General features: G+C 38.5%; 1 protein-coding gene across 3 annotated transcripts; it reads right to left on the minus strand.

Moving 5' to 3' along the window:
* Positions 1-3,012: 3,012 nt before the first annotated feature.
* ARHGAP20 (Rho GTPase activating protein 20) lies at positions 3,013-213,562 on the minus strand. Of its 3 annotated transcripts, none has more exons than XM_012095423.5 (15): positions 213,367-213,562; positions 191,645-191,727; positions 89,438-89,602; positions 65,376-65,525; positions 51,166-51,207; positions 50,146-50,230; positions 47,582-47,659; positions 43,827-43,893; positions 41,276-41,464; positions 23,069-23,247; positions 21,224-21,385; positions 15,105-15,214; positions 12,290-12,479; positions 9,322-9,436; positions 3,013-8,240 (listed from the first exon to the last, which is right to left on the minus strand). In XM_012095423.5, the coding sequence occupies exons 2-15, from the start codon at positions 191,722-191,724 to the stop codon at positions 6,403-6,405; spliced, it is 3,450 nt and encodes a 1,149-aa protein (XP_011950813.1). In that variant the 5' UTR covers positions 191,725-191,727; positions 213,367-213,562; the 3' UTR covers positions 3,013-6,402. The 3 variants fall into 3 exon arrangements, with proteins under 3 accessions (XP_011950813.1, XP_042088842.1, XP_042088844.1); XM_042232908.2 differs by lacking the exon at positions 213,367-213,562 and adding an exon at positions 212,882-213,078; XM_042232910.2 differs by lacking the exons at positions 50,146-50,230; positions 89,438-89,602; positions 191,645-191,727; positions 213,367-213,562 and having other exon boundaries at positions 65,376-65,489.
* Positions 213,563-288,358: the final 74,796 nt, after the last annotated feature.

A 288,358-nucleotide genomic window follows, 5' to 3' on the forward strand; every position in this document is an offset into this window, starting at 1 on the left:
TTTAAGTCAACTTTTTCACTATCCTCTTTCACGTCCATCAAGAGGCTGTTTTGTTCTTCTTTGCTTTCTGCCATTTCTATTAGGTCTCTTTATTTTTCCCACTTTTAAATATCATTTTCTTGAGTATCTCACAGTGTTATAATTTTAGTTTCAAGCATCACATATAACTTAAAACTCATGAAGACAGTCAATCATTATATACTATTATTTCTGCTTTCTGTTGTCCTACCTTCCTGATGCTCCAGATTTCCTTCTTCTACCATTTACTTTCTGTTTTAAAAAATTCCTTTGGCCAGTCTTTAAGGATGTATCTGTTAGTGACAAATTCTTTAAATTTTCCTCCATCGAGAAGGTCTTTATTTCTCCTTCATTCACAAAGGACAGTTTCACTGGATACAGGATTCTGGGTTGACAGTTTTCTTTCAGCACTTTCAAAATGTGCCATTTTCTTCTGGCCTTTATGGTTTCAGATGATAATTCCTGTCATTTAAATTGGTGTTCCCCTAAAGGTAAGTGTTGTTTACTACTTTCAACACTTTTTCCATAGTCAGTCTTCATTTAATTGTGATACATCTTTCTTTGCATTTATCCAGTTTGGGTGTCAATTTCCTGAACGTGTAGGTTTGTACATTTTATCAAATTTGGGGAGCTTTTAGGTATCATTTCTCTGAATACTGTCTCAGCCCTACCCTGCTTCTGAAACTCAGATGATACAAATGTTGGCTCTTTTGTTACTGTTCCACAGATCTCTAAGCCTCTGATTACTTTTTCCCCCCTTAAATCTATTTTGTTGTTTAGATTGTGTAATTCTGTCCTCAGGTTAACTGATTTTATCCTGTCATCTTCACTCTGTTACTAGGTTTACACTGTGAATTTTTAAATGTTATTGTATTTTTTAGATCTACAATTTTCATTTGGCTGTTTTGTACTTCTGTTTCTTTGGTAGGATTTTCTATTTGTTTCCCTTTGTTTCAGGATAATTTGTATTTAGTTGTCCATAGACATTTTTAGATGCTAGCTTGCTTTTAAACTTTCATGTTGGTGTCAGCTTTTTCTCACTGAATTTGTGATTTTCCTGGTTCTTGGAATGACAGGTGATTTCCAATTGTATCCTGGACACTGTGTGTTGTGTTAGGAGACTCTGGGCCCTATTTACTTTCATAGCAGTCACCTTGTTTAGCTTTACACATAAGCCCTTGGCCTACTGGAAATTGCCAGTTCAGTGAGTTTTTCAGTCTTTCTGGTGCTCTTTTGACCTGTTCTCAGGCAGAGAAGCCTATTTGTTCTTTGTCTCTGAGACTCCCCAGGCTGAGTGCTTTCTGGGGTAGAATCCCTCCCGTCCATGGCATCTGATCATAGTGTCTTTGGATGGATGGTGGAGTCAGGTCTGCTGGAACAAAGATACTTCCCAGGCTGAACTGCTTATTGTGACTCTAGTATCTCCAGTGGGGGTGGGAAGTTTCAGGCCTGGCCACTCAGTGTGGCTCAACTATCCCTCTTGCAGTGGTGCTTGGTTCACCCACTGGTGTCAGAAGGATGCCATCTGATTCTGGGGAGCAATGCATAGATCTGTGCTGCCTTCTGTTGCTAGGTTGGAAAAGACCAGACCTGGTTCTTCTTCTGTTGGCTGAAGGGATGTAAGATGCCCTGTTACTGTGTTTCCTTTCAGTCCCAGCATTCTGAACCAATCCACCCATCTTTGATTGGCCTCTGTGTTGTCTCCAGGATTTATAGACGTACTTAGAAGAAGCAGGGAGGCAGGTCTACACTGTTTGGACCAACTTTCAGCCCAATTATTTTTACATTTATCATAGGTTTCTGAATTATTTTTGATACTGAATGATTTTCTTAGCGATATCTAGCTCATAACTTAGCAAAGTTTGGATGGTCCTCAAGTACCTAACTTTGTATCTACTTTACTATGGAAGAGGCATTATTATCATCATTATTTTAAGATGAAAGGATGAAAAAAAGAGCCTGGGGTCAGAATGAGGTTCTAGCTGAATGTACCTACCACAAAGGGCTGCAGTGAGCACTAAATGAAATAAAACCAATAATGCACTGGTCACCAGTGCATACAGGCAACAGTGAGTGCCCAATGTTATTGTTCCCCTTCTACACAACCCAATTCTCCCTTAGTTGTTTGAAGTCCCTGAGGACACAATATTTTTTCACCTTTATCCTAGGGTCTAGAACAGTACCTGCAATAAAACTTAGATGGCCTGACTAGCATTTATATTATTTGTAACATCTCTCTCTGTAGACAAACTTTTTCCCTTTTCTTAACTAAGCTCTTGAGCTCTTTGTGATTCAGTATCTCGAATTAGCTTTTCTCCTCTCTAATCATTCACTGTACCTTCAAGCAGTGTTTCTCTATGTTCATGTATTTTGATGATTATCTGCTTCCCAGTCATCTCATTCTTGGGCAAAGATATAAAACGATCCTTTCTTCTGAAAATTTTAGACAGTAACAATTAGTTCCTGTGATCTGGCAGAGACTGGGTATTTTTTTAAGCATCCATTTTACTTGTTCAGAGTAATGGGCTATGCCACTAGTACAGGTGTTTAGCTAGTTTATTCACTCCTCATGGCAGATCAAGAGGCTGTAAGAAGTTTTAAATTTAATTTCAAGTTACTGTAATCTAAAAATTAAACCTAGAGAAAAATACTAGCATTTAAATCTTAAATGTCTCCCAAATATACATCTTCTATTGTCACATGAAGTCAATCTCCAGAGAACATATTTACTTTGCCTTAACAAATTAAATAGGTAGAAAAACACTTTGATCTACAAATGTATGTGCACTCTGACAGTGCACAACGAGAAAGCATTCCATAAATTAAGAAACAATATGCATCTACTACCACCCTGTACATATTTCTTTGGGACTTGGAAACAAAATTTTCCAAATTACGCCCCAGAGCCTTCTGCCAATTCTATCACACACCCAGTACTATGTAGGACTGAAGTTTATGAAATTCCACCCCTCCCTTTTAATAACAAACAAGTGATACAAATGAAGGATTTATATTTACAGGTGGCTTAGGAACAGAGTAGACTCACACTTAGGGTAGAAAGCACAAAATTCAAGAGTACTCTTCCTTTCATCAGGAAACTTAGCTTATGAGATATCCTTGTAACCAGAATAGATATTAAAGAAGTTAACATTTTACTCAGCTTTATTGTTAAATTTTTTTCTTTGTATTGAAATAAACAGTTTGCAGATACTTCTTCTCAAGTCATTAAAACATGACCAGGTAAAAAAGATTAACACTACCATAATTTGGATTAAGATACATAATATTTTTAGTTTCAACAGACAAAATATGCCACTGGTTCGAGGATACATTAGATCCTTTCAATTCAATGCCATTCCATGAAAAGCCAAAAAACCACTAAACTAAGATAATTTATTGAACTCAATGTTTTTAGTAGATTAAGCTTCTTCTTTAGAAGCAAAAATCATCTTTGCATTTCTTTAACATTTAGGTCTTTACTGCTCAGAATGAATCATTTTTTTTTTTCTGGACTAAGGTCATGTGTATATTTTTAATCTTTTTGAAATGGTGCTTAAACTTACATAGAGCGAACCTCCATGAACTTTGAGGAGGCAAAGATACTCATGGGAAATGAGAGAAATGAGAATATTTATTGACTTTATAAGTACTGATGTCTTGTAGTATCTGGATCTAGACATCCTGGGATGTTTGGATATGTCTGGAATCAATTAGATACTCTGGTCAGAAGGGCTCAAATTTAGACAAGAAGATCTCATACATCAATTGAACTGAGTTGACGGTTCTTTGCTATGAGAACTCAGACAATATGTATCTGATTCTAGGACCACAGTGTACATGTAATATCTAAGAAAAACAAAGACTTTATGTCTAAAACATAATTGTTTGGTAAACAGTAAGATCAGAAAAATATTAAAGAAATAAAGCCCTCCTTTTCTAGAGAGACTGACCACACGGCCTATGACTAAAAGCTCAAAGTTCCAACCAACATTAATTACATTTTACAAACTTTCCAATGTTAAGCAGAAATTGGGCTCATTAGCTAAAACAAGTCTACAAAGGGCAATATTGCCCTGGTGGGACTGTTAACTCTGAAGGATTATGTTTTATTTAACAGACAGCATGGACTTCATACATATCCATAATCAGTGCCTTTAAAACCAAATAACTTTAAAAGTTAGCAGCAGTTTCTGCAAGTACAAAAATACACATTTATTACATAACATATGGTAGTAAAATTTGTCAAGATATATTATACAAACTCAAAGCATTTTAGATAAAGCATTGGTCTAATATATTATAGATTGATGGAGTATAATAAAATGACATGTAGTCTATCTTCAAATCGTACAATATAATACTTTACAGCAATATTAATTATTCACATTAAATGTTACAGGAGTATCTAAGGGAACACAGAGAATAGGAATGGTTATGGAAGAACCTCAGCATCTTTTATGCTTCAAACTGAGTAGATGGTTTCCTAATCACCAATATGAAAGAAAAAAGGATACAACTATTATTTTGTTAAGCAGAGAAGCAATTTTTTCTGGAAAGACACTCCAAGCCATAAGAGCTTCATTCACATCTTGCGGTTCTGCAGTAGTATGCCCTAAGGGTGAGGGGAATCCCTGTTGCCTTTATATATCATACCACAAAAGATGCATATGGACACTGAGGAGTCTAAATATAGGAGTGGTTAGTTAAAAGGTCAAATCTACTTCACATCTGTGACTGAGATGGCCAGTGTCATAAAGGAGCTCTTTTGAGAGACTTCTAAAAGTTAATTACAATGCTTAGAACAAACAGGGCCATGTCCCCTAGAGGTAGGTAGCACCTAAAGCTAATACTGAAAGGATTTCTCTCTTACAGAAAACATTATTTTTTTTTATATAAGTGAAAAATGCAACCTTTAGGACAACACTGAGAAAATATTTGACATGAAAGTTTCAGGGTGGCTGAGGAAAATAATTTGAAATAAGCAAGTATTGTCGGGGGAAGGTCCATCTGATATTGAACAATGGGCTCTAAGCAACTTCTTATAAGTATTTAAAATAAAGGAAGATGCACATCCATTTCTGATTCTATTGCATCACACTGGCTGGCAAGGCTTAATAACCCAAGGAAATAAGCCAGGAGATGTACTGGTGTAATCTTTAAGGCAAGAGAGAGGAGATATGTCCATCGATATGCAATAAATCAATGGGGGTATAAACTGCAAACTATTGGAACAAAAAAGATGTAAAAACTTCTGGAGGTAAGATAATCCCGGGCCAATGACTGTCGAAAAGAAGCCCCGAGAGCCACTCTGATGGCTCCTCCACTCTGTGACGCTTTATAACCTGCCAACCTCAAAACTGTTCTCTCAACTGACAAATGACCATCAGTAAAGGGATGACTTATCAGGATTTTTTTCTGGCAGACTAAGGGGTAAGGAATAGAGGAGCAAAGAGGAGCCATGCTTTGATCACACATTTGCAACAGCAACTGGGTAAGAGAAAGGACTGCTCTGATAGTCTTTCCCTCCGCACTAAGACAGTAAATACAGTGGGAAGGTCGTCTTATGTTGGAACATGTTGGAAAATGTTCTGAGCTCAGGCACCTTGAAAGGACACTGAAATGAGCAGTCGTCTCCTTCTTCCTCCTCACAGCAGTGTGCAGTGGAGCCTCTGTGGAGCACAAAATACTGATGGAAAAACTCAACCAATACAAATAAACAAAACAAACCAAACCACCTACAATATCACGGTACTCATGGCTTTCAAATCACTTCAGTTTTTTCCTCTCTGGCTGCCACCAATGGGCTGATACCTGAAATGATGCTGTGAAGGTATGTGACATAATATAAAATGTCACAGAAATGGCCACTGGTTTGGATTTGGGGAAAAGTTTCACATAATTTTCTTCATTATCAGATGTGTTACCTCTTTAGCTTTGACTAGCGGCATTATTTTGGCCTACTTATTAAAAACATTCCACGGAATGTGAATGGTTTCTCTGCAGCCTTCCCTCTCTCTCCACACTTCCCGTTCTTCGCTTCTTATCTCCTGGCTTCCTCAGGAACTAATCTCATCATAAACAGCACGCTTCCTCTACAGAAAAGATGCTTTCTCTAGCTGTCTGCTCATAGCTCTTAAAATGCATGACAGGATCCACCCATGCTTTAATATGGAAAAGCCTCCCAAACACTGAGGTCACAGAATTTTTCAGTCTAAACTTTTGGACAAATAGTCTCAAGAAAGAGAATTCGTTTGTTGTCCTAAGTATTAGCAATGATTATCTTTATGCTACCCATCCCAGGTATTTTATACAAAGGGGTCATAGTAATTGTTGTATCATTATCAGCCTGTTTCTATTCTTGTAGACATCAGGTTCTCATGGTGGTTACATGTCTTTGGCCAAATGTCTATCCTCAGCATCACACACCACGGGTGGCCCTGAGTCTGGGCTGGATGCATCATCCACAGTCAAAGAGCCGGGGGAGGATCTTCTCTGGGGCAGCATACCAGGAGAGCACTGCCCGCTATCCTCTCCTTCCGCGGGTGACTTCGTACAAAGCCCAAGTCTGTCTTCCACGAGGCTGAATGGAGAGCTACAGTACTTCTCTGAGTCCTGGCTAGGGTGGGAACTGTACCAGCGGGCCATCTGCACAGCTCCCAGTCCTTCAGCTGCCCTTTGGGGCACGTCTTTCTGCCTCTCTTGCAGTGCGATGGCTTCTGGAACACCAGAAGCATGTGCAGGAGGATCCATGGGTCCTTTTAGAGAACCCACTTTATTTTCCTCTGGTCTGGGTGCCCTTGCTTTCTTTTTGAGAGACCAGTTTTTCAAACTGGCTACACCACTCTTCAACCATGTGCTGGGGTGAAGAGTTACAGAATGCATGTGTGAATGCCACTCTACGCTGTCCTTTTTTGTATAAGCCAGGTGGCCACTGGCCTGCCCTGATGAGGGACCAGGAATTCCAGAAATGAGGCCAGAACTGCTAAAGTCAGAAGAAAGCTCTGCCTGTTTTCTTTGAAAAGTACAATCTATTGGAGAGGATGTTTCAGTGGGTGTAAACACAGAGTGTTCAGAAATCTGAGAAAAAGCACTGTCTTGGGAGCTCACTGATGAACCAGATGGGGAAGTGCCTGGGGAGGACAAGCTGGAATAGCTAGTCCTTGAGCAAAGGTTTAAACTTGGGGGTAAAACCTTCTCCGTGTTTTGGTTTGTGGCACTACTCTTGCCCACCTCAATCCCCATGACCAAACTCTGATTAATAAGCTTTTGGCCCTCCATTTGTAAAGACTTGTGCCGTTTGAGATAATCTTCCTCTCCATGCAAGAGACTGGCTTCGTAGCTGGCTTTCTGCTGCTTCTTTGGATAAATCCCCCTGAGATAGGTCAGTCTGCAGTGCTGGTCATCAATGCTGGGCTCTGAGCAGCGCCGTTGTCTCCTTGAACTCTTGAGGGCGTCTGCAGTGTGTGGCGGGGAGTATTCGGATGCATCCATGTCAAAGGGCTGGCTCCTGGGATGATCACAGGAGGTCATGTGACTGTAAGATGCCATGGAAATGGCTACTGGCTTGGATTTAGGAAAAAGTTTTACATGACTTCCTTCATTATCAGACAAGCTTTTCTTCTTAACATTTTTACTAGCGGCATTTTTCTTGCTATCAATGCCTGTGACTAAACTCTTTTTAAAACATGTCTTACCCCCTTCCTGAAGGGGTTGATTCTGATTCAGATGGCTTTCATCTTTTTTTGAGAGAATGGCATCACAGCTGGACTTGCGTAGCTTTTTCTGATAAAACTCCCTGAGATAGGAAAGCTTTGAATCGAGATAGTCGATGCTGGGCTCCGAGCAGCGGCGGTGTCGCCTCAGGCCTTTTGGAGCATCTGCGGCAGCTGTGGACAGGTGGCTGGGTGTGCTCGTGCCAGAGGGGGCCTGGGCGTGTGGGACCTTGGTGTACACTGCAGTGTCCACTGGCTTGGATTCCAGGGGCTGTCCCATTTGAATGTCTTCATCTTTAGAATGGTCTAAGTCAAAGTCACTTAGGGTTAAAAGGCCTTCCACCTCAGGCTGGTCGAGGTCATAGTCACTGAGGGTTAACACGGAGTCCATGCTTCTGCTACCCTGACCAAGTTTCTTTACCAAGTCACTACACGGGGCGTCAACATCCTCATTCAGCTCATTTTCCAAGCTGTCATAGGAGGAGTCATTCAGTTGGAAGCAAGAGATATCTGTCCAAAAAGCAAACCATGATTAACATTTTTACTTAACACAAATGCATGCTGCCTTAAAAATAATAAAAAAACCCCAACTATGATGATGTTTGGTATAATTCTGTTTTGAAGTGTAGATTGTTCAAATTTTCACTCTAAGGAAAGAAAGAATCTTCCATAATCTCCCCAGATGTAAGTGCAGAATTAAAAATAAACTGTTGAGGTATATGAGATATACCTCAGTTCCTGAAGAAATAAGCTTTCTTTATATAAGATTTCCTCAATGAGGAGATGGTCATACTACCAAGAAACAGTTAAAAATATAAAGAAATTAGTGCCAGATATATCCAGGTTTGGATTAAGACTCTGTCTTTTAAACGGATCTGCTCGTGTATACATGTAATTAACTCTAATCTCAGAGAAACCATTTACTAGTCCTATCAATTTCTCTTTGACAAAGTGCTTTACTATATATTACTTTATCTTTACTACAACCACAACAGTTAGATATGATGGTTATCCATATTTGTAGATGAAGATATTGATGTTCAGTGGCATAGAAGAATTGGCCAAAGACAACATAACTAGTAATTGGTGTTACAAGAATTCATAATTTGGAATATTGAGTGTCTTTACTCCCCACACACCCCAGCCTGCCCCATGATGTTACTTGTTTTTAATGTGTTTAGCAGTGCATGAGAATTCTCGAGAGCCTCAGGGACCTCTAAGAGGAAGGTGAGGAGAAAAAACAGGGCTGTCTCTATTGCCTCTGGGCCTTCTACTCCAGTTTCAACCAGAGCAGTTGTGTTATACATATTGGGGCTCCTTGTAAAGTTTATTTTTAAAAAGGTTAAAAACATCACACTATATAATGCTGCCACTAACAATCTGGGACCTTGTCTTATACACTTCTTAACCCTACCACAGTGTTAACATACCCTGACCTTCTAAGGAAGGAGCAGAATCCTAGACCCACTGACCGAGGTGAGAGGCCCTCTTCACCTGAGCTGCTGTGGGCTCCAGGATAACCACTGTCCCAGCTGATTTTCACAGACGTGTGTCTGTTTCCCACAAAAAACAATCCAGTTATTCACAATACCTGAGGCATTCTCTCTAGAATCACATCTCACTGAAACCTCTCCCAAGAGGGAAGTGATTTCTTCTCCAAATATCCGACAGCAGTTTTCAATAAGAAACTGTATAAGCAGAGAAACCTGTGCAAAAAAGGGACAAAAATGAGCTGCAAACTTCTCATACAGCCTGTCTGTAAATCATATTTCATATATGAATCCTAATTCTAACAAAAAATGCCAAAGAATCCCGAGAAAAATTCAGGTTTGCTTTATACTACAGTTTCCCCTAAAAAACTATGATACTTTCAAGAGTAGTTTGAGCATAGAAATTAATTTTAATCAGTAGACTAGTTATAACTTGTGGCCTTGGCTTAATACTAACATTTTTATACCAACTGTCTTGTCTTTAAAATTAGAGTAATTTTAAGTATTCTCTATAGGGCACTTGGGATGAGGAAACACACTTTCTCATTAAAATTCATGAAGTGTCATTAGATGAAGACTTATAAAATGTATTTCTTATGCAAAAGGCAGGTGTCATGAGCTGGGAAGTTGGTAGGTATCCTCTGTGGTTCTCTGTGAGGAGGAGAGACAGCTGGAGAAAAAACTTGCACTTTGCCTGACTAGTCTCTTCCTATGCATTTCTTTCCCTTAGCCTTGCTAACTGGAGGTGCTTCGGGAAGACGTAAAGATTTTACTAGGAAGCTTTGTGCCTCCATAAGATATACAGAAATCTTTACATAGTTTTTTTTGCCCCAATAGCTGAAGCAAAGCCCCAACTCCCGTACTTATAATCAGGCAATTCAGGAGTGTGTGATTTCAAGTAACTATTAGGTTGGGGCAAAAGTAATTGCGGTTTTGCACTGTTGAACTCTGCTGTTTGATGTTGGAATACATTCCTAAATAAATGTGGTTATGGTATACATCATTTTAATGTGAAATTTTTGCTTTATGTTTTTGGCAAATGACACTACTTTCTGTGTATATTTATTTTAGACTATGGAAATGAAGTTAGACAAAAAGCAAATTTGAGCAATTTTCTTATTTGAGTTCAAAATGGGTCATAAAGCAGCGGAGACAACTCACAACATCAACAGTGTATTTGGCCCAGAAACTGCTAATAAATAGTGCAGTGCTATTTGTTTTTGCAAAGGAGACAAGAGCCTTGCAGACGAGGAGCTTTCTGGCCAGCCATCACAAGTTGACAGTGACCAACTGAGAGTAAACATCGAAGCTGATCCTCTTACAACTAAATGAGGAGTTGCCAAAGAACTTATTTGAAGCAAACTGGAAAGGTGAAAAAACTCACTAAGTGGGTGCCTCATGAACTGATTGAAAATTTAAAAAACTGTCGTTTTGAAGTGTCGTCTTCTCTTATTCTATGCAACAACAATGAACCATTTCTCAATCGGACTGTGACATGTGATCAAAAGTGGATTTTATATGACAACTGGTTACGACCAGCTCAGTAGCCGGACCGAGAAGAAGCTCCAAAGCACTTCCCAAAGCCAAACCTGCAGCCAAAAAAGGTCATGGTCACTGTGTGGTGGTCTGCTGCCTGTCTGAATCCTGGTGAAACCATTACATCTGAGATGAATGCTCAGCAAATTGATGAGATGTACCCAAAAGTGCAAAGTCTGCAGCTGGCACTGGTCGAAAGAAAGGGCCCAATTCTTCTCCACAACAACGCCTGACCACACATTGCACAAACAATGCTTCAAAAGTTGAATGAACTGGGCTGCAAAGTTTTGCCTCATCTGCCAGATTCACCTGACTTCTTGAAAACCAACTACCTCTTCTTCAAGCATCTTGACAACTTTTTGCAGGAAAAATGCTTCCACAACCAGGAGGAGGCAGAAAGTGTTTCCTAAGAGTTTGTCGAATTCCAAAGCATAGATTTTTATGCTACAGAAATCGACAAACTTATTACTCATTGGCAACAATGTGTTGATTGTAATGGTGCCTATTTTGATTAATAAAGATGTCTTTGAGCCTAGTTATAACGATTTAACATTCACAGTCCAAAACTGCATTTGCACCAACTTAAATAATGTATGAACTGGGTATTAGCAACATCTCCATTCATTAGATGAGGAAACTGTGGATCTATGTAACTAATTTTGCCCAAGATTGTACATCTAGCAAGTGTTAGGCCTGAGAATTCAACCTTGACCTGTCTAATTCTAAAGTCCTTATTTATTTAATCTTTAATTGGAGGATAATAACTTTACAATATAGTGATGCTTCTGCTTCTGCCGTACATCAACATGAATTTGCCACAGGTATACATACGGCCCCTCCCTTTTGAAACCCACTCCCACCTCCCTCCCATCCCACTCCTCTAGGCTGTCACGGGGCACTGGCTCTGGCTTCCCTGCATCATAGAGCAACCCTCCTAAATAGACAGGTGGCTGTCTATTTTACACACGGTAATGTATATGTTCCAGTGTGACTCTCTCCAACCATCCCACCCTCTCCTTTCCCCCGCTGTGTCTAAAAGTCTGTTCTTTCCATGCGTCTCCTGTGCTGTCTTGCAAGTAAGATCAGCAGTGCTATCTTTCTAGATTCCATATATATGCACTAATATACGACATTTGTCTTTCTGACTTCCTTCACTCTGTATAATAGGCTCTAGGTTGATCTACCTCATTAGAACTGAAAAGTCCTTATTTATTTTTAAAATCATATCAACTGTTTTCATATCACTCTATGGTTTCAGTCAGTCATAGTTGTTTTCCCTCCTTAGAAAAGAGAAGCAATCCAACTGCTATCACTTTTTTGCTCAAGAAATTACCTTTTTTATCGTCTACCAGGATAGAATAAAACACTCAATGAATTCAGATTTACAATGATAGGTACTTAGTACATACAGTACTTATTTTCTTAAGTATTTTCACTTAAGAAAATATGTATCTTTCAGAATTCATACCCCGAATTTTAGGTTCAAAATGGGGAGTTGGTCCCCCAGAGCAGAAACAGGAAAAACTTCATTACCTTTTTTGTAAATTCGTTTTCTAGTTCTGGGCTAGAGGAAGCAGGAGGCCAAAGAATGCTTGGGGCGATGCACACTGCTAAATTAAATGCGGTCATCTGATTGGATGAAGAATGTTGCTCAATGTTGTGTAATAACCCAAAAAGATACCTTAGGAGAAGAACATTGGCTCTCGGAAGCTGGTCTAATAGCCTGAAGACAGAAACACGCACTCTGTAAGCAAACATTTCACAGGAAACCTGTACTGACAGGCAGTCCTCACTTCCGCAGTTCAGACGTGCAGGAATGTCTGCTAACACGGCACATGTGAAGGGAGGACTGCCTGTGAAGAGGAGATAGCGGGAGCACTGCAGATTTGTTACTTATTTTGCAATCCAATGAAAATGTAAAAGAACGCAAAAAAAAAATTCATAAAAAGATGCTGTCTGAAATACTTACCTGAAACTGTTACAAAGTATCTTAAGCAAACCCTATAACATTCCAGAATATTCTCAACCAAAACCCCCCCAAAAGCTTTCTAATGAAATTAAACAGTTGCATTTAATATGTAACTCCTTTACTTACTTACTAATATGTAGCTCCTTTACTTCCAAGAAGCAACAGAGGATTCTGTCTCTTGGTAAAAACCTAAACCTCGGCCATGAGACTCCCAGGTCCATTCTGAAAGCTCACACTCTGCTCCGGCAGCTCTCAAGGTCAATTTTGCCCTGCATCTTTCTATCTCAGAGATATCACTGTCACATATAATGCAAGCTTATTATATTTTTTCTACCATTCCTATTTTGTAATTGATAAAGGATTTCAAATGATCGTTCACTTAAGATGATTTTTTACTGTCAAACAGAAAGCAGATACAAATGTTGATAGTCATGGTGGTTGGTTTTTTCCAACAATAATCTGTAACCTGGGGGAGAAAACTGGGTGCTTGGACTCCTGTTGCATAACAATAGAAAGGCGTTTCTTCAGCACTATGGACTGACAATGAGAACAGTTTTGAAGGGACAAATGATGAAAGATACCAAAACGAATCAAAGGATTCCTGGATGTATTCAATGGAAAGTAAGGTACTGTTATCATACATTGGGGTATCTGGGTCATAGGGGTTAGTTATTTGACTCTGTAAACTGTAGATTACTGATAGCAGTGCACTTAACACTTGCCTGTAGACTCAAAAATCTTATCTAGTAGAGAGATAAATGGTTTATTTGCACATACAGTGCCCCACTCACCCCGCCCCATGCCCTAGCAGTGAAAGTCAGTTTTGCATCTATTTATAAATTCATTTCAGCATTTCTGATTTAATTATGTAAGTTGTGATAGTTTGAAATCTCTTTTGACTTTGCAGTAATATCTTACTAGTTCTCTAATTAATGTTTTAAATAAAACCTCTCAGGTGTGCTCATTTTGTATTTGTATGAGAGATATAAGTCTAACCCTCTTTAAAACATCTTTTCTTTTTTTATACTTTACAATATTGTATTGGTTTTGCCATACATTGACATGAATCTGCCACAGGTATACATATGTTCCCCATCCTGAACCTCCCTCCCACCTCCCTCCCCATCCCATCCCTCTGGGTCATCCCAGTGCACCAGCCCCGAGCACCCTGTATCATGCATAGAACCTGGACTGGCGATTCGTTTCACATATGATAATATACAAAAGCATCATCTTTTTAACCATTTGTAGAATATAAAGTTTTAGACAATGAGCAACAAAATACAGGATCTGACGTTCACTGCCCCTGAATGATTTCCACCAAAACAGACACAATTCTGTTACGTGGCTTTGATTCTGGTGTCTTCAACAGTTAAGACTATATTCTTCTATTGTTAACAGGTGTCTATCAATAGCAGTGTGTAGATAATGACTTGTATTTGAGAGCTGCTCAATAAAAACTGCACTAAACAAGCATATGCAAATAAATGATTTTAGGATTCATGGGTTTTCACAGAACCGGAAGTATGCTTTTTGTTAATGGACTCTTCTTTCCTATACTCCTATAAGGGGTTGCGGTGGCGAGACCTGCCAGCAACTTCTCTTTGAATTGAGTATAAACGATGCATTCTTTGTGATCAGACTGAGACTTTGCAACTCCCTTCTTCCTTGACACTTTTCAACAAGTTAACTGTCCCTCTGAAGCATTCCCACATATTCTGAAGGTATCTCTTTACTAGCACCGATTATACTACTTTGTAACTCTTGGTTTTATCTATCTGTTATACTAGACTGTGAGACCCTTGAGGGGGAAGGAATTTTCTCTCTATGAATTCAGTTGCTAAATGAAGTATATAAGGAATAGTCTGGTTAAACTAAGGTGTAAATTATAGATTGAGTCTACTGTATTAACTCTTGGTCCAATGGGTTTCAGCTCGTATCAGATTGAGATGTACAGAATGTATAAAGTGGTCAAGTATTCCATGTTAATAGGATTAGGGAAAACCAATAATAAAAGTTACAGTAGCTAGCATAAATCTATATTTAAACGGGTCCCCACGGATATGATTTTGATAGTGATTATGGCTCAGTGGGTGAAGAATCCAACTGCAGTGAAGCAGACACAGAAGACATGGGTTCAATCTCTGGGTCGGGAATATCCTCTGGAGGAGGAAAGGGCAACCCACTCCAGTATTCTTGCTTGGGAAATCCCATGGACAGAGGTGCCTGGCAGGCTACAGTCCAAAGGGTTGCAAAGAATCAGACACGGCTGAGTGACTAAACACAGCAAGCACAAGCACACGACCCTCCTACACAAGCTTACAAAATATAAGCTTTTTAAAAATCATTTTTGAGAAAGGACCAAATCAGAATAATTACCTTTGAACTGCATTTATTTTCTCTTCATCATTTCCTTGATCCATTACACAGACCCAGTGATCATAGAGATCTGATGAAAAAATACTTCCTGGAATATTTCGTAGAAAATCCTTATATAGAGGGGAAAAATAAATATTTTAAATTGTTATTCTCAGGTTAAATATGTATTAGAGACATTAGAAAGAAGACACTTTATTGAAAAGTACAGTTAAGTTCTCTCTTCTTTGGACTACATGGAGCTCGGTGCCAACCCCTCAATGATGTGCACCCATAGAAACATATGCTTTGATATTTTTCTAACAAAAACCAGAGGGAAACTGGAGTCTGGACTATAGTGGTAAAGATACAGGACAACCTGCTTAGGCTGAAATCTCCTGTTTGTGTACATTTTAGTAAACTAGTATAACATGGCGGGGTTTGGCAAACCTAAATCCTTTTTATTTCATTAGTTAAAAGAAATGTATGAAGACATTTGTGAGATTCATAATATAGTAATCAGTCATCCAACCATTCAAGAAATATTTATGCATATGTGCTAGGTACTGTTTGAGGTGGTAGGGATAGAGTAGTGAATAAAACCAAATCCCTGTCATATTAGGACTTCATATTCCAGTGGCATTGGTGAATAATTTCATGCAGAGATGCTTAGAGCTGCTCCTTGTGCTCCCCCTAGAAGGGCTTTCATATATGAGGAGGAGAAAGCATTCCAGACTGTGGCTAGGCTCTGGAAGCATGAGGCAGCACCCCACACATAATGTACATTAAATAACATGCCTCTGGTACAGTATCCTTTCTGGTCTTCGAGACTCTTATACCAAGACCGCTGGTGGGGTTGGGTGTGATGAGTCTAGACTATGACACAAGTAGGAGACACTCAACAGTTTCCAGTTTGACATATGTTAATACAAAGTTTAAAAATAAAGAATTCTGGTCCTGGCCCTATGTTTCCTTTTTGTTCTAGGCCAATCTCTTTGTTGCTTTTGGCACTGGTTGACTATCTGCTTACAAGTTCCTACCTACAACATAACATGACATGCTTGACTATCTGCTTATAAGTTCCTGCCTACAATGCGGAGACAGGTGAAAACCTGCAACTGAATAATTTTAATTCTTGTTGGAAAATCAAATCAGCAACTTTACCTTTGTACCTTAAAAAGGGAATGCACAACTTGTTACTTATATGTCATGTTTTTACTGCTATTATGGAAGCTGTGACTCCTAAGTGTTGCAGTTAGCCAACTAGGTGAACATCTTCTCTACTTCTCAGCTTCTTCATGGCAGAATCAGACCCTCACCTTCTACTTCATACACCTTAATGCCAAGCACATTCCCAGACAGGCATGCGTGCGTGCTCATCCTCAGTCTCTCAGTGATGTTTGACTCTTTGCGACCCCATGGACTACAGCCTGCCAGGCTCCTCTGACCTTGGGATTTCCCAGGCAAGAATACTGCAGTGGGTTGTCATTTCCTTCTCCAAGGGATCTTTCCAACCCAGAGAGTGAACCTGTATCTCCTGTGTTGGCAGACCACTGAGCCACCTGGGAATCCCCAGTCCCAAACACAGTAGAGGTCATTACTGAACTGTGGCTATTTGTCATCTGGTCAAATACTAGTGGAGGACAAGGAAAGGTCAATTAACTATATCTACAGTAATTTTGAAAACCTCTTTGAAGTCATGTCACCTATTATCATACAGTTTTTTTTTAGAGTAGTTAACAAGTAGGAAGATGACTGATACAAAGTCTTTGTTCTATTTTCTAGTAGTAATATCCATGGATATTTGTGATTCAGATGTGTCATCATAAAAATTACCTCTTTTCTGGGTCAATCTATCAAATTTTCATAATTTCAGACTAATTTTAGTGGCTGTACCTACATTAAAAGTCAGATTCAGAAGAGCAAAAATCTGTTATTTCAAAATGGGGCAGTGACAATACCTCTTTTTTAAAATCTCAGTGGAAAACACAGTTATGATCTGTCTTGAAGAAAAACATCATTAAATCTTAAAACCTACACTTGAAAGATAATAACTTGTAACATCTCAATGAACTCTCCACAGCTGGAATAACAAGTTACGAAATAACAACCACCATTGGATCTGAGAAGGGATGTGAAAGCTGGTTCTGAATTACAATCACCAGCTCTTAGCACTCAACCAAAAGTCTTTCCCCTTCCAAAAACAGAAACCAGGCCATAAGCAGAACTCCCAAATTAATTTGAGATGAGATTCCTACAGGATTAAAAATGTACTTTTCCTCAGAGGTCTGATGAATCAAAAATACAGTATCACAAGGAATTTTCTTCCAGTTATAGTTACATTTAAACAAAACCAGTGTAAGTAAAAAATAAAAGGAAAATTTAAGTACTGCTTCTAAATAGTCTTAAAAATAAGAAACAAAACAAAAGCTCAAAAACTTTTGGCAAAAAGTATCCCTTTCTTGCAACTACTTGGAAGAAATGAGAGTAAAACACAGCTACATGATTATAACACTTTAGTTAGAACTCATATAACCAGATTTTTCATTTGGATTAATTTCTGTCTTTTGCCTATTCCTCTATAAGTACTATTTCTTCACTGTGAAATACGTTTAACTGTTCTAGAATCATACTTCTTCGTAGCAGCCTCAACAATTTAGAACAAAATTTTAAGAAGTGTAGTGCTGTGATGAATAGCATAGTAAGGAAAATTTTCTAAAACATAGGCTTTAACTTCTTAAAAGATGGGAGAAAGCCTAATTTTATGACAAAAATCAAAGAAAACTTTATCTTGCATATACTTGCATGCCTGCTATGTATCTGGCTAAGCACACTATACATACCTTTATTGTACTCCAGGACTGAAAGATAATCACAAACCCTATGTAAAATAAATTAGATGACCCTAGCTCCATTCCAGTTCTTTTTTTTTTTTTGTCTTCATTTTATTTTTTATTTTCCAATTTGAAAAGTTTTACTTTATCAACATACCTATGAAACCATCATAGCAAATCAAGGTAATGAACATACAATCACCCCCAAAAGTTTAAATAATCTCCCCTCTCATGCTCAGGCAGCCACTCATCTGCTTTCTGTCACTATAGATTAATTTGTATATCCCAGAATTTTATTTTATTTTTTTAAGATTCTTTTTTATTTTTTAAAGCTGATTAACAATGCTGTTACTTCATGTGTACAACAAAATGATTCAGTTATACATATACTTTTATCTATTCATTTTCAAATTCTTTTCCCACTTAGGTTATGATTAAATATTCAGCAGCATTCCCTGTGCTATATATACAGTTGGTCCTTGTTGATTATCTATTTTATTTTATTTGTTATTTATTTTTTTAAAATTTTACTTTACAATACTGTATTGGTTTTGCCATACATTGACATGAATCTCCCACGGGTGTACATGAGTTCCCAATCCTGAACCCCCCTCCCACCCCTCTCCCCATACCATCTCTCTGGGTCATCCCAGGGCACCAGCCCCAAGAATCCTGTATCCTGTATCAAACCTAGACTGGCGATTCGTTTCTTACATGATAGTATACATGTTTCCAGTTCTTTTTTAAAAAATTATTTATTCATTTAGGCTGTGCTGGGTGTTCACTGCTGCACAGGCTTTTCTCTAGCTGTGGCAAGTAGGGGCTTCTCATTGCAGTGGCTTCTCTAGCTGTGGAGCACAGGCTCTTAGGTGCACAGGCTTCAGTGGCCGCAGCTCCCGCGCTTTGGAGCACAGGCTCAATGGTTCTGCATGGGCTTAGTAGCTCCCCAGCATATGGGATCCTCCTGGAGCAGGGATCAAACCTTTGTCTCCTGCACTGGTAGGCGGATTCTTTACCACTGAGCCACCAGGGAAGCCCCTCTCCAGTTCTTCAGAGTGACACTTTATTGTGAAACTCTATGGTGGAGTTGTTTAAGAGCAGACAAGGCCCTTTTATCAAGAGGCATCTGATTATTCACTAAGTCATAAAACATGAGTGTGTAAGCAACTGACTGGGAGGAGGGACATGCAGGAGTCTTCTTTATCATGTTTTCCTTAATTTGGTTTTACGCTCCAGGCCTGGGGATGGGGGCTGGGGCACTGTCTCTACCCCTGGCTCTGGGACATTCCAACCCTGCTCAGAGGTAGGAGCCTGATTTTGATCTGCAGAAGCTATTGCTCAGGTCAAAAGCTCTGCGAAAAGCTAGTTTTGACTCTAGATTTTCAAAAAAAGTGAGGAATTTTCATGAATGTGAGGAGGAAAACGTTTTATAAGATTAACTCAAATATGGATGTGAGTTAAGTAATCATAGGTGGAGGGGGGTGGTGTTGGGATGAGGGGAGAGGGGAGGATCTAGCTTTTTTGTCATAAGTAAGCTTATTTGCCATAGACATTTTTGCCACAAGCATTTCTGCAGCAAATAACCAAATAATGAACTGGCTGTAAGGCAGTTCTGCCATAAAAGATAAAATAACAAAAAATGAAAGAGGGATATTAAGAAGGACATAATAAAACATTAGAATAACAGAACTAAAGATTTTATTGTGAAATACAAAACACTTGAACACATTTAAAATGTGTGTAACTGCTATATTTAAAATGAATAACCAATACGGACCAACTGTATAACACAGGGAACTCTGCTCAATGTTATGTGGCAGCCTGGATGGGAGGGGAGTTTGGGGGAGAATGGACACATGTATATGAATGGCTGAGTCCCCTTGCTGTTCACCTGAAACTATCACAACATTGCTAATCTCCCATATTCCAATATAAAATAAAAAGCTAAAAAATAAAATGTGTATAGATTCATGGCAATACTGCACAATTCATATTATTAATTCAATATTATTTCGTGGGTTATACCAAAGCATTTGTTTTCCAAATCTTTCAATCATAATATTATATATATATATATACATACATACACACATATATGTATAGATTGTTGATTTGTCTCTTGTTCAGCACGGCACTTTTAAATTTTTTGCTCAAATTTCTTAGGAGAGGCATCAAGTTTCAAATACTAGGTACTAGAATATATATTTGTGCCTGAGTTTTTGTGAAAGCCCTGCACACTATTTTTTGTTCTTGGCATATTGCCATTTGTCCTTAATAAACGTTTCAGAGTTCTATGGGAAATGTGGGTTCATGCTATGTCTTCAAGGCCCTTGGTCTCTTTCAACTCCAGTGTAGTATATTTCAAAATGTGAAACCAATTCTTGGGACAAATCATTGTCATCTGTCATGATTTTTATATTGTATATGTCAAAACAAACTGTCAACCACTTATTTTATTTTTTTTTAGCAAAACTACCATAAGGCTATTATATGGTTATATGTCCAAAATGTCAGTAGCAAAAACGCTTGCAGCAAAGAAGCTTATGTGAAATACCAGATATACATGGGATCAAGGGTACCAAATGTGGTCAGGGTTTCATAAAAGAAGGACTAGATGTTGCAATCATTCCTACTCCACCTTTACTTTTAAAAGGCATTGAGGGGGGTATCGTATAACTGAATATAATTTTCAGTAGTCTCAGTGAGCAATGTTTCAGTTATTAGGCAAATGTTTGTTTATTATGGTAAAACTCTGCTTCAAAGTTTAATAAAAGTTTATTTTTGAAAAATTCGCCTTTATTAGGAAGATAGTGAGACTGTGAGAAAGTCATCTAATCAGGATGTTTATTTTGGTAAATATACTGTGTGTTATAATTGTTTTTAATTTTCATTTCATTTTTTTTTTCTTTTTTTGCATGGGGTAGCAGAAGTGAAGGTGGGGAGAGTGACATGGGATGAAAAATTTTAAAATGACTATCTGACATGCCACATCATTACAAGTGGCTTTTAAATGCCAGTGTTTCTGTGACCACTGGAGGAGAAAATGGCAACCCACTCCAGTACTCTTGCCTGGAGAATCCTGTGGACAAAGAGGAGTCTAGTGGGCTAAGTTGATGAGGTAACAAAGAGTCAGACATAACAGCACACACATGACTGTATGAAGTGTTTTTTGTTTTTTTTTTTAAACACTTTTAAGCTTCTATTTCTATCATGGTCTCCTGCAGATGGGAGTAATGTTACAATGACATAAATCAGTTGTCTTTCTCCAGAGCTATGCTGTGGGGTAGATGAAGGGAAAAACTTTCCTACCTTTAAGACAGATGCTATTACGAAAATAGATTCACAGTCTAGTTGTACTTCAGTTCCGGAATTCAGTTTTTCTTTCAGCTCTCTGCAGGATTTCACATTGGCCGACTGTCTGAAGATTCCTTTTGTGAGAGGTCCTTTCTGATTAAGAAAGAAAAGCATATCCTATGGGGAAACAAAAGAAAAAGAAAATCAAGATGGCACTTCATGCAGAACAAGAAAGGGAACATGTACTTGCCCTCTCCAGCTGCCAGAGGCTGGGGTGTACCAGGGGAAAGACCTGAAGGCCTGGGGCTAGAAGGCCTGCTAGAGGATTAAACTCTATTTCCTTTTCGGCATCTCTATTTCTTTCTCCTATTTATGCTTGCTATATTTAACATCTAAAACATTTTAAACACTTGCTTTAATGAGACTTTCTTCAGTGAACCAGCAGTCACTTCAAGGTACCTGTTAACTTGTCTCTCTCCTCCCTACCTATTCTCCCATTACTCTCCAATATGGATTCTTTTCCCCAAGTATGAAATGCTCTTCCTAAATTCATTCTCCACTTGCTTGTCTTGTTCTTTCTCTTTCGGGTATTTGCTTCTGGCTGTGTTAGGTCTTAGTTGCTGCATGCAGGCTCTTCGTTGTGGTACACGGGCTTAGCTGCCCCATGGCATGTGGGATCTTTGGTTGGTTCCCTGCCCAGGGATAGAACCCACTGTACTGGAAGGCAGATTCTTAACTACTGGTCCACCAGGGAAGTGCCCTTCCTTGTCTTTCTTTTCATGTGGCTTTATACTTTACTTCCTTTTTCTTCTTTTTTTTAAACAAATATTATGTTTTTCTTGTTTTTTAGTTGTGCTGAGTCTTCATTGTGGTACGCAGGCTTAGCTGCCCTGTGGCATGTGGGATCTTAGTTCCTGACGAGGGACTGAATCCTTGTCCCCTGCATTGGAAGGTGGATTCTTAATCACTGAACCACCAGGGAAGTCACTATTTCCTTCTTTTAAAATTAGCCTCCAAAATCATCTCCTTTAGGAAGCTTTCTCCATTCCATTCCATTCTATTCAGTCTTTTATTTCTCTTTCTGGAAACTAGCTATGACACATATTTATGGTGTGACCTTCGGTAAACTTGGGCGGGGGTTTCCCTTTAATTTGTAGACTAGGAACGATAGTAACAATGATGATGATAACTACCTTCTAAATCTGTTGTGAAGGATAAGCAATAAACTGGCTAGATTAGTACCTGGTGCTTACAGATAGATGCACAACATGGAATAAAGGGCCAGGCATCTAGCATATTGCTTGAAGGGTACTGGACACTCAATAAATATTCTGTAACACAACCCATTTACTTTATTACCTGGAAAAATACATACTCAGTGGCTTTCATTTGATCTCTTCTACATACAAAAGATAACTAAATACCAGAGGACATATCTTTATATTTAAAGACTTGGAATACAAATAAAACACAAGTTTAAAAATTGTAAGATTTAGTCTGTGTTGCTAAAGTGATTAAAGGAGACTTTCTGAACAATGCAGGGTTCAAGAAAGGCTGTGAGAAAAATGTCAGGGCTAATGTGGCTTCTCTGTCTACGGTGTAGGTTCTAATTTATCTGGGCAGGTTAATGGGGCTCTTGCCTGAAATCAGTAGGCTAGATTATCTCTCCCTATTATGTCTACCTTATGACTCTGCAGTAGCCTAATCAGATTTTTTTTCTTTGAAGGAATAATAAAGATTCTCAGCCAAAGCAATGGGTATCTATCAATTTCCCATTTTTTAGGGAAAGGTTTACCTCCCAGAGCATTCCTTTCCCAAACCTCCTTTCCTATTAGTGCTATAGGCCAAAATGAGACTTACCAAGACAGCTTTGGGCAGATTGTCATTCTCACAAATATCTGGCAGAGAAACCCCGAAGAGCTGTCCTGGGATAGGAGATGTTGGTGACACGGGCAAGTTATCCAGGTGAATGCTAGAACCCCGCCAAAAGGCCCAGTTTATGATAGATCTTCTCCTTTTAAATGTCTTCTGACCTGAATCTAAGGAAGAAGTGAGATTATTAGGAAAAATAATTTAATTCATTTAATCTTATTTCTACAGTTTTCATTTTACAGTATGTCCATTATGGCTCAATATTCTATAAGTTAAGGAAGAATCAAACATTTGGATTATTCTCCTACCTCTTCTTGGGAACATCACTGGTCTATTTAGTTGAGTTCTGGCACTAAGTCTTCAAAGGTGAAAGGAGGGATCCCTTAGTGAACTGTAACAACTTAAAGTAAAACATTTTCATACCAGCACATATCCCATTTTAAAGCTGACACTAAGCATACAAAAAGTCGAAGATTAAACTAGGCCACAGCTAAATAGTGAGACTAAGGAAGGAAGAAGGAGAAAAGGTGAGAGGAGAGGGGAAGGGGAAGGAGGAGGAGGAAAAGGGAAGCAAAAAGGAAGAACAACTAGGGGAAGAAGAGCTGTCTCTACTAAGATGTGCTCTAGAAACAACAGAGCATCATTACCTGATGCTCTACTCTGCTGAGAACAGAGACAGGAAGCCAATGTTCCACATTTCCCCACTTTTTTCCAGCAGCAAAGACTTTCCTATATCTTTTTAGTCCCGACTTTGAAAAGCATGTTTAAGGCAGCATGGATGGATATAAACATGAGTGAGACTTGCCCTTGCCACAGTAAAGTTTACAACCTAATGGGTGGAACAAGACTGGTGATAGGTGGGTGGAGGGAAAGCAAATATATTGATAAATAAAATGTCATAAGAGGAGAAGGAAGCACAAAAAACATTCAGAAAAAAAAATAAATCACATCTATCTACCCAGGTGGTGCTAGTGGAAAAGAACCTGCCTGCCAACGCAGGAGACACAAGAGACGCAGGTTCAATTCCCAGGTCGGGAAGATCCCCTGGAGGAGAAAATAGCAACCCACTCCAGTATTCTTGCCTGGAAAAGTCTATGGACAGAGGAGCCTGGCAGGCTACAGTCTTTAGGGTTGCACAGAGTCAGATATGGACTGAAGCAACTTAGCACGCACACATCTACACATTACGAGCGCAAGAGTGATCTTGGAGGCTTCTGCATTTGATGTGAATTTTGAACGAACATGATCTCAATAGGTGGAGGATCTAATTTCATGACTTGTATCTGGTAAGTACTCAATAAGTCATTCTTGGACAGTAACTGAACTGAGGAGACATTTAGGCGATAAAAGACAACATGAACAAAATAGGCAAAAGTAAGAAAGGTCAACACTGAAACATGATTTTGTGAGATCATAGTTCTAAAGCATTGTTGATGTCATCTGTATCTAACTTTAACATGAAAATTGATGGATTTACACAGAATTTGATACTTTAAAAAATGGCTCTTTGAGGTTCCTTTAGGATCTTTCTGCTGTGTGCACCTCTGGCCCTCAAAACAAACACACAAGTAACAACTATAAAGAAGAAGAGAGACAGAAAGGACCTGAGAAAATATCTGAAGAGATAATAGCTGAAAAAAATTGAAGACAAAGATAAAATATTAAAAGCAACAAGAGAAAAATGGCAAGTAACATAAAGGGAACTCCCATAAGGAGGAAATCCCAGAAAGGAAAGAACTGAATAGTGGGAGCTCTAAACATCTTTTATTTTCTGTCTAGAGAATTTCCTTTAGCATTTGATGTAAAACTGGTTTGGTGGTGCTGAGTCCTCTTAACTTTTGATTGCTGGAAAGCTTTTGATTTCTCCATCAAATCTGAAGGACAGTCTTGCTGATGAGAGTATTCTTGGTTATAGGTTCTTTCTTTCACCACTTTAGACATATCCTGCCATTCCCTCCTGGCTTGTAGACTTTCTGTTGAGAAATCAGCTGATAGCCTGATGGGAAGTCCCTTGTATGTATTTGTCATCTTTCCCTATTGCTTTTAATATTTTATCTTTGTCTTTAATTTTTGTCAGTTTGATTACTATGTGTCTTGGTGTGTTCCTCCTTGGGTTTATCCTGTCTGGGATTTTCTGTGCTTCCTGGACTTGGTTGACTATTTCCTTTCTCACGTTAGGGAAGTTTTTCTGGGGTTCTATCTTGTCCCTTCATCTGGGACGTAACTTTCTGCTTTTTCATTGTGATGAACTCTCTGTAATATGGTTTTGTTTTAGCCACTGTGAGATTGTGGTTCTTCTTGCTTCTTCTGTCTGCCCTCTGATGGATGAGGCTAAGAGGCTTGTGCAAGCTTCCTGGTGGGAGGGATTGGCAAAGGGAAAAACTGGGTCTTTCTCTGGTGGGCAGGGACTTTCTCAGTATAGCTTTAATCCGATTATCTGCTGATGGGTGGGGCTGCACTCCCTCATAGGTAGTTGGTAGCTGTTTGTCTTGAGGTGACTCAGGTCTGGAGTCTCTTGGCTCTATGGTTGGGTTAATGGTGAACTCCAAGAGAGTTTATGCCAAGAGGGAACTTCCTGACCTGCTGCTGCCAGAACCCTGGTCCCTGTGGTGAGCTTCTGCCAACCCATGCCTCCACAGGAGGCCCTCCACCACTAGTAGGCAGTTTTGGTTTACTTCCTTATGGGCTCACAGCTCCTTTCCTCTGGGTCTTGGTGCACACAAGATTTTGTTTGTGCCCTCCAAGACCAGAGTCTGTTTTCCCCAGTCCTGGGGAAGTCCTATAATCAAGCTCTGCCGGCCTTCAAGGTCAGGTTCCCTGGTGATTCCCAGCCCCTTTGTCAGACACCCAGGTTGGGAAGCCTGGTGTGGGGTTCAGAACCTTCACAACAGTGGGAGAACTTCTTTGGTATTATTGTTCTCTGGTTTGTGGGTCACCCACCTGGCGGGTATGGGATTTGATTTTACCATGACTGTGCTCCTCCTACCATCTCACTGTGGCTTCTTCTTTGGCTTGGGACATGGGGTATCTTTCTTGGGGTGGGTTTCAGTGTCCTCCTGTTGATGGCTGTCCAATAGCTGGTTGCAAATTTGGTCATCTTGCAGGAGGAGATGAGCACACATCCTTTTACTCCATCATCTTGCACTGGAAGCCCTTTATTTGTTTGTTTTTAATTTCTATTGCCATATAGTTACTTTACAATGTTGTGTTAGTTTCTGGGCTTCCCTGGTGGCTCAGATGGCAAAGAATCTGCCTGAAATGCAGGAGACCTGGGTTCGATCCCTGAGTTGGGAAGATCCCCTGGAGAAGGGAATGGCTACCCACTCCAGTACTCTTGCTTGTCAGTTTCTACTATACAGCAAAATGAATCAGTCATACATATACATGCATATACATCGCCTCCCTTCTGGACTTCCTTCTATTTGGGTCACCACAGTGCATTAGGCAGAGCTCCCTGTGCTATACAGTACGTTCTCATCAGTTATCTATTTTATACATAATATCAGTAGTTTCCTCTGTGTTTTCTAAATCCAGCTTGAAAATCTGGAAGTTCATGGTTCACGTACAGTTGAAGCCTGGCTTGGAGAATTTTGAGCCTTACTATGCTAGCATGTGAGATGAGTGCAATTGTGTGGTAGTTCGAACATTCTTTGGCATTGCCCTTCTTTGGGATTGGAATGAAAAGGCAGAAGAACAAATTGCCAATATCCACTGGATCACAGAAAAAGCAAGAGAACTCCAGAAAAACATCTACTTCTGCTTTATTGACTACACCAAAGCCTTTGACTGTGTAGATCACAACAAACTGTGGAAAATTCTTCAAGAGATGGGAATACCAGACAACCTGACTTGCCTCCTGAGAAATCTGTATGCAGGTTAAGAAGCAACAGTTAGAACTGGACATGGAACAATGGACTGGTTCAAAATTGGGAAAGGAGTACGTCAAGGCTGTGTATTATCCCTCTGTTTTATTTAACTTCTATGCAGAGTACATCATGCGAAATGCCCGGCTGGATGAAGCACAACCTGGAATCAAGATTGCCGGGAGAAATAGCAATAACCTCAGATATGCAGATGATACCACCCTTATGGCAGAAAGTGAAGAGGAACAATAGAGCCTCTTGATGAAAGTGAAAGAGGAGAGAAAAAGCTGGCTTAACACTCAACATTCAAAAAACTACGATCATGGCATATGGTCCCATCACTTCATGGGAAACAGATGGGGAAACAATGGAAATAGTGACAGACTTTATTTGCTTTGGCTCCAAAATCACTGCAGATGGTGATTGCAGCCATGAAATTAAAAGACATTTGCTCCTTGGAAGAAAAGCTATGACCAACCTAGACAGCATATTGAAAAGCAGAGACATTAATTTTCCGACAAAGGTCCATCTAGTCAAAGCTATGGTTTTTCCAGTAGTCATGTATGGATGTGAGTGAAAGTGAAGTCGCTCAGTCATGTCCAACTCTTTGCGGCACCATGGACTATAACCTATCAGGCTCCTCTGTCCATGGGATTTCCAGACAATAGCACTGGAGTGGATTGCCATTTCCTTCTCCAGCGGATCTTCCCAACCCAGGGATCAAACCCAGGTCTCCCGCATTGTAGACAGACGCTTTACCATCTGAGCCACCAGAGAAGTCCATATGGATGTGAGAGTGGGACCATAAAGAAAGTTAAGTGTCAAAGAATTGATGCTTTTGAACTGTGGTATTAGAGAAACTCTTGAGAGTCCCTTGGACTGCAAGAAGATCAAACCAGTCAATCGTGAGGACTGATGCTGCAACTAAAGCTCCAATACTTTGGCCACCTGATGCAAAGAGCCAACTCACTGGAAAAGACCTTGATTCTGGGAAAGATTGAAGGCAGGAGGAGAAGGATGACAGAGAATGAGATGGTTGGAGGTATCACCGACTTGATGGACATGAGTTTGAGCAAGTTCCGGGAATCGGTAACGGAGAAGGAAGCCCGGTGTGCTGCAGTCCATGGGGTTTCAGAGAGTCAGACACGACTGAACGACTGAACTAACTGATCAATAGTTTAGGAAACTGAACCCATTCTTAAATCCAGAAAGGGGTTCCTTTGTGGCAGCAATGTCAATCTGTGCAAATGTTTGTTTAATATGTATGTTTATATATGTTGAGTAGTTATACTCTATCTAGTTTCCTCACATTTAATATGGTTTCACTATTTTGAAAACTATTAGATTTACTATATCTTTTTGGTTTCACACACTTCTTAGGAAGAATGTTCTATCATAAAGTTATAAACTCAGCTATCCAATGAGTATAGACAGAGGACAAAGTAGAATTGAGTCTTGTATTTTATTATAAGTGCTTTCAGCTGCAGTCATGCCTTTTATTATATACCACAGTCAATTTTAGAGTTCATGTTCCCTTTGGGACTGAGAGGAAAAAAAATTTCATTAAAATTTACTTTCTTGCAGAGCTTTTAATGCTTAGCTCTTACTTTCTAAAGGTCAAAGGCTGATGAAAAAACATGCAATTGTTATAAAAAATATTACGATGATGTAAATATAGAGCAAATAAAATTCATGAACATACAGCTTTCCTCAACAATCCCAGCAAGAGTCAAGTTAGAGTCTCTTCATGCTTAAATGAACAAACTGAATATTAAAAACTGTAATTCTTGAAAGTTTGTGCTTATTGATTATTAAAGAATAATAACCACAACAAAAAACTTTTAATAAGAAATTTTAGCAAGATGGATATGTAGGAAGCTCTTGCACTCACCTCCTCCCATGGGTACAGTTTATCTAAAACTATACATGGAACAACTTCTTCTGAAAAGAATCCACATACTGGTAAAGAGACCCTGTTACATTGGGCAAAGGAGAGAGAAACCACATCCTAGTGGGTAGAAAAGGCTGAAACACAATCTCATTACAAACTCCACCCCCAATAAAACAACCCCCAGTCTGGAGGGAACTCAAAACCCAGAGCTTCCCCAGAAGGAGTGAAGGGTTCATACCTCACATAGGTCACCATAACTTTTAAGATCCAGTGTCTGAGAGATAAACCCCCAAAGCATCTCACAGGCCAACAAGGCTCATGTCCATGAGACATATGGGGCTTTGTGGACACAAGGAAGGGTTCTTAAAGGGTTTATGCCCAGGCTCACCTAACCCAGAGCCCAATATCAAAGCAGCCATTTGCAAAGCATCCAGACATCATATGAAAGAGATTCATTTACTAATTTTAAAGCACTGGTACCTGCTTGGATACCCCCTTGGACAGAGGCTGGTGGACACTATCTTCCTATTCTCCCTCTGCCTTGCTAAAGTCAGCAGCACCATCTTCCCCACCCTCCACCCTTATGTTGGGTATCATCTTTTTATTTTTCCTCTCCCTTGTTTTCTCTTTTTCTTTTTCTTTTCTTTTTTTTTCCAAGTGAATGCCATCTGTGTACTCCCCATCTGTCCCATGTCAGCCAGTGGGTACCATTTTTTAGCTCTTCTGCTATACTGCAGAGTGCTTTTATCTTCTGGAGAGGAGGTTCTACACAATACTGGTGCTCTGGTTTTTACATTTGGTGACATGATTTCTACAGCTGCCACCCAGAGAAAGACCTGTGATCAACTGGTCAGGGGGGCTTGCATTCCTGGGTCCCATGGGACTGTAACAATTATAGAGACAGTTCTTGGAAGACTACCATTTCCAGGGCATCACACAGACAGCAGACTGAACACACTCCCACTCTTTTTGTAAAAGAGGCTATTTGCCTGTCTAGGAACTTCAGCCCTGGGGATAAGCAACAGGTCTGGCACACACCTAGAGGGTGAGCAGGTGCTCTCAAAGATGCAGCCAGGAACACCATCTTTGCACTTCCTCCTGTGTGACTACAGTTCACTAGCAACTCCCAAGAAGGAGCTTATAAACCTACCGGAGACCCAATTTTTGGGACTGCTGCCAAGGACCACCTCCAGATAGCCTGGCTCTGGGGGCCAGCAGGGCTTATCTTTGCAGTCCTATAGAACTGCATATATCTGCATTCTTGAAAAGCTGCTGTCTGAGGACTTGGTTTCCAATCAGCCTGAATCAAGATGCTGACTGAGCTCTCCCCTTTGGGACACTGACTGATCTTGGCACTTCCTCAAGTACTGAGGGCTATTAAATATAAGATAGGCTTCTTGGATAATTACAAATAGTTGACAGAAAACCAAGAGCTAGGACAGGGTTGAATGAAAAAGGTTCATCTCTTACACAAAGCCAACAGTTCAAGTGAGAGAGGTGGCTCTTTCACCTAGTGCATAGAAACCAGGACAGAATCAAGCAAAATGAAGAAACAGAAATATGTTCCAAATGAAAGAACAAGATAAAACATCAGAAGAAAAGTTAATGAACTGGAGATAAATAATTTACCTGGTAAAAAGTTCAATAAATGATCCTAAAGATGCTCACTAAACTTGAGAGAAGAATGGATAAACACAGTGAGAACTTAAAGATAATATAAGAAAATATAAGAAAGTTCCAAACAGAAGTCACAGAACTGAAGAATACAACAACTGAATTGAAAAATAACCAGTGGGGGTCAAAAGCAGATTTGATGAAGCAGAAGAAAGGATCAGAGAACTTGAGACATGGCAGAGAAACTCACCCAATCAGAGCAGCAAAAAGAAAAAGAATGCAAAATGGTGAAGACAGCTTAAAGGACTTATGGGACAACATCAAGTGCATTAACTATCACATTATAGAGGTCTCAGAAAAAAATAAAAAGGGAAAGAAAACTTATTTGAAAAAATAATGGCTGAAAACTGTCCTAAACTGTGGAAAGAAACAGACATTCAAATCTAGGAAGCTCAGACAGTTCCAAATAAGATGAACCCAGAGATCTACACCAAGAAACTAATTTAATACTAAATTTTATACTTTTTTATACTAAATTTTATACTTTTGACATTTTATACTAAAATGTCAAAAGCTAAAGACAAGGAGAGATCTTAAAAGCTGCAAGAGAAAAACACCTTCTTATGTACAAGGAAATCCTGTAAGACTATCAGTAGATTTCTTTAGCAGAAATTTTAAAGATTGGAAGGAAATAGCACAATATATTCCAAGTGCTAAAAGATAAAAATTTCTAACCAAAAATACTTCACCTACCAAAGTTATCATTCAGAATTGAAGGAGATAGAGGTTTCTAGCAAGCAAAAGATAAAGGAGTTCATCACCACTAAACCTAAACCATTCTCAGAAGAGATGTCAAAGGTATCTTTTTAAGCTGAACAGAAAGGGTGCTAATTAGTAACAGAATATATAAACGCATAAATCTCACTGGTAAAGGCAAATATATGGTAATGGTAGTGAATGAATTATTAATACGAAGGTCAAAAGACAAAAATAGTAAAAATAACTGTGGCTACAATATTTAAGCAAGGAATTTACAAGATAAAAAAAGACATAAAATATGATATCAAAAAACAAATGTTGGGTGAGTAGAGAATAAATAAGCAGAGTTTTACAAAGTGTTCAAACACTGGTATCAACATAAACACTATTATAAATACAAGTTCTTATGTGTAAACCTTGTGATAACCATCAAGCAAAAACCTAAAGTAGATACACAAAAGATAATGACAGAGAAAGGAATCTGAAAGTCATTAAATCACAAAGGAAGGTAGCAGTAGAAGAAATGAACAGAGGAACTGCAAAGCAGCCAGAAACAATAGAAATGGCAATAACATATCTATTAACAATTACTTTAACAGTAAATGGACTAAATTCTTTGATCAAAAGACAGAGAGGGATTGATGGAATAAAAAACAAGACCCACCTACATGCCACCTACAAGAGACTCACTTCAGAACTAAGAGGAGCAGTAAATGAAATAGAGACTAAAAGACGCTAGAAGAGATCAATGAAAATAAGAGTGGGTTCTTTGAAAAAATAAACAAAGTTGATAAACCTTTAGCCAGACTCAACAAAAGAGAGAGAACTAAAGTAAAAAAAAAAAATCAGAAATGAAAGAGATGCAACAGACACCACAGAAATATACGGGATCATTAAGAGACTATTACGAACAATTACATGCCAACAAACTGGAAAACCTAGAACAAATGGATAAATTCTTAGAAACATGCAAACTTCAAGGCTGAATATGAACAGAAAATCTGAATAGGCTGATTATTGGTAGGGATACTGAATAAGTAATTTAAAAACTCCCTACAAATAAAAGTCCAGCACTTGACAGCTTCACTGGTGAATTCTATCAAACCTTCAAAGAAGAATTAATACCAATACTCTCAAAGTCTTCCAAAAGGTAGGAAATGAGGGAACACTTCTAAACTCATTTTCCAAGGCCATAATTACTCTGATACCCCAGTCAAGGAAACCACAAGCAAAGAAAATTATAGGCCAACATCTCTGATGAACATATAGGTAAAATTCTCAAAGAAATCATCAAATTGAATCCAACAATATATTAAAAAAATCAACGCCATAATCAAGTTGGACTTATTAAAGGTATACAAGCATGATTCATAGTCCACTAATCAATGTGATATACTGTATTTACAAAACAGAGGGAAAAAATCATATGATTTTTCTTTGATCATATCAATAGATTAAAAAAAGCACTTGAAAAAATCCATCCATTTATTAATATGATTAAAATCCTCAACAGAGTGGGAATAGAGGAAATGTATCCCAACATAACAAAGGTCATATATTAATATGACAGATACTATCATATTCAATGGTCAAAAGCCAAAAAGTTTTCCCTCTAAGATTAGAAACAAGACAAGGATGCCCATTCTCATCATTTTTCTTTTTCCAAGGGCTAGCCAAATCAAGTAGGCAGGAAAAAAATGAAAGATACCCAAACTGGAAAGAAAAGAGTAAAAATGCCACTATTTGTAGATGATATAATAATAATATATACAGAAAACTTTAAAGACTCCCCTCAAAAACCTTTAGAACTAACAAATGAATTCAGTCAATTTGCAGGATATAAGACCAACATACATCTGCTGAGTTTCTATACACTAATAACAAGCTATCAGAAAGTTATATTAAGAAAATAATCCCATTTATAACTGCACCAAGAAGAATAAACTATCTAAAAATAAATTTAATCAAGAAGGTGAAAGACCAGTACACTGAAAACTAAGAAGGCACTGATGAAAAAAAAAAATGGAAGAAGACACAAACAAATGGAAAGATATTCCATGCTCACGGATTGGCAAAGTTAGTATTGCTAAAATCTCCATACTCTTCAAAGCAGACTATAGACTCAATGCAGTCCCTATCAACATTCCAATTGTGGTTTTCAAAGTAATAGAACAATTCTAAAATTTGTATAGAATGACAAAAGACCCTAAAATAGACAAATCAATCTTGAGAAGGAGGCTTCATGCTCCTAATTTCAAACTATATTATCAGTTCAGTTCAGTTCAGTCGCTCAATCGTGTCTGACTCTTTGCGACGCCATGAACTGCCACACTCCAGGCCTCCCTGTCCATCACCACCTCCTGGAGTCCACCCAAACCCATGTCCATTGAGTCGGTGATGCCATCCAACCATTTCATCCTATGTCATCCCCTTCTCCTCCTGCCCTCAATCTTTCCCAGCATCAGGGGCTTTTCAAATGAGTCAGCTCTTCACATCAGGTGGCCAAAGTATTAGAGTTTCAGCTTCAACATCAGTCCTTCCAATGAACACCCAGGACTGATCTCCTTGCAGTCCAAGGGGCTGTCAAGAGTCTTCTCCAACACCATAGTTCAAAAGCATCAATTCTTTGGCGCTCAGCTTTCTTTATAGTCCAACTCTCACATCCATACATGACTACTGGAAAAACCATAGTCTTCACTAGATGGACCTTTGTTAACAAAGTAATGTCTCTGCTTTTTAATATGCTGTCTAGGTTGGTCATAACTTTCCTTCCAAGGAGTAAGTGTCTTTTAATTTCATGGCTGCAATCACCATCTGCAGTGATTTTGGAGTCCCCCAAAATAAAGTCAGTCACAGTTGCCACTGTTTCTCCATCTATTTCCCATGAAGTGATGGGACCGAATGCCATGATCTTTGTTTTCTGAATGTTGAGCTTTAAGCCAACTTTTTCGCTCTCTTCTTTCACTTTCATCAAGAGGCTCTTTAGTTCTTCATCACTTTCTGCCATAAGGGTGGTGTCATCTGCATATCTGAGGTTATTGATATTTCTCCTGGCAATCTTGATTCCAGCTTGTGCTTCCTCCAGCCCAGCATTCCTCATGATGTAATCTGCATATAAGTTAAATAAGCAGGGTGACAATATACAGCCTCCTTTTCCTATTTGGAACCAGTCTGTTGTCCCATGTCCAGTTCTAACTGTTGCTTCCTGACCTGCATATAGGTTTCTCAAGAGGCAGGTCAAGTGGTCCGATATTCCCTTCTCTTTCAGAATTTTCCAGTTTACTGTGATACACACTACATTATAGAGCTTTAGTAATGAAAATAAAATGATACTGGCATTAAAACAGATATACAGATCAATGGAACAGAATAGACAGTCCAGAAATAGACGTACATACTTATGCTCAATTAATCTATGACAAAGGAGCCAAGAACATACAATGAGAAAAGGACAGTTTCTTCAGTAAGTCATGTTGGGAAAACAGGACAGCAACATGCAAAAATGGCTGGACCATACCATATACAGAAATTAACTCAAAATAGATTAAGACAGCATTTGCTCCAGGAGCTGGCAACTGGCTAGGTCAGTGCTGCATCCTGGGAATGTAGCTTACCTGACAGACTTACCATCCATCAGCAATGTGGTATCTTGGAAAGAATATGGTTTCTATAGTCAGAGCTGATTTCAGATTCTGGCTCTGCTACTTAGCTGAATAACCTTGGATAAACTATCTTTCTGGATACAATGACCTAGCTCTACCCAACTGCATACATGCTCCAGTGCTGGACACTTAATACCAAACAAGCAGCAAGAAAGGAACAGAGCCCCACCCATCAGCAGACAGGCTGCCTAAAGTTGTACTAAGCTCACAGAAATCCCCAAACACACCACCTGATGTGACTCTGCCCATCAGAGGGAAAAAACTCATTACTACCCACCAGAGCACAGGTACCAGTCCTTCCTAGCAGGAAGCGTACACAAGCCCTTGGAACAAGCAACCTTTCCCACTAGGGAAGACACCAGAAGCAAGAGGAACCATGACCCTGTAGCCTGTAAAAAGGAAACCTCAAACACTGTAAGTTAAACAACGAGAAGACAGAGAAATATGTTACAGAGGAAGGAGCAAGGTAAAAACCCACAGGTGAAAAGGTAATAGGCAATTACCTGAAAAATAATTCAGAGTAATGATAGTAAAGATGACTCAAAATCTGGGAAATAGAATGGAGAAAATACAAGAAATATTTAACAAGGACCTAGAAACACTAAAGAACAAACAAGCAATGATGAACATCACAATAACTGAAATTAACAATACACTAGGAGGAATCAATAGCAGAATAACTGAGAGAAGAATGGATAAGTGAGCTAGAAATAAAATGGTGGAAATAACTGCTGCGAAGTAGAATAAAGAAGAAAGAATGAAAAGAACTGAGCGCAATCTCAGAGACCTCTGGGACAATATTAAACACACCAACATTTGAATTATATGGGTCCCAGAAGAAGAGAAAGAGAAAGGGTCTGAGAAAATATTTGAAGAGATTATAGTAAAAAACTTCCCTAACATGAGAAAGGAAATAGTCAAGTCCAGGAAGCACAGAGAGTTCCATATAAGATAAACCCAAGGAGAAATAAGCTGAAACACATATTAATCAAACTGAAAAATTTAAATACAAAAAATATTAAAAGCAGCAAGGCGAGGGTGGAATAATTTGAGAGAATAGCATTGAAACATGTATATTATCATATGTGAAACACAGCGCCAGTTCAGGTTCGATGCGTGAGACAGGGCGCTCAGGGCTGGTGCACTGGGATGACCCTGAGGGATGTGATGAGGAGGGAGGTGGGAGGGGGGTTCAGGATGGGGGACACATGTACACCTATGGCTGATTCATGTCAATGTGTGGCAAAAACCACTATAATATTATAAAGCAATTAGCTTCCAATTAAAATAAATTAATTAAAAAAATATATAGGGGAATCTCCATAAGATTATCAGCTGATTTCCTAACAGAAACTCTACCGGCCAGATAGGATATATTTAAAGGGATAGAAGGGAAAACCTACAAGATTATTCTACCCAGGAAGGCTTAGATTTGATGGAGAAATCAAAAGATTTACAGACAAGTAAAGGCTAAGAGAATTCACTGTCACCAGACCAGCTTTGTAACAAATATTAAAAGAACTTCTCTAGGCAGGAAGCACAGAGAAGGAAAAAACCTACACAAATTCAAAACAACTAAGAAAGTGGTAATAGGAATATACACATAAATACTTTAAATGTAAATGCATTAAATGCTCTGATGAAAAGATAAAGATAGGCTGAATGGATACAAAACAAAATCCATATATACGCTGCCCACAAAAGACACACTTCAGATATAGGGAGAAATATAGGCTGGAAGTTAGAGGATGGAAAAAGATATTCCATGCAAATGGAAATCGAAACAAAGGTGAAGTAGCAATACTCATGTCACATAAAACAGATTTTAAAATAAAGACTGTCACAAGAGACAAGGAAGGACAGAATATACAAAGGATAAAAGACAGCTTGTTCAATAAGTGGTGCTGGGGAAACTGGAGAGTTACATGTAAAAGGATGAAATTAGACTCTCCTTAACACCATACACAAATATAAAATGGATTAAAGACCTGATGTAAGGCCAGACACTATAAAACTCTTAGAGGAAAACAGGCAGAACACCCTTCGACATAAATTACAGCAAAACCTTTTTTGACCTACCTCCTACAGTAACGAAAATAAAAACAAAAATAAACACATGGGACCAAGGTATATTGAAAAGCATTTGCACAGCAAAGGGAACCGTAAACAAGACAAAAAGGAAACCCTTAGAATGGAAGAAAATATTTGCAAATGAAGAAACCGACAAAAGATTAATCTCCAAAAATATACACGCAACTCATTCAGCTCAATATAAAAAAACAACCCAGTCGAAAAATGGGTACAAGGTCTAAAGAGACATTTCTCCAAAGACATACAGATAGCCAACAAACACATGAAAAGATGCTCAACATCACTAATTATTAGAGAAATGCAAATCAAAACTACAAAGAACTGTCACCTCACACTGGTTAGAATGGCTATCATCACAAAATCTATACACAATACATGCTGCAGAGGGTATGGAGAAAAGGGAAGCCTCTTGCAATGTTGGTGGAAATGTAAATTGATACAGTCACTATGCAGAATAGTATGGAAGTTCCTTTAAACACTAAAAACAGAACTACCACGTGACCTAGCAATTCCACTACTGTGCATATCTCTGGAGAAAACCATAATTCAAAAAGACACGTGCACCCCAATGTTCACTGCAGCACTATTTACAATAGTCAGGACATGGAAGCAACCTAAATGTCCATCAAGAGAGAAATGGATAAAGAAGATATGGTACATATGTACAAAGGGATATTGCTTAGTGCTTAGTCACTCAGACTCTTTGTGACCCCCAAGACCGTAGCCCACCAGGCTCCTCTGTCCATGGAGATTCTCCAGGCAAGAATACTGGAGTGGGTTGCCATGCCCTTCTCCAGGGGACCTTCCCAACTCAGGGATCAAACCCAGGTCTCCCACAGTGCAGTAGATTCTTTACTATCTGAGTCACCAGGGAAGACCATGAATCCTGGAATGGGTAGCCTGTTCATTTTCCAGGGGATCTTTCCAACCCAGGGATCGAATCGGGGCTCTCCTGCATTGCAGGTGGATTCTTTACTGGCTGAGCTACCAGGAAATGTACCAGCTGAGCTACCAATGGAATATTACTCAGGCATAAATAGGAACACAACTGGGTCATTTGTAGAGATGTGGATAAACTAGAGACTGTCATACAGGATGAAGTATGTCAGAAAGTGTAAAACAAATGTTGCATATTAATACATATAAGTGAAATCTGAAGAAATTGGTATAAATGATCTTATTTAAGCAGAAATAAAAACATAGATGTAGGGCATAAATGTATGGATACCAAGGGGGAAGGTTGGGTGTGATGAACTGGGAGATTGGGATTGACATATATAAACTATTGATACTATGTGTAAAATAGGTAACTAATGAGAACCGATAACTCTACTCAATGCTCTGTGGTGATGCAAATGGGAAAGGAATAAAGAAAGAGGGGATATAGGTATATGTATAGCTGATTCACTTTGTTGTACAGTAGAAACTAATACGGACAATGCAAAGCAACTATACTCCAATAAAGATTTTAAAAATTATATGCTTGTAGAATGATATGTTAGCATTTGGCAGTACCTATTGGTGTGAAAAGCTATTTTCAAAGATCATGAAATATATAAAATATCATTACATATAAGAATATTTTACATTTAATTATGATGTGTGCTGTGCTGTGCTTAGTCGCTCAGTCTTGTCTGACTCTTTGTGACCCCATGGACTGTAACCTTCCATGTAAGAATACTGTCCACTCAGAGGGAGAGGGAGAGGGTGGGATGATTTGGGAGAATGGCATTGTAACGTGTATACTATCATGTAAGAATTGAATCGCCAGTCTATGTCTGATGCAGGATACAGCATGCTTGGGGCTGGTGCATGGTGATGACCCAGAGAGATGTTATGGGGAGGGAGGTGGGAGGGGGGTTCATGTTTGGGAACACATGTACACCCGTGGTGGATTCATGTCAATGCATGGCAAAACCAATACAGTATTGTAAAGTAAAATAAAGTAAAATAAAAATTAAAAAGAAAAAAAAGAATACTGTTCAGACAAGAACACTGGAGTGGGTTGCCGTGCCCTTCTCCAGGGGATCTTCCCAATCTGGAATACTAATGTTGAATCCCAATTAAGTGAAATGTTATTTACCTAAAAGAATTATTTTCATTAACATATCTGTATTACATAAAATTGTACTCAGTTATGGGCTTCCTAGGTGGGACAGTGGTAAAGAATCCACCTGCCAATGCAGAAGTCGTGGGTTCAATTCCTGGGTCGGGAAGATCCCCTGGAGGAGGAAAACAGCAACCTGTTTCAGTATTCTTGCCTAGAAAGTCTCTGGACAGAGGAGAATGGCAGGCTATAGTACATGGGGTTGCAAAGATTGGATATGACTGAGTGAGTGAGCATGCATGTACTCAATTATTACTACATATTGAATATCATCCATAAAAATTTTGTAGAAATTTGTTTTCTCTCTTGTTATATAAGTACCTACATGATATTCTCAGTTTTGTCTGCTGACCTGCAAATTTCACTACCTGGTCCTTTACAGAGAAAGTCTGTTGATCCCCGATCTAAGTTAGTAGTTTCCAAAGTAGTTGTTCTCAAAATCCTCTGCATTTAAAACAAACATACAAAACTGGTTCACATATTAATTGTTTAACTACACAGGTAGTTGCCACCACTGCTCTGTAGTTACTCCTTTTATTATGGATCATTTTATAGCTGCAACCATTATTATCTTAACCTTTAACAGGGAGAAACACAGGATTAATAAGTAAAGGCTGCTTACAATTAATTAATCAAGTAGTTGGCAAAAATGAGTAAAACCTTCAGGGTTCTTGACTCCTGATTATTTTGGTCTACTTAGTTAAAATACACTTATTTTATTTTATTAACAAGGTACCCACAGAAACAGTTTTGAAAAACATGGGTAATAAAGGTAGAAGAGTAAAATGATATTCTGATCTTTGATATAAAGGCAACATTCCTTTTATAACTTTAATAAGCACTAACAACAGACCTATTAATAAATTCATTCAACAAATATTTATTGGATACTTTTTTATGTATGCAGAAACTGTTCCAGGTGCTGGGAATATAGCAATAAACAAAACAGACCAAACTCTCCACCTTCAAGGAGCTCGTATTTTAGAGGTTAGAGAACTGTAACATGTTTATAATACCCCTTCAAAATGGCCCAAAGATGTGAGTAAATAGCCTTAGAGTTCAAAACCTCAATTTACCACTGCTGGAGGGAGGAAGACTGGGGCAAATGCAAGATCAGTTTTTATAGCTGCTATCAGCAAGATTAGGGCTTCCCAGGTGGCGCAGTGGTAGACAATCTGCTGCCAGTGCAGGAGACACACGCTGGGTCCCTGGGTTGGGAAGATCCCCTGGAGTAGGAGATGGCAACCCACCTCCAATATTCTTGCCTAGAAAATTCTATGGACAGAGAAGCCTGGTGGGCTACAGTTCATGGGGTTGCAAAGAGGTGGACATGACTGAGCCTGCCTGCACGCAATGTTAGCAATATTAAGGAGTTCTAGACCAATGACGTCAATGAAGTATAAAATCTAAGGCTGGGTCATCAACAGAAAGGGACAGGGTTGGACATGCATGTGTTGGGGGATGAGTATAAACCACGGCCACTGTTCACTGGTTACCACAGTTTTTTCAAACTGACAAAAGCAGCTACAAAAATTCAGCACCAATTTTCCACTACCCCACTCAACACTTTTTGGCATGATATATTTTCTTCTTTTTTTTTTCACAGTCTTACTTTCAGACTGAGGTATAAAGCTCAAATTAGAGTTAGAGTAAATTAATGATGGTCCTCCTATGTTGAATATCATTTTTACCATTCGGGAGTCTTTATTACGGGGTGGATAAGGGATGGCTACATTCAGAGGGATTAGCAGAATACCAAGAGATTTCTGTGGAAATCGTTACATACAATCAGTAGCAGGATCCAGGTCGGGCATTAGAGTCTCCTGACACGCATCACTGACAACCTCCTTTTTATAACGTGACCATTTGGGGAACACACTGTGCAATGTATTACAGTACAAAGAAAGCATTGAAGCACCTGCACCATTGCCTGGTGCCTTTGACTCTGCAGTGGACATAAGGTTAAAGGGGAAAGAATAGCAAAGAAAGAAGGAACAGACTCTATGGCAGTTAGCTGCTGATTACAAGTCAGTCAGTCCTACCACTAATTTCTAAAACTATGTTCTAAAACTCCATCTTTCCTTCAAAACACTTTGCAAATTTAAAAGAAAAAAATATTTCATCTGGCTGAAAGGCAAAGAACTTTTTTTGCTTTCAGGAATGAAAAGTTTTGGTAAAAAAGGCTCTATGAGGGAGGAGAAAACTCACCACTCAGCTGCTGGGTCACAGCCAGGCGGCTGGGCTTCAGGATGAACTGACACTGCATCTCTCGGGGCAGCTGCTCCGTGAGGAAGGGCTCTTGGAGGTTGGAAGGAGTGGGGGAGTCCTTTGATCCCTGTGCCAGGAGTGCAGTGTCTCGAAGATGGCTCATTTTAATTCCATAGGGATATTCATGCCCTACACAGAGAAAAAAAAAATCCAAATGTAGACTTTAGGCAGACTAACACTGTGACTGTGTGTGCTACATACTGGAATGTACTGCAGTTTGCTCCTGGGACTTCTGGTATAAAGAATCCTTTTGTTGACTTAATGATCACCATGCACACTCTTACAGCTGGAGACCAGTGCATAATGCAGGTGGCCCAACCAGAGCAGTTTATTTTTGGAGTGCAGAGGGAAAAAGGCAAAGAGAAAAAAACGTCTTTAAAGAGTATCTTGTTTGGGAATGCACAGATTAGTCTGTGAGTTGCATAATGTTGACTTCTCCTATGCTCACATCTGTGAACATATTTAAAGGCACTCTAGTTTCTCCTTTGACATTAACTATATTCTGTAAATCTTCAGTTAGTCCTTGACCTCTCTCAGCCTTAAATCCATGACTTAAAATATTTACCCTACCTATCATATAACATTATAAGGATCAAATAAGTAAACCTTAGAATTAATACTTTTTTAAATAAGGGCAAAAACTACATATTTCAGGCATTGCTATTATTACTATTATTCAACACAAGATATCTTTCTGAAAAAGACATTTTATACTTTTTATTAGTTATACAATTAGTCACTCAATAGCGAAAGGACTGGTTTGTTTGATTTATGTTTCCCTCCCAGCACTGAGCTCTGAGGTCGCTATTCAAAGGCAAGAATTAGAAGAAAGACTGCAGGGTATTAGAAACACAGAGACAAGATTCAAAAAGTAATTTTCAAACTAGAAAAACTAAACTCTACGTTGACTCTGCATCTGACTGCAACATAATTTTTTTGTTCTTTAGTACTTTTAAGCAGCTGCATTTTCTTAATTATTCCTCAACTACCTTTGTGCTGTAGATCTTGTTTACTTTTTAAAAAGAGTAAATTCTCTTATATCCCTTATTTTTCACTGAATGTAATTCAGTGAACTCTTTCTTTACCATCTGGCATAGGCATACAATGTCACTGCTCCATTAACATCAGGTACCACAGCAACTCTCAGGGATTAAGGCAAAGAAAAAAAAGGACTTCTATCATAGTAATAAAGCCAAGTCAATTTATCAAAATAGCCAACAGCTAATATACAATTGAAGTTTGTAAAGCATGTTAAAATATGAAGTGGAGAACTGTTCTAGGTAACAATCATGTTTCATGTTCCATGGTTCTTATAGTGAGAGTTAGAAATGAAGCTTAAAGCTGTTTTAAGCCTGAGAGTTACCGTCTATACAGTCATAATTAAATTAATATATTTTATTAAAACAATTGTTTTAAGTACTCATTTGGTTTTTAATCCCAGCTTTAATTGTTGCTTACTGACTTTTATAAAATGTCAACACTAAGAAACTGGAAATGCAAAGAATTTTTTGTTCCCAGCTGTGTGCATAACAACTTGTTTTAAGTCTGAGAACATACATTTCATAGAAAAGTTTGATTTTATATTACTCAGATTGTTTGAAACCTGAATTACACAGTAGTGATCTCCACAGGTAAATGAAAGGATAACATGAGATAACTCAGATGATATGCTTTGCACAATGTCTGGCACATAGTAAGCATTTAAAAATTATTAACAGAACTCTCATCAACAATGGTTATCATCTCAAGATCTGCTACAGATGCTATCCTTTAATGTAATTGTTTTTTGTCTGTTAACCACACTGAATGGACTCACTTACCAAGAATATTTTTTAGTAAAATCAATTTAAATAAGGTGAGGTGATAGATAACTTTTATCAATGACTCTTCAAAACAAATGCTGGAAAATTTGACTACAGAAACAGTAAAGTAGTTAGTAAACTAGTAGTTACTGCTAAGTTAGTCAATGAGGATATTTAGGAATCAAAATGGCTTAATTTCATTGTCCTTATGATGCCTAGGAAAATTCCTGGTGCAGGGCAGATGTTAAATACTCACTGACAGATTGAGGCATGATTGGATCATAGATAGTCTTCCACAGAGGCAAGTAGTAGGTAGGAAAGGGAATAGGAAATTAAAAATCTAAACATGAAAAATAAATATATAGGGAAAAGGAATAACAACATATATTGCTTTTTTCAGAAAAAATGTTTAAAAATTTGACAAGATAGTTCTCTTTGTAAAGAAAAAAAAGAGGAAAATTCACATTTCTCTTTCCAACTCTCTCATTAGCTGCTCGAATAAAGAGATATCATTTGTCTGGCACACAGGAAATACTTGATAAGCATTTATTAAATTAACACATGAATATTATAGAAGATTTAATATTTAATAGCATTTAAGTTTAGGACTACATAGTCAATTCGCTGAGACATTTAGAATTATAATTGATTCACAATCAATTCTATCTTAGATCTTCATAGAAACTTACCAATAAGTGGGTATGGTGCCTCCTCTTTGCCAGAATTGACCCATAACTGGTACTCTCTCTCAGAGCCCTTGGAGATAAAAGAATTAACAATAATTCTTCACATTTGGTAAATGAATAAGAATACATTTTCTGGGCATTTTTATATTTTGCAAAAACAAGGGGGGCAATATAAATGCCTTTAAGCTTCATAACGGGTAGATATGGCTTTTGAAGATGGTAGTGCTGATTCTATAACCTCTTTAAACCCAAACAGAGGACTCATTTTTACCTAGGGATGACTTGGGTTCCACCGATTGTAACAGAATCAGGCCCTCACTATTATGGATAGCCCACAGAATATGACTGATGCTAAAGCTGAAACTCCAGTACTTTGGCCACCTCATGCAGAGTTGACTCATTGGAAAAGACTCTGATGCTGGGAGGGATTAGGGGCAGGAGGAGAAGGGGACGACAGAGGATGAGATGGCTGGATGGCATCACTGACTTGATGGACATGAGTCTGAGTGAACTCCAGGAGTTGGTGATGGACAGGGAGGCCTGGCATGCTGCAATTCATGGGGTCACAAAGAGTCAGACACGACTGAGCAACTGAATTGAACTGAAGTGAACAGAATATGAAATCATATATATGCTCTTTCACAAAGTAAGAAATTTCTTAGTTTTCTGAAAGGTTAACTGATCTTTTTCAGAGTTCTAACTTCTGCTTCTCTGAACTTCTCAGAGAATATTGGACTTAATCTACAACCTGCCCCTGCAAAGACAACTTTGTTATCCAGAAAGCTACAACCCTGCTGTGTCTGTGATGAAAAAGTAAAATCTCAAAGGCTGACTATTAGTTTAGCTGCTTCTGAGTGGAAGGAGAAGAATGACATCGGGGCTTTGAGGAGAGAGACAGGTAGCTGGCACAGTCTACACGGGCTTTACTTCGAGCAAGTCCAGTCCTGGGGACAGAAAGGATAAGAATTCTGTCTAGAGAACAGGCTCAGTTATGGGGAACAATGAAACTGTTCACTAGCAGAATTACAACCCAGCAATATTTAAAATCCCACTTGAAAGAAACAATATTAAATTATACAGATTTTGCTGTATCCTTTAAAAGAGGATAAAGCAAAAATGTTTTAAATGAAACTACAACAGATGGGCAATATTTAATATTCTTACCTTTATCTTCCAATTAAAAATTATGATCCTGACCTTATAATGGAGGGTCCTGGCTAAGAGATTACATCTCCTACTGCCTTCCACTACTCCATCACATCCTTCACTGTCTCCTAGTCAAAAAACTTTATTGCAAACAGGAAGAGCAATTTAGTCAAAATTCTTTCTTGTTTTGTAGTGTTTGAAAACTAAATAAAGTCTCTTCAATAAGTGGTATTGGGAAAACACAACAGCTACATGTGAAAAATGAAGTAAGAATATTTTCCCTAACACATACAAAAATAAATTCAAAATGGATTGAAGGCCTAAAGGTTAAGAACTGAAAAACAAAAACTCCTAGAAGAGAACATAAGCAGAACACTTTTAAAATCTTAACAATGTTTTTTTTGGATCAATCTCTTAAGGCAAAATGAATAAAAACAAAAATAAAGAAATAAGACCTCATTAAATTAGTAAAAGCTTTTGCATAGCAAAGGAAACCAGTGACAAAACAAAAGGATAACCTACAGGATGGGAGAAGATATTTGGAAATAATATGACCAATAAGGGATTTAAATCCATATTTACACAGCTCAAATAAATCAATATCAAAAAACCGATCCAATCCCCAAATGGGCAGAAGACCTGAAACAGACATTTTTCCAAAGATGGCTTGCAGGTGGCTAGCTAACAGGCACATGAAAAGATGATCAACATCACTAAGTATCAGAGAAATGCAAATCAAACAATGAGATATTACCTCACACCTTTAAGAAAGGTTATCATCAGGACTTCCCTGGTGGCCACGGATTAAGAATCCGGCTTGCAAATATAGGAGATGTGGGTTTGGTCCCTGGTCAGGAAACTAAGATTCCACTTGCCACATAGAAAGTAGCGTATGCACAGCAACTACTGAAGGCTGCATGCTCTGGAGACTGTGTAACTCTAGAGAGGCCCTATGCCACAACTAAGACCCAATGCAGCTAAAGAAATAAATATTAAAAACTGTTATTGGAATAACTGGACATTCAAATGCAAAAACAAAACAAAAAAAGGCTATCACCAAAACAACTACAAATAACAAAAGTGTTCAAAAACGCAGAGAAAAAAGAATCTTTGTACATTGCTGGTGAAAATGTAAACTGGTGCAGCCCTGGTGGAAAATAGTATGGAGGTTCCTCAAAAAACTACAACTACCATGAGATTCAGCCATCCTACTCCTACATATATATCCAAAGAAAACAAAAACACTAATTTGAAAAGATATATGTACCCCAATGTTCACAGTGGCATTGCTTGTAATAGCCAAGATATTGAAGCAATCCAAATGTCAATCAATAGATAAAAGGATGAAGAATATGTGGTATATGTGTGTATAAAAAATGGAATGCTACTCAGCCATAAATAAGAATGAAAATTTTGTCATTTGTAACACAACATGGACAGACCTGGAAGGTATTGTGCTCACTGAAATAAGTTAAGACTGAGAAGGACAAATACTGCATGCACTCATTCATATGTAAAATCCTCCCCAAAACCCCAAGTGAAGAGATAACAGCAAAAGAGGAACATACATCACAAGAACAAACTACCATTACCAATGAGGAGTAGGTCAGGAGGAAGGGCAAGGCAGGTGAAGGGGATTATGAGGTATTAAACTACTAGGTAGAAAATAAATTAAGATTCATGGATGCAACGTATAGCATAGGGAATATAGACAATATTTTACAATAATTATATGCTGAAGAATTGATGCTTTTGAACTGTGGTGTTGGAGAAGACTCTTGAGAGTCCCTTGGACTGCAATGAGATCCAACCAGTCCATCCTAAAGGAGATCAGTCCTGGGTGTTCATTGGAAGGACTGATGTTGAAGCTGAAACTCCAATACTTTGGCCACCTGATGCGAAGAGCTGACTCATTTGAAAAGACGCTGATGCTGGGAAATATTGAGGGCAGGAGGAGAAGGGGACAATAGAGGACGAGATAGTTGGATGGCATCACCGACTCAATGGACATGGGTTTGAGTAAACTCTGGGAGCAGGTGATGGACAGGGAGGCCTGGTGTGCTGCAGTCCATGAGGTCGCAAAGAGTCAGACGTGACTGAGCGACTGAACTCAACTGATATGGAGTATAATCCATAAAAACATCAAATCACTATGTTGTACACTTGAAACTAATACAATATTATAATTCAACTACAGTTCAATTCAAAAGAAAATAAAACTCTCAAAAAGAATAAACAACTGTTGTCATTATTTTCCATATGTAGGGGAACAAAATACGACTTTGGTACCTCTATGAATCAGCTGTCTTAAGATGGAAGGGACAGTATTTATAATAATCTAAAGTATCAAATAAAGGGCTTCCCTGGTGGCTCAGATGGTAAAGAATCACGTGCAATGCGCGAGACCTGGGTTTGATCCCTGGGTTGGGAAGATCCCCTGGAGGAGGGCATGGCAACTCACTCCAGTCTCCTTGCCTGGAGAATCCCCATGGACAGAGGAGCCTGGCGGGCTACAGTCCATAGGGGTCGCAAAGAGTCGGACACAACTGAGTGGCTAAGCACAAAGCATCAAAGTCTGTTTTTAATTAAGAATATCTAGCAGAGTAACTTACAGTTATCCCTAGCATTGGTAGTGACATGTTGATAACTTCATTTGCTGTATCTGAATTCGTTACTGTTATAGTTTTAGACTGTGGAGAAAAAAAAAGAAATACAGATATAAATAAAGGATTTTAAACCAGGGGAACAAATAATGATTGTCAAATGATTATCCACAGGCAAATCTTGATTTCAAGTGTTGACAAAGTACCACTTAGGTAGAACACAGATCCTTGATTATAATTTATTTTCATTCAATTTTTATATTATTCCTTTTAATAAAACATCTCTTCTTCTTAAAATATGACTCAAAATATGAGACCTTCAGCCATTAAGAAAAAGAATAAATATAGTTCAGAGAGATTACATGGACTATTCTCGAAACCAAACAAAAAGTCAGAGAGGCTGGTCCTCTGCATCCTGCCTATGAGTGTTTCCATAAAGCAACATGTAATAAAAAAGGGAGAACATTTAACTATTTTCCATTTTTCTCTGAGCACTGTTTTTGCAGGGTGGGTTTTCATTTCTTTGTATGGTAAAAAAATCAGTTTAGATAAAATCAGAATAAGAACTGGTTACAAAATTCCAAGTTTGGAATTAAAAGCACTATTTATTGAGCACTTTCTGTATGTCAGGCACTGTGGCTGCTGAGACCTTCACTGCTGAAATCTGAAGAGGCCTTAAAACCAGAGTCTGGCAAATAAACTGAACATTTTAGAAAACTCAATTCTGTTACCAACTCTGCTACTGAATAGAGTATCTATAATATCCCTGTGTTGAATGCTCAACTACACTGAGAGATTACTGCTTAAAAATGAATAGTTCTCAACAAGAGAAATGGAATTAATGAGATTACCTATAGAGTTCACTGAATTATAAGACATTATTTAAAAATAAGACACTGCTATGCTATCAAAAAAGAAAGAAATATTGGGAGTTTGGGATTGACACATATACACTGCTATATTTAAAACAGATAACCAACAACGACCTACTATATAGCACAAGGGACTCTGCTCAATACTCTTTAATAAACTAAGAGGGAAAAGAATTTGAAAAAGTACAGATACATGTGTTATGCAAACTGAATCACTTTGCTATACACTTGAAACTAGCACAACATTGTTAAATCAATCAACTATACTCCATTATAAAATAAACATTAAAAAAGAGGTATTTACTATGCACATAGGTAGATTTTACATATTCTAATTATCAGATAAATAAGCAATTAGTGCTGTGTCCCTGATAAGGCCTAAATGGCACAAATAAGTAAAATAAATGGAAACAGAATGATCTGAAAATAAAGCTAAGTGAAATCCACTGATAACTCATCACTTAACTATCATTGTATTTATTCTCTATAAATACAATAACAAATTGCTTCTGAAATTCATTTACTGATTTCAAACTGCGTTCCTTATAGTCTCGAGGATTAAGCAAAGGTATCAGAAATGAACAGGGAAAGCTCAGTGTTTGTCCTCCACCAGAAAGATCTATCCTATAATACCAATAATCACCCCCAAAGTATCTGGTTTCTAAAATAATGATTTTTCTTAATATTAGGTATATATGTTCAAATAGTAATTATAGGATTTTTTTTTTCTTGCATGCATCTCTGGTAGAAAAAACAAATGAATTTTTAGCAGATATGTGTTTTTTGGCTAGTAAACAAAAACAATAGTGACTTGAGCATGTAGCTATTTTTCCCCACATTAGCAGAATTCACTAACAAGTTGTGCATAACTAAAGGCCAAGGACAATGAATGCCTCTCATACACGCACTCCTGTTTGGGGGAAATCACCCTGGAAGCAGGGCTCCCTGTAAGGAGACTCTTGCCATGAAGCAACTTTAGAGAGCAAAAGACAGTGTGTCATATCATCACGAACTTAAGCAGGGTACGAGTGATAAAACAGAGCTGCTGAGAAGTGTGGCAATCTACAGTATCATAAAAATGCTCATTTCTATTTTGTGCATCATCGATAACATCTTGGACTATATTTCAGTCATAAAATTGCACATAACATCTAGGGTAAACAAACTTATTTTGACCAAAATGATAAAAACTGCTGATTCATTAAAAATGGTATCTCTCTCAGCTCATCCATTTATTAACCTGAGGAATTCAATACCTAAAAACTCAAAGAATGAAGAAATTTCCAAAACTCACTCTCAAGAAGTGACAGGTTGGAAAAATTGCTTAATACTAATAGGAAATATCTCCTTGTGTAAATGTCTTTACTACGAGCCTCTGTGGCATCTACTGAAAAGATCCAGAGGAGCATTAATGCCAGAGGGAGGACAGAGACATCTGACAGGCAATAATCCTACAAAGTGTAAATGTTAAATACTGAGTTAATATAAATTTCTCTCGCTTCATTTTCTCTAGGGTTACTTCTCATATGTACAACAAAGATACCCAGGAAAATATACTTTCTCACAATGTATTTTTCTAAACCCCTACCTTCCACAGCACATACCCAGTCTGTCTGTCTGCCTACCTGTCTCTCTTTCTATCCAAGTGTTCTGCCTTATGCAGGGACTTAGAATTTATTTTTCTGACTTAGAAACACTTACATAGGCACAATTCCCAATGTCCTTGGCGAAGATTTTGAGGGGAATGCTCTTCGGGTAGTCCTTTTCTTTCTCTAGATTGATGTATCTAATCAAACGCAACAACAACCCAAAACAACACTGAGTCAGATGGATTTTGCTAATGGCTTATTTTTAAAGCATTCTATTTTGCTAATATTTTCAATATATTTATGTGCTATTTTTAAAAAGACAGATGGAAAGACTCAGCAAAGTCAGATTATATTATGGGTTGGAAGAGAATTAAAAAAAAATTTCTCAGGACATTAGGCATAGGCACAAAGAAGAACAGAGGAGATCCATTTCAAAAGAGGTTTGGGAAGCATAGTCTGGTTAAGGCATCTTTTGGTGATGCTTTATCCTCAACACTTCTCTACATTTTTCTGGACTGTCCACTTAGCACTTATCTTAGTGATAAGTACAGGAGCATATATACTACTTTACTAGACCAAACCGAAACAGTGGGCTTTTACTTCACATTGAGCTGTACACCTTGGTTTTCTCCACGCTTGGGAAGGGAGAGCATAGAGGAAGGACGGAAGGACTATGGGAATAAGAGATGAGCCTCAGTTGATCATTTTAATCCATATGCTCAAAGGTTGGGATAATAATTGAAATTTTGAGGGGCTCAGCAGAAAACCTCCATGTATGGAAATGGAAACAATACATGCTTTGAGGAAACTGTTAGCTCCAAATGGTAGGCTGGGAACACAGAAAGAGATGGGAAAGATTATTGATCAATTTCTGTCTAGAATGATCTAATCAGACCTCAACATTCTCCTTCCTAGTAAGAAAGAAATACACATAATCAGAGAACATTACTTACAGTAAGCTGTAGCTAATGTACAGTTTAAACAGCTTATTTTGAGGACAAATGAACAATTTCTATTAAGGTGAAGGGGGATAGTTTGGGGCACATTCTTGCAGACAAAACTTTAATTAATTTAATTTATTAAGGTGTAATTATACCTTACAGAATTAGAAAATATATACTAAAAAAAATACCTTTGAAGGAGAGAGAGCCATTTGTCCTTCTGTTCTGGAGAACTGCAATAAGAAAATGGGAGACAAAATTAAACTATGCAAAATACTTATTTTAACTTGTTTAATTCAGATGGAATACCAACAGGCTGTTACTGATGAGGGCCCACATGACTGCAACCTTGGCATAACTGTGTCCTAAAGAACCCTGAAGTGAAAATGGCTATTAGGAAGAACTACACAGTCAAGCAGAGTTTTATTAAAACCTCCTGGATGGATCCAAGACAGGCCCACGACTTTACTTCATGGCTCTTTTACAAGTGGTATACTGATAGTGGAAAAGGTTAACTGACTGGGAATTCAAACACCTGGTTTCAAAAATACATGCAATATGTATCATTATGGGCAAATCACATAACATCGCTAAGCTTCAACATCCACATCTGTAAAACTGGGGTAATTATCTCAGGGTGTTTTTGTAGTTTTCAGCGTCATGCAAATAAAAAGTGTTTCTTTTGAGATTAAAGAGATTAAGGAGAAATTAGGCATATTGATAGAAATATCTTGGCTCAGAAACTAGTTTATTGTCAGCAAAAGAAACATTTATTTCTCTACACATACGGCAGGACTAAAATTTAGCCAATGAATTAATACAAAATTTATTTTTAATTACTATAATCATCTAAGATCAATTCATTTACAACAAATAACTATTAATTTTCCTGCTGAAGTCACTGCTGCATTTAATTCTTAAAGTTAAAAATAAAGTTTATTTCTATATGGTCTTGTTACTCATTAGCTCTTAAAATCACATTTCTAACCTTCTCAAAGAAGTTGGGAACACTAGTTATTTTCTTCTTCCAGAAAAATACACTTAAGAAACATTTGTAATTTGTTTCTTTGTTGCTTAGCAATTTTCTCCATAAGTAATCTCCCAGAATTGGTCATCCCAACGTGCACTGTATCTCTTTTGCTGCTGACCAATTTCATCTTTCATAATGCTTATAATCTCTTATGCCTTTTTTCATAAACAGAAGATTTTCTAGGTTCATTAATGTCAAATATTGCATTTATTTAGCAAAAATCTATGTTGAAAAAAGGGTGAATTAAAAAAAAAAGAAAAAAGGGTGCATTTTCTTTAGACTTTTAAACTTTTTTCAAAGCAATTAAAGAAAATCACCCCTCTAAACACACAGTATTTTTTTTAATTTTTTTGGCATTTTTTTAAACTTCTAATTGACATGTTAAGATATATAAACTGTACAATGCTTAAAAGTACAGTTTGAAAAATTTTCACAAATTGAACACACCCATGTGACTCACATTCATTCATATTTCACAGAAAACCACCTTGCCAGGTGTCCCTGTGTTCATTTTCAGGCACTAGATCCCACCATCTTGACTTCTAACAAAACAGAACAGTTTTGTTTGTTTGAGTACTTATAAATGTAACCATACAGTAGGTGCTATTCTTGTACACAGCTTCTTCCATTTAGCATTATATTTGTGAGACATTCATATTACTGCATGTGGTTTTAGCTTGTTCATTCTCATTGCTGTACAGTGTTCCACTGTTTGAATACACAGCACACAATTACTCAAAAGGGAACAAATTTTTAAGTGCATCAGGTTAACTGAAATTGATTTGGTAATCTTGTAGTTCCCCTCTCTCTTGCTCTAGGCAAGAATCCAGGACTTCTCTTTCCTTAGTGATTCTTAATCTCAGGTACTTTTATAGAACTAAAAACAGAAGTACTCCAAAATCAAGGCTAGCTCTGAGTTTAATAAGCACCTATGATAAGAGCCAGGAGAGAAGAAAGTGGTATATCTTAGTGAAAGAAAAAGGGTAAGACAGGAAAGACTCCCTTAAACCTGGGAGGAGACAGAATCTGTTGTCCGTAAGAGTTGGCTGGGAACCATATGCCACTCAGTTGAGGTGTCTAACGAAACAGAAAGATCCCTGAGGAAATGGTCCTAAGGAATAAGTGGGGAGGCTTGCTTCTAGGAACTAAGGTTTTTATTTTACATCAATAAGAAATTTGCAGCCCACAAGTGGCAAGGAATCAGAACATCTCTGGATGTCAAAAAACAACTCTGGGCATAAAAGGGAGAACGCGTCAGCAGAGATCACAAGAGACTGAAGGTCAGAAGCATTTCGTCTGTTTTAAGGACATCATAGAAGTCTCCTGTATTCTGGTTCTAACCTAAGAAAACAGGGGTTCCATTAAAAAGAAAATTTGATTTCTTAAAAGCCTGGCTAAATAGGGGCCTAAGATAGATTTTAATTTGATCTACACCTAAACAGGCTTTTGTGGCATTCCTGAATTGGTAGAATAAGATTCATATTAGCTACCTAAATTAAAATGTTACTCTGATTTCTCTTATAGATAGATCATTGTCAGATTTAAATACTTTCATTATCGTCTCAATAATGTTCCCATTTTATTGTACTGTTCCCACTTTATTATTGTATTTGTCTTAAACCCAAGGAGAAGTTCCTATTTTTCTGACAGAGATAGACCCTGGCGTGAATAGCATCCAAATAGTGAATAAGCATCCAAACAGTGATCAGTTCAGTTTTCAGTTCAGTCGCTCAGTCGTGTCTGACTCTTTGCGACCCCATGAATCGCAGCACACCAGGCCTCCCTGTCCATCACCACTCTCGGAGTTCACTCAGACTTGCATCCATCGAGTCAGTGATACCATTCAGCCATCTCATCCTCGGTCATCCCCTTCTCCTCCTGCCCCCAGTCCCTCCCAGCATCAGAGTCTTTTCCAATGAGTCAACTCTTCGCATGAGGTGGCCAAAGTACTGGAGTTTCAGCTTTAGCATCATTCCTTCCAAAGAAATCCCAGGGCTGATCTCCTTCAAAATGGACTGGTTGGATCTCCTTGCAGTCCAGGGGACTCTCAAGAGTCTTCTCCAACACCACAGTTCAAAACCATCAATTCTTTGGCACTCAGCCATCTTCACAGTCCAACTCTCACATCCATACATGACCACTGGAAAAACCATAGCCTTGACTAGACGGACCTTGGTTGGCAAAGTAATGTCTCTGCTTTTGAGTATGCTATCTACGTTGCTCCTAACTTTTCTTCCAAGGAGTAAGCGTCTTTTAATTTCATGGCTGCAATCACCATCTGCAGTGATTTTGGAGCCCCCCCCCCCCAAATAAAGTCTGACACTGTTTCCACTGTTTCCCCATCTATTTCCCATGAAGTGATGGGACCGGATGCCATGATCTTCGTTTTCTGAATGTTGAGCTTTAAGCCAACTTTTTCACTCTACTCTTTCACTTTCATCAAGAGGCTTTTTAGTTCCTCTTCACTTTCTGCCACAAGGGTGGTGTCATCTGCATATCTGAGGTTATTGATATTTCTCCCAGAAATCTTGATTCCAGCTTGTGTTTCTTCCAGTCCAGCATTTCTCATGATGTACTCTGCATATAAGTTAAATAAGCAGGATGATAATATACAGCCTTGACGTACCCCTTTTCCTATTTGGAACCAGTCTGTTGTTCCATGGTAAGCAATTCCTTTTAGTCTGTTTCAAGATGTGGCATCTACACCACTTCCCAAGGTAAATCATGGAAAATTCACATTTATTGACTGCTCTTCCCCCAATTTGACTTAATTGGGAATTTCTTAGAGATTCTGACAGTCAGTCTGATGTCAGTCTTTGATTTCAAAACTATTAGTCTACATTTTTGTTTCCTTATAAATATTAGAGTGACTGGCTATGAAAGACTGCTTCTTGAGCTGCTAGCCCAATAGCATTTTAAAGCGATCATGAACTATATTTTCTTAATATTTATTTATATAAATGATTTCTGATGTTCTTTACTCTTTGGTAAAGATCCAAGCCACTTTCTTGGATCATTTCACTTTGGGCTGAAAAATTTCTGTCAGCATTTTTGTTTTTGTAGTACAGTTCCGCTGGCAGTAAATTCTTAAGACTTTAAAAATTTTTTATTTCACTTTCATTTCTGAAGGATATTTTTGCTAGATATAATATTTTAGGTTTAGAACTTTTTCCTTAGATACCTATTCTTTTAAATTGAAGCATACTTGAATTTAAGTTGAATTCCATTTAACATGTTACAGAAAAATCCAAATGAACTCTGTGGCCAACTCAGTATTATATCTGCTTTAGGTGTACAACACAATGATTGTTTTCTACATTATATCCCATTAAAAGCTACTATATTATTTATAATCCCTGTGCTGTCAATATATCCTTGTTTCTTATCTGTTTTATTCATAGCAGTTTATATCTCTTAATCCCATAGCTGTAATGTGTGCCTCCCCACCTCTCTCCCCTTGCTGGTAACCACGACTTTATCTTCTGTTATCTTTAAGTCTATTCCTGCTTTTGTATTTCCATTCATTTGTTTTAATTTCTTGATTCCATGTATAAGTGATATTATACAATATTTATCTTTTGCTGACATATATCACTAAGCATAATAATCTGAAGGTTCATTCATGTTGCTGCAGATGGCAGAACCTCATTCTTTTTTACATCTGAATAATACTCCACCCTGTGTGTGTGTATATATGCACTGTATCTTTTTCCATTCATCTGTTCATGGACACTTGGGTTGCTTCCATATCTTGACTCTTATAATGACACTATGAACACTGGGTACATGAGTCTTTTTGAATTAGTGTTTTGGCTTTTTTTCTGAATGCATATCCAGGAGTAGAACTGCTGGATGCTATAGCAATTCTATTTTTAGTTTTTTTTGAAGAGCCTCCATACTGTTTTCCACAATGGCTGTACCAATTTACATTCTCAACAGAGTACAAGGGTTTCCTTTAATCTACATCCTCGAAAACTTTTGTTCTTGTTTATGACAGCCATTCTGAAAAGTGTGAGGTGATATCCCATTATTGTTTTGATTTACATTTCTCTGATAATTAGCGAGGATGAACATCTTTTCATATGCTGTTAGCTAGCCATCTGAAAGTCATCTTTAGAAAAGTGTCTATTCAGGTCTTCTGCCAATTTTGGACTGTTTGCTTTTTGATACTGAGTTGTATGAGCTGTTTAAATAATTTAGATATCATCCCTTTGTTGAACACATTATTTGCAAATATCTTCTCGAATTCTGTAGGTTGTCTTTTTGTTTTGTCAATGGTCTCCTTTGCTATGTAAGGGCTTTTTAGTTTAAGGGCATTTCTTTATTTTTGCTTTTATTTTGCCTTAGGAGACAGATCCAAAAAAATATTGTTGCTGTTTATGTCAAAGACTGTTCTGCCTGTATTTTCATCTATGAATTTCATGGTTTCTGGTCTTACATTTAGGCCTTTAATCCATTTTGTCTTTTGTATAATCCATTTTTTTTTTGTATACAGTATGAAAGGATGTTCTGACCTCATTGTTTTACACATAGATGTACAGTTTTCCTAGTACCATTTGTTGAAGAGACTTTAATCTTTCCATTGTATATTCTTGCCTCCTTTGTAGTAGATTAATTGACCAAAAGTGTGTGGGTTTATTTCTGGGCTCACTATTCTATTCCATTGATCTATGTATCTGTGTTTGGGCCAGGCCCATGCTGTTTTGATTATTGTAGCTTTGTAGTATAATTTGGAGTCTGGGAGGGTAACATCTCTAGCTTTGTTCTTATTTTCTCAAGATTGCTTTGGCAATTCAGGGTCTTTTGTACTTCCATATGAATATCAGGATTATTTGTTCAGTTCTGTGAAGCCACTTTAACAATATTAATTCATCTAATTGAAGAGCATGGGAGATCTTTCCATTTCCTTATATCAGCTTAAATTTCCTTGAATGTTTTATAGTTTTCAGTGTATAGGTCTCTCACCTCCAAGGTTAAGTTTATTCCTAGGCATTATATTCTTTCTGATATGATTTTAAATGGGACTGTTTTCTTGCTTTCTTTTTCTGATAGTTCAGTACTTACATATAGAAAAGCAACAGATTTATGTATCTTAATCTCATATCCCACAACTTTGCTGAATTCATTTATTAGTTCTAATAATTTTGGGTGGAGACTTTAGGGTTTTCTATACATAGTATATTGTCATCTGCAAATAGTGACAGTTTTACTTCTGCTCTTCCTCTTTGGATGCCTTTCATTTCTTTTTCTTGTCTGATTGCTGTGAGTTAGACTTCCAATAGCATGTTAAATAGAAATGGTAAGAGTGGGCATCCCTGACTTTCTTTTTAATTTAGAGGAAAGGCTTTCAGCTTCTCACCATTGAGCATGATATTAGGTATGGGTTTATAAAAATGTTCTGCATTATGCTGAGATATATTCCCTCTAATCCAACTTTGATAAGAGTTTTTTTTTTTATCATGAATGGATATTGAATTCTGCCAAATACGCTTTCTGTGTCTCGACACAGAAAGGATTTTTATCCTTCCATTTGTTAATGTGACATATCACACTGATTGATTTGCAAATTCTGAACTGTCCTTGTGTCCCTGGAATAAATCCTACTTCATCGTGGTGTATGGTTCTTTCTTTCTTTCTTTTTTTTTTTTTTTTTGGTTCTTTCTATATACTGTTGGTTCCATTTGCTAATATGTTATTAAGGGTTTTTGCATGTATATTCATCAAAGATATTGGCCTCTGATTTTTTTGGAGCATCTTTGTCTGGTTTTGGCATTAGGGTAATGGTACTCTCAGAGAATGAGTTTGGGAGTGTCTCCTTCAATTTTTTTGGAGAGTTTGAGAAGGACAGATATTAGCTTTCCTTTATATGTTTGGTAGAATTTTCCTGTGAAGCCAGAATTTCCCTGTGAATTCCTAGACTTTTGTTTGCTAGCAGTTTTTTAAAAAATTACAAATTCTATGTCAGTGATCGGTCTGTTCAAATTGTTTGTTTACTCCTAATACAGTGGTATCAGGTTTTGTTGGAAATTTGTCTATTTCTTCTATGTTGTCCAATTTGTTGGCATACAATTGTTCACAGAATTCACTGATGATTTTTGTATCTCTATGGCGTAGGGCTTCCCTGGTGGCTCAGAGGTTAAAGCGTCTGCCTGCAATGTGGGAGACCCAGGTTCGATCCCTGGGTTTGGAAGCTCCCCTGGAGAAGGAAATGGCAACCCACTCCAGTATTCTTGCCTGGAGAATCCCTTGGAGAGAGGAGCCTAGAAAGCTACAGTCCATGGGGTCCACGACTGAGCCACTTCACTTTCATACTTTCATGGCATTGGTTGTTATTTCTCCTCCTTCATTTCTTGTATTTCCTTGGGTCCTCTCCCTTTTCTTCTTGGGGAACCTCATTAAAGGTTTATCGATTCTGTTTATCTTTTCAAAAAACCAGCTCATTGTTTCATTGATCTTTTCTATTTTTTTGGGGGGCGGGGAGGGACTCTATTTTATTTGTTTCCTTTCTGATCCTTACTATTTCTTTCCTTCTGCTGACTTCGGGGCTTTGTTTGTTCTTCTCTTTCTATTCCTTTAGATGGCAGGTTAGGTTGTATTAGAGATTTTCCTTGTTTCTTGAGGAAGGCCTGTATTGCTATAAGCTTTCCTCTTAAGAGATGCTTTTGCAACATCCTAAAGATTTAGTAGTGCTGTTTCCACTGTTATTTTTCTCAAGGTATTTTCTCATTTCTTCTTTCATTTTATCATTGACCCAGTGGATTTTCGGTAGCATGTTGTTTAGTTGCCAAGTATTTGTGCTTGTCATGTTTTTCCGGCTGTAACATGCTGTAATTATTTGCCAGTCATTATTGGAAAAGATGCTTGCTATAATTTCTATCCAATTAAATTTGTTTACACTTGTTTTCTGGCCTAGTATGTGATATATCCTGGAGAATGTTCCATGTACACTTGAAAAGAATGTGTATTCTGCTGGTTTTGGTTGGAGTGTGCTGCAGCTATCTAAAAAGCCCACGTGGTTTAGTGTGCCATTTAAGGTCATTGTTGCTTTAATAATTTTCTGTCTGAATGATCTGTCTGTTGATGTAAGTGGGGTATTAACATCCCTTACTATTACTATATTAATAATATTATTGTCAGTTTCTCCATTTATGTCTTTTAATATTTGCTTTACATGTTCAGGTGCTCCGGTACTGAGAGCATATATGTTAATGAGTATAGTATGCTCTACTTGTATTGGTCCTTCTTTTATAAAATAATGCTCTTTTCTGGTCTATTGCTATAGCTTTTTAAAAAATCAGTTTTGTCTGTTATAAGTATTACTACTACAGCTTTCTTGTCTTTTCCATTCATATGAAATACGAAATATCTTTTCCATGTTGTCACTTTCAGCCTGTGTGTCTTTAGTTCTGAAGTGAGTCTCTTATAGGCAGCATATTGGTGTTTTTTTTTTTTTTAAATCCAATTAGCCATCCTATGTCTGTTGATTGGCACATTTAGTCCAGTGACATTTAAGGTAATTACTGAAAGGTGTGTATTCATTGCCATTTTATTATTCTTTTCTGGTTGTTTTTGTAGTTCTTCTCTTGTCATTTCTTCTTTTTCTGTTTCTTCCCTTGTGGTTTTATGATTATCTTTAGTAGCATGCTTGTGCTCCTTTCTTTTTACTTTTTAAGTATCAATTATAGGTTTTTGATTTGTGGTTATCATGGGGTTCATATACGTTGACCTACAACTACATCTACTTGTTTTAAGCTGTAGTCATTTAAGTTGAAACACATTCTAAAAGATTTATATGTTTTATCCCCCTCTCTGACATTTTCTGCTTTTGATGTCATATTTTACATTTTCATGTTATCCCTTAACTATTTATTTGTAGTTATAATTGCTACTTTTACAACTGTTTGCCTTTTTATTTTCATACTAGCTCACTTAAGGGGCTTCCCTGGTGGCTCAGAGGTTAAGGCGTCTGCCTGCAATGTGGGAGACCTGGGTTTGATCCCTGGGTCAGGAAGATCCCCTGGAGAAGGAAATTTCGTCCCTACTATGTACTTTTCTTAGTGGGATTTTCCCTTTCCTATAGATTCTTATTTATTTTCCACTTAGAGAAAATTCTTTAATTATTTTAGGGTAGGTTTAATATGGATGAACTCTTTCAGTTTTTGCCTTCTGAGAAGTCTTTTATCTCTTCTTTGACTCCAGATGATAATCTTGCTAAGTATCTCTTCTTTGACTCCAAATGCTAATCTTGCTAAGTATCACAGGTTGCAAGTTATTCCCCTTTAGCACTTTGAATACATCATGTCACTGCCTTCTGTCCTATTTAGGATCCTCCTTGCTTCCTGTACCTGGGTATCTGTTACTCTCTACAAGTTTGAGAAATTTTCCACCATAATTTCATGAAATATTGAGTTTCGATTTCTCCCTCTCTTCTCCTTTTGGGTTACCTATAATGTTAATGTTGGTAAGCTTGATTAATGTTATTCCAGAGCTCTCTTAAACTCTTTTCATTTAAACATTTTTCTGCTCTGATCAGGTGTTTATTATTCTGTTTTCCAGATCACACAGTGTGCTATCCTTTCTAGTGTATTTTTAAATTTTAGTTATTGAATTCTTCATTCCTAACTGGGTCCTCTTTTATTTTCTAGTTTCTTGTTAAAATTTTTCACTGTGTTCATCTAGTTTTCCCTAATCAAGTTAATATTTTTACTATAAATGCTTTGAATTCTTTGTCTGATAAACAGTTTATTTCATTACATATTTCTCTCAGGTTTTCTCTTACTTCTTCAACTGAAACCAGTTCCTCTGCCTTTTTCATTATGCTTAACATTTTCAGCCTCTGTGTATTTTGGTGAAACACTTACCTATTACATTCTTGAAATGGTGTACTTAGGTGGGAGCATCCCTACACAGACTGTGTATGCCCAGTGCCATTGGTGGCAGAGCTGGATTTGATGTAGATGAAAGTCAGATGTTTCCTCAGTGTGTGCCAGCAGCAATAGCCTTGGTAGTGGATGTGGCTGGAAATGGACAGGTTAGAGCTGAAGCTACTTGGGAGGCAGGACTTCCTCTCTCCTCAATGAATCTCAAATTGCTACAGCAGAAGCCCTGAGATTCAGGCCTGAGCTGGCTCTGTTTCTGTTAAGCGTGTGCTTTCACTTCTCTAAGTACTGGAACCTTTGTTCCAGAGTGGGGCTGTGCTGATGCAAGAGGGGCTCATGTGGGTTCTTGGTTCATGTCAGCCTCAGACAGACATCTGAGCTGTCTCTGATCTGCTGACTGTGCAAGAATCTGCAATTGTTTCCCTTACTCTGCTCATAGGCAGCTATGGGTCTGAGTCCCCTTTGTCCTCCCTCCTCTGCTGCCTCCACCCTGATGTCCTGTACTGCAGGACAGTCGGGGTCTGTGTGAACTCTCCATATATTGTGGCATGAGCTGTAATGAATCAGGTGTCATCAGAGTTCTGGTCTGCATCTGATGTACTCAAGTAAGCACCAACAATGGCCACTGCTACCCCACCTAAACATCACCTCAGGACCAAGTCACCTTTGGTCAGAACCAAGTTCTGTTCCTAGTTATAGCAGCTCTTGGTCCAGTGGGGAGTTGCAACTGGAGGAAGCAGGGCTTGAGCATTTCTCCACCAGGCCCAAATCATGCACCACTGAGGTGGTTAGGGAAAACGAGCAGCCCCTAGAGCAGTCCTCTATCAGCCTTCTCCACTCTGCCTCAGAGGCAAGCCAGCTTATGAGTGTGTATGTGTGTCTCTGTGTGAGTGAGTGTGTACGTGCATGCAAGCAGAGTCCAGGTTTCCCACAGCATTCTTGTTAGTTCCAGCAGTTCCCCAACCAGCCAAGAGGGCTGGTCTCCCCTGTGTAGGATGCCAGGAGTGGGATGCCCAATCTGTGGTTTGCACTGCTCACTCCCCAGGGCAGGTCTCTGCCTGTGGAATCTCCCTTTTTCTCTGAGGATACTCCTGGTGGCAAGCTCCCAGCCTGATCACTTTTCTTTTCCTCCTGATTACGTTTGGATCTTTCTTACAGCCTTGGCTGTACAGGAGTCTTTCTGCCAGTTTTCAGCGAGAATCATTCCACACGTAGATGTGGAATAATCTACATGGGCGAAGGTAAGTTCCACATCCTCCTACTCTGCCCTTTGATCAATCTTGAGTCTTTAAATACTCTTAAAGATGCTATTCCAGTGATCTCTGAAACAGCCATAATTTCTGATGAGAAAACCACAGTGATGCAAACTGTTGTTCTACTGTATGTAATGTGTTGTTTTTTTTCTGGCTGCTTTCATGATTTTCTCTTATATTTGGTTTATAGCAGTTTGTCTACAAATAAACAGGTGAAGCTTTATTCATATTACTCCCATTCATGGTTCACAGAGCTCACTGAATCTGTACATACATGTCTTTCGCCAAATTTGGGAGATTTTCAAATCATTATTTCTAAAATATTTGTTCTGCCGCATTCCTTCTCTCTCCTTTCCAGAATTCCCATTACATGTATATTATATATTTTGGCTTTCCTCCAAGTCTCTGATGCATTTTTGATTAAAAATCTTTTTTCCTCTCTTCCTCAGATTAGACAATCTCTGTTGATATACTTTCAAATTCACTGAGTTATTTCTCTTTCATTTCCATTTTGCAACTAAAGCCACAGAGAGAATTTTTAAAAATTTAAGATATTATAATTTTTAGTTCTAGAATTTTCATTCGGCTTTTGAAAAATATTTTCTATTTCTCTGCTAAGATTTCCTATCTTTTCACTCATTTCAATTGGCTTTTTCTTTTACCTACTGAGCATAGTTGTAAGAGTTGCTTGTAAGTTCTTTTATAGCAATTCCAACTAATAGATCATCTCATGATTGGCTTCTATTTATTACCTTTTTCCTTTCTAGATACTTCATAGATTAAAAAACTTCAGATAATACTCTAGACATTATAAATGTCTTATTCTGGAGACTCTGAGTTTTGTTATATTTGCAAAATAATGTTGTTTTAACAGACAACTCATTTTATTCGATTCAAGCTGAAAACCCTACCTCTCCTGTGTTCAGCAGCAACTCAGTACAAGTCTTTCAGCCTTAGCTTGAATTCCATGTATATGTGGTTCAGCATTCAACTGGGCAGAGTCTAAACAGAAAATGTGGAGCTTCCTTTCTCTGTTACTCTTCTTTCTGAGATTTCCTCCCTCAAGTTCTTGCGGCTGCGGCTGACCCAAACTCTGTACTTCAGTGTTTCAGCCCAGAATGCCTGAGTTTTTGTCAGTTTAGATGCCCTGCACCATAATTTGACTGCAGCCTGCCCTAAGGCTAATGCCTTAAAAGCAGGAAACTCATGCAGTGCTGATGCCTTGTTTCAAGTTTCAATTCTTCCCTAAAATTTGCCAACATTTTGTTCACTTTCCAGAACCTTTAGGAGGTTGTTGCTTATATTTTGTTCAGAGTTTACAGTTGTTATCTGTAGAGTGGTCAGTCTGTTAAGACCTCACTCTGCCATACCAGAGTCTGAACTCTTCCACACTACTATTTTTTTTTTTAAAGAGTAATATTTGAATTTCAAGATAGGTTTAGATTTTCAGGAAAGTTGCAAAGATAGTACAGAGAATCCCTATATACCTCTCACCCAGTTTTTGTTTCTTCTAATGTTATCCTCTCACATTATCATGGCACATCCATCAAACTAGGAAACTGATTTGGTACATTACCATTAACTACACTACTGACTTCAGATTTCACCAGTGTTTCCATTAATGTCCTTTTCCTATTTTCTATTGTAGGATACCACGTAGCAGATTCAGATATCATGTCTCCTTAGTGACCTTTACTGTGCCTTTTCATGTTTTGTTTTTTGATTTTTTTTTTTGATTGTGACAATTTTGAGGCTTACTGGTCAGGTAACTCTATAGAACATTCCTCACTTTGGGCTTATCTGACATTTTTCTTGTGATTAGACTGGGGCTATGGGTATTGGAGACAAATACCACAGAAGCTCCTCAATACACTAACAAAGCACAGATGATGTCCACACGACATCACTAGGGATGCTAACTTAGTCATTCAGTTAAGGTACTATACTTTTTGAGGAACTATTTTATAAATTATTCAATATTTTCCCTTCTCCTTAAAAAAGTTTTATGGAAACTCCTTGTTTAAAGAAAAGACATAATGTAGTCTCACCCTTCACTTGAAATCCCTTCCTTTCAGCTCTAAACACCAGGGAGATTAAACAACATGAAATGACAATATTTAGAGAAGCTTGTCATGGAAAAGAAGACACAAGGAGAATGATACAAATGTATGTTTCTTCTAAATAAATTCTTAAAATCCTGTGGTAGGTCAATAGTGCATAATAGAATTTAATGGCATGCCTTTCCTTTATTAGAAGATTAACAGTTTCAAAAAAATAGTTATTTGGTTTTAAAATGATGCCTGAGGAATTGGATGGTAATGAGGAAGTAGAAAGAAAAATGTGTACTTGAAATAAAAACCAGCTCTTTTAGGTGTAAAACAAATACTGAACATGCCATTGTTCAATATCATAAGTCTGAGTTTTTGTATGCTCACTCTAAACACAAAAGTGTCAATTTAGCCTGTTCAGATAAAAGCACAAAGATTCTCTCTTCATGCATTCTCCAACTCCATCCCAGCCAAGGAATAAGTCTTAGGAAACTGACTTTCATTCCTTGAATTCATAAATCTGGTTTTGATTGTCACACTTCTGTAGATACCAAGTTAGAACATGATGTGCAGTTAGGAACCACATTATTTCATTACATTAAATTTATTTCTATAATTATAAACTATTTTTAAAGAAAATCTGGGAGTATAAATTGGTTATTCAAGCTTAATTGGAGTGTTTTATAGAATTTGTTTCAGTAAAACATCTGTTTCAGTGGTTTAAAAAGCTAACTTGAAAACTCAATATATAAAACAGTGCCTAAGCATCAGGGAAGGGAATACTGGAGAGGGAGGTCCTAGAACCCTGATTACTCTTCCTCTTCCGTGGTGTTAGAGGTGTTTAAGTAGCCCCTTTAAAAAGTCACAGCTCAAACCAAAGGTAAATGCCTTCAAGAGTTCTCAATATTTACCATTACCTTTCACATCTTTTAATAAAACAGTTTTTGGGAGAAACATGAAGCATATAGGTGTCTTTATTGAGGGTGTGCCAAAAGATGAATTATGGGCTTTAGAATACAAATGAACTTCTCTATAAAATAGATCAATCAGAATAAAATATGTTTCTTTAAAAAATTATGGGAACAAAACTGAATTATCTTTTTTTCCTCTCCATTCTAGAAATTACATAGCTGTCTGTATTTCACAGTAGCAAACTCATGTGAATAATAAAAGACAAGCTATGGTTCTCACCTGAAAGTGGCCACAAAGTTCACTGTGGGCCAGCCCAAGACAAAGGATTTCATGGCATTGGTGTTGCCTTCTCCCACTTCATCCACACAGCTTGCTGTCCACATGTCACTTAATTTTATTTTATTTTTTATCTTAAAGTTATTGTTATATCTAGAAAGAGAAAAACCAGATAGGATTTCTTGTTATTTTGTTTCTTAAATTTTATGAGAACTTCCATACATGTGATAAGAAGACAGTTTTACTAACCATAGGCAAAGAATGTCTTATTCATTGTTTTTACCTTCAGTGAATTGTAACATGTTCGGTTACCTTAGCCTAAAAAGGCCTTTGAAACATATGACATATTGGTCCTGATGCTTGCATTTATGGTAGCAAATAGCCATAAACTGGCAATTTTATTTTCTATATGTTGAGCATTGCATTTGGATTAAAAATCTAATTTTAAACTTATTGCTGTTAAAAAAAGTTAATTCATTTATTACTTATAACTTGTTTATTTCCAAAAATATCTAAATATCTGGGTAGAGATTAAACATAAACATTATTTATTAAAATATTTATAAAATTTCCACCTTGTATACACTAAAAATATAACCAGGAATTAGAGAAATTTACAATGCATTTCCAACTGAGTAGCTTTATGACTTTCTAGTCTTTACAAGCAAAGATTATTTTAAATTTCCTTTAAAAAATTTTTTTTCTTACCACCTCCCTTATATTGTGGCTAAAACTGAAAAAAACTATAGCCTAAAAATAGACCTTAAACTAAACTGGAAAAAAAGAGGCCAGGAAGTAATATTTAAAGTAGAGTTGATATAATTGATATTTATCTCTCGATACCCAGAAAGTGATCTACTTTTAAGCTGGCAATGAAACTGCTTTTTGAATTTCTATCTAATCCTCCTTACAACCCTGGTATTGAAACCATCATTCTCTTGACCTACTTTACAGATTTAATGCTTATAATGGACCTGAGACTTAAACAGTTAGAAGGCACTGGTTAAGGATAAAGAGAATGCCCTAGGAAACCTCAGTACTTTCTATCATTCAGAACCATTTACAGAAACACTAAAAGCTAAAATGAAAATCAGATACTTCATATTCCTAAAACTCCTCATGGAATATTTAAAGCTAAAGTTCTTCAGTAGAATTTATAAAATGAAACAGGATTTTTAAGGAGCCTTTACATGAATGATAATCTAGATTCAAAGCCTAATCTATATTTCCTGTAAGGCAAACAGTGTAAATATAATAGAAAAGTGCCTTGTGGCATAATGACTTCATTCTTTATTTCAATATTTTCCATCCTATTGCTATAAATCATTAGATTTTTTTTAAGTAAAATCTTACTTTTTCTCTTAAAAATCTTACTTCTTGATGGCAGCTATTTAAGGTAATATAAAATTGAAACTATGAATCTTTTGGGAGGAACAGTGTGTTACATATTGAGTTTTTTTTTTTTTAATGCAGGCTTCTCTTTATATTAGAAACATCAGATACCATGTGGGAACTTGTATATCTATTCATCTGGAAAAAAGTCATTCCAATAATGCCTTCCCTAGATCAATAAACTGTCAAGACTGTCTACTTCCTTATATTAATACAAAAAAACAAGGAGCTATCTAAAAGTGTAAACAACACTTTCATTCTAATGGTCAATACTTATTGAGAACTTATCATTTACCAGTAATTGTTAACATGTTACACGTATTAGTTTAATCCTCAAACAGTTTTATAGACAAGAAAATGTTGTCACAGGGAGACTAAGTAATTTGCTAGAAGTCCAACAGATTAACTAGCAGAGCTAGAATCTGAACCTGAGCAGGGTTGACTCTTGAGCTTTCTTATGCTCATAACCATTATGTATCTATAAAAAGTCCTGCGGACATGGCCATTCTTAAAAAGCACCTGGAGGGGACTGTGTCTCCATGAAGTTTTCTTCAGCTTTATTATCTTAAACCTTCAGTTCAGTTTAGTTGCTCAGTCCTGTTTAACTCTGCAGCCCCATGGACTGCAGCAAGCCAGGCTTCTCTGTCTTTCACCAACTACCAGAGCTTACTCAAACTCATGCTCATCAAGTCGGTGATGCCACCCAACCATTTCATCCTCTATCATCCCCTTCTCCTCCCACCTTCAATCCTTCCCAGCATCAGGGTCTTTTCCATTGAGTCAGTTCTTTGCATGAGGGGGCCAAAGTATTGGGGTTTCAGCTTCAGCATCAGTCCTTCCAATGAATATTCAGGACTGGTTTCCTTTAGGTTAGACTGGTTGCATCTCCTTGCTGTCCAAGGGACTCTCAAGACTCTTCTTCAACACCACAGTTCAAAAGCATCAATTCTTTTGCGCTCAGCTTTCTTCAGAGTCCAATTCTCACATCCATACATGACTACTAGAAAATCCATAGCTTTGACTAAAAGGACTTTTGTTGGCAAAGTAATGTCTCTGATTTATAACAGGCTGTCTAGGTTGGTCATAGCTTTTCTTCCAAAGAGCAAACGTCTTTTAATTTCATGGCTATAGTCACCATCTGCAGTGATTTTGGAGCCCCCCAAAATAAAGTCTCTCACTGTTTCCACTGTTTCCCCATCTATTTGCCATGAAGTGACTGAACCAGTTGCCATGATCTTAATTTTCTGAATGTTGAGCTTTAAGCCAACTTTTTCACTCTCCTCTTTAACTTTCATCAAGAGGCTCTTTAGTTCTTCACTTTCTGCCATAAGGGTGGTATCATCTGCATATCTGAGGTTATTGATATTTCTCCCGCAATTTTGATTCCAGCTTGTGATTCATCCAACCCAGCATTTCGTATGATATACGCTGCATATACGTTAAATAAGCACAGAGACAACATGCAGCCTTGATGTACTCCTTTCCCAATTTTGAACCAGTGTGTTGTTCCATGTCCAGTTCTAACTGTTGCTTCTTGACCTGCATACAGATTTCTCAGGAGGCAGGTAAGGTGGTCTGGCATTCCCATGACTTTAAGAATTTTCCACAGTTTGTTGTGATCCACACAGTCAAAGGCTTTGACATAGTCAATAAAGCAGAAGTAGATGTAGATGTTTTTCTGGAACTCTCTTGCTTTTTCGATGATCCAATTGATGTTGACAATTTGATCTCTGATTCCCTTGCCTTTTCTAAATCCAGCTTGGACATCTGGAAGTTCATGGTTCACATACTATTGAAGCCTGGCTTGGAGAATTTTGAGCATTACTTTGTTAGTATGTGAGATTAGTGCAATTGTGTGGTACTTTGAACATTCTTTGGCATTGCCTTTCTTTGGGATTGGAATGAAGATTGACTTTTTTCCAATCCTGTGGCCACTGCTGAGTTTTCCAAATTTGCTGGCATGTTGAGTGCAGCACTTTCACAGCATCATCTCTTAGGATTTGAAATAGCTCAACCAGAATTCCATCACCTCCACTAACTTTGTTCATAGTGATGCTTCCTAAGGCCCACTTGACTTCTCATTCCAGGATGTCTGGCTCTAGATGCATGATCACACCATCATGGTTATCTGGGTCATGAAGATCTTTTTTGTATAGTTCTTCTGTATATTCTTGTCACTCTTCTTAATATCTTCTGCTTCTGTTAGGTCCATACAATTTCTGTCCTTTATTGTTCCCATCTTTACATGAAATGTTCCCTTGGTATCTCTAATTTTCTTAAAGATATCTCTAGTCTTTCCCATTCTATTGTTTTCCTCTATTTCTTTGCATTGATTACTGAGGAAGGCTTTCTTATCTCTCCTTGCTATTCTTTGGAACTCTGCATTCAAATGGGTGTATCTTTCCTTTTCTCCTTTGCCTTTAGTTTCTCTTCTTTTCTCAGTTATTTATAAGGCCTCCTCAGACAACCGTTTTGTCCTTTGCATTTCTTTTTCTTGGGGATGGTCTTGATCACTGCCTCCTGTACAGTGCCATGAACCTTTGTCCATAGTTCTTCAGGCAGTCTATCACATCTAATCCCTTGATTCTATTTGTCACTTACACTGTATAATCGTAAGGAATTGGATTTAGGTCAAATCCCTTAGAAGAAATGGAGTAGCCACATAGTCAACAAGAGAGTCCAAAATGCAGTATTTGGATGCAATCTCCAATATGACAGAATGATCTCAGTTCGTTTCCACGGCAAACCATTCAGTATCACAGTAATCCAAGTCTATGTCTCGACCAGTAATGCTGAAGAAGCTGAAGTTGAATGTTTTTATGAAGATCTACAAGGACTTCTAGAACTAACACCCCAAAACGATGTCCTTTTTATTAGGACTGGAATGCAAAGGTAGGAAGTCAAGAGATACCTGGAGTAACAGGCAAATTCGGTTTTGGAGTACAAAATGAAGCAGGGCAGAGGCTAAGAGAATTTTGCCAAGAGAACACACTGGTCATAGCAAACAATTTCTTCCAACAACACAAGAGACAACTCTACACATGGACATACCAGATGGTTAATACCTGTATCAGATTGACTATAGTCTTTGCAGCCAAAGATGGAGAAGCTCTATACAGTTAGAAAAAACAAGACTGGGAGCTGACTGTGGCTCAGATCATGAACTACTTATTGCCAAATTCAGACTTAAATTGAAGAAAGTAGGGAAAACCACTAGACCATTCAGGTATGACCTAAATCTTAAACCTTACTCTTCTAAATCTCCTTACCTACAAGGCTTTCTGATGGGACTCATTTTTTTTTATGGACTTGGGGGACAAATCTCATGAACATTTATGTCCATAAAGCTAGAAGTACTAGTTTAAAAATATTTAAAACTAGCATTTCAATTTATATTAAGATGGAGAGCCTTAGGGTCACAGAGTGTTTCTTCAGATTTTTCACTTTAATTTTTAATAGTATTAGATTATTCCAATAGAAATTTAAAAGTATGAATTCTAGATTTCACTCCATTCCAAGATGGAGATGTTCTATTAAATACATTTTGGGGTAGAGAACATGTTATATTCCATGAGTGTCTGATGGTAATCCTTTTAGTAATGAATTAATAATTGGAACTTTTTTTCTCTGCATCTTTTTGACCTACATAGAATTCATCATTACTTCTATATTTCTTTCAGGAAATAGAATATGAGAATAGTTATGGTTTAAGAGAGTATGAACTATCTCCATTCCTTGTGTATGCTCAGTCGTGCCTGACTTATTGTGACCCCATGGACTGTAACCCATCAGGCTTCTCTGTCCATGGACTTCCTGAGGCAAGAATACTGGAGTGAGTTGCCATTTCCTTCTGCAGGGGATCTTCCCAATTCAGGGATCAAACACGTGTCTTTTGTGTCTCCTGCATTGGAAGGTGGATTCTTTATCACTGTGCCACCTGAGAAGCCCTTTTATTTCCTTTTTTGTATATCCAAATAGGTGCTCTAAGGCTATTAACACAGGGGATATATCAGCTTCTTTCTAAATACAGTGATGCTCAAACATTGTTTTAAAAAATGTAAAGACACAATTCTATAGGAAAATAAATTTTAATTTACCTTTCTAATGAATATCAAAAGTGGTCCTTAAGGTCACATCTAGCTTTAATATTAATACTTGTTTAATTCAATATGGAAAAGAATGACAATAAACTCAAAAACAATTTTAGGCAAACATTGTCAACATTCTACATGAAATGGAGTAAATAAAATACCTTAGCCAAAGAAAGACTTTTAAAACATTCTGTATTATTGTACTCACTAAAATCCACTTATTTTGACTAAATAAATATGTGGCAGTTGGCCAACTATTTATCCCCCCTGAGTTTATTTCTATAGTATCAACTTAAGGACTGAAAGCAGTTTCCAAATGGAGCCTGAAGATGAGCTGAGGCAATATTGAACGTAAGGTAGTTAGTCTGGTCACTAAGTATATTAAGTACTAAATAACTCAGTTATTTAGAACTGAGTAATAAAAGTGATAGGGAGGACATACATTTAGTGTATCAGGGGACTATTTCTTGGTCGCTATTTCAGAAAGAATAAATTATCTCTTATTAAGAAGGATCTGTCAGTATATTAAAATGTTTGATACACATATATATATGTATATATCAGCAATTTCCTGAACAACTGTGGTAAAAGTTTTGCAAGATGGCAGATTTTATTTGTTGTTTAATTGCTGAGTCAAGTCCACTTCTTTGCAACTCCATGGACTGCAGCACACCAGGGTTCTTTATCCTCCTCTGTCTCCTGGAGTTTGCTTAAATTTATGCCCATTGAGTCAGTGATCCTATACTGATGTCAGTACTCAACAGTAATGATTATCTCCTCAAATATACGTTTTCTCTATGTCAAGGAGAAAGAGTTCATGCCCTCACAAAATTAATTTAGACCACTCATACTCTTTAATATCCCCAACTATAGATAGTTATCTCCTCAAATATACGTTTTTTTCTATGTCGAGAGAGTTCATGCCCTCACAAAATTAATTTAGACCACTCATACTCTTTAATATCCCCAACTATAGATAGTACTTAAAAATTCAACAATCCCACTTCTGTATATTTATCAAAGAACTGAAATCAGGATCTAGAAGAGATACTAGCACTTTCACGTTCAATTAAGCACTATTTACAATAGGCAAGATGTGGAATAGTATTGTGTAAATGTGTAAATGGCTATGGTTTTTCCAGTGGTCATGGTGTGGATGTGAGAGTTGGACTGTGAAGAAAGCTGAGCACCGAAGAATTGATGCTTTTGAACTGTGGTGTTGGAGAAGACTCTTGAGAGTCCTTGGACTGCAAGAGATCCAACCAGTCCATTCTGAAGGAGATCAGCCCTGGGATTTCTTTGGAAGGAATGATGCTAAAGCTGAAACTCCAGTACTTTGGCCACCTCATGCGAAGAGTTGACTCATTGGAAAAGACTCTGATGCTGGGAGGGATTGGGGGCAGGAGAAGAAGGGGATGACCGAGGATGAGATGGCTGGATGGCATCACTGACTCGATGGATGTGAGTTTGAGTGAACTCCAGGAGTTGGTGATGGACAGGGAGGCCTGGAGTGCTGCAATTCATGGGGTTGTAAGGAGTCGGACATGACTGAGCGACTGAACTGAACTGAACTAAACTGCATCCCTGGAATAAATCCCACTTGATCACAATGTAAGATCTTTTCTTTGTACTGTTTAATTCAGTTTCCTAATATTTTGTTAAGGATTTTTGCATGTATATTCATCAAGGATATTGGCCTGTAATTTTCTTTTCTCTTTTTTAGTGTCTCAGTCTAGTTTAGTATCAAGGTAATGGTGGCCTTGGAGAATGAGTTTGGGAGACTGAGGAAGAAAGGAATTAGCTCTTATTTATATGTTTGGTGGAATTTCCCTGTGAAGTCATCTGGTCCTGGACTGTTGTTTGCTAGTAGATTTTTAAAAATTACAAACCCAATTTTAGTACTAGTAATCAATCTGTTCAAACTGTCTGTTTTCTCTTGATACAGTGTTAGCAGGTTGCATGTTTTTCAACATTTGCATATTTTTTCTATGTTGTCTAATTTGTTGGCATACAACTATTCACAGGATTTTTTTTTGTTGTTATCTCTGTGGTATTGATTGTTATTTCTCCTCTTTCATTTCTTTTTTGTGTCCTGTCCCTTTTCTTCTTGATGAGTCTAGCTAACAGTTTATCAATTTTATCTTTTCAAAGAATTAGCTATTTCACTGGTCTCTTTGCGACCCCATGAATTGCAGCATGCCAGGCCTCCCTGTCCATCACCAACTCCCGGAGTTCACTCAGACTCACATCCATCGAGTCCGTGATGCCATCCAGCCATCTCATCCTCTGTCGTTCCATTCTCCTCCTGCCTCCGATCCCTCCCAGCATCAGAGTCTTTCCCAATGAGTCAACTCTTCGCATGAGGTGGCCAAAGTATTGGAGTTTCAGCTTTGGCGTCATTCATTTCAAAGAACACCCAGGACTGATCTTGAGAATGGACTGGTTGGATCTCCTTGCAGTCCAAGGGACTCTCAAGAGTCTTCTCCAACACCACAGTTCAAAAGCATCAATTCTTCGGTGCTCAGCTTTCTTCACAGTCCAACTCTCACATCTATACATGACTACTGGAAAAACCATAGCCTTGACTAGATGGACCTTTGTTGGCAAAGTAATGTCTCTGCTTTTCAATATGCTATCTAGGTTGGTCGTAACTCGTTCCAAGGAGTAAGCGTCTTTTAATTTCATGGCTGCAATCACCATCTGTAGTGATTTTGGAGCGCAAAACAGGTTAGGTTGTTTATTTGAGATTTTACTTGTTTCCTGAGGAAGGGCTGTATTGATGTTAGCTCCCCATAGAACTCTCTGTGTTAGTCACTCAGTCATGTCCAACTCTTTGCAACTCCACGGACTGTGGCTCGCCAGGCTTCTCTGTCCATGGGATTCTCCAAGCAAGAATACTGGAGTGGATTGCTATTCCTTTCTCCAGAGGAACTTCCCAAACCAGGGATCAAATCCTGGACTCCTGCATTGCAGGCAGGTTCTTTACCATTTGAGCTACAGGGAAGTTACATACAACTGCTCTGCTGCATATCATAAATTCAGAAGCATTGTTTCCATTTTTATTTGTCTCAAGATACTTTCTGATTTCTTCATCAGCCCATTGGTTTTCTGTAGCACACTGTTTACTCTCCATGTATCTGTGATTTTCCCATTTTTCTTTTTGTAATTGATTTCAAGTTTCATATAGTTGTGATTGGAAGATAGTTGATATAACTTCTCTCCTGTTAAAATCTGTTGACACTTGTATTTTGGCCTAGAATGTGAACTATCCTGGAGAAGGTTTTATGTGTACATCAAAAGAATGTGTATTTTGCTGGTGTTTTGATTGGAGTGTGCTATTGTTCAGTCGCTCAGTCCTGACTCTTTGCAACCTCACGGACTGCAGCACGCCAGGCCTTCCTGTTCATCACCATCTCCTGGAACTTGCTCAAACTGATGTCCATTGAGTTGGTGATGCCATCCAACCATCTCATCCTCTGTTGTTCCCTTCTCCTTCTGCCTTCAATCTTTCTCAGCATCAGGGTCTTTTCTAATGAGTTGGCTTTTTGCATTAAGTGGCCAAAGTATTGGCACTTCAGCTTTAGCATCAGTCCTTCCAATGGTTTGATCTCCTCACAGTCCAAGGGACTCTCAAGAGTCTTCTCCAACACCACAGTTCAAAAGCATCAATTCTTCGGCGCTCAACCTTCTTTATGGTCCAACTCTCACATCCACACCTGACTGCTGGAAAAACCATGGCTTTGACTGTATGGACCTTTGTTGGCAAAGGAATGTCTCAATTTTTAATATGCTATCTAGGTTTGTCATAGCTTTTCTTCCAAGGAGTAAGCATCTTTTAATTTCATGGCTGCAGTCACCAACTGCAGGGATTTTTGAGTGTGCTATAGCTATCAATTAAGCCTACCTAGTATATTATACCGTTTAAGACCACTGTTGCCTTAATAATTTTGTCTGAATGATCTATCCTTTGAGGTAAGTGGCGTGTTACTATCTCCGACTATTACTGTAGTATTGTCAGTTTCTCCTTTATGTCTTTTAATAGTTGCCTGATATATTTAGGTGCTCCTGTATTGGGTCCATGTATGTCAATCAGTATAATATCTTCTTGTATTGATCCCTTTATTATAAAATAATGCCTGTCTTTGTCTTTTGTTAAATAGCTTTGTTTTAAAGTTTAGTTTATCTATATGAGTACTGCTATTCCAGCTTTCTTTTTTTTCCCATTTGCACGAAATATCTCTTTCTATCCCCTCACTTTCAGGCTATTTGTGTCATTAGCTCTGAAGTGAGTCTCATGTAGGTTCATATAGATGGATCTTGGATTTTTAATCCCATCAGTCAGTCTACTTTTCTGATGTATTTTTTCCAATCACATTTAACGTCATTATTGATAGGCAGGTACTCTTACTGCCTTTTTGTTACTTGTTTTCTGGTTGTTCTGTAGTTTGCTATTCCTTTTTTTCTTCTGTTTGCTATTTTTCCTGTGGTGTGATGACTTTCTTCAGTGGAACGTTTGTATTACTTTTTTTGTTTTTAGTGTTTATTTATCTATTGTAGGTGTTTGGTTTGTGACTACCATGGGGCTCATATATTGCCTTGTACCTACTTATTTTATTTTTTAAAATTCATTTTAATTGGAGGCTAATTACTTTACAATATTGTATTGGTTTTGCCATATTTTGACATGAATCCGCCACGGGTGTACACGTGTTCCCCATCCTCAACCCCACTCCCACCTCCCTCCCTATACCATCCCTCTGGGTTATTGCAGTGCACCAGCCCCGAGTATCCTGTATCGTGCATCAAACCTGGACTGGCAATTCGTTTCACCTATGATATTACACATGTTTCAATGCCATTCTCCCAAATCATCCCACCCTTGCCCTCTCCCACAGAGTCCAAAAGACTGTTCTATACATCTGTGTCTCTTTTGCTGTCTTGCATACAGGGTTATCATTACCATCTTTCTAAATTCCATATATATGCATTAGTATACTATATTGGTGTTTTTCTTTCTGGCTTACTTCACTCTGTATAATCGGCTCCAGTTTCATCCACCTCATTAGAACGGATTCAGATGTATTCTTTTTAATGGCTAACACTCCATTGTCTATATGTACCACACTTATCCATTCATCTGCTGATGGACATCTAGGTTGCTTCCATGTGCTGGCTATTATAAATAGTGCTGTGATGAACACTGGGTTACACATGTTTCTCTCAGTTCTGGTTTCCTCAGTGTATATGCCCAGCAGTGGGATTGCTGCGATGTATGGCAGTTCTATTTCCAGTTTTTTAAGGAATCTCCACACTGTTCTCCATAGTGGCTGTACTAGTTTGCTTTCCCACCAACAGTGTAAGAGGGTTCCCTTTACTCCACACCCTCTCCAGCATTTATTGCTTGTGGACTTTTGGATAGCAGCCATTCTGACTGGCGTGAAATGGTACCTCATTGTGGTTTTGATTTGCATTTCTCTGATAATGAGTGATGTTAAGCATCTTTTCATGTGTGTGTTAGCCATCTATATGTTTTCTTTGGAGAAATGTCTGTTTACTTCTTTGGCCCATTTTTTTTTGATTGGGTTGTTTATTTTTCTGGAATTGAGGTGCAGGAGTTGTTTGTATATTTTTGAGATTAATTCATTGTCAGTTGCTTCATTTGCTATTATTTTCTCCCATTCTGAAGGCTGTCTTTTCATCTTGCTTATAGTTTCCTTTGTTGTGCAAAAGGTTTTAATTTTAATTAGGTCCCATTTGTTTATTTTTGCTTTTATTTCCAGTATTCTGGGAGGTGGGTCTTAGAGGATCCTGCTGTGATGTATGTCAGAGAGTGTTTTGCCTATGTTCTCCTCTAGGAGTTTTATAGTTTCTGGTCTTACATTTAGATCTTTAATCCATTTTGAGTTTATTTTTGTGTACGTGTTAGAAAGTGTTCTAGTTTCATTCTTTTACAAGTGGTTGACCAGTTTTCCCAGCACCACTTGTTAAAGAGATTGTCTTTACTCCATTGTATATTCTTGCCTCTTTTGTCAAAGATAAGGTGTCCATAGATGTGTGGATTTATCTCTGGGCTTTTTATTTTGTTCCATTGATCTGTATTTCTGTCTTTGTGGCAGTACCATACTGTCTTGATGACTGTGGCTTTGTAGTAGAGCCTGAAGTCAGGCAGGTTGATTCCTCCAGTTCCATTCTTCTTTCTCAAGATTGGTTTGGCTATTCAAGGTTTTTTGTATTTCCATACAACTTGTGAAATTATTTGCTCTAGTTCTCCAAAAACTACCGTTGGTAGCTTCATAGGGATTACACTGAATCTATAGATTGCTTTGGGTAGTATACTCATTTTCACTATATTGATTCTTCTGAACCATGAACACAGTATATTTCTCCATCTATTAGTGTCCTCTTTGATTTCTTTCACCAGTGTTTTATAGTTTTCTATATATAGGTCTTTTGTTTCTTTAGGTGATATATTCCTAAGTATTTTATTCTTTTCGTTGCAATGGTGAATGGAATTGTTTCCTTAATTTCTTTCTATTTTCTCACTATTAGTGTATAGGAATGCAAGGGATTTCTGCGTGTTGATTTTATATCCTGCAACTTACTATATTCATTGATTAGCTCTAGTAATTTTCTGATGGAGTCGTTAGGGCTTTCCATGTAGAGAATCATGTCATCTGCAAACAGTGAGAGTTTTACTTCTTCTTTTCCAATTTGGATTCCTTTTATTTCTTTTTCTGCTCTGATTGCTGTGGCCAAAACTTCCAAAACTATGTTGAATAGTCGTGGTGAGTGGCCACCCTTGTCTTGTTCCTGACTTTAGGGGAAATGCTTTCAATTTTTTACCATTGAGGATAATGTTTGCTGTGGGTTTGTCATATATTGGTTTTATTATGTTGAGGTATGTTCCTTCTATTCCTGCTTTCTGGAGAGTTTTTATCATAAATGGATGTTGAATTTTGTCAAAGGCTTTCTCTGCATCTATTGAGATAATCATATGGCTTTCATTTTTCAATTAGTTAATGTAGTATATTACATTTGATTGATTTGCAGATATTGAAGAATCCTTGCATCCCTGGGATAAAGCCCATTTAGTCATGATGTATGATCTTTTTAATGTGTCATTGGATTCTGATTGCTAGAATTTTGTTAAGCATTTTTCCATCTATGTTCATCAGTGATACTGGCCTGTAGTTTTCTCTTTTTGTGGCATCTTTGTCAGGTTTTGGTATTAAGGTGATGGTAGCCTCATAGAATGAGTTTGGAAGTTTACCTTCCTCTGCAATTTTCTGGAAGAGTTTGAGTAGGATAGGTGTTAGCTCTTCTCTAAATTTTTGGTAGAATTCAGCTGTGAAGCCGTCTGGACCTGGGCTTTTGTTTGCTGGAAGATTTCTGATTACAGTTTCAATTTCCGTGCTTGTGATGGGTCTGTTAAGATTTTCTATTTCTTCCTGGCTCAGTTTTGGAAAGTTGTACTTTTCTAAGAATTTGTCCATTTCTTCCACGTTGTCCATTTTATTGGCATATGATTGCTGATAGTAGTCTCTTATGATCCTTTGTATTTGTGTTGTCTGTTGTGATCTCTCCATTTTCATTTCTAATTTTATTAATTTGATTTTCTGCCTTTGTTTCTTGATGAGTCTGGCTAATGGTTTGTCCATTTTATTTATCCTCTCAAATAACCAGCTTTTGGCTTTGTTGATTTTTGCTATGGTCTCTTTTGTTTCTTTTGCATTTATTTCTGCCCTAATTTTTAAGATTTCTTTCCTTCTACTAACCCTGGGGTTCTTCATTTCTTTCTTTTCTAGTTGCTTTAGGTGTATAGTTAGGTTATTTATTTGATTTTTTTCTTGTTTCTTGAGGTATGCCTGTATTGCTATGAACCTTCCCCTTAGCACTGCTTTTACAGTGTCCCACAGGTTTTGGGTTGTTGTGTTTTCATGCTTATTCGTTTCTGTGCATGTTTGGTTTCTTTTTTGATTTCTTCTGTGATTTGTTGGTTATTCAGCAGTGTGTTGTTCATCCTCCATATGTTGGAATTTTTAATAGTTTTTCTCCTGTAATTGAGATCTAATCTTACTGCATTGTGGTCTGAAAAGATGCTTGGAATGATTTCAATTTTTTTGAATTTACCAAGGCTAGCTTTATGGCCCAGGATGTGATCTATCCTGGAGAAGGTTCTGTGTGTGCTTGAGGAAAAAGTGAAATTCATTGTTTTGGGGTGAAATGTCCTATAGATATCAATTAGGTCTAACTGGTCTATCGTATCATTTAAAGTTTGTGTTTCCTTGTTAATTTTCTGATTAGTTGATCTATCCACTGTGTTACTGTTATTTTCCCCCTTCATACTTGTTAGCATTTGTCTTACATATTGCGGTGCTCCTATGTTGGGTGCATATATATTTATAATTATTATATCTTCTTCTTGTATTGATCCTTTGATCATTATGTAGTGTCCTTGTCTCTTTTCACAGCCTTTGTTTTAAAGTCTATTTTATCTGATATGAATATTTCTTTTTTTTAATTATATTTTTACTTTATTTTACTTTACAATACTGTATTGGTTTTGCCATACATTGACATGAATCCGCCATGGGTGTATATGAGCTCCCTATTCCTGCTTTTTTTGATCGCTATTTGTGTGGAATATCTTTTTCCAGCCCTTCACTTTAAGTCTGTATGTGTCCCTTGTTTTGAGGTGGGTCTCTTGTAGACAACATATATAGGCGCTTGTTTTTGTACCCATGCAGCCAGTATTTGTCTTTTGGTTGGGGCATTCAACCCATTTACGTTTAAGGTAATTATTGATAAGTATGATCCCGTTGCCATTTACTTTATTGTTTTTGGTTCGCATTTATACACCCTTTTTGTGTTTCCTGTCTAGAGAAGATTCTTCAGCATTTGTTGGAGAGCTGGTTTGGTGGTGCTGAATTCTCTCAGCTTTTGCTTGTCTGTAAAGCTTTTGATTTCTCCTTCGTATTTGAATGAGATCCTTGCTGGGTACAATAATCTGGGCTGTAGGTTATTTTCTTTTATCACTCTAAGTATGTCCTGTCATTCCCTCCTGGCCAGAAGAGTTCCTATTGAAAGATCAGCTGTTATCCTTACGGGAATCCCCTTGTGTGTTATTTGTGTTTTTTCCCTTGCTGCTTTTAATATTTGTTCTTTCTGTTTGATGTTTGTTAAGTTGATTAATATATGTCTTGGGATGTTTTGCCTTGGGTTTATCCTGTTTGGGACTCTCTGGGTTTCTTGCACTTGGGTGATTATTTCCTTCCCCATTTTAGGGAAGTTTTCAACTATTATCTCAAGTATTTTCTCATGGTCTTTTTGTCTTCTTCTTCTGGGACTCCTATGATTCGAATGTTGGGGCATTTAACATTGTCCCAGAGGTCTCTGAAACTGTGCTCATTTCTTTTAATTCGTTTTTCTTTTTCCTCTCTGATTCATTTATTTCTACCATTCTATATTCTACCTCACTAATCTTATCTTCAGCCTCTGTTATTCTACTGTTGGTTCCCTCCAGAGTGTTTTTGATCTCATTTATTGCATTATTCATTATATATTGACTTTTTTATTTATTCTAGGTCCTTGTTAAACCTTTCTTGCATCTTCTCAATCCTTGTCTCCAGGCTATTTATCTGTGATTCCATTTTGATTTCAAGATTTTGGATCATTTTCACTATCATTATTTGGAATTCTTTATCAGGTAGATTCCCTATCTCTTCCTCTTTTGTTTGGTTTGGTGGGCATTTATCCTGTTCCTTTACCTGCTGGGTAGTCCTCTGTCTCTTCATCTTGTTTATATTGCTGCGTTTGGGGTGGTCTTTCTGTATTCTGGCAGTTTGTGGAGTTCTCTTTATTATGGAGTTTCCTCACTGTGGGTGGGGTTATACAGGTGGCTTGTCAAGGTTTCCTGGTTAGGGAAGCTTGTGTCAGTGTTCTGGTGGGTGGAGCTGGATTTCTTCTCTCTGGAGTGCAATGAAGTGTCCAGTAATAGGTTATGAGATGACAGTGAGTTTGGAGTGACTTTGGGCAGCCTGTATATTGAAGCTCAGGGCTATGTCCTGTGCTGCTGGAGAATTTGCATGGTATGTCTTACTCTGGAACTTGCTGGCCCTTGGGTGGTGCTTGGTTCAGTGTAGGCATGGAGGCGTTTGATGAGCTCCTGTTGATTAATGTTCCCTGGAGTCAGGAGTTCTCTGGTGTTCTCAGGATTTGGACTTAAGCCTTCTGCTTCTGTTTTTCAGTCTTATTTTTACAGTAGCCTCAAGACTTCTCCATCTATACAGCATTGTTGATAAAACATCTCCTTTTGAAGACAATGGGCTGCTTTTCTGGGTGCCTGATGTCCTCTGCTGGCATTCAGAAGTTGTTTTGTGGAATTTACTCAGCGTTCAAATGTTCTTTTGATGAATTTGTGGGGGAGAAAGTGGTCTCCCTGTCCTATTCCTCTGCCATCTTAGGACCGACCCCTGTACCTACTTATTTTAATCTATAGTCATTTAAGTGTAAACACACTCTAAAAAAATCTATATTTTTCTTCTTTCCCCACACTTTGTTTTTTGATGTCATCTTTTACAAGCTCACATTTATCTTTTAATTGTTTATTTTAAAAAATTTATTTATTTTAATTTGAGGCTAATTATTTTATAATATTGTGGGTTTTGCCATATATCGACATGAACCAGCCACGGATACACATGTGTCCCCCTAATCCTGATCCCCCCTCTCACCTCCCTCCCCATCCCATCCCTCTGGGTTGTCCTAGAGCACCAGCTTTGAGTGCCCTGTTTCATGCACTGAACTTGCACTGGTCCTCTATTTTACATGTGGTAATATACATGTTTCAATGCTATTCTCTCAAATCATCCCACCCTCACGTTCTCCCACATAGCACAAAATCTGTTCTTTACATCTGTGTCTCTTTTGCTGCCTTGCATATAGGGTTGTCGTTACCATCTTTCTAAATTCCATATATATGTGTCAATATACTGCATTGGTGTTTCTCTTTCTGACTTACTTCACGCTGTATAATAAGCTCCAATTTTATTCCTTTCATTTGAACTGACTCAAATGTGTTTTTTAAAATAGCTGAGTAATATTCCATTGTGTATATGCACCACAGCTTCTTTACCCATTCACTGGTCGATGGACATCTAGGTTGCTTCCATGTCCTAGCTATTGTAAACTGTGCTGCAATGAACATTGGGATACATGTATTTTTTTCAATTGCAGTTTCCTCAGTGTGTATGCCTAGCAGTGGGATTGCTGGGTTGTATGGCAGTTCTATTTCCAGTTTTTTCACCTTAACTGTTTATTTCAGTTATACTTGATTTTTATAATTTTTGCCCTTTAGACTTAGTACTAAGTCACTGATCCACAGGCTTTACTATATATTTTCCTTCACTAGTTGTATATTTCCTTTTCCATAATTTGTTACATCTTACTATGGAACTTTTTTTTCTACTAAGAGAGGACTCTTTAACATGTTTCAGAGTCAAGTTAGTATTGGTGAACTCCTAGTTTTTGCTTGCCTGAGTTCTTTGTCTTTTCTTCAATTCTGAATGACCATCTTGCGTATTCTAGGTTGGAGGTTTTTCCCTCTGAGCACTTTTAACTATATCATGCCATTCTGTTCTGGCCTGTAAAATTTCTGTAGAAAAAAATCAGGTGATAGCCTTATGGGGTCCCCTTGTATGTGACACTTTGTTTTTCTCTTGATGCCTTATTTTTGCCATTTTAATGTAACATGTCTTAGTGTGAGTCTCTTTGGTTTCATCTTATTTGGGACTCTGCTTCTTGCACCTGGTTATCTGTTTCCTTCTTCAGGTTTGGGAAGTTTTCAGCCATAATTTCCACAAATACATTTTTGGCCCCTTTCTGTCTTTTCCTTGGAACCACCACAATGCAAATGTTATTATGCTTGCTGTTTTCCCACAGTTTCTTTTAAATGTCATTATTTTCTAATTTTTTTTCTTTTTGATTGATGATTTTCATTATTCTATTTTCAAGATCACTAATGCCTTCTTTTGTATCATCGTCTGCTGTTAATTCCTTATGGTCTGTTTTTCATTTCAGTTATTGTATTCTTAAACTCTGACCAGTATTGTTTACATTTCCCACTTCCTTGTCAAAATTCTTTTTTTTTTTCTTTGCCCTCATGGATTCCTATAGTAATTTTTACCCTTTCCTATAATGAGAGATGTATATTATATCATGTTTAAATTTTTTTTTTTTTTTGCAGCCACGGTTTTCACTTTGGTTTATTTATTTATTTATTTTTTATGCTTATGTCTTTTTTATTTTTATTTTTTTTAGTTTTTTATTTTTTAAATTTTAAAATCTTTAATTCTTACATGCGTTCCCAAACATGAACCCGCCTCCCACCTCCCTCCCCATAACATCTTCTCACTGTGTTCATCTATCCTCTAGTTGTTTTTTAAAAGTTTTTTCTTGTTCTTTTGTTTGAAACAAATTCTTATTTCTTTTCATTTTGGTTAACTTTCTGTCTCTATGAAATGTGGTGAATAATTACCTATCCCAGTCTTGAAGATGTATCCTTGTGTGGGAGAATCACTGTTCAAGCCTATTCAAGTCAGTGTATCCCCAGTGGCTTTGGTGGGAGAGCTGGATCTCAACTGAGCATGGGTCGTATCATCCTCCTGGGTGTGTTGGCATCTATCACCTTGGAAAAAGGTAGGGTTGGAAATGGAGGGGCTAAAGCCAGAGCCAAGTGTGACCTGGGGCTTTTACTATGATCAGTGGCCATCACCATCCTACTGGTGGCAGGGTCAGGTCCAAAGTGTTGGGGCAGAAACCCTGAAGGTCAGATATAAGCTTGTTCTGTTCCCTCTAATTATGTATTCTCCCCTCTCCTAGCCATGGTACCTTCACTGCAGAGGGGAGTAGGAATGCAGAAAGAGAGGTTTAGAGCAGGCAGTTGGTGCAACTAGGGCAAGCACCAGGATGGCTCCAGCATGCCAGTGAGATCTGCAGATAGCTCCTGATCCATTGCCTTCCATGAGTGCCAGCAATAAACGTCCCTGCCACATTTAACTGCAGTGCTGAGTCTGAATTGCTCTGTCCTTCACAGGTGCACACTTGCTTTGGCAATATTAGCCTATATCCTAGTTGGTATTTGCACAGGAGCTGGAGGCAATGCTGAGGTATCCATTACTGTCAGAGCCCTCAGTACAGTTCAGTCGATCAGTCATGTCTGACTCTTTGCGACCCCATGAATCGCAGCACGCCAGGCCTCCCTGTCCATTACCATCTCCTGGAGTTCACTCAGACTCATGTCTATCGAGTCCGTGATGCCATCCAGACATCTCATCCTCGGTCGTCCCCTTCCCCTCCTGCCCCCAATCCCTCCCAGCATCAGCGTCTTTTCCAATGAGTCAACTCTTCGCGTGAGGTGGCCAAAGTACTGGAGCTTTAGCTTTAGCAGACCTAGGTAGTTTTAATCTGCTTCCTCTGCCTTGTTCTGAGAGTAATCAAGAGTGTGTCCATGTTCTTCACAGATGGGAGTCTCAGTCTCTTACACTCTCCTGTCAGTCAGTGGTTGTCAAACCAGCTGAGGGGATTTATCTTTCCGGTGCTGGCTGGTGTTCCCAGTATGTGGTTCAAACTCCTTAATCCCCAGGAAGGATATGCAAGCCCATGATTTACCCCTCCTCTTCTCTGTACATTCCTAGGGATGTGTGTCCTGACTTCATGGCTCTCCTTCCCTTCCTTTATGACTCTTGTGGATCTTTCTTCACAGCCTTGGTTGCCAAAGGGTCTTTCTGCTGGTCTCCAGGTACTTTCAGCGAGAACTCCTTCACATTAAGATGTACTTTTCATGTGTTGATGGAGGTAGGGGAGCTCAGCATCTTTCTAACCCACAATCTTGATTACCTCCCCATTCACATCTTATTTATGACATAGCATAACTTAAATGTGAGGGTACAGATAGTAGAAAGAAGCCAACTCTTCACCAGTTGATGAGATACTGGATTTGATAAACTACTATTTTATGATATTTCATAAACAATGAGAAAGGGATTAGAGCAAGGTATAGCTTTCATGTTCTAGGTTGAATGTTAATTGCACTGGCATTTAGTATTGAGTAAACATGAATTCTTTTGGGTACCTCTAAACAGACTGGTTCCAAATAGGAAATGGAGTACATCAAGGCTGTATATTGTCACCCTGCTTATTTAACTTCTATGCAGAGTACATCATGAGAAATGCTGGACTGGAAGAAACACAAGCTGGAATCAAGATCGCCAGGAGAAATATCAATAACCTCAGATATGCAGATGACACCACCCTTATGGCAGAAAATGAAGAGGAGTTAAAAAGCCTCTTGATGAAAGTGAAAGAGAAGAGTGAAAAAGTTGGCTTAAAGCTCAACATTCAGAAAACAAAGATCATGGCATCCGGTGCCATCACTTCATGGGAAATAGATGGGGAAACAGTGTCAGACTTTATTTCTTGGGGCTCCAAAATCACTGCAGATGGTGATTGCAGCCATGAAATTAAAAGACGCTTACTTCTTGGAAGAAAAGTTATGACCAATCTAGATAGCATATTCAAAAACAGAGACGAAGAAAAGTTATGACCAATCTAGATAGCATATTCAAAAGCAGAGACATTGCTTTGCCGACTAAGGTCCAGTCAAGGCTATGATTTTTCCAGTAGTCATGTATGGATGTGAGAGTGGGACTGTGAAGAAGGCTGAGCGCCGAAGAATTGATGCTTTTGAACTGTGGTGTTGGAGAAGACTCTTGAGGGTCCCTTGGACTGCAAGGAGATCCAACCAGTCCATTCTGAAGGAGATCAGCCCTGGGATTTCTTTGGAAGGAATGATGCTAAAGCTGAAACTCCAGTACTTTGGCCACCTCATGCGAAGAGTTGACTCATTGGAAAAGACTCTGATGCTGGGAGGGATTGGAGGCAGGAGGAGAAGAGGACGACAGAGGATGAGATGGCTGGATGGCATCACTGACTCGATGGACGTGAGTCTGAGTGAACTCTGGGAGTTGGTGATGGACAGGGAGGCCTGGCATGCTGCGATTCATGGGGTCGCAAAGAGTCGGACACGATTAAGCGACTGAACTGAACTGAACTGAACTGAACTGAAAGTATATGAGAAGAGAAGCAAAAGGCAAGGGAGAAAAGGAAAGATATATCCCTCTGGATGCAGAGTTCCAAACAATAGCAAGGAGAAATAAGAAAGCCTTCTTAAATGATCAATGCAAAGAAATACAGGAAAACAATAGAATCGGAAAGACTAGAGATATCTTCAAAAAAATTAGAGACACTAAGGGAACATTTCATGCAAAGATGGGCAGAATAAAGGACAGAGATGATATGGACCTAACAGAGGAGGCAGATATTAAGAAGAGGTGGCAAGAATACACTGCAGAACTGTACAAAAAGATCTTCATGACCCAGATAATCATGATGGTGTGATCACTCATCTAGAGCCAGACATCCTGGATGTGAAGTTAAGTGGGCCTTAGGAAGCATCATTACAAACAAAGCTAGTGGAGGTGATGGAATTCTAGTTGAACTACTTCAAATCCTAACTGATGATGCTGTTAAAGTGTAGCACTCAATATGCCAGAAAATTTAGAACACTCAGCAGTGGCCACAGGACTGGAAAAGGTCAGTTTTCATTCCAATCCCAAAAAAGGAAATGCCAAAGAATTCTCAAACTAGCACACAATTGCACTCATCTTACATGCTAGCAAACTAATGCTGAAAATTCTCTAAGCTAGGCTTCAACAGTACGTGAATTGAGAACTTCCAGATGTTCAAGCTGGCTTTAGAAAAGGCAGAGGAACCAGAGATCAAATTGCCAACATCTGCTAGATCATCAAAAAACAGAGTTCCAAAAAAACATCTATTTCTGCTTTATTGACTATGCCAGAGCCTTTGACTGTGTGGATCACAACAAACAGTGGAAAATTCTTCAAGAGATGGGAATACCAGACCACCTTGCCTGCCTCCTGAGAAATCTGTATGCAGGTCAAGAAGCAAGTTAGAACTGGACATGGAACAATAGACTGGTTCCAAATTGGGAAAAGAGTACGCCAAGGCTATAAATTGTCACCCTGCTTATTTAACTTATATGCAGAGTACATCATGAGAAATGCCAGGCTGGATGAAGCACAAGCTGGAATCAAGATTGCTGGGAGAAATATCAATAACCTCAGACACGCAGATGACACTACCCTTATAGCAGAAAGTGAAGAGGAACTAAAGAGCCTCTTGATCAAAGTGAAAGAGGAGAGCGAAAAAGTTGACTTAAAACTCAACATTCAAAAAACGAAGATCATGGCATCTGGTCCCATCAATCCCTTCATGGAAAACAGATGGGGAAACAATGGAAACAGTACAGACTTTATTTTTGGGGCTCCAAAATCACTGCAGATAGTGAAGGCAGCCATGAAATTAAAAGACGCTCGCTCCTTGGAAGAAAAGCTGCAACAAACCTAGACAGCCTATTAGAAAGCAGAAATATTACTTTGCCAACAAAGGTCCATCTAGTCAAGGATATGGTTTTTCCAGTAGTCATGTACGGATGTGAGAGTTGGACTAAAAAGAAAGCTGAGTGCCAAAGAACTGATGCTTTTGAACTGTGATGTTGGACAAGACTCTTGGAGAGTCTCTTAGACTGCAAGGAGATCCAACCAGTCCATCCTAAAGGAAATCAATCCTGAGTATTCATTGGAAGGACTGATGTTGACTCTGAAGCTCCAATACTTTGGCCACCTGATGCAAAAAACTGACTCATTAGAAAAGACCCTGATGCTGTGAAAGATTGAAGGCAGGAGGAGAAGGGGACAACAGAGGATGAGACGGTTGGATGGATTCACTGACTAAATGGACATGAATTTGAGAAAGATCTGGGAGTTGGTGAAGGATGGGAAGCCTGGCATGCTGCAATCCATGGGGTCATAAAGAGTTGGACACAAGAGAGTAACTGAACTGAACCGAAAGTATATTCAAATATGTCTGCATCCTTTTTTTTAACTGCCATTTCTCTAGATAAAGCCTCCATTATCTCTCATTATGACTACTACAATAACCTCCAGTCTTGTCTCCTTGCTTCTACTCCTGTCTACCCTCTAATCCATTATCTACTATAGCCAGAAGAGTATTTAAAAAGTATTAAAAAATATATATACCCCTTTATGCTACTCCCCTAATTAAAACCCATTGGAATAAAATGTAAACTTCTACCATGGGCTACCAAGATAGCCCCCAAAGATCCTGGCTTCCCAATATTCCGTGTGCCCAATAGCCTACATTAGAAATGATGGTATACTACTTATAAAATTAGGTTATAAAGGACTGCAGCTTCTATTTTAAGTGTTCTCTCCCTTCAACAGGGTTTTCTCAATGGCTCAGAATGTAAAAAATCCACCTGCAATGCAGGAGATGTAGGAGATGTGGGTTCAATCTTAGGGTTGGGAAGATCCCCTGGAGGAGGGCATAGCAACCCACTTTAATATTCTTGCTGGGAAAATCCAATGGACAGAAGTGCCTGGTGGGCTATGGTCCTTGGGGTCGCAAAGGACCAAAGGACCCTGAAGCAACTGAACACACACACTCCCTTCAACACTCTCTTCCTCACTCCCTTGGATCTTTCACTTTAAAGGAAACAATTCCATGTTAAGAGCAGCTCTGTGGAGAGACCTCCATGGAAAAGAACTATAGCCTCTGGCCAGGAGCCACTGTGGAACTGAGGATAGCCAGAATCCACATGAGTGACCTGGGAGGTTTGAAGACTCTTCCTTCAAGCTCTGAGATGACAATAAACCTGGTCAACAGCTCTACTGTAACCTCATTAGGGCCCTTGAGCCAGAAACACCTGGCTAAACGATTCCCAGATTCTTGACTCAGAGAAAATGTGTAAGACGTTTGTAGTCATAAACTGTTACTTTTTGGGGTAATTTGTTATATGGCAATAGATAATACAAGCAGCCAACAAAGGTCCTGATAACCTGATCTTTGTCTGTTTCTCCAATATCAATTTATATTACTCTCTTCCTGCTTCTTATGCTCCAGTGACATAGGCCTTCTTTCAACTCCAAAGGGCCAAACTTTCTCCACCTGCTTTGTACCTGCTATTAGTTCTACTTAGAATACCCACCCTTCTAATATCTGAATGGCTAGTCATTTTTCTTTCTTCATTGATTTTATTCTTCCTACCTAACATATATATCCCATATTTTACTTCACCCTATTTTCTTCATGGCACTAAGCACAATTTGTAATCCCCCCATCCACATTATAAATAAAAGCATAAGGGAAGCAGGGACCATATCCATCACCTTCTTCCCTGTATCCCCTATATTTATTCAGAGCATAGCACAGAGCGGGACTTAAATGAACACTCGTTAGATGAGTAAATAATTGAAACATTTTTTTAAAAACAAAACAAAACAAACATAAAAGTCACTTCAGACATTAGTTATGGTAATAGAGGCCACTTATTCTTAATAGTGATATTGAAAAGAAAGGTTATCTTTGTTAGTGGAAATGCAATTTTATAATGATAAACCAGGAGAGAGTGTCCAGTATACTTACTTGATTTTGGCTACAACAAACAGATCATTGAAAAGGAAAAGATGCCGCTCCTGCCTCTGCAGGCCTCTCTTGAGTTCTACACGGCCATCAATAAGCAGAGTCCTATCGGAGCACATAAATGATGATAGAAATGCACATGTGTCCAGGCTAGCAGAAGGACTTTCTCTGTAAAAGAGCAAACACCACATATCTTCAGTCAAATGATCAAACATAGGATTGTTTCTACAGAAATTATATTTTAATATTGGTCACGAAATACAAAGCTCTCTCTCTATATATTTTTTAATGCAATGGCATAGTTTCCAAACAGATCCCTTTTCATAGTAATGAAAACTTACATATACTCTTTTGTGTAAGATATTTTTTTTACTCAGGACTTCTTGTTATGTGTAGTCTATCTCGACCTGGTAGGCCTCAATATCTCATTATAAACTTTTTTAAACAAAAAGCAAAAAATTTTATAATAAACATATACATATCCCAACCTAGATTCTACTATTAAAATTTTACTATACTTGCTTTATCAGACACCTATTCAACTATCTATTAACCCATTCTATTTTTGGTGTTTCAGTACAAACTGATACAGCAGTACATTTCACTCTGAGTATTTTAGCATGCATATCATATACAATGAAATGCACAATTCTTAGGTATACATTTTATGAGTTTTTACAAATGTATTCACTTGTGTGATTTAAACCCTAATCAAGATGTAGAACATTATCATCACTCCAAAAAAAATATCCTCTTATTCCTTTTCAGTTGTTATATTATTAGATAAAGATGGCTTCTATGTGTTAGCCTGAGTTGTTTATTTCTTCATCGCAGGCTGAGATCCGTTAGCTCCAACGTCAGCTGGAACTAAATGATGTATAAATTAACATTTTTATACACTCAATTATTTTTTTAAAAATGACCCAAAATAAGCAGACTATTAATGATTTATAGCTTGCCTGCTTTGTATACTTCACAAAACAACACTGAACATCTGCTAGCCATGGATAAGATAGAAGTTGGGATTTTAAGATCCGAAGTCACTACTATCTCTGCTCCAGACTCCTCACTGTGCTATGAAGCAACATTCTTAGTCAGGTAACCTCCAGAGATTTTCACTGCCTTCTCTTTTGGCATAAGCCTCTAGCTAGTTTCATGCTGTGAGGACTTTTCTTATGCAAACCTGTCCAATGATAATAGCTTTTTCATTCATCAATCCCCAGATCCCTCAAACTCCTTAAAACAGTTAATCCTTACTCCATCAGTCCTAAGGCAACCATTATTATTATTTCCCGCCCCCTCTGGAATTTTGCCTATTCTAAATGGCACCCCACTCCAGTACTCTTGCCTGGAAAATCCCATGCATGGAAGAGCCTGGTAGGCTGCAGTCCATGGGGTCGCTAAGAGTCAGACAGGACTGAGTGACTTCACTTTAACTTTTCACTTTCATGCATGCAGTTCAGTTCAGTTCAGTCACTAGTCATGTCCGACTCTTTGCGACCCCATGAATTGCAGCATGCCAGGCCTCCCTGCTCATCACCATCTCCCGAAGTTCATTCAGACTCATGTCCATCGAGTCTGTGATGCCATCCAGCCATCTCATCCTCGGTTGTCCCCTTCTTCTGCTGCCCCCAATCCCTCCCAGCATCAAAGTCTTTTCCAATGAGTCAACTCTTCGCATGAGGTGGCCAAAGTACTGGAGCTTCAGCTTTAGCATCATTCCTTCCAAGAAATCCCAGGGTTGATCTCCTTCACAATGGACTGGTTGGATCTCCTTGCAGTCCAAGGGACCCTCAAGAGTGTTCTCCAACACCACAGTTCAAAAGCATCAATTCTTCGGCACTCAGCCTTCTTCACAGTCCAACTTTCACATTCATACATGACCATAGGAAAAACCATAGCCTTGACTAGACGGACCTTAGTCGGCAAAGTAATGTCTCTGCTTTTGAATATGCTATCTAGGTTGGTCATAACTTTTCTTCCAAGGAGTAAGCGTCTTTTAATTTCATGGCTGCAGTCACCATCTGCAGTGATTTTGGAGCCCCCCAAAATAAAGTCTGACACTGTTTCCACTGTTTCCCCATCTATTTCCCATGAAGTGATGGGACCGGATGCCATGATCTTCGTTTTCTGAATGTTGAGCTTTAAACCAACTTTTTCGCTCTCCTCTTTCACCTTCATCAAGAGGCTTTTTAGCTCCTCTTCTCTTTCTGCCATAAGGGTGGTGTCACCTGCATATCTGAGGTTATTGATATTTCTCCCAGCAATCTTGATTCCAGCTAGTGTTTCTTCCAGTCTGCGTTTCTCATGATGTACTCCGCATAGAAGTTAAATAAGCAGGGTGACAATATACAGCCTTGATGTACTCCTTTTCCTGTTTGGAACCAGTCTGTTCCATGTCCAGTTCTAACTGTTGCTTCCTGACTTGCATACAGATTTCTCAAGAGGCAGGTTAGGTGGTCTGGTATTCCCATCTCTTTCAGAATTTTCCACAGGTTCTTGTGATCCACATAGTCAAAGGCTTTGGCATAGTCAATAAAGCAGAAATAGATGGTTTTCTGGAACTCTCTTGCTTTTTCCATGATCCAGCGGAGGTTGGCAATTTGATCTCTGGTTCCTCTGCCTTTTCTAAAACCAGCTTGAACATCAGGGAGTTCACGGTTCACGTATTGCTGAAGCCTGGCTTGGAGAATTTTGAGCATTACTACTTTACTAGCGTGTGAGATGAGTGCAATTGTGCGGTAGTTTGAGCATTCTTTGGCATTGCCTTTCTTTGGGATTGGAATGAAAACTGACTTTTTCCAGTCCTGTGGCCACTGCTGAGTTTTCCAAATTTGCTGGCATATTGAATGCAGCACTTTCACAGCATCATCTTTCAGGATATGAAACAGCTCCACTGGAATGCCATCACCTCCACTAGCTTTGTTCGTAGTGATGCTTTCTAAGGCCCACTTGACTTCACATTCTAAGATGTCTGGCTCTAGATTAGTGATCACATCATCATGGTTATCTGGGTCGTGAAGATCTTTTTTGTACGGTTCTTCCGTGTATTCTTGCCACCTCTTCTTAATATCTTCTGCTTCTGTTAGGTCCAGGCCATTTCTGTCCTTTATCGAGCCCATCTTTGTATGATATGTTCCCTTGATATCTCTAATTTTCTTAAAGAGATCTCTAGTCTTTCCCATTCTATTGTTTTCCTCTATTTCTTTGCATTGATCGCTGAAGAAGGCTTTCTTTTTTTTTAATTTTTTTTTAATTTTTTTAATTTTTTTTTTATTTTTAGTTTTTTATTTTTTACATTTTAAAATCTTTAATTCTTACATGCATTCCCAAACATGAACCCCCCTCCCACCTCCCTCCCCATAACATCTTTCTGGGTCATCCCCATGCACCAGCCCCAAGCATGCTGCATCCTGCGTCAGACATAGACTGGCGATTCAATTCACATGATAGTATACATGTTAGAATGTCATTCTCCCAAATCATCCCACCCTCTCCCTCTCCCTCTGAGTCCAAAAGTCCGTTATACACATCTGTGTCTCTTTCCCTGTCTTGCATACAGGGTCGTCATTGCCATCTTCCTAAATTCCATATATATGTGTTAGTATACTGTATTGGTGTTTTTCTTTCTGGCTTACTTCACTCTGTATAATCGGCTCCAGTTTCATCCATCTCATCAGAACTGATTCAAATGAATTCTTTTTAACGGCTGAGTAATACTCCATTGTGTATATGTACCACAGCTTTCTTATCCATTCATCTGCTGATGGACATCTAGGTTGTTTCCATGTCCTGGCTATTATAAACAGTGCTGCGATGAACATTGGGGTACATGTGTCTCTTTCAATTCTGGTTTCCTCGGTGTGTATGCCCAGCAGTGGGATTGCTGGGTCATAAGGTAGTTCTATTTGCAATTTTTTAAGGAATCTCCACACTGTTCTCCATAGTGGCTGTACTAGTTTGCATTCCCACCAACAGTGTAGGAGGGTTCCCTTTTCTCCACACCCTCTCCAGCATTTATTGCTTGCAGATTTTTGGATCGCAGCCATTCTGACTGGTGTGAAGTGGTACCTCATTGTGGTTTTGATTTGCATTTCTCTAATAATGAGTGATGTTGAGCATCTTTTCATGTGTTTGTTAGCCATCCGTATGTGAAGAAGGCTTTCTTATCTTTTCTTGCTGTTCTCTGGAACTCTGCATTCAGATGCTTATATCTTTCCTTTTCTCCTTTGTTTTTCACCTCTCTTCTTTTCTTATTTGTAAGGCCTCCCCAGACAGCCATTTTGGTTTTTTTTTGCATTTTTTTTGCAGGGGGATGGTCTTGATCCCTGTCTCCTGTACAATGTCATGAACCTCATTCCATAGTTCATCAAGCACTCTATCTATCAGATCTAGGCCCTTATATCTATTTCTCACTTCCATTGGAGAAGGCAATGGCAACCCACTCCAGTGTTCCTGCCTGGAGAATCCCAGGGATGGGGGAGCTTGGTGGGCTGCCGTCTATGGGGTGGCACAGGGTCGGACACGACTGAAGCGACTTAGCAGCAGCAGCAGCAGCAGCAGCAGCATTTCATATTAATGGAAACTTATATATACTCTTTTGTGTAAGATATTTTTTTACTCAGTATTTTTTGTTACATTTATTAGCAATTCATTCCTTTATATTGATGAATAGTATTCCACTGTATAAATATATGTTTGCTTATTTATTCTCCTATCGATGGATAGCTGGGCTCTTTTCAGTTTTTAGCTATTATGAATAAAACTTCTATTAAACTTCTACTAGTCTTTTTTTTATAACCCATAGTTACATTTTTCTTGGATAAAGAGCTCACAGTGGAATTGTTGGGTTACTATTTTTAGGGGGGGGAACCCCCGAAACTACCAGTAAGTTTTCCAAAATGGTTGCATTAATTTATATTTTCAACAATATTCCAGGATAATTCCAGTTACTTCACAACCATGTCAATATTTGTAAACATTCTATATTTTGGCCATTCTAGTGGATATATAGCATATCACATTAAGATTTTAATTTGCACTCCTGAAGACTAATAATTTTGAATACCCATGTTCTTACTGGTTATTTACATATATTAATTTGTGAATTGCTCGATATAGTATTTATTTATTATTGAGAATCAGGAATTTTTCATATATCCTGGATCTATCTCCTGGATATACATATAAATATATGTGTATATATAATATAGACACATACATACACACACGCATATATGCATATATAAATATATATCTTTTGCCAAGTTTTGCAAGTGTTTTCTTCTAGTCTGTGATTTGCCTGTATATATATATTTTTTATTTATTGGAGTATAGTTGATTTACAATGTTGTGCTAATTTCAGATGTATAGCAAAAAGAATCAGTTATACATATACATATATCCACTCTTTTTTAGATTCTTTCTCATATAAACCATTACAGAGGATTGAATAGAATTTCCTGGACTACTCAGAATACTGAGTACTTATCAGTTATCTATTTTATATTTAGTAGTATATGTCAAGTCCAATCTCCCAATTTATCCCTCTCCCTGCTTTTTTCTTGTTAACTTACATCTGTAACTCTATTTCTGTTTTGTAGATAACTCCGTTTCTGTTTTTAACATTCCACATATAAGTGATATCACATATCTGTCCTTGATTTATGTCACTCACTATGACTCTCTCTAAGTCCTTCCATGTTGCTGCAAATGGCATTATTTCATTCTTTCTATGGTTGAGTAATACTCCATTGTACACATGTCCCGCATCTTCTTTGCCCATTCCTCTGTTGATGGACATTTAGTCTGCTTCTGTGTCCTGGCTGTTGTAAATAGTGCTTCAGTGAACACTGGGGTGCATGTATCTGTTTGAATCATGGTTTTCTCTGGATAGATGCCCAGGAGTGGGATTGCCAGATCACTTGGCAACTCTGCCTTTACTTTTTATTTTTTTTTTTTATTTTTTTATTTTTTTATTTTTAGTTTTTTATTTTTTAAATTTTAAAATCTTTAATTCTTACATGCATTAAAGAAACCTCCATGCTGTTCTCCACAGTGGCTATACTAATTTGCATTCCCACCAATGGTTTAGGAGAGTCACTCTTTTCTCCATACCTTTGCCAGCATTTATTGCCTGTAGATTTTTTGAGATGGTCATTCTGACTGGTGTGAGGTAATACCTCATTGTAGCTGTAATTTGCATTTATCTAATGAAAAAGTGATGCTGAGCTATTCTTTTCATGTGTTTGCGACCATCTGTATGTATTCTTTGGAGAAATGTCTATTCAGATTTTCTGCCCATTTTCTGATGGGGTTATTTGTTTTTCATAGAGTTTCATAAAGTATTTGTATATTCTGGAGGTTAGTTGTTTCACTTGCAATTATTTCCTCCCATTTTGAGGGTTGTCTTTTCATTTTGTTTATGGTTTCCTTTGCTGTGCAAAAGCTTTCAAGTCCCACCTGTTTATTTTTGTTTTTATTTTATTTACTCTAGGGGGTGGACTGAAAAAGATCTTGCTGTGATCTATGTCAAAAAGTGTTCTGCCTAAGTTTTCCTTCTAAGAGTTTTATAGTGTCTGGCCTATCATTTATGTCTTTAATCCACTGTGAGTTTATTTTTGTGTATGGTGTTAGGGAATGTTCTAATTTCATTCTTTTTATATGTCGCTGTCCAGTTTTCCCAGCACCACATCTTGAAGAAACTGTCTTTGTCCATTGCATATTCTTGCCTCTTTTGTTATAGATTAAGTGGCCATAAGTGTGTGGATTTATTTACCTCTGGACTTTCTACCCTGTTCCATTGGTTTATATTTCTTTTTTTTTCTGCCAGTACCATACTGTCTTGATGACTGTAGCTTTGTAGTACAGTCTAAAGTCAGAAAGGTTGATTCCTTCAGCTCCATTTTTCTTTCTCAAGACTGTTTTGGATATTTGCAAAATTTTTTGTTCTAATGTAATGGAAAATGCTCTTAGTAATTTAATAGGACTTACATTAACTCTGTAGATTGCTTTGGGTACTACAGTCATTTTCACAAAATTGATTCTTCCAATCAATAGACATGGTCTATCTCTCCATCTGTTTACATTATTTTCAATTTCTTTCAGCAATATCTTACAGTTTTCTGAGTAGAAGTCTTGCATCATTAGGTAGTTTTATTCCTAGGCATTTTATTCTTTTAGATATGATGGTGAATGAGATTGTTTCTCTGATTGTCTGATCTTTCATTGTTAGTGTATCAGAATGCAAGAGATTTCTCTGTGTTAATTTTATTACCTACAACTTTGTAAATTCATCAATGAGCTCTAATAGTTTTCTGGTAGCATCTTTAGAATTTTCTATGTATAGTATCATGTTATCTCCAAACAGTTGACAGTTTAACTTTTCCAATATGGATTCCTTTCTTTTTCTTCTCTGGTTGTTGTCACTATGACTTCCAAAATTATGTTGAATAATAGTGGGGAGAGTGGACATCCTTGTCTTGTTCCTAATCTTAAGAATGCTTTCAGTTTTTCACCAGTGAGAATGATGCTTGCTGTGGGTTTGCTGTATATGGCCCTTATTATGTCAAAGTAAGTTACATTTGGCTTTCCTGGTGGCTCAGCAGTAAAGAATCCACCTGCCAATGGAGGAGATAGGAGTTCTATTCCTGAGTTGTGAAGATTCCCTGAGAAGGATATGGCAACCCACTCCAGTATGGTTGCCTGGGAAATATGGACAGAGGAGCCTGGGAGGCTACAGTCCATGGGGTCACAAACAGTTGGACACGATTTACTGACTATACAGCAACACAAGTTCCCTTATGCATACTTTCTGAAGAGTTTTTCAATCATAAACAGGCACTGAATTTTGTCAATAATTTTTCTATGTCTATTGAAATGATCATATGGTTTTTATTCTTTACTTTATTCATGTGGTGTTTCACACTGATTTGTAGATATTGAAAAAAAATCTTTGTATTCTTAAGATAAATCCCACTTGATCATGATGTATGATTTTTTTAATGAGTTGTTGGATTCAGTTTAGTATTTTCTTGAGGATTTCTGTGTTTACATTCTTCAGTAATACTGATCTGTAGTTTTATTTTGTGTGTGTGATATCTTTGTCTGGTTTTGGTATCAGGGTGATGGTAGCCTCACAGAATGAGTTCAGAAGTGTTCCTTCATCTGCAATTTTTAAACTTAATATTGCAGGATAATTCTAGTTACTTCACAACCATATCAACATTTGGCACTGTTAATCTTTTAAATTTTGGTCATTCTAGTGGATATATAGTAGCGTCTCAAAGATTTTAATTTGTATTTCTCTGATGACTAATAATGTTGAACATTTATGTTCTTATTGGTTATTCGTATATATTAATTTTTGAATTGTCTCTAAGTCTTTTTAAAGCTTTTTCTTTCTCTGTTTCCCCCAGTCCTGTGGAAGTCCTGTAATCAAATTTCGTTAGCCTTCAAAGTCCAGTTTCCTGGGGATTCCTAGTCTCTTTACCAGATCCCCAAACTAGGAAACCTGTGATGGGAGTCAGAATCTTTACTACAGTGGGATAATTTCTTTGGTATTATTGTTCTCCAGTCTGTGGGTTGCCTGCTCAGCAGGTATGGGACTTGATTTTATCATGACTGTGTCTCTCCTACCGTCTCACTGTAGCTTCTCCTTTGTCTTTGGGTGTGGGGAGTCGTTTTTTTGGTGGGTTCCAGAGTCTTCCTGTCAATAGCTGCAATTTTGGTGCTCTCACAGGAGGAGATGAGTGCACGTCTTTCTACTCTACCATCTGGAACCACACTCTTTTGTCTTCAAATCTTAAAAATATTGTGTTACATATTCTTTTTACTATTGAGTTGTGGAAATTTTTTATATATCCTGGATGTATGTGCATATGTATCTATTTTCTGAGTATACATACATACATACATACATACATGCACCTATACACAAATATATATGTATATCCTCTGTTAAATGTTTGCAAATATTTTTTCTCGTCTATGATTTGCTTGTACATTTTCTTAAAACTTAAAAGAGTTTTAATTTTGATGAAGCCTACTTTATTATTTTTATAATGATTTTTGTGTCCTTTTAAAGAAATCTTTGCCTATCCCCAAGTCATGAAGATACTCCCCTACGTTTTTCACTAAAGTCTGTACGATTTTAGTTTTTACAACTAAGTCTATGATTTACATCAAATTAATTTTGGTTTATGGTATAAGGTAGGGGCTTAACTTCATTTTGTTTTTCTATATGATCAACTTTTGTAAAAGTACCACATGCACAGAAGATTTTCCTTTCCTCAGGATTGCTTTGGTACCTTTGTTGAAAAATCATGTGACTACAGAGAACAGGTCTATTTTTGGGCTTTCTATTTTTTTTCTTTAAAGTTTATCAACAAACTTCATTATAGAATATAGAATATCTTGAAAATTCTATGTTAGGATGAACCTATACTTTTTTCCTTCCCCCCCTTTTTTTTTCAATTGGAGGCTAAGTGCTTTACAATGTTGTGGTGGTCTCTGCCATATATCAATGTGAATGAATCATAATTATATATATAACCCTTCCCTCCTGAGCCTTCCCCGCCATACCCATTCCACTCCTCTAGGTCATCAGAGCATCAGGTTCAGTTCCCTGTGTTACACAGCAGCTTCCTGCTAGTTATCTATTTTATACATGATAAGAGTATATATGTCAATGCTATTTTCTCAAGTTGTCCTACCCTCCCTTCCTTGCCCTGCTCTGTCCACCAGACCATTTTCTATGTCTCCATCTACACTTCTTCTCTATAAATAGGTTCATCAGATTCACCGATCATTTTAAGAATTAATCTATGTCAGAATCACATTGCCTTATTATTCTATCTTTACAGAGCAAATCACAAAATGAGGCAGTATAAGTCTACGAACTTTTTTTTTTTTTTAAACTGCTTTGGATAATCTGGGCTTCCCCGGTGGCTCAGTGGTAAAGAATCTGCCTTCAAAGCAGGAGCTGTAGGAGACTTGGGTTTGATCCCTGGGTCAGGAAGATACCCTGGAGAAGGGCATGGCAATTCACTGCAGTATTCTTGCCTAGAGAATCCCATGGACAGAGGGACCTGGCGGGCTACAGTCCATGGGATCCCAAAGAGTTGGACACGACTGAAGTGGCTTAGCAGAAGCAGCAGCTTTGGATAATCTGCTATTATTCAAATCCTCTGTGATTATTTTAATTACACTGCTGCTGCTGCTAAGTCACTTCAGTCGTGTCCGACTCTGTGCGACCCCAGAGACAGCAGCCCACCAGGCTCCCCCATCCCTGGGACTCTCCAGGCAAGAACACTGGAGTGTGTTGCCATTGCCTTCTCCAATGCATGAAAGCTAATTACACTGTATAAATAATATATTTCATTAACACATATAATCCTCTGTATTAATTTATACATTTTTGAGATTAACAAACATGAAGAACACAGGATAGAAAACCTACTGTGGTGAAGGAAGAGGCAATGAACACAGCTTCAATTATACTGAGTGTAAAATTAGCAGTGGACTAAGTGATATGTGAAGATAAGGAAGGCAGCTACCACTTAAAACAGATGTCATATTTGTAATCATACAAAGACAGTTGCACAAATAATACTACGGGAATGACTAGAACTGCCCACAGAAGTGGAAAAGTCTAAGAAAAAAGGCAGAAACATATGCCCGGAAAAAAAAATAATGTGAAGGGGAGAATAAAGGAGGAGAACCTGTGAACAAGATGGGAGACTGGTGAATAAAGCAGCAGAAAAATAATAATAAAAAGGAGTGGTGGCCTGTATTGCTGAAACTGGTAGAAGGAGATAATAAATTGAAGACTGAGAAGATGTCTGGGAAAAAATTATCAGTTAGTCATTAAGATGTTTGAGATAAAACAGTACCAGGAAAATGGTAAAGGCAGAACTCAAATAGTTTGGGGTCTGAGGTAAAGAGTGAAAAGATTACATACAGATACATACAGTTCCACTGTATATTACAATTATTTTTTTAAGTAGATAAATTAAGATTCTTAGCTGCAGTTTCAGTATCAAACTCTCAAAAATTAATAAAATAAGTAGACAGAAAAGTAGAAGGATACAGTAGATCCAATTCAACCAATTCAACCAATTCAACATAATTAAGATTCATACAATTTCACACAACAGCAATGATACAAATTCTACTCCAATTCCCATAGACTATAAACCAGGAGGCACTGAAACATAGACAGGGATACAAAATGAGATGCAAAAATTTCACGGTGTAAAGGTATTGAAATCATACAGTCTTATCACTGTGGAATTATGTTAAAAATCATTATCAAAAGATATTTGAAAATAACTCACATATTTTCAAGTGGATTGTGACATTTACAAAGAGAGATCTTTGACTTAGCCACTGAGAGCTTCAATAAAGTTAAAAGACTGAAAAAATACAGAAGGTGATAGTAGAAAGAATTTAATTAAGTTAATATAACAGATACTTTTAAACCCCATATATTTGGAAATTAAATGCCCATTTTAAAATGATGGGTGTATCTAAGAGCCATTACAAGGAAAATTAGAAAATATTTGTAACAATAAAAATGAAAAGAACTTATGAGAATTTGTTGCATGCAACTGAAGCTGCTCAATGAAACTAGTTAACAATGCAAAACCTTGAATAAGGTGTTAAAACAAATAATGGACACAAGCACAAAATTTTGTGAAATTTGAACAAAATCTGTATTTTAGTTATTAATATTGTATCACATATTAATCCCCCCACCCCTTTTTTTTTAAAACAACATAGTATTTCTTTATATTCTCAGAACTGGATTAGAAGTTTCAAGCCTCATTCAATTTTTAAAAAATTTCTCTACAATAATAAACTTTCTAGAATTTTAGCAGTAATATTAGATGCCAGAATAAATGGAACTATATCAAAGTTTTGAGTGAATATAAATTAGAAATTTAGCATTTTATTCATACTTAGTCAAACAAGTGAAACTAAAATGTCACAAAATTTTTAGCTAAGCAAAAATTTATGTTTCCTAATATATATATAATACATACTATATATATGTATACAAAAGCTTTTCTACTACATTTGATAAAAGCTTGAGAAAGAACAACAAAAAAAAGACACCAAGAAATTGGAAAAAATTACCTAAATGAAATGGAAGCACTGAAAATGAAATAGAAAAGTTGAAACAAACTAGATAAAAGTAAATCATCATCATATAGTTCAGTTTTTTTTTTAAACATGGCTGCTCATTAGAGCTCTGATTTAAAAAAAAAATACTTGGGCATTTATATTTTTCAAAACATTCCAAGATAATTCTAAAGTCATCTGGATTTTATTATTTTTTAAATATAAATTTATTTATTTTAATTGGAGGCTAATTAGTTTACAATATTGCATTGGTTTTGCCACACATCAATACGAATCCACCACGGGTGTACACGTGTTCCCTATCCTGAACCCACCTCCCACCTCCCTCCCCATAACATCTCTCTGGGTCCTCCCAGTGCACCAGCTCCAAGCATCCAGTATCATGCATCGAACCTGGACTGGCGATTCATTTCATATATGATATTATACATGTTTCAATGCCATTCTCCCAAATCATCCCACCCTCTCCCTCTCCCACAGAGTCCAAAACACTGTTCTATACATCTGTTGTCTCTTTAGCTGTCTCGCATACAGGGTTATCTTTACCATCTTTCTTAATTCCATATATATGCGTTAGTATACTGTATTGGTGTTTTTCTTTCTGGCTTACTTCACTCTGTATAATCGGCTCCAGTTTCATCCACCTCATTAGAATGGATTCAAGTGTATTCTTTTTAATGGCTGAGTAATACTCCATTGTGTATATGTACCACAGCTTTCTTATCCATTCATCTGCTGATGGGCATCTAGGTTGCTTTCATGTCCTGGCTATTATAAACAGTGCTGTGATGAATACTGGGGTACACATGTCTCTTTCAGTTCTGGTTTCCTCAGTGTGTATGCCCAGCAGTGGGATTGCTGGGTCATAAGAAAGTTCTATTTCCAGTTTTTTAAGGAATCTCCACAGTTTTCCATAGTGGCTGTACTAGTTTACATTCCCACCAAGACTGTAAGAGGGTTCCCTTTTCTCCACACCCTCTCCAGCATTTATTGCTTGTAGACTTTTGGATCCCAGCCATTCTGACTGGTGTGAAATGGTACCTCATTGTGGTTTTGATTTGCACTTCTCTGATAATGAGTGATGTTGAGCATCTTTTCATGTGTTTGTTAGCCATCTGTATGTCTTATTTGGAGAAATGTCTGTTTAGTTCTTTGGCTCATTTTTTGATTGGGTCGCTTATTTTTCTGGAATTGAGCGACAGGAGTTGCTTGTATATTTTTGAGATTAATTCACTGTCAGTTGCTTCATTTGCTATTATTTTCTCCCATTCTGAAGGCTGTCTTTTCATCTTGCTTATAGTTTCCTTTGTTGTGCAAAACCATTTAATTTTAATTAGGTCCCATTTGTTTATTTTTGTTTTTATTTCCAATATTCTAAAAGGTGATTACAGATTTTTCTATCAAATGGTAGTTTCAGTGATAGAGAATTCTGTTATTTTCTGTTGACCAATCATGATACAATGGTATTAAAATGAGTAATAGTTATATAATCACAATTTTGCCTCTCTTCCTTTCACAGCTATTTGTAAGGCCTCCCTAGACAGCCATTTTACTTTTTTTCATTTCTTTTCCATGAGGATGGTCTTGATCCCTGTCTCCTGTACAATGTCACGAACCTCATTCCATAGTTCATCAGGTACTCTATCTATCAGATCTAGGCCCTTAAATCTGTTTCTCACTTCCACTGTATAATCATAAGGGATTTGATTTAGGTCATACCTGAAGGGTCTAGCAGTTTTCCCTACTTTCTGCAATTTAAGTCTGAATTTGGTAATAGGGAGTTCATGATCTGAGCCACAGTCAGCTCCTGGTCTTGTTTTTGTTGACTGTATAGAGCTTCTCCATCTTTGGCTGCAAAGAATATAATCAATCTAATTTTGGTGTTGACCATCTAGTGATGTCCATGTGTAGAGTCTTCTCTTGTGTTGTTGGAAGAGGGTGAAAAGAAGAGAGGCGAAAAACAAAGGAGAAAAGGAAAGATATAAGCATCTGAATGTAGAGTTCCAAAGAATAGCAAGAAGAGATAAGAAAGCCTTCTTCAGCAATCAATGTGAAGAAGTAGAGGAAAAGAACAGACTGGGAAAGACTAGAGATCTCTTCAAGAAAATTAGAGATATCAAGGGGACATTTCATGCAAAGATGGGCTCGATAAAGGACACAAATGGTATGGACCTAACAGAAGCAGAAGATATTAAGAAGAGGTGGCAAGAATACACAGAACTGTACAAAAAAGATCTTCATGATCCAGATAATCATGATGGTGTGATCACTCATCTAGAGCCAGACATCCTGGAATGTGAAGTCAAGTGGGCCTTAGAAAGCATCACTACGAACAAAGCTAGTGGAGGTGATGGCATTCCAGTGGAGCTGTTTCAAATCTTGAAAGATGATGCTGTCAAAGTGCTGCACTCAATATGCCAGCAAACTTGGACAACTCAGCAGTGGCCACAGGACTGGAAAAGGTCAGTTTTCATTCCAATTCCAAAGAAAGGCAATGCCAAAGAATGCTCAAACTACCGCACAATTGCACTCATCTCACATGCTAGTAAAGTAATGCTCAAAATTCTCCAAGCCAGGCTTCAGCAATATGTGAACCGTGAACTTCCTGATGTTCAAGCTGGTTTTAGAAAAGGCAGAGGAACCAGAGATCAAATTGCCAACATCTGCTGGATCATGGAAAAAGCAAGAGAGTTCCAGAGAAACATCTATTTCTGCTTTATTGACTATGCCAAAACCTTTGACTGTGTGGATCACAAGAAACTGTGGAAAATTCTGAAAGAGATGGGAATACCAGACCACCTGACCTGCCTCTTGAGAATCTGTATACAGGTCAGGAAGCAGCAGTTAAAACTGGACATGGAACAACAGACTGGTTCCAAATAGGAAAAGGAGTACGTCAAGGCTGTATATTGCCACCCTACTTATTTAACTTATATGCAGAGTACATCATGAGAAACGCTGGACTGGAAGAAACACAAGCTGGAATCAAGATTGCTGGAATCAAGATTGAATAAAGATTGAAATATCAATAATCTCAGATATGCAGATGACACCACCCTTATGGCAGAAAGTGAAGAGGAGCTAAAAGCCTCTTGATGAAAGTGAAAGTGGAGAGTGAAAAAGTTGGTTTAAAGCTCAACATTGAGAAAATGAAGATCATGGCATCCGGTCCCATCACTCCATGGGAAATAGATGGGGAAACAGTGGAAACACTGTCAGACTTTATTTTTTGGGGCTCCAAAATCACTGCAGATGGTGACTGCAGCCATGAATTAAAAGATGCTTACTCCTTGGAAGAAAAGTTATGACCAACCTAGATAGCATATTCAAAAGCAGAGATATTACTTTGCCAACTAAGGTCCGTCTAGTCAAGGCTATGGTTTTTCCTATCGTCATGTATGGATGTGAGAGTTGGACTGTGAAGAAGGCTGAGCACCGAAGAATTGATGCTTTTGAACTGTAGTGTTGGAGAAGACTCTTGAGAGTCCCTTGGACTGCAAGGAGATCCAACCAGTCTATTCTGAAGGAGATCAGCCCTGGGATTTCTTTGGAAGGAATGATGCTAAAGCTGAAACTCCAGTACTTTGGCCACCTCATGAGAAGAGCTGACTCATTGGAAAAGACTCTGATGCTGGGAGGGATTGGTGGCAGGAGGAGAAGGTGACGACAGAGGATGAGATGGCTGGATGGCATCACGGACTCGATGGACGTGAGTCTGAGTGAACTCCGGGAGTTGATGATAGACACGGAGGCCTGGCATGCTGCTATTTATGGGGTCACAAAGAGTAGGACACGACTGAGCATCTGAACTGAACTGAACTGAACTATATAATCACAATAGTAAAAGATGTTTATCAGTTTTCACAACCATTAGCCAGTTAAAAAATAAAAGATAATTACAATTGACAGTCATACTGGAAACATGATTACCCTAACGACATAAAATAATTACATATTTTGGGGAGGTTAAATACAGTGATATCATAAGTGGAAATGTATACATACACGTTTTCATCCACCCCGCCAGTCTACGTCTTTTGGTTGCTGCATCTAATCCATTTTCATTTAAGGTAATGATGAATATATATGATCTTATTACCATTTTTTAATTGTTTTGGGTTTATTTTTCCTTCTTTTGTGTTTAGAGATATTCCTTTAGCATTTGTTGTAAGGCTGGTTTCATGGTGTTAAATTCTCTTAACTTTTGCCTGTCTGGAGAATTTTTGATTTTTCTGTCAAATCTGAACAAAAGTCTTGCTTGGTAGAGTATTCTTGACTGTAAGTTATTCCTTTACCTCACTTTAAATATATCATAAGTTTCCCTTCTTGCTTGTAGAGTTTCTGTTGAGAAATCAGCTGATAAACTTATGGAAGTTTCCTTGTATGTTATTCGTCATTTTCCCTTGTTGCTTTTAATGTTCTATCTATCTTTAATTTCTGTCAGCTTAATTACTATTAATATGTGTCTTGGTGTGTTGCTCCTTGGGTTTGTCCTGTCTAGGACTGTCCATGCTTCCTGGACTTGGATGACTACTTCCTTTCCCATGTTAAGAGAAGTTTTCAGCTACTATCTCTTCAAATATTTTTTCAGGTCCTGTATAGATTTTCTCTCAGGGCGAGAGCTCTAGCCCCACATCAGGTTCCCTGGCCCAGAGGTCTTGTGCCAGAGAGATGAGCCCCCAGAACATTTGACATTGAAAGCCAGCTGGCTTAATTTGAGTATAACCACAGGATTGGGGGAAACAGAGACTTCACTCTTAAAGGGCACACCCCAAATCTTACACATAACAGGACCCAAGGAAAAAAGCAGTAATCTGATAGAAGTCTGGGACAGACCCACCTGCTGGTCTTGCAGTGTCTCCCGTATAGGCAATGGGTGGTTATGGCTCACTGTGGAGAAACAGACTGTAGCAGCAACCATTCTCAGGAGATTCTTCTACTATGTGGAAGCTGGGGCTGGCAGTTGCCAGTGCTGGGATCTTTCCTCTAGCTCAGTGCCAAGATAGAGCCCAATAGCTTGTAGGTGCCAGTGCTGGGACACAACAGGCCAAGCAACTAACTGGGTGGCGACATAGCTCCACCTATCAGCAGACAGGTTGCTAAAGCCCTCTTGAGTCCACAGTTGTCTCCAGACATGCCTCTAGACATGGCCCTGCCCACCAGAGGGCCCCACACACAGCTTTATCTACCAGTGGGCAGGATTCAGCTCCAGAAACCCCTGGGAACCTCCTGCCCTATAGGAAACCTGTGCCAGACTCTAGACCAACGTCACCCACCAAGAGGCAGAAACAAGAAAACCACTAACCTACAGCCTGCCCACAGCATGCCAGACCTCACCCCAAGATGAGCTGGGCTTTGGCCCTGCCCGACTAACAAGCTTTGAGACACACCCAACCATATCAAGAACCCTCTTTCCCAACCAGTGACCTGGCAGCAACTCTAGGATCCCTGGACTCTATAACCAGATACAGGACCCAGTCTTGACTGGCAGTAGTCCAGTACTAACCCCAGGACCTGGTTACACCCACCAGTGGTCAGGTAACAGATTTGGAATCTTCTGGATGGACACTGACTCTGCAGACTGGTGAGCCAGCAGAAGCCCCAGGGCCTCCGGGGGTAACATGGTCAGCTTCTTCATGAGCCAGTCCCACCTATCACTGGCTGGTGGCCTCTGCACAAGTTAAGAACCCAAGCCAACCATGCCCCTACTCCACCTATATAGTCTGCTCACCACAACAGAAAGATTCATGTGACCTTCATAGGGGGAACTTTCAGAGAATATAGATTGGGTGATGAAAGGGGACTGTGCTGCTGGAAATCATAGGATGTATCATATAAAAGGTAACTTCTCTAAGGTTGGGAATCATAACCAATCTACTAGATACATAAAAAGGGACAGCAACTGAGGAAAAATGAGGTAATAGAGGAAAATGTTCTAGAATAAAAGAACAAGATAAAGACACGGAGAAGAACTATGTGAAGTGAAGATAAGAAATCTACATGAAATGGAGTTTAGGATACTGGTTGTAAAGATGATCAAAGAACTCAGAAATAGAATGGATGCACAGAGTGAGAAGTTGGAAGCTTTTTAACAAAGAGTTAGAAAATTTAAAGAACAACCAAACTGTAGCCTGGTAGGCTACAGTCCATGGCGATTCCCCAGGCAAGAATACTAGCATGGGTTTCCATGTCCTCCTCCAGGGGATCTTCTCAACCCAGGGATTGAACCCAGGTCTCCTGCATTGCAGGCGGATTCTTTATGCCAACTGAACCACCAGGGAAGCCCTAAACAGAGATGAAGAATACAATAACTGAAAGAAAAATATACTAGAAGGAATCAACAGGAGACAGAGTGATATAGAAGAATGAATCAGCAAGCTATCAGCCAGAACAGTGGAAATTACTATGCTGAACAGAGAAAAAAGAATGAAAATAAATGAGGACAATTTAAGAGAGCTCTGGGTAAACATCATAAAATTCCCATGACAGGGGTCCCAGACAGAGGAGAGAGAGAGAGAAAGGGACAGAGAACATATTTGGAGACAAAACACCTCGAAAACACTCCTAACTTGAGAAAAACAGACATCCAAGTCCAGGAAGTACAGAGAGTCCTGTATAGGAAATAGAGGATCAACCCAAAGAGGACAACACCAAGACACCTGCAATTAAAATTGCTAAAAATAAAGACACGAGTGAATACTTATTAAAAGCAACAAGGGAAAAGCAATAACATATCTACCAAGGAACTCTCTTAAGGCAATCAGCTTGACTTTTCAGCATAGAATCTGTAAACCAGAAGGAAGTAACATGATATATTTTCAATGACGAAAAAGAAAAACCTACAACCATGGAATTACCTAGCAAAGCTTTCCTTCAGATTTGGAAGACAGATCAAAAAGTCTTAACAGAGAAGTAAAAGCTGAAAGAGTTTAGCATCACAAAATCAACTTTATAAGCAATGTTAAAGGGATTTCTCTAAGTAGACAAGGCCACAACTAGAAATATGAAAATTGTGAAAGGAAAAATTTCACTGGTAAAGGCAAATATTCAGTAAGGGTAGTAGGCCAATCACATATAAAGACAGTAGGAAGGTTAAAGAAAAAAAGTAGCAAAATCACCTATATACAGAGTAAGTAGTTAAGGCACACACAAAAGGCTGTAAAATATAATGTCCCAGTCAATACATGTGGGCTCAGTCACTTCAGTCATGCCTGACTCTTTGAGACCTCATGACCATAGCCAGGCAGGCTCCTCTGTCCATGGGATTTTCCCAGCAAGAATACTGGAGTGGGTTGCCATGCCCTCTTCTAGTGGATCTTCCCAACCCAGAGACTGAACCCACGTCTCCTGTGTCTCCTGCAATGCAAGCAGATTCTTCACCACTGGGCCCCTGGGGAAGCCGATCATAAACATGGGGCATGGGTAAAAATGAAGCTTTGTTAAATTGCTTTCAAACTTAAGAGATCAGTAACTTCTGCTATTTTTCAGTCATCCAGTTGTGTCTGACTCTTTGCGACCCCATGGACTGCCGCATGCTAGGCCTCCCTGTCCCTCATCATCTCCTGAAATTTGCCCAAGTTCATGTCCATTGCATCGGTGATGCCACCCAGCTATCTTATCCTCTGACACCCTTTCCTCCTTCTGCCTTCAATCCTTCCCAGAACTAGGGGCTTTTCCAAAGAGTCAGCTGTTCACAACAGATGACTGAAATACTGGAGTTTCAGCTTCAGTATCAGTCCTTTCAATGAGTAGTCAGGGTTGATTTCCCTTAAGAATGATTGGTTTGATCTCCTTGTTCTCCAAGGAACTCTCAGGAATCTTTTCCAGCACCACAGTTTGAAGGCACTTCACCTTCTTTACAGTCCAGCCCTCACAACTGTACATGACCACTGGGAAGAACATAGCCTAGACTAGATGGACCTTTATTGGCAGAGTAATGTCTCTGCTTTTCAAAACACTTCTAGGTTTGCTGAAGCTTTTCTGCCAAGAAGTAAATGTCTTCTGGTTTCATGGCTGCAGTCACCATCCACACTGATTTTACAGCCCAAGAAGAGGAAACCTGTTACTACTTCCATCTTTTTCTCCTCTATTTGCTGAAGTAATGGGGCAGGATGCCCTGATCTTACTCTTAGTATTTAGCTTTAAGCCAGCTCTTTCACTCTCCTCCTTCAAGAGGCTCTTAGTTCCTCTTCACTTTCTGCCATTAGAGTGGTACTATCTGCATATCTGAGGTGGTTGATGCTTCTCCTGCGTATCTTGATTCCAGCTTGTAACCCATCCAGCCTGGTATTTCTCATGATGTGCGCAGTGTACAGATTAAACAAACAGGGTGACAGAAGACAGCCTTGTCATACTCTTTTCTCAATCTTGAACCAATCAGTTACTTTAAACAATCAAATATATGTATAGCTATATAAAAACCTCATAGTAACCATAAACCAACAATCTGTACTAGACATATGCCCTAAGAAGAAAAAGGAATCCTAACATAACATCAAAGAGTCATCAAGTCACAAGAGAAGAGAATAAAAGAAGACCTAGACTAACAGCTCCAAAACAACGAACAAAATGGCAGTAAGAACATATACATCAATATTTACCTTAAATGTAAATGGACTAAACTCTCCAATCAAAAGACAGAGTGGCTGAATAAATACAAAATCCAGACCTAAACATATGCTGCCGGCAAGAGATTCACTTCATATCTGAAGACACACACAGAGTGAAAGTGAGCATATGGAAAAAAAAAAAAATAGTCCAAGGAAATGGAAATCAGAAGAAACCCGTGGTAGCAGGTCTTAGTGAAGTGAAAGTCACTCAGTTGTGTCCAACTCTTTGCAACCCCATAGACTGTCCATGGAATTCTCCAGGCCAGAATACTGGAGTGGGTAGCCTATCCCTTCTCTAGGGATCTTCCCGACCCAGGAATTGAACTGGGGTCTCCCACATTGCAGGCGGATTCTTACCAACTGAGCTATCAGGGAAGCCCCAGCATGTCTTATATCTGATAAAATAGACTATATCGTAAAGAGCACTGAGGATAGATACTACATAACAATCAAGGTATGAATCCAGGAAAAATATAGAACAACTGTAAATATATATGCACCCAACATTGGAGCACCTAAGTACATAAAACAAATACTAACTGGCATAAATGGAGAAATTGACAGTCACACAATAATAGTAGGGGACTCTAACACACCACTTATATCAATGTACAGATCATCCAGAAAGAAAATCAATAAGGAAGCACTGGGCTTAAATGAAATATTAGAACAGAAGAACTTAATTGGTATATGTAAAGCATTCTATCTGAAGACAGCAGAATACATGTTCTTTATAAGTGCACATAGAACATTCTCTGGGATAAATCACATGTGAGGCTAAAAATAAGCCTTGTAAATTTAAGAAAACTGAAATCAGATCAAGCATCTTTTTTTGACCACAACACTGTGAGACTGAAATCAATTACAAGACAAAAAATGAAAAAAAAAAAAACCCCACAAACATGTGCAGACCATGTACTAGACAATCAATGAATCACTGAAGAAATTGAAAAAAATTTTAAAAAATTCTATAGACAAATAAAAACAAAAGAACAAAGATCCAAAAACCAATGGAAAGCAACAAAAGCAATTCTAAGTGTGAATTTTATAGCAATATAAGCTCACCTCAGGAAACAAGAAAACTTTCAAATAAACAACCTAACCTTACACCTAGAAGTAGAGGAACAAAAAACATCCCAAAATTAGTAAAAGGGAAGAAATGATAAACATTAGCACTGAAATAAGTAATAGAAAAAACAATAATAGAAAAGCTCAAACTAAAAGCTGGTTCTTAGTAAAGATAAACAAAATTGATAAACATTTAGCGTTCACTTAAGAAATAAGGGAGAGGGTCCAAATCAATAAAATCAGAAATGAAAAAGAAGTTAAAACTGACACCACAGAAATTCAGAGAATCATAAGACACAACTATAAACAACTATATGCTGAAAATGGACAACCTAGATGATATGGAAAATTCCTAGAAAAGCAAATCTCCCAGGACTGAACCAAGAAGAAATATAAAATTTGAACAGACCAATTACCAGTACTCATCTCACATGCTAGCAAAGTAATGCTCAAAATTCTACAAGCCAGGATTCAACATTACATGAACTGAGAACTTTCAGATGTACAAGCTAGATTTACAAAAGGCATAGGAACCAGAGATCAAACTGCCAACATCCACTGGATCATAGAAAAAGCAAGAGAATTCCAGGAAAACATCTATTTCTGCTTTATTGACTATGCCAAAGCCTTTGACTGTGTGGATCACAACAAACTGTGGAAAATTCTTTAATAGATGGTAATACCAGACCACCTTGCTTACCTCCTGAGAAATCTACATTCAGGTCAAGAAGCAACAGTTAGAACTGGACATGGAACAACAGACTGGTTCAAAACTGGGAAAGGAGTTTGTCAAGGCTGTATATTGTAACCTTGCTTATTTAACTTATATGTAGAGTACACCATGTGAAATGCCAGGCTGGATGAAGCACAAGCTGGAATCAAGACTTCCAGGAGAAATTTCAGTAACCTCAGATATGCAGATGACACCACCCTTATGGCAGAAAGCAAAGAGGCACTAAAGAGACTCTTGTTGAAAGTGAAAGAGGAGAGTGAAAAAGCCGGCTTAAAAGTAAACATTCAGAAAACTAAGATCATGGCATCCAGTCCCATCATTTCATGCAAACAGATGCGAAAACAATGGAAACAGTGAGAGACTTTATTTCTTGGGGTCCAAAATCACTGCAGATGGTGACTACAGCCATGAAATTAAAAAGCCGCTTGCTCCTTGAGATAAAAGCTATGACAAACCTAGACAGCATGTTAAAAAGCAGAGACATTACTTTGCTGACAAAGGTCCATCTAATCAAAGCTATGGCTTTTCCAGTAGTCATATATGGATGTCAGAGTTGGACCATAAAGAAAGCTGAGCATGCCATAAAAAGGAATGCATTTGAGTCAGTTCTAATGAGGTGGGTGAACCTAGAGCCTATTATACAGAGCTTACAGTGAAGTAAGTCAGAAAGAGAAAGATAAATATCATATACTAACACATATATATGGAATCTAGAAAGATGGTACTGAAGAATTTACTTGCAGGGCAGCAATGGAGAAAAGGGCATAGAGAACAGACTTATGGACATGGGGAGATGGAAGGAGAGGGTGAAATGTATGGAGAGAGTAACATGGAAACTTACATTACCATATGTAAAATAGATAGCCAATGGGAATTTGCTGCATGTCTCAGGGAACCCATACAGGGGCTCTGTATCAACCTAGAGGTGTGGGATGGGAAGGGAGATGGGAGGGAGGTTCAAGAGGGAGGGGTCATATGTATACCTATGGCTGATTCATGTTGAGGTTTTACAGAAAACAACAGAATTCTATAAAGCAATTATCCTTCAATTAAATAATAAATTAATTTTAAAAAAGAAAGTTGAGTGCTGAAGAAGTGATGCTTTTGAACTGTGGTGTTCGAAAAGACTCTTGAGAGTCCCTTGAACAGCAAGATCAAACCAGTCAATCCTAAAGGAAATCAGTTTTGAATATTCATTGGAAAAACTGATACTGAAGCTGAAGCACCAATACTTTGGCCACCTGATGCGAAGAACTGACTCATTGGAAAAGACCCTGATGCTAGGAAAGATTGAAGGCAGGAAGAGAAGGGAATGACAGATAATGAGATGGTGGATGGCATCATCAACTCGATGGACATGAGTTTGAGCAAGCTGCAGGAGTTGGTGACGGAAAGGAAGATTCTGGCCTCCTGTAGTCCAGGGGGTGGCAAAGAGTCAGACACAACTGAGTGACTGACCTGAACCGAATTACCAGTAATTAAATTAAATCAGCATTTTTTTAAGTTGCCTGATTTTTTAAATGACTGTATCAGTATATGCATACTCAAAATTTACACACTTATTATACCCAAAAGAAACCAGTACATCACATGCAGAATAGTTTAGCAGTCTGCACAAAATGTTAAAAATGATCCCCAACAAAACTCTTTTTAAAAGGACATGGTTCTATTATGCATAATCTGTACTGAAGGCATAAGCATCATCTTCCTCTCCAACCATTTTAAACTCCCAACAAACAAAAGTCCAGGACTAGATGGCTTCATAGGTGAATTCTATCAAACATTTAGAGAATAATCCTTCTCAAAATATTCCAGACTACTGCAGAGCAAGGAATACTCCTGAGACCATCCCATGAGGTTTGCATCACTCTAATACCAAAAACGACATCACACAAAAAAGAAAATTATCAACCACTATCACTGGGGCTTCCCTGGTGGCTCAGATGGTAAAGAATCTGCCTGTAGAGAAGGAGATCTGGGTTTGATCCCTGTGTCAGGAAGATACCCTGGAGAAGGGAATGGTTACCCACTTCAGTATTCTTGCCTGGAGAATTCCATGGACAGAGGAGCCTGGTGGGCTATAGTCCATGGGGGTCACAAAGAGTCAGACACAACTGAGTGATTAACACTTTCACTTCACATCACTGATGAATACAGACACAAAAATCCTCAGCAATATATTAGCAAAATGAATCCTACAAAACATCAAAAGAATCATACACCAGGATCAAGTGGGATTTATCCCAGAAATGAGAAGAATTTTCATTATCTGTAAACCAATAAATGTTATATACCACATTAACAAACTGAGAATGACAGGGGGGAGGGAAAGATGGCGGAGGAATAGGACGGGAAGATCACTTTCTCCCTCACAAATTCCTCAAAAGAACATTTCAACGCCGAGCAAACTCCACAAAACAACTTCTGTAGGCTGGCAGAGGACATCAGGCAACCAGAAAAGCAGACCATTGTCTTCAAAAACAGGTAGGAAAAAATATAAAAGATGAGAAAGGAGACAAAGGAGGTGGGGAGGGAGCTCCGTCCCGGGAAGGGAAGCCAGTCCGGGAAGGGAATTTTAAGAAGAGAGGTTTCCAAACACCAGGAAACACTCTCCCTGCCAAGTCTGTGGCGAGCCTTGGAAACACAGAGGGCAACATAACAGGAAGGAAAAATAGATAAATAATTAAAACCAAGAGATTACAAGCCCACCAGTAACTCCCCCAGCGGAAAAGCAGCACAGACGCCTGCATCCGCCATTGGGAAGTGGGGGCAGGGCAGGGATGCGCGGGAGGCGCGGGCTGCAGAGCTTTGCAAGAATCGGGCAGGAATGCCCCACGCGCAACCAGAACGACCTAACTTGGGCTAGCAAACCAGACTGTGGGATAGCTACCACGCGAAAAGCTCGAACATAAGACACCGCCAGGACCGAGCACAGAACAAAGGACGGAACGGCAAAAGCCGGCTGCAGACCATCCCCCACCGGGGACAGGCAGCCAGAGCCGTAAGGACTGGAAAGGGGCAATTGCAGACCCGGAGAGACTTTACGTACCCAACTGCAAGCAGGCTCCTTTGCTAAGACTTCTGGGGGTGCTGGACAGTCACAGTCTGCCTCACGGGGTGCGCCAGCAGTCCACCCAGAGAGCTGAGCGGCAGCGGCGGAAAAGGTGACAAGCCGAGGCGATCGCGCTCGCCAAACTCCTGAGCTACTCGGACCTGGGAAGGGCACAAAGCGCAGTCCCAGCCGCATTTGTGCCTCTGAGGGCTGCCTGAGCGCCGAACCTGAGCGGCTTGGACCTGGGAAGTGCACGCAGCCTAGGGCCAGCCCCAGACGGTTCCCGGCTGAGCATCGTAGAGCCAGAGCGGTTTGTGCGCCGCGAGAAAGGACAGGTCAAGTGGGGCTGAGATACTGTGTACACACGACAGTGCTATTTGTTTGCAGCATCCCCCCTCCCCACAGCGCGACTGAACTAGTGAGCCTAAAAAATCAGCAAACAGAAGAAGTTAAACAGAGGGAACCACCTTGGAAGTGAGCCCACACGGCCCATAACATCAGAGAAGAGCCAGATTTATTTTTAATATTTTTAAAATCATTCCTTTTTTTTTTTTTGCTTTTTTTCTTTTTTTTCCTAGCTTTTTTTTAATTGTTAAGTCTTCTATTTCTCCTCTAATTTTTATTTCTATAACCTAGTATTACTATTTTAAAAAAAAAAGACTTTTTTTTTTTTTAAGGCAAACACCATATATACTCTTTGGATGGTTGTTGGTGTTTTGTTTTGTTTTGTTTTGCTTTTTTTTATTTGTTTTTTAATAATTCTTTTTTTTTCTTTCTTCCTTTTTCCTTCTGCTTTTCTTTAATATTGTATCTTTGAAAATCCAACCTCTACTCCAGATTTTTAATCGTTGCTCTTAGGTTTTTGTTGTCAATTTTGTACATTTAAAAACCCAAACTTCACTACCGAAGTTTACCTGAGAGCGAGATTACTGGCTTGACCACTCTCTCCTCCTCTGGACTCTCCTTTTTCTCCACCAGGTGGCCTCTGTCTCTTTTCGCCCCCATCTCTTCTCTATCCAACTCTGTGAATCTCTGTGTGTTCCAGACGGTAGAGAACACCTAAGGAACTGGTTACTGGCAGGATTTGTCTCTCTCCTACTCATTCCTCTCTCTTATCCTCCTGGTCACCTCTGTCTACTCCCTCCCTCTCCTCTTCCCCGTATAACTCTGTAAATACCTCTGAGCGGTCCAGACTATAGAGCGCACATAAGGAAGTGACTACTGGCTAGCTTGCTCTCTCCTCTCTTGATCTCACCGCATCTCATTCCAGTCACCTCTAACTACCCCCTCCATCTTCTCTTCTCCTTGTAACTCAGTGAACCTCTCTGAGTGTCCCTCAATGTGGAGAAACTTTTCATCTTTAACCTAGATGTTTTATCATCGGTGCTGTACAGATGGAGAAGTCTAGAGGCTACTGTAAAAATAAAACTGAAAACCAGAAGCAGGGAGCTTAAATCCAAAGCCTGAAAACATTAGAGAACTCTTGAATTCAGGGAACATTAAGCAATAGGAGCTCATCAAATGCCTTCATACCTACACCAAAACCAAGCTCCACCCAAGGGCCAACAAGTTCCAAAACAAGACATACCACCCAAATTCTCCAGCAACACAGGAACACTCCCCTGAGCCTCAATATACAGGCAGCTCAAAATTATCCCAAAACCTTTGATGTCTCATAACCCATTACGGGTCACTCCACTGCACTCCAGAGAGAAGAAACCCAGCTCCACCCACCAAAACTCCAACACAAGCCTCCCTAACCAGGAAACCTTGACAAGCCACTGATAGAACCCCAGCCAAAGTGAGGAAGCTCCATAATAAAGAGAACTCCACAAATTACCAGAATATAAAAAGGCCACCCCAAACGCAGCAATATAACCAAGATGAAGAGACAGAGGAATACTCAGCAGGTAAAGGAACAGGAGAGTTGCCCACCAAACCAAACAAAAGAGGAAGAAGTAGGAATCTACCGGAGAAGGAATTCCGAATATTGATAGTGAAAATGATCCAAAATCTTGAAATCAAAATGGAAACACAGATAAATAGCCTAGAGACAAGGATTGAGAAGATGCAAGAAAGGTTTAACAAGGACCTAGAAGAAATAAAAAAGAGTCAAAATATAATGAATAATGCAATAAATGAGATCAGAAACACTCTGGAGGCAACAAATAGTAGAATAACGGAGGCAGAAGATAGGATTAGTGAAATAGAAGATAGAATGGTAGAAATAAATGAATCAGAGAGGAAACAAGAAAAACGAATTAAAAGAAACGAGGACAATCTCAGAGACCTCCAGGACAATATGAAACGCTCCAACATTCGAATTATAGGAGTCCCAGAAGAAGAAGACAGAAAGAAAGATCATGAGAAAATCCTTGAGGAGATAATAGTTGAACACTTCCCTAAAATGGGGAAGGAAATAATCACCCAAGTCCAAGAAACACAGAGAGTTCCAAATAGGATAAACCCAAGGCGAAACACCCCAAGACACATATTAATCAAATTAACAAAGATCAAACACAAAGAACAAATATTAAAAGCAGCAAGGGAAAAACAACAAATAACACACAAGGGGATTCCCATAAGGATAACAGCTGATCTTTCAATAGAAACTCTTCAGGCCAGGAGGGAATGGCAAGACATACTTAAAGTGATGAAAGACAATAACCTACAGCCCAGATTACTGTACCCAGCAAGGATCTCATTCAAATACGAAGGAGAAATCAAAAGCTTTACAGACAAGCAAAAGCTGAGAGAATTCAGCACCACCAAACCAGCTCTCCAACAAATGCTGAAGAATCTTCTCTAGACAGGAAACACGAAAGGGTGTATAAACCCGAACCCAAAACAATAAAGTAAATGGTAACGGGATCATACTTATCAATAATTACCTTAAACGTAAATGGGTTGAACGCCCCAACCAAAAGACAAAGACTGGCCGAATGGATACAAAAACAAGACCCCTCTATATGCTGCTTACAAGAGACCCACCTCAAAACAAGGGACACATACAGACTGACAGTGAAAGGCTGGAAAAAGATATACCACGCGAATAGAGACCAAAAGAAAGCAGGAGTGGCAATACTCATATCCGATAAAATAGACTTTAAAACAAAGGCTGTGAAAAGAGACAAAGAAGGCCACTACATAATGATCAAAGGAACAATCCAAGAAGAAGATATAACAATTATAAATATATATATATGCACCCAATATAGGAGCACCACAATATGTAAGACAAATGCTAACAAGTATGAAAGGGGAAATCAACAATAACACAATAATAGTGGGAGACTTTAATACCCTACTCACACCTATGGACAGATCAACTAAACAGAAAATTAACAAAGAAACGCAAACTTTAAATGATACATTAGATCAGTTAGACCTAATTGATATCTATAGGACATTTCACCCCAAAACAATGAATTTCACCTTTTTTTCAAGTGCTCATGGAACCTTCTCCAGGATAGATCACATCCTGGGCCATAAATCTAAACTTGATAAATTCAAAAAATCGAAATCATTCCAAGCATCTTTTCTGACCATAATGCATTAAGATTAGATCTCAATTACAGGAGAAAAACTATTAAAAATTCCAACATATGGAGGATGAACAACACACTTCTGAATAACCAACAAATCACAGAAGAAATCAAAAAAGAAATCAAAATATGCATAGAAACTAATGAAAATGAAAACACAACAACCCAAAACCTGTGGGACACTATAAAAGCAGTGCTAAGAGGAAAGTTCATAGCAATACAGGCATACCTCAAGAAACAAGAAAAAAGTCAAATAAATAACCTAACTCTACAACTAAAGCAACTAGAAAAGGAAGAGTTGGAGAACCCCAGAGTTAGTAGAAGGAAAGAAATCTTAAAAATTAGGGCAGAAATAAATGCAAAAGAAACAAAAGAGACCATAGCAAAAATCAACAAAGCCAAAAGCTGGTTCTTTGAAAGGATAAATAAAATTGACAAACAAACTGAGAATGAAAAACTACATGGTTATTTCAATAGATGCAGAAAAAACTTTCGAAAAATTCATCATCTATTTATTATAAAAACTCTCCATAAAGTGTTCATAGAGGGAATAAAACTCAGCATAATAAAGGCCATATATGACAAACCACAGCTAACCCCATGCTGGAATGTGAAAAGCTAAAAGCATTTCCTCTAAGATCAGGAATAAGACAGAGATGCCCACTTTTGACATTTTTATTCAACACAGTATTTGAAATCCTGGCCACAGCCATCAGAGAAGAAGAAGAAATAAAAGATAACCATCTTGGAAGGGAAAAAGTAAGACTGTCACAGATTGTAGGTGACATAACAACACACACAGAAAATCCTAAAGGCACAAGAGAAAACTACTAGAGATCAATGAATCTGGTAAAGTTGTAGGATACAAAATTCATTCACAGAAATACATTGCATTTCTGTACACCAACAATGGAGTATCAGAAAGAAATTAAGACAAATTTCACCATTTCATCAAAAGGAATACAATACTTAGGAATAAATCTACCTAACGAGGCAAAAGACATATACTCTGAAAACTGTAAGACACTGATGAAAGAAATAGAAGATGAGACAAACGGAAAGATAGACCATGTTCATGGATTGGAAGAATCAGTATTATCAAAATGATCTATACTACCCAAGGCAATCAACAGATTCAATGCAATCGCTATCAAATTACCAATGGCATTTTCACAGAACTAGAATGAAAAATTTAAAAATTTGTGTGGAAAGACAAAAGACCTCATGTAACCAAAGGAATCTTGAGAAAGAAGAACAGAGTTGGAGGAATCAAGCTCCCTGACTTCAGATCACACTACAAAGTTGCAGTAATCCAAACAGTATGGTAAAGTCATTAAAAGGGAAACACAGGTGAATGGAACTGGAAAGCCCAGAAATAATTATTTAATAATTAATTAATAATTTATTAGTCAATGATAATTTGGTCAATTAATCCATGACAAAGGAGGCAAGAATATACAATGGACAAACGATAGTCTTTTCAATAAGTGGAGTTGAGAAAACTTGATAGGTATATACAAAAGAATGAAATTAGAATGCAGTCTAACACTCATATACAAAAATTAATTTAAAATGAATTAAAGACCTAGATGTAAGACTGGAAATCATAAAACTCCTAGGAGAAAATCTTTTGTACAGCAAAGGTAATCATGACAAAATGAAAAGACAACCTACTGAATGGGAGAAAATATTTGCAAATTATATGACTAATAAGGGGTTTAATATCCAAGATACATATAAACAGCTCATATATCAAAAAACAAGTAACCTAATTTTTAAAACAAGCAGACGACTTGAACAGACATTTCTCCAAAGAGGACATACAAACACATGAAAAGATGCTCACCATAGCTCATTATCAGGTAAATGCAAATCAGAACCACAATGAGCTGTCACCTCACACCTATCAGAATGGCTGTCACCAATAAGAACACAGATAACAAACGTTGGCAATGACGTGGAGAAAAGGGAATCCTCGTCTACTATTGGTGGGGATGTAAATTGGTACAGTCACTGTGGAAAAAAGTATGGATTCTTGTCAAAAAGCTAAAAAAAATAGAACTACTATTTGACTAACCAATTATACTCCCGAGTATACGTCCAAAAAAACAAACAAACAAAAAAACACACCACACTAATTTGAAAGATACACACACCCCAATGTTCATAGCAGCATTATTTATAATAGTTAAGATATGGTAGCAACTTAAGTGTTCATCACTAGATGAATGGATAAGGAAGATGGAACCTAAAAAATACAACAAACTAGTGAATATAATAAGGAAGTATATTCACAGATATAGAGAACAAACTAGTGGTTACCAGTGGGGAGAAGAAAGGTGAGAGGGCTAACACAGGTGCAGGAAATTAAGAGGCACATGGTATTATGTATAAAATACAATAGAAGGATATACTACAAAACAAAGGAATATAGTCTTTTATAATAACTGTAAATGGATTATAACCTGTAAAAATTATGAATCACTGTATTTTATACCTGCAACTTACATAATATTAGTATCATATATCAACTATGCCTCAATTAAAAATGAAAAAAGAAACAGTAAGATTATTGCTGCTGCTAAGTCGGGTCAGTTGTGTCCGACTCTGTGCGACTCCAGAGACGGCAGCCCACCAGGCTCCCCCGTCCCTGGGGTTCTCCAGGCAAGAACACTGGAGTGGGTTGTCATTTCCTTCTCCAATGCAGAAAAGTGAAAAGTGAAAGGGAAGTCGCTCAGTCGTGTCTGACCCTCAGTGACCCCATGGACTGCAGCTTTCCAGGGTCCTCCATCCATGGGGGACTCTTTTCCAGGCAAGAGTACTGGAGTGGGGTGCCATTGCCTTCTCCGATTACTGATAAGAGGGAAATAGATAATGTATGCAGTTAGCTACCTCTGTGAAAGCAACCCTATCCTAATGTATAGTTTATAAATGTGAGGATAAGCATTAATGAAAGTCTCCTAAAGGAAATAAGCCAGAGTTGAAATAAAATCCAAGCAACATTAATAACAGAAACAACAAAAATAAAGAGATATTTATTAGTCTACTTTTTAAAGGTGCTCAAAGAGCAAGAACTTGTATTGTCAGGGTGTCCATCAAAATATAGGATATAAGAGACCATGCTCTATCATTCCAAGTATCTGGTTCACATAGTAGCTGCAATAAATGGAGATTCTGGCTTATCTATGTTTCTCGGATTTGAACAGTATGGGTCACAGTATCAGATCTCTTCTGAGTATACAACAGGGCTGAGTTATTGCTGTGTTGTTCAGTCGTTAAGTCATGACCAACTCTGTGACCCCACAGACTGCAGCATGCCAGGCTTCCCTGTCTTTCACTATCTCCCTGAGTTTGCTCACACTCATGCTCATAGAGTTGGTGATGCTAACCATCTCATTCTCTGCCACCCTCTTCTTCTGCCTTCAGTCCTTCCCAGCATCAGGGTCTTTTCCAGTGAGTTGGCTCTTTGCATCAGGTGGCCAAAGTACTGGAGCTTCAGCTTCAACATCAGTCCTACCAATGAATATCCATGGTGGATTTCCTTTAGGATTGACTGGTTTGATTTCCTTGCAGTCCAAGGGACTCTCAAGAGTCTTCTCCACAATTCAAAGGCATCAATTCTTCAGTGCTCAGCCTTCTTTATGATCCAAGCCTAACATTTATACAGGCCTACTGGCTGAGAACACACACTATCCTGATAACTCTCTGAGGTAATGTCTGAGTGGTCAGCCATTCCTTCCTTATTACAGTTCTTAAAGTGTGGTTTCCCCAGAAGCAGCATCAGCATCAAATGGGAACTTCTTAAAAATGTAAATTCTCAGGCCCACCTCAGACTAATTGAATCAGAAACTGTAGAGAGTTGGTTCCAAATTTTGTATTTTAACAAGCTATTCAGATGATTCTAATGCACACTGAAGTTTGAAAACTACTGTTTTCTGCTGACTCTTTCAACATATATCCTAACATTCTAAAATTCTACAACTATCTTTTTAAGGTAAGTATTAGTAACATATATTTCTACTTATGATAAAGTGAGCTTTCAAGATTTGTTTTATCATTTTCTGGAATTTTTGAACTATAGTTCCCATCCCTAATAAGTGAATTCTATTACACTCACCAATTACTAATTAAGTATGGTTCAGACAGTAAAGCGTCTGCCTACAATGCGGGAGACCTAGGTTCAATCCCTGGGTTGGGAAGATCTCCTGGAGAAGAATATGGCAACCCACTCCAGTATTCTTGCCCGGAAAATCCCATGGACGGAGGAGCCTGGTGGGCTACAGCGCATGGGGTCACAGAGTTGGACAAGACTGAGCAACTTCATTTCAGATGCGTAATTTGAAGAGATGTAGTAGTGAATGACAAGGCAAATAAATCAGCTGAAGTACTTCTAAACAGAAGGGAAATGGATTATGTTAATTAATATTTATGTTTAACATAATTATATTAAACATAATTAATATTGTTTAATATTATAAATTGGAATTAAACAGAGAGAAAAGTTCCAGATTCATCATCACAGAGAATACTTTGTATTTCAAAATCTTCTTGGATGGGAGAATAGAAGGAGGCATAAGAGTACCTTGTATTAAGTAGTGACTTTCAAATTTATAGAAAACAAGAATGAAATTTCACTTGATCTTGTGAAAACTGAGCAACGACAAGACTAGCAAACAAGCAATGAATACAGAAATGGCTAATAGCATTTTACATAGTGTATTTTCTTAACTGTCAGGAAAATTTTGCAAGGGGAAAAATCGCCTTTGCATTTTGGCTTTAGATATTCAATAAATAAAAATTTCTGATTACAACGATAAACCATTGGATAGCAGTATTATTTAAACTAGGGATCTTCAAACTATTACCTAGAGGGTCTGATAATAAATTGTCTAGGCTTTGTAGGCCATCCATATGGTGACCTCCATTGTCAAATATTCAACTAGCCATTGTGTGGAAAAATCAGCCACAAATAATACTTAATGGAACAAATGTGGCTGTGATCCAATAAAACTTTTTTTTTTAAATTAAAAAACAGGCAGCCTATCTGGGCCAGAGTTTGCTGTCCCCTAGTTGAAATAATACTACTTCTAAAACATTTATATGCACATAAATAAAGGCTAAACTGAAATAATCAGAAAATTAAAAAGAATTTTTTTTTTGCTCGGAGCTAACTGAGTTCTTTCAAAAATGGTTTGTGTTTTAAAACAATTCCAAAGGATTTTAGCACATAATAATTCATTTTCCATCTCACAGTAATACTTTCTAATAAGTAGATTTGATGGTGGTGTGGGTGATAATTCTTAGTAAAGTTAAAAATCTTTTTTTTTCAGTGTAGATTTATCAATGTACATGTGTATAGTCTTTCATTTTAAAGATTTACATATGAAGATTTACATTATGGCAAGAAATGCCTTGTGATTTTAGCAAGCTAAGCACTGTTTTGTTTTTTTTTTTTAAAACCCAAACATTCAGACAACACTCTACAGTAAAAATAAACATCTCAGCACTCACATAATTTAAGAAGAAAAATTCTTTTGTATAAGGAAATAAAAACACAAGTAGCTTTTTTGTTTTTTAAAACTACAATCTTAATCAGTGTTTCCTACTTAAAAATGTATTTCTCAGTAATTACTCTGAACTGTTTATTTTTATTCTGAGTGTAATGTAGATGTGTTTATTTTAGTCTCAGAGTATGGAAATGGGAGGAAGAGTAAGATAATAACCTTCCATTTAGCCTCTTAATGCAGCCTGATTAGGATTTACAAGTTATAATTAACAAAGCTCTAAAATGATTTAATACAAGCAGTCTCAGAATTAACCTGCTGCCTGTATCTTATGTATTAACATTCCATTTTCAAATTAAGTTTATGAAGCCACTTCTGAAAGACAAAAAAAGGAGTTTTAGGACCTTAGTCATTTTTTTCTAAAACCAGATAACAGCTTTCATGAAACTGGGCTACAGTGATACCCCTTAATATTACTACGGTTCAACGTAAAAGTGAGTCCACTTTTATGTACAATTTTAAAGGTAATGTTACTTCATCTTAAATTACAAAAGAAAATGAACTAAAATTCAGAATGCTTCTTGGAAATGTCTATGTTTATAAGCAGTAATCCATCAGTGATTATGATGACAAGTACTAGACAGGACCTTGATAATCTCAAAGCTTAGCACATGATCACTGCTTATTCCAAATACCATCTCTTCTATGAAAATTTCCTCTCAATTGAATCCTAGATTGGTATCTCATATATCTAACACTTATATCCTACCTTGTACCTCTTAAATATCCTCAATTAACATATACTGAGTATATGATCACTATATAATAAATTAGTTATTAGTAGTAGTGATAAGGGTTACCTTTGCTGGGTGGCTGCCTTGTGCAAGGAACTAGAGACAGATGTGGTCATTAGTTTCAAGGAGCTAGCAGTAGGATACGAAACACAATAATAAACTAGTGAGGTTAAATGCAATGATGACCCAGAGAGACGGTGTGGGGAGGGAGGTGGGAGGGGGGTTCAGGATTGGGAACACGTGTACACCCGTGGAGGATTCATGCTGATGTATGGCGAAACCAATACAGTATTGTAAAGTAAAATAAAAAAAAAGAAATATAATGTGTTGAAGGCACAAGGAGGGACAAAAATAGGAGGTGCTATCTGAGACTGAATTGGCTAGGAAAGTTTCCTGGAGGAACCAAAGTCTTAAAAGATGAACAGAACAATGAAGGCTGAAAGGCATTCTCTTCAGAAAGAAGAGCACACCAAACGTAACATGCATGGTGTGCTTCAGGAACTGTGGGAAGCTCAGCAAGGCTGGAATGATGAGGGCTTGAGGAGGAGCCACAGCAGACGAGGAAGGGGCCGTATTACAGATGTTTTCCTAGCACATTTAGACTTCATCTGAGAGCACCAAAAGATTTTAAGTAGGACACTCTTTTGCAAAATGCTGAAGAGACTAGAGGCAGGCAAGCTTAGAGGAAGGGAGATCTTTAGGAATTGATTGCAGTAACCTAAGGCAAGGAATGTCATCGACCTGAGTTGGCAGTGAGAAAAGGATAGTAAATATAGGAAAAAACATATTCAAGAGATACTACAAGTGAAAGTGTTAGTTGCTCAGTCGTGTCCAACTCTTTGCAACCCCATGGACTGTAGCCCACCAGCCTCCTCTGTCCATGGAATTCTCCAGGCAAAAATACTGCAGTGAGTAGCCATTCTCTTCTCCAGAGGATCTTCCCAAACCAGGGATCGAACCTGGGTCTCCTGCATTGCAGGCAGATTCTTTATTGTCTGAGGCACCGGGGAAGCACTGGTGTTCAAAAACACATATTCAACAAAAATATTTGAAAATATGTATTCAATATAAATATGTTTGAAAACACATATTCAGTATGAGTGTCTGAAAACATGTATTCAATGTGAAGATACATGAAAATACATATTCAAGAGATATTACAAATATTGATTGTTAAAATCTGCAATTTGATTAGTAATGGAAGGGGCAGATGGAGATAGAATTGACTAAGAAAAGGAATACAGGGGTACTGCCCAGACTTTATTTACTTATTTTTAATTTATTTTTCATCCAACAAATTCCTGGTGAGCATCTACATGTATTGGCATGGCATCACATTAAATGGTGAATTTATGGGATAAACAATTCAGATTTCTCCTCTTCCCTAATCTTTAAGGAATCATGAGTCTAGTTCTATTGTCAGCTACCTGCATGACATAACCCACCAATGTTGCTCAGTTCAATCTGTAACAGTGGTTGAAAACCATAATCCACAGTCATGTTTCATGTGGCCTGATCAGAGGTTCCAAAAATGTGATTTTGATTGTTCAGTTCACCACATTTCCCCTCTTGAACTTCTTTACGCTGTTTCCTGAACCTCCCAGGGACCTGAAAGCATTTAAGCCAGTGATTCTTGCTTTCAGTTCAGTATAGTTCAGTCACTCAGTCGTGTCCGACTCTTTGCGACCCCATGAATCGCAGCACGCCAGGCCTCCCTGTCCATCACCAACTCCCGGAGTTCACTCAAACTCATGTCCATCAAGTCAGTGATGCCATCCAGCCATCTCATCCTCTGTCATTCCCTTCTCCTCCTGCCCCCAATCCCTCCCAGCATCAGGGTCTTTTCCAATGAGTCGACACTTTGCATGAGGTGGCCAAAGTGGAGTTTCAGATCAGTCCTTCCAACGAACACCCAGGACTGGTCTCCTTTAGGATGGACTGGTTGGATCTCCTTGCAGTCCAAGGGACTCTCAAGAGTCTTCTCCAACACCACAGTTCAAAAGCATCAATTCTTCGGTGCTCAGCCTTCTTCACAGTCCAACTTTCACACCCATACACGACCACTGGAAAAACCACAGCCTTGACTGGAAGGACCTTTGTTGGCAAAGTAATGTCTCTGCTTTTTAATATGCTATCTAGGTTGGTCATAACTTTCCTTCCAAGGAGTAAGCGTCTTTTAATTTCATGGCTGCAATCACCATCTGCAGTGATTTTGGAGCCCCCCAAAATAAATTCAGTCACTGTTTCCACTGTTTCCCCATCTGTTTCCCATGAAGTGATGGGACCGGATGCCATGGTCTTTGTTTTCTGCATGTTGAGCTTTAAGTCAAATTTTTCACTCTCCTCTTTCACTTTCATCAAGAGTCTTTTTAGTTCCTCTTCACTTTCTGCCATAAGAGTGGTGTCATCTACATATCTGAGGCTATTGATATTTCTCCCGGCAATCTTGATACCAGCTTGTGCTTCTTCCAGCCCAGCGTTTCTCATGATGTAGTCTGCATACAAGTTAAGTAAACAGGATGACAATATACAACCTTTTTTTTTTTTTACAATATACAACCTTGATGTACTCCTTTTCCTATTTGGAACCAGCCTGTTGTTCCATGTCCAGTTCTGACTGTTGCTTTCTGACCTGCATATAGGTTTCTCAAGAGGCAGGTCAGGTGGTCTTTAGTGTTATTTACAAAAAAAAAAAAAAAACACCTAGCTTAATTTTAAGTTATTTTTAAAAGTTATGGTAAAATACACATAAAATTTTATCATTTTAACCATGAATTAAATTAAATGTGTAATTCAGTTGCATGTGGTACATTTACAATGTTGTTTAACTGTCATGACTACCTAGTTCCTGAATATTTTCATCATCCCTAAAGAAAAACTTGTACATATTAAACAATCACTCCCCTACTCCATCCTGTCTCTGGCAACTACTAACTGCATTCTGTTTCTATAGATGTTCTTTTTCTGGACATTTCACACCAGATAGTATGTGGACTTTTATGTCTAGTTTCTTTCACTTAACAACGTTTTCAAGGTTCATCCATATTGTAGTGTGAAATTAGTACTTCATTCCTTTTTATTGATGAATAATATCCCATTATATGAATATACCATATTTGCTTATCCATTCATTAGCTGATGGATATTTGGACAGTTTCCAGCTTATGGCTATAGTGAACAGTGCTATTAAAGAATTCATCTGCATATTTTTGTTTAAACATTTTTATTTTTTTGAGTATATACCCAGGTGTGGAATTGCTGGATCATATGGTAATTCTTTGAGTTACTGCTGCTGCTGCTGCTGTTGCGTCACTTCAGTCGTGTCTGACTCTGTGTGACTCCATAGAAGGCAGCCCACCAGGCTCCCCCATCCCTGGGATTCTCCAGGCAAGAACACTGGAGTGGGTTGCCATTTCCTTCTCCAGTGCATGAAAGTGAAAAGTGAAAGTGAAGTCACTCAGTCGTGTCCAACTCTTCACGATCCCATGGACTGCAGCCTACCAGGCTCCTTCGAACATGGGATTTTCCAGACAAGAGTACTGGAGTGGGGTTTGAGTTATTGAGAAACCATCAAACATTTTTTCACAGTGACTGTACTATTTTATAGTCCCACTAGCAATGTATAAGGGTCCTATTGAGAGTAAGTACAACTCATTAACCTAGCATTCAAGAGGTGGCTCAATGGTAAACACAGGACTTTCACTGGCTTGATCCCTGGGTTGGGAAGATTCCTTTGAAGAAGAAATGGCAACTCACTGCAGTATTCTTCCCAGGATAATCCCATGGACAAAGGAGCCTGCAGGCTACAGTCCATGGGATTATAAAGAGTTGGAGATAACTGAGCATCTATTTACCCTACCTGGTTAAGATGATGTGTCAGGGTAGAATTCTCTATACTGCCTGTACAAAGGTAACCCTGGTGAGTATTAGAGAATAAATTAGTCCAAAAGAGCATAAAGAGATAACTACTGAAATGAAGCTACAAAAAAACCACTACCAGAGGAATTTCCCGGCAGTTCAGTGGTAAGGCCTCTGAGCTTCCAATGTAGGAGGCCCAGGTTCAAACCATGGTCTAAGAGCTATGATTTTGCAAGCTGTGCAGCCAAAAAAAAACTATTAATAACAAAATTCTACATTATTCAACAATATCAGTCTGTTCATCAGATAGTCATGACTATCTCAAATGTCTCAGATATTAAAACATTTTTAGGAAATGTTTTACATTTTCTCACATTTTCAGGAAATCTAGTTTAAAGCAATTATCTGTCTTATGGATGAGAAAAAACATGAAAAAGTACTATTACATTTCAATAGTCATCACTGAGGTAAAATCACATTCAAATTACCAAAGAAAACTGTCTACAGAGATTATAACATGATGTGACTATATGCAATACATGCTATTATTTCCACTTCAAAATTAACAACAAAATGACAGACCATGTAGCTCATATTACACAGCTGGAATTCTGATGATATAACAGAATCTAGTCATAGTGATAATGCCAAGATCAAAATGAAACTAAGCTAGGATAAGGGCTTTTAGGATACATCAAACAAGTTTATGGTTGGATAACTGAGTGAAGCTAAGAAATATACAAAGGAGAACTTTTAACTTATCATAAAAATGCTGATTAAAACAGGCAGTGAAATGATATAATGAGGATAACAATTTTATATCAATGATGTTAATATTTAAAGAGCAAGGAAAACATAAACACTAAGCAAAGACAGAACAGCAACATGGAAGGAGAGATTGAAGGACAGTTCAGTTCAGTTCAGTTGCTCAGTTGTGTCCGACTCTTTGCGACCCTATGGACTGCAGCACACCAGGCCTCCCTGTCTATCACCAACTCCCAGAGCCTACTCAAACTCATATCCATCATTGGTGACATCATCCAACCATCTCATCCTCTGTTGTCCCCTTCTCCTCCCACCTTCAATCTTTTCCAGCATCAGGGTGTTTTCCAATGAGTTGGTTCTTTGCATCAGGTGGCCAAAGTATTGGAGTTTTAGCTTCAGCATCAGTCCTTCTAATGAATATTCGGGACTGATTTCCTTTAGGATTGACTGGCTGGATCTTCTTGGAGTCCAAGGGACTCTCAAAAGTCTTCTCCAACACCATAGTTCAAAAGCATCAATTCTTTGGCTCTCACCTTTTTTGATAGTCCAACTCTTACATCCATACACGACTACTGGAAAAACCATAGCTTTGACTAGATGGACCTTTGTTGGTAAAGTAATGTCTCTGCTTCTTAATATGCTGTCAGAGAATGACACTAATGAACAGTTACACTAACAAAGCAAGATCCATACACAAAGGGATATTAACTCCAAAGAAGGGAGTAAAGTACGTAACTTCTTCAGAGCCCTGACACAGAAGTTGCTCAGCAACATTTATTATTAATTCACTTAGTACAAAACACCTGTCAAGACATCATAAGAAGACAGGAGAGAAGAGGATCTTAGGAGCATTGTTTCTGAGAACTTAAAAAAATATGTACAAATTATATTAAAAAATGTAATCCACTTAGACAAAAACCTGAGTTTTAGAACTTCAAACACTCCAGTGAAAAGACACCTCTTCATGAAGAATGAGTCTACTTCATTCTGAAAGAATGAGTAGGAAGAGACAGATTGCAGATAAGCATCAGAGAAACCTCCAAACCAATGCAGTCACTTGTGTGGTTTGCTGTCTTAAAAATACTATTTACCTTAGTTATTGACTAAATAAAACTGGTTTGAGTCATCTTCTTGAATTAGATAAGAACATCAAATATATTTGTTACTCAAAGAGATTTATGTATAGTGATGACAGTGTAATATGGTAATATGTATAGTTACTGATTCAACAGTAAATCAAATCACCAATATGCCATCCTGGCACTCCTGTAGTTTGAATAGTTTGATTCAGGTAATAATTATGTAATAATAGTAGACTGGAAACAACAAAAGGATCCTATCTAATTAAAGGTAGCTCTATCTACAATTTCTTATGAAAAGTCATTGACCTTAAGCCCCTTGCCTTGTTCAAGGGTCTACTGTACAATTTTACCAAACTATCTACATAAGATATTTCAGAGCAAGGAAGAAGAACATAATACTTTCTTGGAACAATTTTTAAAAGAAAATCATAGCAATGAGTTGTTGAAGACTTTTAAAAAACTCCTTAGAGGTTTTGAAATATATTTTAAAGCACATTCTTCATCTTGATAAATTTATTTCAGTGTATGTAATTTGGGAAATAAAAAGTAAGTTTTCTAGTGAATGCCAAATATGAAGTTGAATATTACAGGGATATTTAAATTCAGCATGTTGGTTTTCTGTATTGAGACAGATAAACTATTTGAAGAAGTTTAACTTTTATTTTTTAAATCCTAATCATACTGTGGAAACAGTGGCTGACTTTATTTTTCTGGGCTCCAAAATCACTGCAGATGGCGATTGCAGACATGAAATTAAAAGACGCTTACTCCTTGGAAGGAAAGTTATGACCAACCTAGATAGCATATTAAAAAGGAGAGACATTACTTTGCCAACAAAGGTCCATCTAGTCAAGGCTATGGTTCTTCCCAGTGGTCATGTATGGATGTGAGAGTTGGACTATAAAGAAAGCTGAGAACCAAAGAACTGATGCTTTTGAACTGTGGTGTTGGAGAAGATTCTTGAGAGTCCCTTGGATTGCAAGGAAATCCAACCAGTCCATCCTAAAGGAGATCAGTCCTGGGTGTTCATTGGAAGGACTGACGTTGAGGCTGAAACTCCAATACTTTGGCCACCTGATGCAAAGAGCTGACTCACTGGAAAAGATCCTGAATCTGGGAAAGATTGAGGGCAGGAGGAGAAGGGGACGACAGAGGATGAGATGGTTGGATGGCATCATTGACTCAATGGACATGGGTTTGGGTGGACTTCGGGAGTTGGTGATGGACAGGGAGGCCTGGCATGCTGTGGTTCATGGGGTTGCAAAGAGTCTGACATGACTGAGCGACTGAACTGAACTGAAGTGAATCATACTGCATATTTACAAACAACTTGCTCAGTCACTTATATATCACTGATTACCTACAAAGCATTAAGCACTATTCAAGGCACTAGGGATACAGCAGTTTATGAAGTAGCCAGGGGCCATGCAAAGAATTTCACCTTTTTTATTTTAAGTAAGATAAGAAGGAGGAGTGGTTTGGACAGAGAAGTGACAGATATGCCACATAGAAGACAGAAGTGACACACAGATATGGTGACTAGAATGCAAGGAAGCAAAGGTTAAAGCAGGTGAAAAATACTTGCTTAAAGCAAATTTAAAGGAAAATCACAGTATGGAGTTGGCTGAAATTTCTTAAGCATAAACATTTTGAAATACAGTAACTTAGAGGAGAGAAATAATTGTGGTTTGGGAGCTACGGAGGTGGTAAGAAATAGTTCTATTCTGGGTATATTTCAGGGTAGAATTGAATAGAATTTGATGATAGGCTGATTTCTGGCATGGACAACTGGGGTAGCGGTGGGGATAAGAAATTTATTTTTAGACATATAAATTTGAAATAACAATTAGACATAAAATGGAGAGGCTAAAGCTATGAATTAGATCAGCTCATGCAGCAAGTCAGTATAGATGGGGAACAGGTTCAAGCACTGTGAGAAGCTGGGAAAGAAGGAGAAACCTGGCTGCCAGCACACAGACTTGGCATCACAGCAGTCACCAGTGACCCTGTCAAGAAACATTCTGGTGGGTATTCATGAAGAAACGATCTCAACTTGCTTAACATCAAATTTTAGGTATTGTATATGGTTTCTCTAAAACCATGTATAATTTTTGGAAGAAAATGTTTAAAAGATACCAAATATAATTGGAAACATACAAAAGAAGACTCTAAATCCAAGGAGGTGCTAATAAAATGGTCTTGGCCATCGTTTGCTAGATGTATTACAAAGTTCTAACAGTATTCTCTCACTAAAACAGGTAAAAACCAAATTGAATAGAACATAAAAGTTATCATAATTAGAGCAGATATTTTCCTACATTCCAGGAAATTCTCTCCACAGTGCTAAGAAAGTACCTTTGCTCTGAGGATGCAAAGCATATTTTCTTAACACTCAGCAGCAGTAATTCTTATCAAACGCTGGCAGCTTTTCATAAAATCGATGCTGAAGTCAAGAATCAGTTAATGCGTTACAGGGAACAGATGTCAGAACATTTCTTTGACATATTGTCTATTTCAGACATACACTATAGGTGAAAGCATTGAAAAAACTACCAAAAGCCCAGGATGCTCTTTGTTCCAACCTTTGAGACTGAACAACCATCTTGTCTACCAAACTCAGTACCACACGTACACATATACAACTAAATCCATGGTAACAGGATCCAGCAGTTGTTACAGACACCAGTAATCATGATTCCAAAGAAACAGGCTCTCAAGCCCCATACCACAACACAAAATGCTTCTTAAACAAGTAAATCTATGCTGTTAGTCTGCAATATTCTCATTTATCTCTTTTTATAAAATTGGCCCAAATTCATGTGGCTGAGCTTTCCAGATAAACTGGCTGCTTATTTTACTATGCTAATATTCACTTATTGTAGGCAGAATAAAAACAATAACATAGTAAAAAGATGCTAGGCTGACAATATATCTCAAGTGTTTCAAGCAATCCTCTGCTGAGAAATCTAATCCTGACATTAACTTCTGAAAGTGTGAAAATCTAATATACTTTTCAATTTCAAACTAAAGTAAACTTGAGCCTTATAAAAACTTTACATGGAACATATACAATATAATACTGTCAACAAATGTAATAAAGATTTTTAAGTTAAGAGACACAATTTTCATATTTACTAATACATAAGAAACTAATTTCTAATTATTTATCCTTTTCGCTTGGGGCTGTCACCACTGATGCAAATATCTGAATGAACTATAACATAGCACTTATCAGGTCTGGCATTTTAAATAACTCTCTTCACCTTGTAAAACCTTGGTATCTGTCGCTAAAGCAAAAAACAAATAAAACAAACAAAAAATTATTTAAGTTGACAGGAATCATTCAGATGCATTGAAGACAGTGAAATGAGATATAATAATGATGCAATATAAGGAAGGCTCTGGGTGGTAATTACCATAGAGAAGAGATGTAACTCAGATGTTAAGAGAATTTAGGAGTCAGAAAGTGTTCTCCAAACAAGTATGTGGTGAAATGGGAAGAAGAGGGTGGGCAAAGATAGAAGATCAGAAAAAGCTTCACAGAAGAGTCAGCATTTAATCTTTCAGAGTTAGGTTTTGGACAAAAGAGAAAAACTTTAGCATAAAAAAAATCAGGTGATGTGCCAAAGGTCACAAAGTTACTTACTGAAGGTCAGGCCTGGAACAATGGTTTCCTGATGTCTAAAAGCAAGTAGGGCTTGGATTAGGCATTGAATTTGGCACAGAAGTGGCGGTTTTGGCTGTACTTTTCATCTAGTTTTTCCTCACACTACATGATCTTTGTCTATTTTTTCCATTTCTCTGGTTGAAACTGGTCACAATGAAAATACTATCTGCTAAAAAGACACTGAGAACAGGAAAAATTTCACAGTTTATATTTAAATTACCTATATTACCTGACAGAAACTACACAAAACAAACAAAAATCTGTATCTTGGTATACCAGCAGTATCCGACTTATGACAGGGTTATTATTATTTTTTTTTTTTTGCTAAAATGCATTACAAATGTGCTCCTTAGCACTTCTTTACTTATTATTCTTCATGCTCTCTTCTTATTTTGTATCTGTATGCCATGTTTCCCCAACTGGATGGAGCTCCAGTGAGTATTTTGCATTATGCAGCAAGTTAGGATCCATGTCTTGTTTCTGATTCTCTGTTTCTAGAACCATGCCTGGTACAGAGGGTTGAATGTCTGCAGAATGAAGAGTTAAACAAACAAAACAGTGTCTTTAGTTTCTTTTCCACCCACAAAAGTAAAGTGGAAAAATCACTGAATTTATTTGGATCATTCAGAAACCAAAATCAAACCCCAAAGTCACTTTTCTCTGAGTCTACACTGGTAATAATACTTTTTAGCTGGAGTAGGATAGGAGTGGGAAACAGGTTCTCCTCTCCTCTGGCTGATTACCACCACAGTTCTAGTAACCCAGTGGAGCACTGCACACGGTAATTAACCTTCCCCAGGGAAGGCAGACCTATTTGCTTGTTTGTTCTTATTCCCCACCTACTTTATGACTGAAGTCTCACTTTTACATCCATGTCACTCTATTTCTGGAATTCTTTCCATCAATGTTCCTAAATAAAAATAAAAGAAGGGAGAAGAATTCCAGAAGGATGAGTATTTGACTTCACACAATTTCACTCACAGTGGCTTCAAGCGATCAAAGCATTCTAAAATGTGAGAAAATGCTAAAAGATACTAGAAAAAAGCCCTCAACCAACTGTTTCTCTTGCCACAAATTAGCAAACTCTAACTCAGAATTGAAAATGCTGGCCGTGTGTACATTTACAAAAGCATGTGCTAAGACGCCTAGCATGGTTTTGGAACTCAAACCCCTCAAGCAAGGGTGAACCTTTAAATTTTCAGTTCAGTTCAGTTCAGTCGCTCAGTTGTGTCCAATTCTTTGCGATCCCATGAACTGCAGCACGCCAGGCCTCCCTGTCTATCACCGTCTCCCGGAGTTCACTCAGACTCACGTCCATCGAGTCCGTGATGCCATCCAGCCATCCCATCCTCTGTTGTCCCCTTCTCCTTCTGCCCCCAATCCCTCCCCAGCATCAGAGTCTTTTCCAATGAGTCAACTCTTCGCATGAGGTGGCCAAAGTACTGGAGTTTCAGCTTTAGCATCATTCCTTCATTACAAAATACAAAGTCTAGCATATTGTCAACAAATGTTTATGAATTTAACTCCAAATTGAACTAATGAAAAACCAGAAACATTAAAGTACTCACCAACTGGACACTGGTCATGCAGAACCATCATATTAAAAATCTTTTGTCATTCTCAATTTTTTTGTCATATTCAAATCATGAAGAGACTAATCACAATGATCATAAATTAATGCTAAACAACGTCTTAATCTCTATTTTATTCAAAGTCTTTAAAACGTTAATAATAAATGTAATACTTACAAATAATTGCTGGTGTACATTCAAGTGTGAAACCCACATACTAAAAGCCAGACAAAATAAAAATTGACAGCTCAACTAAAACCAAACCACATTTTAAAGTCATTTTTCACATAGCTAAAATGACATCATTGCCTTAACAAAGCAGAAAGCACGCACTGCATCTGTGTTGGTGGAGTCGAGCAAATACACATGTGGCCTGATTTATTTCCAGACTGTGAAAATTTTAGTGCACTGCTAAAGATGCTTTCTCTGACCATTTAGCACAAGTGCTAAAGCAATATTCCCTGTCAAAGGGGCCTCACTGAAAGAGAGGTTACTGGGCAAGTGTTCTATTGTTTCTACCATTCCCAATAAAATTATATGGGAAATAAATTCCAGAGGTTTCTGTCTATAGGGGTTCAGAGAAGGTTTAAGAATAAAGCTTTAACCAGAACACAAATTCCAATGGAAGTTTCATTTTTCTCATTCTTCAAAAAAAGCTTCTCCATTGACCTCAACTCTGGAGATCCATAGGGAGTGTCAGTATTCCATAAAAACAGAGTTGAATTAATTACATTTGAGCTGTCTATACTCTGTTTTCCTTTTTATAACCAAGAAGCTAAGTAGACAGACTTTGGAAAGAGAAGAAAACAAAAGGAGACATGAGGAAGGAACAAGTCTTCTTCTCTTCTATTTGGGGCTTAAAGTGCTCCAAATATTAAGAACAAAATCATGGTCCCTGCCTTCCATGAGGGCTCTGGGTTTTGTTTCATTCACTGCTGTGTTCCCAGCAGTGTCTGGCCATCAGATACTCAATGAATATTTGCTGAATGAATTATGATGGTGAATGTCTATTTTGTTATTGTCTTGTAAAGCTCCTTATGGACAGTCATGGGTCTTCCCCGAAGGTGGTGGATACTGTCAGGGCTAGTGACATGGAAAGGAACAGGTCTCTAAAGCAGATGAGAATGCCTGACTCTGAATTCTCATTCTTTGATCTTGTGCCTTATAAAAACGTGGAGCTCCTTGGGATTGGCACTGAGATGACCAGGAGAAAGGGAGGAAAGAAAAAAGTCTAATTTAGGAGTGATATTTTCTAATGCTACGTTATTTCCCTTAGAGTCCAGCATCCATGGGATGTTAACAGGTGTTCAGCTCAGGGAGGTCAGCCCTGCGACCCTACCTAGTCACTCTAACTGCCCATTTTCTCCCCCAATACGAGGCACTACTTTCTAACATTCTAATTTGTTTGTATGTTTTGCTATCCACATTTCCTTACTAGAATATAAATTCCATGAAAGTAAGGATCATACAACTATATAACCAAATGCCTAGAAAATTGTCTGACATAATAACTGTCACTTAAATATTAGCTGAATTAACAGTTGCCAAGCATCATTCTAAAAGGCGAATGAGACCAAAAAATATCCCTATTTCTTCTAGAGTTTACATTCTATGAAGACGAGGAAAAAGGAACACGAGGGAAATATGAGATTGAAGAGTTTTCTTTACTTCCTTATTTTCCAGAGGACTGACTAAGCAAGTGTACAGCGAAAACTGATGTAGAGCCTTTCTTCCCCTCAAACTGAACATGTGACAGCAGCAATGTTTCCCATTCACACTGAACACAGATTGAGAAACACACTCCTATGTCCTGCTTAGGTAATGCCATTGAGGCTGCCCTTGCTGTGATGCTGCCAGTAAAGAGGACTTCCAAATGTACACATAGTTCAGTCCAGTTCAGTTCAGTTGCACAGGTGTGTCCGATTCTTGTGACCCCATGAAACACAGCACACCAGGCCTCCCTGTCCATCACCAGCTCCTGGAGGCTACCCAAACCAGTACTTGGATGCAATCTCAAAAATGACCGAATGATTTCTGTCTGTTTCCAAGGGAAACCATTCAATATCATGGTAATCCAAGTCTACGTCCTGACCGGTACGCTGAAGAAGCTGAAGTTGAACGGTTCTATGAAGACCTACAAGACCTTCTAGAACTAACACCCCAAAGAGATGTCCTTTTCATTACAGAGGACTGGAATGCAAAAGTAGGAAGTCAAGGAACACCTGGAGTGACAGGCAAATTTGTCCGTGGAGTACGGAATGAAGCAGGGCAAAGGCTAATAAGAGGTCTGCCAAGAGAACTCACTGGTCATAGCAAACACCCTCTCCCAACAACACAAAAGAAGACTCTACACATGGACATCATCAGATGGTCAACACCAAAATCAGACTGATTATATTCTTTGCAGCCAAAGATGGAGAAGCTCTATATAGGCAGCAAAAACAAGATCAGGAGCTGACTGTGGCTCAGATCATGAACTCCTTATTGCCAAATTCAGACTGAAATTGAAGAAAGTGGAGAAAACCACTACACCATTCAGGTATGACCTAAATCAAATCCCTTATGACTATACAGTAGAAGTGAGAAATAGATTTAAGGGACTAGATCTGACAGAGTGCCTGATGAACTATGGATAGAGGTTTGTGACACTGTACAGGAGACAGGAATTAAGACAATCCGGGGATGACCCACAGAGATGTTATGGGGAGGGAGGTGGGAGGGGGGCTCATGTTTGGGAACACATGTAAGAATTAAAGATTTTAAAATTAAAAAAAATATATCAAAAAAAAAAAGACAATCCCCAAGAAAAAGAAATGCAAAAAAGCAAAACGGTTGTCTGAGGAGGCCTTACAAATAGCTGTGAAAAGAAGGGAAGTGAAAAGCAAAGGAGAAAAGGAAAGATATACCCATTTGAATGCAGAGTTCCAAAGAATAGCAAGGAGAGATAAGAAAGCCTTCCTCAGCAATCAATGCAAAGAAATAGAGGAAAAGAACAGAATAGGAAAGACTAGAGATCTCTTCAAGAAAATTAGAGATACCAAGGGGACATTTCATGCAAAGATGGGCTCAATAAAGGACAGAAATGGTATGGACCTAACAGAAGCAGAAGATATTGAGAAGAGGTGGCAAAAATACATGGAAGAACTGTACAAAAAAGATCTTCACGACCCAGATAATCACAATGGTGTGATCACTCACCTAGAGCCAGACATCCTGGAATGTGAAGTTAAGTGGGCCTTAGGAAGCATCACTATGAACAAAGCTAACGGAGGTGATGGAATTCCAGTTGAGCTATTTCAAATCCTGGAAGATGATGCTATGAAAGTGCTGCACTCAATATGCCAGCAAATTTGGAAAACTCAACAGTGGCCACAGGACTGGAAAAGGTCAGTTTTCATTCCAATCCCAAAGAAAGGCAATGCCAAAGAATGCTCAAACTACCACACAATTGCACTCATCTCACACGCTAGTAAAGTAATGCTCAAAATTCTCCAAGCCAGGCTTCAGCAATACATACACATAGTTAAGAGTGTTAAGTTGCCAGTATGAAGTTAGCACTGATAACTAGAAAGAGATCCTCACTGGTTTGTGGAGATAAAGGGATAAGACACTGAACTGAGAATTCCAGCCATCCCTCCCTGCCTGGATATTCTCCCTTAACTACCAGTGTAAAAGGATTTGAATTTATTTATTCAGCTTCAGAGTTTCTGAGCTTATTTAATTTGTAATATTCTTGGCCATTTGAATCTTCACATTTATTTCTGCCCTATTTCCTCTCTCTTCTGGGACCAACTACATGTGTGTTAGGCTGTGATATTATCCCACAGCTTCTGGATGCTTTATATTTTTTCTTTGGGTTTAACTTTCAAAAATTTTTATTAATCCACTTTTAGGTTTACTGATTCTTTCTTTAACTATGTCAAGTGTATGGATAAACCTTGATATCACGTGGGTGGTACTAGTGGTAAAGAACCTGCCTGCCAATGCAAGAGGATGTAAAGAGACACAGGGTTCGATTCCTGGGTCAGGAGGATCCCCTGGAGGAGGGCATGGCAACCCAATCCAGTATCTTTTGCCTGGATAATCTCATGTACAGAGGCGCCTGACCGGCTATAGTCCATAGGGTTGCAAAGAGTCGGACATGGCTGAAGCAACTTAGCGCACATGCACATTTATCTTTTAAGATTTCCACTTGATTCTTTTTCAGTTTCCATTTCTTTGCTAAAATTTCATGAACACTGTCCACCTTTTCCACTAGATCCTATACATATCAATCATTTTAAACGTCCCTATATGATGGTTCCAACATCTGGTTCATCTTTAAGTCTGGTTGACTGCTTTATCTTTCAATACGTCTTTTTTTTTTTTTTTTTAATTCTTGCTACTTAATGTGTTGTTACATTTTGACTGAATATTGGACACTGATAGAACAACAGAGACGGAGGAAACCAGTATTTTTTCATGGAAATGGAAGGCTGGATCAACTGAGTCAGTCATGAGCTAGCTTTGCATTCTGTTGTTGCTATTCTAAACCTCAATGCACCACAGGCTTCAGACTCTTCCAGTGAAGGACTACTACTGTCTTGTGGTTAATGTGAGGCCTGGAATATTGGGGTGTCATCATCTTTTAGCAGTCCCTGATACCTGCAGTGCTTAGGTGGGCTGGGTTCTTGCCAGCTCTTGCTCTTGTCTGAGCATTAGACTCCTACTGCTGCTGTTACTCAGCATCAGGCTCTTGGTAACAGCAGGTCGGATTCTCAGCCCTCCTGATATGTCTCAGTTTTGCTTAGTCGCTCAGTCATGTCTGACTCTCTGTGACACCATGGACTGCAACTTGCCAGGCTCCTCTGTCCCTGAGGATTTTTGAGGTAAGAATACTGGAGTGGGTTGCCATGCCCTTCTCCAGGGGATCTTCCTAACCCAGTGATAGAACCCAGGTCTCCTGCATTGCAGGTGGATTCTTTACCATCTGAGCCACCAAGGAAGCCCAAGTCTCAGTTTTAGGCAGAAGTCTATGCATCTGGGCCTCTGAGGTAGGCTCTTCCCATATTCCTGTCCCTCTTCAACCCCCACGCCCATCAAATTCTACCTTGAATCTGTGATAGCTTTTGAACAAGTTTCCAGTTTCTCTCTCATTGGTAGCAGACTTCTGGTTTGTACTGGTGCAGAATCCTGGAATCAAGAGGTTTTCCTGCCTTTTCTATAGGGGTAGATGATTGAGAAACAGTGGATATTTGCCTGAGTCATGTGGGATTCCTTGATAGTTCAGTTGGTAAAGAATCAGCCTGCAATGCAGGAGACCCCAGTTTGATTCCTGGGTCAGGAACATCTGCTGAAGAAGGGATAGGCTACCCACTCCAGTGTTCTTGGGCTTCCCTTGTGGCTCAGCTGGTAAAGAATCCACCTGCAATGCGGGAGACCTGGGTTGGGAAGATCTCCCAGAGACGGGAAAGGCTACCCACTCCAGTATTCTGGCCTGGAGAATTCCACGGATGGTACAGTCCATGGTGTCACAAAGAGCTGGACATGACTGAGTGACTTTCACTTCACTTTCACTATAGGTGAAGGAAAAGTTCAATTCTTAGAGGCCAATGGGTTTTGCTTATACCTCTCCCCAGGAAGCAATAGAATTTCATCTGGGCCCTGAGGATGAGAGGATTTTCTGTCTTTCCCTTAGTGCTTTAAGGCTTCTGTTTAATATAAAAAGAAATTCCAAGGAAGAAAGCAGTATTTCATGCCTGACCCCTAGAGGAAACAAATCAACTTTTATATAGCTATGTTCTATGTTACTAAGGTGGGCTCTTTTCTATCTTTTGACCTACCTCTAATGACCAGGTAGTCACTGGGCACTGAGTAGAGGTCCATTAAAAAGAGCCTACAAGTGAATGTTAACATCCTCTGTGTTCTGGGGCTCCCAATAACTTTAAACTTTATCCCACACTTGGCATATAAAAAATGCATTAAACTTTTAGTAACTTTTAGTAAATTTTTTCTTTCCCAGGTCAGCATCTTTATGTTATGCTCTTTTAAAAGCGAAACAATTTGTGAGTTCTCTTTTCACAGTTCACTTGGTTTTCCTTAGAAACTCAGTTAACTAATGAGTTCAAGAAAAGTTATAATTTAGAAAATGATATGGATTTTATATGTTGTTATAATGGGAATGATAATCTTTTGAAGATTTATTTTATTAGGCAAAGCATGTGTTATCAGCCATGTAATATTTTTTCAACCTTTTGTCCTCAAAAAGGGCTTCCCTGGTGGCTTAGAGGGTAAAGCGTCTGCCTGCAAGGTGGGAAACCTTGGTTCAATCCCTGGGTCGGGAAGATCCCCTGGAGAAGGAAATGGCAACCCACTCCAGTACTCTTGCCTGGAGAATCCCGTGGATGGAGGAATCTGGTAAGCTACAGCCCAGGGGGTCACAAAGAGTCGGACATGATTGAGTGATTTCACTTTCACTTTTGTCCTCAAGGATGTAAGTTAAATTGCTTTTTGTTGTTGTTTTTTTTTTGTCTAAGTTTGTGACAGTTCTAAGTTTCTAAGATTTTGAGAGTATCATAGAAGGGAAATATGTGCAGGCTGGAGCTATGGAGAAAAATAATAGGAAATTAAATTTGGCTGTGAGGTAGTCACTAGCCATTGAGACAGACAGACAGACAAAATATGATTATATTACAATGGGTGGTGAGAGAGGTGTAACATAGCTTAAATGAAAAATCATGATGGGAATTTAGTGTGAGGAGTTGGGGGAGCTTGGAGAAGGAAGATAAGAAAATCTGGCCAGGAAAAGTATCAAAAAGCACAAGTTCAACTTAGCCCTGAAGCAGTTCTCTAAGTGGAGAAGCAGGTGAGTATATTTAAGGCAAAGAGAGATAAATAAACCATAGAAGTGTATAGGGCTGAGGATATAGGGAGCGGTGCCAAGAGACAAGGATTAAGGGCATAAACTCTGGAGTCAGACAGATCTGAGTTTAAACCCGGTATGCTGCTTCAACACCAGGTGGCTTTGACCAGTTGGTTAAGCTCATTAAACTGCGTTTTGTGCTCAGTCGCTCAGTCATGTCCAACTCTCTGTGACCCTGTGGGCTATAGCCTAACCGCCAGGCTCCACTGTCTATGGAATTTTCCAGGCAAGAATACTGGAATGGGTTGCCATTTCCTACTCCAGGGGATCCTGCCTGACCCAGGGATTGAATCCATGTCTCCTGCATCTCCTGCACTGACAGATTCTTCATCACTCTTCCGTCTAGGAAGGTGGCAAGAATACACAGAAGAACTATACAAAAAAGGTCTTAATGACTTGGATAACCATGAAGGTGTGGTCATTCATCTAGAATCGGACATCCTGGAGGTGGAAGTCATGGGGGCCTTAGGAAGCATTACTACAAACAAAGTTAGTGGAGGTGATAGAATTCCAGCCAAACTTTTTAAAATCCTAAAGGATGATGTTGTTAAAGTGCTGTACTCATTATGTTAGTAAATTTGGAAAACTCAACAGTGGCCACAGGACTGGAAAAGGTCAGTCTTCATTTCAATCCCAAATGAGGGCAATACCAAAGAATATTCAAACTATCCCGCAATTGTACTTATTGCACATGCTAGCAAGATCATGCTCAAAATTCTTCAAGCTAGGCTTCAGCAGTATGTGAACCAAGAACTTGCAGAAGTACAAGCTCAAGAAAAGGCATAGGAATCAGAGATCAAACCACCAACATTCACTGGATGATAGAGAAAGAAAGGGAATCCCAGAAAATCTTCGACTTCTGGTTCATTGACTAGGCCAAGCCTTTGACTCTGTGGATCACAACAAACTGTGGGAAATTCTTAAAGGGATGGGACTCCCAGACCACCTTACCTACCTCTTGAGAAACCTGTATTTGGATAGAGAAGCAACAGTTAGAACTGGACATGGAAAAACTGACTGGCTCAAAATTGGGAAAAGAGTATTACAAGGCTGTATATTGTCGCCCTGTTTATTTAATTTCTATGCAGAGTACATCATGTGAAATACCAGGCTGGATGAACCACAAGCTGGAATCAAGACTGCTGGGAGAAATATCAATAACTCCAGATATGCATATGATTTCACTCAAATGGCAGAAAATGAAGAGAAAGTAAAAAGCCTCTTGATGAGGGTAAAAGAAGGTGAAAAAGCTGGCTTAAAACTCAACATTCAAAAAACTAAAATCAAGGCACCTGGTCCCATCACTTCACAGCAAATAGAATGGAATAAAGCGGAAGCAGTGACAGATGTTATTTTCTGGGCTCCAAAATCACTGCAGACGGTGACTAAAGCTATGAAATTAAAAGACGCTTTTTCCTTGGGAGAAAAGCTATGGTAAACCTAAACAGCATATTAAAAGGCAGAAACATCACAGGGCCAATAAAGGTCCATGTAGTTAAAGCTATGGTTTTTCCAGTAGTCTTGTATGGATGTGAGAGTTGGACTATAACAATGGCAGAGTGCTGGAGAACTGATGCTTTCGAAGAAGCATCTTTGAGGGAAGGTCTGCTGGAGAAGACACTTGAGAATCCCTTGGACAACAAGGAGATCAAACCAGTCAATCCTAAAGGAGATCAACCCTGAATATTCATTGGAAGTACTGATGCTGAAGTTCCAGTACTTTGGCCACCTGATGCGGTGTCAACTCATTAGAAAAGATCCTGATGCTGGGAAAGATTGAAGGCACAAGGAGAAGGGGGCAGCGGAGGATGAGATGGTTAGATAGCATCGCAGACTCAATGGACATGAATCTGAGCAAACTTTGGGAGATAGTGAACCAGGGAAGTCTGGTATTCTGCAGACCATGGGGTCTCAAAGAGTCAGACAAGACTTAGCCACTGAGCAAAAACAACACCTGGGAAGCTGAAACTGCATTTCACCAGTTCTCCAGTTTGTTAAATAGAAGTATTTATACTTACCTCTCAGGTTTGTTGTTAAGATTAAGTTAGACAATTCACCTTAAGTACTAAGCTAAGCACAATTGGAATACACATGCTCAATACAATAATGGGTCTTACTACTGTTAGTAATGGTTCTCCAACACAGTGCTGAGGCACCAACATCCTCTGCAACAATACTCTTTCGGGACTTCTCTGGAAATCTCAAGAAGTCTAAATGGTCACTTGCTTTAGGAAAACAACTGTCTGCTTGTAGCCTTTGTATAATCATCTTCTTCCTTAAGATACTTAAGTTCCTATCTTCTCCTTGGCACAAAAACTAGAAAACATTTAAAAGTAGCACAAGGAGAAAGTCCCTCCTACTAGAAATAGCAAGTAACAACTTCTGCCTCTCAAGTAAGAAGAGTTACTAATTTCCTATTTTACTGTGAGGAAAAGCAGACTGAAAAAAAAAAGTATGTGCTGAAAAAAAATTCTTACTTACAGGGCAGAGTTGAACTCCAGTTCATGTAATCCAAATCTAGCGAAACAGATTATATGCTCAGTAGTGGCTCCACTTCTGTTGGAGGACTCAGGTTTGGCCCATGTTTACAACATCTTAGACTCAGGATGTTGTTATTTATTGTTTGTTTTTGTTTTGGCTATCAGAGACTGCAGCATGTCTATCTAGACATTCAGTAATCCTGAAGAGGTCTGGAAATTGACCTCCTAGTACTGCTTAAGGATTAACTTTTTGCTCTTGTTCAGTTGCACAGTCCAGTCCAACTCTTTGTGATCCCACTGACTGCAGGACACCAGGCCTCCATGTCCTTCACCATCTCCTGGAGTTTGCTCAAACTCATTGTCCATTGAGCCTGTGATGCCTCCAACCATCTCATTCTCTGTCATCCTTCTCCTGGCCTTCAATCTTTTCCAGCATCAGGGTCATTTCTTGTGAGTCGGCTTTCACATAAGGAGGCCAAAAAAACTGGAGCTTCAGTTTCAGCATTACTCCTTCCAATGAATCAGTTCAGTTCAGTCGCTCAACTGTGTCCAACTCTTTGTGACCCCATGGACTACAGCACATCAGGGTTCCCTGTCCATCACCAACTCTTGGAGCTTACTCAAACTCATGTCTATCAAGTCAGTGATGCTTTCCAACCATCTCATCCTCTGTCATCCCCTTCTCCTCCTGCCTTCAATCTTTCCCAGTATCAGGGTTTTTCCAGTGAGTCAGCTCTTTGCATCAGGTGGCCAAAGTATTGGAGTTTCAGCTTCAACATCAGTCCTTCCAATGAACACTCAGGACTGATCTCCTTTAGGATGGACTGGTTGGATCTCCTTGCAGTCCAAGGGACTCTCAAGAGTCCTCTCCAACACCACAGTACAAAAGCATAAATTATTTGGCACACATCTTTCTTTATAGTCCAACTCTCACATCCATACATGACTACCGGACTTGATGGACTAGATGGACCTTTGTTGGCAAAGTAATGTCTCTACTTTTTAATATGCTGTCTAGGTTGGTCATAGCTTTTCCTCCAAGGAGCAAGCATCTTTTAATTTCATGGCTGTAGTCACCCTCTGCAGTGATTTTGGAGCCCAAGAAAATAAAGTCTCTCACTGTTTCCATTATATCCCCATCTATTTGCCATGAAATGATGGGACCAGATGCCATGATCTTAGTTTTCTGAATGTTGACTTTTAAGCCAACTTTTTCATTCTCCTCTTTCACTTTCATCAAGAGGTTCTTTAGTTCTTCTTCACTTTCTGCCATAAGGTGGTGTCATTTGCATATCTGAGGTTATTGATATTTCTCCCAGCAATCTTAATTTCATCTTGTGCTTCATCCAGCCCAGCATTTCACATGATATGTTCTGCACATAATTTAAATAAGCAGTGTGACAATATACAGTGTTGACATACTCCTTTCCTGATTTGGAACCAGTCATTTCATGTTTGTGCTAACTGTTGCTGCTTGACCTGCATACAGATTTCTCAGGAGGCAGGTAAGGTGCTCTGGTATTCCTGTCTCTTGAAGAATTTTCCACAGTTTATTGTGATCTACACAGTCAAAGGCTTTGGCATAGTCAATAAAGCAGAAATAAATGTTTTCTGGAACTCTCCTGATTTTTCAATGATCCAACACATGTTGGCAATTTGATCTCTGGTTCCTCTGCCCTTTCTAAATCCAGCTTGAACATCTGGAATTTCATGGTTCACATATTTTGAAGCCTGGCTTGGAGAATTTTGAGCATTACTTTGCTAACGTGTGAGATGAGTGCAATTGTGCAGGAGTTTGAACATTCTTTGGCATTGCCTTTCTTTAGGATTGGAATGAAAACTGCCCTTTTCCAGTCCTGGGGCCACTGCTGAGTTTTCCAAATTTGCTGGCATATTGAGTGTAGCACTCTAACAGCATTATCTTTTAGTATCTGAAATAGCTCAACTGGAATTCTATCACCTCCACTAGTTGAGAAAGTAGGGAAAACAACTACACCATCCAGGTATGACCTAAATCAAATCCCTTTGAATTATACAGTGGAAATGAGAAATAGATTCAAGGGATTAGATCTGATAGACGGAATCATGCCTGAATGACTATGGACAGAGGTTCATGACACTGTACAGGAGGTAGTCATCAAGACCATCCCCAAGAAAAAGTAATGCAAAAAGGCAAAATGGTTGTCTGAGGAGGCCTTATAAATAGCTGAGAAAAGAAGAGAAGCTAAAGGCAAAGGAGAAAAGGAAAGATATACCCATTTGAATGCAGAGTTCCAAATAATAGCAAGGAGAGATAAGAAAGACTTCCTCAGTGATCAGTGCAAAGAAACAGAGGAAAACAATATAGTGGGAAAGACTAGAGATCTCTTCAAGAAAATGAGAGATATCATGGAACATTTCATGCAAAATAAAGGACAGAAATGGTATGGACCTAACAGAAGTAGAAGATATTAAGAAAAGGTGGCAAGAATACACAGAAAAACTATACAAAAAAGGTCTTCATGACCCAGATAACCACAATGGTGTGATCATGCATCTAGAGCCAGACATCCTGGAATGAGAATTCAAGTGGGCCTTAGGAACCATCACTGCGAACAAAGTGAGTAGAAGTGATGGAATTCCAGTTGGGCTATTTGGAACCATGCCCAGTTCTAACTGTTGGAGGCAGGTAAGGTGGTCTGGCATTCCCATCTCTTTCCTAAGAATTTTCTACAGTTTGCTGTGATCCACAAAGTCAGAAGTTTGCACAATTCCAAAACAAATATATCAGAGGAGCACTGTTAAAACAGTATGCATGCACACGGAGTCACTCAGTCTTGTCCAACTCTTTGTGATCCCATGGACTACAGTCTACCAGGCTCCTCTGTCAATGGAATTTTCCAGGCAAGAATACCGGAGTGGTTTACCATTTCCTACTCTGGGGTACCTTCCCGACCCAAGGGTTAAATCCACATCTCCCACTTTGGCGGAGGAGGATTAGTTACCACTGCACCACAAAGGAAGTCCCGTAAAAACATTAGTTCAACTAAAAATTTATTTGATTCATCCGATGTTTGTGGATTGTTAAAAAAAAAAGTTGATACTGATTCCTTTGTCTCCTTTTCCTGTATTCATCTTATTTTCTTCTTCATAAAAAGCAGTCAATTACTAAGTTCAAGAGGAATAAGTTCATTTCAGTATCCAGGTGCACAAACATAATCATAAGCTCTTTTTTATGTAATAAATAAATGTGTTTGTTTATACAGAACATGGGAGGAAAAACACATTGGGGAGAAAAACAACAGCAGGAGGATAAAGAATTCACATCCAGAAGTTAACTGAAAAAGCTCCTTTAACACCAATGTGTTAATGTTAAAGTTTAGCAAAATTACACTTCAAATGACAAAAATGAAATAATAATTCAGCACTTATTTTTATGCAAAGAACATTTTATATTTATACATTGTACTGATGAGTTTTTGTTTTTTGTCACGCATTTCTGATGATGTTTTTGGAACAGGGTATGGCTTTTAAAGTTTAGTTTACATTTATTTAGTATAGCATATAGTTTAAAATATAAGTTTTACTTCACACCAGTAAAATTTAAATTGAAAGTACCCTGATATATCATATCAACATAATTTTGTAGTGAGGCTGTGGCAGAGACCAGAACTCCTCTACATGAGTGGTGAGAATGGAAATGGCACAAATATAAAGTAAAAATGTATCAATATCTAGCAAAATTATATATAGCAGTCCCATTTCTGATAAGTACAAGTTTATCACTGGAGTATCATTTATAGCAAGACTGAAAACAAAGTAATCATACATTTGTCAGTAAGGGACTTTCTGAATAAACTATGGCACATGTAAGCAATGGATTACCAGGAAGATGTAGAAAGGGAAGAAAAATCTCTCTATATGAGGCAACCACACAGATGCAGTGTTACATTAAAAAAGCGGGGTGGAAAGTATATTTTATTTTTTAAGAAAGAGGATATATAGATGGAACCAGTCTATATAAGCAAATATCATATTTGCTTATATAAAAAACTGAACATTTTAAAAGTTACCAATGGCAAAGGGAAGAGAAAATCTAAGGTTGAGAGACAGAAACAGAAACTAAAGCTTCTTTGAATGTATCTTCTTTTAAAGAACTCAACTTGTACTATGTAAATATTTACATAGATATAATAATTTTATTTAAAAATTCACAAAAGTATAAACTATAAAATTATAAACAATGAAACTTCTCTAAATTTTTTTAATACTATAAAACTAAACAAGTAAAATTAAAAACAAGAGCCAAAATGACCACTTAGAGAAAAACTACTGTAAGTGACTTTAAAAAACAATAGTATTACTGTATATCACTATTGGGACATGCCATAAAGATAAAGATAATTGATCTAAAAATACAAGTATTTCCAGTAATCATATTGCTGGTAGTAGCGTTGATAGTGTTATTCTGAGACAGTTGTATATATAAGGTGATATGATTGTATGATATTCCAATTCATACATTCCCAGAGTCACTGCAAGTGGTATTCTCAGCATGAAAGGAAACCTAGATATCAACAAAGACTAGCTTAAATAAAAAACCTGTAGTCCTAAATCTGAGTTGAAAATAAATTTATGTTCAGTTATGACTCTACTTTTGCCATATTTTATATCTAAAGAAGACATATTCTCCTTATGTTATCCACTAGAAAAGACCTAGAAAAGATGCTCAACATAGTAGCAGGCCCTTAGTGCCTAGATTATAGTCTTGGGGTAATACGTGATTCCAGGTCTGAGGAAGGAAGTATATAAGTTAAACCAAGAACATCATGTCACACTAAAAATTATATATTTAAGCCATCCATATATCAAAAAATAAACCAAAAGGGAAATTTCAAAGTATTTTTAGATGAAAAGGAAAACACTACCGACCAGAATATCATACCTGCCTCCTGAGAAACCTGTATACAGGTCAAGAAGCAACTGTTAGAACCAGACATGGAAGAGTGAACTATTCCAATGGGGAAAGGAATATGTAAAAGATGTATATTGTCACCCTGCTTATTTAACTTATATGCAGAGTACCTCATGCAAAATGCCAGGCTGGATAATGCTCAAACTGGAATCAAGATTGCCTGGAGAAATATCAATAACCTCAGATATGCAGATGACACCACCCTTATGGGGAAAGCGAAGAGGAACTAAAGAGCCTCTTGATGAAGGTGAAAGAGGAGACTGAAGAAGCTGGCTTAAAACTCAGCATTCAGCAAACTAAGATCATGGCATCCAGTTCCATCACTTCCTGGCAAATAGATGGGGGAAAAATGGAAACAGTGACATACTATATTTTCCTGGGCTCCAAAATCACTGGTGATAGTGACTGCAGCCACAAAATTAAAAGACTCATGCTCCTTGGGAAAAAAGCTATGACAAAGCTAGAGAGCATATCAAAAAGCAAACATATCACTTTACTGACAAAAAGTCCATATAGTCAAAGCCATGGCTTTTCCAGTAGTCATGTACAGATGTGAGAGCTGGACCATAAAGAAGACTAAGCACTGAAGAACTGATTTTGAACTGTAGTGCTGGAGAAGACTCTTGAGAGTACCTTGGACTGCAAGAAGAACAAACCAGCCATCAATCCTAAAGGAAATAAACCTGAATATTCATTGGAAGGACTGATACTGAAGCTGAAGCTCCAATACTTTGGCCACCTGATGTGAAGGGCCAACTCATTGGAAAAGACCCTGATACTGGGAAAGATTGAAGGCAGGAGGAGAAGGGGATGACAGAGGATGAGATGGCTGGATGGCATCACCAATTCAATGGACATGATTTTAAGCAAACTCCAGGCAATGGTGAAGGACAGGGAAGCCTGGTGTGCTGCAGTCCATGGGGTCGCAAAGAGTCAGACACAACTGAGCAACTGAACAACAACAATAACTTAAGAGAATTCATGGGATATGCCACTAAAACAGCACTTAAGAGATTTATGGTATTCAACGCTTATACTAGAAAAAGAAGAAAGACCTTAAAATAGTAGCAAATTAAACTCAAAATAAGCAGAAGAAAGTTATACTCAAGACCAAAGTATTTAGGTCTCACTGAAACAGAAAACAGAAAAGCCATAGGAGAAATTAATGAAACCAAAAACTGGTTTCTTGAGAATATTGATAAAAACTATTAAACTTTCTATGAAGACTAAGAATAAAGGAGAAAAGACATTAATATTCCTATTATATACTGCACTAATATTGGGATTACTAGTATCAGGAATTCTAGAGGAAATATTTATTACTACAGACTACAGATGTTAACAGGATAATAAAGGAATGCTATGAAAAATAGTATGGCTATAAATTTGACAACTTAATTGAATTGGAAAAAAAAAATCCCTCGACTACATAATCGACTTCAATTTACTAAAAAAGAAATAAATAACTGATTAGTCCTGTTAAAGAAGTTGAGTATGTAGTTAAAGCCCTCCCATAAAATGAAACAAAACTCCAAGCCTAGACAGAGGTAAATTCCACCAAAACTTTAGAAAGAAAGAATACTAATACTATATAAACTCTTCCAGAAAACTGAAGGGGAAAATCTTCCAAATTCATTCATGGAGACTAGCATTGTTCTGATGCCAGTCACTACGTCAGGTAGAAAGATGGGAGGGTCCATGCATGTGCTGCCAGGTAAGGAAGCTGAGCCTCAAAAGCTCAGAAAGGTGAAGGGATTTACATATAGTGGTGGACCTGATGGGACAATCCCTGCAGAACATCTTCTGAATGCTTGCAGAGGACCCAGACTTCCAGAAAAGCAAACCAATCTCCTTGGAATGAGGGGTTTTGTCACTGGTGCTGTGTGACCTGATAAAACTTGATGCTACTGAAAGGGGTCAGGCCTGAACCCCAGAGGAAGGAGATTTAACCCCAGGACTTTGGACCACCAGAGAACTCCTGACCCTATGGAACATTAATAGATGAGAGGCCACCAAAAGGCCTCCATCTCAACACTGAGACCAAGCTCCACATAAGAGCTAGCAAGCTCCAGTGCAGGACGCTCCATGTCAAACCTTCAGCAGAACAGTAGCACAACTCTGCACATTAACAGGCAGGCTAATCAAAGCCATACTGAACACACAGACACTCCCAAAACGGTACTGGACATGGCACTGCCCTCCAGAGAGACAGGATTCAGTTCCATCCATGAGAACACAGGCTCAAGTCCCCTCAATCAGGAATCCTTTCCAAGATACTGTCCAACCCCATCTAAGGGAGACAGACTGCTCAATTAAGAGGAACTATGACTTTCTAGTCTGCAGGAAGGAGATCCTCTGTCCCTGAGAATCTCCAGGCAAGAGAACAGATACTGAGGAAGGAGAATTTATAGGATATGGTTACTGACTGAATGATGAGGATGAGAGAAAAAGGAATTTCCCAGGTTTAGCACTCAGGCCACTGGAAAGCTAGTGGTTCTCTAGCATGGCGTCGCACAGAGTCCGACACAGCTGAAGTGACTTAGCATGCACACATTCATTGGAGAAGGAAATGGCAACCCACTCCAGTGTTCTTGCCTGGAGAATCCCAGGGATGGAGGAGGCTGGTGGGCTGCCGTCTATGGGGTCACACAGAGTCGAACATGACTGAAGCGACTTAGCATGCACAGCATGACCTTCTAGTCTGCATAAAGGAGACCCCAGACACAATAAATTAAACAAAATGAAAAGACAGAGAAATATACAGCAAATAAAGGAACATGGTAAAAACCCACCAGACTAAAGAAGAAAGGAGGAAATATGTAGTCTACCTGAAGGAGAATTCAGAATAATGACAGTAAAGATGATCCAAAATCTTGAAAACAAAATGGATTCACAGATAAATAGACTGGAGGCATGGATCAAGAAGATGAAAGAAATGTTTAACAAGGTCTTAGACCTAGAATCAATGATTCTGAATTGTGGTGCTAGACAAGACTCTTGAGAGTCCTTTGGACAGCAAAAGATCAAATCAGTCAATCCTAAAGGAAAAAATCAATCTTGAATATTCATTGGAAGGACTAATGCTGAAGCTGAAGCTCTAATACTTTGGCTACCCAATATGAAGAGCTGACTCTCTGGAGAAGATCCTGATGCTGGGAAAGGTTGAGGGCAACAGGAGGAGGGGACAACAAAGGATGAGATGGTTGGATGGCATCACTGACTTGATGGACATGAGTTTGAGCAAACTCTGGGAGACAGTGAGGGACAGGGAAGCCTGGCATGCTGCAAGTCATGGGGTGACAGAATCAAACATGACTTAGTGACTGAACAACAACCATAAAGAAGAATTAAAGGATGAAAATCAACAATGGATAACATAGTAACTAAGATCAAAAACACACTGGAGGAAACCAACAGTAGAGTAATTGAGGAAGATGAATGGATAAGTGAGCTGGAAGATAAAATGGTGGAAATAACTGAAGCAGAGCAGAATAAAGAATAAAAAGAAATGAAGACAGTCTCAGAGACCTCTGGACAACATTAAGTGCCCCCAACATTTGAATCATAGGCATACCAGAAGAAGAAGACCAAAGGAAAGGGCATGAGAAAATATTTGAAGAGATTATAGTTGAAAACTTCTGTAAAATGGGAAAGGAAATAGCCATCCAAGTCCAGGAAGCCCAGAGAGTCCCATATAGGACAAAGCCAAGAAGAAACATGCCAAGACACATGTTAATCAAACTAACAAAAATTAAACACAAAGAAAAAATATTAAAAGCAGCAAGGGAAAAGCAACTAGGAGATCTCCATAAGACTAACAGCTGGTCTGTCAACAAAACCTCTGTAGGCCAGAAAGAAATGGGAGAATATAGTTAAAAGTGATGAAAGGGAAAAAACCTACAACCAGGATTACTTTATACAGCAAGGATCGCACTGAGATTCAAAGGACAAATCAAAAGCTTTACAGACAAACAAATGTTAAAAAGAATACAGCGCCACCAAATCAGCTCTTCAACAAATGCTAAAAGAATTTCTCTAGACAAGAAACACAAAAACAAATGGTCTATTGAAAAAAAAAAACAAAGACAATAAAGTAAATTGTAACAGGGTATACTTACCAATAATTATTTTAAATGTAAATGGGCTAAATGCTCCAACCAAAAGACATACTGGCTGAATGGATACAAAAAGGAAGACCCTTATATAAGATGTATACAAGACACCCACCTCAGACTCAGGGACACAGACAGATTGAAAGTGAGGAGCTGGAAAAAGATATCCCATGCAAATGGAAATCAAAAGATAAAATAAGACTTTAAAATAAAGACCGTTAAAAAGGCAAAAAAAAAAAAGACACTTTATAATGATCAAGGGATCAATTCAAGAAGAAGATGTAACAATTATATATATATATATATATATATATATATATATATATATATATACACACCCAACATAGAAGCATCCCAACACATAAGACAAATGCTGACAAATATTAAAGGGGAAACTGACCATAACACAACAGTGGGGGACTTTAATACACTCAAAGCAATGGACAGATCATCCAGACAGAAAATTAATAGGGAAACACAAGATTTAAATAATCCTTTGGAACAGTTGGACCTAATTGATACCAACAGGGCATTTCATCCAAACACAACAGATTTCACTTTTTTCTCAAGTGCACATGGAACATTCTCTAGGACAGATTTTGGGCCATAAGTCAAATCTTGGTAAAACTGAAAAAACTGAAATTATTTCAAGCATCCTTTATGATCACAATCCTATAAGATTCTATATCAACCTCAGGAAAAAAACTATAAAAAACACAAACACATGGAGGCTACACAACACGCTTCTGAATAACCAAAAGATTACTTCAGAAAACAAAAAGGAAATAAAAATATGCCTAGAAACAAGTGACAATGAAAACACGACACTCAAAACCTATGGGGTGCAGTAAAAGCAATGCTAAGAGGGAAACTTATTGCAATACAAGCCTACATTGAGAAACAAGAGAGACACTGGGAAAACAACATAAGCTTCCATACCTAAAACAACAAGAAAAAGAAGAACAACAACGAAAATCTCAAAGTTAGTAGACAGAAAGAAATCATAAAGATCAGAGCAGAAAATTAGTTGAAAAAGAATGAAAAAGACTATAGCAAATATCAGTAAAACTAAAAGGTGGTTCTTTGAGAAGATAATCAAAATTGACAAACCATTAGCCAGAAATTCATCAAGAAAAAATGGAAGACTCAAATCAATAAAATTAGAAATGAAAAAGGAGGCAAAGACCATTATGATATTGTAAAGTAATTATCCTCCAATTAAATAAACAGTAAATTTTAGAAAAGAAAAAGAAGTTACAACAGACAACACAGAAAAACAAAGGATCTTAAGAGACTACTATGAGCAACTATATGCCAAAAACATGGAAAACCTGGGAGAAATGGAAAAATCCTCAGAAAAATATAACCTTCCAAGCTGAACCAGGAAGAAACAGAAGATATGAACAGACCAATCACATACACAAATATTGAAACTGTAATCAAAAATCTTCAAACAAACAAAAGCCCAGGGCCCAGATGGCTTCACAGGTGAATTCTACGAAAAGTTTAGAGAACTAATACTGATCCTTATCAACCTCTTTCAAAACATTGCAGAGGAAGGAAAATGCCCAAACTCATTGTAGGAGATCACCATCATGCTAATACCAAAACCAATGATGCCACAAAACTAGAAAACTACAGGTCAGTATCACTGATGAACATATAAAAATCCTCAATAAGCTTCTAGCCAACAACAGATTAAAAAGATCATATATCATGATCAAATGGGCTTTATCCCAGGGATGCAAAAATTCTTCAATATACTCAAATCAATCAATGTGATATACCATATTAACAAATTGAAAGATAAAAATCATATGATCATTTCAATAGATGCAGAGAAAGCTTTTGACAAAGTTCAGCACCCATTTATGATAAAAACTCTCCAGAAATTAGGCACAGAAAAAACATAGCAAAATTTAATTAAGGCCATATATTACAAATATACAGCAAGTATTACTCTCACAGGTGAAAAACTGAAAGCATTTCCTCTAAAATCAGGAACAAGACAAGGGGGCTGACTCTTATCCACTATTATTTAACATAGTTTTGGAAGTCCTAGTCATATTAGTCAGAGAAGAAAAATAAATAAAAGAAATCAAGATTGGAAAAGAAGAAGTAAAACTCTCACTGTCTGCAGATGACATCATTCTTTACACAGAAAATACTCAAGATGCCACCAGAAAATTATTAGTGCTAATCAGTGAATATCTTAAAGTTGCAGGATATAAAATTCCTACACAGAAATCCCTTGCATTCCTATACGCAAACTACGAAAAATCAGAGCAATTAAGGAAAGAATCCCATTCACCACTACAACAAAAGAATAATATACTCAGGAATAAGTTTATCTTAAGAGACAAAATACCTATATGCAGAAAACTATAAGACACTGATAAAAGAAATTAAAGATGACACAAACAGATAGATAGATATACCAGATTTGGGGACTGGAAGAATCAATATTGTGAAAATGACTGTACTACCCAAAGCAATCTACAGATTCAATGCAATCCCTATCTAACTACCAATGGTAATTTTCACAGAACTAAAACAAGTAATTTCACTATTTGTATGGAAACATAGAAGATCCCAAATAGCCAAAGTCAATCTTGAGAAAGAAAAAGAGAACTGGAGGAATCAACTTTTCTGACTTCAGAGTAAATTACAAAGCTACAATCATCAAGACAGTATGGTACTGACACACAAAAAGAAATATAGATGGGACAAGACAGAAAGCTCAGAGATCTATGCACCTATGGAAAACTTATATTTGACAAAGGAGGCAAAAATATATAATGGAGAAAAAACGATCTCTTCAAATAACCGGTGCTAGGGAAACATTTCCTAACACCATACAGAACTTACAAACATATGAAAACATATGCACTGCCACACTCATTATTAGAGAAATGCAAATAAAAACTACAATGAGGTATCACCTTGCACCAGTCAGAATCAGTTCAGCTCAGTTCAGTCGCTCAGTCATGTCCGACTCTTTGTGACCCCATGAATTGCAGCATGCCAGGCCTCCCTGTCCATCACCAACTCCCAGAGTTCACTCAAACTGACGTCCATCAAGTCAGTGATGCCATCCAGTCAGAACAGTTACCATCAAAAAATCTACAAACAATAAATGCTGGAGAGGGTATAGAGCAGTGGGAATGCTGGTGGGAATGTAAGTTGATACAGCTACTATGGAGAACAGTATAGAGATTCCTTAAAAAATATGAATAAAACTTTCATATGACCCAGCAATCCCACTACAGGGCATATACCCTCAGGAAACACAACTGAAAAACACACATGCACACCAATGTTCATCACGGCAATATTTTATGTGCTTCCCTCATAGCTCAGTCGGTAAAGAATCTGCCTGCAACGCAAGAGACCTGGGTTCGATTCCTGGGTCGGGAGGATTCCTTGGAGAAGGAAATGGTAGCCCACTGCAGTATTCTTGCCTAGAGAATCTCATGGACAGAGGAGCCTGGCAGGCTAGTACACGGGGTTGCAAGAATCAGACACGACTTAGTGACTAAACCAAACCAACCAGGACATGGAAACAACCTAGATGTCCATCAAGAGATGAATGAATAAAGAAACTGTAATATATATACAGAATGGAATATTATTCAGCTATTAAAAGGAATGCATTTGAGTAAGTTTCATCAGGGAGATGAACCTAGAACCTATTATACAGAGTGAAGTAAGTCAGAAAGAGAAAGACAAATACTGTATATAGATGCATATATATGGAATCTAGAAAGATGGTACTGATGATCTTATTTGCAAGGGAGCAAAGGAGATGCAGACATAAAGAACAGATTCAGGTCACAGTTGAGGGGAGGAAGAAGGTGGGATGACTTGAGAGAGTAGTACTGAAACATATACATTACCATATGTAAAATAGATAGCCAGTGGGAATTTGCCGTATGATGCAGCAAAGCCAAAGAAAGTGCTCTATGACAGCATAGAGGGGTAGGATGGGGAGGGACGTAAAACAGAAGGGACATATGCATACCTATGGTTGATTCATGCTGATGTATGCCAGAACCATCACAATATTTAAAGTAATTATATTCCAATTAAAAATAAAATTAAATTTAAAAAAAGACATTACAAGTAAAGGAAACTACAGACCAGTATCTCTCATGAACACAGACATAAAACTTCTAAAACTACTCTTCAGCAAATTTGAATTCAGCAATACATACAAAGGATACTATATCGTGACAAAGTCGGGTTTATCCTGAGAATGCAGAGTTGCTTTAACATTTTGAAATCAATCAATACAACTTCACATATTAAGAAACTAAAATCAAGAAATAATATGATCATCACAATAGATGGTGAAAAAGCAAGTGACAAAATTTAACACTCACAATAAAAAGCCAGCAATCTTGGAAAAGAGGATAATTTCCTTTCTCCTCCTATTATCTTAAATAAGACAAAGATGTCTACCATCACTACTTCTCTTCAACACTGTACTGCAAGTTTTGGCCAGAAAAATCATGCAAGAAAAAGAAATAGAAGACATCTAGACTGGAAGGAAGAAGTACAACTATCTTGTTCACAGACAACATGATAATCTATGTGGAAAGTTCAAAAGAATCAATAAAAATCTACTAAAACTAATAAGAAGTTTAGCAAGGCTGTAGAGTAGACAATGCACAATCTACAAAAATCAGATGTATTTCTACACACAGGCAACAAACACTTGACAAAAGAAACTAAAAATACTCTTTACAAATAGCATTAAAATACAAAATATTTAAGGTCAAACATGACAAAATAGTGTATTGCCAAGGCTGTATATTGTCACCCTGCTTACTTAAGTTAAATGCAGAGTATATCATGTGAAATGCTGGACTGGATGAAGCACAAGCTGGAATCAAGATTGCCAGGAGATATATCAATAACCTCAGATATGCAGATGATACCACTACCCTTACAGAAGACAGTGAACAGCAACTAAACAGCCTCTTGATGAAAGTGAAAGAGGAGAGTGAAAAATCTGGCTTAATATTCAACATTCAAAAAACTAAGATCATGGCATCTGGTCCCATCACTTTCTGGCAAACAGATGGGGAAACAACAGAAACAGTGAGAGACTTTATTTTCTTGGGCTCCAAAATCACTGCAGATGGTGACTATAGCCACGAAATTAAAGACACTTGCTCCTTGGAAGAAAAGCTATGACAAGCCTAGCCAGTGTATTAAAAAGTAGAGACGTTACTTTGCCAACAAAGGTCTGTCTAGTCAAAGCTACGGTTTTTCCAGTAGTCATGCATGGACGTGAGAGTTGCACCATAAAGAAAGCTGAGCACCGAAGAATTCATGCTTTTGAACTGTGGTGTTGGAGAAGACTCTTGAGAATCCCTTGGACTGCAAGGAGATCTAACCAGTCACTCCTAAAGGAAATCAGTTCTGAATATCCATTGGAAGGACTGATGCTGAAGCTGAAGCTCCATTACTTTGGCCACCTGATGCGAAGGGCTGATTGATTTGAAAAGACCTTGATGCTGGAAAAGATTGAAGGCAGGAGAAGGGGATGACAGTGGATGAGATGGCTGGATGGCATCACCTCCTTGACGGACATGAGTTTGAGCAAGCTCCGAGCATTGGTGATGGACAGGGAAGCCTGATGTACTACACCCACAGGGTCGCAAAGAGTCAGACATGACTGAGCAACTGAACTGAACTGATAGCAAAATATGTAAAGTATTAGCACACTGAAAACTATAAAACACTGCTGATAGATTTGCAGAAGATATAAATATATGATCAATATATCTTGTTCATGTGTTGTAAGACACAATATTATTAAGATATAAATTCCATCCTGATTGACCTATAGACCCTGTGCAGTATCATTTAAAATTCTAATAGATAATTGGCAGAAATCATTAAAAGTGTATTTCCTAATTACAACAAAATTAAATTAGGATCAATAACAAAAAGACATTAGGAAAGTCCCAGAATATTTGGAAATTAACACAAAAAATAACCGTGAATATAAGAAGAAATCACAGGGAAATCAGAAGACCATTTTGAACTAAATGAGAATGAAAACAACATATCCAAATTTGAGGAACATAGCTAATCCAGTGCTTAGAAAGAATTTATCATTTTAGAAAAGATGAAACATTTAAAATTAATTATCTGAGCTTCCATTTTAAGAAGCTAGGAAAAGAACAAATAAAATCTAAAGTAAGTGAAAGAAAATAATAAAGATAAAAGCAAAAGTCATTAAAACAGAGATCTCTGATCTCAATCATAATTTAAATTAAAACTATAGAAGAAGGAAAGAGAAGAGCAGAGAAGAGAAAAGATGAAGAAAAAAAGGAATCAACTATTTCAGACACTGGAAAACAGGAACACAAAACAGAGATTCCCTAAAATAAGGGAAACAAATGAGGTGAGCCCTGAGATTGTCCCCGATTGCAGCTGAGAGATCCCACTCTAAATGCGAAAAGAAAGCCAAATGGAGCCCAGCTTGAGGAGAAAGAGTTGTGAATTCCAAGACGCCAGAGTGGTTAGAATTCAGAGTACCAATGAAGAAAATAGCTTAAGAGATCTGCAAAGGGTTTCATCTGAGAATGACTGATAAAATAGGTGTGAGGAAATTACCCAGCTGGGGAAAGTCACCAGGAAAAATCAGATAGAGCAATACCTTAATGTCACAGGGGAACAAACAGTTCATGTTTCCAACAGCCAAACTGTAGAAACCTCATTAACATAATGAAAGATGATATGATTATTTATGCAGGAAATTCTAATGAAGCTACCAAAAAAAAAATACTACTAGCACTAACAGCCAGTTTAATAAGTTGCTAGATATAATCTCTCCCATTAAATATATATATATATATATATATATATATATATATATATATATATATACTGGATTGGCCAGAAAGTTCAGGTTTTCCCATAACAGTATACCAAAAAACCTGAATGAACTTTTGGGCCAACCCAATACATACATACATAGACACTCACACATATGATTTTTTCTATATATTAGCAACATATAGAAAATTGGAAGTTGAAATTCAGAAACTGTACCACTCACCATACCATCAACCAATATAAAATACCTTGGCATAAACTTGACAAAATCTGTGCAAGACACTGAAAATTGTAAAGTATTGTTGAAGGAAATAAATACAGATTGAAATATATGAAGAGACACCATGTTCATGGATGGGAAGACTCAACATTTCTAAAATGTCTATCTTCTCCCCACTGATATCAATGAAATGCAATTATCAGGAAATTTCCAGCAGTGTTCTGGTAGAAATTGTTAAACTGATTAAAAAATTCATATGGAAGCTTACAAGACCTAGTGCCAAAATAATTTTGAAAATCAAGGAAAATATTGAAGGATTTGCAAAGCCTGACTTAAAAACATATTTAAAGCTACAATAATCAAGACAGTGTTATACTATCATAAGAAGAGAATAGAATCCAGAAGTAGACACACATTTACATAACCAAATGATTATTTGATACTGCTGCAAAGACAATGAGTGGGGAAAGGATAATCTTTCCAAAATGGTGCTGAAACAACTGGAGGCCATATGCAATAAAAATGAATATTAACCCTGATCTCATTTGATATACAAAAATTAACTCCAAATGGATCACAGCCTTAAATGTAAACTCTGGAACTACAAAAATTCTAAAGTAATACATAGGATAAAATCTTGACCTCTGATCTAGAAAGAAAGCATTTTAATAAACACAAAATACACAAATGTATAAAAGGAAAAGAATGATAGATTTCATCAAAATTTAAAATCTGCTCTTTGAAGGACACTGTTATTACAATGAAAAGCCATGCTACATATTTAGGAGAAGATATTCACAAAACATGCTCAATAAAGAACTTTTATATAGAACTACACTGCAAAGAGAATTTTCTGACATTATGAAACTATTTTATATTTGCATTGTCCACTAGGTAGCAACTATTCATATACTATTAAATGAGCCCTTGAAATTGGCTAGTTTGACTAGGGAATCAAATTTATTTAAATTTTATTATTCAATTATTTTGTTTAACATAACTAAATAAACTAAGTGTTTAATTTTAATTAATTTAAAATTAAGTTTCCAGTGGTTACTAACTACCATACTGAGCAGCACAGATGTTGAATTTATAAAAAATACTTTAAACACAACAGTGAGGATAAACAACCCAATATAAAACAAACAAGAGATCTGAACTGACACTTTACCAAACATCACACATGGATGCCAAATAAGCCCACGAACGCTGGGCTTCTCTGATTATTATGACAAGGGAAATACAAATTAAAACTACAAAGAGATATGACACACATACAAAAGCAGATGCAAACTTTAAAAATGACCAACTAAGTATTGGTGAAGATACAGAACAATGATAACTTTCATAACCTAGTGGGAATATAAAATGGTACAGCCACTTTGGAAAATAATTCAGTAGTTCCTTAATATACTTACCACCAAGTTATTCTACTTCTTGGTACTTACCAAGAAATTAAAAAATTGAAATAGGAGTATACTTAAATACTTATAACATGCATGTATAAAGCACATTGGTATTTCATTACAAAACTGGAGAAAACCCTACCAGCATGTAAAAGGGATATATATACAAATTGTGGTATGCCCACATAATGCAATACTAGTCAGCAAATAAAAAACAATATAGCATTTAATAAAATTCTCAGAAATACAAAGTAACCTAATAGTGACACCAAGTAGATCACTGATTGCCTGAGGATAGGTTGGTAGGGTAGCAGGAAAGAAATTAATTACAAAGGCACACAAGGAAACTTTTGGAGGGTATGGAAATGTCCGCTATCTTGATTGCAGTGATGGGTTAATGGGTGCATGCTATGTCAAAATTCATCAAACTGCACTGTAAATATAGGTACATTATTATACATACCTATACTCCAATAAATCTTTAAAAGTACGAACAAAGTTAGTGAAATAAAAGTGGACATACAATACAGAAAAACAATAAACCAAAAGCTGCATTTTTTGAAAAGATAGATAAAATTAATTGCTTCTAGTTAGATTAATCTAGGAGAAAAAAAGTCGAGAAATCACAGATACCAAGAATGAAAGAAAGAATATCATTACAGTACTGAGAGACATTAAAAACATGAAAGAATATTACATATAACTTTGTTGTGATGTTGAAAACTGGGACGAAAAGGACATATTCCTTGAATGAAACAAAATTATGAAAACTGACTCAAGAAGAAATAATATTACCAAGCGGTTCTATATCTACTTAAAAATTAGAATCATAATTTAAAACTTGGAAAGAAAACAAATATTAGATTAACTTTACTGGTAAATTCTACTCCAAGCATGCTAGAAAGAAACAATGACATTCTTTTACATGTTCTTTCAAAGAAGGAGGTAATATTTCTCAATTCAGTTTATGAGGTCATCATTATCTTGATGCTAAAACCAGACAGAGATAGTACAGAAAAAGTGCAGACCCTATCCCTCATGTATACAAACTGAAAATATTTTATAAACCCATAATCTTTCTAATCATAAAAAAATCAGACAAACCCAAACTGAAGAACATTCTACCAAATATCTCAAAACTGTCTACCAATACTCCTCAAAATTGTCATCAAAACCAAAAAAAGTGTGAGAAAGTGTCACAGTCTACAGTAGCCTAAGGAAGATATAATAACTAAATCTAATATGGTATCTGGGATGAAATCCCGGAATAGGAAAAGGACATTAGGTAAAACTAACTTAGTAAATCTGATTAAGTATGGCTGTTATTTAATTAGTAGAGGTATGAATTGCATCTCATTAGTTGTGACAAATGCACTATAATACTGTAAAATGTTAACAATGGGGTACACTGGTTGCGGGATATGCAGAAACCCTATAATGTTTTTGTAACTTTTCAGTAAATCTAAAAGTATTCTAAAATTTAAAATGTGTTTAAAAAAATCAATGTAGTTCACCACATTAAGACTAAATGAAAATCATAACATATGATCATTTCAAAGTAGCAAGAAAAGCATTTGACAAAATTCAACACTCACTCATGAAATACACTCAAAAACTAGGAATCTTCCTCCATTTAATAAAGGACATCTACAAAAAGACCCTGTAGCTAGCTAATACCATACTTAATGATGAAAGACTTAGTATTTTCCTTGCTAAGAAGAGGGACAACAACAACAAAAAGAATGTCCATTCTTATTACTTCTGTCCAGCAATATACCAGAGGTTTTAGCCAGTACATTGAGGCAAGAAAAGGAAGTTTTTTTTTTTTTTTAAATCAAAAAGACTATAATAAAAGAAGTAAAAATGTCTTTGCAGAAAATTCTGAGAAATCTACATTAAAGTTAATAGAATTTTTTTAAAGCTAATAGACCTAATAAGTAAATTTAGTAGTATCAAAGGATCAAAGGTCAATTAAAAAATCAACTGTATTTCTATATATAATCAGTGACCAAATGGAACATGTAATAAAAAGTGTTAAAATATCAATTAAAAAACATAAAAGACCTGTTAGAAAGCTCAGGAATCAAGATACTATAATACTGGTAAGGACATAAATATAGATCAATGGAACAAAATTGAGTCTAGAAGCAAACCTAGACATATATGGGTAATTTATTTTTGACAAAGTTTCCAGACTGAAAACATATGTCCTTTTTCTCAATCTATTTGTCAAAAGAAACTCTTCAATCATGGTACTTAAACAATTGCATATCCATTAGGAAAAATAATAAACCTCTACCCTTACTTTATACAATATACAGAAATTAAATCAAACTTGATCACAGGTCTCATAGAAGAAAACAAAGGATACTATCTTCGAGACTTCCAAGTATTCAAATATTTCTTAGATAAGACACACAATGTATAAACTATAGAAGAATAAGTTGACAGAATTAGACTTCATCATAACAAAAAACTTGTTGTTCCTCAGAAAGGAATGTTAAGAAAATGAAAAGCCAGATTCAGAAGAAATATTTTCACTACATATATCTGACAAAACACTTAGCCAGAATGTATAAGAACTCTTGCAACTTCCTAGGTTTATAAATAAAGAAATGAGCAAATGATTTAAACAGATCAGTTTACAAAGAAAAATATATGAATGGACAATAATCCCGTATAATGATGCACAATATTTATCTTCAGGAAATGCAAATGACAACCACAATGAGATACCAAAAACACATCCACTAGAAAGACTAAAGATATTTTTAACTGTCATTTAATAAGTTTTGGAAAAGATGTGGAGCAACTCAAACTCCCATACATTACTGACAGGTATATAAAATGGTACAACCTCTATAGAAAACCATCTGGCAATTTATTTTAAAGTTAAACACTGTATGATTCAATAATCATTTCTTAGGTATTTACCCAACAGAATAAAAACAAATGCCCATACAAAGATCTACACACACACGTTAATAGAAGCTTTCTCCATAATGGCTCCAAACTACAAACAACTCAAATGTTTATTAACACATGAATAAATAAGCTAACTATGGCGTATCTATACAATGGAATTCTACTTGACAAGAAAATGGAACAAAATTCTGATAAATATAACAAAAATGAATCTCAAAATCATTTCACTTACTGAAAGGGTACAGATATGAAAGAAAAATAGAACAAAACATGTATTTCCATTTGATAAAAGGTACAGCATACCAAAAAGATATTAACTGTCCTGAGCTTACGGAACTCACAATACAGGCTCCAAATATACAAAGCAAAAAACTAACAAAATAACAAGAAGAAATTTGTAAGTTCACAACTGAAGTAGAAAACATTTCACAGCTCTTTTAGCAAGTGACAGAAGATAGGACAAAATATTAGGAAGGGACTGATGATTTACATAATTGGTAGCATACTTTTCAACATGCATCTAACACTTCTAAAAATCTGTGTCAAGTCATAAAGAAAACTTAAAAATCGGATACTGTACAACCATATTCTTTGACAGTGGACATAAATAAGCTAACATTAAAAATTAGACTCAAAATGAAAACAAAAACAAGTAATACACATTAAAATATGTAGTATTTCAACTTCCTGATTTACACTAGAAAATATTCAACATTAAGTACAAAAAAAAAAGAATAACATTAAGCAATGCAATTTTATTACTTTGGAATAAAAGCAATAAAAAGGAATTTTGTCATTTTGGATAAAATTCAATATGTTACGTAAGTGGCAGAATAATTTCAGAACCATTCTATCAGTTTCAGTTAAAATGATTGTCTCTGATCTGCCCACTTGGTGCCACAATGGGCAGAATCTAATAGTTGCAATGAAATTATAACAGTTACAATGAATTTTATAAACCTAGCTTCTAGAAATATTCTTTATATATCTTATATACAAAATTCTCAAAACTGAATTGATTTTATTGAGGCAGTATACTATGTTGGGTAAGGTCATCAATTTTAAAGTCAGAGAAAAGTAGACTTAAATTTAAGCTCCATTACTTAGCAGTTGTGAGATCTAGGTAAGTTATTCAAAATTTCTAAGATTAAATAACCTTATTTGTAAAAGGGAAAAAATTATCCAAAAATATATACACAAAATATTGAACTAAGAACCTGGTACATGGTAAGCAGTTGGTTTAAATTATGGCTTTTATTAATATTGCTAGTACAAAACTTTGTCATACACCTCAAAATTTACCATGTTTGAAACCTGCTCATCTTCTCAATTAGCCAGTCTTTTAATATCATCACCATCTATCCAGTATTCAAAAGCTAGAAAGTTCATTCTTGATTCCTTTCATTTCCTTACACCCAAATCTTATTCTTACTCTTGCTGCTGCTAAGTCACTTCAGTCGTGTCCGACTCTGTGACCCCATAGAAGGCAGCCTACCAGGCTCCCCCGTCCCTGGGATTCTCCAGGCAAGAACACTGGAGTGGGTTGCCATTTCCTTCTCCAATGCATGAAAGTGAAAAGTGAAAGGGAAGTCGCTCAGTCGTGTCTGACTCTTCACGAGCCCATGGACCGCAGCCTACCAGGCTCCTCTGTCCATGGGATTTTCCAGGCAAGAGTACTGGAGTGGGGTGCCGTCGCCTTCTGTCTCTAAAAATTTCCCCTTCACTGTATAAGTTCTTCATTATCATTTACCTGACTTTTAACTCTCTTAAATGTTTTACCTGCTTTGCCAAGACATGTCTCTCTTCCAATCAATTCTTTAATAGAATTTTCTTTCAAAAACACAAGTTAAATCACATCACAAACTTTTTATTTTTAGATTATTTCCTTTAGCGTTCGGTTCAGTTGCTCACTCATATCTGACTCTTTGTGACCCGATGGACTGCACCACGCCAGGCTTCCCTGTCCATCACCAACTCTCAGAGCTTGTTCAAACTCATGTCTACTGAGTACGTGATGCCATCCAATCATCTCATTCTCTGTAGTCCCCTTCTCCTCCTGCCTTCAATCTTTCCCAGGATCAGGGTATTTTCACATCAGGTGGCTAAAGTATTGGATTTTCAACTTCAGCATCAGTCCTTCCAATGAATATTCAGGACTGATGTTCTTTAGGATTGACTGCTTTGATCTCCTTGCAGTCCAAGGAATTCTCAAGAGTCTTCTCCAACACCACAGTTCAAAAGCATCAATTCTTCAGTGCTCAGCTTTCTTCACAGTCCAACTCTCACATCTATACATGACTACTGGAAAAACCATAGCTTTGACTAGACAGAGCTTTGTCAGCAAAGCAATGTCTCTGCTTTTTAATATGCTGTCTAGGTGTGTCACAGCTTTTCTTCCAAGGAGCAAGCATCTTTTAATTTCATGGCTGCAGTCACCAACTGCAGTGATTTTGGAGCCTAAGAAAATAAAGTATGTCACTGTTTTCACTGTTTCCCCATCTATTTCCCATAAAGTGATGGGAATGGATGCCATAATCTTTGATTTCTGAATGTTTAATTTTAATCCCTCAGTTCAGTTCAGTCGCTCAGTCGTGTCCAACTCTTTGTGACCCCATGAATCGCAGCACGCCAGGCCTCTCTGTCCAGAAATCTAAAGTCTTCAGCATGACAAAGGCTGCCCTCTGTCTGGTCCTTACTTACTTACTAGCCTCATCTCCATTCCTTTACACAAACTTTGAACTCTAACTTGGAGTTCACTACTAGGATATTATGTCACTGTTTCCTATGCTAAAGAACTCCTACTCATCCACTAAATGTAGCATATACTATATCACTTCTTTGAAGCATTCGCTCATGCCTTAAGACAGTTGTTTTGTTCTCCTATTTTTACTTTAATAATAGACCCTATAATATTAATTCATTTGTCACATATTTTTCTCCTCTATAAAGTTATGAGCTCCTTGAAGGTGAGTAAGGAAAAGTAGGTCTTATTTAATCACTGTCTACTTCATTCAAATACAAGACAACATTTTTGTAAGGAAAGACATGAAGTACATGTTAGAAGTTTAAGCAAATCCACAGAATTTTATTTTCAATTTTTACATATATAACACAAATACAGTAAATATGGAATGTTCTGCCATATACAGCATTATACATGGTCATGTTGATGATTCAGTCATAAAATACATACAATTGAAGCAAATGAGAGAAAACTTTATTTGTACCTCCCTGCATTTTCCAAGTTTTCTAACATGTACCTATAGTAACTTTTATAATTATAAAAAGTGTGGTTTTAGAAAATAAACAAAAAGGTATTCTATAGCCGTTAAAAAGAATTCATTTGAATCAGTTCTGATGAGATGGATGAAACTGGAGCCGATTATACAGAGTGAAGTAAGCCAGAAAGAAAAACACCAATACAGTATACTAACACATATATATGGAATTTAGGAAGATGGCAATGACGACCCTGTATGCAAGACAGGGAAAGAGACACAGCTGTGTATAACGGACTTTTGGACTCAGAGGGAGAGGGAGAGGGTGGGATGATTTGGGAGAATGACATTCTAACATGTATACTATCATGTGAATTGAATCGCCAGTCTATGTCTGACGCAGGATGCAGCATGCTTGGGGCTGGTGCATGGGGATGACCCAGAAAGATGTTCTGGGGAGGGAGGTGGGAGGGGGGTTCATGTTTGGGAATGCATGTAAGAATTAAAGATTTTAAAATTTAAAAAATAAAAAACTAAAAATTAAAAAAATATATATATATATAAAAAAAAGAAAATCATAACTATCAAAGAAGGATTATTAAAGCTCCTAACTTAGGGATAATTTATAGAATGTGCATCATAGAAACTGTCCACACGATCATTTTGGATTCATCTTGTAGAAATTATTTTTTCCCCAAAACTGAAGGAGTAATCTCAATTAAAAAAAAAAGTTGTATAAATACTACTAAGTTAATTAGACAACTGAAGCCTGGTTGATCTTCATTATCAGGATGCTTCAGGCTCACATGCTTTGAGAGCCTTGGAAGCGTCAAAGTAGTACTGTACTGTGCATATACATATGTAATATTGAGAATATTGTTTGGCAATATATAAAGAGCTCTTTCAACTCATTAATAAAGAGATAAGTAACTCAACTAAAAAGTTCTGATTTTTACACAGCAAATTCGGCCCCCCAGAAGATATACAAATGGCAAATAAACACATGAAAGATGCTCATCATCATAAGCGAAATGTAAATGAAAACCACAAGTGATATCTCTTCACCAAGATGAGTATAGTTGGAAAGATGGAAAATAACAAGGGTTGGTAAAGATGTGGAGAAGTCAGATTCATCATGTATTATTGGTAAGAGTGTAGAATGTGCAGCTTCCTTGGAAAATATTTGGTTCCTCCAAAGCTAGACATGGAGTATCACATGATACAACAACTGCACTCCTGGATACATACAAGAGAAATGAAACATACGTCCACATAACATCTTGTACATGAGTGTTCACAGCAGCATTATTCACAATGGCCAACAGGTGAAGGTAACTTAAATGTCCATTAACTCATGACCAAATAAACAAAACTAGTATATCTATCTATATAATGAAACATTATCAACAAAGAAAAGTAATGAAGTATTAATACAAGCTACAACATGGATGAATCTTAAAAATATCACGCTAACTGAAAGAAGTCTATTCCAAAGACCACATAGGATATGATCCAGTTACATGAAATGTCCAGAAGAGGCAAAGTTATAGAAGCAGAAAGGAAATGAGTGGCTGCTTACAGACAGAGACAAGGGAAGAAGGGACAAGGGAGGGAACAAAGAATAACAATTAATGGCTATGGGGTTTCTTTCAGGCAGGATGAAAATGCTTTAAGATTTTTGTCTGTTTAGTATATTCAGACTAAAATACTAAACAGTGTTGCTGTACAACTCTGAGAATATACTAAAAGCCACTGAAGTGCACATTTTAAATGGGTGAAATAAATGGTATGAACTGTATCTCAATAAAGCCGTTTAAAGAAAGAACGTCATCTGGCTCCTTTTCTAACAAATTACGTGATTTGGGGAATGAGAGTTTTCATTTATAAATGGGAACAGGATCTGTATCCATCCTTCCACTTCTAGCTGTAAGAATATATAAAAGGGAAATATAAGAAACACTCTAGAAAGCTACTTTCACGACTTGAATCAGATAACTATTGGTTATCAATTGCTACATAACAAATTACTACAAACCATAGTCACTTAGAACAACAAACATTTATTAACTCACATAGTTTCTAGGTGTCAAGAACCAGGAAGTAATTTAGCTGGGTGAGTCTGGCTCAGGTTTCTTATGAGGTTGCAGGCAAGCTAGGGCTGCAACCTCTAAAAGATTTGACTGGGGTTTGAAAATCCACTTACAAGATCACTCATGCAGCTGTGGAATGGAGGCTTCAGTTCCTTCCATTGAGGCCTCTTTGCAGGGCTGCTTAGGAGACTGCTTCCCCCAGAGCAAATGATTACAGAGACAGAGAAAGTGTGAGAACAACTGAGACAGAAGTTTGCTATGTAATAACCTAATCTCAGATGTGATCAATCGTCACTTTAATAATATCCAATTGGTTACAGAGATCAATTCTGATACAATGTGTGGGGAGAACTGGACAAATGCGTGAATTCCAGGAGGTAGACGATGGCACCCCACTCCAGTACTCTTGCCTGGGAAATCCCATGGACAGACGAGCCTGGTTGGCTGCAGTCCATGGGGTCGCGAAGAGTCGGACACAACTGAGTGACTTCACTTTCACTTTTTACTTTCACTCATTGGAGAAGGAAATGGCAACCCACTCCAGTGTTCTCGCCTGGAGAATCTCAGGGACGGGGGAGCCTGGTGGGCTGCCATCCATGGGGTCGCACTGAGTTGGACACGACTGAAGTGACTTAGTAGCAGCAGCAGCAGCAGGAGGTAGAAATCACTGGGGCTATTGTGGAGACTGGCTACCAAAATGACATAATGACAGTAAACAGACCAAAGATCCCGCATGAGCAAATGCTTGACCTCTGCACTGAAAGTGGATAAGGAGGATACTCATTTCTCAGTAGTGTGACATACACATGCTTGGAGATGTTTTAAGAGCTGTGATTTAAAAAGATTTGTAAGAAGTGTTCGTACCATTTTCCATTCTCCTTGTGACTGAGTTATGGTTAGCATAAAGAAACACAAAATTGTACACCTGGGGCTGGTGAAGGAAGTATATAAAGGATTTAGTCAACTTCACTCTCCCCCTGCTCCATGCCTGATAGGTAAGAAAAGAGTTCTAGTTGAAAAAAAAGCTAGGTGACTCTACCAGGGTCATTAATGATAGAGCAGAAACTAGAACTCACTCCTGTCTTCTCATTACTCCAGAAACTATCCATCAGAAATCAACACATTGACTCATAACACAGCTGATACATTAACCATGTGAGCAGTAAATCAACAAACATTAAACTGCTGGTCATTCCACAACTGGCAATTTCTTTGTGTGGCTTTTCGACAAGGACGGTGTCATGTTCTCAGACAGCAGTGGACTCTTAGACTCTCTTTCTAGTCCAGTCGAGGGTTGACCTACTTAGCTGGGGGAAGAAAGGAATCACTCATTTAGCTCAGCTAATATTTATAGAATATCTTTTCTATACCTAGCACTAAACATGTAGATTTTAAGTGCAGAAGACATGGTCCCTACACTCAATGCAGATGGCTGAAGAAAAACCTACACCTGGAACACTAAGAAAATTAGACGTTATGTGACATGGCAGCACAAGGATTTATGTATTTTTAATTATTTTAACAGAAAGCATATCTAATACTTAAAATGTGCCAGATACAACTTTAACTCTTTTAATCCCCTAGGGGATTGTCCTCATGCTACGGATGAGAAAAGTGAGGCCTGAAAAGGTTATGGAACTTGTCAAAGTTCTCACATCTGACAAGAAGCAGGGCCAGGTTCAAACCCAGGAAGGATGGCTCCACAGTTCATACTTTCTTAACCATAATAATATGAAGGTTCTCAATTATTCTTCTGCTTTGTAAAGGGTTTTGAAGGAAGCCAATCATGAGATTCCAAAGCACCTCTGAGAAATCTTTCAAGCTGTACAGGTAAGGCAATATTTAGCCCTACACAGTAAGGATGTCTTAGGATAGCCTGATAACTCATGGAGAGAGGTGAGGAAAGGTGAATAAACATTCACTAATGAGACAGTGTTTTCCTGGTGCCAAAATTAAACATAAAATTGAATTTTAACTGCAATTAGCAAACTAGTTTATAGTTGGAATGAATAAATTAAACAGATGTACTGTTTTGCAAGTGCAAAAATAAATTAATTTGACCCTGTCAAAGCTCACCAGCATGTGAAGAGATTTACATCTTCTATAGATTTCCTCCCAGAATCATACCATAGGGAAACAGCATACTCCATCAGGAACAGATGTATTTGATCATTTTTAAGGAATATGAATAGTAGTTTGAAGAGAATAAAGTGATATGTGGATCTGGGAAGTCTTTTGCTTAAGAAAGCAATGAATTTCATTTTGGCAAAAATCCAACAACTTTGCCACTTTATAAAGCAACCGCTCTCTCTTTCCTTTACATCTGAGTTTTACAAGTTTGGAAAATGTTCCTTGCAAGGAAAGTAGGTATCTTGTAGACTGCTAGTGATAGTGATCTTCATGTATTAAATTTCTACTTTGTGTTCTTCTCATCACACACCTTGATGTAACCTTTGCAGTCTAAAACTTTACAACACATTATCCAAAACTGTAGGAATCGGCCTTATTTAGAGCCAACTGGCATATAATACAGGTTTCCCTGGTGGCTCAGAGGGTAAAGAATCCGCCTGCAATGCAGAAGACCTGGGTTCTATCCCTGAGTTTGAAGATCTCCTGGAGGAGGGTGGTAACCCATTCCAGGATTCTCGCCTGGAGAATCCCCATGGAGAGAGGAGCCTGGTGGGCTATGGTCCATGGGGTCACAAAGAGTTGGACACGACTGAGCAGCTAAGCACAGGGCATGTAATACAAGGCAGCACGATGAAAAGTGTTCTTTTGTTTTGTTTTTCTAAAAAAAGTAAAGAATACAGACTTTTTGTAAGATAGCATATCAGTATAGTTTATTATAATTTTGAAAAGGTCTTAAAGATTTTTAAAAGTTCTTTTAAAATTTTATTTTAGAATTCTTCAAAATTTTATTTTATTTTAAAGTCTTGTTATCAAGAAATTGTATCTAGGTACAGAAGGTTTATAGAATTTCTTCCAAAAGAAAGTCTAGTAACTTTCTTTTTAAATTGACTTTTCCTTTAAATTCTATCCGACAGTTACCATAAATAACCTAGAGTCTCAGTGTGAGAGAGACCTTCACGAGGTCATTCAGTTCATTTCAATAACATATTTGTCAAGTTTATACTTACCACAGGTAGAAGCAGTTTTTCATTCTCTTATGGAGGAGATTTGACCATAATCCTCAGTAAACTATTCCAGATAGTATAAATGTTCTCTTTGCCTTAGAAAGTATGGTAAGTTATCATCCACTTTAGACTAGTTAGATGTTAGATGCCAACATGACAGAGAAAAAGGAAATGAAATGATGAGGCATTTGCAGAACACAATAAGGGAACTTCTGAGTAAAACAATATTAGCATGTTTGTGAGCACACGTGTGTTTACAGCCACGGATAACAGGAATGAACTGAGCAAAAGGAAGAAGAGAGTCAGCAGAGAGCTGCTTTCCTAGTCTCCACCGCCTCCAGCTTTGGGTCTCTTACCCTCTCATCCTTACCCCAAGCCAGCCAATTGTGTATGTGTTTAATCTTGATGCACAGCTCTGGTACATATGAAGCTCTTGGAGCCCCTTCATCTCAAGTGGCTGACCAAACCAGGTCAGTCCTCCATGTGGCAACCAGGTCAACCCATCATGTGGCAAGCTCTTATTTCCAAGAATCATTCTAGGTATACTTTGAGCTTCTGTCTAGGGATACCTCAAGAATTTTCAGGGTCCACCAGAAACGAATTCCAAATAGTCTAAGCTGATCTTGTTTCAGGCCAGACCTAGAAATACAACTGTTTTTGCTAAAACTAATTTAACATTATGGTCTAGCTGGCTTCCAGACTGCATTTCATCTTTTAAAGATTCTCACCTACTATTGTCCTCAGAGAGTCTCTGAACCAGGATAACGTGTCCTTCTATTTCTGTTATTGCTGCTGCTGCCACCACTACTACTACTACTTACTACTACATAGCCGTCAAACATAAAAGCACTGATTCTGTGCTAGATACTACATTAAGAGCTTGACATATATAATACTCATTTAGTTCCTCTTACAACCTTTTGTTGTTGTTCAGTCAATCAGTCACGCCCGACTCTTTGTGACTCCATGGACTGCAGCACATCAGGCTTCCCTGTCCATCACCGTCTCCTGGATCTTGCCCAAACTCACCACGTCCATTGAGTCAGTGATGACATCTCATCCTCTGTTGTTCCCTTCTCCTCCTGCCTTCAATCTTTCCCAGAATCAGTGTGTTTTCCAATGAGTCAGTTCTTTGCATCAGGTGACCAAAGTATTGGAAGTAGTGACAGATTTTATTTTCTTGGGCTCCAAAATCATTGTCGACAATGACGGCAGCCATGAAAGTAAAAGATGCCTGCTCCTTGGCAGAAAAGCTATGAAGCAGAGACATCACTTTGCCAACAAAGGTCCACGTAGTCAAAGCTAAGGTTTTTCCAGTAGTCATGTATGAATGGGAGAGTTGGACCATAGGCTGAGCACTGAAGAATTGGTGCTTTTGAAATGTAGTGCTGAAGAAGACTCTTGGGAGCCCCTTGGACTGCAAGGAGATCAAAACAGTTAATCCTAGAGGAAATCAATTCTGAATATTCATTGGAAGGACTGTTGCTAAAGCTCCAATCCTTTGGTTACCTGACCAGATGCAAAGAGCCGACTTATTGGAAAACACCCTGCTGCTGGGAAAGACTGAAGGCCAAAGGAGAAGGTGGCAGCAGAGGATAAGATGGTTAGCATCACTGGTTCAACGGACAGGAAACTGAGCAAACTCTGGGAGATAGTGAAGGGCAGAGAAGTCTGAGATCCCACTCCATGGGATCACAAACAGCTGGATACGACTTAGCAACTGAACAGCAACAACAACAAAATCTTATTAACAAACGACTTTATTGGATATTTCAAGAGGTTTAAAGCTTGAAAATGAACTATATCTAAGGGAAAGAAAGAGGCAACTAATAATAACTAAGTCAATCTAAACATTTCCCTTATTTTCTCATTTCATATCCTAAGCATTAGATTCATATTTTACAGAGGAAGACATTGAGACTCAGAGATTAGGTAATTTATTTAAGGTCACACATACAATCAGGATGGAAAGTCAGCATTTGAATGTAGCAAAGCCCAAGCACTTTCTGCTGTACTGTAACATTTCCTTGGCATTACCTTTCTCTCCAATCAGCAGCAGCAGTAAGCAGAGATTCAAAAGGTAATACATGTAAAGTACCCAGTACAAAGTCTCGCAAACGGTACACACACAATGAATTGATTTGGAGGTTAAGAATCATTCTCCATGCTTAGTTGCTCAGTCGTGTCCAACTCTTTGTAATCCTTTGGACTGTAGTCCACCAGGGTCCTTTCTCCATGGGAGTTTTCAGGCAAGAAAAAATTTTTAATGCAAGAATATAGCATGAAAAAAATTTTCATGCAAAAAAACTCATGCTATTTCCTTTTCCAGGGGTTCTTTTCAACTCAGGGATCAAACCTAAGTCTCCTGCATTGTAGGCAGATTGCTTACCTGCTGAGCCATCAGGAGCTGGAGGTAAGGATAGATATAGGTGAATACTAACTTGAAGGCACTAACAGACTGTAACTTAAAAGCGGGTATATTTTCATGCAATTTTTATAAGGAGGGCTGAATACCATATCAAAACAAACGAATTTCTGAAAGAAAAGTTTGTATGACATGATATGCCTAAGTAAATAGAGTATCTCACAGAGTACCAGCTGAGAGCTGACAAGAGTCCCTGACCACAGGAAAGGGATATATGGAGCCATGCAAAAACCAGTAGGATGAAGGAAGGGAGGGAAAAAGAGGAGGAGAATAAGTGGGACGGAAGAGCAGGGGAGAGATCCCCACATCACAGCAACAGTTCAGGACAGAGGGGAGGCGTTTGATGCTGCTGGAGGTGGTATCTGATCTACGGCCATCTGAAGGGAGTGAGAACCACAAAGGCTATCTGCACCATAGCCCAAAGCAGCCTGGACAGGGACACAGATCCTCCAGTACGTGTGGTGGCAGAGAGCTGGAGCACAGCGGTTGGGGAGCACTCTCAGGGCGAGGACTGCTGTTGACTGCAAAGAGATGGCCTGAAGGAACATGAGGGAGAAGACTGAGGCAGAGAGTGCCTTTCAAGGAAAGCTGGACAGCCAAGGAGGCACGGTGGTACTGCTGAGTCACGCACAGGGCCTAAGGCCATCACTGTAACCTCTCGCTCTCTTCCCACTTACACACTGGGCAGCTGATCAATAGAGAAAAACCCCACAGAGAGTGGTCCTTTGAGTGCCTGATGTGTTGAGCAGTAAAGACGATGGCCAGAAGGGCCCTTTGAGTGCCTGCTGCACTGAGCAATAGAGTAGGACCCCAGCCAGTAGGGTCTTTGAGCACCTGCTGTGCCAAGCACTAGAAAAGGACCAGCCAGGGAAGCCCTTTGAACGCTAGCTGCCAAAGGCTAGAAAAAGTCTCTAAGTGCCTTATCTCCTGGGCCTGTGGCTGCTGGCTTCCCCGAACATCTGGCACAGTCAGGTATCCTGTGATCCAAGCCGCTGCACCACCTACATGCCTGGTCCTCACTAGGGGAAAGTTGCCAGAGGCTAAAAAACTCCTAATAGGGCTGTATCTTCTGTGTCCACGGCTGCTGGCTCCCCCATGTATCTGGTGCTGCCAGGATCCCCATGATCCAAGCAGCTGCACTACCTCCATGCCTGATCCTCATTAGGGCAGAATTGAGTCCTCCCAGACAGCCGCAGGAGCAAACTCCTGTGAATGACCACATGCAGAGGTGAGGATAAAACCACAACTGAACTCCATGACAGAGAGGCTAAAGCAGAGGATTTAAAACCTCTCCACCAGCTGCACAAGCTACGGAGTAAATCCACACAACCAACCAAGTAGACTCTGTGTCTATGGAATATATAAAAGGACAATGACACAAAAGAGAAAGCCCTCGCTCTGGCAACTGAGGACAATGGATGAGGCAAGTGCACACAGAGTAGGGTGAGATCAGAGTCTGAGCTGTTCCCACGCAGGTCCAGAGAACAGCTCACTACTAGAGAGCCTCCTGGGAGGCGGAGGTGGAACTACAACTCTGCATACATTTTTCTCTAATTTTTCATTCATTTCCCCCCTTTTTTCTTCCTTTTCTTCTTCATATTGTTTCCATGTAATTTCTTTATTATTCCTTTAATTTTTATTTTTTTATAACTTATTTTTCCACTTTTTAAAACATCTTATTTTTAAATAAGTTCATTTTATTTTTCCTAATTTTACAGTCTTCATTGCTCTCTTTGACTCTTGTTTTTGTTCTTTTTTTCTTTTCTCTCTCTACTTTTCCCTTTGTAAATGTGTGAATTTCTTTGGGTGCTCTTGACTATTAACTGTTGCTCTCACTATCAGTCTTGGGGTTTTGTCTTCTGTGCTGTGAGGCCCATGAAGTTTAGGTGCTGCAGGCAGGACAGGGTCTAACCAGCACTCAGCCTGGAAGTCCAGAATCACTCCAACCTAGGCTTGGATGAGTAGTGAGATGACCTTTCACTTTTCATGGCCTTCCCTACCCCTGAGGTAGGAGACCTTAGTCCAGGACTTTGGACCACCAGAGAATTTCCAATCCCATGGAACATCAGTCAACAAAAGCTCTCCCAAAGGTCTCCCTCTAACACTAACAGCAAACCCCACCCAAAGGCCAGCAAGCTCCAGTGCTGGATGCCTCATGCCAAAACATTAGCAAGACAGAAACACAACACTATCCATTAGTAGAAAGGCTGCCTAAAGCCATACGAAGCCCATAGATACCCAAAAACATACCATCGGAAATGGCATTGCACTTCACAGACAAGATCCAGCTCCATCCACCAGACCACAGGCACAAGTCCTCCCAACCATGGCAATGGTCCAACCCCACCCACAGGGGATAGACTCCAGAATTAAGAGGAACTATGACCCTCCAGGCTGCAGAAAGGAGATTTCAAACACAGTAAATTAAACAAAATGAAAAGACAGAGAAACATGCAATGAACGAGAAACATGGTAAAATCCCACAAGCCCAAACACATGAAGAGGAAATAGGCACTCTACCTGACAAAGAAGAGCAACTATGGTAAAGACGAACCAAAGTCTTGGAAATAAAATGGAGGCACAGATAAATAGACTGAAAGCACAAGCCAAAAAGTGACAACAAATGTTTAACATGGGACTAGAAGAATTAAAGAACAGACAATCAACAATGAACAACACAATCACTGAGATTAAAAAGTACACTAGAGGGAACCAATGGGCAGAGAGAACCAGTCGGAGACTATCTGAGGCAGAAGAATGGTAAGTGTAAGAAATAACTGCAGCAGAGCAGAAGAAAGAAAAGAGAATAAAAAGAAATGAGGGCAGTCTCTGGGAACTCTGGGACAACATTAAACATAACAACATTTGAATCATAGGGGCCCCAGAAGAAGACAAAATCAAAGGACATAAAAAATTATCTGAGGAGATTATAGTAGAAAACTTTTCTAAAATGGGAAAGCTAATAGACAACCAAGTCCAGGGACCACAAAGAGTCCCACTCAGGACAGACCAAAGAGAAACACACCAAGACACCTATCAATCAAATTAACAAAAATTAAGCACAAAGAACAAATATTAAAAGCAGCAAATAACATACAAGGGGATTTCCATAACACCAACAGCTGATCTTTCAAGAGAAACTGTGCAGGCTGGAAGGAAGTGGCAGGATATACTTAAAGTGATGAAAGGAAAAAAACTTACAGCCAAGATTACTCGAACACAGCAAGGATCTGCTTTAGACTTGAAGGAGAAATCAAAAGCTTTGCAAACAAGCAAAAGTTAAAGAGAATTCAGCATCACCAAACTAGTTTTATAACAAAGGTTAAAGGAACTCCTTCAGACAGGGGAACACACAAAGAAAGTAAAGGCCTACAAAAACAAACCCAAAACAATAAAGTAAATGGCAATCACATCATACATATCAATAATTACCTTAAATGTGATTGGACTAAATGCTCCATCCAAAAGACACAGGTTGGCTGAATGGATACAAAAACAAGACCCCAATATATTCTGTCTACAAGAGACCCAACTCAGACCTAGGGACACACACAGACTGAAAGTGAGGGACTAGGAAAAGGTATACCATGCAAATGGAAATAAAAAAAAGTGGGGGTAGCAAGACTCAGATAAAATAGATTTTAAATAAAGACTGTTACAAGAGACAAGGAAGGACTCTAAATAATGATCAAGGGATCAATCCAAGAAGATGATATAACAATTATAAATATATATGCACCCAACATAGGAGCACCTCAATACTAAGGCAAATGCTAACAACTCTGAAAGGGGAAATGGACAGTAACATGATAATAGTGGGGGACTTTAACACCCCACTGACACCAACGGACAGTCTTCCAGACAGAAAATTAATAAGGAAGCACAAGTTTTAAATGACATACTGGACCAGTTGGACCTAACTGATATCTACAGGGTATTTCATCCAAAAACAAAAGATTTCACTTTTTTCTCAAGTGTACATGGAACTTTCACTAGGATAGATCACATCTTAGCTTATAAATAAAGCCTTATGAAATTAAAAAGAAAACAAACCTGAAGTCATTTCAAGCATCTTTTCTGACCACAACACTGAAAGACTAGATATCAACTACAGGAAAAAGAGCAGGGAATAAAAACACATGGAGGTTAAGCAATTAAATTCTGAATACCAACAGATCACTGAAGAATTCAAAAAAGAAATCAAAATACACTTTGAAACAGGTGACAATGAAAGCACAACTCAAAACCTATCAGATGCACTAAATGCAGTGCTAAGAGGGAAGTTTATAGCAATGCAAGCCTACCTCAAGGAATAAGAAAAACATTGAATAAACAATCTAACCTTACACCAAAAGCCACTAGATAAAGAAGAATAAAACCCCCAAAGTTAGTAGAAGGAAAGAAATCATAAAGATCAGAGCAAAAATAAAAAAGAAATCAAAGACACAAAGCAAAGATCAATAAAACTAAAAGGTGGTTCTTTGAGAAGATGAACAAAAGGGACAAACCATTAGCCAGATTCATCAAGGAAAAAAAAGGCAGACGACTCAAATCAATAAAATTAGAAATGAAAAAAGAAAAGTTACATAAGACAACACAGAAATACAAAGGATCATAAGAGACTACTATGAGCAACTATATGCCAATAAAATAGATCACCTGGAAGAAACGGAAAAATTCTTAGAAAAGCATAACCTTCTAAAATTGAAACAGGAAGAAACAAAATATGAACAAACCAATCCGAGACACAGAAAGTGAAACTGTTACAAAACCTTCCAACAAATAAAAGCCCAGGATTAGATGGCTTCCCAGGTGAATTCTACCCAAAGTTGAGAGAAGAGCTAATACCTATCCTACTCAAACTCTTTCAGAAAACTGCAATGAAAGGAAAGTTCCCAAACTCATTCCGTGTGGCCACCATCACTCTGATACCAAAACCAGACAAAAATGTCACAAAAAGGAAAATTACAGGTCAATATCACTGATGAGCACAAACGCAAAAAATCCTCAACAAGCTTCTAGCAAACAGAATCCAACAACACATTAAAAATATCATATATCATCATCAAGTAGGCTTTATCCCAGGGATGCAAGGATTATTCAATTTACACAGATTAATCACTATGATACATGATATTAACAAATTAAATATACAAATCATATGATCTTCTCAACAGATGCAGAGAAAGCGTTTGATAAAATTCAACACTCATTTATAACAAAAACTCTCCACAAAGCAGGCATAGAAGGAACATACCCCAACATAATAAAGGCCATATATGACAAACACACAGCAAATATTATTCTCAGTAGTGAAAAACTGAAAGTATTTCCTCCAAAATCATAAACAAGACAAGGGTGCCTACGCTCACCACTATTTTATTCAACATAGTTTTGGAAGTCCTAGCTGAGCAATCAAGAAGAAAAAGAAATAAAAGGAATTCAGATTGGAAAAGAAATAAAAGTCTCACTGTTTCAGATGACGTCGTTCTTTACACAGAAAATGCTCAAGATGCCACCAGAAAATTACTAGCATTAATCAACGAATATAGTACAGTTGCAGGGTATAAAATTAATATATAGAAATCCCTTGCACTCCTATACACTGACAATGAAAAATAAGAAAGAGAAATTAAAAAAAAAGAACCCCATTCAGCATTGCAACAACAAGAATAAAATACTTAGGAATAAGTTTACCTAAACTATGGAAAATTCTGAAAGAGGTGGAAATACCAGACCACCTGACGTGCCTCTTGAGAAACCTGTACGCAGGTCAGGAACCAACAGTTAGAACTGGACATGGAACAGACTGGTTCCAAATAGGAAAAGGAGTACGTCAAGGCTGTATATTGTCACCCTGCTTATTTAAATTATATGCAGAGTACATCATGAGAAATGCTGGGCTGGAAGAAGCACAAGCTGGAATCAAGATTGGTGGGAGAAACATCAATAACCTCAGATATGCAGATGACACCACCCTTATGGCAGAAAGTGAAGAAGAACTAAAAAGCCTCTTGATGAAAGTAAAAGAGGAGAGTGAAAAAGTTGGCTTAAAGCTCAACATTCAGAAAACGAAGATTATGGCATCCAGTCCCATCACTTTATGGCAAATAAATGGGGAAACAGTGGAAACAGTGGCTGACTTTATTTTTCTGTTCTCCAAAATCATTGCAGATGGTGACTGCAGCTATGAAATTAAAAGACGCTTAGTCCTTAGAAAGAAAGTTATGATCAACCTAGATAGCATATTATAAAGCAGAGACATTACATTGCCAAAAAAGATCCGTCTAGTCAAGGGTATGGATTTTCCAGTAGTCATGCATGGATGTGAGAGTTCGACATTAAGAAAGGTGAGTGCTGAAGAATTGATGCTTTTGAGCTGTGGTGTTGGAGAAGACGCTTGACAGTCCCTTGGATTACAACGATATCCAACCAGTCCATCCTAAAGGAAATCAATCCTGAATATTAATTGGAAGGACTGATGCTAAAGCTGAAACTTTAGCAGGTGAAGCTTTAGCTGAATCTTTAGCCAATATTTTGGCCACCTGATGCAAAGAGCTGACTCACTGGAAAAGACTCCGATGCTAGGAAAGATTGAGGGCAGGAGGAGAAGGGGACGACAAAGGATGAGATGGTTGGATAGCATCACTGACTCAATGGACATGGGTTTGGGTACATTCTTGGAGTTGGTGATGGGCAGGGAGGCCTAGCATGCTGCAGTTCATGGGGTCACAAAGAGTCGGACACAACTGAGTGACGGAACTGAACTGAAAGAGACAAAATACCTGTATGCAGGAAACTGTAGGACACTGATAAAAGAAATTTAAGATGACACAAACAGATATACCAGGTTCTTGGATTAGAATAATCAATATTGTGAAAATTACTGTACTACCCAAAGCAATCTATAGATTCAATGCAATCCCTATCTAACTACCAATGGTATTTTTCACAGAACTAGAACAAATAATTTCACAATTTGTATGGAAACACAAAAGACCCCAAATAACTAAAGCAATCTAGAGAAAGAATAGAACTGGAGGAATCAATCTTCCTGAATTCAGACTATATTACAAAGCTATAGTCATCAAGACAGTATGGTACTGGTACAAAAACAGAAATATAGATCAATGGGACAAGACAGAAAGCTGAGAGATAACCGTATGCTCCAATAGACATCCTGTCTTTGATAGAAGTGGCAAAAATATACATGGAGAAAAGACAGTCTCTTCAAATAAGTGGTGCTGGGAAAATTGGGTATCTATGTGTAAAAGAATGAAATTAGAATGCTTCCTAACACCATATACAAAAGTTATCTCAAAATGGATTAAAGACCTAAATGTAAGACAACAAACTATAAATATCTTAGAGGAAAACAGAGGCAGAACACTCTTTGACATAAATCACAGTAAGATCCTCTATGACCCACTTCCTAGAATAATGGAAATAAAAGCAAAGATAAATAAATTGGACCTAATTAAACTTAAAGAGCCTCTTGATGAAACTGAAAGAGGAGAGTGAAAAAGTTGGCTTAAATCTCAACATTCAGAAAACTAAGATCATGGCATCTGGCCCCATCACTTCAAGGCAAATAGATGGGGAAACAGTGGAAACAGTGGCTGACTTTATTTTTCTGGGCTCCAAAATCATTGCAGATGATGACTGCAGCTATGAAATTAAAAGATGCTTACTCCTTGGAAGGAAAGTTATGACCAACCTAAACAGCATATTATAAAGCAGAGACATTACTTTGCCAACAAAGATCCGTCAAGGCTATGGTTTTGCCAGTGGTCATGTATGGATGTGAGAGTTGGACTATAAAGAAAGCTGAGTGTCAGACAATTGATGCTTTTGAACTGTGGTGTTGGAGAAGACTCTTGAGAGTCCCTTGAACTGCAAGGAGATCCAATCAGTCCATCCTAAAGGAGATCAGTTCTGGGATTTCATTGGAAGGACTGATGTTGAAGCTGAAACTCCAATACTCTGGCCACCAGATGCAAAGAGCTGACTCATTTGAAAAGCCCCTGATGCTGGGAAAGACTGAGGGCAGGAGAAGAAGGGGATGACAGAGGATGAGATGGTTGGATGGCATCACTGACTCAATGAACATGGGTTTGGGTAAACTCTGGGAGTTGGTGATTGACAGAGAGGCCTGGCGTGCTGTGGTTTATGGGGTTGCAAAGAGTTGGACACGACTGAGTGACTGAACTGAACTGAAACTTAAAAGCTTTTGCACAATGAAGGAAATTATAAGCAAAGTAAATAACAACCCTCAAAATGGGAGGAAATAATAGCAAATGAAACAACTGACAAAGGATTAATCTCAAAAATATATAAGCAGCTCATGAAGCTCGACACTAGAAAAACAAACAGCAACATCAAAAAGTGGGCAGAAGATCTAAAAAGATATTTCTCCAAATAAGACATAAAGATGACTAACAAATACATGAAAAGGTTCTCAACACCACTACTGCTGCTGCTAAGTCGCTTCAGTCGTGTCCGACTCTGTGCGCCCCCATAGACGGCAGCCCACCAGGCTGCCTGAACCAACCTGCCTGACATCAAGCTCTGCTACAAAGCCACAGTCATCAAGACAGTATGCTACTGGCACAAAGACAGAAATATAGATCAATGGAACAAAATAAAAAGCCCAGAGATAAATCCATGCACCTATGGACACCTCATCTTTGACAAAGGAGACAAGACTACACAATGGATTAAAGACAATCTCTTTAACAAGTGATGCTGGGAAAACTGGTCAACCACTTGTAAAAGAATGAAACTAGAACACTTTCTAACACCACACACAAAAATAAACTCAAAATGGATTAAAGATCTAAATGTAAGACCAGAAAATATAAAACTCCTAGAGGAAAACATAGGCAAAACACTCTCTGACATAAATCACAGCAGGATCCTCTATGACCCACCTCCCAGAATACTGGAAATAAAAGCAAAAATAAACAAATGGGACCTAATTAAAATTAAAAGCTTTTGCACAACAAAGGAAACTATAAGCAAGATGAAAAGACAGCCTTCAGAATGGGAGAAAATAATAGCAAATGAAGCAACTGACAATGAATTAATCTCAAAAATATACAAGCAACTCCTGTAGCTCAATTTCAGAAAAATAAACGACCCAATCAAAAAATGGGCCAAAGAAGTAAACAGACATTTCTCCAAAGAAGACATACAGATGGCTAACAAACACATGAAAAGATGCTCAACATCACTCATTATCAGAGAAATGCAAATCAAAACCACAATGAGGTACCATTTCACGCCAGTCAGAATGGCTGTGATCCAAAAGTTCACAAGCAATAAATGCTGGAGAGGGTGTGGAGAAAAGGGAACCCTCTTACACTGTTGGTGGGAATGCAAACTAGTACAGCCACTATGGAGAACAGTGTGGAGATTCCTTAAAAAACTGGAAATAGAACTTCCTTATGACCCAGCAATCCCATTGCTGGGCATACACACCGAGGAAACCAGAATTGAAATCGAGACACGTGTACCCCAATGCTCATCGTAGCACTGTTTATAATAGCCAGGACATGGAAACAACCTAGATGTCCATCAGCAGATGAATGGATAAGAAAGCTGTGGTACATATACACAATGGAGTATTACTCAGCCATTAAAAAGAATACATTTGAATCAGTTCTAATGAGGCGGATTAAACTGGAGCCTATTATACAGAGTGAAGTAAGCCAGAAAGAAAAACACCAATACAGTATACTAATGCATATATATGGAATTTAGAAAGAAAAACACCAATACAGTATATAACGCATATATATGGAATTTAGAAAGATAACCCTGTATGCGAGACAGCAAAAGAGACACAGATGTGTAGAACAGTCTTTTGGACTTTGTGGGAGAGGGAGACGGGTAGGATGATTTGGAAGAATGGCATTGAAACATGTATATCATGTAAGAAATGAATCGCCAGTCCAGGGTCAATGCATGATATAGGGTGCTTGGGGCTGGTGCACTGGGATGATCCAGAGGGATGGTATGGGGAGGGAGGTGGGAGGGGGGTTCAGGATGGGAACACATGTATACCCATGGTGGATTCATGTTGATGTATGGCAAAACCAATACAATATTGTAAAGTAACAAAAAATTAAAAGGAATAAATTAAATAAAAATTACATGCAAAAATAAATAAATAAAGTGAACGTCACTCAGTCGTGTTTGACTCCTTGCGACCCCATGGACTATACAGTCCATGGAATTCTCCTGGCCAGATTACTGCAGTGGGTAGCCTTTCTCTTCTCCAGGGGATCTTCTCAACCCAGGTTCAAATCCAGGTCTCTCACATTGCAGGTGGATTCTTTACCAGCTGAGCCACAAGGGAAGCCCAAGAATACTGGAGTGGGTAGCCTATCCCTTCTCCAGCAGATCTTTCTAATCCAGGAATTGAACCAGGGTCTCCTGCATTACAGGTGGATTCTTTACCAACTGAGTTATTCCTGAGGGTAAACACAATTAATCATTTGTATGTACTTCTAAACCTTCGCCCTGGGATAGGTACATTGCTATCCAGGGCAGCAATGGTGATGCAGACATTGAGAACAAACTTTGAACACATGGCAGGGAGAGGGTGGAGTGAATTGAGAGAGTAACAGGCATACTGCTGTATATTCTCACCCTGGGTTAGAGGGTAGGTGTGCCACTATTTGACCCTGATTTAGAGCTAAACCTTCTCTGATATAAATAAGGGATATTTTTAATTGAAAAGCCTAGCACACGTCCACTGCAGGAACTTCCAACAAAAATTTTCCCTGAAACTGCTTATTTTTTAAAAAGTGGTTAAATAAAGCTATTTTTACAAATATAGCAGAATTGAAGACAATTTCTGCCTTCTCTCTCTACCTCCCCTAAAAAATAATTTCTCTTGAATTTTATAAATAATCAAGGTCAAACTGTGAAGACACAACCATTCTCTATTTAATCCACCACTAATGCAAAGATGAAAGTGAAAGTGAAAAGTCTCTCAGTCGTGTCCAACTCTATGTGACCCCATGGACTATACAATCTATGGAATTCTCCAGGTCAGAATACTGGAGTGGGTAGCCTTTCCCTTCTCCATGGGATCGTCCCAACCCAAGGACCGAACCCACGTCTCCCGCATTGCAGGCAGATTCTTTACCAGCTGAGCCACAAGAGAAGCCCAAGAGTACTGGAATGGGTAGCCTATCCCTTTTCCAGGGGATCTTCCTGACCCAGGAATCCAACCATGGTCTCCTGCATTGCAGGCGGATTCTTTACCAACTGAGCTATCAGAGAAGCCCCAATCCAAAGATAAAGCATTGCAAACAATTCAAAAGCCAATTTTTATATGGCACAAAAGTGTATTTCTATACTATTAACTGGCAGAATATTTTCATAAGTAAATTTTGATTAGGCATCTATTAAAAGTAATTTACATTTTCTGATCAACCCAATGACTAAAGAATGTGTCATCTGGGGGCAGCCAGGGATGCTGCTTGAGTCTGACAACTTGCTCAGTACTAAGAGGAGACTGGGGCTTCCTTGGTAGCTCACACAGTAAAGGATCTGTCTGTAATGTGGGAGACCTGGGTTTGATGCCTCAGTCGGGAAGATTCCCTGGAGAAGGGAATGGCTACCCACTCCAGTATTCCTGCCTGGAGAATTCCATGGACAGAGGAGACTGGTGGGCTACAGTCCATGGGTTCAGAAAGAGTCAGACAGGATTGAGCAACTAATTAAAAAAAAAAAGGGGGTGGGGGAGACTGAGCTAAGTATTTTGAAAGTTTCACTTGTTGGGATTTAGCTATATAATTTATTTTGGACCATCAAAAACATGCCATGCTTCAATATAGGCAAATCAAACAATGTGATACACCATATTAACAAACTGAAAGATAAAAACCATACAACAATGTCAATAGATGCAGGAAAAGCCTTTGACAAAATTCAGCACTCATTTCTGATTAAAAGTCTCCAAAAAATGGGCAGAGAAGGAACCTACTTCAATATAGTAAAGGCCATATATAATAAGCCCACAGCAATCATTATTCTCAATGGTGAAAAACTGAAAGCATTCCCCTTAAGATCAGGAAAAACACAAGGGGGTCCACTCTCACCAATATTATTCAAGATAATTTTGGAAGTCCTAGCTCCAACAATCAGAGAAGAAAATGAAATGAAGGAATCCAGATCAGAAAAGAAGAGCTCTGTTTACAGATGATATGATAAAATACATAGAAAACCCTACAGATACTATCAGAAAATTACTAGAGCTAATCAGTGAATTTAGCAAAGTCACAGGATATAAAATCAATACACAGAAATCACTTGCATTCCTATATAATAACAATGAAAAATCAGAAAGAGAAATTAAGGACTCAATCCCATTCACCATTTTAACAAAAAGAATAAAACATCTAGGAATAAACCTACCTCAGGGACAAAAGAACTGTATACAGAAAATTATAAGACACCAATGAAAGAAATCAAAGATGACATAAACAAATGGAGAGATATTCCATGCTCCTGGGTAGGAAGAATCAATATTGTGAAAATGATTATACTACCAAATGCAATCTAGAGATTCAATGTGATCCCTACCAAATTACCAATGGCATTTTTCACAGAACTAGAACAAAAAATTGCACAATTCATATGGATAAACACACAAGACCCCAAATAGCCAAAGCAGTCTTAAGAAAGAACGGAGCTGGAGGAATCAACCTTCCTGACTTCAGATTGTGTTACAAAGCTACAGTCTTCAAGACAGTATGGCACTGGCACAAAAACAGAAATATAGACCAAAGGAACAAGACAGAAAGCCCAGAAATAAATCCATATATCTATGGGTACCTTCTTTTTGACAAAGGAGGCAAAAATATAGAATGGGGCAAAGACAGCCTCTTCAATAAGTGGTGCTGGGGAAACTGGACAGTTACACTTAAAAGAATGAAATTAGAACACTTCCTAAGACCATTCACAAAGATAAACTCAAAATGGAAGACCAAATGGTCAAATGTAAGACCAGAAACTTTAAAACTCTTAGAGGAAAGTATAAGCAGAACACTCAATGACATAAATCAAAGCAAGATCCTCTATGACCCACCTTCTAGAGTAACAGAAAAAAAAAAGCAAAAGTAAACAAGTGGGACCTAATTAAACTTAAAAGCTTTTGCACAGCAAAGAAAACTATAAAGGAGGTGAAAAGACAACCCTCAGAATGGGAGAAAATAATAGCAAATGAAACAACTGACAAAGGATTAATTTCCAAAATATACAAGCAACTCATACAACTCAATACCAGGAAAACAAACGATCTAATCAAAAAGTGGGAAAAAGACCCAAACAGACATTTCTCCAAAGAAGACATACAGATGGTTAACAAACACATGAAAAGACACTCAACATCACTCATTACTAGAGAAATGCAAATCAAAACTACAATGATATATCACCTCACACTGGTCAGAGTGACCATCATCAAAAAATCTACAAACAATAAATGCTGGAGAGGGGTGGAGAAAAGCGAACATTTTTGCACTGTTGGGGGGAATGTAAATTGATACAGCCACCATGGAAGATGGTATGGAGATTCCTTAAAAAACTAGGAATAAAAGTACCCTATTATCCAAAGAAATTCCACTCTTAGGTATATACCCTGAGGAAAGCAAAACTGAAAGAGACACATGTAACCCAATGTTCATTTGAGCACTATTTACAATAGCTAGAACATGAAAGCAACCTAGATGTCCATCAACAGATGAATGGATAGAGCATAAGTGGTACATATACACAAAGGAATATTACTCAGCCATAAAAAGGAACACATTTGAGTCAGTTCTACTGAGGTAGATGAACCTAGAGTCTATTATACAGAGTGAAGTAAGTCAGAAAGAGAAAGATAAATATCGTATACTAACAAATATATCTGGAATCTAGAAAGATAGTACTGATGAATTTATTTGCAAGGCAGCAGTGGAGAAACAGACCTAGAGAACAGACTTATGGACATAGGGAGAGGGGAGGAGAGGGTGAGATGTATGGAGAGAGTAACATGGAAAGTTACATTACCATATGTAAAACAGATAGCCAATGGTAATTTGCTGTATGTCTCAGGGAACTCAAACAGGGGCTCTGTATCAAGTAGAGGCGTGGGATGGGGAGGGAGATGGAGGGAGGCTCGAGAGAGAGGGGACATATGTACACCTATGGCTGATTCATGTTGAGGTTTGACAGAAAACAACAAAATTCTGTAAAGCAACTATCCTTCAATTAAAAATAAATAAATTTTAAAAAAATGAAAAAAATGCCATGCCTTCACATAGATTTCATGTTAAATCAGTATACCATTCATAGAAATATCAGATATATCCTCACCTTTAAAAACGTGGTAAGGACCACACCTTACATAAAAGGATTCACGTATTAGTGTAAAAGAATTGCTGGATTCCTTTGAACATAAAAAGGCTCTGAGTTAAAATGCCATTAAAAATTATTGAATAAATTAGTGACTGAAAAGCCATCCAATTAGAAATAGTATTTAGCTTTAATAGGCGAAACGGTCATTTCAATAGACATTTAGCCTGTTTTCCACTTCAAATTTCACTAACTAATCACTAACTACTCTAACCAATGTCTAAAAGCAATCAGCACTCAATCTTTTATTAATCTTAATCTATCTTTATTCATATCTAAAGTTGCTAAAAATCTGCCTTTTACCTTTGCATGGGGATCACTTCATGATAAAAAGTAAGCAAAAGTTTGTGCATAACCAAACATGAATAGTGGTTAAAATAACTCACCTTTAGTATTCTGATTTCTAATTGTTTCCAAAAATAAAACTTTTACAATATGTGGAACATGCGTGTTTGTGTACCACTGGATGTAAGATTTACTTTTCAATCAATTTTAAAGCAACAGATCACCAGCTCTCAAAAGGCTTTACATTACTCATAAAGAACAGGTCTTATTAAATAAACTCAGAACAGAAGTCATGTTTTCTCTTATTTAACAGAGAATTCTGGTCTTGATAAAAAGCAAACAAACCACACACATAAAAGAAATGCAGCAGATCCCAAATGAGTAGTACAAAGCTTCCCACTTACTTGGTACTGGGCCGCTTTTGCAGGGCTTTATCCAGGATAAGAGATGGAGCACTCCTCCTCCTTTCTGCTAATGTTTTCATTTTCTGTTGAGGGGAAAAAAAACACAATGAAGATCATGTGGCTTATAAAGCTGGTAAATAACAACTTCCAATCCAATTCAGCAAATTTTGTATGCCTATGCCTGCCTATCAAGAAGTGAGCAATCTTATTATGGAAATAGAATGATAACGTCTAGACTAAGATAGTAAGTGTCAAAAAGTGGTATAGGCAGTTAAGTATTTCTTATGGTCAGAGAATAAGGAGATTAAATATTGACTAGAGTATTTGAGAAAACCACATCACAACCATTATCATCAATTGCAGTTTTATTGCTTATTACATGCCAGGCCCTATGCCAAAGACAGAACTGGATTAGTTTATACTCCAAAATGTCATCAGAGTAGCTGATAGCTCTATTTCATCGGCAGGGTAGGCCCCCAAACTGGGCTTTAGGGAAAGACAGAATTTGAAAAGACCAAGTAAAGGGATAAGATAAGTTGCTAAAGCACACGATGGAGACTAGATTTTTACAGATTTAATAGACATTTAAACTTAAATATTTACATATTTAGGAATCTGTTCTTCAAAATAGTTTTGTTTATTGTAACTTAGACAAAAGATCTTTTCTTTTCTAAGTGGTATGTAAATATAGGATTAATTGGATAATTCGGTACTGTGTTCTACAGGACCCAAACTGTGGTGAGGTTATATTCAATTTGAGTTATCCAGATAATTACTCTCTATATTTTCAGTCTTATAGATTTAACACCTCGAGAAAGAGTCCAAGGGTGAGCCACTGGATCTAAATGTGTAAAATTTACCATCTAGTCACAAATAGCCATGAATGAAGTTCAGGCTTCGTTACCAAAGCATCCCTCCTGCTCTGCCCTCTCACCCTTTCCTGGCCAGGAGTCTCACCCACTACCTAAGTAGACCTAGGCCAGCCACGTTTGGGGCTGAGTGCCGCTCTAAGAAAAACCACATAAAACCAAGTAGCTCAGTGTCTCATTACATGATTCACAAAGGAACAGCTTCTTAATTAATAAACTGTAGATCATCCTAAGGAAGAGAAGAAAAATCATCCCATGACAAGGGGACACTAGACTTCTTCGGCACAATTCTTTCCCCCTCAATTCACCATGCCCCCACAGATCTCCCCCAAATCACTGTTGTCAGCAGGGTCATGGCCTCAGTGTTGCTGTTCCCTCCATTAATCCTTTGGCTCACATGTGAAGACAAAATGCCCTAATCTCCTTGGTATAGCTCAGACAACCAAAACAATCATATAAAACATTAATTAAGAACAGGAAACAAATGGGTAAGAAATACAGAACACCATACTTACCAATCAGGAGACTGAATCAGTCTCAGCGCAGGTTAAATTATATAATATGGTGCCCTCCTTCTGAAGAGAAAGCCCACAGTTTTCATCAGATTCCCAGAAGAATCTGTAATCCCTCTGAACCCCAGTGATTTTGATAAACTATTTAATATATTATAGTTTGTAAGCTGTATCTTAACTGTTTCCACTGGTCACATCTTCTGGGAACACAACTCCCAGGAATTTAGCACTCTGAGGCCAGCGTGAATGTAGAGGTTGCAAGGTGAAGGGAACTCTGGGAGACAAGTATTACCAGTGGGCTGTTCCCATATGAAGAGTCTCAGTTCTGGAAGACTGGGTTGACGTTACTTAGGTGATGGTTCCTTATTATGTAGATTTTCGGCAGGATTCTGTTTCACCTTCAGGTCTAGGTTTGATTCCTATTTCTTTTCTGGAATTTGAATCCCTTTATTCAGGATCTAGGTACTGTGCTTTGAACTTTGAAATAGGCCCAATCCTATAAGCTTGACCTGGGCCCCTTACCCTTGGCCTGTTGTGGCCTTGAGTTTCTGCCTAGCCTTTTGAGTGAGGGGGTGGGGGTGTGTGTGGAGGAGTGACATTCTTGCACCTATCTCAGTAGTCTTCCGTCTGCTGCTCCTAATCCTCTGACACCATTCTCAGCAGATCCAAGTGTCTAAACAAGATCTTCATTAACATATGATTTCTAATTGTGAGCTCCTTGGCTTTCAGGCTTACAAAGAATTTGGAAAGGGTTCAAAAGACAGCCATAAAAATGATTTAAAATGTGGAAAAAAGAAAGAAACTTAAGACAAGTTAAAATGATCTGACAAGTTAAAATGATTCTTCATTTGGAAACAGTAAGTCTCCAAGGTAATGCAGAGTTATTATACAGAGGATACCAAATGTCTTCCAAAGAAGATAAAGTGAAAAGAAATGTGGCTATACTGTAGACTGAGAATCCAGGTTGATCCTGGGCAGTGCGTTTATGAAGAAATTTATAAAAGCTGTGAAAGAAATTATGCACTAACTTCAAGGGGTTCAGAAACCCCCTAATATGGATTCTTTAGGGATCCATGGACTCCAGATTTGAAACTTTTCGATATAAAGAAATCTTTCTGAGCGATGGCTATTAAAATGAGAATGGATAATTAAAGAAGAGTAACAAATTTTCTTCTGTAAAGATGCTTTTAAAATAGTTTTTCATAGACGTCTAATATAGCAGACTATTTGTACCTAGTTGTATGCAGTAATTAGACTGTGTTTTCTTAGTTATGGGCTTCCCTGGTGGCTCAGCCGGTAAAGAATCCGCTTGCAATGCAGGAGACCTGGATTCGATCCCTGGATTGGGAAGAACCTGGAGAAGGGAATGGCTACACTCCAGTATTGTGGTCTGGAGGATTCCATGGACTGTACAGTCCATGGGGTCGCAAGGAGTCGGACTCAACTGAGCGATTTTCACTTATACTTTTCTTTAAATTGTTATAAATTGGTAGATCTGTGACGAATCAAATATGGGGTGAATCTACCTCATTTGGTGGACTCATATTTAGATATTACAGTCAAACTATAGGCAAAATAATATTTGAAGTCCTACTGTTTGTACTGAGACTCACTTCACTACTAATCAGCTATGCAGCCTAAGGTAATTTATAGCCTCCTCTGGGTCTCCATTTCCTTACACAGAAACTGAGAACATTTGGACTACATAGTCTCTTAGGTGACTTCTATTTCTGATATTCCCATGGTAAGTGGCTACCAAAGATTCACCCTGTAAATGTTATATACACAGTGAATTTAGAATCCATAGGATTCACTTCTCAAAGTTATAAAAAGTCTTAAAGAGTTGTCAATATAATGGGAATCTAGGTATTAATTCATCCAAAGTACGCTTTTTTGTTTTGTTTTGTTTTGTTTTGTTTTGCTCAAAAGTGTAGCAAAGTAAAGAACCAATGGTGACTTCAAAAAAAAAATTCACTCATCTGTCGAAGAATCTGTTCTCAGGCAATAAAGACTTAGTTTTTTTGGTTTATTAACAACTGTGAAATAAAATATACAAAAATAGAAGGAGACTACTGATTCCTTTCTAAATCTATAATAATACAAACTTGTCAGGACAGGTTGAAGCTATGGTCATATCAGCACCAACAAATTCCCAGTTGTTCAGTGACAGAGAAAACTACGATACTTTGCCTCACAGGAAACGAGCAGATAGGTTTAAAACAGTGTATGTTTTCTTTGTGAAGTTAAAATCACAATTCACAATGTGGCTTTTCAGAATGCCCAAATGCTTGATATCTATATTGAGATTACCTCACAAATATTAGACGCCATTCTGAAACTGAGTAGTTTTAAAAGATAATCTTGTAAATTGATAAACATTAGGCAAAAAATCAACTGCATTAATCTTTTAGAAGTGATTTTCTTGACTTTGTACCAATTAATTTAGCCAAGGCTTAAGCAACCCCCCAAAAACTAAACAAGACTTTTAGATAAGCTGAAAAACAAATTATGAAGCAGAATTTATTTACTCCTCTGCTAGCAAATGGGAACAATGAGGAGGGGCTCGGACAGAGTTGTAAAAGGGAACTGTGATTAAATTTTAAAAACTGACATCTTTATACTAGTAGCCATTTATTAGGAAAGTATAACATGAACACTATACAGAAATTAAATCTTTAGTTCCCTAAGCTGCCCCCTCTGCAGCTATATTCAGTATTAGAGGCAAAAAACCTATTCTGCAAAAGAATAAATGAATAGAGGTAAATAAAGATAAAAACCAAATGCCTATAATTAATTTTTCTTTTATGTTTCAATAATAATACAAAACTATAGCAACATTACCAGCTAATCTAGAAGGTGCTTTCCACTTCAATTCTTTTTTTAATTGGTTAGATGAACTAAATGTTGAATTCCTGTGTTCCTAACTAACTTTATAGTTATGCCTCAGTTAAAGCATTTCACATAATTATCTATCTCTTTCTTGAGAGCAAGGGCTATGTCCAAACGTTCTCCCATCTTTCCAAACTTTATCCTATCTTTCAGCAATTACTGAAATTCTCTGTGGTAGGCCTATCCTTGCATTACTAGATCTAGTACAATACTTGGTACAAACTATATACTTAATAAATGAAGGTTTTCAGTGAATTTTAAAACGTACTCATTCTTCACATCTATGCTACTGTTCCCAACACACACACAGAAAGGCAAACACACTTACTTAAAGAGTTCTGTTGGAACACTGTCACTAAGGAAATGTAAGCATCTGCTATGGAACCGGATGGTGAGAGTTATCCTTGTACATTGCAAACTACAGCTTTTGACATAGTGTTGACATTTACATTGGACTTCCCTGATAGCTCAGTTGGTAAAGAATCTGCCTGCAAAGCAGTTGAAACTCCAGTTCAATTCCTGGTGGGGAAGATCCCCTGGAGAAGGGTTAGGCTACCGCCTCCAGTATTCTTGGGCTTCCCTGGTGGCTCAGCTGGTAAAGAATCTGCCCACAATGCGGGAGATCTGGGTTTGATCCCTGGGTTGGGAAGATCCCCTGGAGAAGGGAAAGGCTACCCACTCCAGTATTCTGGCCTGGAGAATTCCATGGACTGTGTATAGTCTATGGGGTCGCAGAGTCGGACACGAATGAGTGACTTTCACTGACATTTACATTATCATGGAGTTTCATGGTAAACATCTGTCGTATAATAAAAGCTAATCATTTGCCAACAAATGGTGCTGGGACAACTGGATATACATGCAAAAGAATGAAGTTGGACTCATATCTTATACCATATACAAAAATTAACTCAAAATTGATCAACAGTCGAAAAGAGCTGAAGCTATAAAAATGTTAGAAGAAAACATAGGCATAAATATCTGTGACCATGGACTAGGTGATGGTTTCTTAGCTATGACCCCAAAAGCACAAAAAACAACAAAAATTAAATTGAACATCATCAAGGTTAAAATTTCTGTGCTTCAAAGGACATTATTAAGAAACTGAAAAGAAAGCCCACAGAATCGGAGGACATTTTTGCAAATCATATATCTGATAAGGGGTTTGTATCCAGAATATTTAAAGAACTGTTACAATTCAATAAAGTAGGCTAACTTAAAAATGGATCTGAAGAGGAAGTTCTCTTAAGAAGATATAAACGGCCAAAAAGCACAAGAAATGACGCTGAACATTGTCAGCCACCAGGAAAGCACAAATTAAAACTATGAAATTGCACTTTATACCCATCAAGATGAGTTAATATCTTATCATCAAGATAATTATTATCAAGATAACAAAAAGACAACAACTGTAAGGATGTGGAGAAATTAAACTTATTCACAGCTGGTAGGAATGTAAAATGGTGATGCCTCTTCGGAAGTTCTGCAAATGATGAAACACCGAGTTACCATACAATCTGGCAATTCCTCTTGGGTATGTAACCAAGAGAAATGAGAACACAGGTTCACACAAAAACATGTGCACGAACGTTCCCAGCAACATTATTCATAATGGTCAAAAAGCAGAAACACCACCAATGTCCATCAACTGAAGACTGCATAAACAAAATGTGAAATAAAATAGACCATCATAAAATAGACTATTACTTGCCAATAAAAGAAGCAACAAATGTGCAACAACATAGATGAATCTTGAAAACATTATGCTAATTAGAAGAATTCAGTCCCAAAGGACTACATACTATAGGACTCCATTTAAGTGAAATATTCAGAATAAACAAATCCATAGGAACTAAAATAGATTAGTGCTTGCCTGGGGTTTAGGGGGATGAGAAGATTGGGGTGTAATGGCTAAGGGGTGCAGTATTTCTTTTTGTGGTAATGAAAATGTTCTAAAATTGTGATGGATGCACAATTCTAGGAATATACTTAAAGCCACTGAATATACACTTCTAAGTGACTGAACTGTATGCTATATAAACTATATCTCAACAAAGCTCTTAAAATGAGTAAAACAAAAACTAAACACCAAGCTACTAAACTACTAAGCTCTAGCCCAGCAAACTGGTTCATAGCCAGAAGCTCTATTTTCCCTTGTTCATACAACAATCATCTGAAGTATAATACATGAAAATGAAAATTACTTATTTTTTTGTCCAGTACATTTTTGTACAAAATATCTGAGTGGCTCTTCATTTGAACTCCTCAGAGATCTGAGGAATATGCCAACCTGCATGCTGTGGTTTGCCACAGTTCCTCCCCTATTTCTCCAGTATTTTCCTAGTAAATTCTCACCTTTATCCGAGAGTTTAAGGTGGTAAAGCAAGTGTGCCTGCGTAGGAATCTAAAGTTGTAAGCAGGTTATGGAAGAAAAAAGTTTTGTTCTTTTATTTTCAACAAGGCATAAAACACTGTTTATATAAAAACCTATATGTAATCTCTCAGTGGAATTTTAACTTTGTATCAACCAGGAGACAAAGAACTATTTTTGGAACCTCGAAGTATCAACCAGGAGACAAAAACCTATTTTTGGAATGGCGAAATCACTCTGAATCTGGTCATTCTTAGTTCTCAAAGAGATGTAAAGGGGAAAAAGCCTATCAAAAAAAAGGACCAAGATGAAAGAGTCAAGTCAGGTGAACTTCAATTTTTCATACTTTGTTTTGTTCCAGCTACTTTATGAAGGAAAAAATTCAAGCATTTCGGTCAGATTTAAGTCAAATTTGCTAAAGTCACTTTCAAGTATTTAAAATTAGCATAGCATTAAATTAAGGGCTCTGAGGAAAGCTTTTAAGACTAAAGTTTCAAAGACAAAAAAATGCTTAATCAAATTTACAACTCAGTTTACTCAAATTCAACTCAATCCTTTGTGGGTGATCTGTACAATTCAACGAACTGTTTCTTGTTTTCCCTACACACCTGAACCATTAACTTGTGGAGACATAGCCCAAAGAAAGTGGCCCTGCAAGGGAAAAAGGAAATTATTTCTACTCCTGCCCCTTGCTTCTACATCCTATTATCACAAGGTTTCGACCACTGGATGAGCTAAAGCTTCCCCCTATTGTCGCTTTGAGTATGAGTATGATACTTCAGCAATGAGTATGATCTTCTATTTACTCATAATAATCCCAGCCAGAATCAGTTTGGGCATTTATTTAAAGCAAATGTCATCACAGAACAGACTACTATAAAGGGATATAATTTCTTCCTGAGCTTAAGAAATGTTTTACTTTTGGCCGTATTTCCTGTTTCTGTGAGATAAGCACTTTGAAATAAAATAAATACGAGATCTACGTAATGGAGAAGAATGGGCACTTAGCATTGAACCTAAACTCTGGATGCTGGTTTGGTTACTTCTCAGAGTCCTCTCTGTAAAATGACAAAAACCGTTTGACCTACCACAAAGAATCAAATACGATTTTATATGTAAAAGCCCTTTGACAGGGAAAGCACCATGACAGTGTAACATACACAGGAAAGCTTCAGAGTGCGTAAGTACCGCATGCAATAAATATGAGGATTGTAGAACTCCCCTTCTACATCATGATTTGTTCCTCTCATATAGACATCTGAAGTACCATGATGGGCCTTCAAATTGACTGGACTTTCTTCTTTGACAAAGCCACCAGTTTCAAACTCGAGTCATGATTCCCTTTCAGCACCACCCTGGAGTACGCAAGTTCAATCACTGATGCTCTCTCCCTAGTAATCCTGTTATAGGGCAGGGCTTCACTAAAATATCACATCACAGTCCATAGGAAGCACTGCAATTTCTACGCCCATGCCGCACTATAGCAGAGGGGCTCTCTGGCTGCTCCAGCGCCCATCCACCTACATGAAGGCTAAGGGGCTGAATGTATCAGATGCTGTTGGAAAACTCTTCCTTGCAGCAACCTCTCACTTTCCTCTTGCAGAAGGGAAGGGTACAGTGATCAAATCCAAAACCATAATGGTAAAAAAAAAAAAAAAACCCAACAACAACAAAAAAAACAGAGCGTATCAAATAAGAATAAAATCCAGGCCAAGGTCTGACCAGATTTAGATATTAACATATTAACGTTTACTATGGAAGCTGAGGTTCAAGACATTGTAGGCATAGAAGAGGAAATACGGAAACTCTCCTAAGTATAAATTAGGACCCAGGTAAACGAGAAAAGCAAAAGGCCACAGCGCAGCTGAGCTTTCCAGATCTTTGAAGCATGAGCTTATATGGGCACACATACATTTCATTTTCAGAGTCCACACACGTGACCAGACATCCAGAAACAGGTTTTACCTTTCCGTTGTTCCATGTGAGAGCTGTCTGTCAAAACTAGGTCAAGGCTGCTCAGCCCAGCACTGACATACTAATAGGGCTTTTCTGCTGTCAGCTGGATATTTCTAATCTAAACCTGTCCTGGATAAAGAAAATCAAACTGAAACAAAATTATAAAATAAACTGGGCCATGATGCCTACAAGACCCATTATTGGTGGCTGACAAAAGGCAGTTTCCTCTAACTCCTTTCCAATCTCCCACATTGTGGCCAAGTCTTTGGTAAGTAAACAAAAGTGAAGTATCACCCCACCCTAGGCTGCTTCAGTGCCTACTACCAAACTAAGCATTCACCTCGAAGGCTTTCTGTACACAATAGGACCTTAGAGTTCCTAGAATACTAGGCATGAGTGATCTAGAACACTTGAGATAGCAACAGAACAAGAAAGCAAACTTTCACCTCAATGAAAGTGTATTTTAAAGATATTCAGTAAGTTCAGGCTACTTAATATAACAAAATAACACAGATTGGGTGATTTACATGGCACACACTTATTTTTCATAGTTCTAGAGGTTAAGAAGTCCAAGGTCAATGGGTCAGCAGATTTAGTTCTTGGTGATAGCTCTCTTCCCAGTTTGCAGACAGCTACCTTTCTGTTGGAGACTCACACGGGCGACACAAAGAGAACAAGCTTTCTGGTCTCTTGTATGGGCGGTAATCCCAACATGGGGATTCTGCCCTCATGATCTCATCTAAGCTATTTTCCAAAGGCCCCTATCTCCAAATACAGTTGACCCTTGAGGGACACAGATCTGAACTGCACAGGTCCATTTCCACACGAATTTTTTTCAATAAATATGTACTACAGTACTATACCATATGAGGTTGCTGAATATGTAGATGTAGAACCATGGATAGAGAGTGCCCAATGTCAAGTTCTAAGTGGATTTTTTGACTGCATGAAGGGTGACAATGTCTAACCTCCACATTGTTTAAGGGTCAACTGTATTATCATACTGGGGGTTATGGCCTCAACCTTTGAGTTTCAGGAGACACGAACATTCAGTCTGTAACAGAGGTTTTTGTCAAATACTCAGGAGACTGAGGGATATGAGTCACGAAGCTCCAAACTCCATCAACTCACAGTAATAAGATGTACATATATATCTTCAAAGTACTGTTTATATGACTCTATGTACATATAAGTACGTATAACCCCCTTTGCAGAGAACGCAATGGCAACCTACTCCAGTACTCTTTCCTGGAGAATCCCAGGGACAGTGGAGCCTGGTGGGCTGTTGTCCATGGGGTTGCACAAAGTCAGACACCACTGAAGTGACTTAGCAGCAGCAGCAGCAACCCCCTTTGCAACAATGTCTCTTTGGGCTTCTCTGGTGGCTCAGATGGTAAAGAATCCTCTTGCAATATGGGAAGACCTGGGTTCTATCCTGGGTTGGGAAGATCCCTGGAGACAGAATGGCTACCCACTCCAGTATCCCTTGCCTGGAGAATCCCATGGACAGAGGAGCCTGGTGGGCTACAGTCCATGGGGTCGCAAAGAGTCAGACACGACTGAGTGACTAACACTACTACTACACGTGTAAGTGTGTACACACAAGTATCTAACTTTGATAAAATATACCTATTTTTGTGACACTGTATAGTTTATAACATGTTTTAATGTCAATTTAAATTGAAGTCCAGTATATTCTCAGCTACCAAAACCTCCTAAGAAGGCAAGTTTTATTATAATCAGCATGTTTGTTAAGTGGTATGTGGTCCTATAAGGCACAAGACCACTTTATGTCAAAAGGAACAGCCACCAAGTCCTGGACGGCAGCATGAGGAAAGGCAAAGGATTCAGAACCCAGATTATCCAAGTTCAAGATTTCCTTTTCTGAAGGTGCCTGTCTCACTTCTCCCAGGCTACTAAACATATTCCACCTCTTGCCTTGCAGACCTTCCACCAAATCCTAAAATTAGAACAGTGAAGGGGCGGAGAGTGATAAAGTGCTTCATAACAACCTTCACATCAGAATCAAAAAGCAACAACTGCACTACTTAGGAATCTGTGACGCGTGAATTTCTGGTCAATAAGCTACAACTCTCTGTGAGGACTCAATCTTCAAAGCTGATAATTACTTTTTACATAGATGTATAGAAATAAAACATAATTTTCATTTCACAAAAAACAATGTATTCTGTTCTAATATATGAATGTTAGAGTCACAAAATAAGTTTTCTTTTGCTATGTTAAAATGCACTACTGTGTTCACATCTTAAGTGAAAATTAACTATGGAAGCAAACTTTTTCTTACACTCAAGATTTATCGTATTAAAATGTTTACTGAATTGAGAGTTTCAGCTACATTTCCCACATCCAATTTTCCATGGTGGAAACATCTAAGGCGCAGGACTCAGCGCACCCACGCATAACTTTGAAATATAGTTCTATGTGTTTGGAGAACATGCCAAGTTTTCCTACAGCAAGCAGAAATGAGATATCAGCATGGAAAGAAGGTCTCCTGAAGAGCTCCTGAAATATGAGTGCCTTATATAAAATATCTGAAAATGACAGATACCAAAGCAAAACGACCACACATTTCCAAAGAGATTATCAATGATTGTGTCCCTGATCGTCACTATTAGTCCATATTTACTATGAAGGTTAATATTGTGTCAACTTGAGTGTCCACAGATTCCCCAGGTTACATATTATCTCTGGGTGTGTCTGTGAGGGTATTTTCAAGAAGACATTAGCATTTGAATAAGCAGTCAGTAAAGTAGGTTTCCTCCCCATCATTCAATCATTAATCATTCGCCTTTACAGAACAAGAAGTGGAGGAAAGAGGAATTTGCTCCCTTTTTCCTCCCTCACTGTCCAGCTAGAACATCTCATTTCTTCTGGTTCTCAGGAAAGACTACACCACCTTCCTCCCTGTGGATGGCAATCAAGGGACTCCTACCCCCATCTGTTTCTCTGAAAAGCCCTGACTAGTACCTTAATCTAATAGCAGTAGTGGACATAATATTCAATGGTACACGGAGAAGGTAGAGACTCTGCTCTCTGAAGGGCAAAATTACCTCTCAGGAGAAAAACTTCTCAGATATGCTTTGCCCAACTGGTTATGTAAAATTCAAATCTACTTTCTCCTACATCTTATGTTACAATTAATAGAAAATGCATCTGTAGTCTAGCTGGAAAGAGAAACAAGAGTTGGAAAATCTGGGTTCAAATTTTCAGCTCTGCTGCTTGCCACACACAGCCTTGGAGGGCTCCCTGCCTTCTAAGAGTGTGTTATTAATGATGCCTACCATACAGCTTACGTGTGTTACATATAGTGAGGCATTTATTCAAAGAAGTTTCTAAAAAATTTCCTTTCCTCTTCCACATATTACAAACAGTAAACTCTTACCTTTTTTCTCAAGCTTCTACCTTAGAATATTTGAGATTTATGACCTTCAAGGGTGACTGTTTTGCTGATGCATGTTTTGGATCAAATTATTATACTTGTGCCTCCTAAATCCATATGATGAAGCTCTGACCCCCAATGTAACGTTACTACGAGGCAGGGGTCTCCAGGAAGTAATTAGGTTTAGATGAAGTCTTGAGAGTGGGGCTGCTCTGACAAGGTTAGTGCCTTTGTAAGAAGAAACCAAAGATATCCAACTCCATCTCCATCTCTCCCTCCCTGTCTTTCCTCATCTCCCTCACCGCTTTTCTTCTCACTCAATCTCCCACGTGAGGACACGACAACAATTGGAAGCCAAAAAGAGGACTCTCACCAGGAACTGAACTGGCTGGCATCCAGGTCATGGGAATTCACAACCTCCACAACTGCAGGGAATAACTGCAGGGAATAATTGTTTAAGCCTCCAGTTTATTGTATTTTGTTACAGCAACCTGAGCTGAATAAGACAAATAGCATTCACTCATTTGCATGTAAATATTCTTGTATTAAATCCAGGGAAATAAAACTCTTTTTTATTGCTTTACAGGTACTTTCACCTGGTACCTGTGAAAAATTACTGATGGCTTCTGAATTTTTTGAAAGTGTTTTTATATATTTTCTCCTTTGACCCATAAAAAACAACCTTGTGAGATATACAGGACATGGATTATTATCCACATTTTACAAACAAAGAAACAAAAACAAAACACAGAAATTCAGAGGTCACACCAGTGATAACAGAGGCTGTTTCTGATTAGAAAAAAAATCTATTTCAGTTTTTGATATTTCCAGACTGCTCTCAGCCAAAACAATCTCTCAGGTACCTGATTTTATGCCACTCACTTTGTGAATAACATCACAAAAGTGTTCAGTAGGATATGGGCTTAACCATGGGCATAATATTTTTCTCAGTTCTAAAGAATAAAACCAAGTCTTCAGTTTAGTTCAGTTCAGTCGCTCAGTCGTGTCCGACTCTTTGCGACCCCATGAATCGCAGCACGCCAGGCCTCCCTGTCCATCACCATCTCCTGGAGTTCACTCAGACTTGCGTCCATCGAGTCAGTGATGCCATCCAGCCATCTCATCCTTGGTTGTCCCCTTCTCCTCCTGCCCCCAATCCCTCCCAGCATCAGAGTCTTTTCCAATGAGTCAGCTCTTCGCATGAGGTGGCCAAAGTACTGGAGTTTCAGCTTTAGCATCAGTCCTTCCAAAGAAATCCCAGGGTTGATCTCCTTCAGAATGGACTGGTTGGATCTCCTTGCAGTCCAAGGGACTCTCAAGAGTCTTCTCCAACACCACAGTTCAAAAGCATCAATTCTTCGGTGCTCAGCTTTCTCCACAGTCACTCTCACATCCATACATGACTACTGGAAAAAGCCATAGCCTTGACGAGGCGGACCTTTCTTGGCAAAGTAATGTCTCTGCTTTTTAATATGCTGTTTAGGTTGGTCATAACTTTCCTTCTAAGGAGTAAGCGTCTTTTAATTTCATGGCTGCAATCACCATCTGTAGTGATTTTGGAGCCCAAAAAGTAAAGTCTGACACTGTTTCCACTCTTTTCCCATCTATTTCCCATGAAGTGATGGGACCAGATGCCTCTAGGGAAATGCAAATCAAAACCAAAATGAAATACAACTTTCTACCCTCTGTTGTTATTCAGTCACTAAGTTGTGTCTGACCCCTTTGCAACCCCATGGACTGCTGTCTGCCAGGCTCCTCTGTCCATTGGATTTCCCAGGCAAGGATACTAGAGTAGGTTGCCGTTTCTTTCTCCAGGGGATCTTCCCTACTCAGGGACTGAAATAGCATCTCTGGTATCTCTGCATTGGCAGATGGATTCTTTACCAGTGAGCCACCAGGGAAGTCCTTCTATCCTCTAGGGTGATCAAAATAAAAAAGACAGATAATAAGTGTTGGTGAAGATGTAGAGAAATCGGACTCATATGCACTGTTAATGGGAATATAAAACCACTTTGGAAAATAATTTCACAGTTTATTAAAACTTTAAACATACACTTAAATGTGACCCAGGCTCAACATTTAAGTATTTTTCCAAAAGAAGTGAAAGCACAAGTCCATATAAAGACTTGTACATGAATGTTCAGAGTAGCTTTGTTCATAGCATCCCAAACCAGGAAAAAACCAAAACAGCCATAAATAGGAGAATGGATAAACAAACTGTGCTTCATCCACATGATAGAATACTAGTGAGTACTGATCTGTACACAAACAAAATGGGTGAATCTCAAAATAATTATACTAAATTAAAGAAGCCAGACAAAAAAGAATACATAGTATGATTCCTGGAGAAGGCAATGACACCCCACTCCAGTACTCTTTCCTGGAAAATCCCATGGATGGAGGAGCCTGGTAGGCTGCAGTCGATGGGGTCACTAAGAGTCGGACATGACTGAGTGACTTCACTTAGACTTTTCACTTTCACGCATTGGAGAAGGAAATGGCAACCCACTCCAGTGTTCTTGCCTAGAGAATCCCAGGGACAGAAGAGCCTGGTAGGCTGCCGTCTATGGGGTCCCACAGAGTCGGACACGACTGAAGTGACTTAGCAGCAGCAGCAGCAGCAGCAGTATGATTCCATTTACATAAAATTCTTTAAAATGCCAATTAACCAATAGTGACAGAAAGCAGACCAGTGGTTGCCTAGAAATTGGGAGGGGACAAAGGGATTAGAAAGGGACATGAGGAGACTCTAAGGAATGATAAATATGTTCATTTTCTTGGCTGTGGTCATGGTATCAGAGTTGTATAATGTGTCAAAACCTATTGATTTATGTACTTTAAACATGTACAGCTTATTGCATGCCAGTTCAGTTCAGTTCAGTAGCTAGGTTGTGTCTGACTCTTTGCAACCCCATGAATCGCAGCATGCCAGGCCTCCCTGTCCATCACCAACTCCTGGAGTTCTATCAGACTCGCGTCCATCGAGTCAGTGATGCCATCCAGCCATCTCATCCTCGGTCGTCCCCTTCTCCTCCTGCCCCCAATCCCTCCCAGCATCAGAGTCTTTTCCAATGAGTCAACTCTTTGTATGAGGTAGCCAAAGTACTGGAGTTTCAGCTTTAGCATCAGTCCTTCCAAAGAAATCCCAGGGTTGATCTCCTTCAGAATGGACTGGTTGGATCTCCTTGCAGTCCAAAGGATTCTCAAGAGTCTTCTCCAACACCACAGTTCAAAAGCATCAATTCTTCAGCACTCTGCCTTCTTCACAGTCCAACTCTCACATCCATACATAACCACAGGAAAAACCATAGCCTTGACTAGACGGACCTTAGTTGGCAAAATAATGTCCCTGCTTTTGAATATACTATCTCAGTTGCTCATAACTTTTCTTCCAAGGAGTAAGCGTCTTTTAATTTCATGGCTGCAGTCACCATCTGCAGTGATTTTGGAGCCCCCCAAAAATAAAGTCTGACACTGTTTCCACTGTTTCCCCATCTATTTCCCATGAAGTGATGGGACCAGATGCCATGATCTTCGTTTTCTGAATGTTGAGCTTTAAGCCAACTTTTTCACTCTCCTCTTTCACTCTCATCAGAAGCCTTTTTAGTTCCTCTTCACTTTCTGCCATAAGGGTGGTATCATCTGCATATCTGAGGTTATTGATATTTCTCCCTGCAATCTTGATTCCAGCTTGTGCTTCTTCCAGCCCAGCATTTCTCATGATGTACTCTGCATAGAAGTTAAACAAGCAGGGTGACAATATACAGCCTTGACATACTCCTTTTCCTATTTGGAACCAGTCTGTTGTCCCATGTCCAGTTCTAACTGTTGCTTCCTGACCTGCATACAGATTTCTCAAGAGGCAACTGCATGCCAAGTATACCTCAAAAAACTGTTAAAATTTTTTAATTGCTCAGCTGTACCAGCCACACGTCAAGAGTTCAATAGCTACATAACAGCTAGTGTCTATTAAATTGGACATTGTAAATAAAGACTAGCTCTGCCACTGTAGAAAGTTCCAGTTAACAGTTATGCTCCAGGGGTCAGCAAACTACACCACAGATTGACCTCTTGTTTTTCTAAATAAATTTTTATTGGAATATAGTTATGCCCACTTATTTACATATTGTCTATGGATGCTTTAGCATGACAGTGGCATAGTAGGTAGCTGCAACAGAGACCTTATGGTCTCTTAACCTAAATTATTCACTATCTGGCTCTCTGAAAAGATTTGCTGATCCTGCTATAAATCATAAACCCTGAACAAGAGGGCCATATCTATTGCTGCTGACTGCTGAACATAACCCAGCTTATATTTAATGAGTACCTAATACATAGCTTCCCTGGTGGCTCAGATGGTAAAGAGTTTCCTACAATGTGGGAGACCTGGGTTCGATGCCTGGGTTGGGAAGATCTCCTGGAGAAGGAAATAGTAACCCACTCCAGTATTCTTGCCTGGAGAATCCCATGGACAGAGGAGCCTGGAGGGCTACAGTCCATGGGGTTGCAAAGAGTCGGACACGACTGAGCGACTGACACACACATAATACGGAGCACTGTCCCAGGCATTGAGGCAGCAGCCTTGAACAACACAGAAAATGTCCCTAGTCTCGTGGTATTCACAATCTGGTGAGCTGTTCAGGTAACACAACCAGAAAGGACATAAGAATATACAAGGCAAGACTGAATACTGGGATAAGAATAAAACAGAAAGCACAGGGCGTGACTGAGGGGCAACTTCCGGCTGGGTAATCAGAACAGGCCTCTGGGAGAACCTAAGATGAGAATGACATGAAAGAATCAACACTGCAAAGATCTGTGGCAAAAAAACAGACAATAGCAACACCAAAGCCTCAGAACAGAACCAATTTGATGACTCGATGTGTGAAAAAGAAGGCCCATGTGGCTGGAGAAGACACAAACAAGGCAGGAAAGGCAGATGAGGTGAGAGAAGTAGGGAGGGCTAAAAAGAGGAGTTTCAATTTTATTCTAAATATGACAGAAAGCCACAACACAATTTTACACAGTTAGAAACATGATCGATTTACATTTTTGAAGATCACTCTGGCGCTTCTAAATGGTGACTGGATCAGGTAAAAGCAAAAAAGGTGTTAGACAAGTTAGGGGATTTCCGCACAGGTTCAAGTGAGAGATGGTAGTGGTTTGGCTTGGAATACAATGACAACACTGGAGATGACGTGAAGAAATTCAAGGTATGTTTTGAAGTGACAGTGGATGAGCATTTCCGATGGTGGTTGTAGACTGAGGAAATAAATACCAGATTTTTGGCTTAAATGATTGGGACAAAGTAGTGTGAATTACAAACACAGTGGGAAGTACAAACATAAGAGCTAACATATGCTAATATTCACTCAATTTCACATTAAATTTTTCTGTCTTGAGAGTTACATACTATTGTTATTTTCATTTTACAAATAGGAAACTGAAAAGGTTAAGTAACTGACCTAGATTTGAAGGCTAGTACAAACACAATGCAGACTTGAACCAGATCAGTTCAGTTCAGTTGCTCAGTGTGATGTCCGACTCTTTGCGACCCCATGAACCACAGCACGCCAGGCCTCCTTGTCCATCACCAACTCCCCGAGTCCACCCAAGAAAAGTGAAGTGAAAGTGAAGTCGCTCGGTTGTGTCCGACTCTTTGCGACCCCATGAACCACAGCATGCCAGGCCTCCCTGTTCATCACCAACTCCCAGAGTCCACCCAAACCCATGTCCATCAAGTCAGTGATGCCATCCAACCGTCTCATCCTCTGTCATCCCCTTCTCCTCCTGCCCCCAATCTTTCCCAGTATCAGGGTCTTTTCAAATGAGTCAACTCTTCACATCAGGTGGCCAAAGTATTGGAGTTTCAGCTTCAACATCAGTCCTTCCAATGAAAACCCAGGACTGATCTCCTTTACGATACACTGGTTGGATCTTCTTGGAGTCCAAGGAACTCTCAAGAGTCTTCTCCAACACCACAGTTCAAAAGCATCATTTCTTCTGCGCTCAGGTTTCTTTATAATCCAACTCTCACATCCATACATGACTACTGGAAAAACCACAGCCTTGACTAGATGGATATTTGTTGACAAAGTAATGTCTCTGCTTTTTAATGTGCTGTCTAGGTTGGTCATAACTTTCCTTCCAAGGAGTAAGTGTCTTTTAATTTCATGGCTGCAACCACCATCTGCAGTGATTTTGGAGCCCCTCAAAATAAAGTCAGCCATTATTTCCACTGTTTCCCCATTTATTTACCAGGTCATCAAACTCCAAATTTCACCACACTGTGCAGAACTGCCTTTTCAATGGTAGTTTCTAGGAATATGAACCATGTTCTAGACAACGGCAGTACCACTGGATTTTAACTTTCAGGATGACTTGTTTGAAAGATGCTATGGTTTTGCTTGTCCTTCAGTTCAGTTCAGTTCAGTTCAGTTGCTCAGTCATGTCCGACTCTTTGCGACCCCATGAATTGCAGCACGCCAGGCCTCCCTGCCCATCACCAACTCCTGGAGTTCACCCAAACTAATGTCCATCAAGTTGGTGATGCCATCCAGCCATCTCATCCTCCTTTGTCCCCTTCTCCTCCTGCCCCCAATCCCTCCCAGCATCAGAGTCTTTTCCAATGAATCAACTCTTCTCATGCTTATCCTTCAGGGACTATTAATTAAGATCAACTTGTTTTCATAAAGTAAAAGATGTCTGCTATATACACTTTTCCAAGCACTTTCACCACTATCTTCTCTTTGATACTCCTTCTACAAATGAGGAAACTAAAGCAAGTGATTTCCTCAACATCACTCAAATAGTAACAGAGATAGGACTAAAAGCCAAGTGAACCCGTTCCATACAGTAGTCTGGCCAATAACATTGTCTTTAAAAATGCTGAATATTCAGTAAGAAACACATTTTACTCCACTACCCCAAATGCACATATATATACATAAACGAAACAGGGCAAAAAGTCATACAAAGCAATCTTTACCCTTACTACTGTGCCAATACTTTCTGTTCTATTTCATTTTTTAAAACGTTGACTGCAACTGACAATTTCAACAACACTGATCCAAGTCTCAGTAATTAACAGTACAACAGCATAGTAGACATTTTAAGAAATAAGTCTCATGATTCACTAGGACTACCAAGCACTAAAAGGTAAGAGGAAACACAAAAAAGATCAATCTGCTGAGTATCTGGGATACAAGAAGATTGTGGTCCATGAGAGTGTAAATACCAATGATTCTGAGTTACAATTTGGAAATATTATTTTATTATAATTAATTACTATTGCTATGGAGGTCTCAAATCAAACAAATACACCTACTAACATTTAAAACGGGCAGAGATACACATTTCTGGAAAAATATTAAAAGAAAATATACAATATTATATGTCAAAATATTAAAAGTAAAAATATAAAAAGCAGTTCTTCAATAAACACAAGTCTTCAATTTTACTTTTGCCCTAAAGGGAGTAAAAAGCTGTAGAAAGACCAAGCAGGCAAACCTATTTCCTCTTTTTTACAAATGAAAAGAAAAAGATTGGATTGATTGTGTGACAAATCATTACGTTTTATAACGCAGGACAAAAATGGCTTAAGATGCACAACAATCTTTCATTTATTGAACAAATACTTTTTGATTGGTCAAGCTACTCTCATGCTTTCTTGCTTAATTACCATTAGCAAAAAAAAAGGGGGGGGGGTGGGGATGAGATGTGTTCTGGCATACAAATACTTTATTTTCCCCAATTTCTTAAGTTTACAAGAATAAAAATTGCTTTTAAACTATGTTGATTACTGAATAGTCATACAATGCCAACCTAGCATTCTCTCTCTCTCTGCATATCTGAAGGGGAAAAGCTACAAGGACAAACCGCAGCCTCCATCTATCAAAGACAGAGCCAGCGCTACAGGAGATACATCATCAAGTTCACTGACACTCCTAGATGGCTCTGCAACAGGGTCAAGGTCCCTGGGTGCTCACACAAACTTCTACACTCCGCACCAACCTCACTTCTTTTCTACTGACCTCCAGCCAACCCAGGATTCTGCTGGGCAGAGTCATGAAAGGCAGTAAGATCCGGACAACCAGGGAGCCTGCGTAGCCCCTTAAGGTTCCAATGATACAAATGCACTGAGACATTCCTCAAGATGTTTCTTAAGGATGACTTAGATTATCCCTCTAGTCCCATTTTTCTTCTGTTTTTCCGCAACAGAAGATGGAAGGTCACCACCAGGACACAGAGCAAAAACGGCCAAATATCAGAAGGGGGAGGGGAGGAGCGAGAGCAGAAAAGGCTAGAAACACCCAAATCAGTTCCTCTGAGAGCCAAGCAGCAGAGGCCGGCAGCTCGCGGCCGCTTGCACTTGCTGAGGGAACCATTCCAAAGAAACCTGACCCGATCGGAGTCAGCACGCCGCTCGGCGGCCGCGTTTATCCTAAAGGAACGCTACAAGTTGTTGCCGCATCCTTGCTCCCGGCTTTGACAGGGGCCGCGCGCGCCACCCGCAGCTCAGCCCCGCGGAGCCCCGGGGGCCAGCGGACGAGCGCAGGGTGCGGGCCCCTCCGCCGCCGCCCACCCGCTCTCTCCAGTCCGGTTCCCAGCCGAACTGGCCCTCCGCGTCCCCGGGCGTCAACCGCTAGCATCCCCAGCATAGCTGCAAAGGCTGACCACCGCCTTGCAGTGACCCGGAGTCATTCCGGGTCTCGTTCCCTAGCCCGCAAGCACCCCACCCGGCCGCCCCTCGCCCTGCAAAACCCCGCGGAGCGGCCGCGTCCGGGTGAGGGGCTGAGAGCCCCACGGGCACCGCTCTCCGGCCGCCTACCTTTCCTCCGCGCGGTCGCCGCGCCAGGGCGGATCGCCTGGGCCCTGGCGATCTCGAAGCTGACCCCGTCAGGGGCCGATGAGCGCCTGAGGGACCTCGGGGAACCCCGGGCCCGGCGGGGCTGGGGAGGGCGATGGCGCAAAAAGCGGACCGCGCGCCCCGCCTGAGGGAGGAGAGCGGCGGATGAGGACGGGGAGGGCGGCCCCCCGGCTCGCTAGGAGAGCGACACTGACTCTAGACGCGACGAGCCCGGGGGTGCCGGGGTGACCTGGGGAGACGGGAAGACGGGCCTGGCCCCGTACAGACGCGGCGGGTCTCGAGCCTCGAGCGTTAAATGCCCGCGGCGTCCGGCCCGCGCAGCGGCGGAGGGCGCGCGCCGGCGGCGGCGGGGCCCCGCTCGGCGTCCTCACCTTCTTCGTGCCGGGGCCGCCTGCGATCCGAGACACTCCTGTCAGGGAAGAGGAGCGCCCCGGTTGTCCCCCTAGAGTCTCCTGCTGGGGGGACATCGCTTCCATGAAGAGCACTTGAGAGCAAATCCCAGCCCAGGAGGAGGTTACGCGGGCATGTCCGCGGGACGGCGGCCGGACAGGCGAGGGCGCGCGGGACCGAGACGGGCGGCCGCGCTCAGGCGGCGAGCCGGGCTCCGGGGGCGAGCCGCGCGCCTCCCGTCGGGGCCATGTACCGCCGCCCGCGCTCCGCACCGAAGCTGCAGGCTTTGCCGCGGCGACGGCCCGTCAGCTCCGCGGCCGCCCCGCCTCGGGCCCGCCCCTCGGCGCCTGGCGCCCAGCGCCGGGCCCGCCCCCGGCCGCGGCCCACACAGCGCCGACCCTCCGCGCGGCGCGCCAGGGCGCGCGCCCTCCTAGATATTATATTAGGGAACGGGCGACCAACTGACCTTCTCGGTCCGCGCCTCCGAGTGCGGTCAGCTCACCGGGCGGTGTCACGAACGCGGGCCTCTAGCGCGGATGCGCGCCTCTCCAGGCCCTCGAACCACTCGCACCCGACTCCATCCCTTCCCGCGCCGCGGCACCGCGTGCGGGGCGCGGCTGTGGCGACCTCAGCCTGAACGGAGGAGTGGCGGCGATTCCTGCCTCGCTCTCGGCCGACAGCGGAGGGGTCCCCCGCCCCTCCCCCGGCGGGGAGGCCGGGGACGGAGGCGCACGTCGTAGAGGGCTGCACAGTGCAAGCCCGCACGCTAGCCTGCTCCCGGACCGGCGCGGGCTCTGCAGCCCCCGCACGGTTTGCACCCCGGCGGCAGCCCCCGCACGATTTGCACCGGCGGTTTCCGCTGTCTGCGGGCTGCAGAGACCCGGGCATTCCAAGCGTGTAAGCGCAATTAAGGAAAATGCGGCAGAGAGAGGGCTCTGAAATATGGCTTAGCTGTTGAGAAGGCTACAATATGTGGAAGTGTTTATCAGATATCTGCGCTGAGAGCATAACTTCCTGTCAGCCCAAATAGTGGCAAATTTTTTAAAGGCCAGAGAATAATCAGAGGGAAGGGATTTGGAGCTGACTAGGGCTGAGTTGAGCACTGCCATACTTTGCAGGACTGGCTGACTAGGGAGGCTGGTTCGGTAGGTGGCATTCTTCTCTTGGAGTCAGGACTCCATAAAGGATGGTTTGGTGATGAAGGACGCAGCTCGAGGATACTAGCTTGTGGAAGAGGTTTGTTTTTGTCGTAAGAAAAAAACAGAGGCTCCTGCCGGATTGGGCTGTTATCGAGTCAGATTATAGAATAGGGTTCTGGCCAGCTCTGTTCCAAAGCAAAAGTTGCTGTCCAAAACACACCCACACACTACGATCACCACTAACCCCGCGTCCATTTTTATGCCTTGCACATATCACATTGTTTAAAGTAGGCTTGTTACACCGGCTTTGTAAATCTCACACACACACAAAGGTATATATATAATATATGTAAATTATATACACCCACACAGATTTTCAGGGTAACTCTGCTGCTTAGAGCCATGTCCAGACAGGGCTTTGCACTCACCCTTGAGGTTTTTTGGAATTTTACACTTTACACTGCAGAGGGTTTTGCAGCTCTTTTCATTCCTTGTTGAAATCATGCTATTATGATTCCTATCGTGCATGGGTGATTTCAGTTTTTCTTACTGTTTCATTTTTTAATTTCAAGAATTAAAAAATATTTAATGTAATCTACTTGTTATGTTTAAGGTTTATTATCTTCTAGAGAGGAGGACTCTTTGTTGTTGTTGTTCATCCCAAGTGCCTAGAGCCGTGTCTGGCACATTAAATGTTGATTAAATAAATGAATGAGACACAAAAGGGATATAAGGTAGATCCAGAAGAGCCAGGCTAGACTTGATTATTTCACTGAGTGTGTGCTCAGTAGCTAAGTCATATCTGATCCTGCAACCCCAGAGACTCTAGCCTGCCAGGCTCCTCTGTCCATGGAATTTCCCAGGCAAGAATACTAGAGTGGGTTGCTATATCCTTGAAACGATCTTTCCGACCCAGGGATCTAACCCATGTCTCCTGCTGGGCAGTCAGATTCTTTACTTCTGAGCCAGGAGGGAAGCCTCATTTTGCTAAGAGCCTTGTGTATTATCAGGTGTTTATTTTGAGATATATACCTCATGCTCCAAATCAAAGTAGTATTTATATTGCATATAAGTAAGTAAGTAAGTTAAGTCGCCCAGTCGTGTCTGACTCTTTGTGACTCTATAGACTGTAGCCTACCAGGCTCCTCTGTCCATGGGATTTTCCAGGCAAGAGTACTGGAGTGGGTTGTCATTTTCTTCTACAGGGAATCTTCCCAACCCAGGGATCGAGCCCAGATCTCCCGCATTGTAGGCAGACCCTTTACTGTCTGAGCCACGAGGGAAGTCCCTATAGTGCATATATGGAAAACCTAGTTTCACTTCTTACTTTCTGAGTGCTTTTCTTTCAAAATCCATTGGTTTTGATTTGCATAGAAAACTATCCTACCCCTCTCCTGTAAGGTGTTTGGAGGGAGGTTTCACTTCCTAAATAAAATTGTTTGCTCAGATTAATATGATCATCAGTGTAATGATTGAAGAACGCAAATCAGATAATATCGCTTCTCTGCTAAAACTTTCTTTGGCTTGCTGTGTCTGTGGAATGAATTTCAAATGTTGTACTACAGATGTCAGTACAGTTTGACACTCTTGTCCTCAGTAGTTTTCTTTTCCCATTTCTTACCCCTTTTCACCTCTCACCCTTTTCTCCCTCTCATTGAACTTCTTACCTCTCACATCTTCATGACTTTGAACCTGCTGTTCCCATTGCCTGGGAAATTTTACTTCCATATTTTCCAACCTCTTGCTTTAAACTTACTTATCTAGTGCAGGGTGCATAGTAAATAACCAATGAATATTTGTTACAGAAACAAATCTTCAACACTTACGTTAATAATTAAATCAGAGAAATCTTCCTGACTTGAGTCCTCTTTAACCTCCACACACCAATCACCACACACACAGGGTTAAGCACACATTCTGCAGTAGTAACAGATAATGTTTATTGAGCGCTTACTTTATATGACACTATGCTAAGCAGTCTACACATACTAAGTTACGTAAATCTTCATAAAAATTCTACAGGGTACATTCCTCACACCTTATTTTGCAGATGGAGAAATCAAGCCACAGAGACCTTAAATAACTTGTTAAACAGATGGTAAGTAGTGAAGCCAAACTTGGAAAAGCGGGGGAATTTGCTTCAGAATCACTTAACCATTCCCCTTAACCACTTGGCTATACTGCCTCTCCTGTGTATGGTTTCTTCTCTTTCTAGCACATAACACACTATACTCTTATCATCTATTTTACTTGCCTGTAAGCTCTGTGAAATTGAAGGTTAGATTTATTTGCCTTTTCTTCTCTGTGCCAGGCACACAATTACACTTTGAATGATTTTTTTGATGATTTACGCTTGAATGAATGAAGAATTGGAAACAACCGTCCTACAAGGAAGATGCTCTGGTGGGGAGGAAATAGTCCTAGGCTAGTCTTGTCATTCCTTAGTAAAAACCATTTCCCCTGTCCTGGGAATGTTATGTTGTAGAAAAGGGTGATGCCAAAAAACAAAAGTGATGACAGGGCAGTTGAAGGAGTGTGATGACAATGCCTTGACACAAGCAGGATGTATCCAGAATATTTTGAAACAAACCATAAAGCAAAGTACTAAAAATAGCAACATGTAACAGCTGGGAAATACCAATAGCAGACCTTCAACAGGAACCAATCTAAGAATGAAACCAAAAGGTTTCGCCAACTATTAGACTGAATAACAGTGAATAAGTTTAGCTATAAACGGAGATATCTGTGCAACTTGTTCATTCAGTGTGTATTTATTATGTGCCTTCTATGTGCCAGACACTGTGCCAGGTGCACAGAATATGGTCAAGATGAGTTCACAGGTGTAGTCCTTGTAAGCCTCAAAATGCACACAAGAATCATAGGCAGTGTTATCCAAGTATCCGAGAGCTGAGTTGTAAACTGATGGCCCACAGAGTGAATTCAGGCATTTTTCAACATAAACACTTTTTTTTTTTTTCGAACTTGTTGGCAACCTTAAAAATCAAGATAATTTACATAAAAATCTAGGTGCTCTTGAAAAAATTCAGAAAATACTAGCAACACTCAGCTCATTTTCTGCAAGGCAACAATCAACTAAAACTGAGTTGTATCTGTTAATTACATTTCATGTTCACAACAACCCTATGATTGTCATGGGCTTCCCAGGTGGTGCTAGTAGTAAAGAACCTGCCTGCCAATGTAATGCAGGAGACATAAGAGTCTCAGGTTTGATCCCTGGGTTGGGACGACCCCCTGGAGAAGGGCACAGCACCCCACTCCAGTATTCCTGCCTGGAGCCTGCCACGGACAGAGGAGTCTGGCAGGCTGTGGTCCACAGGGTCGCAAAGAGTCGGACTTGACTGAAGTGACTTAGCGCACGTGCACCCATGATTGTCAAGTCATCACTGTCCCTGATGTTGGGGAACCACTGAAAGGTAAGACAATAGAAGAGGAAAAGCTGGCAAGAGAGGGAGAGAACAGGCAAGAAAAGAATGAGAAACACCATGTGTATGTGTGTGTGTATTTAAAGCCGAAGTAATAAGACTCTTTCAACAAGGGAGATTGACAGTGTCCAGTGTTGCAAGAGATCAAGCCCTCTCCAAGGTGACTAGGAACCTTGATAGAAGAGAGCTTTTGACTTTTAATCATCAAGATCAGATGTGGTGTTTTCTTTATCATCCTCAGTTAGAATCTCAAACAGGGCTGTTTCCTTACAGAACAAGTCCTAGTTCTAAGAGTGGAAGCTTATGAAGTGGGAGGCATAGGAGTTAGAGAAAGGAGGAAAGGCACTTTAGGCATTACTGACAGGAAGGAAACGAGAAAAAGCTCAGACTAGGAAAAGAGCTAGGGGCCAGACCATGAAGGGCCTTGGACTCTATGATAAAAATTTGGTTATTTTCCAGGGAAAGTGGTAAAAAGGGAACTGGTATTATCTCATTTAACCTTGACTGTCACAAAGATGTGGCAATTATTACGGTGGTGTGGTGGTTTAGTCGCTAAGTCATGTCCGACTTTGTTGCAACCCCAGGGTCTATAGCCCACCAGGCTCCTCTTTCATGGGATTTCCCAGGCAAGAATATTTGAGTGAGTTGTCATTCCTTCTTCAGGGGATCTTCCTGACCCAAGGGTCAAACTTGTGTCTCCTAATGCCAGGCGGATTCTTTACTGAGCCACCTGGAAAGCCCCAGATATTATTATCAGTTCAGTTCAGTTCAGTTCAGTCGCTCAGTCGTGTCTGACTCTTTGCGACCCCATGAGTCGCAGCACACCAGGCCTCTCTGTCCATCAACAACTCCCAGAGTTCACTCAGACTCACATCCATCGAGTCAGTGATGCCATCCAGCCATCTCATCCTCGGTCGTCCCCTTCTCCTCCTGCCCCCAATCCCTCCCAGCATCAAAGTCTTTTCCAATGAGTCAACTCTTCGCATGAGGTAGCCAAAGTACTGGAGTTTCAGCTTTAGCATCATTCCTTTCAAAGAAATCCCAGGGCTGATCTCCTTCAGAATGGACTGGTTGGATCTCCTTGCAGTCCAAGGGACTCTCAAGAGTCTTCTCCAACACCACAGTTCAAAACCATCAATTCTTTGGCACTCAGCTTTCTTCACAGTGCAACTCTCACATCCATACATGACCACAGGAAAAACCATAGCCTTGACTAGACGGACCTTAGTCGGCAAAGTAATGTCTCTGCTTTTGAATATACTATCTAGGTTGCTCATAACTTTTCTTCCAAGGAGTAAGTGTCTTTTAATTTCATGGCTGCAATCACCATCTGCAGTGATTTTGGAGCCCCCCAAAAATAAAGTCTGACACTGTTTCCATTGTTTCCCCATCTATTTCCCATGGAGTGATGGGACCGGATGCCATGATCTTCATTTTCTGAATGTTGAGCTTTAAGCCAACTTTTTCACTCTCCTCTTTCACTTTCATCAAGAGGCTTTTTAGTTCCTCTTCACTTTCTGCCATAAGGGTGGTGTCATCTGCATATCTGAGGTTATTGACATTTCTCCCAGCAATCTTGATTCCAGCTTGTGCTTCTTCCAGCCCCAGCATTTCTCATGATGTACTCTGCATATAAGTTAAATAAGCAGGGTGACAATATACAGCCTTGGTGTACTCCTTTTCCTATTTGGAACCAGTCTGTTGTTCCATGTCCAGTTCTAACTGTTGCTTCCTGGCATGCAAACAGATATCTCAAGAGGCAGGTCAGGTGGTCTGGTATTCCCATCTCTTTCAGAATTTTCCACAGTTTATTGTGATCCACATAGTCAAAGGCTTTGGCATAGTCAAGAAAGCAGAAATAGATGTTTTTCTGGAACTCTCTTGCTTTTTCCATGATTCAGCGAATATTATTATACTTACTTTAAATATGAAGATGAGACTCAGAAAATTGTTAAGCAGCTTTCTGAGATCACACAGCCAAAAGTGATGGAGCCAGAATTTAAACCAAGATCTTATTGAATCCAAAGACCATACACTTTTGATGGGAACAATATTATAATATTATTAGCAATAGATACCATTCACTGAAAGTTAGCTTTGTATAAATATGGATTAGGTGAACAAGCACTATGCTAAGTGTTTTATACACTATCAAAATATTCAAAAGAAAATTAAAAGCTTGTATTTTTTATGCCCATCATAGAAATGATGAGCTTGATACTCAGAGATATCAAACTACTTGTCAAAGATTATATGGCTACTGAGTTCAAGAGCCAGAATCAAACACAGGATCTCCAAACTGATGGTGCTAACTGCTTCTCTAAATAGTATTGTCTTAGTTTTGTTCCTTATGAATGAAGAGCATCATATAGTGTTACATCCTTTTCATGTGAGATAAAATAGATATGACCCTAAACCCTTCACTTAGTTCATGGTAAGCTTACTTGCTGATGAGAGGCTTAAGTTAATCATTTAAAAAATGTACTTTACAAAGCAACTTGATATTTTAATAAGAAGCAGCAAAAAGGAGGAGAAATGTCTGTTTCCATCGAAGTTGAGATTGCTCTATGAGCCAGACCAAGTTAATTAACTAATTATCATTTATTGTCTTCCACATGCCTTGTGCTCCTGCCCATCCTCAAGGATAAGCACAATCTGTGACACCTCTCTCCCTAACAAATCACTTCGGGCTTAAAATTTTTTTTCTCTTTGTTGTTCCTAGGCATTTCAATTGACTGCATGCTTTTTAGCTCATTCTACATGTTTATGTTATAATCCTCCAGCGATTTGTGGAGACTAGCTCTTTTAATTATACTGCTATTTCTCTGCTGGGTCTGCTACACAGTTGATTATTGTCTCACTGATGAGGTAGAGTAAGGGAGCTCAGCAGATTCAGTAAGCTGTGCAAAATTGCTTGGCTAATATGTGGTGGAACAGCATTCTAGTCCAGTTGTTACTCTCAGAACTATAAGGCTTAAATTCTTTCCCTTAAATCCTATTTAAATTATAAATTAAAATCACCTGTTGCATATTTGTAGTATAAACAGAAAGTGGTACTGGTAATTAAACAAAAATATGGCTTATTTTTTAATAGTGCTTATGTCAAATAAAAAGAACTTAGATATGAACATTCTCAAAGAATTTTTACTTTAAAGCATATTTTCCAAAGCACTGTATGGGGAACACTAGTCCCTTAAGATGGTCTTAGGTGAAAAAAAAGGGTTCCATAATCAAGGGTTTCATTGGAAATACTGCTAATGTATATTAGCACTTACTACTGTCCCTTAACCAACCCCCACCCCACCCCGAACTTTCTTTTTTTCTTTATTGCTAACCTTTGGAGAAGGGACTCCATATAAACTGCCTCCACTTTTTCATTGCCTTCCCATGTAAATATGAGGTGCCTTCCATGTTTCCCCAGTGATCAAATGAAAATAGATTTTACAATCAATTCAAGGATGACTCTTGGTGGCATGTGAGCAGCCACTCTTCTCTTGGGAATCATGAAATAGTACTTCTCTTTCATCCATCTATCCAACCGTTCATTCATTTCACAAATCTATATAAATTACTCAGTTGTGCTTGCCACCATTTTAAGCACTGAAGGTACAAAATGAACCATTTAGATACACTTTCTACTCTTCTGAAGTTTACATTACAATTGCCCTCCTATTTCTCTGAATTCTCTAAGCAACCTTCACTGGATTCTCTTTTCCTACTTGATAAAGAACCTGCCTGCCAATGCAGGGGACATAAGAGATGCAGGTTTGATCCCTGGGTAAGGACGATCCCCTGGAGGAGGAAATCACAACCCACTCCAGTATTCTTGCCTGGAGAATCCCATGCACAGAGGAGTCTGGCAGACTACAGTCGAAAGGGTCACAAAGAATCAGGCATGACTGAAGCAACTTAGTACACACATACTCATATGTTTACACATCTCCTAAGTCACCTATTATTTTCTTTTCTAACACACTTATATGTGCAGTCTCCTTCCCTCCTCCTATTGAGGAGAATCATGGCTTTTGATCCCACAAATGACTTTTGACCCTTTCGAATGTTTGTTGAATAAGTGAATTTATGATTTTCCTAATACTGAATCTAACTGCAGCACTTAAACTGTTATTTTTATTCAAAGTTAACATTGTTATTTGACCCACAAATGGAGTGGGGGGTTATCCCCCATAATAAATATTTCTGCGTTGAGTGAGGGAAAGGCAGAAGTAGGTTTCACAGGACTATATCATACATATGAAAAAAAACATGCAAGCAAAAATTAGTTACTGAAAACTTTCAATTTCCTGTTAAGAAGTTATTATTAAGATGGCAGGTTAAAATATTACTATAGAATTTCTGCCCCAAAGCATATCACAAAATAAGCAAAAAGGGGTTTTTTGAAAAATCGCATACTGTCACTGAAGAAGGAAAGAAGCATAACCTAAGCTTGTGGTTCTTAAGCTTGGATCTCAAGCATTGAAAACAAGTTGGGAGTTTTTAAAAATTATACTTGGATTTTGTCTCCAAAGATTTTAATTTAACTGTTCTATGATGCAGTCTGAATGTCAGGATTTTTAAACCTCCATAGCTACATCTGTGGTTAGAAAACATTGACTTACATTTCAAACCTGTTTATTGAGGGTGTGAAAAAGATTCTGGAGAGTAGTAAAAAAGGAATAATATTTCTTACTTGACTCCAAATCCTAGAGGATGAACTTCCAAACTGGCCAAATAGAACTCACCCTAACCTCACTAAATCTAGGAAGAAACAACATGGGTTAAGTAGCCTTATTTTTTTCTCCCTTCCTTCTGATCATTGATTAACAGGCACTACTGCTGGAGAGAAACAGATGATAATGCCTTTTCCTTATGGAAAGAGGGCTCCAGAACCACAGATCAAAAAATGATCTAAAGATTGGAGATCTTCCCCCAGTGAAAAGGTGTCTACCTTCCACCCTAAATAGAAGCAGAGAATCCTAGTATAGAATATATAACAAAATCTTAAAAGAGATAAGAGAATGAACAAGATGAAACAAACAAATGACAACAAAGGAAGAATACTGTAGCACAATGTGAAATTATGCATTAGATGCAAAAGATAGAGTCCAACCTAAATGAAAATACAAAATAAAGGACAGAAAGTTCATAAATGTTGCATTCTATTGAACAACTTAATAAGAACCAGTATTCAATGAACAAGAGCCCAAAGATGACGTGAAATTTCTGGTTCTGCTTAGGAGTCATCTGGAGTAGGAAATGGCAACCCACTCCAGTATTCTTGCCTGGAGAACCCCAAGGACAGAGGAGCCTGGCAGGCTACAGTCTGTGGGGTCACAAAGAGTCGGACACAACTGAGCGACTAACAGTAGGAATCACTACTAGCTTTTAACAAGTAAAAAGCTGAATGGACTGAAAAACCAACCAACCTTCTTGGATCCATAATAAGGAGGACACAAGGGCGAATGGCTCCCCCAAGACTGAGAGACAGGCTGGCAAACACAAGGAGCTACAGCTTTCTGGAGCAAAGACTCACAAGCAGAAGCTGCCACTGGAACCACTGCCAAGGTAGGAAAACCTGAACTATAACTGATAATTTTCTGGAGTCCCCATGTGGATAAGTTTGGAAAGTAAAAACTTTAGGGATCTCAGACATGGAGGGGGTCCCACATATTGTGATATTTGCTCCCAGGAGCTCAACCAGGTTCCCATTAACTATCGGAGTAAAATCCCTGAGGGTTTTCATCAGGGACAAGGGTAAAGGAATCACTTTGAAATATGCCATAGCATTCTGTTCTTAATAGGCCTGCCCTCAGGGGAAACTTGTTAACCAGAGCCTTGCCTGGTGGGGTGTTATTGTGGCCTAAGTGACCAGGGAAAGTAAACACACAATTTCAGCCAATTCTAATCTTCCTATTACATGTAAGTGGAGAGAAAAAAAATCCTGAGGAATGCTTGTGAAGTTCACTGTCCAGAAGTGTGGACTAAGACAGTGAGACCTAATCATAGATTATAGAACACCCCTCCTCTCCACATACCTCATCACCACATTTTGTTTGTTGTTTAGTTGCTAAGTCATGTCCAACTCTTTTGCAATCCCACGGACTGTAGCCCGCCAGGTTCCTCTGTCCATGGGATTTCCCAGGCAAGAATAGTGGAGTGGGCTGCCATTTCCTTATCCAGGGGACTCTCTTCCTGACCCAGGGATTGAACCTATATCTCCTGCGTTGGCAGGCAGGTTCTTTACCACTGAGCTACCAGGGAAGCCCAGCATGGTCTTACTACAATTTAAAATACCATTTAGCAAAGTTAGTAGGCAATGTATTGAAAACCTGAACTAGTGAGTTGTAGTGAGTCGTCTGTCTGGGTTGAAGTTGGTTCCATGATTTACTATCTGTGACTACTGAAGGCCGATTTACAGCAGTTCCTTTTACCCAGAGCAGCATGTCTGGCTATCAAGGCAAAGTTATGAGGCATAACAAAAGTCAAAAAACCCAATTGGAAGAGGCAGATCAAGCATCAGATCCAGACAATGCAGGATGCTGGAATTAATCAGACCAGGAACTTGAAACTACTATGACTAAGATACTAAGGGCTCTAATGATAAAGTAGCATGCAAGGACAGATGGGCAGTGTAAGCAGAGAGGTAGGTAATCCCAAGAAAGAACCAAAAAGAAATGCTACAGATAAAAAAAAAAAAAGCTCCACCATAACAGAAATGATATCTTTGATGGGCCCAATAGATTGGATGTTGCTGGGGAAGGAATCTCTGCCCTAGAAGATGTATCAACAGAATCCTTAAAAACTGAAAACAAAGGCTGAAGAAAAACAAAACAAGACAGAAGATCCAAGGACTGTAGGACAACTGCAAAAGGTGTAACATACACATAATGGAAGAAAGAAGGAAAAGAAGAAATATTTGAAATTAATGTCAAACACCAAACCACCAACCCAGGAAGCTTGAGAAGACCAAGCAGACTAAATGCCAACAAATGATACCTATGCATATTATTTTCAAATTATAGAAAATCAATGATGAAGAAAAAGAATCCCAAAAGAAGTCACAGGGAAAAAACTTAGCTATAGTGGAACAAAGATAACAATTACATCTGACTTGTCAGAAACCATGGTAACAAGAAGAGGGTGGAGGGAAATATTTATAGTGTTGAGAGAAAAAAAAAAAAACCACAACACCAGCCTACAATGCTGTACCCTGTAAAATATCATCACACAAAGGTGAAGGATGATTAAAAACTTTTTCAGAGAAACAAAAATTGAGAGAATATGTTGCTAGTGAACCTTCATTGTATGAAATATTAAAAGAAGTTCTTGAGAGGCAGGGAAAATAATATAGATCAGAAATTCAGTTCTAAATTTTTTAAAAATGAAGAACATCAGAGAAGGAATAAGTGAAGATAAAATAAAACATCTTTTATTACTCTTTTTTTATAAAAAATTTATTGGAGTATAGTTGATTTACAGCATTGTGTTAGTTTCAAGTATACAGAAAAATGAATCAGTTATACATATATCCACTGTAAATCTGTAAATTTTTAGATTTTTTTTCCATATAGGCCATTAAAGAGTATTAAGTAGAGTTCCCTGTGCAAGTTCTTATTAGTTACCTATTTTATATATAGTGATGTTGATCTAACAGATAGCAGTTTATTAAAAATAATAATAGCACCAATGTATTTGGTTATATATTCTCATGTATATGTCCCTATACTTAGGTATGCTTATGTATACAAATGATAGGAGAAAGGAATTAGGATTATTTTGTTACTTTAAGGTACTCACATTACCAGTGAAGTGGTTTGGTGTTATTTGAATGTAGTTATCAATGTATATTGCAAATTCTAGGACACCCACTAAAAATAGCTTTTACAAAATATAAATTATGTGCTAAGAGAAAGATGTAAATTTGAACATAAAGAGTGGTCAGGTAAAACTACAAAAAGCAGAAAAAAGTGGAAGACAAAGATAGGAACAAAGAACAAAGGCAAATACAATACAGTACCAATGATGGTAGACATTAAGCCAGCTATGTCAACAATCACTTTGTATGACAATGGTCTAAATGCACCAATTAAAAAAAAGATTTTCATATTGTATGATATCCCTTAAAGGAGGGATCTAAAAATAAATTATATAAATGAACTTATTTACAAACAGAAACAGACTCACAGACTTAGAGAATGAACTTACGGTTGCCAGAGGAGAAAGATGGAGGAAAGGAATAGTTAGGGAGTTTGGAATCAACATATACACATTGCTATATTCAAAACAGATAACCAATGAGATCCTACTGTATAGCGCAGATAACTCTGCTCATTGCTGTGTAACAGACTGGATGGGAGGGAATTTGGGGAAGAATGGATACATGTATACATGGCAGAGACCCTTCATTGTCCACCTGAAACGATCACAACATTGCTAATTAGCTATGTGTGTGTGCGTGCTAAGTCGCCTCATTCCTGTCTGACTCTGCAATCCTATGGACTGTAGCCTGCCAGGCTCATCCGTCCATGGGATTCTCCAGGCAAGAATAATGGAATCGGTTGCCATTTCCTACTTCAGGGGATCTTCCCCACACAGGGATTGAACCCACGTCTCCCACATTGCAGACAGATTCTTTACCATCTGAGCCACCAGGGAAGAAATAATAAGGAACATTTCATACTGATTAAAGGTTTGGCTCATCAAGAAGATATAATAATAATGATAATAAATATATATGCTCAGTAACACATTCAAAATAATATATAGAGAAAAATGACATAATTAAAGGATGAAATAAATAATTCCACAGTCACAAAAAGTAAAATGATGCAGAAAATTATACATGCTGACTCTAATCAAAGTAAAATAGGAGTAGCTATATTAATTTCAGATAGAGCAGACTTCAGAGTAAGGACAGTTATTATGGCTAACTGTCATAAAGAAGGGCATTACGTATAAAAGATTCAGTCCTCAAGAAGCCTTTATAATTATTAATGTGCATGTGCCTAACAGCAGAATGTCAAACTATCTGAGGCAAAACTGATAGAACTTCGAGGAGAAATAGATTAATTCATTATCATGTTACTTCAGCTCGGACAAATCCAGCATGCAGAAAATAAGTAACATAGTTGATCTTAACAACATCATCAATCAACAGGATAAAATTTTCTTCTATAGGCTACTTTATCCAACAACAGAAGAATACACATTTTCCTCAAGCTCACATGGAATAATCACCAAGATAGACCACATTCTTGGCTATAAAACACAACTTAACAAACTAGGAATAGAGAGGAACTTTCTTCATTTGATAAAGACTGTCTGCGAAAAACCTACAGCTAACTTCTCTAATGGCAGAATATGAAGAGGAAATAAAGAGCCTCTTGATGAGGGTGAAAGAGGAAAGTGAAAAAGCTGGCTTAAAACTCAACATTCCAAAAACTAAGATCATGACATCTGGTCCTGTCACTTCATGGCAAATGGCAGGGGAAAAAGTGGAAGCAGTGACATATTATTTTCTTGGATTTTGAAACCACTGTGGATGGTGACTGCAGCCATGAAATTCAAAAACGCTTGCTCCTTGGAAGGAAAGCTGTGACAAACCTAGACAGCATATTAAAAAGCAAAGGCACCACTTTGCCGACAAATGTCCATATAGTCAAAGCTATGGATTTTTCCAGTAGTCAGGTATGGATGTGAGAGTTGGACCATAAAGAAGGCTGAGTGCCAAAGAATTGATGCTTTCGAACTGTGGTGCTGGAGAAGACACTTGAGAGTCCCTTGGACAGCAAGAAGATCAAACCTGTCCATCCTAAAGGAAATCAACCCTGAATATTCATTGGAAGGTCCGATGCTGAAGCTGAAGCTCTAATACTTTGGCCATATGATGTGAAGAGCCAATTGATTGGAAAACACCTTGATGCTGGGAAAGATTGAAGGCAAAGGAGGAGGTGGCAGAGCATGAAATGGTTAGATAATATCACCGACTCAGTGAACATGTATTTGAGCAAACTCCGAGAGATAGTGAAGGGCAAAAGAGCCTGGCGTGCAGTAGTCCATGGCATTGCAAAGAGTTGGACATGACTTCACAACTGTAAAACAACAGCTTCATTGTCAGTAGTGAGAAAGCCAAAGCTTTTCCACTAGGACAGCTTTAAAACACTTAGTGTCCCTTCTCACCACTTCTTTTCAATATCATTGAATTTCTTGGTAATTCAATAAGGCAAGAAAAGGATATAAAAATGTATACATATTGGGAAGAAAGATTGAAAACTGTGTCTTTCTTTTTTTTTTTTTTTTGCAGATGACCTGACCATCTATGTAAAATATCAAAAGAATCAGTAAAGTAACTCCCTGACTTAATAGGTGACATAGCAAGTTTGCAGAATACGAGATTAATGTTCCAAAGTCAATTGCTTTCCTATGTACCGATAATGAACAAGTAGAATTTGAAATTAAAAACACAATAATATTTACATTAGCATCCCCAAAATGAAACACTTAGGCATAAATCTAACAAAACATATACAAGATCTGTATAGGGAAAACTGTAAAACTGTGATGAATGATATTTAAAAAGAACTGAATAAGTGGAGGTATTTCCATGATCATGGATAGGAAGACAATATTAGGATATCACTAATCTCCCAACATGATCTATGGATTCCATGTAATCCCAATCAAAATCCCAGCAGGTGATTTTATATGTTTCAATAAATTTATTACACAGTTTATTTGGAGAGGCAAAAGACTCAGAATAGCCAATTCAATATTTGAAGAAGGACAAAGTTGGAGAACTGATGCTATTCAACTTCAAGACAGATTTCCAATATGAAATTGCCTCAACGCCCAACAGTAAGAAAACAGGCAGCCTGATTGAAAATTGAGCCAAAGATCTTAACAGACATATCACCAAAGAAGATGTACAGAGGGCATATAAACATAAGAAAGGCATAAGAAAAGACGCTCCATAATCATTATAATGATATAATGATTAAGACAATGTAGTATTGGTGAAGTGTTAGTGTTAGTCACTCAGTCCTGCCTGACTCTTTGCGACCCCATGGAGTGCAACCCACCAGGCTCCTCTGTCCATGAGATTTTCCAGGCAAGGATACTGGAGTGAGTTGCCATTTACTTCTCCAAGTATTGGTGAAAGAATAGGTAAATAGATTAATGAAACAGAACAGAGGGCCCAGAAATAGACCCCCATACAGTCAGACACAACTGAGTGACTGAACTGAACTGAACATATAGCTAACTGATCTTTGAAAAAGGGGCAAAGGCAATATGATGGAGCAAATTTAGTATCTTCAACAAATGGTACTGGAGCACTCCTTACACCTTTCACAAAAATTAACTCTTAAGTGGATTATAGACCTAAATGTAAAGTGAAAAACTATAGGAGAAAAAATCTAGATGTTGATGTGTTTTTAGATATTGCACCAAAGACATAAAATAAATAAATAATTGATAAAATAAATAATTAATAAATTAAAAGCATCTGCACTTCAAAAAACCGTATCATGCGAATTGTCTTCTGACAAGCCACAGATGGGTAGAGAACATTCACAAAAGATATATTTGATACCTGTCAATCAAAATACAAAATTGCCTCAAAGCCCAACAGTAAGAAAACAGGCAACTTGATTGAAAATTGGGCCAAAGATCTCAACAGACATCTCACCAAAGAAGATGTACAAAGGGCATATAAACATAAGAAAGGCATAAGAAAAGATGCTCCACAAGATGTGTGGAATGCTGGAAATAAAAGCAAAAATAAACAAATGGGATCTAATTAAAATTAAAAGCTTCTGCACAACAAAGGAAAATATAAGCAAGGTGAAAAGACAGCCTTCTGAATGGGAGAAAATAATAGCAAATGAAGCAACTGACAAACAACTAATCTCAAAAATATACAAGCAACTTCTGCAGCTCAACTCCAGAAAATAAACGACCCAATCAAAAAATGGGCCAAAGAACTAAATAGACATTTTCCAAAGAAGACATACGGATGGCTAACAAACACATGAAAAGATGCTCAACATCACTCATTATTAGAGAAATGCAAATCAAAACCACAATGAGGTACCACTTCACACCAGTCAGAATGGCTGCGATCCAAAAATCTGCAAGCAATAAATGCTGGAGGGTGTGGAAAAAGGAACCCTCCTACACTGTTGGTGGGAATGCAAACTAGTACAGCCACTATGGAGAACAGTGTGGAGATTCCTTAAAAATTGCAAATAGAACTACCTTATGACCCAGCAATCCCACTTCTGGGCATACACTGAGAAACCAGAATTGAAAGAGACACATGTACCCCAATGTTCATCGCAGCACTGTTTATAATAGCCAGGACATGAAACAACCTAGATGTCCATCAGCAGATGAATGGATAAGAAAGCTGTGGTACATATACACAATGGAGTATTACTCAGCCGTTAAAAGAATTCATTTGAATCAGTTCTGATGAGATGGATGAAACTGGAGCCGATTATACAGAGTGAAGTAAGCCAGAAAAACACCAATACAGTATACTAACACATATATATGGAATTTAGGAAGATGGCAATGACGACCCTGTATGCAAGACAGGGAAAGAGACACAGATGTGTATAACGGACTTTTGGACTCAGAGGGAGAGGGAGAGGGTGGGATGATTTGGGAGAATGACATTCTAACATGTATACTATCATGTGAATTGAATCGCCAGTCTATGTCTGACGCAGGATGCAGCATGCTTGGGGGCTGGTGCATGGGGATAAAACAACAACCATGAGATACCACTACATACCTATTAGAATGGCCAAAATCCATAACAGTGACAGCACCGAATGGTGGTGAGGCTATACAACAACCATTCTCATTCATTGCTGGTGGTACAGTCACTTGGAAGACATTTTAGCCATTTCTTACAAAACTAAACATCCTCTTACCACATGATCCAGTAATTGTGCTCTTGAGTATTTACCCAAAGGAGCTGACAATTTATGTCCACACAAAAATCTGCACATTGATGTTTACAGCAACTTTATTATAATAACTGAAACTTGGAGGCAACCAGGATGTCCTTCAGTAGATGAATGTATAACTGAACCGTTGTATATCAGACAATGGAATAGTATTCAGTAGTAAAAAGAGATATCAAGACATGGAAAGACATAGAGGAATTTAAATGCAAATTACTAAGTGAAAGAAGCCAGCCTGAGAAGGCTACATACTGTATGATTCCAAATATATGACATTCTGGAAAATACAAAACTATGGAGACACGGGAAAAATAAGTGGTTGCCAGTGGTGGGGGAGGAGAGGAGTTGAATCGGCAGAACACAGAGGACTTTCAGAGCAGTGAAAATAGGTTGTGATATTATAAAGAAGTGCTGTGCCTAGTCGCTCAGTCATGTCCAACTCTTTGTAACCTTATGGACTGTAGCCCACGAGGCTGCTGCTCTGTCCATGGGAATTCTCCAGACTAGAATACTGGAGTCGGTTGCCATGCCTTCCTCATTATAAAGATAGATATATGTCATTATACATCTGTGCAAATCTTTTCAATGTACAACACCAAGCGAAAAGCTTCAGGTAACTATGGACTTCATGTGATTATACTCGTCAATGTAGGTTCATCCTTGATTTAAAAAAATGTACCATTCTGATGCGTGATGTTCATAAAGGCGGAGATTATACATGTGTTGGGGCAGAGAGTATATGGGAAATCTCTGTACCCTCCTCTCAGTTTTAAGGAAAGCTAAAACTGTTTCAAAACTTGTCTTAAAATGCAAATTACTTACAAGGGGGAAAGAGTTGATTGAGGCTGACTTCATACTTATTCATAGTGAGTCAAGAAATGTATCTAGTCAAAATGGCATTATGATATAAAGGCAGCAAATAGACATTCTCCAACAATATGGAGAGCCCAGCGTTATTGAAAGAATATTTCGACATTAATCTAGCCATTTAAGAAATGAGTTAAAGGATTCAGGAATATAGAAATCATAGTAAAAGACTGGTGGGTGAGCATTGAGTCAGTTCAAGTATTGATATAAAACCAGTATAAATTAATTATGGGATATGGTAACAGGGGGCTTCCTAGGTGGCGCTGCTTGTAAAGAACCTGCCTGCCAGTGCAGGAGATGTAAGAAACACAGGTTTGATCACTGGGTCAGGAAGATCTCCTGGAGGAGGACATGGCAAACCACTGCAGTATCCTTGCTTGGAGAATCCCATGGACAGAGAAGCTTGGTGGTCTACAGTCCACAGGGTTGCAAAGAGTCAGACGAAACTGAAGTGATTTAGCGCAGCACAGCACATGGTAACAGGACAAGAAATGAGCATGGTTAAATACTAACAATATAAAGATAAAAAAATTAATAAAAATTTTTAAGAGATCAAAGGAAGAGACTAGGAAAAAAGATCACTACTGTCTTTTAAATTTGGCATCAATGGGTATTATTAACTAAAATTGATAATCTCAAGTCTATTAATATTTTATAGTCTCTCTTTGTCTCCCTCAGTCCATCTCTACATTATTTCATTTTATTTAAATATTTTATAAAATTCAAGGGAAATAAAATTTAATTATTTTTCTATTCATCCTTCCCATAAACACATACATGAATTCATCTATGTTGGTTGTGTAGGAAATAACTTGAATTATTTTCTTCTAATATTAATAACAGTAATTTATGGGTAGTGTGGTTAAAGTAATTTTAAACTTTGTTTTCTGGATCCTTTTTAATTAGCATGTATTATTTTTACAAAAGCAATAGAGCAGTCTTTCCATAAAACAAACAAAAAAGCTAATTTGCTAAGATGTTAACAGTAACTGATTCTGGGTGCATATATCGTTCCATTTTCTTTTGTTTCTAAAATGCATAAGCAAAAGAGTTTTAAAATAAAACATCTTTAGAAGTTTGTTTAATCAACAGAATATTTGCAGACAGGTACGTTTACTAAGTGCCACTTTGAGATGAAATTTAAGATGAATCTTTCCCTAGATTCCTAAATTTTGATAGTGAAGAGTTTGATAGAAGAAAAGTTGTTAAAATGTTTAATAAAAATAACTGCAAGGAAGAAAGTTATATTTGAGAACTAATGGGAAGGGGAAAAGAGAATGACCATTTCATGAATATATACTGTGTGCTTGGTACTGGGCTAAGTCTTTTATATATTATCTCATTCAGTCTTTACAATAAACCTATGAGAAAGGTTATTATTCCTGCTTTCAGAAATGAGGAGTCTGAAATCATACAGCATTAAGTTTCTTGCCAGGACTGTGTGAGCCAAGAATCTAACCCAGGCATATAACTTCAAAACCCTTTATATTCATTCTTTCATTTAACTACAATCATTCTGTGGATGATTTTTTCCCCTCAGATAAGAAAACTGAAGTATTAAAAGGTGAAATAAATTTTCCCAACATATGATAGACCTATACGATTTCATCAATCATAGACTTTCTGGTGGAACAACATTTAATATTGTGAGTGTGTGCTTAATAATAATTTGATTGACTTCCATCCATTCTCCTCCCCTATTCACCTTTTCTTGGAAAACATGTTATTCAGAGAAAGATAGCATGATTGATTCCTATGTCTTTAACTTAACAAACCAATTTTTTGATCTAGCAAACATGCCCTAGGCAATTTTCATTCAAGATCCGAACTGAACTTTGTGGCAAGAGAGATTTGGTTCTAGATGTGCGTCAGAAATTCAAAGAAATTGGAGAAGGGCAGAGAGTGATGAGATTCTCACAGTATAACTAAACACTTCTGTTCTATTTTAATCCCTTAGCAATTTTTCCTGTGGAAAGCAAAACAGACCTAATAATCTCTGGTTTATCTGCCTGTTCAGAGGTGTCTTAACTTGTCCTTTCTTTTGTTTTTGAGAAAAAAATAAGTATATTTTAAGATTTAAAATAAAAGACTTCTAGTTACTATAAAGTGCCAAGTTAGGAGGTATTTTACAGTAGGAAGCAGTAGTCAAATCCTTGTGTTCATGAATCAGAAAACTGAAAATCTTGGAGGAGTGACTGTGTTGGGATGAGTTATATGCACAGAAGTATATAATACATACAGTCAAATTGCCTCGGGGATGAGCAAATCAACAAATACAGGTTTTATTTTTGTGTAAGAGACCAACATATCAGTTACTAATACTACATGCTCTGATTTTATTTTAGTATTATGAACCCTCTTTCTAAGGTAATGGGCCATGGAAAGAGATTCTCACTATGCTTTGAAATGAGTCGTTAGTTTCTTGAGGGCATAATATGCTCTGTAAGAATTATAGAGTTACTGATGAAAAAAAGCTTAGATGATCCTCTGACATTTTAAAAACAAAAGACATTTTTTTAAAAGTTCTTCAAGCAAAATGGTAAATGTTAGATTATCCAGTATTGGATCCAAAATGTAGATAATCCCAAATCACAATGAGCCAAAAAAAAAAAAAAAAAATGTGCTCAGTTTGCTTGGAAATTCTTATAGTTTTTGATTCTTATTGTTAATTGTACCATATTTACATTAATATTAAAATGATTTCCTAGAATAGTAAATGTTGACTAGTCATTTCAGGGAGACAGCTGGTCTGGGGTTATAACCTTGCAAAAAAATCTGTCTCTGATAAGGAACACTTAAATAGCAATTAACCTTGAATCTGTTCACTTCATTCTTTTTATACCTGGGTTGGGATAACAAAACCATTTTATGAAATGGCCATTTGCAGGGAGATTTTACAGTTGATTTAAAGTATGAATCCTAAAACTGTTTTACTCCAGAAGAAGACCTGCAATGTTTATTCCAAGGAAGAAGAAGTAGCTAGTACAAGTAGTTTTAAATCTCCACAGCAAATTTACATTATTTTTTTTTTGCAGTCATTGTATATTCCTGGCATTCTCATGTACCATGTCAATATCCAATAACTTGAACACCTAATGTTTTATTTAAACTGAAAACCTATTTATCTGTAAAAAATTAAAAATTTTAAAAAACACCCTAGATGGATAAATGGCATCAAAAGTACAAACTTCTAGTTATAAAAGAAATAAGTCCTGGGGAGGTAATGTACAGCGTGGTGACTATAGTCAGCAGTACTGTAATGTATATTTGAAAGTTGCTAAGAGGTTAGACGGAGAAGGTAATGGCACCCCACTCCAGCATTCTTGCCTGGAAAATCCCATGGACGGAGGAGCCTGGTAGGCTGCCATCTATGGGGCCGTACAGAGTCGGACACGACTGAAGCGATTTAGCAACAGCAGCAACAGCAGCAAGAGTTTAGATCTTAATGGGCTTTCTTGATAGCTCAGATGGTAAAGCGTCTGCCTGCAATGTGGGAGACCTGGCTTTGATCCCTGGGTTGAGAAGATCCCCTGGAGAAGGAAATGGCAACCCATTCCAGTACTCTTGCCTGGAAAATTCCATTGATGGAGGAGCCTGGTAGGCTACAGTCCATGGAATTGCAAGGAGTCGGACAGGACTGAGCAGCTTCATTGGTTTGCTGGTAGATCTTAAAGGATCTCATCATGAGAAAAAAATTGTAGGTGGTGATGGATGTTAACTGGACTTACTGTGGTGATCATTTTGCAATAAATCCATATACTGAATCATTGTGTTGTACACCTGAAACTAATATAACATTATATATCAATTATATCTCAACCACCACAAAGTTTATGAATTTTCTGCTGATAGTTTCCTTTAAGAATCATTAACACAAATGTGATGTAGAATTAAGCAGAGAAAGTCCACTTGGAATCAAGGATCTAAGTTTGCTTCCTGGCTCCACTTCCCAGGAACAAACATAGGCAATTTACTTAACTTCTCTGAACTTCAATTCAGATAGATTTAACACTTACCTCAGTGGTTTTCTGGCTTGGCATATATGAGATGTAGGTTAAAGCATGTTTTTTGCAGTTTTTTGTAATAGGCTCTGGTTATGGTCTGGAAGGAGAGGGAGAGGTGGGAAGAAGAGAACTGATCCTCCTTTCAGCTTTCCTGTGCGTGAGTGCTTAGTTGTTTCATAGTGTCTGACTCTTTGCCACCCTTGGACTGTAGCCAGCCAGGCTCCCTTGTTCCTGGGATTTTTCAGGCAAGAATATTGGAGTGGGTAGCCATTTCCTCCTCCAGGGGATCTTCCTGACCCAGGGCTCAAACTCATGTTTCTCCTGCATTGCAGGCAGATTCTTTACCCACTGAGCCATCAAAACCAGAGAGTATGCAATTAAGAGGGAAACAATGGGAATTCACTTTCCTGTAAATTAAACTTAAGACTTCTCTCTTATGTGAGCTAACCATTAAGGCACTGAACACTCTCCACATTTCCAGTGATAAAATACTTCAATGTTAAATTACTGAATGACACCATAACTCAAAGAACAGAGCAGGAAGAGGAGAGCAATGAGAAAAGAAAATGCTTATGTTGACAAATAGAAATGCTTTAGTAATCAGCAAAGAATGGAAGGAAACAAAGTATACATGAATGTTTAATGAGGTTTTTAGCAAATTAAATTTTGCAGAAATGTGCTTAGCATGTGGCCTTGCTTAAGGGCTAGCCCCATCAGGTCAGGCGATTAGACAGTCATTTGTTTGCATATCGTGTGCGGCAGGGAAGGCAGAGAAATATACACTCATTTTCCTAGGAACATTTGATGTTTGAGTAAGAGCAGTAATACATCTTCTTAGTCTTTTGGTTAGGAGGAAGCATTAGGCACCATCTACATTGAATCTGAGGATGAAGTAAGAAGATAATGCTTTCTAGAAAGAAAACACCAAGTGAAGATATCTTCACTGTAACACAGACTGTGTTGCTAAAGGCATACTGTTGCTCTGTAGGGGGATATTAGGAGGGGACAAGATAAAATTACAGCTGATAATACACTTCTATGTTATCTTGACAAGAACAGCAGCAGGACTTAGCTTAACCAAACATTAACGTAATACTAGTAGAGAAGTTAGGGGTTTTCCCAATTTAAGTATTTTATTGGCTGGTACTTTGCGCATTTATCATGTGTCTTGTTTACATAGGCATCAACTCAGAACTGGACACATGTGTTTGTCTCCCACCTATAGAGTCACATTCCATAAACTGTCGTAGTCAACTTGCTGACCTTCAAGTGTAAAGGAGGACAGGAAATAAAAAAGAAAAGCTAGTATGCAAACAAGCATTAGTTTGCCAAAGCTCTAAGAAGTAGGTGAAGGACTGACCTATGATTGGAAGGAAGAAAAAGATTAGACCTAACTGCATTCATGAGAAATAGCCTAAGGGGGAGAAGAAGCACACCCAAGCACTTACATCCTCCTCTGCAATACACTGTGCAAATTGATTAAAGTATCCTTTGTAACTACTGTGGCTGCCTTTCCTAAGGAAGGAAATATATTGCAGACGAATAGTGACTTAAAAGATAATGTGAGAGAGGGGCTCTGCATAATTAAATTAAAAAAAGACACTGATGAAAGAAGTCAAAGATGACATAAACGGATGGAGAGATATCCCATGTTCCTGGGTAGGAAGAATCAATATTGTGAAAATGACTATACTACCAAAAGCAATCTACAGATTCAATGCAATCTCTGTAAAATTACCAATGGCATTTTCCACTGAACTAGAACCAAAATTTGCACAATTCATATGGAATCACAAAAGACCCCCAAATAGCCAAAACAGTATTGAGAAAGAAGAATGAAGCTGGAGGAATCAATCTTCCTGACTTCAGATTATACTACAAAGATACAGTCATCAAGACAGTATAGTCCTGGCACAAAAACAGAAATATAGACCAATGGAACAAGATAGAAAGCCCAGAAATAAACCCTTGCACCTATGGGTAACTTGTTTTTGACAAAGGAGGCAAAAATATAGAATGGGGCAAAGACAGCCTCTTCAATAAGTGGTACTGGGAAAACTGGATAGCTACATGTAAAAAAATGAAATTAAAACACTTCCTAATGCACAGAGTCAGACATGACTTAAGTGACTTAGCAGCAGCAGCAGCAACACCATACACAAAGATAAACTCAAAATGGATTAAAAACCTAAATGTAAGACTAAAAACTATAAAACTGTTAGAGGAAAACATAGGCAGCATACTCAATGACATAAATCAAAGCAAGATCCTCTATGACCCACCTCCTAGAGTAATGGAAATTAAAACAAAGTAAACAAGTGGTACCTGGTTAAACTTAAAAGCTTTTGCACAGTGGAGGAAACTATAAACAAGGTGAAAAGATAACCCTTAGAACAGGAGAAAATAATAACAATTGAAACAATGGACAAAGGATTAATTTTCAAAATATACAAGCAGCCCATACAACTCAATAACAGAAAAACAAACAACTCAATCAGAAAGTGGGAAACAGACCTAAACAGATATTTCTCCAGAGAAGACGTACAGATAGTTAACAAGCACATGAAAAGATGTTCAACATCACTCATTATTAGAGAGATACAAATCAAAACTACAACGAGATACCACCTCACACCAGTCAGAATGGTCATCATCAAAAGTCTACAAACAATAAATGTTGGAGAGGGTGTGAAGAAAAGGAAACCCTCTTGCACTCTTTGTGGGAATGTAAATTGATAGAGCCACTTTGGATGATGGTATGGAGATTCCTTAAAAAACTAGGAATAAAACCATCATATGACCCAGCAATCCCAGTCCTAGCCATATATCCTGAGGAAGTCAGGGTTAGAAAAGATGCATCACAATTTACAATAGATAGAACATGGAAGCAACCTAGATGTCCATTGACAGATGAACGGATAAAGAAGTTGTGATGCATGTACACAATGGAATATTACTCAGCCATAAAAAGGAACACATTTGAGTCAGTTCTGATGAGGTAGATGAACCCAGAACCCATTATACAGAGTGAAGTGAGTCAGAAAGAGAAAGATAAATATCATATTCTAATGCACAAATACAGAATCTAGGGAAATGATTCTGAAGAATTTATTTACAGGGCAGCAATGGAGAAACAGACATAGAGAACAGACTTATGGACATGGGGAGAGGGGAGGGCAGGGTGAGATGTATGGAAACTTATATTACCATACGTAAAATAAATAGCCAACAGGAATTTGCTCTATGGCTCAGGAAACTCAAACAGGGGCTCTGAATCAACCTAGAGGGGTGAGATAGGGAGGAAGATGGGAGGGAGTTTCAGAAGGGAGGGGATATATGTATACCTATGGCTGATTCATGTTGAGGTTTGACAGAAAGCAGCACAATTCTGTAAACCAATTATCCTTCAATAAAAAAATAAATTATAATAAAATAAAAAACAGTGTTTTCCCAAACCGTGCATGGATCCAGGAAAGTCATGTATAACAGGATAGGCTGCCTTGATCAAGAGTCTTTTGCATTTTGACTGATACAGTTTGTATGCTCCTGACAGTGCTCTACAAAATATAAAGACATTCTACTTTGACTTCAAGAGAAATAATTTTAGGTATCTCTCAACTGAAGATATGGTGTGGTATGTCAAAGATTTTCCTATTTATTTTACAAATCTCTTCACCTGATTAATTATATGGTTATGTTCTAGTCCATTTCATTTTTGAAAGAAAACAAATTATATAAAGATTGATGGTCTCTTAAAGCATTCCTGCTGAGAGACTGCAAGTCTGGAGGTGGGAGCAATAAAAAGAGAAACCTCTAGCATTGGGTTGTCCTTTCAGTTTTAGTCTAGTGAAGCTCACCCTTATCACTTACAGGCTGTTAAAAGACAAATTAGAACTGAGTATATCTGAGGATCTAATTGGGTTTATTCAACTATTCATGAACCAGACAGCAGCCCATCTAGCAACCAGCAGGTTCTCGGAGGAAGGAGCTACAAAAAGGAAGGTTTTTATAGAGAGGAGGGTGGGCCAAGGAAGTCTTAGGGAAAGAGAGGAAAGGATTACTTTAGGCCACATCATCTTCTTTTGGTGGGAAGAAGGGAGGGAACATGGCTTTTATCCTGCAGTTTACCTAGCATGGATCAGGAAATTTCAGATTATTTTAAAGATCACATTTCTAGGAGGGTTGAAACCGCAATTGAATCTTGATTTGCTGTTGGAGGGGCAATAACTTCATTTTTGGCTTTAATTTATTTTTTTATTTTTTATTTTTTTTAGTTTTTTATTTTTTAAATTTTAAAATCTTTAATTCTTACATGCATTCCCAAACATGAACCCCCTCCCACCTCCCTCCCCATAACATCTTTCTGGGTCATCCCCATGCACCAGCCCCAAGCATGCTGCATCCTGCGTCAGACATAGACTGGCGATTCAATTCACATGATAGTATACATGTTAGAATGTCATTCTCCCAAATCATCCCACCCTCTCCCTCTCCCTCTGAGTCCAAAAGTCCGTTATACACATCTGTGTCTCTTTCCCTGTCTTGCATACAGGGTCGTCATTGCCATCTTCCTAAATTCCATATATATGTGTTAGTATACTGTATTGGTGTTTTTCTTTCTGGCTTACTTCACTCTGTATAATCGGCTCCAGTTTCATCCATCTCATCAGAACTGATTCAAATGAATTCTTTTTAACGGCTGAGTAATACTCCATTGTGTATATGTACCACAGCTTTCTTATCCATTCATCTGCTGATGGACATCTAGGTTGTTTCCATGTCCTGGCTATTATAAACAGTGCTGCGATGAACATTGGGGTACATGTGTCTCTTTCAATTCTGGTTTCCTCGGTGTGTATGCCCAGCAGTGGGATTGCTGGGTCATAAGGTCAGAAACTATAAAACTCCTAGAGGAGAACACAGGCAAAACACTCTCAGACATAAATCACAGCAGGATCCTCTATGATCCACCTCCCAGAATTCTGGAAATAAAAGCAAAAATAAACAAATGGGATCTAATTAAAATTAAAAGCTTCTGCACAACAAAGGAAAATATAAGCAAGGTGAAAAGACAGCCTTCTGAATGGGAGAAAATAATAGCAAATGAAGCAACTGACAAACAACTAATCTCAAAAATATACAAGCAACTTCTGCAGCTCAACTCCAGAAAAATAAACGACCCAATTAAAAAATGGGCCAAAGAACTAAATAGACATTTCTCCAAAGAAGACATACGGATGGCTTTAATTTATTTTTAATGAGTTCTTGTATAGGAAAAAGTCTATCCACAAGGATAGCTGAGGAGAAAACTGCTCATTCAATGGTTTCCATTACATGTATTAAAGTTACGGCATTTCCTTCAGGTGTACACTTAAATGCAACCGATCTAGGTGGATGCTTCCTCATCACCATTACATTGGTTTCTCTTCTTTTCTCTCAATTTTATTACCTTTCTGTCAATTCCCAAAGGTAAAATTTTTTTTTTAATTTAAATATCTTTAATTCTTACATGCGTTCCCAAACATGACCAAAGGTAAAAATTTAACTCCTACTTTTCCCTGATTCTCCATGTTTGATCAGTATGGAATAGTCAAACATTCATCTTCTTCCAACTTCAACACACACACACACACACACACACACACACACACACACACACACACACACATTCTTCTTCCTCATTCAGGCCTTTATTGCCTGGCACTTGGATGCTTACAAGCTGGTCTTCATACTTCCATTGTCTTCATGTTCAACCATCCTACAAATGATTTAAAATCACATTATTGCTACAGGTTCCCATTCCAATGAATTAAACTCTGAAATACTGCAATTCATCTGTAGGAGGGTTATCAGAATGTGCTCACAGAAACATCTGTGAGGGAGTAGATGAAGCAGGATTTTGCAGATGGAATGTAAAACATAGTTGCAACAGATCCTCAACCAATTTCACAGGGAACTCTGAAGAGCTGGACCTTCAGAGATATCCACAGTTGAGGCAAGGGGGCCGGGCCCCTGTAATCCTACAGAAATCTGTCATTAGCTGTGGGCTGCTTATGGAGAAGCAGGCATAATCTTGGGAAAGGTGACTCTATTTAGCCTCCATACCCTCCTCTGAGTATGGCTCTAGCACTCATTCATTTATCATCAAAATTATACATTAAGAGTACCAACAAATGCCCCAGTTGGTCACCTGGGGTCCTAAATAGAATGCATACCAGCCCAGAGAATGACACTTAATCCTTGTAGGGTGGTGTCTCTGAAAGTCCTTAATTGGTAATACTGGCTAAGGCCTTGTGTGCAGGAAAGGCAAATCCTACTTGGAATGTGTGGCAGTTCTAGTTGAGATGAATCCTCCTTTCCACTGTGGAAGAAATCCACTGTAATAAATGTGCTAAGAGGCTAATTGTTCTCTTCAAGAGATAGTGCTGTGACAGGGACTCAGCGTGGGTTTCTGTTACAGGCAGGGGGAGAACAGTAGTAATTGAATCAACCCTGTGATCAACAGCTTACAAATTGAGCCCATAAATATATTTGATGACTTTATTTAAATCAATTGTACCAGTGCTTATTTTTCCGGTGGCAAGGGTAAGCTGACATCAAACGGCTAGGCCATTCTGTCTACCTGGGGGTTAAGTGCCTCTTCTGTGGGTGTATACCATCTGGTGGGCAATAACATGTGACATAGAGATCTACACCCTTTGCACTCTTTCCCATTTGTCTGTCCACATACCTCCTTCCCAGACTTGTAAACAATCCTCCAATCTTACTCCTTCAGGCCGCTGGTCAACCAATCAAATCAATCATCACTGCTATGAGTTTATATTCTTTCCCTGGCCTACCTCTCTCCTCAATACAAAATGGAAAACCAGTACACCACCCAAAGATTCCCCATTACTATGCTCAACTGCAGATGTACCTTTTGCATATAAGATGGACTGATGCTGGGAAAGACCAATCAATCTTGGTGGGTCTGAGAGAATGATGGACTGTTCTGATCCCCTAGTCGCCTGATATTTCATAGTTCAATCTGCAGCTCTACTAGGGCCCTCTAGTGCAGTGGGAGCTGTTTGTTGAATGGTGTGTACTTTTGTGCTGTGGATGGCATGACCTTAGGATCTACCTGTGATTCTCTTATGGCTGCTTTCCATAAGCTCTACATCAGATGTACAGAAGGATCTGTTGGGTTGTATGAGTCATATGGACCTAGTGGCAAGGCTGTTTACACCACAGCCTGGACCTGTGCAAGTCTCACTTAAAGCTGGCAGCCTTATGCATCAGTCAGTAAATGGTCAGAGTGGTATTCCCAGCTGGGGAATGTGCTGCCTCCAGAATTCAATAAAGAAGATATGTGTTTCTTTTTTCATGGTCAGAGAGACAAGATATAATAATTTGTACTTTACTTTGATAAGCCATCTTAGGTCCCTTCACTAGTTTCTTGAACATTTCACTGATTTAGCAGGTCTTTGAATATTAATAGGGCATCTTTAGAATTCACGTGTCTTACCAAGGCTTCCAAAGTACTTACCAAGGTTCTTGCTTATTTTGTTCAATTAGTGTGAGCTCTTCTGCCCACTGAAATAGTTCTGCAGTGTCTAGATAGTCTTGTTTCCTTTGGATAATATTAAGAGAGAACAGGATAGTTGACATCCCTGGGGCATAACTATAACTTTATACTGATGTTTGTCCCACATGAATGTGAATTGTTTCTAGCTCTCCTTTCAGACAGGGTAAAAAAAAACTTATCCCTCAGATTTGTAGCATTATATTAGGTATCCAAGGCCATGATATTCACTTTTAGCTACATCTTGCATAACAGCTGCAAATGGGTCCACTACTTGTTTGATTTTGCATTGTTCCACTTTCATTCTGCAGGACCCATCTAGATTTTGCAGGACCCAGACTAGTGAATTAATGGAGATTTAATGTGGAGCATCATTTCTGTATCCTTTAGGTTTTTGAGGTTGTCAATACTCCCTTCCATTTTGGGAAGCAATTTTCTTTTCTTGACTGGTATTAGGGGAAATTTCAGAGGTTTCCACTTGGCCTTCTCTAGTGTCATCATTCTTGCTTCATAGGCCAAGAGACCAACGTTGAAGAAATGACTAGATAAGTCCAAGGATCAAGTGGATGCACTCTGAGTCAAACCTGTTTATTATCCGGCTGCCATAAGCCTCACTCTAAAAAGTAAGTCTGGGATGGATAATCAGCCTGTTAGCCTCCTGATTTTCCATTCATGAGTTCTTTTGATTAAAAAAAATTTAATAATATCCTTACTAGCTATCCATTTATCTTACCCATGGGGGTGCCATGTTCTTCTAACCTAGTGATAAGCAAGGTGTAATTTCATTAGTATTACCATGTATCAAGGTGTAACTGCATTAGTATCACCAGAGAGATTATTTACAAGGCAGTTTATCAAATTCCACTGCCCTACTGAATCAGAAATCTGGAGGGTGGGGAGATCCAACCAGTTCATTCTAAAGGAGATCAGCCCTGGGTGTTCTTTGGAAGGAGTGATGCTAAAGCTGAAACTCCAGTACTTTGACCACTTCATGCAAAGAGTTGACTCATTGGAAAAGACTCTGATGCTGGGAGGGATTGTGGGTAGGAGGAGAAGGGGACGACAGAGGATGAGATGGCTGGATGGCACCACTGACTTAATGGACGTCAGTTTGAGTGAACTCTGGGAGTTGGTGATGGACAGGGAGGCCTGGCGTGCTGCGATTCATGGGGTCGCAAAGAGTCAGACACGACTGAGTGACTGAACTGAACTGAACTGAAGTCCAGAAAGTTTTGTTTTAGAAACTCTCCAGATGATTTTGGTGCAAGCTCAAGTTTGAGAATAATTTCACTAACCATTACCCTAGTTCTCTTTGGGTCAAGTCTCCCTGGTATCCACTGTCAACTTTTGAGTTGTAGGAGTTATTTTTATATTTTGGATATTCACCCCTTATTGATACATCATTTATAAATATCTTCTCTCATGCAGTGGGCAGCTATTTTGTTTCATTGGTAATTTCCTTTGCCGTGTACAAGCTTTTTAGTTTGATGTAGTTCCATTTCTCTATTGTTTCTTTTGCCTAAGGAGACATACCCAAAAAATTGCTACTAAAATCCATGTCAAAGAACTTACTGCCATGGTTTCTTCTAGAAAGTTTCTTGTTTCAGGTCTTACATTTAAGTCTGTATTTCATTTTGAGTTTATTTTTGTATATGGTATGAGAAAGCATTCCAGTTTGATTTTTTTGCATGTAGCTGTCTGGTTTTCCCAACACTTCTTATTGAAGAGGCTGTCTTTTCCCCATTGTATATACTTGCCTCCTTTGTTACAGATTGCATGTGTGTGTGTGCTAAGTCACTTCAGTCTTGTCTGACTCTGTGCAACTCTATGAAGTGCAGCCAGCCAGACTGCTCTGTTCATGGGATTCTCCAGGCAAGAATGCTAGAATGAGTTGCTGTGACCTCCTCCAGGGTATCTTCCCAACCCAGGAATTGAACACACCTCTCTTACGTCTACCTGCGTTTGTAGGCAGGTTCTTTACCACTAGTGCCACCTAATTGACCACAGAGTGTGGGTGGTGGTCAATTTATTTGGGGACTCTCTATTATGTATCACTGATCTATATGTCTGTTTGGCGACCAGTACCATAGCTGTTTTGATTATGCTAGATTTGTAGTGTAGGTTGAAATCAGCAAGTGTGATACTTCCAGCTTTGTTCTATTTTCTCAAGGTTACTTTGGCTATTTGGGGTCACCTGTGATTCCATATACATTTTAATAGTATTTGTTCTAGTTCTGTAGAAAATGTTATCAGTATTTTGATTGGGATTGCAATGAATCTGTAGAGTGGCTTGAGTGGTATGGTCAATTTTAACAATATTCAGTTCAGTTCAGTTCAGTCGCTCAGTCGTGACTGACTCTGTGACCCCATGAATCTCAGCACACCAGGCACCCTGTCCATCACCAACTACCAGAGTTCACTCAAACTCATGTCCATTGGTTAGTGATGACATCTAGACATCTCATCCTCTGTCATCCCCTTCTCCTCCTGCCCCTAATACCTCCCAGCATCAGGGTCTTTTCCAATGAGTCAACCCTTCACATGAGGTAGCCAAAGTATTGGAGTTTCAGCCTCAGCATCAGTCCTTCCAATGAACACCCAGGACTGATCTCCTTTAGGATGGATTGGTTGGATCTCCTTGCAGTCCAAGGGACTCTCAAGAGTCATCTCCCATACCACAGTTCAAAGGCATCAATTCTTCAGCACTCGGCTCTCTTCACAGTCCAACTGTCACATCCATACATGACCACTGGAAAAACCATAGCCTTGACTAGATGGATCTTTGCTGGCAAAGTAATGTCTCTGCTTTTTAATATGCTATCTAGGTTGGTCATAACTTTCCTTCAAAGGAGTAAGAGTCTTTTAATTTTATGGCTGCAGTGACCATCTGCAGTGATTTTGGAGCCCCCCAAAATAAAGTCTAACACTGTTCCCACTGTTTCCCCATCTATTTCCCATGAAGTGATGGGCCCAGACACCATGATCTTAGTTTTTGGAATGTTGAGCATTAAGTCAACTTTTTCATTCTCCTCTTTCACTTTCATCAAGAGGCTTTTCAGTTCCTCTTCACTTTCTGCCATAAGAGTGGTGTCATCTGCATATCTGAGGTTATTGATATTTCTCCCAGCAATCTTGATTCCAGCTTCTGCTTCCTCCAGCCCAGCATTTCTCATGATGTACTCTGCATATAAGTTAAATAAGCAGGGTGACAATATACAGCCTTGACGTACTCCTTTTCCTATTTAGAACCAGCCTGTTGTTCCATGTCCAGTTCTGACTATTACTTCCTGTCCTGCATATAGGTTTCTCAAGAGGCAGGTTAGGTGGTCTGGTATTCACATCTCTTTCAGAATTTTCCACAGTTTATTGTGATCCACACAATCAAAGGCTTTGGCATAGTCAATAAAGCAGAAATAAGTGTATTCTGGAACTCTCTTGCTTTTTCCATGATCCAGCGGATGTTAACAATTTGATCTCTGGTTCCTCTGCCTTTTCTACATCCAGCTTGAACATCTAGAAGTTCACAGTTCACGTATTGCTGAAGCCTGGCTTGGAGAATTTTGAGCATTATTTACTAGCCGGTGAGATGAGTGCAGTTCTGCGGTAGTTTGAGCATTCTTTGGCATTGCCTTTCTTTGGGACTGGAATGAAAACTGACCTTTTCCAGTCCTGTGGCCACTGCTGAGTTTTCCAAACTTACTGGCATATTGAGTGCAGCACTTTCACAGCATCATCTTTTAGGATTTGAAATAGCTCAACTGGGATTCCATCACCTCCACTAGCTTTGTTTGTAGTGATGCCTTCTAAGGCCTGCTGGAGTTCACACTCCAGGATATCTGGCTCTAGGTGAGTGATCACACCATCATGATTATCTTGGTCGTGAAGATCTTTTTTGTACAGTTCTTCTGTGTATTCTTGCCACTTCTTCTTAGTATCTTCTGCTTCTGTTAGGTCCATACCATTTCTGTCCTTTATTGAGCCCATCTTTGCTTGAAATATTCGCTTCAGTTCAGTTCCGTTCAGTTCAGTTCAGTCGCTCAGTCATGTACGACTCTTTGCGACCCCATGAATCACAGCACGCCAGGCCTCCCTGTCCATCACCAACTCCCGGAGTTCACTCAGATTCACTTCCATTGAGTCCGTGATGCCATCCAGCCATCTCCTCCTCAGTCGTCCCCTTCTCCTCCTGCCTCCAATCCCTCCCCACATCACAGTCTTTTCCAATGAGTCAACTCTTTGCGTGAAGTGGCCAAAGTACTGGAGTTTCAGCTTTAGCATCATTCCTTCCAAAGAAATCCCAGGGTTGATCTCCTTCAGAATGGACTGGTTGGATCTCCTTGCAGTCCAAGGGACTCTCAAGAGTCTTCTCCAGCACCACAGTTCAAAAGCATCAATTCTTCGGTGCTCAGCCTTCTTCACAGTCCAACTCTCACATCCATACATGACCACTGGAAAAACCATAGCCTTGACTAGACGGACCTTAGTCAGCAAAGTAATGTCTCTGCTTTTGAATATACTATCTAGGTTGATCATAACTTTTCTTCCAAGGAGTAAGCATCTTTTAATTTCATGGCTGCAATCACCATCTGCAGTGATTTTGGAGCCCCCAAAAATAAAGTCTGACACTGTTTCTACTGTTTCGCTTGGTATCTCTAATTTTCTTGAAGAGATCTCTAGTCTTTCCTAGTCTGTTCTTTCCCTCTATTTCTTTGCATTGATCACTGAGGAAGGCTTTCTTATCTCTCCTAGCTATTCTCTGGAACTCTGCATTTAAATGCTTATATCTTTCCTTTTCTCATTTGCTTTTTGCTTCTCTTCTTTTCACAGCTATTTGTAAGGCCTCCCCAGACAGCCATTTTGCTTTTTTGCATTTCTTTTCCATGGAGATGGTCTTGATCCCTGTCTCCTGCACAATGTCAGGAACCTCATTCCATAGTTCATCAGGCACTCTATCAGATCTAGTCCCTTAAATCTATTTCTCACTTCCACTGTATAATCATAAGGGGTTTGAATTAGATCATACCTGAATGGTCTAGTGGTTTTCCCTACTTTCTAGGAAATTTAAGTCTGAATTTGGCAATAAAGAATTCATGATCTGAGCCACAGTCAGCTCCCGGTCTTGTTTTTGCTGATTGTACAGAGCTTCTCCATCTTCAACTGCAAAGAATATAATCAATCTGATTTTAGTGTTGACCATCTGGTAATGTCCATGTGTAGAGTCTTCTCTTGTGTTGTTTGAAGAGGGTGTTTGCTACGACCAGTGTGTTCTCTTGGCCAAACTCTCTTAGCATTTGCCCTGCTTCATTCCATACCCCAAGGCCAAATTTGCCTATTACTCCAGGTGTTTCTTGACTTCCTACTTTTGCTCTCCAGTCCCCTATAATGAAAAGGACATCTTTTTTGGGTGTTAGTTCTCAAAGGTCTTGTAGGTCTTCATAGAACCATTCAACTTCAGCTTCTTCAGCGTGACTTGTTGCGGCATAGGTTGGGTTACTGTGATATTGAATGGTTTGCCTTGGAAATGAACAGAGATCATTCTGTCGTTTTTGAGATTGCATCCAAGTACTGCATTTCAGATTCTTTTGTTGACCATGATTGTTACTCCATTTTTCCTAAGGGATTCCTGCCCGCATTAGTAGATATAATGGTCATCTGAGTTAAATTCACCCATTTCAGTCCATTTTAGTTTGCTAATTCCTAGAATGTCGACATTCACTCTTGCCATCTCTCATTTGACCACTTCCAATTTGCCTTGATTCATGGAGTAACATTCCAGGTTCCTATGCAATATTGCTCTTTACAGCATCGGACCTTGCTTCTAACACCAGTTTCATCCACAACTGAGTATTGTTTTTGCTTTGGCTCCATCCCTTCATTCTCTCTGGAGTTATTTCTCCACTGATCTCCAGTAGCATATTGGGCACCCACTGACCTGGGGAGTTCCTCTTTTGGTATCCTATCATTTTGCCTTTTCATACTGTTCATGGAGTTCTCAAGGGAAGAATACTGAAGTGGTTTGCCATTCCCTTCTCCAGTGGACCACATTCTATCAGTAGTGTGGTCAATTTTAACAATATTAGTTCTTCCCATTCATAAGCTTGGTATATCTTTCCATCTATTTGTGTCATTTCCAATTTCTTTCATCAGTGTCATGTTTTTCTGAGTTAGATTACTCCTAGGTATTTTATTCTTTTTGATGCAATTGTAATGATTTTTTTTTTAAATTCTCTTTCTGATAGTTTGTTGTTAGTGTATTTACACAACAACAGATTTCTGCATATTAATTTTGTATCCTGAACTTCACTAAACTCATTGATGAGTTCTAACTGTCTTTAGGATTTCCTATATATATTATCATGTCATCTACAAACAGTGATGCTTTTACTTTTTCATTTCCAATTTAGGTTACTTTTATGTCTTTTTCTTGTTTGATTGCTGTGGCTGGGACTGCCAATACTATGTTAATAAAAGTAGTGAGTTAGCATCTTTGTCTTGTTCCAGATTTTAGAAGAAGTGCTTTCAGCTTTTCATCATCAAGTATCATGTTGGCTGTAGTTTTGCCATATTTAGCCTTTATTACATTGAGAATTTATATCTCTGTACCCAATTGTTAGGAATTTTGTTATTAATATAAATAATTGTTGAATGTTATCAAACTTTTTCTGCATTTATTAAAATGATTATATGATTTTTATTCTTCAATTGCTAATGTGGTGTATCACATTGATTGATTTGTGAATGATGAACTATTCTTACATCCCTAGGATACAAGTGACCATAATATATGATCCTTTTAATGTATTTCTTATGTATTTAATGTATATAATGTATTTCTTGGCCATAGTATATGATCTTTTTAATGTATTTCTGAACTTATTTGCTAATACTTTGTTGGGAATTTTTGCATTAGTGTTCATCAGTCATATTGGCCTGTAATTATTATTATTTTCATTGTGTGTTGTCTGATATTGGTATCAGAGTGATGCTGGCTTGGTAGAATTAACTTGGAATCATTATTTCCACTTAAAGTTTTTGGTGTAATTTAATAAGGATAAGCATTAACTCCTCTTTAAGTGTTTGGTAGAATTTGCCTATGATGCAATCTCATTTTGGACATTTTTAAAGGATTTTTTAAATTACTGACTCAATTTAATTATTGGTAATCCATCTTTTTTTATTTTCTGTTTCTTCCTGATTCTGTCTTGGAAGAATGTATATTTCTAAGAATTTATCTCCTTTTGTCCTTTGTTGGCACATAATTTTTTGCAGTAATCTCTTATGATCTTTTGTGTTTCTGTAGTGTTTGTTCAAATAGCTCCTCTGATTTTATTTATTTGGGCTCTGTCTCTTATGAGTCTGGCTAAAAGTTAATCAATTTTGATTATCTTTTCAAAGAACCAGCTCTAGAACCAATTTCATTGATCTTTTCTATTGTTTATTTTTAGTTTCTATTTCATTTATTTGTCGGAGAAGGCAATGGCATCCCACTCCAGTACTCTTGCCTGGAAAATCCCATGGACGGAGGAGCCTGGTAGACTTCAGTCCATGGCGTCGCTGAGGGTCGGACACGACTGAGTGACTTCACTTTCACTTTACACTTTCATGCATTGGAGAAGGAAATGGCAACCCACTCCAGTGTTCTTGCCTGGAGAATCCCAGGGATGGGGGAGCCTGGTGAGCTGCCGTCTGTGGGGTCGCACAGAGTCGGACACGACTGAAGCGACCTAGCAGCAGCAGCAGCATTTATTTGTGCTCCAATCTTTATTATTTTTTCCTTTTACTAACATTGGATTTTGCTTTTTCTTCTTTTTCTAATTCCATTGGTTGTAAAGTTACACTATTTGAGGTGTGTCTTATTTTTCTGTTGCAGACTGGTATCACTACCATCATTCCTCCTAGAGCAACCTTCCCTGTATTCCATAGATTTTGAATTACTGTGTTTTATTGTCTTTTGTCTCCAAGTATGTTTTTAAGGTTTTTTTAATTGAAGGGTAATTGCTTTATAATGTTGTGTTGATTTCTGCTATACAACAATACAAGTCTCTAGTAACTATATATATATCCTTTCCCTTTTAAGTCTCCCTCCCACCCCCCATCCCATCCCCCACCCTACCCATCTAGGTCATCACAGACCAGCAGGCTGGGCTCCCTGCGTTATATGGCAGCTTCCCACTAGCTATTTATTTTACACATGGTAGTGCATATATGCCAGTGCTACTTTCTCAGTTCATTCCACCGTTTCCTTCCCCTGCTGTGTCCACAAGTCCATTCTCTCTACATCGGAGTTTCCATCCCTTCCCTGCAGATGGGGCCATCCAAATATTTTTTTATTTCCTCTGATTTTTTTCAGTGATTCATTGTTTAGTAGCTTACAGCTTAGCCTCTACATGTTTATGTGTATGTGTGTTTGTGTGTTTTGTAGTTTTTTTTCTTGTCCTTGATGTAGCCTCATACAGTGGTGGTTGGAAAAGATGCTTCATATGATTCCAGTCTTTTAAAATTTATTGCGACTTATTTTGTGGTCTAGCATGTGATATATCCCAGAGAATGTTGCACATGAATGGAATGTACATTCTGCTATTTTTGGGTGGTTCCTGTAGATAGCTACCAAATCCACTTGTGTTATTTAAGACCACATTGCCGTATTGATTTTCTGTCTGAATGGTCTGTCCATAATGTAAATAAAACGTTAAAATCTTCTACTATTTTTCTATTATTGTCAATCTCTCCCTTTATGTCTGTTAACATTTGCTTTATATATTTAAGTGCTTATGCATTGGTTGCATATATGTTAATGAATGTAGTATCCTTTTATTTTACTGAGCTCTTTATCATTATATAATACACTTTGTTTTTGTTATACACTTTGTTTTAAAGTCTGCTTTGTCTAATATGAGTGCTGCTACTCCAGATTTCTTGTCTTTTCCATTTGCATGAAATATCTTTTTCTATCCTCTCACTTTCAGTCTCTGTGTGTCTTTAGCTCTGAAGTGAGTCTTTCACAGGCAACAAACATTAGTCTTGATTTTTAAAATCCATTTAAGCACTCTATGTCTTTGGGTTGAAGTATTTCGTTCATTTAAGTTAAAGCAGTTATTAATGCGTATATATTTATTGCCATTTTGTTAATTTTGGGGGGACTGTTTTATAGTTACTTTTTGTTTCTTTCTTTGTTCTCTTCCCTTGTGCTTTGATGACTATCTTTAGTGTTATGTTTGATCTTCTTTGTTTGATTTGTATCTATTATACATTTTTGGTTTTTAGTTACAAATCTATGATTTTTTAAGTTAATAATCTCTTAAATGCATGCCAAGAAACTTGCACTTTTACTTGCTCTGCTACATTTAATATTTCTGATATCACATTTTATGTTTTTGTTTTGTGCATCCCTTAACTACTTGTTGTTGATATAGATGATAGATATAGTCCCTGTTTTAAACCTTTCTAAGAGGTGGATCTAATACCTTTACTACATTTTTGTCTTTACCACTTAGATTTTTTTTTTTCAGAATTTTCATATTTATAGTTGTGCCCTTTTTTCGCTGCTTAAGAGTAGTCCCTTTAAGATTTCATGGAAAGTCAGTTTAGTGGTACTAAATTCTTTTAGCTTTTGCTTGTCTGTAAAACTCTTTATCTTTTCTTCAAATCTGAATGATAGCATTGCTAAGTAGAGCATTCTTGATTGTAGGTTTCCCCCTTCATCATTTTAAATACCGCTCGCTTCTGGACTTCCCTGGTGGCTCAAAGATTAAAGCGTCTGCCTGCAATGTGGGAGACTTGGGTTCAATCCGTGGGTCAGGAAGATCCCCTGGAGAAGGAAATGGCAACCCACTCCAGTATTCTTGCCTGGAGAATCCCATGGACGGAGGAGCTTGCTGGGCTGCAGTCCACGGGGTCGCAAAGAGTCAGTCACGACTGTGCAGCTACACTTTCACTTTCACTTTCACTTCTGGCCTGCCAAGTTTCTGAAGGAAAGTCAGTTGATAATCTTACGGGAGTTCCCTGTTTTTACCTAGTTGTTTTTCTCTTGATGGTTATAAGATGCTCTCTTTATTTTTAAATTTTTTTTTGACATTTTAATTGTAATGTCTCAATGTGGACTTCTTTGGTTTCCCATTGTTTGCGATTCTTCTGTGCTTCCTGAACCTGGAATTCTCTTTCTTCTCCCAGATTGGGAAGTTTTTAGCATTCTGTTTTCAAATAAGTTCTCTGTTCCTTTCTATCCATGTTCTTCTGGGACCCTTATACTGGGGATGTTAGCATGCTTGATGGAGTCCCAAATATATCTTAAATTATCATACTTATATCTTAAATTATCATCCTTTTAAAAAATTCTTTTTTCTCTTCAGATTAGGTGATTTCCACTACTCTGTCTTCCAGTTTTCTATGTTTTTTCCTGTATCATCTAATCTATTCTTGATTCTTTATAGTGTATTTTAATTTTAGTTATTTTACTCTTTAATTCTTAAAGGTTCTTCTTTATATTTTCTAAGTATGTTAAATTTCTCACTGTATTCATCCATTCTGCTCATGAGTTCATTGATTATCTTTTTAACAATTTCCTTGAACTCTTAATCAGATAGATTCCTTGTCTCCATTTCACATAGTTCTTCTAGGTTTTTTTTTTTCTTATTCCTTCATTTGAAACATACTTCTCTCTCTCCATATTTAGTCTAATCTTCTGTATGTACAGCTATGTATTAGGTAGTTCAGTCAGTTCAGTTAGTTCAATTGCTCAGTCGTGTCTGACTCTTTGCAACCCCATGAATCGCAGCACGCCAGGCCTCCCTGCTCATCACCATCTCCCGGAGTTCACTCAGACTCACATCCATCGAGTCCATGATGCCATCTAGCCATCTCATCCTGGGTCATCCCCTTCTCCTCCTGCCCCCAATCCCTCCCAGCATCAGAGTCTTTTCCAATGAGTCAACTCTTCGCATGAGGTGGCCAAAGTACTGGAGTTTCAGCTTTAGCATCATTCCTTCCAAAGAAATCCCAGGGTTGATCTTCAGAATGGACTGGTCGGATCTCCTTGCAGTCCAAGGGACTCTCAAGAGTCTTCTCCAACACCACAGTTCAAAAGCAGCAATTCTTTGGCGCTCAGCCTTCTTCACAGTCTAACGCTCATATCTGTACATGACCAGAGGAAAAACCATAGCCTTGACTAGATGGCCCTTAGTCAGCAAAGTGATGTCTCTGCTTTTGAATATACTATCTAGGTTGGTCATAACTTTTCTTTCAAGGAGTAAGCGTCTTTTAATTTCATGGCTGCAATCACCATCTGCAGTGATTTTGGAGCCCCCAAAAATAAAGTCTGACACTGTTTCCACTGTTTTCCCATCTATTTCCCATGAAGTGATAGGACCGGATGCCATGATCTTCATTTTCTGAATGTTGAGCTTTAAGCCAACTTTTCCACTCTCCTCTTTCACTCTCATCAAGAGGGTTTTAGTTCCTCTTCACTTTCTGCCATAAGGCTGGTGTCATCTGCATATCTGAGGTTATTGATATTTCTCCCGGCAATCTTGATTCCAGCTTGTGTTTCTTCCAGTCCAGCGTTTCTCATGATGTACTCCGCATAGAAGTTAAATAAGCAGGGTGACAATATACAGCCTTGACATACTCCTTTTCCTATTTGGAACCAGTCTGTTGGTCCATGTCCAGTTCTAACTGTTGCTTCCTGACCTGCATACAGATTTCTCAAGAGGCAGGTTAGGTTGTCTGGTATTCCCATCTCTTTCAGAATTTTCCACAGTTTATTGTGATCCACACAATCAAAGGCTTTGGCATAGTCAATAAAGCAGAAATAGATGTTTTTCTGGAGCTCTCTTGCTTTTTCGATGATCCAGCAGATGTTGGCAATCTGATCTCTGGTTCCTCTGCCTTTTCTAAAACCAGCTTGAACATCAGGGAGTTCACGGTTCATGTATTGCTGAAGCCTGGCTTGGAGAATTTTGAGCGTTATTTACTAGCATGTGAGATGAGTGCAGTTCTGCGGTAGTTTGAGCATTCTTTGGCATTGCCTTTCTTTGGGATTGGAATGAAAACTGACCTTTTCCAGTCCTGTGGCCACTGCTGAGTTTTCCATATTTGCTGGCATATTGAGTGCAGTAGGTCAGTTACATTTCCCAATCTTGGATAAGTGGCCTTATGTAGAAGATATTCTAAAGAACCCCAAAGCACACTCATTTGTGGCCACCAGACCTATATGTTTTAAGGGTGTCCCATCTGGGTTTCATGGGCCCTTGCTGTTATGAAGATAATCACTATGGGCCTACTGGTAGGTAGAGTGTCCCCTGGTCTGGTTAGTTGCTAGGGCCTGCCTTCTGCAGTGTCTGCTGCTCTGTTGGTAGTTGGGGCTGAGTCTCTGTGGGGATGGCTGCTTAGCCTGGGCATTCTGATGACTCGTTCCAGCCTACTAGTGGGCAAGGCTGGGTCCTTTATGATTGCCTACCCTGCCTAGATGTGTCCCAGGACTGGTGCCCGTTCACTGGTGGGTGGGTAATTTCCTGGTGCTAATAGCCAAGAGAAAGAACTCCAAAATGGTGCCTGATAGCACTACAGTCCTTGTGGTAGAACAAGGTCCCCAAATTGGCTGCCACCAGTTTATCTGTCCCCAAGGGGTGTTCCAGTTGCCTCTTGCCTCTTGCCTCTCCAAGAGACTCTCCAAGATCTGCAAGAGGGCTGACCTTGGTTCCTTTCAAATGATCACCTCTGTACTGGGGCTTGGAATATGAGATTTTGCATATACCCTTTAAGTGCAAAGAGTCTGTTTTCTACAGTCCTCTGACTCTCCCATACATAGGATCCACTGGCTTTCAGAACCAGACTTTATGGGGGCTTGTATTCCCAGTGTAGGACCTCTAAGCTGGGGAGGCTAATGTGAATCTCAGACTTCCTGCTCCTTGGGGAGAAACTTTGCAAATGTTGCGAATTATTTTTCCTTTTGTGGGTTAGCTATTCGAGAGTGTGGGTCTTGATATTCTGCATCTTTGCTCCTCCTATCCATTTCACTATGGCTCCTTTTTATTTCTTTAATTGTGTAAAATCTTTCCTGCAGGTCTTCATTTCATTATGATAGATAGTTGCTCTGTGAACAGTTGGAGTTTTTGTGTGGACCTGATGCGAACAGCTGACTCATTGGAAAAGACCCTGATGCTGGGAAAGATTGAGGGCAGGAGGAGAAGGGGACGACAGAGGATGAGATGGTTGGATGGCATCACCGACTCGATGGACACGGGTTTGGGTGGACTCCAGGAGGGAGTTGGTGATGGATAGGGAGGCCTGGTGTGCTGCAGTTCATGGGGTCGCAAAGTCAGACATGACTGAGTGACTGAACTGAACTGATGGAAGAAGGTGAGCTCAGGGTCTTCCTATTCTGCCGTCTTGCCCATGACCCCCTAGCAAAAGTGATAAATTTTCATGAATTTTGTGGTGGTTAGTGCTTTTGCATTTAGTCTAAGAACTCTGTCTATATGAAGTTTGCAAAGATAATCTCCTGTGTTTTTGTTTAGAAGCTTTGTAGTTTGTAAATTGATCCATCTCAAATTAATTTGGGTATGGTGTTAGGTAGAGAAGTAGAGAGGTTCCAGGCATGTGTTTAAAAAAACAATATGATTATCCAGTTGTGTCAAAGACCTTCCACATTTAAATTGTATTGATAAATTTGTTAAAGATCCTTTGATCATATATATATATGAATGTGTATACATATATACATATGTATATATGTATTATTTTACTTAATTTTGGATTCTGTAATTTGTTAGATTGATCGATTTGCCTATCTCTATGCCAGTTGGACACTATCTTGATTACTCTGTTTTAAAGTAAGTTTCGAAATCCTATAGAGAAGCCTTCCAATTTTTTTCATTTTCAAGGCTGTTTTGGCTCTTCTAAGTCTTTTATATTTCCATAAAATTTTAATATTTGCTTCTCATTTTCTAAAAATATAAAATATTTAAAGGAAGCCCTGCTTGAATTTTAATTCAAACGGCCTCGAACCTATAAGTCAATTAAGGCTTCTGCTGCTGCTAAGTCGTTTCAGTCATGTCCGACTCCGTGCGACCCCATAGACGGCAGCCCACCAGGCTCTTCTGTCCCTGGGATTCTCCAGGCAAAAACACTGGAGTGGGTTGCCATTTCCTTCTCCAATGCATGAAAGTGAAAAGTGAAAGTAAAGTCACTCAGTCATGTTCAACTCTTAGCGACTCCATGGACTGCAGCCTACCAGGCTCCTCCATCCATGGGATTTTCCAGGCAAGAGTGCTGGAGTGGGTTGCCATTGCCTTCTCCATAAGTCAATTAAGGAGACTAGAATTAATCTTTTAATAGTCTCAATTCTTTCAATTCATGAACATGATGTTTCTTTACCTTTATTTAGGTCTTATTTAACTTTCTCAGAACATTTTAATTTTTTTATTCTATAAATCTTGTACATATTTTGTTAAATTTATCCTTAAATATTTCATATTTTGTGCTATTTAAATGGTATAATTCTTAAATTATTTTTAAAAAGTTGTTGCATTCAGTATATAGAAATGCAGTTAATTTTTGTGTGTTTTTACTTTGTGTACTATGACCTCACTAAACATACTTATCAGTTTTGGTAGATATTTTGTAGATTTCTTTGAATTTTCTATATAAATCAATGATTTGTTAATTAAAACAGCTATATTCCTTCACTTCTGACATTTATTTCTGCCTGCTATTTATTTTTATTCACTATTTCACTTGCTAGGATCTCCAAAATAACATTGAATAAAAGTGATGACAGCAAACATTCTTTTCTCTACTCTGGTCAGGAAACCGTTCAATATTTCACCATTTTGTATGATATTTGTACCCTTATCAGATTGAGAAATTTTCCTTCTATTCTTAGTTTGATAAGTTTTTTTTCTATATCATAAATGGATATCGAACTTTTGTCAAATCCTTAAAATAATCTTTTGAGATGATCACATAACTTTTCCTTTATTCTTTACTGTAGTAAATTATAGTTATTGGTTCACCTAATAATGAACTAGTCTTGTTTTCCTAGAATAAATCCCACTTTATTATGATTCATTGTCTTCTGTAATACTAGAGTTGGTTTTTATTGAAATTTCAATCCATTATGATTATGGAAAACAAACCACAGCAATATTATCAATGCTTTTGATATATTCAATGGTAAAAATGAGATGTTTTCATGTTTCATTACAATTGATACAGATATCTTGAATATAGTTTACAGTTACTACTGCATTGGTATCCCATAGGGTGATTATTGGACTGTCTGCTATATCATATTACTCTGAGTTTAAAAAGTAGTAACTTTTATATAATATCATAAACCTCTTTTCTTGTATTTGATAATTGTGTTTCAGCACAATGTATTTCTTTTATAATAATCTATTTTACTTCATACATGTAAAAGCAATATCCTGTGAAGAGATCCCTAGGTTTTATCAAACTCCCAAAGGTGTTCATGGCACCAAAGTTTAAGAATCCTCTGATTAGAGCTAAAACCTTGAAAATCTTTATCTTAAAACATATTGAACTGGATGGATGGGATCATGTAGAGCGTGTAGACAGATAAGATTAGAAAGTGGAGGACACAGCTGCAAACATCCTCAAAACTTAAAATTTGGTAGAAGAAAAGGATATTATGAAAAGGAAAATCAAGTGATTGTGGTATGAAAGATACTTAGAAAAATAAATTTAGTAACCACATTATATGCTACTGAGAGACCACAAAAGATGAAAATGGAGAATTGGGATGCTGACTAGGTCAGGTCACTGATGACTAGCAAGGACAGAAGGACAGTTAGAGGAAGCTGAGAAGTGAATGAGAGTCCAGAGCATAGATAACTCTTTTGAGTGGTTTTGCTGCTAAAAACATAGCTGACAAACAGTGGAGCTAGAGTAATGTGGGATCAAGGGAGTCCAGTTTACTTTAAAAAAAAAAATAGGACACATTAATTAAGACATGTTTGTCTGTCAGTGACAATGATCCATTAGAAGGGGGGAAATTTATCTAGAGGGGCAAAGGATGAAGATGTAAGGAGATTGCCAGAAGGATCATTAGGTAATGAGGTGGTTCTTTTTCTACTGGATTTATATTTTTCTATGAAAATCCTTAATTTTTTTAGAAAAAAATCCTAATTTTTTCTATGAGGTGAATCCTTAGGTATACAGAGGAAGAAGAGAAATTAGAGACTTGAAGAAAGAAGAGAAGAGAATATCTGAAAATAGATGCTTGGAGGAATAGAAAGTTGTATTTCCTAGGGAAATATAGAAGGATAGATTCCACGATAAGTGATATATTTAACCACTTGTTCTGACACTTGCTAAATAACTCTTAATAAGTGTTAGGACTGTCTTCAGCCACTCTTGTCAAGATAAATGTTATAAATTTGTTTTATAGGCTAAACAGTCCTGGAATGCTTTCTAGTTTTTCCCATGATGGGGATTGTGTGACTGTTTAGGGGAAAGCACAGGGGCAAACTGTACCACAGCTGATGATAAATAGCCCTCTTCTAATCCTACAAAGTCCGAATCTGTAGGCAAGAGCTTTGTCATCCAGATTATTTAAAGGTGCTAGAAAGTTTCAAATGCTTAACACTAGTCTGGTTTCGTATCTCTAAAGCAAATTCCATCATGCCCTGTTTGCACCACTTACCCATACGTTGGTTACTTAATCTTTTGGCAGAAGTTTCCATTCATATCTGGCTATTTAATACCAGCCAATTTCAGTGTGTGGATCATCACTCCCATGTAATGGACTGAAATGTCATGAACACTGACTTTTGACAGTTCTAAAACAACAAGAAGATGAAAGGAACGTTTGATTATTTAGCCAATTTTTAAAAAAATGTATCTTGCTTGTTAGAAGTGATGCAAAAGGAAATTACTCGAAAAGCACATGATGACTTAATTATGTTTTAGGAAAAGAAGTCAGTCTGTCTGTAGTAGCAGTACTTCCAGGGAAGGGCTGATTATGATTAGGCTTTGGTGGGCCCTACCTAGATTTTACTTTTGGAAAACAAAATTAACTAAACAGCTGTGGCTTATTGCAGTCAGCTGGAGCATTTACTTTATCAATGGGCCTGTTATCTCAGGCCTCCAAATACTCCCACCCCTAGGTCATCATTAAAATGTAGTCTTCTGGTGAGGAGTGGGCTTGGGTTTAACGTCATGAGTGAGTTTCCAACAAATCTATCACAGGTGTGAAATCTTTATCTAAAGGCTAACCTAAGATTACTAGAAGTTGGTGATATGAGTTTGGGGAGTCTTTTCTCAGTTTTCTAAAATGGGCCTGTATGTGTGGTTAGATGCTTTGTCTATAGGATGCAATTTCTATATCACAATCAGAATATTAGGGTTGAAATACCTCAATTTTCATCTGTTTCTGGGCTTTTGGTCTTACTGATTAGTAAAATTTGTAAAAATGTTTGAGAGGTGGAAACAGAAAAAGTTGGCAATTATTTTATTTTGCTAATTAAAAGTAGTAAATTAATCAAGTAATCCCCACAATATTCATCTACTGTCAACCTCTTTCCCCTTTTTAAAAGAAAATAATTTAATGCAAAAGAACCTAATAATGTAGTCTCAAGTTAGTAGTAGTAGTAGTAGACAATAGTAGTAGTCTAGAAATGTAGACTCCAGAAAGAATGGAAAATTTATGTCCTACCTTGCCTGATGCACCCTCACATACTTGGCAACCATGAATGTAACCCAACCATGAAGTATTCTGAAGGATCCCATCCCAAAGGCTTAAGAGTTTAGGTATAAAAATTTTCAAAGACACAGAGCCACTTTTTTCTATAAATAATCCTGAAGATTATATTAGGTCTTTTAGTGGCTATATCATGTTGTTCTTTATGATTATGTGACAAGTGCTACTAAATGCTTGGGATATTAAAATACAAGACAGTTTCTATTTTCAAAGAGTTTATGACCCAGTGTGAGAGATACATACATAATTAAAATGCATGTGGTAGGAACAATTATGGAACTCAGCATGCCCAGGCTTCACTAGAAATTGGAGTATGGGATGTCTGGGTCAGTAAGGCTCTCCAGATGTAGCTTTCTAACCCAGAGTAAAGTAGGCAGGAGTGTGGAAACTTTCTGGATAAAAAGAACAGCATGTGCAAATAATAACATTATCCATGGAGATTACTATGGGCCAGGCACTTCATATACACTCTCTCAACTAAGCCCAACAAGTAGATATTAAATGACTGTAAGTTTCCAAAATTCCAAGAACTAGAATAACTGCCCCCAAAGCCACTCAGCTGGGCTTAGCTAGTAGCTCAGCTGGTAAAGAATCCACCTGCACTGCAGGAGACCCTGGTTCAGTTTCTGGGTCAGAAAAATCCCCTGAAAAAGAGAGGCTACCCACTCCAAAATTCTTGGGCTTCCCTGGTGGTCTCAGACAGTGAAGAATCTGCCTGCAATGCGGGAGACCTGGATTTGATCCCTGGGTTGGGAAGATCCCCTGGAGGAGGGCATGGCAACCCACTCCAATATTCTTGCCTGGAGAATCCCCACGGACAGAGGAGCCTGGTGACCTATAGTCCATGGGGTTGCAAAGAGTCGGACATGACTGAGCAACTAAGTGCAGCACAGCAAAGCTGCTCAGCTAGGGATGGGTAAGAGTCTAGGTGGGAAAGTAAGCCAGTCTGACTAATCCAAAGTTCATGGTTTTACATTAGCAGTTCAAAGGGTGGCAAAGAGTCACACATGACTGAGTGACTAAGCACACACAGTACATGTCTGGTTTAAGCACAGTGTACTAAGGTTTTATGGAATTTATGAAACCCCTCAGTTCAGTTCAGCTCAGTCGGTCAGTTGTGTCCAACTCTTTGCAACTCCATGGACTGTATAATGCCAGGCCTCCCTGTCCATCACCAACTCCCAGAGTTTACTCAAACTCATGTCCATCGAGTCAGCGATGCCATCCAACCATCTCATCCTCTGTCATCCCCTTCTCCTCCTGCCTTCAATCTTTCACAGCATCAGGGTCTTTTCCAATGAGTCAGCTATTCGCATGAGGTGGCCAAAGTATTGGAGTTTCAGCTTCAACATCAGTCCTTCCAATGAACACTCAGGACTGATCTCCTTTAGGGTGGACTGGTTGGATCTCCTTGCAGTCCAGGGGATTCTCAAGAGTCTTCTCCAACACCACAGTTCAAAACCATCAATTCTTCGGTGCTCAGCCTTCTTTATAGTCCAACTCTCACATCCATACATGACCACTGGAAAAACCATAGCCTTGACTAGATGGACCTTTGTTGGCAAAGTAATGTCTCAGCTTTTTAATATGCTGTCTAGGTTGGTCATAACTTTCCTTCCAAGGAGTAAGCGTCTTTTAATTTCATGGCTGCAGTCACCATCTGCAGTGATTTTGGAGGCCCCCCCCCAAAATAAAGTCTGTCACTGTTTCCACTGTTTCCCCATCTTTTTCCCATGAAGTGATGGGTCCAGGTGCCATGATCTTCGTTTTCTGAATGTTGAGCTTTAAGCCAACTTTTTCACTCCTCTTTTACTTTCATCAAGAGTCTCTTTAGTTCTTCTTCACTTTCTGCCATAAGGGTGGTGTTTTCTGCATATCTGAGGTTGTTGATATTTCTCCCAGCAATCTTGATTCCAGCTTGTGCTTCCTCCAGCCCAGCATTTCTCATAATGTACTCTGCATAGAAGTTAAATAAGCAGGGTGACAATATACAGCCTTGACGTACTCCTTTTCCTATTTGGAACCAGTCTGTTGTTCCATGTCTACTTCTAACTGTTGCTTCCTGACCCTGCATGCAGATTTCTCAAGAGGCAGGTCAGGTGGTCTGGTATTCCCATCTCTTTTAGAATGAAACCCCTAAGGCTGCTAATTTACATTTACCCTCTCTTATAGGTTGTTGTTTTTCAGTCTGAAAAGTAGGACTCTGTATTTACCACCATCAAATGCATGCTGTCAGTAGAGGTCTTGGTAACCATCATCAAAGTAGATGGCCCAGTAGAAATGAAATTTCAAAATCATATATTTGCCTCATCTTTAATATAGGCACTGTTTTCTTCATTTTCACTGCTAAAAAAGATTGCAGGGGAATACATGTAGCATAAAGTTTACCATCCTAACTATTTTTAGTGTGTAGTTCAGTGGTATTAAGTGCATTCATATCATTGTGCAGCTATTACCATTACTGATTTCCAGAACTCTTTTCAACTTCAAGACTGACAAACTATACCCATTAAGCAATAATTACCATTCCTTCCTCCCCTAGTCCCTGGTATAGTTTTCAAGTAATGAATTATTTCTAAAAATAAACAAACCAAAAACTAGGATAATGGTGACAAAATCAAATAATAACCACTTTTACCCTTGCCTGTGGACATCTGGCTACACTGCTTTGTTATATTTGTATTTGGGAACTTGATTCTAACTTTTTCACTTTATATATTTGCTTTCTCTCCCAATTTGAAGTCATCTACAGATTGTTGTTGTTGATGGTGGTAGTGGTGGTGGTGTTGGTGGTATGTGTGTGTATATTTTGGTCACCTATACATTGGGAAGTAGCACTGAAGGAATGCCCCAAAATGCAGCCTCACTCAACTGAGATCCTTTGCAGCAAGAATTGTGCAAGCCTGAGGACCTCGGAAGAGCCAGCACTCATAAACTGGCTGTGGGAGGGGGTGCCGCCAGGATTGCTGACCTCCCTGCAGGCATCACAGGCTATGATGAAGGAAGAATATCAGTTGACTTGAAGGCAGGATGACCATTTTATTCTCCTCATGTCCCTGGAGGCACTTTGCACACTGCCTGCTTATACTAGATGTTCAGAAGCATACTTATTAAATCAAAATTAACTAGAAACAAACTAGGGACCATAATGATTAGCTCTTTGGGAAAGCATGATAATGTTCTCAGGTTCATCTTATGACTATTTCCTTGTATTGATAATACCTCAGTCTCTTAAAACAAGAGGACCTGTGTACTGGTCCTTAGGAATAGAAGAGAACAGGCAAAACTGCATTTCACTCTATAGCCAGTCTAGAATGAAGATGTGTATCAAGAAGAAAAGTCAATAGTTTCAACATGTAGGCCAAGAAGAAGAAACCTCTAGGAAACTAGTAGGAGTAGAAAAATTGCTATGAGAGCTTATCCTCTGACTGTTCTGATTCATATCATGATAAATATGTTAAAGGGGCAGGGCTAAGGGCAAAGCTCTAGAGCCAGCCGCTAGAAATCTCCCTCTAAGTGAGATGTGGATGTATCTATCAATCAGTCCCTTTTGAATAGGGTTATTGAAAGGTTACCTATGGGCCTCCTTAATCTTGTTCCTAAATTGATAAGAAATTTTATAAAAATAACTTGCTCTTGTTAGATTCACCATGTTTTAGACATTATGGCCATGTCTTCCTTTTAGAAAATTTAATATGTATATGTAGAAATATTTATCCAACAATTACATGTATGTATGGTTGATTCTTATTATTCATGGCGGTTGTATTCTATGTAGTCCCAGCAACACACTGGTCCTAGGAGAAATATAAAGTAAAGTTGCAAGAATCTCTCATCATGACATTTTCATCTACTGATCAGTAATATATAACCTTGTTTTATGTGTATTTCTGTTTAAAGACACCTTATTTAAACTGTTGATTCATTAACACTGAACTTTATGCCAAAAGCACTATAACTCACATCTGAACAAAACTTAATCTAACACACATGTTTTCTCCATAAGGCACATCACAGCTTTCTTGTCCTTAGGAACAGCAGACAGCATTTTAGCACTATGCTTGGAGACTTATTTTAGTTAGAAAAATCACCACCAAAAAGTTCTGAAATGTAAAAAAGTGACACTAAGTATACAGTGAAAGGTCAACTATTTAGATGATGGGAGCTGAAACAAGAAAGCAGTGTCACCTAGTCTGACCTCACTTGGTGGGGGCGGGGGGTGGAGCGGGGGAAGGGACACATTGTACATTTCAAAGTTTTCACTGCTCTGTGCATGTCCACAAATGGCTACAAAACCACCACAAATATTGATCTTGGCTGTACAAATACATTTTAGTGAGTAGGTGAATTCAAAAGTATGGAATCTGCACATAAAGATGAACTTTTTTAAGCACACATGGAACATTTACATACATTAGCTGTACTTTAGACAAAAAAACTCCCCCAAACCCCCTCAACTATCAAAGGACCGGTATTATACAAATTATGTGTCTACAGTGTAATTACAGTATAAACTAATCTTACCCCCCAACAGAAAATACTTAGAGATGAATAATAGTAAAAATAATATAAAAAATGTTGTATACAGCTAAAATGATGGGCATAAAGATTTTTATAGCTTTAAATACTTTCATTAAAAAAGTGAGAATGGAAGAGCTTAAGGTAAAACATTAGAAAACAAACAGCAGAGCTAATTTAAAGAAAGAGACTAGGAAATAGAAAGAATATAGTAATTTAGATCAATATAACCAAAAACGGATAAACACGCACATGTTGAAACATCATGAAAAAAAGATAAACAGAATCTTAGGAATAAAAAGCAGTTATAATACAATATATTAATGGCTGATTTAGTGATAGAATATATGTTTACATTTTGCCTATAAAATATAAGCATATACAAAATGACCATATTTCTTGAGTAAAAATTAAAAACCTAAATAGACCTTAACTTACAGAACTTATCAGTAATCAGCAACTTCCCTAGATTAAGAACATCTTACCAGATGATTTTATGAGTTTTACAGAACTCTAATGAACCGATCATTTCAGGCTTATACAAAATCTTCAAGACAATAGAAAAAAGGAGAAAATTTCTCAAGTCATTTTATGAGATTATAACCTTGATATCAAATTTGGACAAAGAAAGAATAAATTAGAAATAAATAAAATGCCAATCTACTTTCTTTCCTCTTTATAAAACTATAATGCTAGTTCCCTTTACTCATTGTGTCTTTTAAGATTCCCCTACTTCTCTTTAGAGCTCACTGGTACAATTTTACTTGCAAAGTTTCGGAGTTCCCTGTCTTTAACCCACTGATGTACTTGAACTGGTTGGGACCAGACATTATGATTTCTCAGAAACTCTGTATTTAACTCACGCATTTTATTCTTTTTCAAGATGGAGACAATTTTCCTTGAAATGGCAGAAGCAAAGCAGAAAATAAGCTCTGTTTTCTATTTGTTATCCATGAACACTACACTATCATTCTTAAGTTAATGGCTAAAATTATTATTATAAATAATAACAACCTGTAACTTAATGTTTTCCAAAGGGTGATCACATGCATGGCCTGGAATAGTTACTGCAATTTAGCAAAGGAATGTCCTAGATGAAACTTGAACCTAAACCAAATAGAATAGATGATTTCATTCATTCATTCAACAACTATTTATTGATTGTCTGCTATATGTCAGGAATTATGCTAGGCCCTATGGACAAAGAGTTCTATATTCCTGACCTGGAGGTGCTAACAATTTAGGAGCCTGATAGGGGATGGGATGGGGAATTAGAGAGGTGGGATAATCACTGGGCAGGTTAATACTAGCAAACAAGGTAATATTTGTCAAGAGTCAGAATGAATCATAAAAAGATTTATTTTCCTTCTTTGATAGGGTTATTGGACTAGTGGACCAGGGAGTATTATATAGGAGTATATCTTGGTTTCATCAAGACACCATGGTTTCTTATTACCTAACATGGCACCTCAGTAAAATACTCTGGTGAGCAAACTGAAAAACATGAACTGAATGATGATAACTAAAATTAGCTAAAATTTACAGTTGGTTGTATATCAAAAAGATGATTAGCTAGATATTAATATGGAAGGAAGTATTTCATGGTGCTGTGGGATTCTGTCCATGACTGTTCTGTTCCACAAACCTACTGATGATGTAGAAGGCATACTCGTCAAACCTACAGATAACACAAACTTGGAAGGGAGAATTAGGGCAGGGGTGGCACTGAGATTTAAAGCATTCTTAATGAGTTGAAATTATAGGTGTAAAGCAGATAAAATGTGATACAAAAATATATATGTATATAAAAATTTTGATTGCATACTATTGAAAGGAAAAGACATGAATAAGCAATACTTCTTATACAAAATCCAGAAGTTTTCATTGAGCATAAGCTCAATTTTGACTGGTAAAAGGTAATGCATTTTATGCCACATCAGTAAAAGGAAAATATGAAGATATGCTTGTGCATGCTGCTAATTTAGCAAATTTCAAGCTCTATTAAAAATTATCTGTTTATGACATGTTTAATAAATGTTTAAGCATTTTTATTTATCTTTCTTTTACACACACTTATGTATGTGTATATGCATATATATATGCAGCTACACAAATATTTGCATATATACATAATCTATTTAATTTTTATGCATGTATATGTTAATATATTCAGACTTCCCAGGTGGTGCTAGTGGTAAAAAACCCTCCTGCCAATGCAGGACATGTAAGAGATGCTAATTCAATCCCTGGGTTGGGGAGATCCCCTGGAGGAAAGCATGTTAATCTATTCCAGTATTCTTGCCTGGAAAACCCCATGAACAGAGGAGCCTGGTGGGCTATAGTCCATTAGGTCGCAAAGAATCAGACATGACTGAAGCAACTTAACACACATGCACTTATTAATATATTATATAAGATTTATTTATGTATATATGTCTATATGTGTTATACATATAAATAAATTCTCTAAGAATCATGTACTTGCTATGAAAAATGCACAAACTCAGCATTTTTAAATGGTATATTTCAAATATAAATGGTATATAAAAGGACAGTAATTCTATCTTTCAACCATCACATGATGAAGCAGCACCTTGATCTATAATATTTTTCCATATACTTTTGGGCATATTTCTGGATTGTTATCTGTTCTAATGATTGGTCTATGTCCAGTACCAAACTATGTAAAATATTATAGTTTTATAATAAAGTTATTATCTGGGCAGGGTGTGTCTCTAATCCCATATTACTTTTTATAATTCCCTACCTATTCTTGGAGAACATTACAATTTTTTAATATACATTTTAAAATAAATTGTCATAATTCTAAAAGTTACAGTTTGAGGTTTATTAATATTAAGTTGAATTTATAGGTTAATTTAAAAGTAATTGGCATTAGAATATTGAATCACCCCTCAGTGTTGAAAAATATTTTTATATGTTGCCTGCATATTTCTTGATTATTCTAGGTTATTTTATTTTCTCATTTCTATCTTTAACCATATTTTTTCTTCCACTGTATTTTCTGACTTTTTGGAAATATATCCAGTATTTCATAAACTACTTATAATTAATATCTTATATGCATGATTATGATGCAAGGAAGTAAATGAATTAAAATTCTGACTTTGGTTGCTTCTTTATGTGTCTTTGTTACCACAAAATCGAAAATATTACATATTGCAAACGTTCTAAATATTAAATATTATGTACTTTTCAGCTGAATAAATGGCTTCTTTAAAATAAAAGTTGTTTGTTTAATGTTCCTACCACTAGATTGTGAAATCCTTGAGTACAGGACAGTAAATTACTTATTTACATATTCCCAAAATGTAACTCAATTCTTGGAATATGGTAAATGCTCAGGAAATAATTGTTGACTGACTACTGAATACTACGTTTGTGTAGAGGCTGCTCTAAGCTCATTAATGTAATTAACTCAGTTATCTTCCCAATATACCTGTTGAGGAAAGTACTATTACTATTTCTATTTTATATATAAAGAAACTAAGCCTCAATATGTGGTTTATGAAATAAAGGGCACAGATAATCAAAATACACAAAACTTTCAAAATTTAAATATAGAAAATGTTTCCAATTTCTCTCTTCAAGACTTTTTCAAGACAAAATAACTTGTCCAATCCAAGATCACCCACCTGTAAGTGGCAGAGTTGAGAGCTGAACCCATGAAGTTAAGCTCTTAAGATTAGGTTCTTATCCACTTTGCTTTACTGTAGTGTCTACATAATAATATGCTCTTGGACTATATGTTCTTGGATGGCTCAGAGCATCATAAGAGTCAAAAGCTAATGGAGATACTTTTGCTTTTCTTTTTCCCTCCCTCCCTCTTTCTCTTTTCCTTTCTTATTCTTTGGTGGTAATACAAACTGGTACAGCCACTATGGAGAACAGTGTGGAGATTCCTCAAAAATCGTGGAATAGAACTGCCATACAACCCAGCAACCCCACTGTTGGGCATACAAACTGAGGAAATCAGAATTGAAATAGACACATGTACCCCGATGTTTATTGCAGCACTGTTTAAAAATAGCTAGGACATGGAAGCAATCTAGATGTCCATCTGCCATTTCATTGGCAGATGAATGGATGAGGAAGTTTGTGGAACATATATACAGTGGAATATTACTCAGTTATATAAAGGAATGCATTTGAGCCAGTTCTAATGAGGTGGATGAAACTGGAGTCTATTATACATAGTGAAGTAAGTCAGAAAGAGAAACACCAGTACTGTATATTGACACTTATATATGGAATTTAGAAAGATGGTAATGATGATCCTATATGCAAGTCGGCAAAAGAGACACAGATGTAAAGATAAACTTTTGGACTCTGTGGGAGAAGGCGAGGGTGGGATGATTTGAGAGAATAGCATTGAAATGTATATTACCATATGTAAAATAGACAACCAGTACAAGTTCAATTCATGAAGCAGGGCACTCAAAGCTGATGCTCTGGGACAATCTAGAGGGATGGGGTGGGGAGGGAGGTTGGGGGGCGTTCAGGATGGGGGGACACCTGTACACCTGTGGCTGATTCATGTCGATGTATGGCAAAAACCACCCCAATATTGTAAATTAATTATCCTCCAATTAAAATTGATTAATTAATTTTTAAAAATTTTTAAAAAAGGAGTTAAATAAGCTTATAAAAATAAATGTAACAAAATGAAAAGGAGAAGTTGTAGTTTAGGGAAATAAGGATAGGTAAATTATTTTCCCTAAACTACAACTTCTCCCCGATTTTTTTTTTTTTTTTTACAGTTGGGGCTTCCCTGGTGTCTCAGGAGGTAAAGAATTCTCCTGCAATGCATAAGACCCAGATTCGATCCCTGAGTTGGGAAGATCCGCTAGAGAAGGGAATGTCAACCCACGCCAGTATTCTTGCCTGGGAAATATCATGGACAGAGAAGCCTGGTGGGCTACAGTCCATGGGGTTGCAAAGAGACAGACATGACTTAGTGATTAACACTTTCACTTTTCATAACAACGTTTGGACAAAGAACACATACAGTATGGTCCTATTTTCATGGAATTCTTTGTGACTGCCTAATTCCATACTCCAAGCCCACTTCTCTTATCTTCTATTGCATTTCTTATTTACATGATGTATTTGGCACTTTATCACAGACTTCTGATAATTTTATGTATATAGTATGTCTTTCCTATCGGCGAATTCCGCATCCCTGAATTCAACCAACTGCAGATCAAAAATTATAGATACAAAGTCCAGATGGTACTATGCTGTTTTACATAAGAGACTTGGGCATCTGTGGATTTTGGTGTTTAAGGGGAGTCCTAGAACCAATTCCTGCAGATACTGAAGGACGACTTTGCAATTTTTATCCCCTCTATATGATTGTAGACTTCTTGAGGTATGGACCTTGTCATATTATCCTACATATTTTTTTCACCCCTAATATAGTGTCTACAAGACTTTCCACAACTAACACCAAAAAATAATGTCCTTTTCATCATAGGGGACTGGAATGTAAAAGTAGGAAGTCAAGAGATACCTGGAGTAACAGGCAAGTTTGGCCTTGGAGTAAAAAATGAAGCAGAGCAAAGGCTACCAGGGTTTGTCAAGAGAACACACTGGTCATAGCAAACACCCTCTTCCAACAACAGAAGAGATGACTCTACACATAGACATCACCAGACGGTCAATACCGAAGTCAGATTGATTATATTCTTTGCAGCTGAAGATGGAGAAGCTCGATACAGTCAGCAAAAACAAGACCAGGAGCTGACTGTGGGTCAGATCATGAACTCCTTATTGCCAAATTCAGACTTAAATTGAAGAAAGTAGGAAAAACCACTAGGCCATTCAGGTATGACCTAAATCAAATCCCAGTGAAAGTGACAAATAGATTCAAGGGGTTAGATCTGACAGAAAGAGTGCCTGAAGAACTATGGATGCAGATTTGTAACATTATACAAGAGGTTGTGATCAAAACCATCCCAAGGGGAAAAAACATGAAAAAAAGCAAAGGTTGACTAAGGAGGTCTTACAAATAGCAGAGAAAAGAAGAGAAGCAAAAGGCAAAGGTAAAAAGGAAACATATAAGCATCTGAATGCAGAGTTCCAAAGAGAAAAGAAAAGAAAAGAAAGCCTCCCTAAGGGAACAATGCAAAGAAATAGAGAAAAACAAGAGAATGGGAAAGACTAGAGATCTCTTCAAGAAAATTAGAGATACCAAGAGAACATTTCATGCAAAGATGGACACAACAAAGGACAGAAATGGCATGGACCTAGCAGAAGCAGAAGATATTAAGACGAGGTGGCAAGAAAACACAGAAGAACTATACAAAAAAGATCTTCATGGCCCAGATAATCACAATGGTGTGATCACTCACCTAGAGCCAGACATTCTGGAGTGTGAAGTCAAGTGGGCCTTAGGAAGCATCATTAGAATAAAGCTAGTGGAAATGATGGAATTTCAGCTGAGCTATTTCAAATCCTAAAAGATGATGCTGTTAAAGTGCTACATTCAATATGCTAGCAAATTTGGAAAACTCAGCAGTGGCCACAGGACTGGAAAAGTTGGTTTTTATCCCAATCCCAAAGAAAGGCAATGCTAAAGAATGTTCAAACTACCGTACAATTGCACTCATTTCACATGCTAGCAAAGTAATGTTCAAAATTCTCCAAGCTAGGCTTCAGTAGTACATAAACTGAGAACTTTCAGATGTTCAAGCTGGTTTTAGAAAAGGCAGAAGAACCAGAGATCAAATTGCCAGCATCTGTTGGATCATAGAAAAGCCAAGAGATTTCCAGAAGAATATCTACTTGTGCTACACATTAACTGTGCTAAAGCCTTTGACTGTGTGGATAACAACAAACTGTGGAAAATTCTTCAAGAGATGGGAATATCAGACCACCTTACCTGCCTCCTGTGAAGCCTGTATGCAGGTCAAGAAGCAACAATTGGAACCAGAAATGGAACAACGAGCTGGTTCCAAATTGGGAAAGGAGTACGTAACATTGCCTGTTTAACTTCTATGCAGAGTACATCATGCAGAATGCTGGGCTGGTTGAAGCACAACCTGGAATCAAGATTGCCAGGAGAAATATCAATAACCTCAGTTATGCAGGTGACACCACCCTATGGCAGAAAGTGAAGAGGAACTACAGATCCTCTTGATGAAGGTGAAAAAGGAAAGTGGAAAAGTTGGCTTAAAACTCAACATTCAAAAAATGAAGATAATGGCATCTTGTCCGGTCACTTCATGACAAATAGATGGGGAAACAATGGAAACAGTGTCAGACTTTATTTTCTTGGACCCCAAAATCACTGCAGATGGTGACTGCAGCCATGAAATTAAAAGACACTTGCTTGTTGGAAGAAAAGCTATCACCAACCTAGAGAGCATATTAAAAAGCAGAGACATTACTTTTCTGACAAAGATCAATATAGTAAAATCTATGGTTTTTCCAGTAGTCATGTATGTATGTGAGAGCTGGACCATAAAGAAGGCTGAATGTCGAAGAACTGATGCCTTTGAACTGTGGTGTTGGAGAAGACTCTTGAGAGTCCCTTGGACTGCAAGGAGATCAAACCATTCAATCCTCAAGGAAATCAGTTCTGAATATTCACTGGAAAGACTGATGCTGAAGCTGAAGCTCCAATACTGTGGCCACCTGATGCAAAGTGTCAACTTATTGGGTAAGACTCTGATACTTGGAAAGATTGAAGGCAGGAGGAGGAGGGGATGACAGAGGATGAGATGGTTAGATGGCATCACTGACTCAATGGACATGAGTTTGAGCAAACTCTGCGAGATGATGAAGGACAGGGAAGTCTGAAATGCTGCAGTCCATAGGGTTGCAAAAAGTCAGACATGACTGAGCAGCTGAACAACAGCAATAATGCTAGATTCATAGTAGATTCTGTGTAAACACCTACTGAATTGAAAGTACTTAAAATGACAGTGAGTTTATCCGTATCTACTTATGAACTTTTCCCAAATCCCTGTTTCTTCTCCTTCTCTGTTTCCTCAAAGACCAGGCAGAATTAACCATGCTTCCTTAGGACTCCTGCAAAGAACAATTTTCTTTATATTTCAAATCTAATACATTTACCTACCATTGATACTTACATTTCTTCCCCCCTATAGGTTGTGCATTATTTGTGGACATAATTTACTTATGCTCATATTCCACCATGTCATCAACTCCTAGTAAATATTAGGACTCAGTAAATAAATATGGTAAGGAGTAAAGAAGAAAGGGAGAAGGGAAGAATTCTTTTAAATTATTTCATTTTGCCAATTGATTACTAATCATCACCAGAAAGATGTTAAGGGAAAAAATTTAGGTGACAAAATTTGGCATCTTGAGGGGAAATCTTGAAATTACTTGCTATAATGAAAATTTTGAATTTGTGTCTTTTGTTTCTCTATATCCCTTTTCAGTGAACTTGTAAATAAGAGTCTGGAAACTTTCTGTCTGGGTTCAGAGGGTACCACTACTACTGAATAACTATATAACCTTGGAAGTCATTTATTTCTCTGTGCCCCAGACTCATTGTGGGTAAAATTGGGTTACTTAAAATACTACCTCACAGGGTCATTCAGTTCAGTTCATCCTCTCAGTCGTGTCCGACTCTTTGTGACCCCATGAATCACAGCACGCCGGACCTCCCTGTCCATCACCAACTCCCAAAGTTCATTCAAACTCATGTCCATCGAGTCAGTGATGCCATCCAGCCATCTCATCCTCGGTTGTCCCCTTCTCCTCCTGCCCTCAATCCCTCCCAGCAGCAGAATCTTTTCCAATGAGTCAACTCTTTGCATGAGGTGGCCAAAGTATTGGAGTTTCAGCTTTAGCATCAGTCCTTCCAATGAACACCCAGGACTGATCTCCTTTACAATGGACTGGTTGGATCTCCTAGCAGTCCCAGGGGCTCTCAAGATTCTTCTCCAACACCACAGTTCAAAACCATCAATTCTTCAGCTCTCAGCTTTCTTCACAGTCCAACTCTCACATCCATACATGACCACAGGAAAAACCATAGCCTTGACTAGATGGACCTTTGGTGGCAAAGTAATATCTCTGCTTTTCAATATGCTATCTAGGTTGGTCATAACTTTCCTTCCAAGGAGTAAGCATCTTTTAATTTCATGGCTGTAATCATCATCTGCAGTGATTTTGGAGCCCAAAAACATAAAGTCTGACACTGTTGCCACTGTTTCCCATCTATTTCCCATGAAGTGGTGGGACCAGATGCCATGATCTTCGTTTTCTGAATGTTGAGCTTTAAGCCAACTTTTTCACTCTCCTCTTTCACTCTCATCAAGAGGGTTTTTAGTTCCTCTTAGCTTTCTGCCATAAGGGTGGTGTCATCTGCGTATCTGAGGTTATTGATATTTCTCCCGGCAATCTTGGTTCCAGCTTGTGGTTCTTCCAGCCCAGCGTTTCTCAAGATGTACTTTGCGTATAAATTAAATAAGCAGGGTGACAATATACAGCCTTGACATACTCCTTTTCCTGTTTGGAACCAGTCTGTTGTTCCATGTCCAGTTCTAACTGTTGCTTCCTGACCTGCATATAGGTTACAGGGTCATAGTATGAATTAACTAACTATGTATGACAGAAATAATTTGGAATGGCACAAAGAAAGTACTATAGAAGTGTTTGCTATTATTATGATCCCTGTTTTGGAAAGAGTGAATTTCTTGTATTGCAAAGTTTAGAATGCCAGATATTACTAAAGCGTCAACTTCCCTTTTAGAACAAACTGGAAACACTCCAAGACTCACTTTTAACCAGTGTGCTCTGTACTTCCTGAAGTGATGCTGGCCACAAAAGCAATGCTCCTGCAAGATAATGAAGTACCACATGATTGCAAAGTCAAGAATGTCTAACCCCTAGAAACACCCAGGGGAACTTGATTTAGATTTGTCCTATGTTTGAGAGCATAATTGTTATGAGGTAGGCAAAGATCCAACTAATGGGTGGCCCAGATGGTGGAGAGGAGATCCTGGGAATGGGAGGATGGCCCCACAGAACACTCTGACTCAGCTATGACATTCCTGACAGCTGCACCCAGGAGCTGGCTCCAGGACCTGCATCCAAGTTTACAAATCATTAAGTTAAAAGTGGTAGAACAGAGACAACTGAAGCCATGCTGCATTTTTATTCCTATAACAGAAACGTAACTCTGTAAAGTCTTTTGAAGTTTACAAATACTCCTTCCCAAATAAAATCTCAGTGATTCACCAGTGAAAGATGAAGGACATATACCTTCTGTAAAAATTCATAATACAAAAATAAGTATTAAGAGGACAATACAAATTTACTTATCTCCCCCAAAGTCATTTCCAATTTTTCTCCTCTTCTTCACTGGATACAGTTTTTCCTAGAGAAAACATCCTGGGTCCAGGAATTGAGAAACAAATTAGGGAAAGTGGAACTATTGAAAGGGTCACACCTGTCAGGTAAGAAGAGTTGTAGTGGCACCAGAAGCATGGCTCCAGTGTTTGAATTTGACTCAACTCCCTCAGCCTAAAGAGAAAGTCATGGCAGACACAGCTCCTCCAATGCTACAGTTTGTTGCTTCAATTCCACCCCAAAGTGATTGGAATCCACTCCAGAGTCCCCATTGCCCAAGCATCCCAGCACTGCCTATTGCCTAGTGCAGATACTCCCAGTTGAAACAGTAGGTGAGGAGCAAATAGGAAAGCAAGTTTTGTTCAGCTGAACTTAATTGAATTAAATTCAGCTGAACATGTGGTTAGTGAAAGTGAAAGCCACTCAGCTGTGTCCAGCTCTTTGAGACCCCATGAACTATACAGTCCATGGAATTCTCCGAGCCGGAATACTGGAGTGGGTAGCCTTTCCCTCCTCCAGCGGATCTTCCCAGCCCAGGGATCGAACCAGGGTCTCCTGCATTTCAGGCAGATTCTTTACCAACTGAGCTACAAGTGAAGCCTGTGTTTATTGAAGTCATAATACAAATCACATAAATGTGGTCATTCATATAAATGAACTAGGTTCAGGATTAGGGATAGAAAGAAATTAATACAAATTAGTTCCTACCTTTAAAGAGCTCATAATTTAATGAGTTAGGCTTATATAAAAGTATTAAGAGTGAAACTATAGGATGCCTTTTATATCTCTTTTTAAGAGATATAAATAAAATGGGCTATGAGGACACAGAAGAAAGTGATTTCTCTTTTAAAAAACTTTTTACATTTATTAATTGGAGGATAATTATTTTACAATATTGTGATGGCCTCTGCCATACATCACCATGAATTGGCCATAGGCATACATATGTCCCCTCCCTCTTGAACCCCCCTCCCAACTCCCTCACCAACCCATCTCTCTAGATTGTCACAGAGCACCAGCTTTGGGTTCCCTGTGTCATACATCGAACTCCCACTGGCTGTCTATTTTACATATTGTAATATATATATATTTCAATGCCATTCTCTCAAATCACCCCACTGTCCCCTTCCCCCATTCTGTCCAAAAGTCTGTTCTTTATGTCAGTGTCTCCTTTGCTGCCCTAAACATAGAATTGTCGGTACTATCTTTCTAGATGCCATACATATGCATTAATATATGATATTTGTCTTTCTCATTCTGACTTACTTCACTCTGTATAATGGCTCTAGGTATATCCACCTCGTTAGAATTGTCCATCGGCCAATGAATGGTTAAGGAAGTTGTGGTACATATACACAATGGAATATTACTCAGCTATAAGAAGGAACCCATTTGGGCCAGTTCTAATGAGGTGGAAAGTGATGATTTCAGATGGAACAAGACAAGTACCCTGTGATGCTGCTGCTGCTGCTAAGTCACTTCAGTTGTGTCCGACTCTGTGCGACCCCATAGATGGCAGCCCACCAGGCTCCCCCGTCCCTGGGATTCTGTAGGCAGGAACACTGAAAAGTGAAAGTGAAGTCGCTCAGTCCTGTTGGACTCTTCGAGACCCCAAGGACTGCAGCCTACCAGGCTCCTCTGTAAATGGGATTTTCCAGGCAAGAGTACTGGAGTGGGTTGCCATTTCTGTATCTCATTTATCCCTATGAACTTACCAAGATGGAAACTATCCCCATTTGAGAGAAGGAGTGATTGAGCCTGCAGGCTCAGTTATGCAGGAAGTAAGTGAGTGGACTTAGACTCGAACTCAGGTCTTCCAAAGCTAAAGATTCTGTTCTGTTCCACACATCCTGCTGTCCTGATGCAATTGGGGACATGTAAACTTCCACTGTGAGGTGGTCTTTGAAACCCTATACGTTCAGTGGGAAGACACTTCTTTCTCCTTACAGGGATCTGGGCCTAGCCTGATGTTACTTAAACGGTGGGAATGACAACATTTCAGTGGACTTGTGCGGCTGGATTACAATCAAGACCATATTCAGTTCAGTTTAGTCGCTCAGTCGTGTCCTACTCTTTGCAACCCCATGAATCGCAGCACGCCAGGCCTCCCTGTCCATCACCATCTCCCGGAGTTCACTCAGACTCACGTCCATCAAGTCTGTGATGCCATCTAGCCATCTCATCCTCAGCCGTCCCCTTCTCCTCCTGCCCCCAATCCCTCCCAGCATCAGAGTCTTTTCCAATGAGTCAACTCTTTGCATGAGGTGGCCAAAGTACTGGAGTTTCAGCTTTAGCATCATTCCTTCCAAAGAGATCCCAGGGTTGATCTCCTTCAGAATGGACTGGTTGTATCTCCTTGCAGTCCAAGGGACTCTCAAGAGTCTTCTCCAACACCACAGTTCAAAAGCATCAACTCTTCGGCGCTCAGCCTTCTTCACAGTCCAACTCTCACATCCGTACCTGACCACAGGAAAAACCATAGCCTTGACTAGACGGACCTTAGTCGGCAAAGTAATGTCTCTGCTTTTGAATATGCTGTCTAGGTTGGTCATAACTTTCCTTCCAAGGAGTAAGCGTCTTTTAATTTCATGGCTTCAATCACCATCTGCAGTGATTTTGGAGCCCCCCAAAATAAAATCTGACACTGTTTCCACTGTTTCCCCATCTATTTGCCATATTAGGGAGATGTAAATCTGTAATTGAGATATAGTTGATAAGAATCTCAGAAATAAGCCCAGGAATGAGTTCTACTCCCTGTCCTGAAGTGATGCTTCTACATCTACAACCCCTGCGGCAGCCCTCACCACTGCCTCAGGTGCCTGAAGTGTGTTCTTCAGGGAGAACGAACGAGTGATGCTGAACCGGGTGCCTGTTGCAGAACCATCATTTTGTAGATTCTTTATTCACAGTCCTCACCTTAGGAAGCTCATGCTTCTAAGTGATGCCTGGGCAGACTGCCAATTGTTTTTGCTTATCATTAATACATGCTTCTGATTTAGTTACTATGGTTACAGAACACTCCAGAGTTGGCTTTCACTCAAATCAGAGGTCCCATCTTTTATCCACAGTGAATGGTGCACTCTGACCCAGCATTCCAATCTGGTCTCATCCAAACAGGGACCCATAACTTAATGATGTATTGTTCAAGGGCAGGGAGTTTTTTGTGTCCAACACTTTGTGATCCCATGGACTGTAGCATGCCAGGCTTCCCTGTCCTTCACTATCTCCTGGAATTTGCTCAAACTCATGCCCTTTAAGTTGATGATGCCATCCAACCATCTCATCCTCTATAGTCCCCTTCTCCTCCTGCCTTCAATCTTTCAAATGAGTCAGCTGTTTGCATTAGGTGCCAACGTACTGGAGCTTCAGCTTCAGCATCAGTCCTTCCATGAATATTCAGGGTTGATTTCTTTTAGGTTTGCTGTTTTGATCTCCTTGCTGTCCAAGGAACTCTCAACAGTCTTCTCCAACACCAAAAGCATCAATTCTTCAGCACTCAACCTTCTTTATGGTCCAACTCTTACATCTATACGTGACTAATAGAAAAACTGTAACTTTGACTATATGAACATTTGTCAGCAAAATGATGTCTCTGTTTTTTAATATGCTGTCTAGGTTTGTCATAGTTTTTCTTCCAAGGAGCAAGTGTCTTTTAATTTTGTGGCTGCATTCACCATCCACAGTGATCTTGGAGCCCAAGAAAATAAAATCTGTCACTATTTCCACTTATTTCTCTTCTATTTGCTGTGAAGTGATGGGATTGGATGTCATGAATTTAGCTTTTTGAGTGTTGAACTTTAAGTCAGTTTTTCCTCTCTCCTCTTTTGCCCTCATCAAGAAGCTCTTTAATTCTTCTTTGCTTTCTGCTATTAGAGTGGTATCATCGGCTTATCTGAGGTTGTTGATATTTTTCCCAGAAATCTTGATTCCAGCTTGCGAGTCAACCAGCCTGGCATTTCACATGATGTATTCTTCATATGTTAAATAAGCAGGGTGACAATATACATCCTTGATGTACTTCTTTCCAAATTTTGAACCAATCCACTGTTCCATGTCCAGTTCTAACTGTTGCTTCTTGTCCTGCAGACAGGTGGTTGTATAAGGGGGTTTACTTTGAGGCTTCTTTGGTGGCTCAGATGGTGAAGAATCTGCCTGTAATGAAGGAGACTGGAGTTAAAAATGTTTTATGATATTCTTTTATAATTAATGAAATGCTACCTCCTGAAAGGAAAAAGGAATATTTATTCCTAATAGGAGTTTGGGACCCATTTCAGTTGAGGACCATTTACCTCAAATGGCAGGCACTTTACCTTCATAAGGAAAATCAGGTGTTTTTTTTTTTTTTTTTTTTTTTTTTTTGCCTTGTTCCTTCAAAGCAATGAGAATTCAACAGAATTATTCTCCCTCATCACTCCATAGTGGGGGGTCCTAAATATCATGATTGGCCTGAACTTTCATTATTCAAGGCAGAATCACCACCAGCCTATGAAATTACCTCCCAAGGTAGCAGGATGACCTTTATAACTGCTGGCCTTCAGAAACTTTTCTAGGGAAGCCTTAGCCCATTCTTCCAATGAGACATCTGGCTGCCTCAGCCTATCATAAATTAATCATTCAATGGGCACCAGCTCAGATGCTAAGAGCTTTAAAACAGGCATGCACTTTGCACATTACCAGTCAGCTACCCTTCTACTCAAGCTACTCAGACAGGGGTTGGAGGTTGTTGGAAAGGCTGATTCCCTGTCCTCTTTCCAAACTGCCCTTAACATTCATTTTTCACTAATTTAATCTGCATACAAGTCTTAGGCAGGGGAGGTGAGAGAAGAATGATTAGTAGGTTCCACCACCAAGATTTTGGTCCCAGTTGAACAATGCTCTTTCTCATCATGCATATTATTTTGATTCATCACCATTTTGCAGTGGCTTCACTTTGTTCTTGTTGGAAAGGACTGTGGAGAATTCTTTTACTCTGGGTCTTTTTAAAATAGGAACCCCTTATTCTGCTCCCCTGAAATCCAGGCAGAAGGCAGCTTTGGCAGTCCCCCAGAGCAAATAATGACTCGGGATTTCAGTATTCATTCTGAACACTGTCTATTCCCCTGGGCAGCCAGGCACATGGCCCTCTGGAAATCAAGCAGCAATAAAATCCAGTTTGAGCTGGTCAAAGTTAAGACATTTCAGAGAACGTGGGCTTGTTTTTTTTTCTACAAGTCTGACCACGTCATTGTAGCTTCTCCCCAAGGACAGCAACTATAGTTGTCCTTTTCAAGAAGCTGTCATATTCAAGAAGGAATCTCACTTAAGGAAAAGGGCTCAAATTAACTATATGCTTGTTTGATAACAAAAATGCTCCCCAGAGCCAAAGTCACAGTAAGGATACCTAATGAGGAAAGAATAGGTAACAATTCTTATTTGCCTGCAGCCTGATTTCAGTTGAGGAAAGTTTAATTTAGTGCTTGTGTGGGCGGGCATGTGCAAATTCGCAGGATAACTTGCATTAACTGTTTATTTACTTGTCCTTTTGGAATTTGGCTTGCAGCCTGGTGGCCAGTCATTGGCCAACACTTAGCAAAAGTGAGGAGTAAGGAAAGTTTATTTTAGACAATCATACTGCCTCTTTCTGCTCCTTCCTTCCACATCTGTGGCATCCCCTCCCCTGATGCCTTGAGCTATTATGTTCACTCTCTTAAAATTTGCTCTGTAAAGACTATGAATAACTCATTTGTTCTAAGTTATGACACATCATCCCAGTAGGACAATAATGTCTTTTTTATTCAGCAGTATTAGAAATGAAGCATTCTACAGAAATAAAATTTCCAGATAAATGAAGATTATACTTTTAAGTGCCAATTTAAAAATTCATTGACTTGGATAGATGCAGTTAAAATGCATTACATGTATCACTATCTTCATATGCTAAGGGCATTAAAAATAATAATTGACCAATTGTATAGCATTTTACATATTACAAACTGTAAATTACTTACATCTTTTCTTTGATTTTGACATTTTATAATGTATTGGGTTCCTGTTTGCAGTATAGGAATCATTGTTTCAAGTGCAAGTTGTTATCATTTATACCGCACTATAATGCAGTGGTATCTTTGGTGCCCATTCATGACAATACAGCAGTTGCCCCTACCCAGGGTCCCTGTGGGTTCGTAGTTCTTTCTGGGTCTTTGTGCTTGCCACCCCTGTAGAGTCAGCTCCTATTTCTCGTTGCTGCAGAATCTGTATCCAGCAGTTTGGACCATCCATCCTGGTTTTACTTTTCTCCTTCAACTAACTGCTTCTAACCTCCTGTGGGCTGGGAAACCAGATGAATTAGTTTATTAAAATAGTCTTAAAATAATACCAAACAAGCTATCCATTTATTTCAGCTTGGCTTTCAGAATGGCTTTATTTCTCAGATATAAAGCTTTAAAATTCTCCTCTCTGACTGCATTTTCTCAGACCATGATCCTTTTCTGGTTTTTATATGCATCCTTAACCAGATTGGACATTGTTGTGAGTCAAGTCCACAACACTTTGATTAGGATCCCCAATTGCTTCACTTCTGAGCAAGCCCAACCATCAGGTTCCTCTGAGCTTGCCTCCTGGCTGCTGAACATTACTAGGGAAATGCAAGGGTCCATGCTGAAAGGTACATTATGATTTTAAAAATTTCATAAAAGTAACACATTATTTATAGAAATGTAGAAGATAAATTTTGAGATGGTCCCTTCCCCAGTAAAGGAAATAAACCACTGAACAGCTCTCCCTAACACAGGCATCTTTTGGGCAGTTTGGTGTATTTCTCTCCAGTCCTTTCTCTGTGTGTGTATTTTCATATACTTGGGTGTTTGCGTGCATTTAGATAATAATTTTAATTTTGCATTCTTGTTTTTATCACATATATTTATATCATTGGCATGATTTTTTTTTACCCATCATATTTAATAGCTGCATGATATTTGTCATTTAGTTATATTTTCAACATAAATCATGTATCTATTATTAGATGTTTAACTTCTTTATTATGGCTTGTGACTTTGTAAATAACATTGCAGAAAATCTTTTTGTATTTATACATTTTCTCTAATTAGGATTATTCCAAATTAACTCCCAATTACTGATTAAATGGCAATAACATTGAAAAAACTTGAAGTCTCTAGAATCTTACATCTTTCTTTCACTTAAATTTTTGTCTTTTCCTATTTAATACGCTCAGTAATTGAACATCTATCTTGTGTCCACTTTGTGTCAGGAACCAGGGAGACCAAAAGGAACAAAACATGGTCCCCACCCTCAAGGGATCTTCATTTCAAAGTTATCCTGTGGCTGGTGCCACAATGAAATATTTACTTGGTGATGACACAAGGAGAGAATGACTAACTTAACAGAGGAGACCAGATGTTTGCATTAAATTTTAAAGGATGAGCAGAAATTCACCTGGCAAAGGCACAGACAGACGCTAGAAAAGCATTTTGTGCTCAGAGAACTAAAAGCACTTCATTTTCATTTGAACACAGTGGGGGACCAATAAGATAATAACATGATACACTGTATTGCACGGTGGATATTGAGTCTTTGCTAAATGTTTTGTAGACATTATCTCCATTAATCTTCACAACAACCTCTGAGATAGGTATTATTAGTCCCATTTTACAGATGAAGATTACTTAGTTACTGAATACTGATAAGCAGCAGAAGTATATATGAACCTAGGTCTATTGACTGCATAGCCAGAGCCGTAATCACCATATTTTACTATCAGCTGGTAGTAAAGGAGAGCGTTGCAGGAACTGAGATATGGAGGGATCAGCTCACACAGGTCTGTATAATTCCTGCTACAGCGTGTGGCTTTTTTTTCAGTACAGCAGGATTGACTATTCTCTCTTCTATACTTTTGTCAGTTCTGTGCGTGTTTCCATTATAGCACACGTTATACTTGTTTCTAGAGTCTGCTTGCAAGTATGTCTTTCATTAATCTGAGATTGTCAGGTGTAAAGATTGTCTCTTATTTACATTTATCTTCTCAATGACTAACGTAGATCCTAACAAAGTGCAGAGATGAGATCAGTGTGAACGAATGAATTATTGAGTGAATTTGTGAAGTTTTAAGCCAGCCTGCAGGAGGCTCCTCTGACTTGCAATTGCCAGTCATTTACATTTTTAGGAATTATCTGAGCTGGTTGTTAAACACAACTATTATCAAAAATTAAATTATGTAACCTTATTAAAGGCATTGTATTCAAAGGAAAGACAATACATTGTCAAATTCATAACTTAATTATTTTACTACTACCTATGCTCTTGAGTTTATTTCATCTATTGCTCCTGAATGGTGAGAATATTCTCTAGCAGTGAGCTTCTCTTCCAGCTCTGCTTTCACATTAGTAACTGCTGACCCTCTCTTCTCTTTTGAAACCCTCCTTAGCTTTCGTGGTATTCATTGTCTGATTTCTCTGTTTTTCTGACTATTCCTCTTTCCTTTGCTTGTCCCTGTCTCTTAGAAGTTCTTTTGGTCCCCTTAAATTCTTTATTTTTTATTTCACCTACTTCCAAAGTGTCAGTTTCTATTTCTGTACCAACAGTTTTCCCATCTATATCTCTAATACTAGCTTCTCTTTTTGGCTACAAATGCATATCATACTTCCAAATACCTTCTAGATATCCTGATCTAGATATTCTAGAATAATTCTTGAACTGTGCCATCATGTGCCTGAGACCAGCCCCCCCACCCTCCCCCACCACCATTGTGGCCATTCTGACTTCTGTGATCATGTTAATAGCAGCACTCCTTTTTATTTAGTTACTTTGGCATGGATACTTTGTTTCCTTCCCCTTATTTCCCTTGACATTTCCCCTAAAATCTTCAGCTCACAGTACTCTTCCTTATGTTATCTTGCATCTTGCCCACTGGATATTGTACAGATGAGCTTGTGTGACCACACTTTGCTTTGTATTGTAGTTATTTGTGCACTTGTATTATGCTTCCTAGACAGCAAGTCTTTTTAAAGGCAGGAACTAATTTTTAGAGTTCTTCGTATTCCTTAGAGCATCTGCTGCTGCTGCTGCTAAGTTGCTTCAGTTGTGTCCGACTCTGTGCGACCCCATAGACAGAGCATCTAGTAGTATTCTAATATGCAGTAAATGCTTTATCTTTATTCATTGAACTTAACTGAATAAAAGCCGAAGGGAGCCCTCTTATGATTAAATTGTATGGGCTCTATGAATATATTTTGGTGTCCTAAAGGCTTCCTTAGGCTAATTCAAAGATCTGGGCTAGGGCTTCATAATCGAGACTGACAGATAAATAGCTTCAAAGTAAGAGTTTGAAAGCAGTATGCTGAATAATGGCCCCCAAAGATGTCCATGTCCTAATCCCCAGAACCTATGAATATGTTATCTTACATGACAAAAGGGACTTTTTAGCTGTGATGCTAATGATCTTGAGATGGGGAGATGATTCTGGATTTTCCAATTGGAGTGTGTCCAGTGTAATCACTAGGGTCCTTAGAAGAGGGAAGCAGATGGGCCAGAGTCAGAGAAAGAGATATGATGACAGAAGTAGAAGTTGGAGTAATGTGGAACCAGGAGCCAAGGAATGTAGCGATCTTCTAGAATCTGAGAAACACAAGGAAATGGATTCTTCCCTGGAGCCTCCAGAAGAATCATAGCTTGGCTGCTACTTTGCTCTTGAAATTTTTGCCTCTAGACTAATTTTTGACTTTTTATCTAGAAGTGTAAGACTATAAAGTTGTGTAGTTTTCATTCTCTTAAGTTTGTGGTAACTTGTTATAGCAACAATAGGAAATTGAAACAAGGGATCTTACATTTTAATCTTACATGTACATTTTAATCTTGGACAAAGCCAAAGAATCAGTTCTTAATTATGGAATTTCAAGTACAGCTATAAGCTGGTTGAAGGGAGTAGGTTTTGGCCAATGTATCTATAGATTATAAGACTGGTTGACCCCATGACAAGGATGTATAATACTAGAAAGTCTCCAGGGGCAGAAAGTGTTCATGTGTGCACAGTATGTTCTGATCAGAAAACAACTCATCTTAACTTCATCTTCAGAGAATGAGAAATCAGAGAGCTGAAGGCTTTTTATCAGAGATGGAGACAGTAGAGACGAAAAGGTGAAGTTAGGCCTTTGATACAAATACCTGATGACAGCAGAGGGACCAGAATCCAAGATGTGTTAGTCCTAGTTCAGCATTTTTTTCTCCACTTCACTTTAACCACCCATATATGAAAACCACTGTTGAAAACTGTCAACTTTCATTCTTTAAAAAAGTTCTTTCTCCCACCGCAGGGCTTTACATTTGCTCACCCCTCTGCTGGCGTGCTTTCCACCAGATAGCCACTTGGCTTGCACTTTACTTCATCCCAGCTTCTGCTAAATGTCTCCTCCTCAGAGAGCTCTTCCCTGGTCTATCTATGTAGAACTTACTTTCCTCCTACCTTCCATCACTCTCTGCCCCTTTATTTTGCTCTGGTTTTTTTTTTTTTTTTTTCTTTTCTCTCTTCAACCAGTCCATCCTAAAGGAAATCAGTCCTGGGTGTTCATTGGAAGGACTGATGTTGAAGCTGAAACTCCAATGTTTTGGCCACCTGATGCAAAGAGCTAACTCAGTTGAAAAGACCCTGATGTTGGGAAAGGTTGAAGGCAGGAGGAGAAGGGAACAACAGAGAATGAGATGGTTGGATGGCATCACCGACTCAATGGACATGAGTCTGGGAAAACTCTGGGAGTTGGTGATAGACAGGGAGGACTGGCATGCTGCGGTTCATGGTGTCGCAAAGAGTCGGACACGACTGAGTGACTGAACTGAAACTGATAGCGCTTTTTAATTGTACTGTAAATAACACACTCCAGTATTCTTGCTTGGGAAATCCTATGTAGAGAGAAGCCTGGAGAGCTACAGTTCATGGGATCACAAAGAGTTTGACACGACTTAGTGACAAAAAAGCAACAAACGTATACATATAAATTGGGTTCTGTGTTTATTTCTTATGTCCTTCAGTAGAACATAAGCTGGAGCTTTGTTTTATTCATTAGGCTAATAGTAGGTGGTCAGTCAGCATTCTCTGAATGAACAAACAAGTGAATGGATAAATGATTTAATCTTCATATCCTCAGTGTCTAATTTCAAATCTGTAATATGAAAGCTGCTCAATAATGTTTACTTGAGTTATTTCACTTAATTCTCCTAACGTCAAATGTAAATAACTCTCTCACTTTATAAAGACATTATGTAATTTGCCTCGCGGCACTCAGCTGAGCAGAAATTTGGCTCTTGATCTCTGTACTTTAGCACTTTTGCATTTCCACTTCCTCCGAGGGCTCCCATTTCCCTGTGCTGCCTCCCAGGCCTGGGGATGGCTCAGATGACAGTGAAAAGGCTCATCTATATTGTGCTCATATGAGAAAGCTAAGGAGAACTCGGATGGGATCTAGGTCTCCATAGTAATCTAAAGAAACACTTGGCAAATTCCAAGCACCAAGTCTTTCCATGGGTGAGGGCAATAGCATTCTTGTCACTTCCTCCTCAAAGAGTTGTTCCAGAGTGCATCCTCAGAGCTTTTCCTGTGCAATCAACAGCACTCCCAAAGAGTGATCTCAGGCCAAGTCTAAAAAGACCTTTGAGCCCACATCCCACTGTGGTTCTCCTCGGGTCTCAGGAGAGGAGATGGTGGAGGCACTAGGTCTATATTAAATGACACTCTGCATACCTTAGGAAGCTGTGGATGGGAGCAACAAGGGTTCTTTATATTTGTAGAAAACATTAGTGAGCAACGTCAATTACTTTTCCAAAGGTCTTCACATCAATAAGCCTTGTAAATGACACTATTTAGTGTAACTATCATGTACTTTGCAGCTATTGCTTCCAAGACTGCCCAGTCTAAAGGGCTGTCTTCTCCATGAAGCTACTTTCAGTTCTTCCAGCTCAGACTAATCATTTCATCACTTGATGTTGGGTTATATTTTTGTCCTTCAGTTATAGAGTTCTTTGATACTGTTCTTCGCTTTAAAGGGTGCATAGCTTGGCTCTCTAACAGGATTGCCAGCTCCTTGAGGGCAGAGACCACAGTATATATTCTTCATTGTCCTCACAAGGACAACTGCCTTCCTTCCTCCTTCCCCTCTCTTGTTCACTATAATCAACACATCAGCTCATCTCCACAGAGATTCCTAAAATAATCCAGGCCAAGGCAGAGTATTTTAGGAGTCTTTCTACCCCACTCTCTTATGTCTCCTCTCAACCACATTTTATAGTCTAGAATTCATTGTGCTACATTGATCCATTGTCTGATATGCCTGGAGGGAACTCTGGCCCACCAAGCCTCAATCTTCCCTGAAGGCCTCCAACTGTCTATTTTTTCCACTAGCATTGAATATCCTTGCTGAAATCTAGTTTTGACAATCTGTGAAATCCATGGCTAGGCCAGACTCTGAACTACACCTCATCCAACTTCTGAAAGAAATTCTCTATTGGCTTGAGCTATTTTGCTTCTACCCTGATAAGTATAGAATTACCTCTACTTGATCTCCCTTGACACTGTGTCCATCCCTTGGTTTGGTTCTGGCATATCCTGTAGTTTTGGACATTGGCATTTAGACAGGAAACACAGAGTCTCAGAGGCCTGTAGACTCAGTCCCGATTTCAATGTCTCAGCTTTCTTACAAACCTACATGACCAAGCTTCTTGCTTGCCTTGAAGTTGAACTCATTGGATTGATGATAGCCATAGAATAGGTATGTAATAGGACTAAGAATCAAGAAGAGAAATTTTTTCTATATTCAGTATCCTGTGATAAATCATATTGGCAAAGAAAAAAAATATATGTATAACTGAATCACTGCTGTATAGTAGAAATTATCACACTGTAAATTAA

The sequence above is a fragment of the Ovis aries genome, chromosome 15, assembly GCF_016772045.2.
Source record: "Ovis aries strain OAR_USU_Benz2616 breed Rambouillet chromosome 15, ARS-UI_Ramb_v3.0, whole genome shotgun sequence".
Classification (NCBI taxonomy): domain Eukaryota; kingdom Metazoa; phylum Chordata; class Mammalia; order Artiodactyla; family Bovidae; genus Ovis; species Ovis aries.

Excerpts from the sequence above, each read along its gene's own strand:
- ARHGAP20 (XM_042232908.2), bottom strand. The coding sequence starts at position 212,986 with ATGGAAGCGATGTCCCCCCAGCAGGAGACTCTAGGGGGACAACCGGGG. Across the intron at positions 191,728-212,881 it reads GCGGCCCCGGCACGAAGAAG|AAAATGAAAACATTAGCAGA; the intron begins GTGAGGACGCCG and ends TCCCCTCAACAG. Across the intron at positions 50,231-51,165 it reads TGGCTCTCTCTCCTTCAAAG|ATACATCAATCTAGAGAAAG; the intron begins GTATTTTTTTTA and ends GCGTTTGATTAG.